Consider the following 288,358-nt stretch of genomic DNA (forward strand, 5'->3'; position numbering starts at 1 on the left):
TCGGGATCGAACCCGGGTCTCCGGCGCTGCATTCGCAGTAAGGCAGCAACTCTACCGCTGCGCCACCGCGACCACTCCTGATATGTATGAGATGCATCAACGATGTGGTGACAGAGGGGCAGATGCAACTCATTTCAGAGCACTCCATCTTGTCATCGATAAATCTGCTGAGTTCAGTCCAATGAGAGTAATATTTCAGTTAAAAGGACACCAAAATAAATCAAGGAGATCGAACGTGATATAATGCAGAGACGGATAGGGTGGACAGACACAAAGTGTTGGAGTAACTCAGCGGGTCAGGCAACATCTCTGGAGAACATGGATAGGTGATGTTTCCAGTTGGGACCCTTCTTCAGGCTGATAGGTGGCATTTCGGATCAGGACCCTTCAGTATTTTGTGTCTATCTGTGGTATTAACTGCAGAGGGACAAAACAATAGCAAGAAGGACCATGAGACTGGAGGGAGGAAATGGGACTGGCGGGACAGGGACCTGGAACGCCACCCATTCCTTCTCTCCAGAGATGCTGTCTGTGCCGCTGACTTACTCCAGCATTTTGTGTCTATCTTCAGCCCTATAGCATAGACAGTCAGAATCTTTTCCCTAGCATTTGAATTTTCCATGCTGGGAAAAAGATTCTGACTGTCTACCCTATCTACTACGCCTCTCATAATTTTATATATTTCCACACACAATATCGTGTGATCTGGAATATCAGACAAATTGTTGAAAGCCGGCTCAATAGCATCTTTTAGAATGGAATTATGTAAAGACTGAAAGAAATCTAAAATAAAATGGTTGCTATGTTCTTTAAGGATAAGAGGGGAAATCGTTTAGGACCGAGATGAGAAAAACATTTTTCACACAGAGAGTGGTGAATCTGTGGAATTCTCTGCCACAGAAGGTAGTTGAGGCCACAGTTCATTGGCTATATTTAAGAGGGAGTTAGATGTGGCCCTTGTGGCTAAAGGGATCAGGGGGTATGGAGAGAAGGCAGGGATGGGATACTGAGTTGGATGATCAGCCATGATCATATTGAATGGCGGTGCAGGCTCGAAGGGCCGAATGGCCTCCTCCTGCACCTATTTTCTATGTTTCAAATGATACTGAATCCTTCTCGCCAGATACTAGTCCCGATGCTAGCATATGGGGCCGAATGGCAGGATCTTCTGCCGTTTAATATAACCATTTTTGTGTAGTCAGCGCGAATGGTAATAAACCAGAGATTCAGGGTTTATAGGTAGACAAAAATCCTGGAGAAACTCAGCGGGTGAGGCAGCATCTATGGAGCGAAGGAAATAGGCAACGTTTCGGGCCGAAACCCTTCTTCAGGGTTGATACATTTGTGTGTGTGAGTGGGCGGGTGCAGGTGAAAATGTCCTTTAAAATCAATCCTCCTCGCCAATGCGCTGGGCCAAGTTGAATTAACATGCGGTATCGCTAATGAAAGACTCTTCATTTTTGACAGGCCCGGTGGTAGGGGCGGGACAGGCTGACGCTGTAAACAAAAGCATGTTTCCATATCAGTCGCGTTGGAGAGGCCGGGCGATAAAAACGGACTAAGAATAGAGGGTTGAGAGCATGCAAGGGCTGACGACGTAATCCTGCTGCAGTTGCTTTTATTTTTAAGGTAGAAACCCAAAATTATATTTTAAAAAGCCCTTGTACTTCGCTTCGCTTCGCTTGGAAGCCGAGATGAAAAACAGGGCTTCTGAGGGGATTAGGAAGCAGATCAGAGGTCCCAGCTTCAAGGGAGACAAGAAGACAAAGGTCGCAGCCAAGAATCAGAAGACCTGGGTGAGACTTGCTACGGTCTTCGCTTATCTCATCTGCGTGTCAATGACCGCCGTGATACTGGTGATTTATTATACTCTGATCTGGGAGCCGGTCCAATCGATACCGGGACCCTCCACCATCAATCTGACTGCGGCTCACACAGTTGCAACCGGCAACTTCAGCGCCGGCCTCAGACGGGGAAGCAGTCTGAGGGATTTCAACAACCTCCGACGGCAGAGGAGCCATTTGCGAAGCAGAAGCAGCAGGGCTGACAATCTAATCGACCCGGAGGCTTGGAGGGGTAGCAGCAGGGAGGGTGACAACCGGGGCTTCGTGGCCACGGACAGCAGCAAGCTCAGAGCCAGTGAAGGAGTCAGCGCCCACACTTGGACCGCAAGCAGCGGAGTCCAGGCTAAGGCCACAACGGGGCGGCTATTCGGAGCCACGGACAGCGGTAAACTCAGAGCGGCAGCCGAGGGAAGGGTGAGACCAGGCGGCAAACATTTCAGCACCGTGGGCAGCGACAAGCCCAGGGCAGCCACCGCTCAGAGAGTGAGTCAAGCCAGGGAATATTTCAGCACCTTGGACAGCGGCAGTCGTGGAGCGCTGGAGGGGAGGCGAGAGGACGCTGAGACCAGCACCTTGGACAGCCGCTCACCCCCCAGTCCCACACCCGCGTGGTCCCAGGCGTTGGGCCAGAATCAAGGAACATTAGCCGTGTCTACTGACTCCAATGTTGGGCACACGAACCACCCAGCAAGCATTGAGGTGGTCTCTAAACGGTGGACCATCTCGCCCGTCAGTGGAGGAGAATTGGTTCATGAGGACGGGACACTAGCGTTGAAGGACGCCGGTATTAAAAACGCTCAACCCGGTAAGTTGCAGGCGATGGGAAATGACAAGACACCGACAAGGGAAGCAGGACGCAGCTTTTCTATGAAGTCCCGTAAGAGAGATGCGGAGGTCAGATCAACAGATAATCGTGGCAATTCCCCGCAGCCTGAAGCAAGCGAAATTAAAATGGATGAAAATGATGGTGTGATATCTCTCGGCAGATACAACCGGTCTGGAAACAACCTAACTACTGCCAACCCTACAGAAGACCCAGGGCTGTTTCACCTTCTCTCTGCAAGGGCGAGCAACAGCCAGTTGCAGGCTGAGCTCTCTCACAAGCCCACCGCTAACAATCTGACAGGGATACGAAGTATACTTGGAAGACTGCAAATTTTGGACACGACAACAAGGAAGGGAGAAAGAGATGGTTCCATCGGTTTGGATAGTGACAGAGTGAGTCGAATGGCCATCGGACGTCCAGCAGAAAGCACAATCCAGGCATCATTGCCACCGCCAGCTACCAACTCAGCAGAGATACGGACCAGCGGTAAATCCACTCACACTGAATCATCTAATCTTGGAGTCCACCAAATTCTACAAAGCCACCACAAAGACAAGCAACAGTCCGCATCTACTTGGAAGAAAAGGCAGATGGAGACATATACAAATACTGTAACTAACACTTTACCAACAGTCCCAATTACATAGCTTTACTTAACATATTTTTATATCATAGAAGATACTTTGCAATATATTTTAATGATCTAGAACAATATATATTGCAATATTTTTAGTTTTTGGTATATCTCACTTTAGCGGCAAAATCGAACGTTGTAGAGGATAAAACTGTCAAACACGATAGCATATTTAAGAACGGTATTTTGCGATATGTTGAGTATCATCTATCATTTTACAGGCTTCTTTTATTGTGAGTAGTTTTAGAAGGAATATCATGCATTTGAAGTATTTTGTACTACAAGATTAAAACCATCTCTCAAATCCTGTCATTTTCCATTTTGAATTTCAATATCATATTTATTACGTGAACTACTTATGTACGCTTGTCAAAATCTCTAATTGTACTTGTAATCTGTAGAGGAAGTGCATCGGCATTATTTACAGCGCGATGCAATTTTGTTGCACCAATTTAGGCGCATAATCTTTATCCTAGATATCAAATTAGGTAACATATAGTGAGAGAAAGGACACAATGTATTATTTAAAAATAGGAATTTTTAGTCCTATGTCCTCCAGGCCATTTATGCTCTGACATCACTTCAAGGGCACCTGGTCTCGACTTACTTCTAACAATGAGACTGAGTAGAGTCCTACAGCATGGAAACAAGCCCTTCAGCCTAACTTGCCCACACTAACCAACATGTCCCATCTGCCTGCATTTGCCAATATAGAAACATAGAAACATAGAAAATAGGTGCAGGAGTAGGCCATTCGGCCCTTCGAGCTTGCACCGCCATTCAATATGATCATGGCTGATCATCCAACTCAGTATCCCATCCCTGCCTTCTCTTCATACCCCCTGACCCCTTTAGCCACAAGGGCCACATCTAACTCCCTCTTAAATATAGCCAATGAACTGGCCTCAACTACCTTCTGTGGCAGAGATATCCTCTAAACCTGTCCTCTCCATATACTTGTCTAAATGTTTCTTAAACATTATGATAGTTCCTGCCTCAACTACCTCCTCTGGCAGTTCGTTACATACACCTACCACCCTTTGCATGAAAAAGTTACCCCTCAGATTCCTATCAAGTCTTTCCACCCTCACCTTACACCCATGTCTTCTGGTTCTCGATTCCCCAACTCTGGGTAAGAGACCCTGTGCGCCTACCCGATCCATTCCTCTCATGATATCGTACACCTTTTGTACAGTGAAGTGGGGAGGAATTGGTTCGAAAATCCTATGTGTTACCATATCAGAAATACACTCCCAACTTCCTCTGGCAGTTCTACAGGGAACATATTAGGCTTCACAATGATTGATCACCACATTTACAACATCGCTACATGTACGGACCCAATACACGACAATGCAGAACAATCAAATGTTTTTTTTCTAACTGTGAAATCTGCAATAGGAATTGTGCAAAAATAATTCAGCTGCAATATTTATGGAGCTGTCACTTTGGAAAGATTTTTAAATGGTATTGCATCTTGTCGGCTGTTTTTAAAATATATTAAACATCTAAATTGTAAACTCGTGACTGTAATGAAGATCTGTGCTCCAATGCATCTGGATGTGGTGAAATGTGTGACTTTATTTATATAGCGCCTTTCATGGCCTCTTGGTTTCCTGAAGGGCTTTTCACTTGTCGTAATGGAGGAGGTAGGGCAGCTGATTTATAGCAATCATAGCAAAAGGATTTGAGTATAAGAGCAGGGAGGTTCTACTGCAGTTGTACAGGGTCTTGGTGAGACCACACCTGGAGTATTGCGTACAGTTTTGGTCTCCTAATCTGAGGAAAGACATTCTTGTCATAGAGGGAGTGCAGAGAAGGTTCACCAGACTGATTCCTGGGATGGCAGGACTTTCATATGAAGAAAGACTGGATAGACTCGGCTTGTACATGCTAGAATTTAGAAGATTGAGGAGGGATCTTATAGACACTTACAAAATTCTTAAGGGGTTGGACAGGCTAGATGCAGGAAGATTATTCCCAATGTTGGGGAAGTCCAGAACTAGTGGTCACAGTTTAAGGATAAGAGGGAAGTCTTTTAGGACCGAGATGAGAAAATCATTTTTTACACAGAGAGTGGTGAATCTGTGGAATTCTCTGCCACAGAAGGTAGTTGAGGCCAGTTCATTGGCTATATTTAAGAGGGAGTTAGATGTGGCCCTTGTGGCTAAAGGGATCAGGGGGTATGGAGAGAAGGCAGGGATGGGATACTGAGTAGGATGATCAGCCATGATCATATCGAATGGCGGTGCAGGCTCGAAGGGCCGAATGGCCTACTCCTGCACCTATTTTCTATGTGTCTATGTTTCTATACCTAGCAAGGTTCCACATACAACAATGTGATATTGAGCAAACAGCTTATTTTATAGATATTGTGGTAATATGTGTTCTGATATACATCTTATCTCCCTTTTTGTCTCTTCATCACTGCACTTTGTCCAACCGCCTATCAAAAGCTCACCTCACCTGCATCCATCTATCACTTGCCAGATTAGGTTCTGCTCCCACCTTTCAGCATTCTCCCCCTCCCCCCCCCCTCCTCCCCCCCCCCCCATCCCCTTGTCCAGTCCTTTTATAATTTTATATGTTTCTAACTGTTTAGCAAATGTACAGAAATAGTCTACTGATCCCACGTGCAAGAGGCGTCATGTTTTGGCGCCATTTTCAAAATCCAGTCGGTGCTCCAGTTATTATGAGCAGCCCTCGATCCAGGTGAATCCCCGGCTGCTGCAGGGCCTCCAGCCGTCGCCTACCTTGGACGTTTGACCAGTGAGCTGACAGCGTCACTGGGTTGTTGTCGCAAGGGTTGAGAGATAGTGGGTTAGTGGGAAATCAGTGGGGGAACATGAGTGAGGGATTGCTCTGAAGGCACACAAAATTGCTGGGGAAACTCAGCGGGTGCAGCAGCATCTATGGAGCGAAGGAAATAGGCGACGTTTCGGGCCGAAACCCTTCTTCAGAGGGATTGCTCTGATGGCCAGCATGGACTCAATGGGCTGAAGTGCCTCCATCGATATCATGACAAGTATGCCATATATACTCACTATCCAATTGTACTGGCTACAATTTCCAATCTTATTTGAAACATTGGACACTCATGAATGTTTATGATCTGAGACCCTCGCACTAAAGCCGGCACTATCACAGCATGTGGACAGGTACATAGATAGGACAGGTTTAGAGTGGTATGGGCTAAACACAGGCAGATGGGATGAGTATAGATGGGGCATATCAGTCGGCATGGGCAAGTGGGCTGAAGGGCCTGTTTCCACACTGTCGACTCTACTGGAAACATCCTCCCCACATCCACTCCACCCAAGCCTTTCATTACAGTCAGCAGTTAGCAGCAGCAGGTGACGAATAAAATTGACTTTGACAGTTGAATATCTGAAAATCCGTCTGAAAAGCCTTGAAGGCAAAAAACATTAAGTGATTGGACTTTTGAGTGTTTCTTGAATCCAAGGTTTGCCGAGGGGTACAAACTCATGGGAGGAATAGATCGGGTAGATGCACACAGTCTCTTGCCCAGAGTAGGGCAATCAAGGAGCGGAGGGTTTAAGGTGAAGAGGGAAAGATTCTATAGGTACACAAAATTGCTGGAGAAACTCAGCGGGTGCAGCAGCATCTATGGAGCGAAGGAACCTATAGAACCCTATAGATTCTATAGGGTTCTGAAGGGTAACCTTTTCACATAAAGGGTAGTGGGTGCATGGAACAACATCCCGGAGGAGGTAGTTGAGGCAGGAACTACTGCTACCTTCAAGAATAAATTAGGCAGGTACATGGATAGGACAGGTTTAGAGGGGTATGGGCCAAACGCAGGCAAATGGGACCAGTGTAGATGGGACATGTCGGTTGGCATGGACAAATGGGGCCGAAGGGCCTGTTTCCACACTATACGACTCTATGACTTGTGACAAGTCCTGACATAGCCCCATGTGCCACCTGGTGGCAGCGCTGAGAGTTGCAGGGCCACTGTTCTGTTGTGGGAACAGAGAATGGTGTCTAAGATGAGCACCATTTAAAAGACACTTGGGCTAGTATTTAAGAAGGAACTGGAGATGCTGGAAAATCGAAGGTAGACAAAAGACTCAGCGGGTGCAGCAGCATCTATGGAGCGAAGGAAATAGGCAACGTTTCGGCCCGAAACCCTTCTTCAGACTTGGGCTCGTAAATGGGCCGTAAAGGTTTGGTGGGCTATGGACCAAATGTGTATGCGCCGACCAGCGATCCCCGCACACTAGCACTATCCTACACACACTAGGTGCAATTAAAACATTTACCAAAGCCAATTAACTGGCTACTGACCTGCACGTCCTTGGAGTGTGGGAGGAAACCGGAGTTTCCTGGGAAAACCCACATGGTCACGGGGAGAATGTACAAACTCCGTACGGACAGCGCCCTTAGTCAGGATCGAACCAGGGAAACCAGTAAGGATGAGGGATGTACGGAGAGAGAGGGGATTCAAGGGTTACTTGAAATTGTTCCCGATGTTGGGGGAGTCCAGAACCAGGGGCCACACACAGTTTAAGAATAAGGAGTAAGCCATTTAGAACGGAGATGAGGAAACACTTTTTCTCACAGAGAGTGGTGAGTCTGTGAAATTCTCTGCCTCAGAGGGCAGTGGAGGCAGGTTCTCTGGATGCTTTCAAGGGAGAGCTAGATAGGGCTCTTAAAAATAGCGGGGTCAGGGGATATGGGGAGAAGGCAGGAACGGGGTACTGATTGGGGATGATCAGCCATGTTCACATTGAATGGCGGTGCTGGCTCGAAGGGCCGAATGGGCTACTCTTGCACCTATTGTCTATTGTCTATTGTCTATAGAGAAATCAACATATGATGTGCTCTTCCCAATTTCCAGTAGGCCTTGTAATCCCTCTCTCTCCATCACTCTCTCCATCACTCTCTCTCCATCACTCCCCCACCCTAGTCACCCCACTAGTTTCACAGTCGTCCTGCTTAGTTTCATTTTTTGTATTCCCTCGTTGTTGCCTTTTTCACAGCCAACAATGGACCATTGTGGGCTCCACCTTTCCTTGAAAATCGGTGTCTGCTTTGATTTGTTACCTGTCATTCATTTTGTTCTTTGTACATTTTCATACCTCTAGTCCCCCTTGTCCCCTGACCCTCAGCCTGAAGAAGGCCCTGGACCCGAAACGTCACCTATTCCTTTCCTCCAGAGATAATAATAATAATGGATGGGATTTATATAGCGCCTTTCTAATACTCAAGGCGCTTTACATCGCATTATTCATTCACTCCTCAGTCACACTCGGTGGTGGTAAGCTACTTCTGTAGCCACAGCTGCCCTGGGGCAGACTGACGGAAGCGTGGCTGCCAATCTGCGCCTACGGCCCCTCCGACCACCACCAATCACTCACACACATTCACACACAGGCAAAGGTGGGTGAAGTGTCTTGCCCAAGGACACAACGACAGTATGCACTCCAAGCGGGATTCGAACCGGCTACCTTCCGGTCGCCAGCCGAACACTTAGCCCATTGTGCCATCTGTCGTCCTGGCCTGCTGAGTTACTCCAGAATTTTGCGTCTTGTCTTAACATAGAAACATAGAAACATAGAAACTAGGTGCAGGAGGAGGACATTCGGCCCTTCGAGCCAGCACCGCCATTCATTGTGATCATGGCTGATCGTCCCCAATCAATAACCCGTGCCTGCCTTCTCCCCATATCCCTTGACTCCACTAGCCCCTAGAGCTCTATCTAACTCTCTCTGAAATCCATCCAGTGATTTGGCCTCCACTGCCCTCTGTGGCAGGGAATTCCATAAATTCAAAACTCTCTGGGTTAAAAAGTTTTTTCTCACCTCAGTCTTAAATGACCTCCCCTTTATTCTAAACCTTCGGTGTAACCCAGCATCTGCAGTTCTTTCCTGCTAAGAATTTTCAGTCCTTTGTACTCAAAATGCCCAGAGAACTCAACAGAACAAATTTAACTGTAGGAGCAGAACACTTTATCTAAAAATGGACAGAACACATGACTTGTGAAGCAGGCAGCACACGGCAACAGGGTGAGAAATGTGTTTTGTGGTGTTAAAAATGACAAAAGTCACCAATAAAATCTCTCCGTTATAAAAAGCTCACCTTCAATATATGATTCTCACTAGCTTACAACATGGAGTGTCAGAACTTAATGCACCACTACAAAATATTTACCTATTATATTGCAACAAGGTAAATTGGATGATTGGGGATGATTGGGAAGTCCCGCAACGCGACTTCTCCAGCCCGTGTCGCGGGGTTGGAACGACCCGGAGCGGGGGCGTACATCGCCCGGCGCGGCTTCATGGCCATGGGACATTCCAGCGCCCGCCGGGGGCTCCAACATTGTGACTTTTAGACCGGGAACGGGGCCGTAAATCGCCCGGCACGGCCTAAAAATGGCCGTGGGACTTATCATCGCCCGCCTGGGGCTTGAACATCGGGAGAGAAATGGAGAGCAGGGTAGAGAAAAGACTTTGCCTTCCATCACAGTGGGTCCACTGTGATGGATGTTTGTGTGAATTAAATTGTGTGTATGTCTGTAGGAAATTGTCTTTGTTTGTGTGGCTGTGGAAACGGAATTTCGTTTGGGACTCACTGAGGCTCAAATGACAATAAATATTGTATTGTATTGTATTGATTGATTGAAAAATATAGCATGGAAACAGGCTCTTCGGCCCATCAAGCCCATGCCCATCAATCACCCGTTCACACTAGATCGATGTTACCCCACTATCTCATTGACTCATTGACACACCAGGGGCCAATTAACCTAGAAACTCCCCCTGGATTCTACCACCAACATAAATTAAACTAGACTAAACTAAACTAGAGGCAATTTACAGAGGGATAATTAACCCGCACGTCTTTGGGATGGATGAGGTAAGTGGAGCACCCGGAGGAAACAAATGTGGCCACAGGGAGAACGTGTAAACTCCACATCAACAGTACCCGAGGTCAGGATCGAACCTGGGTCTCTGGCGCTGTGAGGCAGCAACCCCAGCCGCTGCTCCACCCACATGCTATGGATGAATCCACGATCTCACAATCTATCTTGTTCCAACCCTTGCACTGCTTTTATCTGCTCGTTCTCTAAAGCTGTCGCCTTATATTCAGTCTGAAGAAGGGCTTCGGCCCGAAACGTTGCCTATTTCCTTCGCTCCATAGATGCTGCTGCACCCACTGAGTTTCTCCAGCATTTTTGTCTACCTTATATTCTGCATTCAGTAATATTGTTCCCAGCGTGTGTAGGATGGTGCGGAATCGGTGGGCCGAAGGGCCTGTTTCATAGAAACATAGAAACATAGAAAATAGGTGCAGGAGTAGGCCATTCGGCCCTTCGAGCCTGCACCACCATTCAATATGATCATGGCTGATCATCCAACTCAGTATCCTGTACCTGCCTTCCCTCCATACCCCCTGATCCCTTTAGCCACAAGGGCCACATCTAACTCCCTCTTAAATATAGCCAATGAACTGTGGCCTCAACTACCTTCTGTGGCAGAGAATTCCACAGATTCACCACTCTCTGTGTGAAAAATGTTTTCCTCATCTCGGTCCTAAAATATTTCCCCCTTATCCTTAAACTGTGACCCCTTGTTCTGGACTTCCCCAACATCGGGAACAATCTTCCTGCATCTAGCCTGTCCAACCCCTTAAGAATTTTGTAAGTTTCTATAAGATCCCCCCTCAATCTCCTAAATTCCAGCGTTGTGTCATTAAAACTAAACCAGCAGATGCTGCTTTATGCAGATGCAGTATGAATATTGATTTCTCCAAGTTCAAGTAATCCTCGCTTCCCAACTCTCCGTCCCTCCCCCATCCTAGTTCTCCAACTAGATTAATTGCCTTGTTAAATATTACTGAGTGAAAGCCTTGTTGCGAATCATTCTACATTTCCTTGGTAGACAAAAATGCTGGAGGAACTCAGCGGGTGAGGCAGCAACTATGGAGAGAAGGAATAGATGACGTTTCGGGTCGAGACCCTTCTTCAGACTGATGTCGGAGGGGGGGAGAAAGGCAGAGGCGGAGAACGTGGGCTTGTGGGAGAGCTGGGAAGGGGAGGGGAATGAAGGGAGAAAGCAATTTACCTTCATCACCTATTCCTTCGCTCCACAGATGCTGCCTCATTCGCTGAGTTTCTCCAGCATTTTTGTCTACCTTCGATTTTTCCAGCATCTGCAGTTCCTTCTTAAACAGCGGTGGAGGCCGGTTCTCTGGATGCTTTCAAGAGAGAGCTAGATTGGGCTCTTAAAAATAGCGGAGTCAAGGAGAAGGCAGGAACGGGGTACTGATTGGGGATGATCAGCCATGATCACATTGAATGGCGGTGCTGGCTCGAAGGGCCGAATGGCCTACTCCTGCACCTATTGTCCATTGTCTATTGAGAAACTCAGCAAGTCAAGCAGCATCTCTGGAGAACATGGATATGTGAAACATTAATTTCTCTAATTTCAAGAAACCCCTGAATTCTCTCTCACCCCCAGCCCCCTCCCCCACTCTAGTTGTCCTACCAGTTCTTCTATTTAAATACTGCCCTCTACCAAAGGCCTTGGAAGCAACACAGGCAGAGAATAACTTGCCTGTGATGGCTGCCTATTCAGTTGTTATTTTTATCACCGGCATTATGTAAGAGAGTTATGTCCAGACGGCAGCTAGAGGGCTTATTAAAAACCAGACACAACTTCAAACAAATGTGCCTTGCCACATGTTGTAACCTTTACATGGGGCAGTGTAGTCTCTCCTAATAAGTCTTCACTATAGACTGAATATAAATAGCCTGTTAAACCATGCATCAAACGCCCTGCCTTAACACCCAGCGTTGTTTAAGGTGATCCAACCCTCAACACAGTCGACCATTGCCTGCACCTATTAATAGACTGAAATCAAAGTGCTGGAGGAACTCAGCGGGTCAGGCAGCATCTGTGGGGGAAATTGACAGATGATGCTTCTTGGTGAGTTAGATTAGATTATTGTCACGTGTACCGAGGTACAGTGAAAGGTCTTTGTTACGTGCTAACCAGTCAGTGGAAAGACAATACATGATTACAATCGAGCCGTTTACAGTGTACAGATACATGATAAGGGAATAACGTTTAGTGCAAGGTAAAGCCAGCAAAGTCCGATCAAAGATAGTTCGATCAAAGAAAGTAAGCATGCAGGTACAGCAGGCAGTGGCATGTTGGCCTTCATAACAAGAGGAGTTGAGTACAGGGGCGAAGAGGTCCTTCTGCAGTTTACAGGGCCCTAGTGAGACCACACCTGGAGTATTGTGTGCAGTTTTGGTCTCCAAATTTCAGGAAGGACATTCTTGCTATTGAGGGAGTGCAGCGTAGGTTCACGAGGTTAATTCCCGGGATTTCGGAACTGTCATATGCTGAGAGAATGGAGCGGCTGGGCTTGTACACTCTGGAATTTAGAAGGATGAGAGGGTATCTTATTGAAACATATAAGATTATTTAGGGCTTGGACACGCTAGAGGCAGGAAACATGTTCCCGATGTTGGGGGAGTCCAGAACAAGGGGTCAGAGTTTAAGAATAAGGGGTAGGCCATTTAGAACGGAGACGAGGAAACACTTTTTCACACAGAGAGTTATGAGTCTGTGGAATTCTCTGCCTCAGAGGGCGGTGGAGGCAGGTTCTCTGGATGCTATCAAAAGAGAGCTAGATAGGGCTCTTAAAGATAGCGGAGTCAGGGGATATGGGGAGAAGGCAGGAACGGGGCACTGATTGTGGATGAACAGCCATGATCACGTTGAATGGCGGTGCTAGCTCGAGGGGCCGAATGGCCTCTACTCCTGCACCTATGGTCTATTGTCGTTACTCTTTTAATTTTCTAATCTAATGGAAGTTTTTTCAAACCTGGAGAATTTTGTGCGATTTAAACCACCACACCGACCACTTCTTCAATGGCAACAACAACATCACCCCCCCCCCCCCCCCCCCCCCGATTGTGTTTCAATCAGCTGCATGGTGGCGCAGTGGTAGAGTTGCTGCCTCACAGTGCCAGAGACCCGGGTTCGATCCTGTCTACGGGTGCTGTCTGAGTGTGGAGTTTGCACGTGCTCACTGGGACCGCGTGGGTTTTCTCCGGGTGCTCCGGTTTAGCTCCAGCATCCCATAGCCGGGCAGATTTGAAGGTTAATTGGCTCCTGTATAAATTGCCCCAAGTGTGTAGGATGCATGGGTAGTGTGCGGGGATCGCTGGTCGGTGCAGACTCGATGGGCCACATTGCATCTCAAAATTAAATTCAAGATTCCAGCATCTCTGTTCTTTTGTGTTACCGACACACAACCTTTGGTATTTTTAGCTTCCAGGAACAAAAATAAACATATACGTAGGACCATCTTTATTTTTGAAATGCCTACTGGCAACAGTCTTGTTATTGTGAGTCTGAACATTTCTGCTCCCTTTTTCCATTCCCACAGTCATTTTCTAACGTGATGTTCCCTACCGGGGTTTCTTTGGAACGTAGATTATATTAATGGGATCATCGGATATGGGGGCAGTCCAACGTTCCTGTATCCTCATGATGAAGATTCGCCATGGTCTTGACTATGACGATGGGCCAAATGGCCGATTCATAGTCATACATCACAGAAACAGGCCCTTTAGCACAACTGTTCATGCCAACCAAGCTTAGAAACTAGTCCCATTTGCCCACATTTGGCCCATATCCCTCTAAAGTTACCTTTTCTATCCATGTACCTCTCCACATGGCTGTTTATTGTACCTGCCTCAACTACCTCTTCCAAAACCCGCCTGCCTCTGTGGAAAAGGTTGTCCCTACAACTCAAGCTCCTATTAAATCTTTTCTCCCCCTCACCTTAAACCCATGCCCTCGATTCCCCTACTGAGTAAAAGACTGTGCATTTACCTTATCTATTCCCCGGATCATAAGATCATACGTTCATAAATGATAGGAACAGAACTAGGCCACTCGGCCCATCAAGTCTATTCTGCCATTCAATCGTGGCTGATCTATCTCTCCCTCTTAACCCCATTCTCCTGCCTTCTCCCATAACCTCTGACACCCATACACTAATCAAGAATACTCATGATTTTATACACCTCTATAAGATCACCCCTCAGCCTCTTGCGCTCCAAGGAATCTAGTCCTAGGCTGCCCAACATCTCCCTGTAGCTTAGTCCCTTGAGTCCCGGCAAAATAATCGCAAATCTCTTCAGCTTCCCGGCTCACAAGTTCAAATTCATAAGTTCCAGCAGCAGATTTAGGCCATTCGGCCCATCAAGTCGTACAGGTTTGTAGGTTAATTGGCTTGGTAAATGTAAAAATTGTCCCTAGTGGGTGTAGGATAGTGTTAATGTGCGGGGGTCGCTGGCTAGTGCGGACCCGGTGGGCCTTGTTTCTACGCTGTATCTCTAAAACAAAAAAAACAAAAAAAGTCTACGCCATCACAGCAGTAGAGTTGCTGCCTCACAGCGCCAGAGACCCAGGTTCGATTCTGACCACGGGTGCTGTCTGTACGGATTTATACCTTCTCCCCGTGACCTGCAAGGGATTTTCTCCCATATTGTCGGTTTCCTCCCACACTCCAAAGACGTACAGGTTTGTAGGTTAATTGGCTTGGTATGAATGCAAAATATGTCCTTGGTGTAGAATAGTGTTAATGTGCTGGGATCGCTGGTCGGTGTGGAGTCGATGGGCCTGTTTCCGAGCTGTATCTCTAAATTAAAACCACAATTTATCATATTTATTCGTTGTGAAGTTGGTTTATAACACCAAAGACATTGGTATTCAAAAGACACAGAAGACACAGAAAGGAAAGGTTTAAGGGATATGGGCCAAATGCAGGCAGGTGGGATAGGCATAGATGTGGAATCTTGGTTGGCATGGGCAAGTTGGAGCAAAGGACACAAAGTGCTGGAGTAACTCAGCGGGTCAGGCAGCATCTCTGGAGAACATGGAGAGGTGACGTTTCGGGTCGAGACCCTTCCTCAGACCCGCCTTGGGCTCGTTTCCTGGCCCTGTCCCACGGTACGAGTTCATTCCAAGAGCTCTCCCGAGTTTAAAAAAAAATCAAACTCGTGGTAAGCACGGAGAATGAACGTAGCGGGTACGTCGGAGCTCGGGGACGTCTCTTAGCGGCTCATAACGCTAAGGCAGGTACTCGGGAAGACTCGCTAACGGCAGGTAAGCACGGGAAGACTCGTAAAGATTTTTCAACATGCTGGAAAATGTCCACGAGAGCCCCGAGTGGCCATTACCGTAATTCTCCGAGTTCGAATCCGGGTCAAACTCGGGAGAGCTCTTGAATGAACTCGTACCGTGGGACAGGGGTTTTACAGTGTGGTAAGAATCTAATTGTTCCACCCTTATATACATGACAAACACTCGACTTTGAAACACACACACACACACACACACACGTACACAAGGAATATAAAGCCAGTCAACTGCGTATCAAATGGTTTTCAAATCTGTAATTAGAAATTTTAAAAACCTCATTAAATCCACCCTCATGGCACAGTGAAAAACAACTTTTTTTAAAACAGTAAAACAGTAAATCTTCTTGTAAAGTAGCTACTCAAGAAAATAAGTTGCAGCATTCTCAAAAAAAAAAATATTGTGGTGTTACAAAAAAAAGTACAATATAAATATCCTTAAACAAACCCAGGCAAAGGTGTCAGTAGTAAGTTCATCCATCCATTCTGATGAAGCCATTCAGTCGCATGTTGTTACAGGGCTCAAACTTCAAGAACAATTCTGTGCAACCAGCTTGTTGGGATATTGATGTTTACACAACCGTTCCTACTTCCAGAGTGATTTCTACATGGGTCTGCAAAGGCTTCAGAGATGACTTGTTGAACGTGTAGCTTGTTGCACTGCAAACTGACACGCTGAGGAAGTTCAGGACTAGTGCTTGGTGGAACAGAGGAGTCCGGTTTCGAGGTACAGGCCCTTCGGCCCAAGTCCGCACTGACCAGCGATCCCCTGACACTTGCACTACCCTACACATCCTAGGGACAATTTTACATTTACACCAAGCCAATTTACCGATGAACCCGCACGTCTTTGGAGTGTGGGAGGAAACCGAAGATGTCGGAGTAAAACCCACACAGGTCACGGGGAGAACGTGCAAACTCCGTACAGACAGCGCCCTGGTCAGGATTGAACCCGGGTCTCCGGCGCTGTGAGGCAGCAACTCTACCGCTGCGCCACCGTGCTGCCAGATGTTCTCAACCCTAACTGCTGGAGTAGAGGGCAGCCCCAGTGAAGTCTGGTCAGCGGTCAGTGGAGTATTCCCCTGCACTAGCGGCTGATTCAGCCAACATAGGCCACAGAGTCCCTTCAGCCTCATCGAACAGTAGATCATATAGGACATAAACCTGGGTTACGTCAAAACAAATCCTCTCACATTAATCTTCACACCCAAAATCCCAGCCAGTTAGCATCAATAAATCTAAAGTCCAAACTATTTTGTAAGTGATAGAAAGTTACTTCGATATCAAGATATTTGGAACCTCTGGGATTTTGGTGATTTACTTTGTGATAGCTGCTGCCCTCCTTCAATGTAGAAGCCTTTAAGATCGACATCTCACCCGCTGCTCTGGTGCAAATAACGGATCAATCTGCTGGCTAGCGTTACAAGGAAATACATCTCCCTCAGCCAATCCTTCTGACCTGCATACGAAAAGTGCATCAGCAATTCCTAACACTTGAGACAAACTCTTAAGATTACTCTGAGACAGACAGAACTTAGGATGGGGTTTTTACAATATTTTGGTTAAAAAGGATGAAATGGTTTACCTAAAGCACGAACCAGACTGGTTAAAGGGACTGGCACATGCTGGAGATATGGTCTAACTAGGGATAGGACTCTGGCTCATGTTATAGTCGGATCAGACAGCACGAGTCTCACCCTCCTGCCCTTTCTCTTCACAGTCTACCTGCAGGGGTGTGGGTGAACAGATAGCTTCCCTTCCGAAACAAGTGACCACACCACTGCAAGTGATTTTTCACATGCATGTCGCCCTTGCACTCACTGCATTTCACTGGAAAAAGTATCCTGTGTTATCGGTAGAAGTTGCTGCAGTTTGATCATGTTCTGTGCTTTCGGCTCGTTTCCCCGATTAAATTTTCCAAAGCTGTTAAATTCTCTCAGAGACGGAGCCCTCCTGACCGCTGCCTTAAACACATTGATGGGGTGGGAGATTGCAACCTTCGCGTGGTCCGCCCTGTTTCGACGAATGCAATCAACCTGGCGAGCACAATCAAATAGAACAAGTTGCCCAACAACTTTAGACTGTGCACGCCACACGCAAGAAGAAGAAGAAGACATTGATGTCGGGAGGCGGTGAAGAGGGAGTGCCCAGCGCTGGTGACCACCAGCTACCATTGTGTAGACTTCACGTAATGCAGAATTCACAGTCGACTTGACTTCGAGACTTGCGATCCAGTGGCTGATGGACGTCATGCGAGACGAGACCAGACTTTAAACTTAGTCTCCACAGCCGGCTCAAATCCTGCACACTTTAAAAAAATAAAAACACAGATATATTCGAAAACCAAACTTGGGCGACCGTGAGTCCAATGTGATGTGGGAGTGGTTAAACACAGCCCACTTTGTCTACCAATATCCCAACAAACCTCACAAACGGTCAGGATCGCCCCTCTCCCTAGTTGCATGCATCTTCCTGGTGCATCTGTCACATCTTAATAACAGTGTTTAAAAATCAAATCTTGATTTAGTAGTGAAATATACACACTTATTTTTTATATTTATATAAAATTCCAGTGTAGTTCCTCTCAGCTGTTGTATAAGCATTTAAACTACATAACTCATCCGGCAACAGTCTTTTGCTTTTAAGTTACACGGTACCAAAAGTCGGCGTTCAGTAGTATCGATATCTCTCCGTTGTGGTTCTGCCCCTTTTGTGAAACAGTAGTGTCAAGGTCCCGACGGGAGGTGCAGTTGGGAGCAGCGTTCCCCCCACAGACAAGGTGACATCTCGCAGGCCCAGACATCAAACATCCCGCTCTCGTAAATGCCAAATGTTTTATTTATGAGATATAGGCTTCCTAGTTTTTAAAAAAATCACAGATTTTCTTTTCTCCTCTCCCAGTCGTGTTCACTAACTCACAAGCTGCTCGCTCATTTAGTCCGGTTCATTCTCATCAGTAGGACAATGCATGAGGAGTGGCCCGCCTTGCTCAGGAAGGGGTGCTTCAGTAGCTCCGTCGCCATCGCTCGCTGCGACGGGTCCCGAACCAGCAGCCGCTCCAGAAACCCCTTCAGCAGGGGCGAGACCTGGGAGAGAGAGAGAGAGAGAGATCAGGGTTCAGTCGACAATTCAACAACAGGGGCTTCATTTCCAGAGAGACACGCTGCACCCTCTATGGGATTCCTTGCCACAGAAGGCAGTAGAGGCCAAGTCGGTGGATATCTTTTACGGCAGAGATAGATAGATTCTTGATTAGTGCGGGTGTCGGGGGTTATGGGGAGAAGGCAGGAGAATGGAGTTAGGAGGGAGAGATGGATCAGTCATGATATGGGGAGAAGGCAGGCACAGATTATTGATAGGGGACGATCAGCCATGATCACAATGAATGGCGGCGCTGGCTCGAAGGGCCGAATGGCCTCCTCCTGCACCTATTTTCTATGTTTCTATGATTGAATGGCAGAGTAGACTTGATGGGCCGAATAGCCTAATTCTACTCCTATCACTTGTGACCTTAGGTTGTACTTGCAGCTGGTAAATTGGAGAGTGGGATGAAACCGTTTAAGATCTCGGAGAAAACCCACGCGGTCACGGGGAGAAACGTACAGACAGCACCCGTAGTCGGGTCTCCAGCGCTGCTAGTGCTGTAAGGCAGCAACTCTACCGCTGATTGGGGGTCAGGGTAGATCCAAGGGCCAGAAAGAACAACGGGAGTGGACTCGCTGGGCCAAAGGACCAGTTTCCATGCTGTAATATAGGCCCTGAACCACTTCCCCGAGTTACTCACAGACTCTCCCGAGTTTTCCCCTTGATTCCCCTCGGGGAACGTCGGGGAATGTCAGTAGCGACCTCATAGGAGTCCATAGATGTTTCGTAGCGGCTCGTAATGCCAGACGTAGGAACTCGGGGCATCAGGTAAGCCGGGGCGTTTTTTTCCAACATGTTGAAAAATGTCCACGAGTTAAAAAAAGCCTCGAGTACCTACGAACGGCTGTTACCGTAATTCTCCGAGTTGGAATCAAGGGGAAAACTCGGGAGAATCCGTGAGTAACTCGGGAAAGGGGGACATGGGCTTCACTCGAAACTACATGAAGATGCCACTAGTGGGGAAAGAGAAGACGTTATCAATACTTGGATGGGGCCCATTGGCGCGATTACCTTCTGACCATTCTTCAGTTTGGGAGGCAGATTATCCCGTATCATTTTCATGGCCTTCAGAGGAGGTTCATTGAAGTATGGAGGCTCCCCATCGACCATCTCGATCACCATGATGCCCAGAGACCAAATATCAACCTGCAGACAAAGGCAGAAGGAACGGCAGGCGTGTTAGTGGGCAATACGTCACCCCCTTTCACCCAAAACCCCCGCAACTCAAAATAAACTGATGGAAAGGTTCATGGGTTCAGAAAAGTTGTCAGAATGTGAGGCACCGATTAGATAACACCGGTGCTAAATGCAACGGGTGGAAACATAGAAACTAGGTGCAGGAGTCGAGGCCATTCGGCCCTTCGAGCCTGCACCACCATTCAATATGATCATGGCTGATCATCCAACTCAGTATCCCATCCCTGCCTTCTCTCCATACCCCCTGATCCCTTTAGCCACAAGGACCACATCTAACTCCCTCTTAAATATAGCCAATGAACTGGCCTCAACTACCTTCTGTGGCAGAGAATTCCAGATATTCACCGCTCTCTGTGAAAAATGTTTTTCTCATCTCGGTCCTAAAAGACTTCCCTCTTCTCCTTAAACTGTGACCCCTTGTTCTGGACTTCCCCAACATCGGGAATAATCTTCCTACATCTAGCCTGTCCAACCCCTTAAGAATTCTGTAAGTTTTTATAAGATCCCCCCCTCAATCTTCTAAATTCTAGCGAGTACAAGCCGAGTCTATCCAGTCTTTCTTCTTATGAAAGTCCTGACATCCCAGGAATCAGTCTGGTGAACCTTCTCTGTACAAAGTTACCGTCTAAAGATTAAATTCATTTTCTTTCTCCCTAAAGGGCCTGTACGAGGTAATTCAAGATTTCAAAAAGGAACTGCAGATGCTGGAATATCGAAGGTACACAAAATTGCTGGGGAAACTCAGCGGGTGCAGCAGCATCTATGGAGCGAAGGAAATAGGCGACGTTTCGGGCCGAATAGGGAACTGTTTTAGGAAATAGGCAACGTTTCGGGCCGAATAGGGAACTGTTTTAGGAAATAGGCAACGTTTCGGGCCGAATAGGGAACTGTTTTAGGAAATAGGCAACGTTTCGGGCCGAATAGGGAACTGTTTTAGGAAATAGGTAACGTTTCGGGCCGAAACCCTTCCGGGTTTCGGCCCGAAACGTCGCCTATTTCCTTCGCTCCATAGATGCTGCTGCACCAGCTGAGTTTCCCCAGCAATTTTGTGTACCTGAGGTAATTCAAAAGTTCTCCCGAGTTCTCCCAATTCGAGCTCGTGTAATGTACGTACCGCGTACGTAGGAGCTCGTGGATGTCACGTAGGGGCTCGCACGAGTTAAAAGCAACAATTTTTTTCACCGCGAGTATTTTTTTTAACCCGTGGGCATTTTTCAGCGTTGAAAAAAACGTCACCAGTTTACCGGATTTCCCGAGTACCTACCCACCGTTACTCATGCCAGCCGATACGCAGGGCCTAGATACACTTCAATATATTTTTGCAAACTCTAATGTGCATTTTGAAATCCGTTTCTGACAGGGATAACAAGATTAGTGTGAGCGAACATCAAGTCACCTCTGGTCCATACGGCAACCGGGAGATCAGCTCTGGTGCCATCCAGTAAGGGGTGCCCACTAGTGACTTGCGCCTTGGCACATCCTTCGATACCTGGGCACAGAACCCAAAGTCGGAAAGCTTCACCTGCAAGACAAACGGAGAGCACGAGAGTCATTGAAACATATAAGATTGTTAAGGGCTTGGACACACTACAGGCAGGAAACATGTTCCCGATGTTAATAATAATAATAATGGATGGGATTTATATAGCGCCTTTCTAATACTCAAGGCGCTTTACATCGCATTATTCATTCACTCCTCAGTCACAATCGGTGGTGGTAAGCTACTTCTGTAGCCACAGCTGCCCTGGGGCAGACTGACGGAAGCGTGGCTGCCAATCTGCGCCTACGGCCCCTCCGACCACCACCAATCACCCACACACATTCACACACAGGCAAAGGTGGGTGAAGTGTCTTGCCCAAGGACACAACGACAGTATGCACTCCGAGCGGGATTCGAACCGGCTACCTTCCGGTTGCCAGCCGAACACTTAGCCCATTGTGCCATCTGCCGTCCCAAGATGTTGATCCATATCCCTCTAAGTTATGTGCCCATCTGAAAGCCTCTTAAAGGCCACTCTCATACCTGCCTCTCCATCACCCCAGGCAGCGCGTTCCAGGCATTCACTTCTCTGGAGCAAGGTTGGGTTGTAGACTTTTAGATGCGTTTGCTCAGGGGAGGGCTAAAGGCAGGAAACATGTTCCCGATGTTGGGGGAGTCCAGAACCAGGGGCCACACACAGTTTAAGAATAAGGGGCAAGCCATTTAGAACGGAGACGAGGAAACACTTTTTCTCACAGAGAGTGGTGAGTCTGTGGAATTCTCTGCCTCAGAGGGCGGTGGAGGCCGGTTCTCTGGATGCTTTCAAGAGAGATCTAGATAGGGCTCTTATAAATAGCGGAGTCGGGGATATGGGGAGAAGGCAGGAATGGGGTACTGATTGGGGATGATCAGCCATGATCACATTGAATGGTGGTGCTGGCTCGAAGGGCCAAATGGCCTCTACTCCTGCACCTGTTGTCTATTGTCTAAGTCAGTTTGGAGAGATAACAACCTACACAGTATCCATTTACAGACTCAGCAACAGTTTCTTCCCAGCTGGTGTCAGGCAACTGAACCATCCCATCACCAACTAGAGAGCGGTCCTGACCTCCCATCTACCTCATTGGAGACCCTCGGACTATCTTTAACCGGACTCTGCTGGACTTTACCTTGCACTAAACGTTATTCCCTTTATCCTGTATCTGTACACTGTGGACGGCTCGATAGTAATCGTTTCGCTGGATAGCATGCAACATAAAGGCGTTTCACTGTACCTCGGTTCACGTGACAATAAACTAAACTAAACTTCCAAATCCCAGTCAAACTGCACTGATACTACTGATGGGATCCAGTAGAACTTTATTTACCCCTGGAGTGAAATTGGTTGGCCAACAGCCATACAATACAACAAGATACATGATATTAAAGTGGTGAGTGGAAGGTCCAGGATTGGGGATGAGCAAAGATTCAAGAGAGTTTATTGTCATGTGTCCCTGATAGACAATGAAATTCTTGCTTTGCTTCAGCACAACAGAACATAGTAGGCATTGACTACAAAACAGATCAGTGTGTCCATATACCATTATATAAATATATACACACATGAATAAATAAACTGATAATGTGCAAATAACAGATAATGGGCTATTAATGTTCAGAGTTTTGTCCAAGCCAAGTTTAATAGCCTGATGGCTGTGGGGAAGTAGCTATTCCTGAACCTGGTCGTTGCAGTCTTCAGGCTCCTGTACCTTCTACCTGAAGGCAGCGGGGAGATGAGTGTGTGGCCAGGATGGTGTGGGTCCTTGATGATGCTGCCAGCCTTTTTGAGGCAGCGACTGTGATAGATCCCCTCGATGGTAGGGAGGTCGGAGCCGATGATGGACTGGGCAGTGTTTACTACTTTTTGTAGTCTTTTTAAAGATCCCGGATTGGGGAGGGGGAAGGGGAGCCAGTCGATCCCACGACAGAAGGGGGAGGGTACACTGCACGGGCTGGCGAGCGGGCGGATAGAGCGCAGCCTGCGGCAGCTGCATGGTGCAATGGCGGAAGGCGGTGACACCAGCTCACTGGGCCAACCCGACCCAACCTCGACACCATCCATCCAGTACCGCCACGACACCAGGCCTTATAGTGAGAATATTTTTTAAAATCGCTGATCTCCTTGGACCAAGATCAGGGTAATGAGGGTTGAGAGGGAGAGATAGATCAGCCATGATAGAATGGCAGAGTAGACTTGATGGGCCGAATGGCCTAATTCCTCTCCTGGAACTTATGACTTGGAAGTTGAAAGATGGCACCGGAACGAGACGACTCTGTGAGCTTTTCCAGGAGAGGAACTATCGTATGATCCGATCCGATTTGACTGGATATCAAACAGCGCAAGCATTTCACTGTATCTCTGCACATGTGACAACAAAAAGCAAACGGATACATGAGGGTGTAAGTAAGGAAACTGTCATTAGGAAGAGAGATAATGCAGTCATTCAAGGAACTGCAGATGCTGGTTTACACCAAAGGCAGATACAAAGTGCTGGAGTAACTCAGGGGCTCAGGCAATATCTCTGGAGAAAAAGGACGGCTGGCGTTTCGGGTCGGGATGAAGGAAAGATAGAAACATAGAAAATAGGTGCAGGAGTAGGCCATTCGGCCCTTCGAGCCTGCACCGCCATTCAATGTGATCATCCAACTCAGCATCCTGTACCTGCCTTCTCTCCATACCCCCTGATCCCTTTAGCCACAAGGGCCACATCTAACTTCCTCTTAAATATGGCCACTGAACTGGCCTCAACTACCTTCTGTGGCAGAGAATTCCACAGATTCACCACTCTCTGTGTGAAAAATGTTTTTCTCATTTCGGTCCTAAAGGATTTCCCCTTTATCCTTAAACTGTGACCCCTCGTCCTGGACTTCCCCAACATCGGGAACAATCTTCCTGCATCTAGCCTGTCCAACCCCTTAAGAATTTTGTAAGTTTCTATAAGATCCCCCCCTCAATCTTCTAAATTCTAGTGAGTACAAGCCAAGTCTATCCAGTCTTTCTTCATATGAAAGTCCTGAAATCCCAGGAATGTCAGGACTTTGGTTTGAGTTTGAGTTTTTAATGAACTCAAAACAACATGCATGTCCTGAAATCCCAGGAATGTCAGGACTTTGGTCCTGACAAGGAAGTTCGGAAGAAGGAAGGACAAGGAAGGTCGGAAGAAGGGTCCCGACCCGAAATGTCAGCCATTTATTTCTCCAGAGATGCTGCCTGACCTGCTGAGTTACTCCAGCACAGTGTCTATCTTTAATACAATAATTGTCTCTATATGAATTTTTTTCCCCCCCCACAAACAATAAGTTCGCAAAGAAAATATTTCATTCCTTGAAGTATGAACTCTGGTTTTCTTTTATTGCCTCCATTTAGTGTTGTCACAGGAGCCTTTACAGTGCAGGCCCAGAACAGGCTGTCCATTTGCCAAGAGCCATCCCCGTAAACACTGGATCCCAATGCTGGGTGACAGATTGCTGGCTCCTTCCCCATTTTTAATGAACTCAAAACACCATGCATGTCCCAACATGCAGGGAGACAGTGATCACAGAAACCATTAAACCACTGGAAGAATGTGCTTTCAATTTTTGAAAAACAACTCAAATGTCAACACAAATAAAGAAATTCCTCCGCAACTTTGAACTAAAACGTTCCAGCCTTCCACAGTAGGGTGAATCTCCACTTGTCATCAGCTGTGGGAAGGATGCCTTTAACATTGGAAAGGGTGCAGAAGAAATTCACCAGGATGTTATCGAGATAGGCAGCGCAGTGGGAGAGTTGTTGCCTTACAGCGCCAGAGACCCGGGTTCCACCCAGACAGACTACAGGTGCTGTCTCTATGGAGTTTGTACGTGCTCCCAGTGACCTGCGTGGGCTTTCCCTGGGTGCTCCGGTTTCCTCCCACACTCCAAAGACATACAGGAAGAGAGGGGGGGAGGAGGGAGGAGGAGGGAGGAGGGGGGAGAGAGAGGATCGCTCCGGTTTCCTCCCACACTCCAAAGACGTACAGGTTTATAGGTTAATTAGCTTTGGTTAAATTGTAAATTGTCCCTAGAGTGTGTAGGATAGTGCTAATGTGATCACTGGTTAGCGCGGACTTGGTGGGCCGAATGGCCTGTATCCACACTGTATCTCTCAACTAAACTGAACTGGCTGACTTGAGCTGTGGGGAAAGTTTGGATAGATTGCCTTTGGAGTGTAGGAGGATGAGGGGTGAGCTGACTGAGGTGTCCAAGATCACGAGGGCCATGGATCCGGTGAGCGCTCAGTCTTTTTACCCAACGTGGAGGATTTTAGAACTAGTGGGACGAGACTTAAGGTGAGAGGGATATAAGAGGGACCTCAGGAGCAACTGTTTCCACTCAAAGGGTAGTCCATGTCTGAAATATGTTGCGATGTAGGAAGCGATAGGAACAGATGAAATTGTGACATTTAAAAGACATTTTGACAGATATATGGATGGGAAGCGTTTAGAGAGCAAAGGGCTAAATGCAGATAAATTGGACGAGCCCACTATGCCAACTTGTTGACCGTGGACAAGCTGGGCCAAAGGGTCTGTTACAGTGGCGTACAGCTTGATGTTGCCATAACTCTGCCCGTTGTAGTGTTTAAGAAGGAACTGCAGATGCTGGAAAAATCGAAGGTAGACAAAAATGCTGGAGAAACTCAGCGGGTGCAGCAGCATCTATGGAGCGAAGGAAATAGGCAACGTTTCGGGTCGAAACCCTTCCGGGTTTCGACCCGAAACGTTACCTATTTCCTTCCTGAAGGGTTTCGGGCCGAAACGTTGCCTATTTCCTTCGCTCCATAGATGCTGCTGCACCCGCTGAGTTTCGCCAGCATTTTTGTCTACCTTCTGCCCATTGTAGTTCCTCACGTGGCCACGAAGGGGCAACATTCCCAATCCATGCAAACTGCTACCGTTAGAACTGAGACTTTTAAGTTTTGTTTTTTGGATTTGATTGGAGGGCGAGTTGCCTCCCCCTCAAAACAAAATCATTCCCCCCTCTGGTAATGAGATCTCCTGCCCTGCCTGTCCCACACTGCTGTGTGCACAGAGCTGGAAGCTGGCCATTGCCAAAGCACAGCCCAAGACACAAAGAGAGGGAGAGGGGGGAGAGGGGGAGAGAGGGGGAGAGAGGGGCAGAGGGGCAGAGGGGCAGAGGGGCAGAGGGGCAGAGGGGCAGAGGGGCAGAGGGGCAGAGGGGCAGAGGGGCAGAGGGGCAGAGGGGCAGAGGGGCAGAGGGGCAGAGGGGCAGAGGGGGGAGAGGGGGGAGAGGAGAGGAGAGGAGAGGAGGGGGGGAGAGGGGGGAGAGGGGGGAGAGGGGGAGAGGAGAGGAGAGGAGAGGAGGGGGGAGAGAGGGGAGAGGGGGAGAGGGGGAGAGGGGGAGAGGGGGAGAGGGGGGAGGAGAAAGGGGGGGAGGAGAGAGGGGGGGGGGGGAGAGGGGGGAGGAGAGAGGGAGGGAGGAGGAGAGAGGGAGGGAAGAGATAGAGAGGGAGGAGAGAGGGGGCAGGAGAGAGAGGAGGAGAGAGGGAGGGAGGAGAGAGGGGGGAGGAGAGAGGGGGGAGGAGAGAGGGAGGGAGGAGAGGGAGAGAGGGGGGAGGAGAGAGAGGGAGGAGAGAGAGGGAGGAGAGAGAAGGGAGGAGGGAGGAGGGAGGAGGGGAGAGAGAGAGAGAGGTGGAGGAGAGAGGCAAGTTACTCCAGCATTTTGTATCTATCTTCGTTGTCAACCAGCATCTGCAGTTCCTTCCCACACACACAATGGATTATCCAAGCTACGAGGATTATAATTTATATAAGACTGTTAGGAGACGCCAGTTTGCTTCAGACATCCGCTGTGAGTTTGATGCTTATACCTACCCTTCCGTCGTGAGTTAAGAGAATGGAGTCACTCTTGATGTCTCTGTGAATCACCCCTTGTGCGTGGAGGACTGCCAACCCCTTCAGCACAGACAGGCAGACGGTGGCTATCTGTTCTTCATTCATCCTGTGGCACAGAATCCAAGAGTCATGAACAGGCACCAGCAGTCTGTGTAGTCTATTCATAATGTGCAACCGATCCTGTCATCCGAATACCCTCCCTTATTTCAAGAACACTTTAAGGGCTGGCATGTGGCACAGCTGGTAGAGAGGCTGCCCTCACAGTGCCAGAGGCCCAGGTTCGATCCTGACCTCGGGTGCTGTCTGTGTGGAGTTTGCATGTTCTCCCCGTGACCGCGTGCGTTTTCCATCCCACATCCCAAAGGTTAAATGGCCCTCTGTGAATTGCTTCTAGCCAGGGAGGGAGTGGATAATAATAATAATAATAATAATAATGGATGGGATTTATATAGCGCCTTTCTAATACTCAAGGCGCTTTACATCGCATTATTCATTCACTCCTCAGTCACACTCGGTGGTGGTAAGCTACTTCTGTAGCCACAGCTGCCCTGGGCAGACTGACGGAAGCGTGGCTGCCAATCTGCACCTACGGCCCCTCCGACCACCACCAATCACTCACACACATTCACACACAGGCAAAGGTGGGTGAAGTGTCTTGCCCAAGGACACAACGACAGTATGCACTCCAAGCGGGATTCGAACCGGCTACCTTCCGGTTGCCAGCCGAACACTTAGCCCATTGTGCCATCTGTCGTCCCAATTGATGAGGAAGAGGGATAGATAGCATAGAAATAGTGCGAGCGGGTGATCGACGGACAGTATGTATCTTTCAATCAATCAAACTGCAACATCTCTGCCAAATAATATAAGCCAAAGTTATGTAGGACAGAATGCAAAGAAGCAAACCGTTTCACAGTGAGACTCAATTTTAGACTTTCGAGAAACACGGGCCCTTTGACCCACTGAGTCCACGCCGACCAGCACTAGCAGCACCACACACTCACTCTCGGGACAATTTACAATTTTGCTGAAACCAATTAAGCTACAAACCCGCACGTCTTTGGAGTGTGGGGGGGAAACCGGAGCACCCGGAGAAAACCCACGAGGTCAGAGTCCAAACCTTGTACAGACAGCACCCGTAGTCAGGATCGAACCCGGGTTCTGTGTGTAGGATAGTGTTAGCGTGCGGGGATCGCTGGTCGGAGCGGTGCGGACTCGGTGGGCCGAAGGGCCTCTTTCCACCCTGTAAACTAACCTATACTAGCGCAGATGAAAGATCTTGCAAAGAAAATCAGCTTATTTATTCAGAAGTACTGTATCCCTTGGCGAGATGGATTATCACTCACTGACAATTTAGGCTTTGTGCATGAGGTTTTAAATTTGTGAGCGTGGCCACTCGACACTGTTCCTCTTTTTCGGAGAATCACACACACACACACACAGCGTTCAGCCCATCGTGCCTCTTCCGTAGCCGTGGCAACTTTGTTCTTTAAATCTCCTCTCAATTTTCTTTTGAAAGTTAGTGCTGGGCAGCGGCCAGATGAGACCTGACACCTGCCCCGGCTGCTTGGAGCGTGGATCAGAGATGGACAACAAGGTCGACGAGAAGAGAGGATTCTCTCCACAGTTCCCCCACCACAACTTCTGAATGCCCGACCTGAATGTAGCGTCTTATCGAAGTGATGGGGACTCGGTCTGTGTCGTGGATCGCGACCGAGTGTGCTGGGCTGGGCTGTTGGGCCTGGCATCAAACCATCTCCCAGTGTTCAGAGAGGTTTGCGTTTCTATAGCAACTTTCTCGTCCCTTTCAGACCAGTCCAAAGTACTTTACAGTCAATGAATTACTTTTTAAATATAGAACCTGCTGCATTGCAAGGCACACAGTAGCTGGTTTGTGTTTAGCAAGCTCTTACAAATAACAAGAACATTCTGTTCTGTGGACATTTTAACAGAGAGAAAAAGTCTGTCTCTCCGCCCCCGATCTTTTAGCGAGTACCATGTGATCTTTAAGGCCCATGTAAGGGGGCAATAAAAATGCCCTCTTTATTACCTTGCCGATTTCAAATAGTGAAAGGCCTGGATAGAGTGGATGTGGAGAGGATGTTTCCACTAGTGGGAGAGTCTAGGACCAGAGGGCACAGCCTCAGAGTAAAAGGATGTACCTTTCAGGAAAGAGATGAGGAGGAATTTCTTTAGTCAGGGGGTGGTGAATCTGTGGAATTCATTGACACAGAAGGCTGCGGAGGTCAAGTCAATGGATATTTTAAAAGGTGGAGGTTGATAGATTCTTGATTAGTACGGGTGTCAGGGGTTATGGGGAGAAGGCAGGAGAATGGAGTTGAGTGGGAAAGATAGACCAGCCATGATTGAACGGTGGAGTAGACTTGATGGGCCGAATGGTATAATTTTGCTCCCATTACTTATGAATTTTATTGGGGGCTTTATCTCTTGGGGATTAAAAACGATCTTTAAAAAAAATCAGTGTAGCACCCTCTCAGTCCGTCCATCACTGAAACGCAGGCCTGGGGGTTGAGTTGACGAATCTAGAGTTTCTGATACACTGAAGCTGAGTTGATGCAACTCTGATCCATACCTGGTGTGTGTTACGATGTCAGTCAGTGCTCCCCCCTCCAGGAATTCCATCACCACCCACAGCTCATCGTCCACGAGATAGCTATTGTACATCTCCACCACATTTTCATGATGGTAGTCACGCATTATCACAACCTGCAGAGGGGGGGGGGGAGAAAGGAGACAAATGACTGTCATGGCCATCGCCGACACCGTCATGGCAGCCGCCGCAGAGACCGTCATGGCCACCGCCACAGACACCGTCATGGCCACCGCCTACACCGTCATGGCCACCGCCACCGACACCGCCATGGCCACCGCCGACACCGTCATGGCCACCGCCGACACCGTCATGGCCACCGCCACAGAGACCGTCATGGCCACCGCCGACACCGTCATGGTCACCGCCGACACCGTCATGGCCACCACCGCCGACACCGCCATGGCCACCACCGCCGACACCGTCATGGCCACCGCCAGAGACCGTCATGGCCACCGCCGACACCGTCATGGCCACCACCGCCGACACCGTCATGGCCACCGCCAGAGACCGTCATGGCCACCGCCGACACCGTCATGGCCACCGCCGCCAGAGACCGTCATGGCCACCGCTACAGAGACCGTCATGGCCACCGCCGACACCGTCATGGCCACCGCCGACACCGTCATGGCCACCGCCACAGACACCGTCATGGCCACCGCCACAGAGACCGTCATGGCCACCGCCGACACCGTCATGGCCACCACCACAGACACCGTCATGGCCACCACCACAGAGACCGTCATGGCCACCGCCGACACCGTCATGGCCACCGCCACAGAGACCGTCATGGCCACCGCCGACACCGCCATGGCCACCGCCAGAGACCGTCATGGCCACCGCCACAGACACCGTCATGGCCACCGCCACAGACACCGTCATGGCCATCGCCACAGACACCGTCATGGCCACCGCCACAGACACTGTCATGGCCACCGCCGACACCGCCATGGCCACCGCCAGAGACCGTCATGGCCACCGCCACAGACACCGCCATGGCCACCGCCACAGACACCGTCATGGCCATCGCCACAGACACTGTCATGGCCACCGCCGACACCGCCATGGCCACCGCCAGAGACCGTCATGGCCACCGCCAGAGACCGTCATGGCCACCGCCGACACCGTCATGGCCACCACCGACACCGTCATGGCCACCGCCACAGACACCGTCATGGCCACCGCCACAGACACCGTCATGGCCACCGCCACAGAGACCGTCATGGCCACCGCCGACACCGTCATGGCCACCGCCACAGACACCGTCATGGCCACCGCCACAGAGACCGTCATGGCCACCGCCGACACCGTCATGGCCACCGCCACAGAGACCGTCATGGCCACCGCCGACACCGCCATGGCCACCGCCAGAGACCGTCATGGCCACCGCCACAGACACCGTCATGGCCACCGCCACAGACACCGTCATGGCCACCGCCACAGACACCGTCATGGCCACCGCCACAGACACCGTCATGGCCACCGCCACAGACACAGTCATGGCCACCGACACAGACACCGTCATGGCCACCGACACAGACACCGTCATGGCCACCGCCGCTGACACCGTCATGGCCACCGCCGCTGACACCGTCATGGCCACCGCCACAGACACCGTCATGGCCACCGCCGACACCGTCATGGCCACCGCCACAGAGACCGGCATGGCCACCGCCGACACCGTCATGGCCACCGCCACAGAGACCGTCATGGCCACCGCCACAGAGACCGTCATGGCCACCGCCGACACCGTCATGGCCACCGCCAGAGGCAGTCATGGCCACCACCGAGATTACCTCCTCGTGCCTCACGCAGAAAACACAACCGCAAGCGACAAAAGGCCTTTCTCCCATCAGGATTAACGCTCCATAGCTTATTGGTTTCGCCCAACAGCGAGATCTGATGTTACAGAACACAGAGATCAGAGAGACGGGCCGCGCAGCGGTAGAGTTGCTGCCTCACAGTGCCAGAGCCCCGGGTTCGATCCGGACTACAGGTGCTGCCTGTACGGAGTTTGTACGTTCTCCCCGTGACCTGCGTGGGTTTTCTCCGTGTGCTCCGGTTTCCTCCCACACTCCAAAGACTTGCAGGTTTGTAGATTAATTGGCTTGGTATGATTGTAAATTGTTCCTAGAGTGTGTAGGACAGGGTTTAGTGTGTGGGGAACGCTGGTCGGAGATGGATTCGGTGGGGCGAACGGCCTGTTCCACGCGCTGTATCTCTAAACTAAACTTGGGACGACAGATGGCACAATGGGCTAAGTGTTCGGCTGGCAACCGGAAGGTAGCCGGTTCGAATCCCGCTTGGAGTGCATACTGTCGTTGTGTCCTTGGGCAAGACACTTCACCCACCTTTGCCTGTGTGTGTCCTTGGGCAAGACACTTCACCCACCTTTGCCTGTGTGTGAATGTGTGTGTGAATGTGTGTGAGTGATTGGTGGTGGTCGGAGGGGCCGTAGGCGCAGATTGGCAGCCACGCTTCCGTCAGTCTGCCCCAGGGCAGCTGTGGCTACAGAAGTAGCTCACCACCACCGAGTGTGACTGAGGAGTGAATGAATAATGCGATGTAAAGCGCCTTGAGTATTAGAAAGGCGCTATATAAATCCCATCCATTATTATTATTATTAAACCTTTAAGTACACGTCCACAATTCCCTAAAGGTGGCGAGACAGGTGGACAACGTGGTGAAGGAGGCATTTGAAATGTCTGCCTACGTTAAGTGCAAAAGTGGGAGCATGATGCTGTCTGTACGGAGTTTGTACGCTCTCAGTGTGACCTGCGTGGACTTTCTCCCGAGATCTGCGGTTTCCTCCCACACTCCAAAGATGTGCGGGTTTGTAGATTAATTGGCTTTGGTATCATTGTAAATTGTCCCCAGTGAGTGTAGGATAGTGTTAGCTTGTGGGGATCGCTGGGCAGCGCAGACTCGGTGGGCCGAAGGGCCAGTTTCTGCGCCGTATCTCTAAAGTAAACTAAAACAGGAAGAAGCAACAGACCCCGGCCACTGGCAGTCAGTCTCTGATGGTCGCCCAGGAAGACACGCCGGGGGATTGGACGTTTTCGAACCGAGCCATTTAGAACGGAGACGAGGAAACACTTTTTGTCACAGAGAGTTGTGAGTCTGTGGAATTCTCTGCCTCAGAGGGCGGTGGAGGCAGGTTCTCTGGATGCTTTCAAGAGAGAGCTAGATAGGACTCTAAAAGATAGCGGAGTCAGGGGATATGGGGAGAAGGCAGGAACGGGGTACTGATTAGGGATGATCAGCCATGATCACTTTGAATGGCAGTGCTGGCTCGAAGGGCCAAATGGCCCACTCCTGCACCTATTGTCTATTGACGTAATGGGAGAGGGGGGAATGGTTTGGAGATGGGGTGGTAGGATAAGAGGAAGCAGAGAGGAAGGAGGGAGGAGGAGAGATGATGATTAAAGTGAAACCAAACAACTGGTGCTACCTCCAGCGAAATCGGCGGAGGAGTGGAAGGGTGGGAACAGGCAGCTCTGCTGGGAATTCTTTGCTAATTGCAAGTTAGAACGTGTCCAAGGACAGAGCAAGGCGGGGGAATTCCAGCGCTGTCAGGCAGCCAACTTTGATACACAGCTCAGCAGAAGGGATAGCACGCAGGTCGGGGCAAAGGAGGATGCACCTCTGCCCAAACAGAGATGAAATGAGTGGAATGAGGAGGGGGTGAGATGCGGAAACGAGATCGAGAGAGGGCAGAGGTAGTGAGAAGAGAGAGCGAAAAAAAAATGGGGAAAGGCAGGAAGAGAACATGCAAGAAATGTGGGAGGGAGAGAGGCAATTGAGGAAATTCAGAGTGTCTCGGAGGATCCTCCAGTGCTTCCACTCAGCGGCTGTGGAAAGCATCTTGTCCGGAAATATCACAATTTGGTTTGGGAACTGCTCTGCCCAGGACAAGAAGGCTCTGCAGAGAGTAGTGCGTTCGGCCGAATCAGGAGGTGCAACTCCAGAGCCAACAAGATCATGGGAGACCCCTTCCACCCCAGCTGCTACGGTCAGGCAAACGCCTCCGTTGCTATGCTGTGAGAACGGAGAGGATGAGAAGGAGTTTCTTCCGAGAGGCCATTAGGACTGTAAACTCCTATCTCTCCAGCGACTAACTTCACTGGACCAATTTTCTGTTGTGTGGTGTATTTTTTAAATTGCTGATTTTTTCCTTCATCTTCCCTCCCACAAATATGTAATATGTGAATATGTGATTCTGTTTGTTGTTTGTTTGTAGTTTTTTTGCACAAAAGTCCGCGAGCATTGCCACTTTTCATTTCACTGCACATCTCGTATGTGTATGTGATGAACAAACTTGACTTGACAGAGAGAGAGAGAGAGAGAGAGAGAGAGAGAGAGAAAGTGGGGACAGAGAAAGAAGGGAAACAGGGTGGAGAGCAGGGAAAGACCGGAAAAGAGAGAGAGCGGGGGAGTGGGAGCAGGAGAGGGCAGTGTGGTAGAGTGGAGCTTTCTGAGTGAAGGTGTGGAGGCTGGGAGGTTTGAGAGTAAACCGCAGAGAGCCTGTGGCCGAGTTTGGCTGAAGACACGCTGGGTGGTTACGTGTGCCGTTAGACTGCGTGCAGGGGAAGCCTGGGTCCACAGGTGGCCCCCCTCTCCCCCACAAAGGGGGGGCCCTCTCCCCCTCAAGAGGGGGGCCCTCTCCCTACACAAGAGGGGGGGTCCTCTCCCCTACACAAGGGGGGGGCCCTCTCCCCAGAATGGCGCCCCTCTCTCTCCCCCACAAAAAAAGGGGGGCACTCTCTCCCCCACAAGGGCGCCCCTCTCTCTCCCCCACAAAAGGGGGGCACTCTCTCCCACATAAGGGGGGGCACTCTCCCCCACACAAGAACGCCCCCCTCTCTCCCCCACAAAAGGGGGGCACTCTCTCCCACACAAGGGGGGGGCACTCTCCCCTACACAAGGGCGCCCCACTCTCTCCCCCACAAAAGGGGGGCACTCTCTCCCACACAAGGGGGGGGGCACTCTCCCCTACACAAGGGCGCCCCTCTCTCTCCCCCACAAAAGGGGGGCACTCTCTCCCACACAAGGGGGGGCACTCTCCCCTACACAAGGGCGCCCCCCTCTCTCCCCCACAAAAGGGGGGCACTCTCTCCCACACAAGGGGGGGCACTCTCTCCCACACAAGAGCGCCCCTCCCCCTCCCCCACAAGAGCGCCCCTCTCTTGCCCCCACAAGGGGCCCCACGTTACCTCATTGAAGAGCAGCTCCCTCCGCTGCTGCTTGCGCAGGTCCATCTTCTTGACGGCGACCAGCTTGCCGGTGCTCTTCACGGTGGCGATGCAGACGATGCCGGTCGATCCCTCGCCGATCTTGATGAAGTTGTCCAGGTAGGTGCGGGGGTCTCCCGGGTCCACCACCATCTGCAGGGCGGCCCGGAACTGCTCGTGGGACACCCGCTGGGGCTCCCGCTGGGGCGAGCGGAGGTCGGGCCCCGGGGGGGGGGCGGGGTACGAGGCCGGGGGGCCGGGCTGGGGGCTTCGGGCCGGGTGCGTGTCGGAAGCGTTCGGGGCCAGGCCGCTGGGCGCGGGGTCCACCGGGGCCCCTTTGAAGTGGCCCTGTTCCGGTCTAGTCGGGCTGTGTTTGGCCACGTTGGGTCCATTGTGTCTGAGGTCGTGGGGTATTCCAACCCGGAGGTCAACCTGAAGCGAAGGGGAGAAAGACAAGTTAGAGAGAGCCCGATATATCCTTGGTTTCTTGGTCCTCCAAAATATTCCAAATGGAATTTAAACTGGAGGTATCCATCACAGACATACAAAATCTAACCAAGCCAAAAACTGGCCCCATTTGAGGAGTTCCTCCAGCACTTCGTATTGTGTTTAAGAAGGAACTGCAGATGCTGGAAAATCGAAGGTAGACAAAAGTGCCGGAGAAACTCAGCGGGTGCAGCAGCATCTATGGAGCGAAGGAAATAGGCAACGTTTCGGGCCGAAACCCAGAAGGGTTTCGGCCCGAAACGTTACCTATTTCCTAAAACAGTTCCCTATTCGGCCTGAAACGTTGCCTATTTCCTAAAACAGTTCCCTATTCGGCCCGAAACGTTGCCTATTTCCTAAAACAGTTCCCTATTCGGCCCGAAACGTTGCCTATTTCCTAAAACAGTTCCCTATTTGGCCCGAAACGTTGCCTATTTCCTAAAACAGTTCCCTATTCGACCCGAAACGTTGCCTATTTCCTAAAACAGTTCCCTATTCGGCCCGAAACGTTGCCTATTTCCTTCGCTCCATAGATGCTGCTGCACCCGCTGAGTTTCTCCAGCATTTTTGTATTAGCACTGAATTAACATCTTAGAACTTAGCACATTCACACCAATCGACAGAGGGGCAGGGAGTGGGGGGGGGGAGGAGGGAGAGAGAATGAAGGGGGGGCGGGGCAGGGACCAGGAAGGTGGGAGAGGGAAGGTGGAGAGGAGAGTGGGTCAGGGACCAGGGAGGAAGAGAGGAGGGGGCAGGGGGCAGGGATGGAGGAAGGGCGAGGGAGGAGGAAGTGAGGCAGGGTCGGGAGGAGGAGGAAGAGGGGCAGGCATGGTGGGAGCGATGAGGGGGAGGAAGGAAAACGCATGAACTGGGAGATGGGGGGGGGGGGGGGGGAAGCAGGAATCAGGGAGAGGTGTTGGGGAGGAGACAGGGGCGGGGAAGAATTCAGAGAGAATGTCACACGTACAGATGGGTCACAAACTCTCAACTGAGGAATCAACCTAGCTGATAAGACACAAAGTGCTGAAGCAACCCAGCGGGTCAGGCAGCATCTGTGGAGGAAAGGGTCAGAAACTGTCTTCAAAATCCTGAAGGAGATGTTTCCGACCCGAATCACCTGGTCCTTTTCTCCAGAGATGCCGACATGCTGTGCCTCTACCATTGGTATAATCTGAAGTTCCTTCCTACACATTCAACCCAGCAAGTTAGATAAGAAAGTGCCAAAAAATGTCTTCACCGGCTGTGGGGGGGGAAATGGAGAAGCGGGGAGAGGCTTGGAACTGGGTGGTGAGGCATCGGGGGTGGTGACAGAGGGAAGGAGGAGGGGAGAGAGAGGCTTGGAGGAGGGAGAGAGAGAGAGAAGAGAAAAGTCAAACAATGCTAGCTGTTGCTGCAGCTCCCTCAGTTCTTGGATGGCTCCATTAATTGCTTTTCCTCCATGGATGATCAGCCATGATCACATTGAATGTCCGTGCTGGCTCGAAGGGCCGAATGGCCTACTCCTGCACCTATTGTCTATTGGCTTCCAGCAACACAGGGTGCACTGTGCACCATTCCCACTGTGCCCCAGCATACTATAAAGACACAGCACGGAGACCAAAAAAAATCATATATGCACCATGGTCGATAACATTTCCTCATTGAAATGTTACCATCACCTTTGGCAGCTTTAAGCCTAGATTACATTCAATGCTCTGATGTCACAGCTGGCCCTGCATCATAAAGCAGCTTAAAAGCCTCAATATATCTTGTTAAATTAAATCTTCCACCACAAGCTAATACTGGCATTCGAGAGCCTTGGTACACGGCTATGCGTGTCTGCAGAGAACACTAGTTAAGAACTGGGAGCGTCGGCATGCAAGCTACGGAAGGCAGGAGGTGGGAACCGATGACACCAGAGGCCGTCACCCGGAAGGATTCAGCAGGCCGGGCAGCATCTGCGGAGGAAATGGACGGTTGACGTTTCGGGTCAAGGTTCTTCTCAAGACATTATCTTCCCCCTTGCCCGCACCCCACCCCTCAAGTCTGCTGCCCAGAATTGAACACTGTTGCTCTAAATGGAATGCACTTACATCTTCATATAGATCCAAACTTAATGCATCTATCACATTGGAAGTGAATGGGATTACAATAGACAATAGGTGCAGGAGTAGGCCATTCGGCCCCTCAAGCCAGCACCACCATTCAATGTGATCAATAGGTATTACTTTCCTTTCTGACACAATTCTGCTTGTATATTTCATATTTATAACTGTACAAGGGACAGTCTGAAGAAGGGTTTCGGCCCGAAACGTTGCCTATTTCCTTTGCTCCATAGATGCTGCTGCACCCGCTGAGTTTCTCCAGCACTTTTATCTACCGCACAAGGGACACCAGGTGCTGGAGTCACAGTAGGTGAGGCAGCATCTCTGGAGAACATGGATAGTTTTGGGTGCAGGCTGAGAAAGAGGAGAGGCAGGACAAAGCATGGTAGATGGTAGGTTGACATGTATGTGAGGGGGGGGGGGGGGGGGGGGGAGGGGTGTGGACAGGCAGACGGTTGGAACAATCCCCAGAGACAAGGTATTGCGAGCAGTTTTGGGTCCCATATCGGAGGGAGGATGTGCTGGCATTGGAGAGGGCCCAGAGGAGGTTTACGAGAACGATCCCAGGAACGACTGGTTAACACGTGATGAGCTTTAGGCTGGGCCTGTACTCGCTGGAGTTTAGAAGGATGATGGGGGGGACCTCATTGAAACTTACCGAATAGTGAAAGGCCTGGATAGGGTGGATGCGTAGAGAGCGTTTCCACTAGTGGGAGAGTTAAGGACCAGAGGCCACAGCCTCAGACAAAATAGTCGCACCTTTAGAAAGGAGATGAGGAGGAATTTCTATAGTTGGATGGTGGTGACTCTGTGGAATTCATTGCCACAGAAGGCTGTGAAGGCCAAGTCAATGGATATTTTCATGGCGGTGAATAATAGATTCTTGATTAGTACGGGTGTCAGGGGTTGTGGGGAGAAAGGAGTTGAGAGGGAGAGACTGATCAGCCACGATTGAATGGCGGAGTAGACTTAATTGCTGGAGAAACTCAGCGGGTGCAGCAGCATCTATGGAGCGAAGGAAATAGGCAACGTTTCGGGCCGAAACACTTCTTCAGACTTTCGGTTTCGGCACGAAAACGTCGCCTATTTCCTTCGCTCCATAGATGCTGCTGCACCCGATGAATTTCTCCAGCATTTTTGTCTACCTTCAATTCTCCAGCATCTGCAGTTCCTTCTTGGGCAGAGTAGACTTAATGGGCTGAATGGCCCAATTCTGCTCCTATAACTTATGGAGAAGGAGGGTCTGAAGAAGGGATTTGGCCCGAAACGTTGCCTATTTCCTTCGCTCCATAGATGCTGCCTCACCTGCTGAGTTTCTCTACCTACAACTTATGAACTCATGAGATAAGAATGGCAGGTGCGAGAGACAGGGTAGAGAAGTTGTGGGCAGTGGGTGAACTGAACCCCTGCAGCCATTAGATTTTATAATTCGGACCGCTAGGCTGTAGGGGGATGCATTTTTGCATTTTTTGTCTTTTTAATTGTTAATTATTGGTCTTTTTAGGTATTTATTGCTCTTAGGTAGTGTCCACATTGTATTTGATGTATTTTCTGTCTGCGTTCGTTTTGAATGTGTGGGTTTGTTGGTTGGGGGCTTCTGGACTCTCTTTTCACTGGCATCAGCCAATCTTCCCTATCCCGCCTGCAACTGGTCCAAAACGCCGCAGCGAGACTCCTGACGGGGACCACATCACCCCGATCCTGGCCTCTCTCCACTGGCTCCCGGTGCGGTTCCGTATACATTTCAAGACCCTCCTCCATGTCTACAAAGCCCTCAATGGGCTTGCCCCCTCCTACATTAAAAGTCTTCTCACCCACCGCTCCACCTCCAGGTCCCTCAGATCGGCCGACTTGGGGCTGCTGAATATCCCGCGGTCTAGGCATAAGCTTAGGGGCGATCGACCGCGCCTTTGCGGTTGCAGCTCCTAGACTGTGGAACAGCATCGCCCTTCCCATCAGAACTGCCCCCTCCATCGACTCCTTTAAGTCAAGACTAAAATCTTATCTATACTCCCAAGCCTTTCCTGACGTCCACTGAGCGAGGGCTATATGTATATATGTATGTAGTTTGTTTGTTTATACTATTCTTATAACAAATGTAAAGCACTTTGGCCAACGAGAGTTGTTTTTTAAATGTGCTATATAAATAAATGTGACTTGACTTGGGCATCTGAATTTCCCTGAGGGAACAATATTTATAATGACTATTGCAGGAGCGGTACAAAGTGCCATACAGACCTGGCTGCTGGTGCCCCTATTTGCCGATGTATCGGCCATTGGGTAGGTATTGAAGGGTCTTGCCAGGTGGTGCATGCTCTTCAACGCTCCATCGGCATCGGGAACGTTTGGAGAGCGGGCGTTTGCCCCGGAGAGGGGTCGCTTGTCCCGCGGGGACTGCGGGCTGATCTCGCCCGTGTACGTGGACTTTGGCCTCTTGTCGGCGCCGTCGTTCCTCTCCCGCCTCGCCAAGTGTTCCTGCTCGCCCACATGGTTGGCCTCGCGCTCGCCGGGGTGGCCCCTGCGGCCGTCCCCCTTGCCCCTGGCGTCGGAGGCCTTGCGGTGATCGGGGCGCGGCTCCTTGTCGCGGTGGCCGGTCCGGCTCGGCTCCTGCCCCCTGGGCTGCTGCGGGTACGCCCGCCCCTCGTCCCGCTCGCCGTGCTGCCGGCTCCTGTGCCGGTCGTCCCTGCCCTGGTCCCTCTCGTCCCGCGAGCCCGGCCTGGCCACGTCAGTTCTCGCCCGGTGCTCGTGGTACCTCTCCAGCTCTGCTGGGTAGGCGCCCCTGGGGTGGCCGTCGTGCATCCCGTTCCTGTGCATCACATCCTGCGCTTGGTCGCGATGGGGCAGCGACGGCGGGCTCCCTCGCCGCAGCGAATTGGAGCGGGTGACGGAAACATTCTCAAACTCATCCAGAAGCCAGTTTAGCGAGCCATCGATTCCAATCTTGCTGCCTCGAACAATGGCCTGTGGGAGAACAATGAAGAATGAAGAATACAACCATCATTTTAACTCACAGAAAGAATTACCGAGGAACTCATCTTCCACCCCATCAGCCGTCGCATACACCATATAATCCTCCAACATTTTCGCCACCCCTTTCTGCTTTCCGCAGAGACCGCTCCCTCCGAAACTCCCTGGTCAACATAGAAAATAGGTGCAGGAGTACCCGAACATTCTCTGATGCAAGGAAACGCCCCAGTAGAATGCTACACAGAAAGGCAACCAACAGGCCCCTTAGCCACGGTGTGAGGTGCTGCCTCACAGCGCCAGAGACCCGGATTCCATCCTGATCCTGACTACTGGTGCTGTCTGTACGTTCTCACCGTGACCTGTGTGGGTTTTCTCCGGGTGCTCCGGTTTCCTCCCATACTCCAAAGACCTATACCGTTGTAGGCTAATTGGCTTGGTAAAATTGTAAAGTGTGTCGGATAGTATTACTGTGCGGGAATCGCTGGACGGAACGGGCCGAAGGGCCTGTTTCCGCACTGTGTCTCAAAACTAAATTAAAATAGAAACCATTTGCAATATTCACTGGCTCAGCAGACGGTATTAGACCTGATCAAACAGGCTGGAAGTCTTTTCTCAAAATAAATGCTGGGGCAACATGATAGAGTCCTTTAAGGTTATGAAAAGATTTTGGCATGGTAGATGTAGTGAAGGGATAAGTTTCACTTGCGCAAGAGGGAATAAATACCACACAGTGACAACTGGAGAGTTCAGGGAAGCTGCTTTACTGGGAGAGTGGGCAGGGTGTGGACATTGTGCCCATAACGAATGCTTGAAGTGAATAGTGTCGAAACATTTCGAGGGAGGCTGGATAAACGTGACAACGCTTTGTCGGCCCACCGGGTCCGCGCCGACCAGCGATCCCCGCACATCAACACTATCCCACGCATGCTAGGGACAATTTCACCGAAGGCAATTAACCTGCAAACCTGTGCGTCATTGGAGTGTGGGAGGAAACCGGAGATCCCGGGGAAAACCCACGCAGGTCACGGGGAGAACGTACACATTCCTTACAGACAGCACCCATAGTCAGGATCGAATCTAGATCTCTAGCGTTGTAAGGCAGCAGCTCTACCTAGAACCTCTAACGGAGCGGAGAGAATCTATTCCTTTTATTGTATCTCACACAAATTAAATTAACTGTTCATAAGACAAAATGCTGGAGTAACTCAGCGGGTGAGGCAGCATCTCTGGAGAGAAGGAATGGGTGACGTTTCGGGTCGAGACCCTTCTTCAGACTGAGAGTCAGTGGAGAGGGAAACTAGAGGTATCTAGTTAACAAAACAGTCACCTGTGGGCCGAAGGGCCTGTTTCTCCACTGCATCTCGAAACTAAACTAATGAAAGGCAGGGGAGCTCAGGTTTGTTGAATCACATGAAATAAAAATAGGTTATGAAACAATTCAATCGATATCAACCCTGCAGCCTTGATGACAAATGCTGAGTGGTCTCTTTATGTATTACGGGCAAGACAGAAAAAAAAACACAGGGCATTCACAATGCAACCATCAAATTGGAAGTAGTACACCACAAGTCCCATGGGGTTTACTCATTCACTGTGAATCAGGGGCTATGGACAGGAGTACAATATTTCATTCAGTGGCAAGCTGGGCAGTGAGCCAGCTTGTAGCTAGGCTGCAGATAGATTTACACGGGCAGAGAAACAAAGGGTTGGGTAAAGGCGGGTCTGGGCGTGCACAACCCCCACCCCCCCGCACCCCCCAAATATTTATACGTGCTGAATTTAAAATGGAAATTCACGGAGGGGGAAAAAAATGGGAATTGTAAATGACCACAATAGTGAAGAGATCCTGACTCCGCACTAATTATCACAATGACTCTGGAACAAATTTAAAGCCAGACCAGTATATAAAACCGTGGATAGACACAAAATGCTGGAGTAACTGTGAGTCAAAGGAATAGGTGATGTCTGTGTGTCTGTCTGTGTGTCTGTGTGTCTGTCTGTGTGTGTGTCTGTGTGTGTGTCTGTGTGTGTGTCTGTGTGTGTGTCTGTGTGTGTGTCTGTGTGCCTGTCTGTGTGTGTCTGTCTGTGTGTGTGTGTCTGTGTGTGTGTGTCTGTGTGTGTGTGTGTCTGTGTGTGTGTGTGTCTGTGTGTGTGTGTGTCTGTGTGTGTCTGTGTGTGTGTGTCTGTGTGTGTGTGTCTGTGTGTGTGTGTCTGTGTGTGTGTGTGTGTGTGTGTGTGTGTGTGTCTGTGTGTGTGTGTGTCTGTGTGTGTGTGTGTCTGTGTGTGTGTGTCTGTGTGTGTGTGTCTGTGTGTGTGTGTGTCTGTGTGTGTGTGTGTCTGTGTGTGTGTCTGTCTGTGTGTGTGTATGTCTGTCTGTGTGTGTGTGTGTGTGTCTGTGTGTGTGTCTGTGTGTGTGTCTGTGTGTCTGTCTGTGTGTGTGTGTCTGTGTGTGTGTGTGTGTCTGTGTGTGTGTGTGTGTCTGTGTGTGTGTGTGTCTGTGTGTGTGTCTGTGTGTGTGTGTGTCTGTGTATGTGTCTGTCTGTGTGTGTGTCTGTCTGTGTGTGTCTGTCTGTGTGTGTGTCTGTCTGTGTGTGTGTCTGTCTGTGTGTGTGTCTGTCTGTCTGTGTGTGTGTCTGTCTGTGTGTGTGTCTGTCTGTCTGTGTGTGTGTCTGTCTGTGTGTGTGTCTGTCTGTGTGTCTGTCTGTGTGCCTGTCTGTGTGTCTGTCTGTGTGTCTGTGTGTGTGTCTGTGTGTCTGTCTGTGTGTCTGTGTGTCTGTCTGTGTGTCTGTGTGTCTGTCTGTGTGTCTGTGTGTGTCTGTGTGTGTGTCTGTGTGTGTGTCTGTGTGTGTGTGTCTGTGTGCCTGTCTGTGTGTCTGTGTGTGTGTGTGTGTCTGTGTGTGTGTGTGTGTGTGTGTGTGTCTGTGTGTGTGTGTGTCTGTGTGTGTGTGTCTGTGTGTGTGTGTCTGTGTGTGTGTCTGTCTGTGTGTGTGTCTGTCTGTGTGTGTGTCTGTCTGTGTGTGTGTCTGTCTGTGTGTGTGTCTGTCTGTGTGTCTGTCTGTCTGTGTGTCTGTCTGTCTGTGTGTCTGTCTGGCTGTGTGTCTGTCTGGCTGTGTGTCTGTCTGGCTGTGTGTCTGTCTGTCTGTGTGTCTGTCTGTGTGTCTGTCTGTCTGTGTGTCTGTCTGTGTGTGTGTCTGTGTGTCTGTCTGTGTGTCTGTCTGTGTGTGTGTCTGTGTGTGTGTCTGTGTGTGTGTCTGTGTGTGTGTCTGTGTGTGTGTCTGTGTGTGTGTCTGTGTGTGTGTCTGTGTGTGTGTCTGTGTGTGTGTCTGTGTGTGTGTCTGTGTGTGTGTCTGTGTGTCTGTCTGTGTGTCTGTCTGTGTGTCTGTCTGTCTGTGTGTCTGTCTGTCTGTGTGTCTGTCTGTCTGTGTGTCTGTCTGTGTGTGTGTCTGTCTGTGTGTCTGTCTGTCTGTCTGTCTGTCTGTCTGTGTGTCTGTGTGTGTGTCTGTGTGTGTGTCTGTCTGTCTGTATCTGGAGAAAAGGAATAGGTGATGTTTCAGGTCAAGGTGTGTGTCCACTTTGTGTCTACCTTCATTGTAAACCAGAATCTGAAGAAGGGTTTTGACCCAAAACGTCACCTATTCCTTCTCTCCAAAGATGCTGCATGTCCCAGCATTTTGTGTCTATCTACAGTTCCTTCCCACATATGCAATGTGTGGACTACAACACAACACTATAATACCCGCGGACATCAGCTTGCATGTATAGACAGAAAATCAGTGCAAATTAAGGTGTGGAGGTTCCATGTCTGTGCTTACACAAGATAAGAATTTGCCGCTTGATTGTCTTTCCCATTCAGTTTAACGAGCAGAATGTAATGGTCTGAAGTGGCCTTGTCAATAGTTCAGGACAAACTGAAGGATGGGGAAGGGAGGTGAAGTGCCTGGACTGAAGCCAAAATAACAGGCCAGTTATGAGAATAAAAAAGTTTAAACGTGTAAAACGTAATCTAGTCGCACTTCCAGGGTGATACCCAGTTTGAGATTTCCCTCAAAGGAGCACAGCTGGATTTGGAAAATCAACACAGAGATGCTAACAGACGCACAGAGACGCAGAGAGAGACACAGACACAGACACCGAGATGCACAGACACGCAGACAGACACACAGAGAGACAGACACAGGGAGACAGGCAGACACAGGGAGACAGGCAGACACAGGGAGACAGACAGACACAGGGAGACAGACAGACACAGGGAGACAGACAGACGCAGGGAGACAGACAGACGCAGGGAGACAGACAGACGCAGGGAGACAGACAGACGCAGGGAGACAGACAGACACAGGGAGACAGACAGACACAGGGAGACAGACAGACACAGGGAGACAGACAGACACAGGGAGACAGACACAGGGAGACAGACAGACACAGGGAGACAGACACAGGGAGACAGACACAGGGAGACAGACACAGGGAGACAGACACAGGGAGACAGACACAGGGAGACAGACACAGGGAGACAGACAGACACAGGGAGGCAGACAGACACAGGGAGGCAGACAGACACAGGGAGACAGACAGACACAGGGAGACAGACAGACAGACACAGGGAGACAGACACAGGGAGACAGACACAGGGTGACAGACACAGGGAGACAGACAGACACAGGGAGACAGACAGACACAGGGAGACAGACAGACACAGGGAGACAGACACAGAGAGACAGACACAGAGAGACAGACACAGAGAGACAGACACAGAGAGACAGACACAGACAGACAGACACAGAGAGACAGACACAGAGAGACAGACACAGACAGACAGACACAGAGAGACACAGACACAGAGAGACAGACAGACACAGAGAGAGAGACACAGAGGGACAGACGGACACGGAGACACACACGGAGACACACACAGACAGACACACAGACACAGACGCAGACGCAGTGCTACTCAGACACAACATCAATATCACAATACACCTTCCACCCACGTGCTTCTTTTGCATTGCTGGTCCAGATACCTGGCATCTTTAATTATGTGGTACTTTTAACAACAGATTATTGAGCTGCCCAGGTAGGATTCAATCTTGATGGCAAAAATATGGCCAAAGAGTTGGGTTTTGAGGGTGGAATGTGAAGTAGATTGTTGGCCAATTAACCAATTGGATAGGAAGGAACTGCAGATGCTCGTTAAACAAAGGGCCTGTGAGATGTCTTGGACACAGGTAGGGAGGGATTGGACCAGGGGAGATAGGAAGGAGTCCAGGTATGTGGAAATTAATTCAGTGGGACAGGAGCAGGCAGAAACAATGGGTCTGCCGGGGCAGTTGTGTTTATGGATTTTAGGGAGAAGATAAAACTGGGCCGTGCGGGACTGAAACAAAGGGTGTGTGTGAGGTGCCTTGGACACAGGTAGGGAGGGCGTGTAAGAAAGAACTGCAGATGCTGGTTTAAATCGAAGGTAGACACAAAATGCTGGAGTAACTCAGCGGGTGAGGCAGCATCTCTGGAGAGAAGGAATGGGCGACGTTTCGGGTCGAGACCCTTCTTCAGACTCGGGATTGGACCAGGGGGATAGGATGGTGCCGGTCCCTTCTCTCCAGAGAAGCTGCCTGGCCCGCTGAGCTACTCCAGCATTTTGTGTCTATTAACCAATTGCAGGTGAATTGGCTTCTTTCAATCGCCCCTAGTGTATAGGGAGTGGTTGCAAAAGTGGGATAGAAACATAGAAACATAGAAAATAGGTGCAGGAGTGGGCCATTCGGCCCTTCGAGCCTGCACCGCCATTCAATATGATCATGGCTGATCATCCAACTCAGTATCCTGTACCTGCCTTCTCTCCATACCCCCTGATCCCTTTAGCCACAAGGGCCACATCTAACTCCCTCTTAAATATAGCCAATATTTTTGAAGGATATATTTTTAATGTTTTCCAGTCGGGATTTCGGCCACATCACAGCACCGAGACTGCACTCACTAAAGTCCTAAACCACATACATCTAAACAGTGATGCATCAAAAGCTTCAGTTTTGGTACTGCTAGATCTCAGTGCTGCTTTTGATACGGTGGACCACAACATACTGCTTGACAGACTGGAGAAGTGGGTGGGACTCTCTGGTTCTGTGCTGGACTGGTTCAAATCTTACTTGAAAGATCGGGATTATTTTGTTTCCCTTGATAATTTTGAATCAGAACGTACAAAACTCACATGCGGGGTTCCTCAGGGCTCCATTCTTGGACCCATTTTGTTCAACATTTATATGCTCCCCCTAGCTCAGATCATAGAGCATTTTAACATATCCTACCACACTTATGCCGATGACACACAACTATATATCGTAGTGTCACCACATGACCATAGTCCCCTACACTCACTGAGCCAGTGTGTCAAACATATCAATGAGTGGATAGAAACATAGAAACATAGAAATTAGGTGCAGGAGTAGGCCATTCGGCCCTTCGAGCCTGCACCGCCATTCCATATGATCATGGCATTGGGCTTCCTCCAGCTCAATGCAAATAAGACAGAAATTATTGTCTTTGGTCCCAAAAAAACAAGGCTAGAGGTGAGTGCTCAACTCGACTCAATTGCACTGAAAACCACAGACAAAGCCAGAAATCTTGGTGTAGTTATGGACTCGGATTTGAATTTTAACAGCCATATAAAGACCATTACCAGATCTGCCTATTACCATCTAAAAAATATTGCAAGAATCAAGGGATTTCTGTCCAAAGAAGACACTGAAAAACTTGTTCATGCATATATTTTTAGTAGGTTAGATTATTGTAATGGCATCTTTACAGGTCTCAATAAAAAATCAATTCAACAACTGCAGCTTATCCAAAATGCCGCTGCCAGAGTCTTGACCAACACCAAGAAAATGGACCACATTACACCTGTCCTTAAATCTTTGCACTGGCTCCCTGTGTGTAAGAGGATAGTTTTAAAATTCTGTTACTGACCTACAAGGCACTGAATGGTCTAGGTCCAAAATACATCTCTGACCTACTTGTTGTATATGAGGCGCCTAGACTCCTCAGGTCTTCAGGGACAGGTTTACTATGTGTTCCCAGGGTCAGAACTAAAAAGGCTGAAGCAGCATTGGGTTTTTATGCTCCACACCTGTGGAACAAGCTCCCTGAACACCTGAGGTGTGCACAGACTGTAAGCGCATTTAAATCAGGCCTAAAAACACTGTTGTTTACTAGAGCTTGTCCATAGCCCGACATGCAGGTAATCTTAACCGTCTAATTTTAACCCTTTTATGTGCTTTTTAAAATCGTTTTATTGTTTCATTGACGTTGTTTTATTATTCATACATTTGTCGTATTGCTTATTTTGCAATTTTTAATTATTGACTATTTTATTTTTTCTTTCCTGTAAAGCACCTTGAATTGCAGTTTGCACGAATGGTGCTATACAAATAAATTTGCCTTGCCTTGCCTTGCCTTTGCCAATGAACTGGCCTCAACTACCTTCTGTGGCAAAGAATTCCACAGATTTACCACACTCTGTGTAAAATATGATTTTCTCATCTCGGTCCTAAAAGACTTCCCCCTTATCCTTAAACTGTGACCCCTAGTTCTGGACTTCCCCAACATCGGGAATAATCTTCCTGCATCTAGCCTGTCCAACCCCTTAAGAATTTTGTACGTTTCTATAAGATCCCCCCTCAATCTGCTAAATTCTAGCAAGTACAAGCCGAGTCTATCCAGTCTTTCTTCATATGAAAGTCCTGTCATCCCAAAAATCAGTCTGGTGAACCTTCTCTGTACTCCCTCTATGGCAAGAATGTCTTTCCTCAGATTGGGAGACCAAAACTGTACGCAATACTCCAGGTGTGGTCTCACCAAGACCCTGTACAACTGCAGTAGAACCTCCCTGCTCTTATACTCAAATCCTTTTGCTATGAATGCTAACATACCATTTGCTTTCTTCACTGCCTGCTGCACCTGCATGCCTACTTTAAATGTGTTCAAAACTGAAGAAGGGTTTCGGCCCGAAACGTCGCCTATTTCCTTCGCTCCATAGATGCTGCTGCACCCGCTGAGTTTCCCCAGCAATTTTGTGTACCTTGCCTACTTTAAATGACTGGTGTACCATGACACCCAGGTCTCGTTGCATCTCCCCTTTTCCTAATCAGCCACCATTCAGAGTATGTTGGCTCTCGATGACTAATAAATTGTCTCCATTTTACACTTGTTCAATTGAAAGTTCTGAACTATAACGTTGAAGAGCTTTCTAATGACATAAAAATCATCCAATGAACTCATAACTTTTCCTTCTTTATCCGACTGCGCAGATCCAGAATCTAATAAACACTCATAAAAGGAGACATTATCCATCCAGTTTTATTCCGAATCTGTCCCCAAAGAACTTCTGGGAAAGGGAAGAAAAACGTGCCCAATGCATTCCGTGAGCATGTACTATTTCACAGCTCATTGTAAAGCCGTCAGTAATTACTACATTATGACTTTCACCCTCTCAAGCTTGTAGCTCCCGATCAGATTTATAGTCGTGGGCACAATGAACATAATTAACAAAGTTATTTCGAGTTTTGGTGAAAAATTAAACCAACCACAGTTCAACGAGTATGGAGTTAGCAATCCCGAAAGCAGAGGTCATTGAAGCACGGCTTCACGACAGGGGCACAACTGATTATTTTATACAAAGTGCTGGGGCAGCTCAGCGGGTCAGGCAGCGGCTCTGGAGAACGTGGATAGGTGATGCTTTGGGTCGGGACGCTTGCTCAGACGGATGCTGCCTGACCCGCTGAGTTACTCCAGCAATTGTACGTTCTCCCCACGAGTGCTCGCGTCTACTCTCGCTCTCCAAAGACGTACAGGTTTGTAGGTTAGTTGGCTTTGGCAGAATGGATCATAATGTGCAGGGTAGTGATAGCATACGTGGTGATAGAAACATAGACAATAGGTGCAGGAGTAGAGGCCATTCGGCCCTTCGAGCCTGCACCGCCATTCAATATGATCATGGCTGATCATCCAACTCAGTATCCTGTACCTGCCTTCTCTCCATACCCCCTGATCCCTTTAGCCACAAGGGCCACATCTAACTCCCTCTTAAATATAGCCAATGAACTGTGGCCTCAACTACCTTCTGTGGCAGAGAATTCCACAGATTCACCACTCTCTGTGTGAAAAATGTTTTCCTCTGCCGTGATCGCTGGTCGGGGTGGACTGAAGCCTGTTTCCGCCCTGTATCCCCAAACTAAAAACTAAAGTAGAATTGTGTTTTTCCAAGTTTCCAACACCTTCAGTACCTTGCATCTACTGATTATTTTTTGTCGGTTTGAAGGAGGGAATGGGGTGAGCGGGATGGCGATGTTTATGTGAAAATCTGACACTAGCGGGATCCACTAGATCAAATACCTTCACCCCCACCCCACTGAAGAGGGTGAATTAATCATTCCTGACTCTACAGTATTCCAACACATTACCTCTCCAGACAGTGAATGTGGAATAAACTGACATCATTTTAATTAGGCATTGACAATCAAACAAAAACGGTAAAAATTGATTTAAGTCCCAACAAACGCTTTTCAGTTCAGAACAAGATGATGTTATCTTTAATGAGCAAACCAGCAAGTCACATAATCCATTTGGTGGAATGTTTCTACAGCCCCAGTACCAGTCAGATACAGGCACTGTCTGACACTAGATACAGTGGGGCCAATGTGAGAACACATTTTTATACTCAAGTGTCTCATAATTCAGTGGTGTCCTTTCACGACTGCCGTTTCCTCCCCTTCAGGCTACAGAAACCTGCTCTTACTCAACATTAAGACATGGAAACACAGCATCATCTCAGAGCAAAAAAAAAAAAGATGATAAGCAGCAGAACGTCACCTCAGACTCTGAATCACTCACTAATACCCGATAATTATCAGCATCGAGAGAAATAGAACAGATTATTAAAGAACGCAGCTCAAAGTACCAAGAATGATAAAAGAATGCAAGAGAAAACAAGAAAGGATATTGAAATTTGTTTTTACACAAATTACACACATGAGGTGTTACTGTGACAGATGTGGATTAATGACTCAACCAAATTTATTTTTTGATTTTTTTTTAACTTATCCATTTTTTCCGTGTTACAGTCAAGGACAGCATTTATTGTACATCCACAACTGCCCCCAGAGATAAATTAGAGGAGGGAACTGCAGATGCTGGTTTACACCCAAGATAGACGTACAAAATGCTGGAGTAACTCAGCGGGTCAGGCAGGAGAGGAATAGGTGACTTTTCGGGTCGTTGCCGATTACAATCAAGCCGTCCACAGATACAGGGTAGAGGGGTCAAGGGAATGATAAAACTTCCCCGCATTGAAATTCAAAACCACAAGAATGTTCCCCAAAGCCTCTGGAGATTGTGAGTAAAATTTCACGTTTTTGGAGATTTGAAAAGGTGAGGAACATCTTGAAATAGATAAGACACAAAATGCTGGAGTAACTCAGTGGGACAGACAGCATCTCTGGAGAGAAGGAATAGGTGATGTTTTGGGTCGAGATGTTTAAGAGGCCAATCCCTCTTCTCCCATCAGGCAAGAGGTACAGAAGTGTGAAAACGCACACCTCCAGATTCAGAGACAGTTTCTTCCCAGCTGTTATCAGGGAACTAAAACATCCTACCAACAACCAGAGAGCAATGGTGAACTACTATCTACCAAAGATCATATAGCGGAGCAAGATAGACCACGCCTGCTAAATGCAATGGGCTGACGTGTAGTACGCAACGGAGCGGAACGTGGGCCTTTTTTTCATCCATTTCAGTAACCCGACCCGACCCGACTCGCAGTGTAATCAACGTTGCGGGGGAACAGTTTGTGTTAATAAATTAAAATTCTGAAAATGAAGATTTTTACCAAATAACTTTTATTTTCATGAGGATGTTTCCGTAACCGACTTCCGTCTCCGCACTAGTATCCTACGGGATCCTTGGTGCGGAGACGGAAGCCGGTTACGGAAATGGGACCGAAAATTACCCATGAATCTGTCCATGACCGTACTATGTCTTTTTCATCGAGTGGTCTATCTTGGTCCGCTATAGGATCTTTGCCATCTACCTCTTTGGAGACCCTGGACTACTCTTGATCGGACTTTGCTGGCTTTGCCTTGCACTAAACATTAATCCCTCATACATAGATACATAGAAAATAGGTGCAGGAGTAGGCCATTCGGCCCTTCGAGCCTGCACCGCCATTCAATATGATCATGGCTGGTCATCCAACCCAGTATCCCGTACCTGCCTTCTCTCCGTACCCCCTGATCCCTTTAGCCACAAGGGCCACATCTAACTCCCTCTTAAATATAGCCAATGAACTGGCCTCAACTACCCTCTGTGGCAGAGAGTTCCAGAGATTCACCACTCTCTGTGTGAAAAAAGTTCTTCTCATCTCGGTCCTAAAGGATTTCCCCCTTATCCTTAAGCTGTGACCCCTTGTCCTAGACTTCCCCAACATCGGGAACTATCTTCCTGCATCTAGCCTGTCCAACCCCATAAGAATTTTGTACGTTTCTATAAGATCCCCTCTCAATCTCCTAAATTCTAGCAAGTATAAGCCAAGTCTATCCAGTCTTTCTTCATATGAAAGTCCTGACATCCCAGGAATCAGTCTGGTGAACCTTCTCTGCACTCCCTCTATGGCTATAATGTCCTTCCTCAGATTTGGAGACCAAAACTGTACACAATACTCCAGGTGTGGTCTCACCAAGACCCTGTACAACTGCAGTAGAACCTCCCTGCTCCTATACTCAAATCCTTTTGCTATGAAAGCTAACATACCATTCGCTTTCTTCACTGCCTGCTGCACCTGCATGCCCACTTTCAATGACTGGTGTACCATGACACCCAGGTCTCGCTGCATCTCCCCTTTTCCTAATCGGCCACCATTTAGATAATAGTCTGCTTTCCTGTTTTTGCCACCAAAGTGGATAACCTCTCATCATGCATCTGTACACTGCAAGTGGTTTGATTGTCATCATGTATTGTCTTTCTGCTGACTGGATAGCACGCAGCAGAAGCTTTTCACTGTACCTCGATACACGTGACAATAAACTCAGCTGACCTGAACGGTGACCATGGAGTAGACCTACCTTACGGGGGGCGAGCTGGATGGGCGTGATATACGAGGGGTCGACCATCGGCTTGGGCCTCTTGGCCGTGTCCTCGAGGAGACTTTGCCACTGCCGGGGGAGCCCGGTGAATTTCTGCTCCTGCTGGTCAAAGCCGGTGTGAACCCGGTGTTCGAAATTCACCGGCGCTGAGATCTCCACCCGCTTCTTCTTCTTGCTGAACATGTTGGAGATGATTGTCTAGTCCTGGCAAAATGAAGGGAAAAAACATCGTAAGCTATGCTTTGAGATCAATGCATAAAAAGTAAACTTAGAACCATAGAGTGATACAGCGTGGAAACAGGCCCTTCGGCCCAAAATGACCGCACCGGCCAACATGTCCCAGCTACATTAGTCCCACCTGCCTGCGTTTGGCCCTTATCCCTCCAAACCTGTCCTATCCATGTACCCGTCTAACTATTTCAGGGTCTGAAAAGGGTCTCGACCCGAAACGCCACCCATTCCTTCTCTCCAGAGATGCTGCCTGTCCCGCTGAGTTACTCCAGCATTGTGTCCATCTTCGGTTTAAACCAGCAACTGCAGTTCCTTCCTACACTAAATGTTTCGATAGTCCCAGCCTCAACCAGCTCCTCTTGCAGCTTGTTCCATACACCCACCACCCTTTGTGTGAAAAAGTTACCCCTCAGATTCCTATTAAAATAGTGAACAGTGAATGAAATTCGCTGAAATTTTAAGAGCGGGAATACAGTGTAAAATAGAACGCAAGAAAATGCAAGCAATAACAGAAGACCTCCCAGCCCCTCGTCTACCCCATCGTTCAATATGACCATGACAGACTGCCCCAGATCTCATCTCTTCTGCGCTAGATTCCCACAGTCCTCATTTTCTGATCTTTAAAAAAAAGGATCTAGCTTTAAATATGGCCATAGATCTAATCTCCCACACCCTCTGGCGTAGAGAAATCAAAGCCACAACATCTGAGCCAATGTACTGGAGTGCGAAAGGGTTCTTTTAAAAAAAATACGCACATGACCTATATACCAAATAGCCCTAAACAAGACCTTTGAGCCTTAATGATTCTGCCACTGATTTATCAGGAGTTTCTAGAGATGACAAATGCAACAAACATTTATTTCTCCCTCTTGCTCCCAATTCTCAGCGGTTATTTTAACATCTGTAACAGGGAAGCCAGGGAGAGAATCTTATTAATTTAAGCCACTCGAGCAAGCAAAAAAATCCCTTGGCCGTTGGTGCAGCTTGCGTACGGAGAAACATTAACATCCCAGGCAGTTTTCAAGATCAAAAGATAATTAGGAGAAACAGGCAAGAAGGATTAAAAGCATCGTCATTTGCAGAACTGAGATTGAGAGAGATACATATAGCACGGAGACTTGCCCTTTAGTCCACACTATAGTCACGGGGAGAACGCACAAACCCTTCAGTCCACACTATCAACCTCCCATTTATACTAATCCGACATCAACTCTTTTTAATTCTCCCCACACTCTCATCAACTCCCCCAGATTCTATCTCCCACACTAGGGGCAATTTTAGCAGTCAATTCAAGGTATCAACCAGTGTAGGAAGGAACTGCAGATGATTGTTTACAATGCTGGAGTAACTCAGCGGGACGGGCAGCTTCTCTGGAGAGAAGGAATGGGTGACGTTTCAAGTCGGGACCCTTCTTCAGACGGCCTGTACTTCTTTGGGTTGTGGAAGGAAAACAAAGCACCTGGGCCAACCCACACGGTCTCAGGGGCAAGGTGCAAACTCCACATAGACAGCACCCGAGGTCAGGGTCTAATCTGGGTCTCTGTCGCTGAGAGGTAGCAGTTCTACTGGCTGTGCCACAGTGCTGCCCATCATCAAATCAGATTGATATCTTTGTTTAGTTGAGATATACAGTGTGAAAACAGGCCTTTAAGCCTACCGAGTCCGTGCTGGCCAGCGATCCCCACACATTAACACTAACCTACACACACACATTAGGGGCATTTTTTTACATTTATACCAAGCCAATTAATCTACAAACATGTACGTCTTTGGAGCATGTGAGATCTTGGAGAAAATCCACAAAGTCACGGGGAGAACGCACAAACTCCGTACAGGCAGCACCCGTAGTCGGGATCGAACCCGGGTTTCTGGCGCTGTGAGGCAGTAGCTCGACCGTGCCACCGTGCCGCCCAAATCTTAGCCTCAAACAATATAGAAATTAACTCTGAGATTTTCCAGTGCCAAGACCTTCGACATCTCAACCTGCTGTTAAAACCAGACAGCCTTGGACTGGGCAAGGTGGCGGGGTGAAGATAAACGCTGCCCCAGATGGGCTAAACGGGCCGTTTCTCTGGACTAACCCAACAACATCATGTTCAAAGAGGTAAGAAGCATTCATATTTGAAGAGCAGCAACAAGAGGATTAAAAAACAAAACAAAGCAAAGGACAAAAAATATATATTTTTGAGAGTAGGCAAAAATGCTGGAGAAACTCAGCGGGTGAGGCAGCATCTATGGAGCGAAGGAATACCGAAACGAAGACCCATATAACATATAACAATTACAGCACGGAAACATGCCATCTCGGCCCTTCTAGTCCGTGCCGAACACTTACTCTCACCTAGTCCCATCTACCTGCACTCAGACCATAACCCTCCATTCCAACAGTCTGAAGAAGGGTTTCGGCCCTCTTTCCTTCGCTCCACAGATGCTGCTGCACCCGCTGAGTTTCTCCAGCATTTTTGTCTACCCTCCATTCCTTTCCCATCCATATACCTATCCAATTTATTTTTAAATGATAGAATCGAACCTGCCTCCACAACTTCCACTGGAAGCCCATTCCACACAGCTACCACTCTCTGAGTAAAGAAGATCCCCCTCATGTTACCCCTAAACGTTTGTCCCTTAATTCACAAATCATGTCTTCTTGTTTGAATCTTCCCTACTCTCAATGGAAAAAGCTTATCCACGTCAACTCTGTCTATCCCTCTCATAATTTTAAAGACCTCTATTAAGTCCCCCCCTTAACCTTCTGCGCTCCAAAGAATAAAGACCTATCTTGTTCATGCTTTCCCTGTAACCTAGGTGAAACGTCACCTATCCTTCGCTCCATAGATGCTGCCTCACCCGCTGAGTTTCTCCAGCATTTTTGTCGACCTTCGATTTTTCCAGCATCTGCAGTTCCTTCTTAAACACTACAACGGGCAGAGTTATGGCAACATCAAGCTGTACGCCACTGAAACAGACCCTTTGGCCCAGCTTGTCCACGGTCAACAAGTTGGCATAGTGGGCTCGTCCAATTTATCTGCATTTAGCCCTTTGCTCTCTAAACGCTTCCAATCCATATATCTGTCAAAATGTCCTTTAAATGTCACAATTTCATCTGTTCCTATTGCTTCCTATATCGCAACATATTTCAGACATGGACTACCCTTTGAGTGGAAACAGTTGCTCCTGAGGTACCTCTTAAATCCATCTCACCTTAAATCTCGTCCCACTAATTTTTTTTGAGAGAACCTCTCTGGCAGCAATCTGCAGAATTTGTCATCAAAGCTCCATTCAGTAAAATTTATCATTGCAGTTAAAAATGTTTTTAAAGAATTCCAGAAATCTTAAGCCAGTATCTTCATGAATACGTGAACCCTATTTTACATTCTTATTTTGTTGTACACAAGGGGAGAAAATAATACCTCTTCTTGGTCGATCCAGCGACTTGAAAATACTGCAGCGTCTGAAAGGAACAGCGAGGAGGATTCCTTCCCAGGTAGTCAGTGAATCACGGCGATTAACTTGGGCCGCAAGCACGAGCACCTTTGAATCGAGTGCACATTCTGCCCTGGAAGGAGAGGCCAGAGACAACGGGGTTATCAGGGAGATTGTCCTCAGCACAATCAGAAAAGCACCATTTTGACAGACAAGAATCAGGATTAATTCACTGAACAATGGGAACCAGATTAACCAGCTGCACTGCAGAGAGAAAAAAAAGTTAAGCATCATTGTGTAGTCAGCACATAGCAATGCGATCTAGATTTAAATAAAAGCACAGAGCTCTTCTCAAAACATCTGTGAAGGGGGGGAGGGGGGAACACATTCACTCACAATCAAAGGATTAGCTCGTGAACAGATGAGTGGATGGACTATGATTTTACCTTTGACCGATAGACAATAGACAATAGGTGCAGGAGTAGGCCATTTGGCCCTTCGAGCCAGCACCGCCATTTAATGTGATCATGGCTGATCATCCCCAATCAGAACCCCCCCCCCCCCCCCCCCTCCGTTCCTGCCTTCTGCCCAGACTCCACTATCTTTAAGAGCCCTATCTAGCTCTCTCTTGAAAGTATCCAGAGACCCTTCTTCAGATATACTCAATGTCCTGACTGATGAAGACCCAATGTGTTTGACCACAAATTGATTTTTTACGATTATATTTAACTGTATGTTTTGCAATTACGGGCCTGTCGAACTGCTGCAAGAAAGAATTTCCATGTTGGTACGTATCAAAGATCTGTGTGTAAAAGTTACCCCTCAGATTCCTATTAAATCTTTTCCCCTTCACCTTAAAAAGGTGCTGTGACTGCAACTGTGGTTTAGAGCAAAGATCCTATAGCGGAGCAAGATAGACCACTCCTGCTAAATGCAATGGGCTGACGTGTAGTACGCAACGGAGCGGAACGTGGGCCTTTTTTTCATCCATTTCAATAACCGGACCTGACCCGACTCGCAGTGTAATCAACGTTGCGGGGGAACAGATTGTGTTAATAAATTATAATTCTGAAAATTATAAGATTTTTACCAAATAACTTTGATTTTTACGAGGATGTTTCCGTAACCGGCTTCCGTCTCCGCACTAGTATCCTACGGGATCTTTGGTGCAGAGACGGAAGCCGGTTACGGAAATGGGGTCGAAAATTACCCATGAATCTGCCCATGACCGTACTATGTCTTTTTCGTCGAGTGGACGATCTTGCTCGCTGTAGGATCTGTGGTACGTATGACAGTTAAACACCATTAACACAGTCGGACAGTCAAAGGCAGTTTCAAGATCAATTTTTGGGCTTCTAGTCTGCAATCCTTATAGTTTTTATAGTTTTAAATTCACCTTACAGCCACAACAGCAAACACGTCACTCCTGAATTGGCCGAGACTCCAATAGCAGAATTATACAACTTTTCAGCTCATTAAAGTTAATTAAAACCCTCCTTCAATCAACGCATCGGCTTCCATGTCAATTACTGTTTGGTTAAAAATGGGAACTCAGCAGATTTCTCCTCGCTGGTCAATAGGGGCTACAGCAGTAGGTGTTAGAATCAAAGATCGCTATAGGATCTTTGGTTAGAATCCCTGACATAGACACAAAATGCTGGAGTGACTCAGCGGGACAGGCAGCATCTCTGGAGAGAAGGAATGGGTGACGTTTCGGGTCCCGAAACGTCACCCATTCCTTCTCTCCAGAGTTGCTGCCTGTCCCGCTGAGTCACTCCAGCATTTTGTGTCTATCTTCGATTTAAACCAGCATCTGCAGTTCTTTCCTACACAGAATTCCTGACATCCTACAAATGGGGAAATAAATATCTAAAACTACATTTAACATGGCAGGTATTGGGAGTTTTATTTTCCAATAGCCACCAGTATGCTAAGAATGAATGCCCATTTTCTGGATTGCAATATTGCATAATTTCAAACCTAAAATGCAACACTGACTCCATATATATCTCAGGCTGCCTTAGCAGAGCCAGCAGCCCGCCACTCCCCCCTGTCTCATCAGGCAAGAGGTTACAGAAGTGTGAAAACACACACCTCCAGATTCAGGGACAGTTTCTTCCCAGCTGTTATCAGGCAACTGAACCATCCTACCACAACCAGAGAGCAGCGCTGAACTACTATCTACCTCATTGGTAACTCTCGGACTATCTTTGATCGGACTTTACTGGCTTTGCCTTGCACTAAACATTATTCACTCATCTGTACACTGTGGACGGCTCGATTGTAATCATGTATTGTCTTTCTGCTGACTGGATATCGCGCAACAAAAGCTTTTCACTGTACCTCGGTATACGTGACAATAAACTAAATAGGTTTATGGAAATCATATTAATTAAACACATATGTGCATTTGAATTACATACTAACACTTTCAATAAATGCTTTGAAAATACATGGATGGGAAAGGTTTATTTGTTAGCCCGGGGCAGCATAGTGGCGCAGCGGTAGCTGCCTTTCAGCACCAGAGGCACAAGTTTGATTCTGATTACCAGTGCTGTCTGTATGGAGTTTGTACGTTCTCCCCCTGACCTGCGTGGGTTTTCTCCGAGATCTTCAGTTTCCTCCCACACTCCAAAGACATACAGGTTGGTAGGTTAATTGGTTTGGTAAATGTAAAAATTGTCCTGTGTGTGTGTGTGTGTGTGTGTGTGTGTGTGTGTGTGTGTGTGTGTGTGTGTGTGTGTGTGTGTGTGTGTGTGTGTGTGTGTGGGGTGGTGTTAGTGTGCGGGGATGGCTGGTCGGCGCGGACCCGGTGGGCCGAAGGGCCTGTTTCCGCACTGTATCTGTAAACTAAACTAAACTAAAACTAGCTGCCTTACAGCGCCAGAGACGCGTCTGATCCTGACTACGGGTGCTGTCTGTGCGGCGTTTGTACGTTCCCCGTGACTGCCTGGGTTTTCCCCGGGTGCTCCAGTTTCCTCCCACACTCCACACCTGCATGACATGGAGAGTTTCAATTCCTCCGCTCCCTGGCACGAAAAAAAGCCTGCATTCACTTTGCACAGATATCCATTGCCATTCATCATACAAACATCGATTTCCCATAATTTAGCAGAGGCATTAAATATATTACAGTACCTCAGAGTGGAAAGGGAACTAGAAATTCCAAGTGGATATAACAAATTCTAGACCAGGTAATTAACACAAGTATAGTAATCGTCACTGTGCTAAATAAAACAACATGTGGAACCGAAGTGACAGGGTGCTGTAAAACAGAAAATGGGAATGTTGTGATTTCACATACAATGCAGTATAGAGCAGGCTATAGGACAGGATGGAAACAAACACCAAACCCAAACAGCACGGTAGCAAACTTAATACCCAGTCAAAGCAGCTGGAGGGAAAACACAATTAAAATGGCCAAGGTCTAGTGTGGAATAACTAGGGCGCCACGGTGGAATTGCGGTAGAGTTGCTGCCTTACAGCACCAGAGACCCAGGTTCGATCCTGACTACGGGCGCTTGTCTTTGCGGAGTTTGTACGTTCTCCCCGTGACCAGCGAGGGTTTTGTCCGAGATCCTCGGTTTCCTCCCACACTCCAGAACAAAACCCTGAACATTACCAGCCCATTATCTGTTTATTTGCACTTTATCTGTTTATTTATTCGTATGTGTATATATTTATATAATGGTATATGGACACACTGATCTGTTCTGTATTTATTCATGCCTACTATATTCTGTTGTGCTGAAGCAAAGCAAGAATTTCATTGTCCTATCTGGGACACATGACAATAAACTCACTTGACTTGACGTTTCCGGTCAGTATTCTTCATCGGATTGAACATATTAAGAAGCCTTTACTCTATGCAAAAGGTGGTAAAAGTCCTTTCTTTTCAGATGGAAACATAAAAGATAGGTACAGGAGTCAGCCTTTTGGCCCTTCGAGCCAGCACCGCCAACCAATATGATCATGGCTCCGTACCATGATCATATTGGATCATGGATCAGTACCCTGTTCCTGTTTTCTTCCCATATCCCTGGATTCCTTTAGCCCTAAGAGCTATATCCAACTCTCTCTTGAAAACATCCAGTGAATCTGCCTCCACTGCCTTCTGTGGCAGAGAATTCCACAGTTTCACAACTCTCTGGGTGAAATTTTTTCCCCCTCATCTCAGTCCTAAATGGCAGACCCCTTATTCTTATCCCTGGTTCTGGACTCCCCCAACATCGGGAACATTTGTCCTGCATCTAGCCTGTTCAACCCCTTAAGGATTTCATATGTTTCTATAAGCTCCGCATAAGATGCAGACAGATCTGCATTTTGAAGAATATTAAAAGGGGAAGCGTGAATTAAGGTCGGTGAATGGTGGATTCCCCATTGCCTGGTGTGGGGGGCTAAGTGAAGATGCTCGATGTTTGGGGCAGTGCTTTTATTGTGATAGTACATGGAGTTTTCTGCCAGTACGTCTAAAGAGATAAAAAAATGGATTTTCACATTTTCAATTTTTCAAATCGGTTACTAAAGGTTTTTAAACAATAAAATCTATTCATTAGACAGTCAGGCCCCTTACATAGTTCACATAAGTCGGCAATCCACTTCAGATACTAAAAGCAAGGGACAATGTGTGCTCTGGCACCTTTAGTAATAATAATAATGGATGGGATTTATATAGCGCCTTTCTAATACTCAAGGCGCTTTACATCGCATTATTCATTCACTCAGTCACACTCGGTGGTGGTAAGCTACTTCTGTAGCCACAGCTGCCCTGGGGCAGACTGACGGAAGCGTGGCTGCCAATCTGCGCCTACGGCCCCTCCGACCACAACCAATCACTCACACACATTCACACACAGGCAAAGGTGGGTGAAGTGTCTTGCCCAAGGACACAACGACAGTGTGTACTCCAAGCGGGATTCGAACCGGCTACCTTCCGGTTGCCAGCCGAACACTTAGCCCATTGTGCCATCTGTCGTCCCAAATAGTGCACAATAAGCCACCGTATCGGGTGTGGGCAAGGTGCACCGGAGGTCAGACTCCGAGTTAGAATACACGACAAGTTGAAAGCAGTGAGAACGGATCCCTTCCAATTCAGTGATACTTTGTTGTCACATGTACCGAGGTTCTTTGTTCTTGCACACAATCCGGTGAAATCATACCGCAAGACTTCACCCGGGCAGTTGCGCAAAGAGTCGGCACGTTCCTGGCACCGACAAACTTTCAAAAGATCTTGGTACAGTCTTATCTTCTCGCAGGCCACAGGTGGGGCCCCCACGCCAGGTCCACCCTCCCTCCAAACACGGTCCCTAGGATCTCATCAGCCCATCTCCCCCCCCCCCCCCCCCAAATCGGGTCCCTCTTTTTTCTTGGTGGTCTTCCCGCATCATGTCCCTTCCCCCCCCACCCCACAGCGGTTTCCTTTTTCTTCTGGGCAGCCCTCCCTCATCGGGTCCCCCTGTTCTTACCCCCCCCCCCCCACATTGGGACCTTCTGTTCTCAGCGGCCACCCGCCAGGTTGTCCTCGGACCGCCATTCGCTCGGCTCTGCGCTGCATCCCGGGAGCCTTCCCCTTTCTTCATTCTTTGCGACCGATGGAATCAGTGTTTTGTCTCAACGCTGCTCGGCAAAGTGACCAAGTGGACCAGCTTGCTGTCTGCGCATTGTGTTTTCACACCGAACCTTTCTACAGTCAACGTTGAGATTATATTGCCGGAGAGCAGCCCTGCCAATTCAGAGGTACAGAAGTCTGATAACATAGAACTGGTGCAAACGATGGGCCTGGTGAGTTTCATTGTCTGTAACTCATTTTCACCTAGCTCACAGCTAACGATGGCCTTTATTATTGTTACATGTTTTGCACATCTTTAATTCATTTGTTCTATATCTCTCTTTATCACCATCTATATTTCTCATTTCCCTCTCCCCCCCCCCCCCCCCCCCCGACTCTCAGTCGGAAGGGTCTCGACCCAAAACGTCACCTATTCCTTTTCTCCAAAGATGCTGTCTGACCCACCGAGTTAAGGGCCTGTCCCACATTCACAACCTTTTTCACTCGTGGACATTTTTCATCATGTTGAAAAACGCCCCGACCTACTTGATGTACCTACGACTAGCATCACGACCTACCTACGACCTCGTGACGACCATGCTGCGAGTATGAGTCCAGGGCAAACTCGGCAGAGAGGCCCTTTAATCCAGCTTTTTGTGCCTATGAACGATGGTCAGCATTGCCTTGATGGACCGAAGGGCCTGTATCCACGCTGCATCCTTATAAACCCAAAGCAGGTTGCGGATGGGATAAACTAATTTAAAAGATTAAGGAAGTGAATAAATGGCAGATTGCTAATTGCTAAAAGAAGATTACACAGGATAAAACGAGGACTGCAAAAACAAATTAAACGGAGCGCCGCGGAGAAGAACATTCTTTGGGTCCGTCCTGCAAGAAAAAGGCAACAAAATTGCTGTAGGAAAAATGAAATGAGTTTGTCAGCTGTTTCCTCTACTGAAAATATGGCATTGGGGTGAAGCCAGTAATGAGATTGCATAAAGTTCAGTGGAGATTTAGGTCAGTCATGAAATATTCATTAAAATGCAATATTTATGTGACCAGGGTCTGATGGAATGAATCCAATAACGCTTGAAGGAAAGTGGTACGACCGTTGGCAATTACCAGAAATCCTCAGCTCACTGATCTATTCTGCAGTCGCTCAGATTGTTATAATCTGCTCCCCACCTCCACCCAGGTGCAGATATGTAGGAAGCAACTGCAGAAATGCACAAAAAGCTGGAGTAACTCAGCAGGACGGGCAGCATCTCTGGAGGGAAGGAATGGGCGACTCATCCCCTTCAGACTGAAGGTACACACAATTGCTGGGGAAACTCAGCGGGTGCAGCAGCATCTATGGAGCGAAGGAAATAGGCGACGTTTCGGGCCGAAACCCTTGGGTTTCGGCCCGAAACGTCGCCTATTTCCTTCACTCCATAGATGCTGCTGCACCCGCTGAGTTTCCCCAGCAATTGTGTGTACCTTCGATATTCCAGCATCTGCAGTTCCCTTTTGAACCATTCAGACTGACATCAGAGGAGAGGGAGGTACATAGATAAGGAAGTGCATAGATAAGGAAGTGTAAGGTGTGAAAACAGGACAGGGGAAATGGAGATCAAGGAAACAGTAGAATAGATCATTGTTAGTTGGGAGAAGGTAAGAACAAAGCAAACAGAAATAAAATGTTTCCCGATGTTGGGGGAGTCCAGAACCAGGGGCCACAGTTTAAGAATACGGAGTAAGCCGTTTAGAACGGAGACAAGGAAACACTTCCCAAGCCAATTTACCTTCAAACCTGTACGTCTTTGGAGTGTGGGAGGAAACACTTTTTCTCACAGAGAGTGGTGAGTCTGTGGAATTCTCTGCCTCAGAGGGCGGTGGAGGCAGGTTCTCTGGATGCTTTCAAGAGAGGGCTCTTAAAAATAGCGGAGTCAGGGGATATGGGGAGAAGGCAGGAACGGGGTACTGATTGGGGATGATCAGCCATGATCACATTGAATGGCCGGTGCTGGCTCAAAGGGCTGAATGGCCTACTCCTGCACCTATTGTCTATAATGTAGTTGGAGACAGTAAGACAGGTCGGAGAATTAGGAAGGGATGGAGAGAGAGGAAGGGAAAGCAAGGGTTACTTGAAATTAGAGAAGTCTGATACTATGCCTAAATAGCTCATATTCTGATTAAAGTTTGCATTTAACGCTGCATCGACTTAATCATCTATCACATGCATTCCCGATGTCAGCGGGTCTAGGGGCACTGGAGTAACAGCGGCACCCAGGGGGAACACTATCATACACTCAGTCCCTCTTCTGGGACTCCCCTGCATCCTCTATGCCGAGCAACATAGTTACGTTTTCTACTGTACACAGAGAGAAACCATGTCACTCTCAAATAGTAGAGCTAACTGGAACGCGGGGAATCCTCGCATCACAGACTTGTGCCAACACATTCATCATCGCCTGTCCAAGCTTTAAAAGTGCAGCACAATATGATATGAAGTCTTGCAAAAAAACACTTCAGCAAACCTTGGAATCAGATGTAAACTGGAGAGAGTTCACTATTTCCTCAATGTAGCAGAACCAAATTATAGGCACAAAGTGCTGGAGTAACTCAGCGGGTCAGGCAGCCTCTCTGGAGAAAAAGGATGGGTGACCCTGCTTCAGTCTGCAGAAGTGTCCCTACTCAAAACATCATCCATCCTTTTTCTCCAGAGATGTTGCCTGACCTGCTGAGTTGCTCCAGCACTTTGTGTCCATTTTCAGAATACTGCAGGGTAATTTGCAATATATATCCTAATAAAACATTGTTTTCAAAAGAGGAAGAATAAAAATAGAAAAAGTAGTAACACAAATAAGCAGAACGTGAATTTTGAAAATTATCTTTCCAGGTGAGGCAGAGGTTCACTTGCACCTCCTCCAACCTCATCTACTGTAGCCGCTGTTCCAGGTGTGGTCTCCTGTATATCGGCGAGACCAAGCACAGGCTCGGCGATGGTTTCGGTGAAAATCTCCGTTCAGTCCCACCTGATCTCTCCATCCCCTCCAACCAGTCTTACTGTCTCCGACTACATTTTGTCTCTGTTGGTCTGTTGTTACTTTCTCCCATCTAACAATGATCTATTCTACATTCTCCTTGATCTCCATTCCCTTTGCCCTGTTTTCACATCTTACAGTTATCTATACACTTCCTTATCTATGTACCGCCCACTCCCCCGACATCAATCTGAAGAAAGGTCTCGACCCGAAACGTCACCCACTCCTCTCCTGAGAAGCTGCCTGTCCCGCTGAGTTACTCCAGCATTTTGTGAATTTTGAAAAGTTCGGAATTGTGTAGCTATTGAATGGGATATAGGTGGAGGGAAGAAATTTAGTTTTTAAGTTTAGAGAGACAGCACGGCCCACCAAGTACGCACCGGCCAGCGATCCCCGCACACTAATGCCCCTGTCCCACTTAGGAAACCTGAACGGAAACCTCTGGGACTTTGCGCCCCACCCAAGGTTTCCGTGCGGTTCCCGGAGGTTGCAGGTAGTGGAAGCAGGTAGGGAGACTGACAAAAACCTCCGGGAACCACACGGAAACCTTGGGTGGGGCGCAAAGGCTCCAGAGGTTTCTGACAGGGGCTTAACACTATCCTACACATACTAGGGAGAATTTTACATTCATACCAAGCCAATTAACCTACAAACCTGCACATCATTCGGTAACTGAAGATCTCGGAGAAAACCCACACAGATCACCGGGAGAACGCAGAGACAAGCCCCCTTAGCCAGGATTGAACCCGGGTCTCTGCCGCTGTAAGGCAGCAGCTCTACCAATATGCCACCATGCCGCCCGCCTTGAAGGATCAACATTATCCAATACAGGATGCTTATATTTGTAGCTTCCGATTAAATCTAAAGGAAAGAATCAAGTTCTACTTCTTGTTTAAGAAGGAACTGCAGATGCTGGAAAATCGAAGGTAGACAAAAATGCTGGAGAAACTCAGCGGGTGCAGCAGCATCTATGGAGCGAAGGAAATAGGCAATGTTTCGGCACAAAATGTTGCCTATTTCCTTCGCTCCATAGATGCTGCTGCACCCGCTGAGTGTCTCCAGCATTTTTGTCCAATTTCTACTTCTTAACAGGCTTCATCTAGTGGGTGATCTTCATGACAAGACACTTGTGCAACCAAGCAGTTCTTTGCCACAAGCGACTGCTTTGGAATGAATCAGGAAGTCGTAGGAGGAAACCTGAATGGAAACCTCTGGAGACTTTGCACCCCACCCAAGGTTTCCGTGTGGTTCCCGGAGGTTTCAAGAGGTTGCAGGTAGTGGAAGCAGTTAGGGAGACTGACAAAAACCTCTGGGAACCGCACGGAAACCTTGGGTGGGGCGCAAAGTCTCCAGAGGTTTCCGTTCAGGTTTCCTAAGTGGGACAGGGAACAGTACAGATTGTAGGACGATCGGCAGGTTAGAATTCAAACATTTCGAAATGCTGGGAATGAGTCAGAGTCAGCTGAGGCTGTGTGGACAAATCACCCGGCTGAGTCAAGAGGATCTGATTGATGCACAGAGACAAAATACTGGAGTAACCCGAAACATCACCCATTGCTTCTCTCCAGAGATGCTGCCTGTCCCGCTGAGTTGCTCCAGCATTTTGCTTCCATCTCCAATCTGTGACAAACACTTTTTTAAAAAAAGTGAATATATTTGACAATGACGACTAGAAGATGAAAAGAGAGGTATTTAACCGTTCAATCTTTTCACTAAGCCCAGCCAGAAAGACAAGGCAACACACACACACACACACACATGGGCGAGACAACAGCCAGACATTTCTTCAGTGGCAGCAACTTTGTTAGCAAGGTATTGGAAAATTGATTGCTCAATAAACTGACTTCATATTTCCTCTGGCGAAACCAAATGAAGTGCATGTCTGGATCCAGGTTGTAACTGGAATATACTTGGCATTGTTACATAGATACATAGAAAATAGGTGCAGGAGTAGGCCATTCGGCCCTTCGAGCCTGCACTGCCATTCAATATGATCATGGCTGATCATCCAACTCAGTATCCTGTACCTGCCTTCTCTCCATACCCCCTGATCCCTGTAGCCAAATCTAACTCCCTCTTAAATATAGCCAATGAACTGGCCTCAACTACCTTCTGTGGCAGAGAGTTCCAGAGATTCACCACTCTCTGTGTGAAAAATGTTTTTCCCCTCTTATCCTTAAGCTGTGACCCCTTGTCCTGGACTTCCCCAACATCGGGAACAATCTTCCTGCATCAAGCCTGTCCAACCCCTTAAGAATTTTGTAAGTTTCCATAAGATCCCCCCTCAATCTCCTAAATTCTAGCGAGTACAAGCCGAGTACAACCCTTCCCATCCATAAGCCTGGGGCAACATACTATCCACACACACATACATCTACATGATGTTGGGGTAACCAGAGTGGGGAACTGTAAGCCGGCATAAATCACTGCCCCTCAGGAAGAAACTAGCAGTGGGAATTAAAGGAATTATTCCAGTAGAAACCATAAACAGAGAATTTGGGGGGAAAATAGCTCAAAGTGATAGTGATACAGCGTGGAAACAGGCCCTTCAGCTCAACTTGCCCACACCGGCTAACATGTCCTAGCTACACACTAGTCCCACCTGCCTGCGTTTGGTCCATATCCCTCCAAACCTGTCATATCCATGTACCTGTCTAACTGTTTCTTAAATGTTGGGACAGTCCCAGCCTCAACTACCTCCACCGGCAGCTACACCCACTGTGTGGAAAAAGGTGCCCCTCAAATCCCTATTAAATCTTTTCCCCTTTAAACCCATGTCCTCTGGCCATCGACTCCCCTACTCTGGGCAAGAGACTCTGTGCATCGACCCAATCTATTCCTCCCATGATTGATTAGCCCGGGGTGAGGCCATGGGTGCAGGGAGGGGAGTGTGGAGTGTGCATGTGTGAGGAGGGCGAGTGTGTGTCGAGGTGGGGGAGGAGAGGGGGAAAGAGGGAGGGTGGAAAAAGAGAGAGAGAAGCGTTTGCCTGTACGAGAGGATTATATGTGCAAGGGAGCACATCCCTTTGCAAATTCGCTTATAATCCCTCGACTGCTGAGTTTAAAAGGTCTGACCAGCTCGTATTTCACCCACTGACTGTGCACACGTACACACAGCCGGTTGAGGCAAACTCCCTCTGCTACAATTGAATTTTAAAAAGCAGCACAACTGTGTAATGAAGGTGCCGACACACTCTGAACACACACACTAGTCATCACAGGGCCCATGCTATTCTGCTTCCACCAGCACCCTCTCCAATGAGTGACTCACAAACAGATACATTCCCCGACAACATCCAAAACATTCAAACAAAACTCGACTTTCAATTAAAATCTGGACCCTCACCTCTCAAACTCCCGGCTTTAAGAAGCTGGCCAGCTTTTTTTTCTTTTTCAAGCAGGGCAGGACTTTCGGTGCCCACTTTGTCGGGAGACAATCATTTCCTGATACTCTCCTCTCAGCCGCGCAGATAGAGGTCAATGTTTTTTCCCCGCAGTAACAGGGATTATGTTACACCAGTCTCGTTGGTCCGGTCTTCGAACCATTCAAAACAAGTTTCGTGACGCTTCGCCACACCTCCCGGACAAGCACACAAGCCGCAGGAGTGGAGTTTCGTGCAGCTTTGAATCCCTCTTAAAGCTGGAGCCAGATCGGGCTGCCAGAGTACAGCAACTCAAAACTTCAAACTCAACTCAAGGGACGTGGCTGGAGTCCACACCAAGCATCAGATTAGTTAGCTGCAGATTAATTTAGTTTTCCCACCCACCCAGATTTAAAAACTCCCGTTTAATTTCCTACATTAATTGAGATTTCTCGCTCCACCCCCTCCAAACAGTGCAAGGACTGCACAGCTCAGTAGCTGAAAGCTATTTTGCCTCCCCTGCCTGCCTGTAAACCAGCGTGAGTTTGACGAGGCTGTACAAAGGGAAAGTGGGGGTGGAAAGACTCGCTATTTATATAAATAACGCTTCTCCTCGACACTCGAGAGACCTCTGTGCAGAAGGGATGGATTACTTTCAACGCCGTGTCTGGCATCGTGTTGGCAGCACCCACACACCCATTCTGCACACAGCCAGCGAGCCCGGCCACTAATGACACCCAATTTTCCAGCCTTCAGTTATTGGAGACGCCTCCTTACTTTTTTTTTTTAATGTCTGAATATTGCTGGCATTTCCAACGTCGGTTAATATCAAGTAGAATTTATAGTGAAACACAGGCCACGTGGCCCCAAAGGGCTGCTCTAATATTGATGTTGCAACCACCTTCTGTCTTCCAAAATTATTCAGCTGCTGTATAATAGAAACATAGAAAATAGGTGCAGGAATAGGCCATTCGGCCCTTCGAGCCTGCACCGCCATTCAATATGATCATGGCTGATCATCCAAATCAATATCCCATACCTGTCTGAAGAAGGGTTTCGGCCCGAAACGTCGCCTATTTCCTTCGCTCCATAGATGCTGCTGCACCCGCTGAGTTTCCCCAGCAATTTTGTGTACCTTCAATATCCCATACCTGCCTGTTTAAGAAGGAACTGCAGATGCTGGAAAATCGAAGGTACACAAAAAAAGCTGGAGAAACTTAGCGGGTGCAGCAGCATCTATGGAGCGAAGGAAATAGGCAACGTTTCGGGCCGAAACCCTTCTTCAGACCTGCCTTCTGTCCATACCCCCTGATCCCTTTAGCCACAAGGGCCACATCTAACTCCCTCTTAAATATAGCCAATGAACTGTGGCCTCAACTGCTTTCTGTGGCAGAGAATTCCAGAGATTCACCACTCTCTGTGTGAAAAATGTTTTTCTCATCTCGGTCCTAAATGGCATTTTTTTTAATAATGATATTTTAAAGTCTTAAAGACATTAATTTTGCACACAATAATCGGGCCACAGTGCTGTCAGATCTGGGGCGCTGATCCTCAAAGCAATCCTCTCCCCCACTTCTATCTTTGTGACTGATTCTCTCTCACCTCATTAACAATCTCACCCAAACTCCCACCTCGGTCTGACACCAGCCACCTACAATGAGGGCACTTTACAAGGCAAATAACCCAAGGACTTGCACATCTTTGAGATGTGGGAGGAAACCAGTACATCTAGGGGGGAAATCCACAGTTACAAGTTGACACAAGTTCTTAATCTCTCTACATCATTGCCTATATCTCTCATTCCCCTTTCCCCAACTCCAGAGTTGCTGCCTGTCCCACTGAGTTACTCCAGCTTTTTGTGTCTATCTTCGCTCTATTGACTGTCCCTTATCAGCCCGCATCTTTCAAAATGCTGGTTAGACATTGGAGATACGGCGTGGGAAAAGGCCCTTCGGCCCACTGAGTTTGTGCCGACCCCCCACATACTGGGGGCAATTTACAACAGACAATTAAACCTCAACTCCGTAGGTTAACCCTCAATTTGGGAGGAAACCGGAGCACTCGGAGAAAACCCACATGGTCAGAGCCTCCAGGTCTTTCTGCATGGTAAAGAGAGATGAGATATATATTGATTTATCACCTCGCCCGTCCCCTGGAGCTCCACACATCGATTCTTAAAGGGACCTATTCTTTCCCTAGTTACCATCATGCTCTGAATATACTTTTAGATCCCCCTTAGGAATCTCTTTTAGCTTATCTGCCACAGCTATCTCATGTCCTCTGTTTGCCCTCCTGATTGCCCTCTGAAGTGCACTCCCATATCTCTTCTACTCCCCAAAGGATTTATTTGATCCCAGCACGACAAGGGCTGCATATGAGTCAGTTTATTTATCCAAGCCAACTCCCCCTGATCCAGCCTTCGTTTACAACCTCAAGATTCAAGAGAGTTTATTGTCATGTGTCCCTGATAGGACAATGAAATTCTTGCTTTGCTTCAGCACAACAGAAGGCATTGACTACAAAACAGATCAGTGTGTCCATATACCATTATATAAATATAATGAATAAATAAACTGATAAAGTGCAAATAACAGATAATGGGCTATTAATGTTCAGAGTTTTGTTTGAGTTAAGTTTAATAGCCTGATGGCTGTGGGGAGGTAGCTATTCCTGAACCTGGACGTTGCAGTCTACAGGCTCCCGTACCTTCTACCTGAAGGTAGCAGGGAGATGAGTGTGTGGCCAGGATGGTGTGGGTCCTTGATGATGCTGCCAGCCTTTTTGAGGCAGCGACTGCGATAAATCCCCTCGATGGAAGGGAGGTCAGAGCCGATGATGGACTGGGCAGTGTTTACTACTTTTTGTAGTCTTTTCCTCATTGCAAATGGCTGGTGTGACTTGTGTCAGACCAGAGTGGTGGTGGGTTCTTTATTATCACCTCTTCCAGGGTAAAGTGAAATACTTTTTTTTGCCCACAGCTCAGCAGGACTATCACCATACATAAGCACGATCCCCCGGTTAGTACAGAATGTACTGGGTAGCCACTGAGTCCAAATGCAAGAGGTGCCATTTTGGCGCCAATATACAGTCCCAGCCACAAAGTCCAATTTCAGCTGTCGTATCCATTCCGGTCGACCCGTGAAGTATCGTCCCTCTCCTCGCCCGGTCCTCTTCGGCCCTTGTTCCCCGGGGAGGGGGGGCTCCTCCTGCAGATGTCCTTGAGGGCAAGACCCCCCCCCCCCCCCCACCAAGTTCGCTTTGTCCAGTGCCTACCACCGTCACCCTCCATCCACTTCTTTGTGGCTTCCCTCTCCGGGCGAGTTCCCGCTCCGCGGTGGGCGAGCCAGGACTGCCGTTGAGACACGGCCACGGCCCCGGCACATTAACGCTATCCTACATGCACAAGGGACAATTTACATTTATACCAAACCAATTAACCTAAACTTATACGTCTTTGGAGCGTGGGAGGAAACTGAAGATCTCGGAGAAACCCCACGGGGTGAACGTACAAACTCCGTACAGACAGCGCCCGTGGTCAGGATCGAACCCGGGTCTCAGGCGCTGCAAGGCAGCAACTCTACCGCTGCGCCTCCCCTCAATTTTCTGGTGTCAGTCTTCTGCTGGGCACAACCAGGCTTTAAATCACCACTGGGTGACTGGTCATAAAATCTCAAAGCTAAAGAAAAACAAATCTATAGGCCCCATAAATCTGACCTATGCAAGTGGAACACGGAGAGCGTTTAATTAACCTTCAGCCACCACTTGCTACACAATCAGCTTATCATTTGCCTGACAGCAGACTTATGCAGCAGCAGCATAAATATCCCATTGCCTGGCAGCAGGCTGGTATACTGATGGGGAAAAATCACCCAGCAGAGGGCAATGGGTTTAAAGCCCCCTTGCTCACAAGTGCGTCGCTGAAGATGAAAGTTTCATCACTTCCCTGCTAACTGATATAATACAACACGGCAGGGTTAGGGGCCTGTCCCACCTACGCGATTTTAGCGGCGTCTTGCCGGCACCCGTCATAGTCACAAGCAAGTCTCCGAAGATTTTCAACATGTTGAAAATCCAGCGGCGACCAGAAAAAGGTACGACTCTTTGGGCGACTACTCACGACCATACAGGCGTCACCTGAAAAATTTCGGAGGCCTGCTGCGACTATGAGGGGTGGAACGCATGGCCAGAGAGGGCTGTGGAGGCCAAGGCAGTAGATAGTTTTCAGGCCCAGATAGAAAAATTCTTGATGAGGATGGGTGTCAACAGGTGTTCTCTGGATGCTTTCAAGAATGAGCTAGATAGGGCTCTTAAAAATAGCGGAGTCAGGGGATATGGGGAGAAGGCAGGAACGGGGTACTGATTGTGGATGATCAGCCATGATCACATTGAATGGCGGTGCTGGCTCGAAGGGCCAAATGGCCTACTCCTGCACCTATCGTCTATTATCTATTGTTATGGGGAGAAGGCAGGGAAATGGGATTAGGAGGCAGAGATCAGCCATGATTGAATGGCAGAGTCGACCCGATGGGCCAATTGGCCTAATTCTACTCCTATAACTTGTGAGGATGTGAGACGAAAAAAAACCACCCTTTGACTCCTGGTTCACCTTCTCCATCACCATGGGTCCCCTTTCTCATTGGAGATGCCAGGGCCAGGGCCAGTGGCCAGTGGCAGGGCATAGCAGAGATCACGGCCATACTTGGACAAAAGTGCTGGAGAAACTCAGCGGGTGCAGCAGCATCTATGGAGCAAAGGAAATAGGCAACGTTTCGGGCCGAATAGGGAACTGTTTTAGGAAATAGGTAACGTTTCGGGCCGAAACCCTTCCGGGTTTCGGCCCGAAACGTTGCCTATTTCCTTCGCTCCATAGATGCTGCTGCACCCGCTGAGTTTCTCCAGCACTTTTGTCTACCTTCGATTTTCCAGCATCTGCAGTTCCTTCTTAAACACTTTGTCTACTCCACTGCGATATCTCCTCAAGGTATGCCTGCTTTGAAGTTCTCCTCCTCCCTCTGAAGACAGTTTTACAACCTCCTCTCATGGATGCTGCTGCACCCGCTGAGTTTCCCCAGCACTTTTGTCTACCCTCACGGCCAAACTTGATCTTGCACACATCCACGTCCATCCGCTTGGGATTGACAGCAGGCACCATGGGTGACTTTCCCATGCCCCCCCCCCCCAATGGCCAAAGACAGCATCTTTACTGCCACCCAACCCAATATTAACTGGCACCGTGCAGACCAGCAGGGTTTAATGGCTTGGTTTCACAATGGTTATTGCTGGAGACTATTGTCACAGCAACTGAAGCAAGCTTGAAAGCTGTTTATTCAGTGAGTAATAATTTCAACAGGGAATTTTGGTCAAAATTGAACTGCTAAGTTCCCTGCCTAGAACTTACAGGGCAAATAAACACTGCATAGAAAATAGGTGCAGGAGGAGGACCTTCGGCCCTTCCAGCCAGCACCGCCATTCATTGCGATCATGGCTGATCGTCCCCAATCAATAACCCGTGCCTGCCTTCTCCCCATATCCCATGACTCCACTAGCCCCTAGAGCTCTATCTAACTCTCTCTTAAATCCATCCAGTGATTTGGCCTCCACTGCCCTTTGTGGCAGGGAATTCCACAAATTCACAACTCTCTGGGTGAAAAAGTTTTTTCTTACCTCAGTCTTAAATGGCTTCCCCTTTATTCTAAGACTGTGGCCTTTATACAAGTGCAGCAAACCAAATATTTTAAAATATCACGTGTCGGAAAGGACTGCGGATGCTGGTTTAAATCGAAGGTAGACACAAAATGCTGGAGTAGCTCTTGAAGGGCTTCGACCCGAAACCTCACCCATTCCTTCTCTCCAGAGATGCTGCCTGTCCCACCATTTTACAATATGACAGACACAAAAAACTGGAGTAGCTCAGCGGGTCAGGCAGCATCCCTGGTGAGAAGGAATAGGCTGAAGAAGGGTCTCGACCCAAAACGTCATCTATTCCTTTACTCCAGAGTTGCTATCTGACCCGCTGAGTTACTCCACCTTTTTGCATCTGTCTTCAGTTTAAACCAGCATCCGCAGTTCCTCCGTCCATATTTTAAAATACGTGGCTTTTAAGTAGTGTCCATTTTAAAATTGGCCACTAGTTACTGTTCATGCACCAGTTCTGAGTTATATGTCGCATTTGTAATTTGCAGATCTGTAACTATCGTTCTACACCTAGATTAAAGATTGATGAATACAGCACAGTAAACCATAAGGCTGTGGGCGTTGGTTTCTTGGAATTAAAACAGCCAGGACAATTGAAGTAAGCGCCTTCCAAGTGCCTCTGCTGCCTTCAGGCTAAAGGCTATCTATCTATCTATCTATCTATCTTCAGGCAGAAGGTACAGGAGCCTGAAATCGGCAACATCCAGGTTCAGGAATAGCTACTTCCCCACAGCCATCAAACTCAACTCAAACAAAAATCTGAATATTAACAGCCTATTGCACTGTAACTGCTTATTTATGCGTATATATATATATATATTCAATGGTATATGGACACACTGATCTGTTCTGTATTTATTCATGCCTACTGTATTCTGTTGTAAAGCAAGAATTTCATTGTCCTATCTGGGACCCATGACAATAATCTGTCAATCAAAGACTCTATTGTCATTCAAAAATACACCAACAAATGCATGTCTGAAGGAAATTTCGTTGCATCTGGCTCACCGTGCAACATCAACTAACAAAAGGATAAAATAGATAAAAAGATAAAATGGATAAAAAGATAAAATAGATAGTAATGGCGGCATATTATATGAAATTCAAGAGTCTGATGGCTCAGGGGAAGAAGAATAAACTCTCTTGAATCTTGAATCTATAGAAGTGTGTGAACCTTCCACGCAAAGGATGGGCTGTCCTTGCTCACTACAGGGAAGCTGCTAATGTACAAGTGTTTAAACGTTACATTCCCACAGTGGAGGAAATGTTGAAGAAGGAACTGCAGATGCTGGAATGATCGAAGGCAGACAGAAAATGCTGGAGGAACTCAGTGGGTGAGGCAGCATCTATGTAGAGAAGGAATAGGCGATGTTTCGGGTCAAGACCCTTAAAGGGTCCTTAAAACTCTTTAAAGAGACCCTTAAAAGGTGAGGCAGCATCTATGTTTCGGAAACGTCGCCTATTCCTTCTCTACATAGAAGCTGCCTCACCCGCTGAGTTCCTCCAGCATTTTTTGTCTATTTTCCCACAGTGGACATTCAGCAGCTAGCTTGGACATAAGATTAGCCTTCAGCTTACTCGAAAAGACACAAAGTGCTGGAGTAACTCAGCGGGTCAGGCAGCGTCTCTTGGTGACGTTTCGGGTCAGGACCCTTCTTTAGACTGAAATTATGAGGAAGCCTTTACTCTACTAGGAAAGACATTCTTGCCATAGAGGGAGTACAATGAAGGTTCACTAGACTGATTCCTGGGATGTCAGGACTTTCATATGAAGAAAGACTGGATAGACTCGGTTTGTACTCGCTAGAATTTAGAAGATTGAGGGGGGATCTTATAGAAACTTACAAAATTCTTAAGGGGTTGGACATGCTAGATGCAGGAAGATTGTTCCCGATATTGGGGAAGTCCAGAACAAGGGGGTCACAGTTTAAGGATAAGGGGGAAATCTTTTAGGACCGAGATGAGGAAAACTTTGGCAGGCACTTTTTTCACACACAGAGTGGTGAATCTGTGGAATTCTCTGCTGCAGAAAGTAGTTGAGGCCACAGTTCATTGGCTATATTTAAGAGGGAGTTAGATGTGGCCCTTGTGGCTAAAGGGATCAGGGGGTATGGAGAGAAGGCAGGTACAGGATACTGAGTTGGATGATCAGCCATGATCATATTGAATGGCGGTGCAGGCTCGAAGGGCCGAATGGCCTACTCCTGCACCTATTTTCTATGTTTCTATGTTTCTACACAAAGGAGGCTAAAACGTCACAAAGTCCATTCTTCATATCTTTCTCACTGGGGTAAGTACGGCCATGGGTATATATATATTACATCCATTTGCAAAGCATTCATATGTAGGGAGCGCAGTGGCACAGCTAGCGAAACACGAAACGTCACCTGTTCCATTTCTCCAGAGATGCTGCCTGACCAGCTGAGTTACTCCAGCACTTTTTGTCAATCAGCAGTCTGTGGCTTGATTTCTCTAATTTCAAGTAACCCCTGCACTCCCTCTCACCGTCCCTCCCCCACCCTAACCATACAACCATATAACAATTACAGCACGGAAACAGGCCATCTCGGCCCTTCTAGTCCGTGCCGAACACGTATTGTCTTGCCAGTTCCACTGTTTGTATCCATATATCCTTTCATTATCACCTCGTCCACTGCCAACAATGGACCATTGTGGGCTCCATTTTTCCTTGGTCATCGGTGCTAGGCTCTGAGATATTCTGAACCTTTTCATTCCTCTAGTTTCCTTCTCCCCTGACTCTCAGTCTGAAGAATGGTGTCGCCTATTCCTTTTCTCCAGAGGTGCTGCCTGACCCGCTGAGTTACTTCAGCAATTTGTGTCTATTTTATAAGAAATGCTGCCTCTGTTGCTCAGACCTCTTGTGCTGCCTGTATGGAGTTTTCACGTTCTCTCTCTCTCACCCTGCAAAGACAGTACATTGCCCCTGCCGTGGAGGAGAATGGTAGCATCGTGGTGGGGAGCAACTGTGGTGAATGTGGGGAAGAATTAAATTACATTTGTGGAGGATTAATATAAATAGATTCTGATGGTCAGCATTTGTTCAGCAAATCCATACTCTGTGGCTCGCATTTAAACAGCTCACAGATGTGATGGAAGGGAGGATTTAAAGTTGCTTAACACAAGCTGAATACTGGTTCCTTTATGGCTATCTTTAGACTTCTACAGCGCAGAAACAGGCCCTTTGGCCCACTGAATCCGCGCTGACCAGCGATCACCCCATACACTAGCACTATCCTACACACTAGGGAATATTTCACAATTTTACTGAAGCCAATTAACCTACAAAGCCTGGAGAGGAAAAGACTACAAAAAGTAGTAAACACTGCCCAGTCCATCATCGGCTCTGACCTCCCTCCCATCGAGGGGATCTATCGCAGTCGCTGCCTCAAAAAGGCTGGCAGTATCATCAAGGACCCACACCATCCTGGCCACGCACTCATCTCCCCGCTGCCTTCAGGTAGAAGGTACAGGAGCCTGAAGACTGCAACGACCAGGTTCAGGAATAGCTACTTCCCCACAGCCATTAAACTTGGCTCGGACAAAACTCTGAACATTAATAGCCCATTATCTGTTATTTGCAGGTACACAAAAATGCTGGAGAAACTCAGCGGGTGCAGCAGCATCTATGGAGCGAAGGGAATAGGCGACGTTTCGGGCCGAAACCCTTCTTCAGACTGATGGGGGGTGGGGGGGAGAAGGAAGGGAAAAGGGAGGAGGAGGAGCCCGAGGGCGGGGGGATGGGAGGAGACAGCTCGAGGGTTAAGGAAGGGGAGGAGACAGCAAGGGCTAGCAAAACTGGGAGAATTCAACGTTCATGCCATCCGGACGCAAGCAACCCAGGCGGAATATGAGGTGCTGTTCCTCCAATTTCCGGTGTTGCTCACTCTGGCAATGGAGGAGACCCAGGACAGAGAAGTCGGATTGGGAATGGGAGGGGGAGTTGAAGTGCTGAGCCACCGGGAGTTCAGGTAGGTTATTGCGGTCTGTTATTTGCACTTTATCAGTTTATTTACTCATATGTGTGTATATTTATATAATGGTATATGGACACACTGATCTGTTTTGTAGTCAATGCCTACTATGTTCTGTTGTGCTGAAGCAAAGCAAGAATTTCATTGTCCTATCAGGGACACATGACAATAAACTCTCTTGAATCTTGAAAACCCACAATGTCACAGGGAGAATGTGCAAACTCCATACAGACAGCACCCTGTAGTCAGGATCAAACCCGGGACCCTGGTGCTGTAAGGCAGCAATTCTACAGCTTCGCCACTCTGATACTGGAAAACAACTGACCACTGCATGGCACATAAACTTGGTAACCAGAGGAGACAGATTTAATACAACAAACAAAAGAACTAGCGGAGAGGAGAGACGAGGAGGGATAAAGAGGTGTGAATACCTATGGCATGCACTGAAAACAAGTTTTGAGGTAACTCTCAGAAAGAAAGTTAATTACATTTTCAGAGGGGTGTAAGAGTCACAAGGACTTTGGGGAAAGAAAGTGTTAGTGGGAGAGACCAGAGAGCACTGTTATACTCTGAAGTCTGAAGAAGGGTTTCGGCCCGAAACGTCGCCTATTTCCTTCGCTCCATAGATGCTGCTGCACCCGCTGAGTTTCCCCAGCAATTTTGTGTACCTTCGATATTCCAGCATCTGCAGTTCCCTTTTGAACAGCACTGTTATACTGTTCTTTTTACAATCCATGTTCTCGGGGTATCTAAATCCAAATTGTATTAGTTATTTATGTTATGACATCGGATGGAAGCTGCATACCAAATCTCGTTGCACTTATGTGCAATGACAATAAAAGATATTATTATTATTATTATTATTATTATTATTCTTCAAAGAGCTAGTATGTGCAAGATGGATTGAATGGACTCCTCCTTTGCTATTATGAGCACACACGGTGCTTAAATTAAAAGTTCCCTATCGAATGTTGAACCAGTAGAGCTTGTTTGTTAGTACTGGCCTACCTCAACATCCCCGACTGAAAATGCCCTTTGTTCAAAAATCTCATCAAAGGCATTTAACTATGAACTCCTTGCACAGTGTTTACATATTCCTGCTGCATACTATCCAACTGTAGTGGCTTTGTTTATTTTTGAACAAGGGCCATTCTCATCTACCTGCCAATTGCTAATATTAGATTTATGGAGCAGGCTGCATTTCAGTTTGGCTAATGACCTGGGAAACAAAAATGTTGTCGTGCTAGCCATGAATTTCAAAAACCTCGAGTGATTTATTTTCAGACCAGCATAATTGGTTGCAAGGGGATATAAAAAAATCTACAGCCAGTGCCTCTCCCAGTTACTGCAAATCCAATTTATTGACAGAACACCTATAACATTTTACTGACAGCAAATGAAAAGGCAGAGGTTAAATGTTCATTTATCAGTGTTCAGCTTTGCAGTGAAAATAAATTAAGATTGTAGAGCTTTTATGACTTATAAAGTCCCTTTTGTATGGTGTCTGTCAGATTGTGCTTCGAAGGTGGCGAATTCTGACTGATCACTCAAATATAGTAATAAAATGTCCAGTTAATCCAGCGATACAAGGAACTGCAGACGCTGGAACCTTGAGGAAATGACAAAGTGCTGGAGTAACTGGAGTATTTTGTTGGTTCACATGCTTGATCAATGGTGTTTTATCATTAATATTTCATTATTATTAATGTTTAGTGTTTTCTGAGTCATTCGTAACTGTCACTGTATGTCATGTTGTTACTTGTGGGCGGAGCACCAAGGCAAATTCCTTGTATGTGAATACTTGGCCAATAAACTTACTTACTTACTTAACTCAGTGGGTTGAGCAGTATCTTTTAGTTTAGTTTAGAGATACAGTGAGGTAACAGGCCCTTCGGCCCATCCAGTCCACAGCGACCAGCGATCCCCACACTATCCTACACACACACACACACATGAGGGACAATTTACAATTTTACTGAAGCCAAATAACCTACAAACCTGTACGTCTTTGGAGTGCGGTAGTAAACCGGAGAAGCCGGAGAAAATCCAAGCAAGAACATACAAACTCGGTACAGACAAGCATACGTGGTCAGGATCGAACCCGGGTCTCTGACGCTGTAAGGCAGCAGCTCCACTGCTGCTCCACCGTGCCGCACAAATAAGATAAGATTAGTTTGGTTTGGCGTCACGAAATTGTGGGCTGAAAATTCTGGTCCTGTGCTGTACTTTTCTATGTTCTGGATATACAAATGGTTTATTTTTGAAATTGAAAAAAAGGGATGACCAGTCAACAATGAGGATCCAAAATGTAATCTGTCCATTCCCTCCATAGATGCTGCCTGACCCACTGAGTTACTCCAGCACTTGGTGTTTTGACCAGTTAATACATTTTGATGGTCGAGGAATAAATGGCGCAGATGAAGGCTCCTGGTCATCATATAACACCATCTGATCTTTCAATCTATTTTAAACAGTCGTTGGTCTTCACATTTCACTCACAAGATAGCGTGACTGACAATGCAAAACTACCTTGTTATCACGATTAGCTCGGGAGTCAAGCGCTGAAGGGACTTTTGAGTTCAAAGCGTTTTTGGTTCAATAGGCAAAAGACGCCACTAAGCTGAAAATAATGGTTCGAGATGGTTTACGATCACCTTCGGGCAGAACGTGAAGAGAGACGAGGGCTTAGCACAAGCCATTCATTTCCCAACCCACTCATTTTGCAAACAATTTAACTAGTGGCGCAGCAGCAGAGTTGCTGCATTACAGCGCTTGCAGCGCCAGAGACGCGACTCCAATCCCGACTGTCTGTACGGAGTTTAACGTTTTCTCCGTGATCTGCGTGGGTTTTCTCCGAGATCTTCGGTTTCCTCCCACATTCCAAAGACGTACAGGTTTGTAAGTTAATTGGCTTTTTATAAGTGTAAATTGTCCCTAATAATAATAATAATGGATGGGATTTATATAGCGCCTTTCTAATACTCAAGGCGCTTTACATCGCATTATTCATTCACTCCTCAGTCACACTCGGTGGTGGTAAGCTACTTCTGTAGCCACTGCTGCCCTGGGGCAGACTGACGGAAGCGTGGCTGCCAATCTGCGCCTACGGCCCCTCCGACCACCACCAATCACTCACACACATTCACACACAGGCAAAGGTGGGTGAAGTGTCTTGCCCAAGGACACAACGACAGTATGCACTCCAAGCGGGATTCGAACCGGCTACCTTCCGGTTGCCAGCCGAACACGTAGCCCATTGTGCCATCTGTCGTCCCCTAGTGTGTGCGTTAATGATCAGGTATGGCTGGTCGGTGCGGACTCGGTGGGCCGAAGGGCCTGTGTCCATGCTGTATCTCTAAACTAAACTAGTCGTTCATCATCTCGATGTTACCTTGTGGTCCAGTGAATGGCTCGCATTTAGCAATGGAATATTTGCTACACTCAAGTGATTCATTGCAGAAACCCGTGACTATCTTCGGTGAAAGCCAGCATCTGCAGTTCCTTCTGACACATTCGGAGGGTTGTGATTAGATCCAAATGAAGGACACTTCAACCAAGTTTAGGTGAAAAGCAAACAATGTCCTGGCAAATCCTCAGAAGCAATTAAGCTCCAGTTGGATAGTTGTGGGTTCAATCTCCAACAGTGAAGAGACTTCAGATCAGTGTACGTACCACTAATAAGATGTGACATAACACTATTTACGTGTCATAAATGATTCTGGAGTGCTATACAAAGAATTGGCATTTCACTACAGACTCTCAGCCAACATGAAGGATCCAAAACATCACCCATTCCTTCTCTCCAGAGATGCTGACTGTCCTGCTGAGTTACTTCAGCATTTTGTGTCTATCTTGATCGGACTTTGCTGGCGTTACCTTGCACGAAACGTTATTCCCTTATCATGCATCTATACGCTGTAAATGGCTCGATTGTAATCATGTGTTGTCTTTCTGCTGACTGGATAGCACGCAACAAAAGCTTTTCACTGTACCTCGGTATACGTGACAATAAACTAAACTAAGAAAGATATCGAGCGTAGAGTGAAAGATGAGAGACTTGGATACAAAACCAAGAGCAAGAAGTTTGGGTGTTCAAAGCAGGAGAAAATGCTCTTGTACAAATTGAAGGTTGGTTTCAGGGCTGTGGCATGCAACACCAGAGTTAATGATTAAAGCAGAGATTAGGTCAACATTTAAGAACATGTCAGGCTGCTTCGTCTTATCGAATCCACATCACAAGATTAGAATTTGCTCAGGCAGAGCTGAACTCACTTCTCGGCATCTGCATACAATGGCTTCTTGTCGCTTCTTGTGCGTGGTGGTGGAAAGATTGGTGGAAACTGGGCCGCGACGTGAACGCTCTTCCCTCGCCCCATCAGACTACTGATTGATGGAAATGGGGATAGAGAGAATTGGAAAAGGGCAGCCACATGGAATTAGGATTGTTGTACATGCTGAAGATTAACAAGTAGTATATTTTTGTGGATGGTCTGTTTAGACCTCAATTCGACGTACTGTTGCATATTATTTTGGTTGCTTCATTTGATGGTAAAACATATCAGGAACGAATTGAAAGGTTGCAAAGATACCTTAAGGGCACTAGAGTGCTGTTTGTACGTTCCCCTCGTGACCGCGTGGGTGTTCTGGTTTCCTCCCACACTCGCTAGGACGTACAGATTTGTAGGTTATTTGGCTATGGTAAGAATTGTAATGATAGTGCGTGCTAGTGTAACGGGAATCGCTGGTCGGTGCGTGCTCGGGTGGGCTGAAGGACCTGTTTCCGCGCTGTATCTCCAAACTAAGATATCCAAGTCCTCATGTTCCGCTTGGGCAGTCTGCACCCTAGTGGCATGAACAATGAATTCTCCCAGGTACACAAAAATGCTGGAGAAACTCAGCGGGTGCAGCAGCATCTATGGAGCGAAGGAAATAGGCGACGTTTCGGGCCGAAACCCTTCTTCAGACTGAATTCTCCCATTTCCGGTAGCCCTTGCTGTCTCCTCCCCTTTTCAGCTCTCCCTCAGCCCTCGGGCTCCTCCTCTTCCTTTTTCCTTTCTTCTCCCCGCCCCCACCCTCCATCAGTCTGAAGAAGGGTTTCGGCCCGAAACGGTGCCTATTTCCTTCGCTCCACAGATGCTGCTGCACCCGCTGAGTTTCTCCAGCATTTTTGTCTACCTTCGATTTTCCAGCATCTGCAGTTCCTTCTTAAACACTCCACCTTCCTAACAGAGTTTGTTTATTTCAATCCCATTTGTATTAGTGGTTCCAGTAGAAAGCAAGAGTGAATGTCCAAATAACTCAACCTACTCATTGGATCGTGCATGGTCTAAAGTATTCTGGGGACTCGCACAGCAAGCCAGTCAGTCCCAGTTGCCACTAATTGATCAAATATACAGTGACACTCTGCGAGTAATGCTTTTCCCCAGGGTACAAACAGTGGCTACAAACAGCAGCTTGGGTAACCTGAGATGAAGTTTCCCGCTGAGCTGCAGGCTGTATCCATAATCCATACTAGCAGAACAGATTGCAAATGTTTAGTGTCCACAGGAGTAACAAAAAAAAAAAAAAATTATCAGGCCTTTTAGCTGTTACTTAAAATATTTCAGCTACCTCCTTGTTTAAGAAGGAACTGAAGATGCTGGAAAAATTGAAGGTAGATAAAAATGCTGGAGAAACTCAGCGGGTGAGGCAGCATCTATGGAGCGAAGGAATAGGTGACGTTGCTCCATAGATGCTGCCTCACCCGCTGAGTTTCTCCAGCATTTTTATCTACCTTCAGCTACCTCCTTGCACTCTTTGGATTTCCATCCAGTACTGGTGGTGAGCCCAGATAAACGCAGAGTTCAAGTATTCAACTGATGCTGCCAACTAGTTTCAGCTGGATGGAGGATGACGGCTTAAAATAAGTATAGCTGGTGGTGCTTTTTCTACGAATCCCCACGGGAACTGCTCTCTGTGTCACACTTCAAACAGAACGCATCAAGAAAATAGACAGCAGTTACAGTCCCTTACGCTGTCCCTTCGAACACACCGCGTACTTAAACAAGTTAGACAAGACTGGCACAAAACTGGCACAATTGTGCTCCACACGTCACTCGGAACAAATGCAAAGAGAACATTGCAGACTTATTTTCAAATTTCTTATCACAATTGGACCAAAGACGGGTCCCGACTTCCCTATCAACCTGTGTGGGAAGGAACTGCAGATGCTGGTTTAAACCGAAGATAGACACCAAAAGCTGGAGTAACTCTGAGGGTCAGACGGCATCTCTGGAGAAAAGGAATCGATGATGCTTCGGGTCGTCTGACGAAAGGTCTCGACCCAAAATGTCACCTATTCCCTTTCTCCAGAGATGCTGTCTGACCCGCTGAGTTACTCCAGCGTTTTCTGTCTGCCTATGAACCTCACTGGAGACCCTCGGACTATCTTTGATCAGACTTTACCTTGCACTAGATGTTATTCCCCTTGTCACGTATCTGTACACTGGGACGGCTCGATTGTAATCATGTATTGTCATTCTACTGACAGGTTATCATCATCATCAAAGTTGAAAGCATCAACAGGCACGGTGCCTTACAATGCTACGTACGACAGTGATCGCAACTTCTACTGAAGTGTGGATGACCGTTGGATCGCTAGGAGCTCATCCGCCCTTCGACAGGTCTTGTTTTTGGTCCCGCTGGGGGTCCACAGCCCCCTCCTCACCTGGTAAACCAGGTGGGGGAGACAGTTTAGTCGACGACTATCCGACCATGGAGCAGGTAGCACGGGATTACATGGTACCCGTGGCTGGGGGAACTCCCCCCGACCTGACTAGCGCGCAACAAAAGCTTTTCTCTGTACCTCGGTACATATGACAATAAACTAAACTCAACAACCCGAAATATCACCTATCCAGGTTCTCTATAAATGCTGCCTGACCCACTGAATTACTCCAGCACTTTGTGTCTGTTTTTAATAAACCAGCATCTGCAGTTCCTTGTATCTTTGGCGCTCTTTAATTTTCTTTCTTTGTGGTGGGCTGGGAGGGGGAGTTGGGTTGGAACATTTCACCAAAGTACCATTTGAAAGAAACAGGCATGTTTTCCAGAAATATCCCTGTCAATTATAGCAAAGAGCTGGCAGTTCGCTGTGCTTGTCATTTATAGGCATCAGGATCCAACAATTACACAAGATCTCATTGAAACATATAAGATTATTAAGGGTTTGGACACGCTAGAGGCAGGAAACATGTTCCCGATGTTGGGGGAGTCCAGAACCAGGGGTCACAGTTTAAAAATAAGGAGTAAACCGTTTAGAACGGAGACGAGGAAACACTTTTTCTCCCAGAGAGTGGTGAGTGTGTGGAATTCTCTGCCTCAGAGGGCGGTGGAGGCTTGTTATCTGGATGCTTTCAAGAGAGAGCTAGATTGGGCTCTTAAAAATAGCGGAGTCAGAGGGCAGTGGAGGCCAAATCACTGGATGAATTTAAGAGAGAGTTAGAAAGAGCTCTAGGGGCTAGTGGAATCAAGGGATATGGGGAGAAGGCAGGCACGGGTTATTGAATGGGGACGATCAGCCATGAACGCAATGAATGGCAGAGCTGGCTTTAAGGGCCGAATGGCCTCCTCCTGCACCTATTTTCTATGTTTCTATTGCACGGAGGCACAGCAGTTGAGTTGCTGCCTCACAGCGCCAGAGACCCAAGTTCTCTGAAGAAGGGTCTCGACCTGAAACGTCACCCATTCCTTCCATCCAGAGATGCTGCCTGTCCCGCTGAGTTACTCCAGCATCTTGTGTCTATCTTCAAGTTAGATTACGGCAGGCTGATGAGCTAACAGCCTGCCCCAGCTGCCTTCACATCCTCCAGCCTAGGAGGAGTGTGATTTGCGTGGGCATGGTGCTCCGTGGGCAGTTGACAGCCAGTGATTATCCACGCTAAATGTTTGCCGCTTTGTTGAGGAGGAAAATGAGAGGAGCAAAAACACTGTCTCGACCCAAAACATCACCCATTCCTTCTCCCCAGAGATGCTGCCTGTGCCGCTGAGTTACTACAGCATTTGGTGTCGATCTTCAGGCAACTTGAACACTTTGTTGACTCCTAGATGCTTTGCCTGCAGTCTCCACTCTCTGCAGACAGAGACACAGCAGCCAGGATTAAGGGGCTGTACCACTGCGGCAACCTAATCCGCGAGTTCAGACGAGTTTGCCCTCGACTCATACTAGCAGCATAGTCGACACGAGGTCCGAGCAGGTCTTTGTAACTCTCCTTCATGCTCGAGAGTAGTCCCCGCGTACTCGAGGTCGCAGCATATTTTTCAACATGTTTAAAAATGCCCGCGAGTAAAAAAAAGATCGCCATGGAAAAAATCGATACTTTTTTTACTCGTAGGTTTAGTCGAAGTAGGTCGTAGTAGGTCGGCATGTTAGTCGTAGATAATCGAGGGTAGTCGAAGGTAGTCGTAGATAGTCCTCAACATAGTCGAAGGGAGGTCGAAGGAGATCGAAGGAGGTCGTCTTCACTCTCCACTATTCGGTGTCCAATTTTCCCGAAGCTAGTCGTAGCTAGTCGAAGCTCGTCTTCAACAGAGTCGAAGGAGGTCTTCTACATTGTCGAACATGACATTTTTTCCAACTCTCCTAAACTCGCCAATTAGGTCGCCGCAGTGGGACAGCCCCTTTAGTTTAGTTTCGAGATACAGCGTGGAAATGTGCCCTTCGGCCCACCGAGTCTTCACCGACCAACGATCACCCATACACTAGTTCTATGCCTTCCCAGTGTGCGACCAATTTTGTTTAGAGATTAGAGATACAACATGGAAATGGCCCACTGAGTCCACGCTGACCAGTGATCACCCGTACACTAGTTCTATCCTGCACACCAGGGACAATTTACAGAAGCCAATTAGCCTACAAACCTGCACGTCTTTGGGATGAGGGAGGAAACTGGAGCACCCGGAGGACACCCAAGTGGTCACGAGGAGAACGTGCAAACTCTATATAGACCAAAGATCCTACAGCGAGCAAGATAGTCCACTCGACGAAAAAGACGTAGTACGGTCATGGGCAGATTCATGGGTAATTTTCGGCCCCATTTCCGTAACCGGCTTCCGTCTCCGCACCAAAGATCCCGTAGGATAATAGTACGGAGACGGAAGCCGGTTACGGAAACATCCTCGTAAAAATAAAAGTTATTTGGTAAAAATCTTTTCCTCATTTTCTGAATTTTAATTTATTAACACAAACTGTTCCCCCGCAACGTTGATTACACTGCGAGTCGGGTCGGGTCGGGTTACGGAAATGGATGAAAAAAAGGCCCACGTTCCGCTCCGTTGCGTACTACACGTCAGCCCATTGCATTTAGCAGGAGTGGTCTATCTTGCTCCGCTATAGGATCTTTGATATAGACAGCACCCGTAGTGAGGAATTGAACCCGGGCCTCTGGCGCTGTGAGGCAGCAACACTGTTGGAAAACGGTAACAGTTTGAGAACATAGTCCAACTTTCTTAACTAAATTTTCCAAAATCCATCAGCGGCGACACATTTAATTAAATACAGCCCTATAAATGATTGCATAAAACATCTTAATGATGGGTTTAATGTTTAACCACCAGTTGTTCAATTTGCCACGAGGCAACTGAACCATTGGAATGAAAATTATTAAAGGTTCCAGCAGAATAGATGCAGAGTTGTTGTTTCCTCTGAGGCAGTCCAAAACCAGGGACCAAAATAGGAGAGAACATATTTAGCACTGCAGGACACCCTGTGGCTGTTCATAGAAGCATTGGCAAATAAAATCTGACACTGACTCTCTGGTATACAATGATCAAACAAACCATTTAGGAGAAATTTCCTCTCTGCGAGTTGTTACTGCAAACAGCAGAGATAGATTTGAGGAAAAGCAGAATAAACCTGTGCAGTAGAGTTGCTGCCTCACAGTGCCAGGGACCCCAGGTTCAATTCTGATTACGGGTACTATCTGTACGGTGTTTGTACGTTCTCCCCGTGACCTCGTGGGTTTTCCCCAGGTGATCCTGTTTCCTCCCACACTCCAAAGAAGCACAGGATTGTGGATTAATTGGCTTCAGTAAAAATTGTGGGGTGGGAGATTGCAAGGTTCACGTGGTCCACCCTGTTTCGACTAATGCAATCAACCTGACGTGCACAAGCAAATGTCCGGTCACTCACCAACAAGATGGATGAGGTAAGGCTCTGGATCAACACCCAGCGATCCCTGGAAGACTGCTGTCTGCTGATCTTCACAGAGACCTGGCTCAGCGCGCTGGTTCCCGATGGGGCTGTGGACCTGACCAACCGGTCACTGCATGGTGCTGATAGAACAAAGGACTCCGGTAAGAGCAAGGGTGGTGGGCTCTGCATCTACATCAACAATGACTGGTGCACCAACCACACTGCAATAGAGAGCTACTGTTCCCCAGACCTGGAATACCTACTGCTTAAATGTAGACCGTTTTACCTGCCTCGGGAGTTTACTGTGGTTATCATCATGGCCATATACATCCCACCACAGGCTAATGCTAACCTAGCACTAGCACAGCTGCACTCGGCCATCAGTAAGCAGCAGGATGCTCACCCCGACGGTGCCTTCATTGTTGCAGGGGACTTTAACCAGGTCGACCTACGAGCCGCACTCCGCAAATTCCACCAGCATGTGCAGTGCCCTACCAGGGGCTCAAACACGTTGGATAAAGTGTACACCAACATCAAGGACGCATACAGAGCTCTCCCCTGCCCATCCCTGGGACAATCCGATCACCTCTCACTGTTTCTACTGCCTGCATACAGACCCCTCATCCGCAAGACCAAACCTGCAATAAGGACGGTCAAAATATGGCCCGAGGACGCCACCCTACAACTCCAGGACTGCTTTGATCGCACCGACTGGGACCTGTTTGCACAACAGGCTACCAGTGGCACAGAGGTAGACTTGGAGGAGTACACATCCACTGTGCTCTCCTACATCAACTGCTGTGTGGAGACTGTCACAGTGGACAAGCAAATAAAGATGTTCCCAAACCGGAAACCCTGGATGAACAAGGAGGTTCAGGATCTGCTAAGGGCACACAACAACGCCTTTAAATCCAGGGACACTTCTGCTTACAGTGCGGCCAGGGCGAACCTGAACAGAGGCATAAAAAAGGCCAAAGTCATCCACAGGCAAAGGGTAGAAGACCACTTCAATACCGCGGACACCAGAAGCATGTGGCAGGGTGTCAGGAACATCACTGACTACAAGAGCAGCCCCGCCTGCCCCCACGGTAATATCACACTGGTCAACAAACTAAACACCTTCTTTGCCCGGTTCGATACTGGCAACACCACCAGGTGTGGAATAACCCCGGCCATAGCGGAGGGACAGGCCTTAACACTGAGCACTCAGGAGGTACAGTGCGCTCTGCGTAGGATCAATCCACGCAAGGCTGCAGGCCCGGATGGTGTACAGGGAAGAGTATTAAAGGACTGTGCTGGACAGCTGGCGGAGGTATTCACGAGAATCTTCAATCTCTCTCTATCTCTGGCAACGGTCCCCAAGTGCCTGAAAACAGCCACCATAGTGCCGGTGCCGAAAAAGTCCAAAATCACCAACCTCAACGACTACCGGCCGGTTGCCCAAACTCCAATCCCCATGAAGTGCTTCGAAAGGCTGGTCCTCTCCCATATTAAATCCAGCATCCCTGCCTCACTGGACTCCCATCAATTTGCATACAGGGCAAATAGATCGACAGAGGATGCCATCTCTCTGGCCCTTCACACTGTCCTGACTCACCTGGACAGACAGGGCACGTACGTGAGGATGCTCTTCATTGACTATAGCTCTGCATTCAATACGGTCATCCCCACCAAGCTCACCACCAAACTCCACCAGCTAGGCCTCAGCTCACCGATATGCGCTTGGATCCTGAACTTTCTCACGGAGCGACCGCAGGCAGTGAGACTGGGCCCGCACCTGTCCTCCACCATCACCCTGAGCACCGGCACACCACAGGGTTGTGTACTAAGCCCCATGCTCTACTCCCTCTTCACTCACGACTGTGTCCCTGCATTCGACACCAACACCATCGTGAAGTTTGCAGACGACACAACAGTGATTGGGCTGATCACCAACGGTGATGAAACAAAATACAGAGCGGAGGTGCAGAACCTGGCGGACTGGTGCGCCAATAACAACTTGGCACTAAACACCTCCAAGACCAAGGAGCTGATTATTGACTTCAGGAGGTCCCATTCTGGAGAATACGCCCCAATCTCCATTTATGGGGAAAGTGTGGAGAGAGTGTCCAGCTTTAAGTTTCTGGGCACTCACATTTCAGAAGACCTCACATGGTCCACAAACACCGCCGCGCTGGTCAAGAAGGCACAGCAACGACTGTTCTTCCTGAGGACATTAAAAAAGACTGGTCTGCCCCAACAGCTGCTGACAACGTTCTACCGCTGCACCACAGAGAGCATACTAACGTATGGCATCTCTGTGTGGTATTTCAGCTGCACGGAGGCGGAGAGGAGAGCTCTTCAGCGCGTCGTCAACAGAGCGCAGAGGATCATCGGGACAGAGCTACCAGCCTTGGAGGGCATCTACCACACGCGGTGCCTCAGGAAGGCCCTCAGCATCCATAAGGACTCATCACACCCCTGCCACGGTCTGTTTCAACTACTTCCCTCCGGCAGACGTTACAAAGCCTTCTACGCCCGAACCTCCAGACTCAGGAACAGTTTCATCCCAAGAGCTATAGCGGCTCTGAACCGGCCCTAATGAGTGCTCCCCCACCCACCCCCTTTGGACAGTCTCCTTCAGATGGTCACGTCAATCAATTCAGCTTGTTTATTTATGTATTGTATTTATTTACCTTTCTTGTACATCAGTGGAGCTGCACACTAAATCTCGTTGCACTGACGTGCAATGACAATAAAAGATATATTATTATTATTATTATTATTATAAGTAGAACAAGTTGACCTACAACTTTAGGCTGTGCACATAAAGCCACACGCATGAAAAAGAAGTGAAAATTATAACTTGTTCCCAGTGCGTGTAGTATAGTGCTAGTGTATGGGGATCGCTGGTCGGCACGGAACATCACCCATCTCGGAGGGCCGAACGACCCGTTTCCCCACTGTTTGTCTAAACTAAATGAGAAAGAAAGGAATAGATGGGCACGCTTATGGGATTAGACAGGTAGGGTAAGCAAAGGCTCCTGAGAATCATGAATTCCAGGGAAGACCAGCGGGACATGTAGTTTGTGTGCTGTGAAGTTCCATTTAGTTCCAAACCTCCGAAGAAAGTTTGACCTCAAGAAAGTTGCAGGCAATGGCACGCCTGCTCCCTGAAGGCAATTTAACACCGGATGCCGCTGAGCATGACCAATATACAACATAGGCTAACTCTTAAAGTGCTGGAGGAACTCAGCGGGTCAGGCAGTATCTTTGAAGGGGAAAACAATGAAATGCTGGTTTTCAAACAGAAGACACAGAGTGCTGGAGTAACTCAGCGGGTCAGGTAGCATCTCTGGAGAACATGGATGGGTGACACTTCGGGTTAGGTCCTGAGACGTCACCTATCTCTGTTCTCCAGAGATGCTGGCCCACTGAGTTACTCCAGCACTTAGCAACTGTGGAGGCAATGGACATGTGGCATGACGTCTCAGGATTCTTCTTCAGACAGGAGTGTAACATAGGCTTCCTTTTTTATTAACCAATGCAATATTTGAAAACATAAAATACGTGTATTTATCAACCCACAATATTTCTCACGTCAGGAATGTGTGATGCAGAAAATGTATTTAAACTCAGGATATAAAGTTCATAGAGAAAGCTGCTGCTTTCTCTTAGAACTCCACATATATCCTATATAATCATTAATTCACTGATCGCTCTGGTGCCTTTAGATGCTCCAATTCCCAAAACTAATTTAAAGTAGCCTTACTTAATAACTACATCCAGATATCATAGATCCTGGGGAAATAGACAGGTTTGATACCTCAGAGCCCTGTCGTTTAGTTTTAGTTTAGACACACAGCGCGGAAACAGGCCCTTTGGCCCACCGGTTCCAGGCCGACCAGCGATCTCCGCACTATCAACACTATCCTACACCCACAATTTCTACATTTACCAAGCCAATGAACCTACAAACCTGTACGTCTTTGGAGTGTGGGAGGAAACCGAAGGTCTCGGAGAAAACCCACGCAGGTCACGGGGAGAACGTGCAAACGGGATCGAACCCGGGTCTCCGGCGCTGCATTCGCTGTAAGGCAGCAGCTCTTTCAAAAGTAAAGGCAAGACATCCATCTTATTGATGCATACCTCCACAGGTTATAAATGACAATGGGGTTTCAACCCCATTGATGTCTCGTGGTTGTGTTTTGTTCCTTTGGATGGTAGCAGCATGGGAACAGACGTTCTGTCTAGAAAACCCTGTGCAATAACTTCATAAATTTCCAGGCTGCTGTCATGCTGAATAGAAGGAGGGCAGCGTTTCCCATTCACAAGGTCAACGGAGGAGGAACTCTATGCTCAGTTACTACTCCGAGTGCCTCTGGCCAGTTAAAGAGACACCAGACTTTGGGAGTATGGCTCTACCCCCTGGTCTAACATCAGTTCACAACTGAGGGAACATTTGTCATGCAGGATAAAATCACCCAGGTTTACTTCCCAAAAGTATGAGACAAAGATAGATCCAGTTAACACATTAACTTTGCTGCCCCAAGGTTAAAATTAAATGGTCCAAATGTGAATGCATTCCTTCTAGTGCTCCTCTCTTCATTTTTTACTCATCTAAATACAATTGTGACTTGAAAAGACTAACATGGGTGTATAAACCACTGTTCCTAACACGCTAATCTTTGATTCTAGGACAATTGTTGATCTTCTTCCTGGTGTTACAGCGATTCATTCATACTATTTCTAATAGTCATAGAGTCACACAGGCCCTTCGGTCCAACTAATCCATGCAGACCAATTTGCCTGACCCTAAGGGACAATGTCGAGGTAACAGTATCCAAGAACCATAAACTTTAGTTTAGTTTAGATATATAGCGCAGAAACAGGCCCTTCGGTCCACCAAATGTTTAAGAAAGAACTGCAGATGCTGGTAAAATCAAAGGTAGACAAATTGCTGGAGTAACCCAGCGGGTGAGGCAGCATTTATGGAGAGAAGGAATTGGCGACGTTTCGGGTCAAGACCCTTCTTCAGACTGAAGTAATTGGCGAAGTTTCGGGTCGAGACCCTTCTTCAGACTGAAGTAATTGGCGACGTTTCGGGTCAAGACCCTTCTTCAGACTGAAGGAATTGGCGACGTTGCGGGTCGAGACCCATCTTCAGACTGAAACATCGGCAATTCCTTCTCTCCATAGATGCTGCCTCACCCGCTGAGTTGCTTCAGCATTTTGTGTCTACCTTCGGTCCACCAAGTCCGTACCGACCAGCGATCCCCGCACACTAACACTATCCTACACACATTAAGGACAATTTACATTTATACCAAGCCAATTAACCTACAAACCTGTACGTCTTTGGAGTGTGAGAGGAAACCGAAGATCTCGGAGAAAAGCCCACGCGGTCACGGGGAGAACGTGCACACTCCGTACTGACAGCACCCGCAGTCGGGATCTGCAAGTGCTGCAAAGTAATAACCACTGCACCACCCCTAATTATTGATAATTATTGGTAATAGCACATCCACCTAGAAAGTACAAATATTCACCATTGCAGTATTTGATACAAATGTTTCTACAAATAAAATAATTGAACCCAAGTGTCATCTAAAATGCTTCAAGTGATTCACTATCTGCATTTTACTTTGTTTCACTAAATCAGGGACCACCTTTCTCCATTTCTGATAGAGGTCATTAACCTGAGCAGCAGATCCACTTCCTCCCTCACAGATGCTGTTTGACCTGATGATTGTTTACACCGTTTTCTGTTTTTAGTTCTGTGGCTGTTCCCTCCAGACACCATGTTCGATCCAAACCTATGAAACTGCTCATGTTTTGCGCTGTTCAAATACATATTGGCCCTTTTCATTCTGTTGATATCCCGATGAAAGTGTGGCCATCATTTACAATCGAGTTTAGAAAATAATGGAAGTGTGACCTGGTGTGTGTGTTAGATAGCAGTGGAAAGAGAGGCAGAAACTGGTCATAGAGCTGTACAGCATGGATACAGGCCCTTCGGCCCAATATGTCCATGCCGACCAAGTTGCATTCTAAGCTAAAGATAGACACGAAATGCTGGAGTAACTCAGCGGGACAGGCAGCATCTCTGGAGAGAAGGAATGGGTGACGTTTCGGGTCTGAAGGAGGGTCTCGACCAGAAACGTCACCCATTCCTTCTCTCCAGAGATGCTGCCTGTCCCGCTGAGTTACTCCAGCATTTTGTGTCTATCTTCGGTTTAAACCAGCATCTGCAGTTCCTTCCTACACATTGCATTCTAAGCTAATCTGCGCTAAGATGGTCAAGTTCTGTTGATTAATACTCGACAAAATCTCAGAAGCCGTGGCAATTAATTGAACGAATAGGAAAGAAACTGCTGCAACATGGCATGGTTGAGGCAAATAGAATAGTCAAGAATGTTTAATTGCTATGTGTCCCAACAATGGAACAATGGTGGCGCAGCGGTAGAGTTGCTGCCTTACCATATAACCATATAACAATTACAGCACGGAAACAGGCCATCTCGGCCCTACAAGTCCGTGCCGAACAACTTTTTTCCCTTAGTCCCACCTGCCTGCACTCATACCATAACCCTCCATTCCCTTCTCATCCATATGCCTATCCAATTTATTTTTAAATGATACCAACGAACCTGCCGCCACCACTTCCACTGGAAGCTCATTCCACACCGCTACCACTCTCTGAGTAAAGAAGTTCCCCCTCATGTTACCCCTAAACTTCTGTCCCTTAATTCTGAAGTCATGTTTGAATCTTCCCTATTCTCAAAGGGAAAAGCTTGTCCACATCAACTCTGTCTATTCCTCTCATCATTTTAAAGACCTCTATCAAGTCCCCCCTTAACCTTCTGCGCTCCAGAGAATAAAGACCTAACTTATTCAACCTTTCTCTGTAACTTAATTGTTGAAACCCAGGCAACATTCTAGTAAATCTCCTCTGTACTCTCTCTATTTTGTTGACATCCTTCCTATAATTGGGCGACCAAAATTGTACACCGTACTCCAGATTTGGTCTCACTAATGCCTTGTACAATTTTAACATTACATCCCAGCTTCTATACTTCTTACAGTGCTTTCAGTGCCAGAGACCCGGGTTCGATCCCAAATACAGGTGCTGTCTGTACGGAGTTTGTACGTTCTCACCGTGAGCACCTGGGTTTTCTCTGAGATGTTCGGTTTCCTCACACACTCCAAAGACGTACAGGCTTGTAGGTTAATGGGCTTGGTATACGTAAGTGTAAAATCGTCCCTAGTGTGTGTACGATAGTGTTAATGTGCGGGGATCGCTGGTCGGTGCGGACTCAATGGGCCGAAGGGCCTGTTTCCGCGCTGTATCTCTAAACTAAAACTAAACAGGCCTGTAAATGCAAGATTGTAATAAACAAAATACTCAATAAATTAACCACAATCAAGATGAAACGGATGTGAAATTAAGTTAGGAGGAAGTTTGTGTTGAGTATAAACACTGGCATGGACAAATGAATCAGTAGACCCATGTTTGTGTTAAATTTCTATGCAACTGTAGATAGTACTGTACTAACATATAAAGAATTGAGAGGAAAAGAGAACCAAAATAAGTTAAAATGTAAAACACAATAGTGTGGACACAAGAAACCGTAGATGCTGGTAGACAAAAAAAGAGACAAAGTGCTGGAGTAACTCAGCAGGTCAGGCAGCGTCTCTGGAGAAGATGGACATGGGCCGTTTCAGGTCCGTAGGAGGGTTGCGATGCTCTCCGGTGATACTGCCTGCCCCGCTGAGTTACTCCAACACAAGGTGTCTACCTTTGATTTTACCAGCACCTGCAGTTCTTTCTTAAACATTTGGTGGACCGAAGGGCCTGTTTCTGTGCTATATCTCTAAACTAAACTAAAGTTTATGGTTCTTGGTGAACAAATTGGGTGGCACGGTGGCGCAGCGGTAGAGTTGCTGCCTCACAGCGCCAGCGACCCAGGTTGGATCCTGACTACGGGTGCTGTCTGTACGGAGTTTGTACCTTCTCCCCGTGACCGTGTGGGTTTTCTCCGGGTGCTCCGGTTTCCTCCCACATTCCAAAGACGTGCAGGTTTGTGGGCAAATTGACGCTGGTAAAATTGGAAGTGTATCTCTAAACTAAACTAAACTTCGATAAGTTGTAAAACTGTCCCTAGTGTGTAGGATAGTGTGTAGATCTACAGGGTGATCGCTTGTCAGCGCGGACTCGATGGGCTTCCGTGTTGTATCTCTAAAGTCTAAAGTTTATGTGTTGCTAGCTTCCTCGTTACTGATTACGAGACTTGGCTGCCAAACTTCCTATGCAGAAACTGAGATCACACTTAATTGGAGCCGAGTGCCGTGGGATATCCTGAGATCACGGAAAGGAAATGAATGCAAGTTTAGCTTGCCATGGTGGACGAGGAATTGAGCAGCTCGCCACGACTTACAACCCTGCAGATATGTTTGGAGGAAGTGCTTGAGGTTTGCGAGAAGACTACGTCCAGGAGACGAAGTGGAGAGAGTCAACAAGGGATGAATTGTTTTTGCGAAAAATACAATCATTGCTGAAAATAAGCCAAAGTACATTATGATCCGGATTTTTAAACGTAAACGTAAATCTTGTTGCCGATTTTTATTTGTAACGTTGGATGGGATTGCAACTTTTCAGCGATCGGTCTAGCCTTTTCTCCATTATAATCGCTATTATGGAATTTAACGCCACAGTCGGAGGCTGCTTGGACCACAACATCTTAGTCCATTACCTGCTACCCTGCTCTTCACTCAAGTACCCTGTTGTTTTAGATATTTAACATAGAAGATTAGCTAGCCTCTCTCAATTGTGAACAAGAGAGTTAAGTGTTTAGTTTTTGTTAGTTTAGTGTCCTCCCCATAACGATGTGGGTACAAGCTAGTCATTTGGTTGGCACACAAAAAAGCTGGAGAAACTCAGCGGGTGCAGCAGCATCTATACAAAGTGTTTAAGAAGGAACTGCAGATGCTGGAAAATTTGGTTAATTTAGTCATTTGGTTAGAGATAGTTAGAGATAGTTTGGTTAATTTAGTCATTTGGTTAATTTAGTTCTGCTTAGAGATACAGCGCGCAAACAGGCCCTTCGGCCCATAGAGTCCCTGCCGACCAACGATCGCCATACGCTAGCACTACCCAACACACTAGGGGCAGTTTGCAATTTTTACCAAAGCCAATTCACCTATAAACCTGCACGTCTTTGGAGTGTTCAAGAGGGAACTGCAGATGCTGGAGAATTGAAGGTAGACAAAAATGCTGGAGAAACTCAGCGGGTGCGGCAGCATCTATGGAGCGAAGGAAATAGGCAACGTTTCGGGACGAAACGTTGCCTATTTCCTTCGCTCCATAGATGCTGCCGCACCCGCTGAGTTTCTCCAACATTTTTGACCACCGTCTTTGGAGTGTGGGAGGAAACCGGAGCACCCGGGGGAAACTACGCAGTCACAGGGAGAACACACAAACTCCGTACAGACAGCAAGTGGTCAGGATGGAACCCGGGGGGGGGGGGGGATTGTTGGGGCGTTTGGTGTCCACTGTGGATATGATGGGCCGAAGAGTTTGTTTCTGTGGTGTAGTACTATAGAATAAGGAAGATGACCACAATTGCTTTTGTAGTAGATTCTGAAGATTGGTAGAAGGGGAAATGTAATGGCAAGTCTAGCAAAGAATTCCAAGAATGTAACCAAAGACCTGCTGAGTGATCATTCAAAGACAAATTCCAGCAAGACAGCAGGGAATTTAACTTCACTTTGCTAAATAAATCAGGTGTAAAAGACGAGTCTCAGCAGTAGCAATCATGTATCTATTGGATGGTGGTTCAAATCCTTCAGGGTTCACGGACTTGCTTTAGTGAAAGGAATCTTCTACTGCAGTTGTACAGGGTCTTGGTGAGACCACACCTGGAGTAATGCGTACAGTTTTGGTCTCCAAATCTGGGGAAATACATTCTTGCCATAGAGGGAGTACAGAGAAGATTCACCAGACTGATTCCTGGGATGTCAGGACTTTCATATGAAGAAAGACTGGATAGACTTGGCTTGTATTCGCTAGAATTTAGAAGATTGAGGGGGGATCTTATAGAAACGTACAAAATTCTTGGGGGGTTGGACAGGCAAGATGCAGGAAGATTGTTCCCGATGTTGGGGAAGTCCAGGACAAGGGGTCACAGTTTAAGGATAAAGGGGAAATCCTTTAGGACCGAGATGAGAAAAACATTTTTCACACAGAGAGTGGTGAATCTCTGGAACTCTCTGCCACAGAAGGTAGTTGAGGCCAGTTCATTGGCTATATTTAAGAGGGAGTTAAATGTGGCCCTTGTGGCTAAAGGGATCAGGGGGTATGGAGAGAAGGCAGGTACAGGATACTGAGTTGGATGATCAGCCATGATCATATTGAATGGCGGTGCAGGCTCGAAGGGCCGAATGGCCTACTCCTGCACCTATTTTCTATGTTTCTATGTTTCTATCTGCCATCATTACCTTGTCTGACCAGTGGACAACTCCAGACCCAGAGCACTAGGGCTGATTCTTACCTCTTGCAAGGACAATTGATGGTATAGAATATGCACAGCATTTGCCAACAATACCCACATCCACAAACAATTTAAAGGGTGGCACAGTGGCACAGCTGGTAGAGCTGCTGCCTCACAGCGCCAAAGACCCGGGATCGATCCTGGCCTCAGGTGCTGTCTGCGTGGAGTCTGTAGGTAGACAAAAGTGCTGGAGAAACTCAGCGGGTGCAGCAGCATCTATGGAGCGAAGGAAATATGCAACGTTTCGGGCCGAAACCTTTCTTCAGACTCAACGTTTCGGCCCGAAACGTTGCCTATTTCCTTCGCTCCATAGATGCTGCTGCACCCGCTGAGTTTCTCCAGCACTTTTGTCTACCTTCGATTTTACAGCATCTGCAGTTCCTTCTTAAATGCGTGGAGTTTGGACGCACATCCTCCCTCGGACCGAGTGGGTTTATCTTCAGGTGCTCTGGTCTCCTCCCACATCCTAAGGACTTATGGGTTTGTAGGTTAATTGTAGATTACCCCTGGTGTGCACGGAGTGGATGAGAAAGTGGGATAGCATAGAACTAGTGTGAACGGGTGATGAATGGTCGGCGTGGACTCAGTGGGGCTTGGCTCCGTGCTGTAAAGCTAAACTAATCTAAGAGAGGACAGAAATGTACAGATACAAATTGGAATTCCGGGAAGCAGGAGCGTGTTGCGTGCGGAGAGGAGCCATTAAGAGAGAAGGCATGAGGGTGATGAGTAATTATAGGAATTCTGTCGGATCTAAAAATATTCAGCTAATCTTCCGAATAACTAAGTAATTGTACATCTGTTGAAACACAGGAGACTGCAGGTGCTGGAATCTGGAGCAAAGAACAAACTGCTGGAGGAACTCAGGCAGCAATTGTGCGGGGAATTAAAAAAAAAATCAAAATACACTTTAAAAAAGTGTTTTAAAAAATCCACTTAAAATACACTTTCAAAAAGTGTTAAAAAAAAGTGGATCAATAATCTATGTACAAAACAAGAACTGTTCAAAAAAACAGTTTAGAAAGGAGGTGAGGAGGAACTTCTTTAGTTAATCTGTGCAACTCATTGCCACAGAGGGCTGTGGAGGCCAAGTCAGTGGATATTTTTAAGGCAGATTCTTGATTAGAACGGATGTCAAAGGTTATGGGGAGAAGGCAGGGAAATGGGATTAGGAGGCAGGGAGAGATCAGCCATGATTGAATGGTGGAGTAGCCTCGATGGGCCGAATGGCCTAATTCTATTCTAACTTGTGAACTTGTGAAAATTCCTCCGACATTCTCCACGGCTACACATACACTTGTCAGCGTTCTATCTGATAGTGTTCCCAAAAACGTTGCCATGCACCCTTGCCCCTCATGTGGCCCCCTGGGGTGATATCCGTTCCCTTATTTTGAGGGGCGTTTCCACCACACCCTGCCCCCCAATGTCTAGCAGCGGAAGGACCCTAGACTGTGGTCCTCCCCCACAGAGCCTCGCCGTTGGCTGCGCCGAGCTTCAGTGCGCCCCTCAGCACGTACTCCTGCCAGTCAGCAACATTCCCCGACGGACACCTCGCTCCGCTGGAAGGCCAACGAGGTTTGGTAAGACCAAAGAGCGTCTTTCACCGAGTTGGTGACCTCCAGGACAAGGGGTCACAGTTTAAGGATAAAGGGGAAATCCTTTAGGACCGAGATGAGAAAGCAGCTCTTGACGTCCATCTCGGAAAGTGTCCCTGCAAGCAGTCTGTAAATCAGACAGCCTTCTGTTACGGAGCTGTGCGGGATATACCGTGACAAGGACCAGTAAATGTTTCAGCTCGGAGCCTTTCATCTGAACTGAGAAAGGGGAGAAAGCCTCTATAAAGAGGTGAGGGGGAGTGGAGTGCTGAGAGCTGGTGGATCGAGGGGAGGATGAATTAATTGGCAGATGGAGCCAGGCGGGGGAGGGAAGTGTTGTGATCTGATTTGGCATAGAGCAGTTTTTCAGATACACTGAAGTTTGTTGCTTCAGATATTAATTTGACCCCTCGTTGTTCATTCAAGTTCAAACACACCAACGCCAGCCAAAGGCATTGAAAATAAATCAAAACGCGTTCCCGCAGAGGAAAAACAAAACCTAGTGTTACAAACAAGTGGAGTTGCTGCCTCACTGCACCAGAGACCCTGGTTCAATCCTGGCTACGGGGGCTTCCTGTACGGAGTTTGTACGTTCTCCCTGTGACCGCGTGGATTTTCTCCGGCTGCTCCGGTTTCCTCCCACATTACAAAGGCGAGGTTTGTAGGTAAATCGGCTTCGGTAAAGGTTGTAAAATGTGCCCAGCATGTAGGATAGTGCTAGTGTATGGGGTGGTCGCTGGTCAGGGTGGACTCGGTGGGCCGAAGGGCCCGTTTCCATGCTGTATCTACAAAATAAACGGTCTGAGTTGCTGTGTAGGATCACAAGCTTCAGTGACACCAGGACATAGAAAATAGGTGCAGGAGTAGGCCATTCGGCCCTTCGAGCCTGCACCGCCATTCAATATGATCATGGCTGATCATCCAACTCAGTATCCTGTACCTGCCTTCTCTCCATACCCCCTGATCCCTTTAGCCACAAGGGCCACATCTAACTCCCTCTTAAATATAGCCAATGAACTGTGGCCTCAACAACCTTCTGTGGCAGAGAATTCCACAGATTCACCACTCTCTGTGTGAAAAATGTTTTCCTCATCTCGGTCCTAAAAGATTTCCCCATTATCCTTAAACTGTGACCCCTTGTTCTGGATATAGGAGAACAGGCCAAAGCATTGGCCCCTATAGTTTTAATGAACATTTTTTAAAAGAGGAAACAGAGCATGGTGTGAAATGGAGACCAAGGAACTGCAGATGCTGGAATTGCAGGCAAGAGTCAAAGTGCTGGTGGAACTCAGCGGGTCAGGCAGCGTGTGTAAAGGGATGGATAGGCAGTGTTTCGAGTAGGGATGACCAGTGTGAGGGAGGATCCGGAATGGAACCTCTGCCTGCCCATTCCTTCCACACATGCTGCCTGACCCACTGAGTTACTCCAGCACTGTGTGGTTTGCTGGAGGTCGGTGTTTAGTTAGGTCAGTAAGTTCTGGGGGAATGGTGAGTGAGGAGAACTGGGCAATGTGTCGGATAACTGGAAATGCAGGTGTGGTGAGAGGAGCCTCCGGGGAGGTTTAAACCGAAGGTCAAGAAGTTACCGTGTCAGAGAAGAGAATGATTCTCCAACATCACCTCCCCAAACACTTGATCAGTGAAACAAGAGCATGCAGGAGTTACATATAAACTCATGAAACACTTTGTGTGGGAAGGAACTGCAGATGCTGGTTTACACCGAAGATAGACACAAACAGCTGGAGTAACTCAGTGGGCCAGGCAGCATCTCTGGAGAGAAAGAATGGGTGGCGTTTTGAGTCGAGACCCTTCTTCAGACTTCGGTAAAATTTCTAATTCCCCCCTAGTATGTAGGATAGTGCTAGTGTACGCTGGTCGGCACGGACTCGGTGGGCCGAAGGGCCTGTACCTCTGACAGGGGAGAGTGAAACCAGAGATGTGGATGGGTAAGGTGTGAAAACAACACATCAAAGCAGACGATGGCCAAGAAAATGTCGAATAGATCATTGTTGGCTGAGGGGAAGGTGACAACGAGGCATACAAACAGTAAAATTAATCAGCAAGACCATGAAACTAGTCGGAGGACTAGTCGGGTGGGGGAGGGATGGGGAGAGAGAGAGAGAGAGAGGGTAAGCAAGGGCTACTTGAAGTTAGAGAATTCAATATTTATACCGCTGGGTTGTAAGCCGCCCAAGGAACACTTTCCTTTCCAGAAAATCTCTGAATAAAACATTGCACAATGTTCAGAGTACCCAGGGGCTGAAATGTACACAACTTTTTCCCTGTCATATGAAAACCTTCTGGTGAGGGCAGGGTCATCTGATAAGAGAGCCTGCCAAATGCATCATCATTGAATCTAACATTGATGTTCAATCCACAGTCAGTGATATCCAAGCAATGCAATCAAGTCGGAAACATCCAGTGCTTTCTGCAAGTGAGGGGGGGAGGGGGGGGGGGGATAGAACTAAGGACCCGGTGTGGGGGGGGGGGGGGGGGCATGTCCCCAACAGCCCTCAACAACTTCCGCAGATGCTCCGTTTAAATCATCTTACTGGGATGCATCACAACCCGGTTTGGGAACAGCTCCGAAAGAAATCGCAGAGAGTTGTGGACGTAACCCAGATCACCAGGCAAACCAACCTCCCTCCCATCAGCAAGGTCACCAGCACAGTCTAGTACCGGATAACCTAGTCACGCTAACTCTACAGTAGATAAGGCAAGAGGTACAGAATGTTTGAAAACGCACACCTCCAGATTCAGGGACAGTTTCTTCACAGCTGTTATCAGGCAACTGAACCATCCTCTCATCAGCTAGAGTGTGGTCCTGACCTCCCATCTACCTCATTTTTTAAATCTATTTATTTATTTATTTATTTTTAAAAATAAATTTATTCAATTATTTAAAAATAATATTACACTACAATAAAACAAGCCAGAACCCACCACCATAATACAATACAAACATGTAATAAACTACTATACAACTATGATACAATCCTTATTGAGGATACATTCAACACCCTGCGGAGCCCAGCGGTCCCGGAACTCCCTCAGGGTGCCCGTAGACAGGGCGTATTCCCTTTCTAATCCCACCCGGGCACGGACGTAACCCCGGAAAAGGGGCAGGCAGCTGGCTTCCCATCTACCTCATTGGAGGGCAGGCTTTATCTTGCACTAAATGTCATAGCCTTTATCCTTTATCTGCACACTGCACATTGACTATACTCATGTATACTTTGTTTTTTTTGTGCATTGATTAATTTTCATCAACTATAAATATTTTCTTTGACTGGATAGCACGGCAACAAAAACTTTTCACTGTACCTCGGCACTCGTGACAATACCAACCACTAATCCACTTAACAAAAAAAAAGCATTAACTTAGAACTTGGAGCACAGGAAACATTTAGGGATCATGGTTGCTTAACATCGCAAATGGCAAGAAATCTCTTCTTTTAACTGTAAAAGACCAGCCCCTGTTTGTTAGGAACAATACGATTGAAGATAGACAAAAATGCTGGAGAAACTCAGCGGGTGAGGCAGCATCTACGGAGCGAAGGAAATGAATGCTAAAAATGAATGCTAAAAATCCTGATCTTTAGTTATACCAAGACACATTCCTATCAACTTGTGACATGGCAATAAACTTCTTGAATCTTGAATTGAATCATATATGTTTACATGTTGAGAGTTCTCTGCCACAGAAGGTAGTTGAGGCCAGTTCATTGGCTATATTTAAGAGGGAGTTAGATGTGGCCCTTGTGGCTAAAGGGATCAGGGGTTATGGAGAGAAGGCAGGGATGGGATACTGAGTTGGATGATCAGCCATGATCATATCGAATGGTGGTGCAGGCTCGAAGGGCCGAATGGCCTACTCCTGCACCTATTTTCTATGTTTCTATAAGAGAGAGTCTGAAGAAGGGTTTCGGCCCGAAACGTCGCCTATTTCCTTCGCTCCATAGATGCTGCCTCACCCGCTGAGTTTCTCCAGCATTTTTGTCTACCTTCGATTTTCCAGCATCTGCAGTTCCTTCTTAAACATATGATTGAAGAGGTTCCTTTCTCCATGGAAAGCCTAAAATTTAACACATGCTGGCACGACAATCGCCTCCCAAATGTTTAGAGGATTAAATTAAATGAATCAATATAATTTGAAAATCTTGATGAAAAAAAAACTACCTATATTCAGAAGAGTACAAGATGGCAATTAATATATTTAAAACTGACATGAATAGAATTGGGAGACCAAGCAAATAGATTGAATAGATTAGATGTGATCTAACTGAATAGTAAAACAAGTTTAGACACAAAATGCTGGAATAACTCAGACTCTGAAGAAGGGTTCCAACCTGAATCATCACCCATCCTTTTTTTCCAGAGATGCTACCTGACCCGCTGATGTACTCCAGCTGTTCGTATGTATCTTCAGTATAAACCAGTTCTTTCCTACACACGGTAAAACAAGCTCGATGGCCTGCTACACCATTGTTCCCAAACAAAAACCATCACTTAACCTTCCGCAGATGCTGCCTGACCCCCTGAGTTCCTCCAGCACTTTGCATTTTGCTCAAGGTTTCAGCATCTGCGGTGTCTTGTGTCTCTATTGAGTTGTATCCTGATCGTGATGCTGTTTCAGGAGGCAGCTTAAAATTAATCAATGCACAAAAAGTAAAACATGCATATGGCTACAGGGAAGAAAAAACAAGTTGGATTGCTCTTTCCAATAGCCAGTTAGACACATACACCTAAAGGCTTCCCTTTCCTGCAGCATCACTCCACAACTTAGCATTCAATGTTCCTCATCAACCTGAACACAATGTTTTCAATGGAACAACATCAAGGCAGCTCTTTAAGCCACATTACAGAGAAGGATGTGGTAGACCTCTGGTTGGTTACAATAATGTTTTGTGAGCACTGCAATGACATACTCTGGGTGGCACCTCCACCCTCTGGGGGAAAAAAAATAACTCGTTCAGTCCACACCCTTAAATCTCATTTTAATAACAAAAACAAACATGTCCATTTTAAAATGGACTTCCAAATGTTCTTCAAACAGAAGTGCTCAATCTGTCTGAACTTCTGTCAGAACCTGCAGTCTGAAGAAGGGTCTCAACCCATTCCATCTCTCCAGAGATGCTGCCTGTCCCGCTGAGTTAGTCCAGCATTTTGTGTTTATCTTCCGTGTTCAACATGGAGTTTTTTCCCCTGGCTGAATGTAACTATGTCAATAGACAGTAGACAATAGGTGCAGGAGTCATCCACAATCAGTACCCCGTTTCAGCCTTCACCCCATATCCCCTGGCTCCGCTATCTTTAAGAGCCCTATCAAGCTCTCTCTTGCAAGTATCCAGAGGACTGGCCTCCACCGCCCTCTGAGGCAGAGAATTCCACAGACTCACAACTCTCTGTGTGAAAATGAGTCCACAGACTCACAACTCTCTGTGTGAAAAAGAGTCCACAGGCTCACAACTCTCTGAGTGAAAAAGTCCTCAGACTCACAACTCTCTGTGTGAAAAAGAGTCCTCAGACTCACAACTCTCTTTGTGAAAAAGAGTCCACAGACTCACAACTCTCTGTATGAAAATGAGTCCTCAGACTCACAACTCTCTGAGTGAAAAAGAGTCCTCAGACTCACAACTCTCTTTGTGAAAAAGAGTCCACACTCACAACTCTTTGTTTGAAAGAGTCCAGACTCACAACTCTCAGTGTGAAAAAGAGTCCACAGACTCACAACTCTGTGTGAAAATGAATCCACAGACTTACAACTCTCTGTGTGAAAATGAGTCCACAGACTCACAACTCTCTGAGTGAAAAAGAGTCCTCAGACTCACAACTCTCTGTGTGAAAAAGAGTCCACAGACTCACAACTCTCAATGTGAAAATTAGTCTACAGACTCACAACTCTGTGTGAAAATGAGTCCACAGAATTACAACTCTCTGAGTGAAAAAGAGTCCTCAGACTCACAACTCTCTGTGTGAAAAAGAGTCCACAGACGCACAACTCTCAATGTGAAAATTAGTCTACAGACTCACAACTCTCTGAGTGAAAAAGAGTCCACAGACTCACAACTCTCTGTGTGAACTAGTCTGCCTATAAGGAGTTATTGGACGCCGAGAAAAAAATCAGGGTATTGGAAAAGTAGCTAAAAACAAAAAGAACGGGGAAATCAACGTCTCGCGCCGGACATTGGTCACATGGGAGTGCAGTTTTTAGGGAAAGTTGTTGATATGCAGGTCGGCAATGTTCATGTAGAAGTGTTTAAGAAGGAACTGCAGATGCTGGAAAATCGAAGGTAGACAAAAATGCTGGAGAAACTCAGCCGGTGAGGCAGCATCTATGGAGCGAAGGAAATAGGCAACGTTTCGGCCCGAAACCCTTCTTCAGACTGATGAAGAAGTGCCGGGTTCTTGGAACACGGCCAACTAGAGCGCAAGAGAAAAATAAAATAAAAACACATCAACTTTCATCATGTACTGAACCTGAACTCAAATGAACTCAGGGCATGTACACTGCTTGTCAGTGCTTGTGCAAGTTGGACAAAAATGAAGAGTTCACTTTTCAAAGTAGGCTTCAGAGTTTAATGAGCGCGGGATCCATTGTGAGATTTATGTTCCCTACAACACCCTGGTTCAGATTTCATGCTAGTTTCCAAGATTGGGCTGTGAGTGCCATCTCCCATGGACGTGAGATCGATGAGATAGTCCTATCATCTTACTAGTGTGCTCACCACTCCAGTTAGAGTGGTTTGGTCCCAGATTTGGTTTCCATTGATTCAGGCTAGTGTTACGGAAAGGAACATTTTCCCACCCTGCGGTCACTCAGTCAGGAAACACTCCCAGGCCGAGCTGAAGTTTCTGGTGCTACCCCGGTCTATTCTCACCTCCGCACTCTTCACACACAAATAATTTAGACTTTAGAGATGCAGCTCAGAAACAGGCCCTTCGGCCCACTGAATCCGTGCAGACCAGCGATCACTGTCCTCCACACCAGGGACAATTTGCAAGTGTGGGTGGAAACCGGAGCACCCGGAGAAAGCCCACATGGTCACGGGGAGAACGTACAAACTCTGAACAGACAGCACCCGTTGTCAGGATCGAACCTGGGTCTCCGGCGCTGTAAGGTGGCAACTCTACCGCTGCCCCAACAGTTCTACGGCCTACATCAACAATGCCTCTGGATACATCCCCAATATCCCCAAAATAATCCGCTTGGGCAGTCTGCACCCTAGCGGCATAAACATTGAATTCTCCAGTTTCTGGTAGCCCTTGCTGTCTCCTCCTCTTGTCTCCTCCCCTTCCCAGCTCTCCCTCAGCCCTCTGGCTCCTCCTCTTCCTTTTTCCTTTCTTCTTCCCCCCGCCCTACATCAGTCTAAAGAAGGGTTTCGGCCCGAAATGTTGCCTATTTCCTTCGCTCCACAGATGCTGCTGCACCTGCTGAGTTTCTCCAGCACTTTTGTCTATCCCCAAAATAATACCTCCACGTTTACCAATCAAGAGCATTAATGGACCAAATGTTTTAGAACATTATTCATCTCAATTGTCACACCAAATCTAATCAGTAAACTCACTTCAAGACTAATGCCCGACCAAAGTTACTCATCACAATCAGTAATAGTTGGAATAGTTATCTGTACAGCTCACCAGTCACTAATATGTGAAGCAGTGGTTCTAATTTATTCATACATTCTTCTAATGACAAGATAATTTGCAATTATATCCACGATCCTTCACCTTCTCTTTTACCCAACATATTTTAAAAGGCAGGCACAAAATGCTGGAGTAACTCAGCGAGACAGGCAGTATCTCGGGATAGAAGGTATGGGTGACGTTTCGGATCGAGGACCTTCTTCAGACGCTTCTCCTTCTATCCAGAGATGCTCCCTGCCCCGCTGAGATACTCCCGCATTTTGAGTCTATCATCGGTGTCTCTCAGCATCTGCAGTTCCTTCGTACATATTTTAAAAGGCAGATTCCTCACGAGGATGGAGGTGAATGAAGCATATTTCAAGGTGCCCTTAACTAAGGTTTCAAGATGCTTCCCCCAAAACTCACTCATATAGTCAGGTCTATTGATTTATATTGTTTCATATACTCCAACTAGTGGGATACCATTTCATTCCTTGATTTATGCAAATCCCATGGGCTTCCATATTGAATTCAATGAGAATGGATGATAAGGGCGGTACAATGCGCAGTGGTAGAGTTGCTGCCTTACAGCACTTGCAGCGCCAGAGACCCGGGTTCCATCCTGACTACGGGTGCTGTCTGTACGGAGTTTGTACCTTCTCCCCGTGACCTGCGTGGGTTTTCTCAAAGGTCTTCGGTTGTCCCTCGTGAATGTGTAGGATGGTGTTAACGTGCGGGGTGGAATCGGTGGGCCTGTTCCCGCACTGTATCTCAAAGCTAAACTAAAACTAAACTAAGCAGGTTTGTAAATGCAATGCACACAGATATTATATAATGAACAACCTGTGTGAGGGTAGTCCTGTATTTAAATGCTTTCTGCACCCTGTAGTTTTCCCGTTGCATTGCTGGATGGCGTGGACACAGAGCCACAGTGTACCATGGAAAATTGGCAGTGTAACTTCAGAGCCAATGTATTAACCACGGTCCCATCCAAGTCCAGAAGGGTGTATAACATTTCACATTGAGTCACCGGGTCTCAAGCCAAAATGTCTGGAGGTAAGATGTGATTACAATTGTTATTGTGCAGAATCTATTCTACTCATTTCCTCCTCCTTTGAAATGAGCTCAGTTTCCAAGTTATGCCCAAAAATTGGCTTGTCTTTCACCCGTTCCATATTGCTTGTACTCTTCACTGTTTTACACTTGCCTCCATTTGATGCATTATACTTTGGGATCATTGGCTCAAACACAGTTCCAGGCCTCACAACGCCACCCCACAACATCCTACTTAAATCGCTAAAACAAAGGGGGAGTCTTTGTTGGGGGAGTCCAGAACCAGGGGCCACAGTTTAAGAATAAGGAATAAGCCATTTAGAACGGAGACGAGGAAACACTTTTTCTCACAGAGAGTGGTGAGTCTGTGGAATTCTCTGCCTCAGAGGGCGGTGGAGGCCGGTTCTCTGGATGCTTTCAAGAGAGAGCTAGATAGGGCTCTTAGAGATAGCGGAGTCAGGGGATATGGGGAGAAGGCATGAACGGGGTACTGATTGGGGATGATCAGCCATGATTGCATTGAATGGCGGTGCTGGCTCGAAGGGCCAAATGGCCTACTCCTGCACCTATTGTCTGTTGTCTATAAAGGGGAAATGGAACAGATCCTCATTTGTGGTGGATAGTATATGAATGATAACCAACATGGCTCTGTAGGAATGAAGAAATCTATAATGGCTCATTTTATATCTTCTCCTTCCAAGGTCAGTAATGTGCTCACTATTCCAAAGATGCCCCTCCATAGCCAGTCTGCAGATGTGAATCTCAACAAACATTGACAGCGGTAGTGCTGCCGAGACATAGTGACGGAGACCCGATTCGATTCATGGGATAAATAATGTTCTGTCGTATCGTATCAGTGAAACTCGTTTAAGACCCTCAGCATCTTTTTATCTGCATGTGCTACATTTCAGTGAGAATGTGTCTCCATTCATCTATGTTACATCAGCCAACTCAGCAGAGAGATGAAAGGAGAGATTCTGTAGGTCTGGCGGACTGCTCGAAGGCAAGAGTGTGGTTATACGCATCCGCATATAGAACCCAAACTGCTAGTCTCCAAACTGAGTCTTCAATCAGAGTAATGACAACGTACCAATCACTACCTCAAGCAGACTTCATCGTGCCAAATCTATAGTCTCTCACTGAGCGGAAATTTTAGTGAGAGGAAACAGGGTTGGAATTTGGCATGAGATTGCTACACTTATGCAAGTTCAGTCATTTTTCTATATTTTGTGATGAAAATAGCGATAGAGCAGCAGGGTGGCGCAGCGGTAGAGTTGCTGCCTCACAGCGCCAGAGACCCGGGTTCGATCCCGACTACGGGTGCTGTCCGTACGGAGATTGCATGTTCACCTCGTGACCTGCGTGGGTTTTCTCCGAGATCTCCGGCTTCCTCCCACACTCCAAAAATGTATAGGTTTGTAGGTTAATTGGCTGGGGATACATGTTGAAAACATTTGCCCCTAGTATGTGTAGGATAGTGTCAGTGTGCGGGGATCGCTGGTCGGTGCGGACTCGGTGGGTCGAAGGGCCTATTTCTGCGCTGTATCTCTAGGTGAAATGAAAATACTTAGAATTTGTATTGTGGTTGTATTGGTACAGTATTATTGTATATTCTTCGGTTCAAACACCTCTTCAAATTCACCCCTTAACCAAACATTTATCCCCCGGAATTAAAACTGGAAGCAAAAGATTGTGGTCATTGTCTTTAAACTGGGGACATCCTATTTTTTGGTCTTTTGACCAGCTTAACCAATATCACCATGTCAGATTAACCGATGCTGGTTTGTGCATGTTGTCTGCTTTGCTCATATTAACTATCATGTTTGTTTATCAAATTGTCACCATACTCCAAAATAACATGTCCCTCCCCCCCCCGACATCAGTCTGAAGAACGGTCTCGACCCGAAACGTCGCCTATTCCTTCTCACCATAGATGCTGCCTCACCCGCTGAGTTTCTCCAGCATTTTTTGTCTACCTTCGATTTTTCCAGCATCTGCAGTTCTTTCTTAAACAAATGTTTGGTGGGAAAGGTCTGTTGGACAAAATGAGGGTTATGGAAAATGCTATAGATCTTTGGTTCCCCCTCTACGAAGTCTGATCAGCAATCACGCACTCCTTGTTCTCAAAATGCACGCAGCAGCTTGGTTCCATTGGTAGAAGAAACAAGGAACGAGAGGACATAAAATAAATGTGGTTGTCAAAAGTATCGAAAAACTGTCCCAGGAGATATTTATGTTTAAGAAGGAACTGCAGATGCTGAGAAAGCGAAGGTATCCACAAAAATGCTGGAGAAACTCAGCGGGTGCAGCAGCATCTATGGAGCGAAGGAAATAGGCAACGTTTCGGGTCGAAATCCTTCTTCAGACTGATGGAAGGGTTTCGACCCGAAACGTTGCCTATTTCCTTCGCTCCATAGATGCTGCCTCACCCGCTGAGTTTCTCCAGCATTTTTGTGTACCCAGGAGATATTTATGTTGAAGCTGAAAGAACGCTCTGCTGGGCTGCTAGTGGACGCAGGTTCCCTGTAGCCCTCAAGACAAAGATGGGCATCATTTATTGCTTTTTAAATACTATAATACATGCCAAGCTGATGGCACTTCACCATGAACAGAATATTTCAACTGAAAAGACACAGCTTGTTTTAAACGAAACAAACTACATTGACCCAAAATGTAACTCTCCAAACTGTGCACTTTTGATTCTACACTTTTCCCCAAAGACTCACAAATGTCAAACTGGAACTGCCCAGAATGTTTTCTTTGGCCTTTCCAGCCACAAAACACCCAAGATGGAGAGTAAATAAATATACAGACAATAAAGCAGCTATCCCCTCCCTCTCCTCCCCAGCACCAAAGGGTTATTTATTTTGTGTTCTGAACAAGGGACAGAGAGAAGTTTATTGCTGGCCTTACAACATTGTCAGAACTCACACTGCACTGACCTCAAGATGACGGGACACAGACTCTGGAATTGTCACGTGTACCGAGGTACAGAGGTGGTGGAGGAGGCCGGTTCTCTGGATGCTGTCAAGAGAGAGCTAGATAGGGCTTAAAAATAGCCGAGTCAGGGCATATGGGGAGAAGGCAGGAACGGGGTACTGATTGGGGATGATCACATTGAATGGCGGTGCTGGCTCGAAGGGCCAAATGGCCTACTCCTGCATCTATTGTCTATTGTCTAAAAGTTTTTGTTGCGTGCTAACCAGTCAGCGGAAAGACAATACATGATTACAATCAAGCCATCCATATTGTACAGATATATGATGAAGGGAATAACATAAATAACATTCAGTGCAAGATAAAGTCCAGTAAAGTCTGATTAAAGATCGTCTGAAGGGCTCCAAGGAGCTAGTCACTCAGGACTGCTCTCAAGTTGTTGATAGGGTGGCTCGGTTGTCTGATAAAAACTGGGAAGAAACTGGCCCTGCATCACACATCTATACCTCTTGCCTGATACCAGAAAGGAGAAGAGGGAGAGGCTGGTGTGCGACTGGTCCTTGATGATGCTGCTGGCCTTGCCGAGGCAGCGTGAGGTGTAGATGGAGTCAGCTTTCCCTGTGCTAGCGGAGCCAGTGAAGAATGAGCAGCACCATATCTGGGAGGTCTCTTGCACATTAAATCTGCTTGTTCAGCACAGACTGTAGGTGAACTCATACGCTCTGGTTCCACTTTTGAAAGGAGACATGATCTCAAAGGCTTTGTGTTATTGGTATTCCCCACACAGACTTCACTGACCTCTGTGCTCTTTGCAGTTTGGTTTAGATATACCGCGTGGAAACAAGCCCTTCGGCCCACCGAGTCCGCGCGGAGCAGCGATCCCCGCACACTATTCTACACACACGAGGGTCGATTTACACTTTTACCAAGCCAATTAACCTACGTCTTTGCAGTGTGGGAGGCACCCGGAGTAAACCCACGCAGGTCACGGGGAAAACATCCAAACTCTGTACAGACAGCGCCCGTGGTCAGGATCGAACCCGGGTGTCTGGCGCTGTGAGGCAGCAACTCTACCGCTGCGCCACTGTGCTGCCGATAAGGTAGAGAATGCAAGTTTAGAAAGCAGCCTTGGCAAATAATTGCAGTCTAACTTCTAAATGGTGCAGACTGTAGGCCCCTTTCAGTTCAGTTTAGTTTATTGTCACGTGTACCGAGGTACAGTGGAAAGCTTTTGTTGTCTGCCATCCAGTCAGCGGAAAGTCAATACATGATTACAATCGAGCCATTACAGTGCATAGATAGGAATGTTTCTGTGGGAGTAGAGATTTAGGAGTGTGGCAATACGTGATTGCAGATTTGCCTCTGTGGTTAGCATGCAAATAGTCGCCTGGGTTGGGAGCCATCTTGCAAACATCTACCCGCAAGATGAACAATGTGAGTCTACAACGCAGGTTGCAACCAGCACTAGGAGATTCAGTGCCCTCAACAGAGGAAGTGAAATCAGAAGAAGGGTCTTGTCACGAAACGGCAACTATTCCTTTTCACCAGAGTTGCTGACTGACCCGCTGAGTTACCCCAGCTTTTTGCGTCTACCCACAGTGAGATTCAGGTCAGGGTAATGGAGGCAAAGACCAGAGGGATGAGTGAACAAGCGAACGCTTGAAGGAGCTGCACACTTTTCGCAGAGAAGAGAAACTTAAAATAGCTCCCGTCTCACATTCAACTCCTGATCTTGTAAGACAGATGCAGGATGCATTTACCCACAGGGCAATTAGGAGAATCTATCAAATTAAACCATTAAAATTAATTTGGACTACATGCTTTGAGATGTCAAGTTTTTCATTATTAAAATGAATAATGTAATCCAAGGAAGAAGATGCTCGTTGTTGTAGAACAGGCACGTGCTCTTATTAAAACCCAGAGAATACATTAAATGCCTGCTCTAATTAGGATCATAGCTCTTCCTGTAGGCATTAGCTTGTGTACATTTGTAAGGCAATCCTCCAAGAAGCCTGTTCTATAATAATAATAATAATAATGGATGGGATTTATATAGCGCCTTTCTAATACTCAAGACGCTTTACATCGCATTATTCATTCACTCCTCAGTCACTCGGTGGTGGTAAGCTACTACTATAGCCACAGCTGCCCTGGGGCAGACTGACGGAAGCGTGGCTGCCATTCTGCGCCTACGGCCCCTCCGACCACCACCAATCACTCACACACATTCACACACAGGCAAAGGTGGGTGAAGTGTCTTGCCCAAGGACACGACGACAGTATGCACTCCAAGCGGGATTCGAACCGGCTACCTTCCGGTCGCCAGCCGAACACTTAGCCCATTGTCGCCATCTGTTCTACATACACTCTAGATGGCAATTGCTAGAGCAGTTAGACTTAAGGCTTAAGTCGCCCCCAATGCAGGAGCTTGATCACCCCAAACAACGCCAGCTCCGGGTGGCAAGATCGTCCCATCAACCGAAGGCTCGAGAGGCCCCCGACCGCGGGAGAACAAAGAAGGGAAGAGATTTGTTTAGAAGGATGAGGGGGTTCTTATAGAAACATATAAAATTATAAAAGGACTGTGCAAGCTAGATGCAGGAAAAATGTTCCCAATGTTGGGCGAGTCCAGAACCAGGGATCACAGTCTTAGAATAAAGGGGAGGCCATTTAAGACCGAGGTGGGAAAAAGGTTTTTCACCCAGAGAGTTGTGAATTTGTGGAATTCCCTGCCACAGAGGGCAGTGGAGGCCAAGTCACTGGATGGATTTAAGAGAAAGTTAGATAGAGCTCTAGGGGCTAGTGGAGTCAAGGGATATGGGGAGAAGGCAGGCAGGCACGGGTTAATGATTGGGGACGATCAGCCATGATCACAATGAATGGCGGTGCTGGCTCGAATGGCCTCCTCCTGCACCTATTTTCTATGTTTCTATGTTTATTTTATTCAACTTTTTGAATATCCTAAAAATATCCTAAAAATACACAAAGAAAACAAGGCGTGAAAAAAAAAGTTTAATTACCACTGGAGTTGGATAATCATTCAATTAGAATGATTCAAAAACCATTCCTTCGAGCCAAATGGAGGCCATATTTTCTATGTTTCTATGTTAGATTGAACATTTTTTACCGCCTTTCATCACAGTGAGGAATGTGGAGGAGTCACTGTGGTGGATGTTCATGTGTTTTGTGTGTCTTGTTGCTTTTTATTGCTATGACCGTCGGGCAAATCAAATTCCTCGTATGTTGCAAAACATATTTGGCTAATAAGGTATGATTATGATTATGATTAAACTCACCTCAGGAGAGGGACTGGGAGTGTTCAAGAAGGAACTGCAGATGCTGGAAAATCGAAGGTAGACAAAAGTGCCGGAGAAACTCAACGGGTGAGGCAGCATCTATGGAGCGAAGGAAATAGGCAACGTTTCGGGCTGAAACCCTTCTTCAGACTGGGAGTATTGCCTCCACCATCGGCTGCAGGAGGCGTTCCCCCGGGACACAGAGGCAGGCGGGCGGGTGGGCGAGGGGAGGGACATTGATGCAGGAAGATTGTTCCCGATGTTGGGGAAGTCCAGGAAAAGGGGTCACAGCTTAAGGATAGAGGGGAAATCCTTTAAGACCGAGATGAGAAAAACATTTTTCACACAGAGAGTGGTGAATCTCTGGAATTCTCTGCCACAGTGGGTAGTTGAGGCCAGTTCATTGGCTATATTTAAAAGGGAGTTAGATGTGGCCCTTGTGGCTAAATGGATCAGGGGGTATGGGAAGTTGGATGATCAGCCATGATCATATTGAATGGCGGTGTAGACTCGAAGGGCCGAATGGCCTGCACCTATTTTCTATGTATCTATGATTCATGGGCTTGGGACTCACCTGGGCTTATCTGGATGGGCAGCGCCCCAGTACTTCCAATAAGTGGCTTTACATTTGGACATTTTCATTGTAAATGGTGGCAAAATATGTCGACTGTGCATTTATGGGTTGTGCAAAAGAATTTCCCTCTACGGCTTTGGAGTGTTGGAGGAAACTGGAGCACCCGGAGAAAATCCACGTGGTCACAGGGAGAAGTACATACTCCAAACAGGCAGCACAGCTGGTCAGGGTGGAACCCGGGTCTCCGGCGCTGTGAGGCAGCAACTCTACCACTCAGACACCGAGAGCCGCCCTGAATTCTCAATGTTTCCCATGAATATTTGTAAGGGAAATGAAGTAGAAACAGTTGAGTTGAGAGGGGGGGGGGAGGGAAGGATAGCAGAGAATTAACTTTAGTTGTCAAAAAAGCCGATGGAACAAGTGCTTTTAGCTCCCATTAAACCTTCTCAAGCTAAACCAGCTGTTGAAAATATCTAATGTTTCCAATGAACAGATGTGGTAGATTATATTTCAGTGTTCAACTGGCCATTTTGCTTGGCAGTTTCAATATTGTATGCTGTAAAAGTCACAAAACTCCAGTGTCTAACACATTTCACCACCTGAATTCTCTCAAAGGGAGACATAAGCAAGCTGGTAAAACCTCGCCAAGTGTATTAGAGTTCCAGTTTTGGGGGCGTCACAGTAGCGCAGCGGGTAGAGCTGCTGCCTCACAGCACCAGAGACCCAGGTTCGATCTCGACCTTGGGTGCTGTCTGTGTAGAGTTTGCACTTTCCCCCGGGGACTGCGTGGGTTTCGTCTGGGCGCTCTGGATTCGTCCCACGTCCCAAAGTTAATTGCAGGTTAATTGGCCCTCTGTAGATTTCCCCATGTGTAGGGAGTGGCTGGGAAAGAAATGGTGTGAATGGGTGATCGATGGGCCGGTATGGACTCAGGGGCCGAAGGGCCTGTTTCCACGCTGTATCTTTGAAATAAAACTAAGCTCAAAACAGCTTCCATGTTTCCACAGAGACAAACACGGCAACTTGCATTAAAGAAGCTTCTTCAACCAAATAAGCATTGATGGAACCAACCAAAGAAAAAACTATTTAAGAAGTTTAACTGCAGATGCCGGAAAATCTGAAGAAAGGTTTCGGTCCGAAACGTTGCCTATTTCCTTCGATTCATAGATGCTGCTGCACCCGCTGAGTTTCTCCAGCACTTTTGTCGACCATTGAAAAACTACTTTGCTTGTTTATCTTTTCAAATATTGTAGCGCACGTCTGCAGTGTACAGCAAGTTACCAAACTATCCTGTTGCATAAGGTACACAAAATTGCTGGGGAAACTCAGCGGGTGCAGCAGCATCTATGGAGCGAAGGAAATAGGCGACGTTTCGGGCCGAAACCCTTCTTCAGACTGATGGGGGGTGGGAGAAAGAAGGAAAAGGGGAGGAGGAGGAGGAGCCCGAGGGCGGGCGGATGGGAGGGTGGGAGGAGACAGCTAGAGGGTTAAGGAAGGGGAGGAAAGTTATCCTGTTGCATAACTTGCCCAGCGCACTCAGTTCCACAGGTCTACAACACCTTGCATCCTCGTGAACCTTCTCTCCAGTGATGATGCCTGTCCCGTTGAGTTGCTCCAGCTTTTTGTGTCTATCTTCAGTTTAAACCAGCATCTGCAGTTCCTTCTTACACAAAGATTGGTTGTTACAATGGTTTTGTTTTCTGTGCTGCATCGCAGGCAAAGAGGGAAGCGCTAATGTGATTTCCGCAAACATGTTTCCATTCAAGTCTAATTAGCAATTCTATCAACGTAAACTTCCCGCAGGGTTCTTTGGACAGAGGCAGTGAGCGAGAGTTGTGGACAATTCTGCCCAACGTAACTTGGGAACAGAAACCAACTACTCTTCTGGTGGAATTCTCTGCCTCAGAGGGCGGTGGAGGCAGGTTCTCTGGATGCTTTCAAGAGAGAGCTAGATAGGGCTCTTAAAAATAGCGGAGTCAGGGGATACGGGGAGAAGGCAGGAACGAGGTACTGATTGGGGATGATCAACCATGATCACATTGAATGGCGGTGCTGGCTCGAAGGGTCGAATGGCCTACTCCTGCACCTATTGTCTATTTTTCACTCCACTCATCAAGGGCCACAGATTTAGGCGATAACAACTTTTATTTATGAAACCCAACATCTTTTGGCACTTCACGTAACCCTTGAAAAAATGGCAAGTAGCCACATGAGGAAACAGGGCAGATGGCCAAGGGTCGATCAAAAGAGACAAGCTTTGAGCATCTTAAAGGAACAAAGTGAGAGATGGTGATATTTAGCGAGGGAATTCCAGAGCTCACTGCCCAGACAACCTAAAGCACAGCCGACAATCCGCGATGATAGAAGTCAGGCTGCAAATGGATATTAGAGACTGTGGTGAGAGGGTGGGGCAAGACTATGGAGGAGTGATGTGAAGTATTCCTGTTCTGAATGGCTCAGAATCTCACCGTTATCATACCTCTGGGCTTATCATCATGGAGGTTCGCAGCTGAGGATGGGTGGTGGTGTTGGGCATTACTTGCAACATATCAACGTCTTGTAGCCTGAGTCTGAGTGTGAATAGATGAGCCTGAATATTGAATTATCTAACTTTCAAGTAACCCCCTCTCTCCGTCACTGTCCCACCCTAGTCAGAGTAATGCCCCTGTCCCACTTAGGAAACCTGAACGGAAACCTCTGGAGACTTTGCGCCCCACCCAGGGTTTCCGTGAGGTTCCCGGAGGTTGCAGGAGGTTGCAGGTAGTGGAAGCAGGTAGGGAGACTGACAAAAACATCCGGGTTGCTTGTTGCTTGTTTCAACCTTCAGTGTGTAACTACAGTAGTCTGCACCCTCTGATCGGAAATGATGTGATCCCACCAAGCTATATAATTGTCTTGGACAGTGCTTCTTAAACTGGTGAATGGCTCACCCAAGGGCGAATGAAATTATTTTGGGGTGAATGAAACTAGAGGGGTGAATGAAGGGAGAATGACTTCATTTATTCAGATATTTATATATTTTTTTAAATCTATACTTAAAAAAACATTGCCATTAAAGTGGTTAGTAAGCTCTTGTTGGCTTTAATGGCAGTGAGGCTGGAAATTTGATTTTTTTTCTCTCTTCCAATGGTTTTCTAATTTCAAAATGTCCCAAATTTACCGTAATATAACCTTTTAGGGAAGTCCAGACAAGCTAGTGGGATCATAAATGTATAAATGGCAACACTGGAGGATGGCCGTAGGCGACTGTTGAATTGTATCGTTACTTTGTGTAGCAATTTAGCTGCCAAAGTTGATATTTGATGGTATTGTGGGCTTGTGTTTGTGGAGAGTTATAGAAAGTTATATTATTTGGATACTAATATATTAAGTATTTTCCAAGACAAAAACTGCAGTAATCAAAGCACGAAAGGGTAGGATGGGGCTGAAGCCCAGCTTTTAGACATTGGAATGGTTTGATATCATTCTAATTGAATGATTATCCAACTCCAGTGGTAATTAAACTTTTTTTTTTCACCCCTTGTTTTCTTTACATATTTTTAGGTTGTTCAAAAAGTTGAATAAAATAAAAATAGAAACATAGAAAATAGGTGCAGGAGGAGGCCATTCGGCCCTTCGAGCCAGCACCGCCATTCATTGTGATCATGGCTGCTCGTCCCCAATCAATAACCCGTGCCTGCCTTCTCCCCATATCCCTTGATTCCACTGGCCCCGAGAGCTCTATCTAACTCTCTCTTACATCCATCCAGTGACTTGGCCTCCAATTTAAGAAATCAGTTAATTTTTGTTTTTTGCTCATGTGACAAAAAAAGTAATGTATAAAATTATACATAAGGGGAGAATAAGGAAAATTACCAAAAAACATAAGAACATTTAGTTGAGGGTGAATTAAATTTTGTGATGAAGACTCACAGGTGAAGGACATTGAAATAGTTTAAGAAGCACTAATCTGTGTGATCCACTATAGTTCTGGTGTTGCCAAGATTGTTAACTGCTGATGAGAAAAGTTAACACCTAATGGAGATGTAACAACTTGCTGTGCAATTATCTATCTTTAATGGAATGTGTGAAGAAAATAGTCTTGTGTCTTGTGAATTTTCGCACCTTCCAGCAGTACTAACTCCCTGCAGCAGTGCACGGTCCCAGTTAAACGGATAAAAAAGCTGTTCAGGAGACAAGAAAGGAGCCAAAGGAAAGAAGGGCAGTTGGAGGAACTCAGCGGGTCAGGCAGCATCTGTGGAGGGAATGGACAGACCATGTTTCGGGTCGGAGGTAGACAAAAATGCTGGAGGAACTCAGCGGGTGAGGCAGCACCTATGGAGAGAAGGAATAGGTGACGCTTCGGGTCGAGACCCTTCGCCAGACTGATGTCGGGGGCCCTTGGAATACAGCGTGGGAACAGGCCCTTCGGCCCAACTTGCCCACACCGACCAACATCTGCACTAGTCCCACCTGCCTGCGTTTAGCTCGAAACCCGTCCTATCCATGTACTTGTCCAAATGTTTCTTAAATGTTGCGATAGTCCCTGCCTCAACTACCTCCTCCGGCAGCTCGCTCCGTGCACGGGTATGGACAAATGTCTTGTTTAACAAAGGAATATCCAGCTGCTATTAAATAAACTAACACAAGCTTAAAGTATTCCAAATGGAGGAAGGAACTGCAGGTGCTGGTTTACACCAAAGATAGACACTAAAATGCTGGAGTAACTCAGCGGGATTGGCAGCATCTCTGGAGAGAAGGAATGGGTGACGTTTCGGGTAGAGACTCATTCAGGGGAGAGGGAAACTGGAGATATGGAAGGGTAAGAAGAAGGGTCTCGACCCAAAACGTAAGGGTCTTGACCCGAAACGTCACCCATTCCTTCTATCGACGTTTGCCTGTCCCGCTGAGTTACTCCAGCATTTTGTGTCTATCTTAAAGTACTCCAGCTTTACTGAAAAACTGGGTTCATTTACACCCAGCTTCACAGCAAATGGATTCCAAGGAGAGATGTCTCTGAAGTTTGATCCCCCCTGATCTTTGCCATTCCTGCTTGATGTCACGTCACGCGAGCTAGACAGATTATCAGAGGCATTTTGTGAACGTAAACAATACAGACATTAAGTGCAGGCCTTACACAGGCTCCTGATCCAAACCACCAACCTCGATGTAATTAAAATGCCATTTACCTTCACTCCCAAACCTGGCTTTCCTCACAGTGCATTCGACACCATTCCCAAAGGAAAATCAACGTTTAGTCTCCATCAATTCAGGTGAGCACACTTGGGGAGGGGGATTAGAACAAAGGCCAGCGTCAGATGTCAAGATGATCTCGCGTTACAGACCTCAGCAGCTTGGCAGTGCTGCCAGACAGCAAGGGCTTTCATTTCAGAATCGACGAGTGCTGTCTGTGATTGCTTATCCAAGTTAGAAAGTTGTGCTTTCAACTCTGGTGAGTTAAGTAACATGGTGCCCTAAAGAGGCACTTATTATGCCCCTGTCCCACTTAGGAAACCTGAACGGAAACCTCTGGAGGCTTTGCGCCCCACCCAAGGTTTCCGTGCGGTTACCGGAGGTTGCAGGTGGTTGCCGGAGGTTGCAGGTAGTGGAAGCAGGTTGGGAGACTGACAAAAACCTCCGGGAACCTCACGGAAACCTTAGGTGGGGCGCAAAGTCTCCAAAGGTTTCCGTTCAGGTTTCCTAAGTGGGACAGGTGCAGTACTGACAAAAAATTAAGGGGTCGCACGGTGGCGCAGCGCCAGTTCGATCCTGTCGCTGTCTGTATGGAGTTTGCACGTTCTCCCTGTGACCACGTGGGTTTTCTCCGGGTGCTCCGGTTTCCCCCCACACTCCAAAGACGTACAGGTTTGCAGGTTAATTGGCTTTAGTGCAATACTGTTATTTATCTCTCCACATCATCGTCTATATCTCTCCTTTCCCTTATCCCTAACCAGTCTGAAGAAGGGTCTCGACCCGAAACGTCACCCATTCCTTCCCTCTAGAGATGCCGACTGTCCCGCTGAGTTACTCCAGCATTTTGTGCCTATCTTTAGTAAAATTGTCCCTGGTGTGTAGGATAGTGTTAGCTTATGGGGATAGTTGGTCGGCGTGGACTCGGATGCCTAGAGGGGCTGCTTCCACGCTGTATATCTAAAGCTAGTCTAAATTAAGAGCATGGATTTGGAGGTACAATAATATCTTCCATGAGGTTGGAATGCAGATTAACGAGGCCCATCTTTGCATGGCTTTGGAAATCCCCATGTCTCCATTACTGGCCTCTTGTTTATCCGCAAATTTAATCTATTCCTGACAGTAAAGACCACGCAATGTGGACACGTTATGTGATTCGGTGTCAGGGGTTATGGGGAGAAGGCAGGAGAATGGGGTTCGGAGGGAGAGATAGATCAGCCATGATTGAATGGCGGAGTAGACGTGATGGGCCGAATGACCAGAGGGGATAACCTACTCATCACTTGCTCCAATCTACTCAGACACTCCGCCATGTCCCATTCCAGCTGCAGCTCCACAAACTGCAATCCTTTCATGTTTCCGAGTTAAACCTTGACCTTCTCTCTCAGCCCGAGTTACTAAACTCACATTCCAGATGTCTCTAAATCACCGCTCTGTTGCAACGAGACTTGTCCACGCGCTGCCCAAGTTCCCCAAACTCACCAACCATTTTAAACCACTTTAAACCATTTTAAAGATTGTTAAGGGCTTGGACACACTAGAGGCAGGAAACATGTTCCCAATGTTGGGGGAGTCCAGAAACAGGGGCCACAGTTTAAGAATAAGGAATAAGCCATTTAGAACAGAGACGAGGAAACACTTTTTCTCACAGAGAGTGGTGAGTCTGTGGAATTCTCTGCCTCAGAGGGCGGTGGAGGCAGGTTCTCTGGATGCTTTCAAGAGAGAGCTAGATAGGGCTCTTAAAGATAGCGGAGTCAGGGGATATGGGGAGAAGGCAGGAATGGGGTACTGATTGGGAATGATCAGCCATGATCACATTGAAATGTGATCAGCCATGATCACATTTGGCCCTTCGCTGGCTCGAAGGGCCAAATGGCCTACTCCTGCACCTATTGTCTATTGTCTAAACCTGCGATGTACACTTTCCCCTTTCCCTCGACGTCCCTGCCTGCTGTACCTTGCATTATTGGCCATGCCAGGGAATGCACGAACTGAGATTGCTGGCTTACGACGGCGCTGGGGAACAATCCCAGGAACGCAGTCTGTTTGTACACACTCACCGGCCAGCTTAAAGTTGTGGTCTGGCGGGCTGGGGAATGTGCCTCTTAGACAGGGCAGCAACCACAGACAACAGTGCAGGCTGGCGTGTGAGACCTGAAACTAGAGCAAGCCGTCAGTATTCCATGGTAGACAATATTGCTGGTGAAACTCAGCGGGTGCGGCAGCATCTATGAAGCAAAGGAAATAGGCAATGTTTCGGGCCAAAACCCTTGGAACTGCAGATGCTGGCTCGACCCGGAACGTCACCCACTCCTTCTCACCTGTCCCGCTGAGTTACTCCAGTATTCTGTGCCTATCTTCGGTACCTATATAGAATCTCTTCTGTCAAACTCACCTGTTCAGCCAAAGAAGACACAGACTGCTGGAGTAATTCAGAAAGTTAGGCAGCATCTCAGCAGGACATGGACAGGTGACATTTCAGGTCGGGACCCTTGTTTAAACTGCAAGAAGGGTCCTGACCCGAAACGTCACCTATCCATGTTCTCCTGAGATGCTGCCTGACCCGCTGAGTTACTCCAGCACTCTGTCTTCTTTTGTAAGACAGCATCTGCAGTTCCTTGTTTCAACATCTCCGTTAACAGGTTATACACTTTGATTTTGTCAAAATTATGTTGCAAAATATAAAGCATTTGTCGAATCACACAGAACCCATGGAGATTATTCATCTCATCACACTCACCCCTAAACACCCTCAGCCAACCTTCCCCTTCACCCCTCTCACCCCAGCTCTATCCCCTCACCTACACCCACTCTTCCCACCCCAGCCCTTCCTCCCCTGCACCCTCCCGTCCCCTTCACCACCCTCCCTACCCCACATACACCCTCCCTATATCACCCCCTCCCTTCTCCCCCCTCTACACCTCCCCTACGCTCCCTGCCCTCACCCTCCGACCTACATCCTCCCCCTCCCTCCTTTACCCCCTGCAGCCACCCCCCCTCCCCTCCATCATCCTCTCCTCAGCACCACATCTCCTACCTCCTCCTCCTCCTCCTCCTCCTCTCCCCTTCCCACCTCAGCATCCCATCCTCCTCCTCCCCTCTCCTCCTCCTCCTCCATCCCATCCTCCTCCTCCCCTCTCCTCCTCCTCCTCCATCACATCCTCCTCCTCCCCTCTCCTCCTCCTCCCCTCTCCTCCTCCTCCCCTCTCCTCCTCCTCCCCTCTCCTCCTCCTCCTCCATCCCATCCTCCTCCTCCCCTCTCCTCCTCCTCCTCCATCCCATCCTCCTCCTCCCCTCTCCTCCTCCTCCTCCATCCCATCCTCCTCCTCCCCTCTCCTCCTCCTCCTCCATCCCATCCTCCTCCTCCCCTCTCCTCCTCCTCATCCTCCTCCTCCATCCCATCCTCCTCTCCTCCACCATCCCACCCCCTCCCCTACAACCTTCATCTCTCTCCTCTCTGCCTTCTCCTCTCTCAGCCCCACAACCTCTCTCCTCTTCACTCTCCTCCCCTCCTCGCCCTTCACAACCTCCCCTTCCAGCCCTAAACCTTCCTCTCTCCCCTCCTATCCCTCTCCCTCCCCACCTTGCCATCCCCTCTCCCCTTCCCTTCTGTCCACTCGGCCCCTCATCCTCTCCTCTCCCTTGCACCATCCTCTCCTCCCCTTCACCCTCTCCATCCCTCCTCTCCCTCTCCACCATCTCCTTAGCCCTTCACCCTCCTCCTCCTCCTCCTCCTCCTCTCCCCTCTGTCCACTCGGCCCCTCTCCCTCTACTTTCCCCTCTCACCTCCTCCTGTCGCCGCCACATCCGGGAAGCTCCCGCAGACCGCATCCGGGTCCCGGTTCCCCGGGCGACGGGCGATTCCACTCCGACCGCGGGGGGTTTGTGTGTGTGTGGAGGGAGGGAGGGAGAGACCAAGTCTACCCGGTGGTGGGGGGGGATTGTGGAGCCGCTGGCCCCGCCCCCTCTAGGCCCGCCCCTCTCCCTCTAGGCCCCGCCCCATCCGGCCAGCCCCCTCTTGGCCCCGCCCCTCTCCTTCTGGGCCCCGCCCCCACCCTGGCACGCCCCTCCCCCTCTGGGCCCCGCCCCATCCGGCCCCGGCCCCGCCCCTCCCCCTCTGGGCCCCGCCCCCTCCCCACAGTCCCCTATGGTCAACAGCCGCTACTACAGCCACTGCCCTCTGGCGGCGGTGACCGGAGCTACAGACACAAAACTCTGGAGTAACTCAGCGGGACGGGCAGCATCTCTGGGGAGAAGGAACAGGTGACATTTCGGGTCGAGACCCTTCTTCAGACTGGACAGAAAACGTCTGAAGAGGGGTCTCGACCCGAAACGTCACCCATTCCTTCTCCCCAGAGATGCTGCCTGTCCCGCTGAGTTACTCCAGCACTTTGTGTCTTTCTTCGGTCTAAACCAGCACCTGCAGCTCCTTCCTACACCAAAGAGCTGTGACTACACTGCAAACTCATTTTGCCCTATATTGTTCTTTTTTGTAAATTTATTCTGGATGCTTTCAAGAGAGCTCTTAAAGATAGCAGAGTCAGGGGATATGGGGAGACAGTGCTGGCTCGAAGGGCCAAATGGCCTACTCCTGCACCTATTGTCTATTGAACCGTTTTTCCCCCGTTTCTATCATGTTATCGATTGTTTGCAGTGTTTCCAAACCTGTTGTGTTGCTGCAAGTAAGAATTCCAATCTTGTTTTTGTACATATCTCAATTAAACACTCTTGACTTGCTCGAATGAAAGCTGGAAGACGTTTGCTTGTTCTCCTAGACGTGGAAGTGTGTAAACGTAAAGCAACCTGGTCTCCAGGCAACGAGATTTTTAGATTAAAGCGTCTTGTTCTTGTGTCAACTCTTACATGCACCTCGGCCATTTCAGAAACCTCGCCCTTGGCTTTAAGGAAGAAAGAGAGAGAGAGAGAGAGAGAGTTCCACGGTACTCTGACTCTTGGCACAAGTTCCCCAGTTGTATTTATAGCTCCAAATGACAATAAATTGAATTGTATAGTATTGTATTGTATTGTATTGTATTGATCCACACACAGAAGTGCTGGAGGAACTCAGCAGGTCAGATAACATCTGTGGACAGAATAGACATGGCAACGTTTTGGATCAGGATCCTTCTTCAGTCTAAATTTCTGTCATTGTCTTACATGGGGGCCCCTAGTTGCGCTTTTGATCCATTTATGCTCTACTCAATAACTAAAAGTCTGTAGCCTCCTTGTGCTCTGGTATTTTATTTCATTCACGTTTAAACTATAATGTTTTATTATCAATTGTTTACTGTATGTCGTGTTGTTGCTTGCGAGCGGAGCACCAAGGCAAATTCCTTGTATGTGAACATACTTGGCCATTAAAATTATTCATTAATTTGGCCCATCGAGTCCACTCCACCATTCAATCATGGCTGATCTACAGTATTTTTCTCTCTCAACCCCATCCTCCTGCTTTCTCCCCCTAACCTTTGAAGCCCTTACTCCACTTTAAAAAATACCCAATGACTTGCCGCTCACCACAAGAGGGGACATGTGTGCAGCAGAAAGATCGGATCCACTGGGATTTCCATCATTAACAGATACAAACTTTCCAGACGTAAACATCATTTTGCTCTTTGAATGGAGGGAAGGAGAGAACATTAACATTCAGTTGATTATTTCCACCAGGTGGCACTTCGATGGCAGCCTCGCCTACAGTCTGTCTGTCCTTTTTTTTGTTTTGTTATTTTAATGTATTTAAAAAATGTGTTAATGCTCTCTAGTTTGTTTTATATGGGAACGGGGGAAACATTTTTTCAATGTCCTACCTTGCCGGAGACGCGATTATTTTCTGGGATCGTATCTCCGGTCGCTCTGCGGCCTAACATTGTGGAGTTGCTCAAGACTGACTTTGAGCCCCACTGTGGGGATGTGAACTTACCATCAGAGCAGATTCCTTGCCTGGGATCGACGCTCCAACCGCGCGGCCTGTGGACTTTAACATCAAGGAGCTCGCAGTCTCTGGTTGAGGCGGACGTTGGGAAGCTCCAAATGCCACACGACGTTCGACCAGCCCCGACCCGGGGTAGATCGCCCAGCACGGGGAAGCTGAGATTCCACCCGATGCAGGAGCTTGATCGCCCCGATGAGGAGGCCCACCGCCTGCTACGGGAGTAAGATCGTCCCGTCAACAGGTTAGAGGCCCCCCCACCGCTGGAGAACAAAGAAGGGAGAGATTGGACTTTTTTCACCTTCCATCACAGTGAGGAATGTGGAGGAGTCACTGTGGTGGATGTTCATGTTAAAATGTATTTTGTGTGTTTTGTTGCTTTTTATTGGTATGACTGTATGGCAAATACAAATCCTCATATGTTGCAAAACCTACTTGGCTAGTAAATTACAATTATGATATTTGCAATTGATAAACAGTTTAAAGGAAATTAATATTGATTGGCGCAGTGGTAGAGTTGCTGCCTCACAGCGCCAGTGACCCAGGTTCGATCCCGACTAGGGGAGCTGTCTGTACGGAATTTGTATGTTCTCCCTGTGAGTTTCCTCCTACAGTCCAAAGATGAAAATATTACTAACTCTGCTCCTATTACTCATGACCTTATGTTCAGAGGGGCAGTTTAAATGAGAAGTTCCACTTTTTAAAAATTTATAACAGGGTATGATGGGTGCCTGGATTTGCTGCCACATGTGGTGATAGAGGCAGATACAAGGGGCATTCAGATAGACACATGACCATGTAGGGAATCGAGGGATATGGTTCGTATACAGAGATTAATTTATCTGGTGTTGATGTTCGGCATGGATATTGTGGGGAAAAAGGCCTGTTCCTGAGCTGTCTGTTCTATGTTTTAAATTCAGATCAACCAGACACTAAGTTAAATGGCTTCATGCAGGAGCTCAATGGGGAAAATAAAAATGCCCTGTATATTTAATATAACTAATAACAAGACTCCTGAACAGATCAGACTCTCCACCATACACTCCTTTTACACTTCACGTCACTTCGGGACCACAGCCAACATTATAGGACCATTTTCACCCCTCTCCCATCAGGATGAAGTTAAAAGCTTGAAAGCACATACCAGATTCAGGAACAGCATATTCTCCGCTGTTATCAACTACCAGTCAGTCTTAAGACGGGTCTCGAAGCGAAACATCAGCCATTCCTTCTTTCCAGAGATGCTGCCTGATCCTCCAGCATTTTGTGTCCATCTTCGATCCAACATAAACCTGGTTGCAGTCCTGATCTTCCAACCTACCTTATAGCGGATCTTGCACTTTTTACTCTGCACTCTGAAGTTTCTCTCTTTACGGTGCTTGCTGTGCTTTGCTTGATTGTACTCGTGTAGAGAATGACTGGATATCAGTGTTTCCACTGCATCTCAGTACACACCAATTATAAATGATGGCATTGGCATATAATTTATCCGTAGTAATAAAGTATCGGCCCGGCTTAAGCAGGGACGGTCCCAGATGACAACAAAGACCCTGTGGGCCACCAGTGGCTACATGCAGCGGCAGGCCTGGTTCACCACTGTGAACAAGGGCTCAGTGGGCCGCTGCCTGCAGGAGGAAGCCCAGAAGGCCAGAGGAGGGATCCACTGGTGAATTCAGAGGCGAGGAGTGGCTCGGTAGGAGATGGACCTGGATATTGTCTCCAGCGTCTTCACAGTAGGCGAAGGAAGCGCCCCCGGGCCACAGACCTCGGATGAGAAGGGCATCGGATCGCAGGCCTGCAGCAGCCTGGGGCTTACCTCAGTCTGGGGGGTTGGGGTTGCTCTTTACTCCCAGCATGTGGAGCGGACTCGACTTTCTCTTCGCAAATGGTGCCAAAATATGGCGACTGTGCATTTGTGGGTTGTGCAAAAGAATGTTACTGTGCTGAGCATTCATGACAATGAAGACCCATTGAACCATTATACCAGTGCAACCGTCCCTGTAGCAAACCCTTACAGGGTGATTCATTCATTTTTATGTCAAAATCGTTATTCCCGATCTTCCAGCTTCCTTATTGTAGACGTTAGACTTTGTCTGAAGCACTATTCTGCACTCTGGTATTTGTCCTTTCCACTACATGTTGTGCTTGTCTGGTTTGATTATATATATATTCTGATTGCATTGGATAGCATGCAAATAAAAACATACGTCATACATGGATAGGACAGGTTTGGAGGGATATGGACCCAGCGCAGGCAGGTGGGACCAGTGTAGATGGGACATGTTGGCCGGTGTGGGCACGTTGGGCCGAAGGGCCTGTTTCCACACTGCAACACTGTGACTCTATATGTCGATAAAATATATACCAATGGATCCCAATGTTTGGAGCCAGTCAGGGAGGTTGGTCTGGGCAGAGATGGTTTGTTCAGTTTTGGAAATCGGTGTCGTGGGGTCTAGAGCAGTGGTTCTAAATCTGGGTGAGTTTCTTAACCTGGGGGTCATGACATTCAGGGCTTTATCGGGGGACATAAAGGGGACACAAACAACATATCAATTTGTTGAGCCCATGTTTAGGACTTAGTTCTGGACCCTTTTCAGACTGACATGTGACAATAAAATTAAGTATTCATTCATTTATAATAAACTAATACCAATTTAGGAGGCAGAGAGAAACGGTGAATGCCAGGCTGTCGAACAATACACAATATAACATGTAATTGAATGTATTTTCTTCCAAACTGCTCACTGCCGTTCCAGAGCTCAACCACGCACACCTTCAGAGTCCAGGAGTAGCCTTGTATCGCAAGAAATAAACACACCTTCAAAGTCAGACTTTAAAATAAAGAGTCTGGGAGTTTTTATTTCTCAAAAATAGTGATGATTTATTTCATCTAATAGGGCTAAGGTAGCAGAGACCCTCTGAAAACACCCTTAAATCAAATGTAGAAAGGCAGCCCTCACTTATACTTCACAATTATGGCAAGGAGGCTACAAAGGGGAAGAAAATGTTCACAATATTTCTAATATTCCAGAAAATCTCATTTGTCCATTGGAATGTTTTTTTTTTAAATCCAGAGAATGTTCAATTTATTTCCTCTTTTAAAAACCAAGCAGTAATTACAGTCCATGAGAATTTCAGATGAGATATATATATATATATGTCGTATAGCAAGTCCCATATTAAGGTAAATAGCAAAAAGCCCTTCCACACCACCAAGAACTGCAGTTATACTCTCTCAAGGCCAGCCTATTTCTCACAGCAACAACAATTCAACGTCTAAGTCCGAGGAGCAAGGAGAATCAAAAATTAAAACAAAAGCCCCCATTTCCACCTCCCAACCCCCCCCCCCCCCACCCCTAAAGACTTCTTTCTGCAAAAAAACTCAGTACCCTCACAGAAAAAGCCCAGCTTTGTTTTTTTTTTATTTAAAAAGGCAGTCATTCAAATTATAGACCACTGCAGTATGTACATGAACAGATTAAATATGGAGAGATAAATACTTTTCCTACCTCAAAAATAACCTATTTTACCCCTGGCATAACTATTTAAATGGGGGAAACCATCCTCTCCGTTTGAGGTGAAGTCACTCAGTCACCATAGCCAGTTACAGTTGTACCAATGCTTCGAGCACTGGGCTCACTATCCAACTGCATAGCTGGAAGTGTCAAGACACATAGCTGACAGTCCCAGTTCATCACCGTGTTAGTTACAGCACTTAATCCTAGCTGCCGACTTCAAGCAGACTCGTGATGCGTTTCTGGGTAGGCATATCTCAAGTTTCCATCCAATTTCATTCTTGGGCATACAGTGAGCATCCCCATTTGCGTTCACCAAAGATTATACTTTCATGATTTAGGATTATAGACTGTGCATTTCAGTAATTTTACACCCATCTACTTTGCTGTTCTGTTCCATGATCAGTTTACATGAATGATTCAAACTTCCCGGTGGGAATCTGCAATAACATGATGCCACTGGACAAAGGAGAGCATTGCAGTACCTGCCATGATTTCTTGTCTTACTCCTTCAGTCCCGACAAGTAAATGTGGTAGCAAAACACTCCAGATTCAAGCCCAGTCCCCTTTAGAATTCAACACTGCCTCAACTGCACAACAGTAGCTAAAGCCAACGCTATTTTAACAAGCTATTCATAATAAATAACTGCAACAGCGAACAGCAAATCACCCTTGGGGCGCTGTTAAACCCAAGACACCACTAAGGTCGCATGGTTTATTTGAGAAGCCATCAGAAAGTCAAACGTGTTACTGTCTTAATACCCACTGCCAGCAATTTATTTATTCCTCCTGCATTTCAGTAAAGGGCTGCCTATTCAGCATGTCGCCTGACCTGTCCAAACACTCCCAAAGTCTAGACACAGATTCTGTTCAGCAAGGGCAGTAGGGACTACTCTGGAACACTGAATTAAAGAGAGAGAAAAAAACTCGCAAAAAAAATCTAAATCAGCCACGATTTTCGGTTAAAAACAATTGCCAGGTAACCGCATCCTCCTTCAAAGCATATACTGCACTGTAGAACTAAATACCTTATCCATATAAACAAAAACATTTGTGGCCCACCTGGTGAAAATTATTCTACAAATTGGCTGCAGAAAGAAAATTAATTGAAGCAGCACATCTTTATACCTTGGTTCAGAGTTTGTGTGGGGTGGGGTGGGGGAAGACGTGAAAATAGGATATTTATAATACAAAAATATTTAGTTTTACAGTATCGAGTACATTTGGAAAAATACAAAGGTGCCAGTTTCCTATGGAATTTCTAGAATTTAACATCAAAACCTCCAAATTCCTGTGAGACTGATTCATACAGGTCCGTTGGCACTTATGAATTAACAGTTGGTGCTCCAAGTAGTGTGTCTGTGCAGAATGTACAGAAAAAAGTTTTGCACCCCAATATAGAAACGCAAAATGGAAATTTGCATAGATTTAAGACTAATGAAGTCATAATATAAGACACATAATGGAATGTACAGCAAAAGGTTCCTTGGTAAATTGTGTATGCCAACTGCAAAACGCTGCGGATAGCACTGGCATGTTCAGGTGGTGGTGGAGAGAATGCGCGTGCATGCTCCAGGGGGGAGTAAGGAAAGAGTGGGCTGGCTATGGAAAAGAAAATTTGCTGGTGGGGATTACAGATCACTTTCGCCGTACAGAGCTGTGGAGAAAGACATGTAATCCAGGGCGCCAGGCACTGTGTCGGGTCCTCTGTACGGAGCCATCCGGGCAATGCAGTAGTCAGCTTGATCTGGAGGGAGCTCCCGCCGCAGCTCGTCTGCCGTGATGAAGTTCTGAAAAGAGAATTCACACACCAGCTCGTCAGACATTTTTTTTTTAAGCGGATAATGTGGTGAGATCAACCATCAGGCTCTTGAACACTTCACACTAATACACGAACCACAACTCTATCTCTATATCTAACTCTATCTCTGCAACTTCACGCTTCTGTGGACTGTACTACTGTGGACTATGGTTTAGTTACTTGGTACTACGATTAATAATTGATTCCATTGTCGATCATTGTAGATTTGCATTATCGTGTTGACTGGGCTGTAAAAACGCACCAAATAAAAATAGCACTGTTGCATTTCCGGTAGAACATTCTTGACTTTTTCTTGATTCTCAACAGTGTACGACCCAACCCCAGGGTGAAGTATCCTGACCAGAAAATGACTTCATCCCATCCATAGATGATGCCTGACTCACTGAGTTCCTCCAGCACTGTTTTGCTCAAGATTCCAGCATCTGCATTCCTTGTGACTGCACGAGCCAACCCTAATATCTACAACCTGCCCTGTGTCCAAGGTGAATGTAACCTGGTCTCCCAACATTCCCACATACCCTGCGGTGACAGCGGAACTGCAGCAGAAACTATGCATTCATTTTTTCTGCCAAGGTAATATGACTGAAGTGCTCATCTCGTAAATGCTCGTGTTACTGCCTCAGCCACTCCAACTGTACCCTCCCCAACACACAACCTCCACCAATGCAAATGGCAACAGATGCTTGGGAACAACAGCACCTCATTTCACTTGGGCAGCGGTATGAATATTGACTTCTCCAACTTCAAGTGACCCTAACATTCCCTCTCTTCGTCCCACCCCGTCCCAGTTCTCCGACGTCCGACTGTCATTTTATCTGTTTGCTTTGTTATTACCTTCTCCTAACAATTCTACATGTTCCTTGATCTCCACCCCTTTTGCTGTCTTGTTCTCACTTCCTTATCTCTGTATCTCCCCCTCCACCTCCCCTGACTCTCAATCTGAAGAAGGGTCTCAACCCGAAACGTCACCCATTCCTTCTCTCCAGAGATAGGAACATAGAAAATAGGTGCAGGAGTCGGCCATTCGAGCCAGCACCGCCATTCAATATGATCATGGCTGATCATCCACAATCAGTATCCCATTCTGGCTTTTTCTCCCATATCCCTTCATTCCCTTAGCCCCAAGAGCTAAATCTAACTCTCTCATGAAAGATGCTGCCTGTCTCGCCGAGTTACTCCAGCATTTTGTCCATCATCACTGTGCAGGTGACACCATCCTGACTTGGAAATCTTTCTCATTGGACCCAACTCGACAGCAGAGCAGGAAATATTCCTCACCTGTATCCACCCATCATATAACCATATATCATATAACCATATAACAATTACAGCACGGAAACAGGCCATCTCGGCCCTACAAGTCCGTGCCGAACACTTATTTCCTCCTAGTCCCATCTATCTGCACTCAGACCATAACCCTCCATTCCTTTCCCATCCATATACCTATCCAATTTATTTTTAAATGATAAAATCGAACCTGCCTCCACCACTTCCACTGGAAGCTCATTTCACACAGCTACCACTCTGTCAGGACCTGGAGACTTATCCACTTTTATATTTTTCAAAAGTGTCAGTACTTTATGTAATTCACTTGTCAGGCTTTATCCCACCCCCCACCTCTCTTTTCCAGCTTACTCCCTCCATACTCTATCAGTCTGAAGGATCCCAACCCAAAATGCCATCTATCCACTTTCCTCCACAGAAGCTGCCGGACCCACTGAGTTCCTCCAGCACACGTTTTGCTCAAAACACCAGTATCTACAGTTACTTGTTCCTCTAAAAAAGTCTTCAGTAGGTGTGCTACGATTCAAACTGGGGTCAAGTGAAAAGGGGCAAGTATTGCAAACGATTTTCACATCAGAGAACTGCGGGGTTTATTTTTACAACCACTAATATGATAGGGACGGAGCAAAAAACTTGTCTAAGGTAGACACAAAATGTTGGAATAACTCAGCGGGACAGGCAGCATTTCTGGAAAGAAGGAATGGGTGACGTTTCGGGTCGAGACCCTTCTTCAGACCCGAAACGTCACCCATTCTTTCTCTCCAGAGATGCTGCATGCCCCGCTGAGTTACTTCAGTTTTTGATGTCTACCTTCAATTTAAACCAGCATCTGCAGTTCTTTCTTAAACAAAAACTTGTCTATTTGGCTCAGCTACACATTTGATCAAACCACAGCAAAACCTGTTGCAACAAATGATGCCATCCACTGACAACACACAGGCTGGGACTTGCCCTGTGAATGCCTTTAATGGAAAACGAGGGCTTTCGCTTCACTTGAAGATTGTATCGTGTCTCCACGGCAACAACTAATAAATCAGAGCCGTATTAATTCACTGACACAAGACTAACTAACAGTGCGACAGACACAGAACCCCACCTTAACAAAAGATTAGCGTTCCATTTTGTTTGGTTGGCACTTTCAGCTTGTCAGTAAAGGTTAATGGACAATTTAATAACTTTCTGCAGAGTAGTAACTGTGGCAAATTTCAAATAGTCATTTAACAGAAGAGAAGTTGTCTTTACAAATAATTTAAAAGTAAACATTTTATGTTCAACCCCACAGTAAATTTTCTTGTGACTTAAGTAGAATTGTTTACCTTGTCCCCAGCCAAAATCTTGAAAGAGGCCATGACTTGTTCAGCTGTATCAGTGTCTGTTGTCTCCTGTGACATGAAGTCGATGAAAGCCTGGAATGATATTTCCTCCGTGTTGTTGGGGGCAACAACACCCATTATACGCGTAAACTCGGCTTCACCCTGGGAAAAACAGCAAGAAAGTCAATACACACCAGCACTGAAAATAGGAGTGGGCCACTCGGCCCCTCTAGCCTGCCCTGCCATTCAATTTGATGGCGACTGATGCTAGCCTCAATTCCTCTGTCCCATTTCTCCATATCTATTCCCGAATCAAATATTTATCCAGCTACACTTTAAATAGTTCTAATGATCCAGCTTCTACCACCTGCCAAAGAAGGGAATTGGGGAATTCACCACAGTCTGCATGAAGCCATTTCTATGTAACTCAACTGGTCCCTTGCTTGAGTTTGTCCCACTGAGAAAACATTCCAACATTTGCCCTGTCGAGATTCAGATCAGAGGTTTGAATGAGATTAAACTTAATTCTTGGAAATCCCAAGAGATACAAGCCCAAATTGTTTTGTCTCTCTTGGTAGCACAACCCCTTCATCCCAGGATGTAGCCTGGGAATCTCCTTTGTACGGCTATAGGTCTGTGGCACGTGCAGCAAGGAGGTAGACTATTGAAGAATGTCCTTGCCAGTTTATTTTCACGTTACTCAACCTGCCCAGTTGTTAGCCATGTGTTAGAACAAGGCTTGTGTAAAAATGCGCACACCACAGCTGGCTAACAAGGCACACAATTGTATCAAGGGAACTTGCAGAGATCCTCCAACTGAGAGTTTCCATTGCAGTTGACTATGACCAGAAGTCGTACCTAGACCACATAGACCTGGATCTGTCACTGCCAGATTGAAAAGAAAATAATGTTCTATTTCCCCTCCCCCCATTTTCTTCAACATTCTCATTATAATTTTGTTGAGAAAGCATAATCCCAGGGAATGTTGATGCCATGTTATGAGCAACTTTTACTGAGAGATTAGGGCAAGTGAGGGGAAGTTAGACCAAGATTAGTCCTCTCAAACTGTCCTTGCTTGCATGTATAAAACCTACAGCATGGAACTTGCATATTATCCTTCCTGACTAATGAGAGTGCCCCATGGATAAGATCAGGTAACTTGGCAAAAACAAATCAAAGCTGAAGCCTCCCCATTCCTCAATTCTCAGTATCAGAAGTATTCTTTGCCTTCTTATTCTTAAGAGATAATCCATATTGTTGAGCGGAGATTATTTCCGCCTCACATTTAAAATACAAATTTTTTAAGTTATTCTATTTTGGAATTGCACAAGATTCCAGTTTATTACTTTAGAAAAAAGATTGATTATCAGAAAGTAATCAGGGAGCAGATTCTTCGATGTAACAGCCAGTGCCTAAACAATGACTAGAACAGAAGCTACCACATTCCCACAAAATATTAACTGGTGGAATTGAGCTTATTTGAAGGCAAAGACAACCAAGATATTGGGCAAAAATGTGTAACGTCAAAATCATTCAGCAATTGAAAAGTCTGACAACTTGACTTTGATTGTTTTTTTGTAGAATATCCTACTTGCTTACGTTGACTTTGAATCTCCCCTTACATCAATTTAAAGAGGAGAAACTGCAAATTGTTTAAGAGCAAAAAGTGCAGAAACAGCCTGCGCGCTTAGCCAGATAGACACAAAATGCTAGAGTAACTCAGCGGGACAGGCAACATCTCTGGATAGAAGGAATGGGTGACATTTCGGGTTGAGGTCTTTCTTCAGACTGAAGAAGGGTCTCGACCCGAAACATCACCCATTCCTTCTATCCAGAGATACTGCCTGACCAACTGAGTTACTCCAGCATTTTCTGTCTATCTTCGGTGTAAACCAGCATCGGCAGTTCCTTGTGAAACATCACACTTAACAGATCAAATGCATAAAACTAGAGAATGCTTTGAAATATTATCCAATTACCTCTAGCGTCCTGGAGTACTCTACAAATTGTTGTCTGATTTGTTGAAGTTACAAATTAATGCCCAATACACAGCAGTGCTTAAAATCTACTTGTGTAATTCAAATATGGATGCTTCATACTGTGACTTTTGAGAGCAAAACTACTTCTACAAAAGATTGACTAAAATACAAGAGAGCTTACAGGTGAGACCCCTGGTATTTCTGGCTGAAGATGTGAAGGAGGAAGAGGAACCGTACCAGACTGTAGCCCGTAGAGATAAGTAGAGCTCGAAAATCATCCACGTCCATCAGCCCGGTTCGCTTCTACTCCGACAGAGGAGTAAGCACGAGGAAAATACACGCACACAGAGGGCATGGTACCATGAACAAGGGTTGACATGTCAGACAAGACGGGTACAGAACCAACCCAAAAGGAGGAGGAAAAATATTAAACAAAAAAAACAAAACAGAACAGAACAGGACAGGGTAATTTAGAAAGGAATTTGGAAAAAGGCCAGAACATAGAATCCAGGAGAGAAGTGGAGAGAAAAAATACATAGTTAGCAATTTATTGACTTTTAATTCATTCAAATCATCAATACCTGTTGGTCATTTCCAACATCGTAGCCCAAGCTGATAAGGCAGGCTTTAAACTCTTCAGGTCCCAGTTTCCCGCTATGGTCCTATACGAGGTCATGGTGCAGACCAGGGCATGCAGGTAACATGATGTGCGCACACACACAGCGAGGATGATGGGGGGGGGGGGGGGGAGAGGGAAGGAGGGTGGGAGGGAGACAAGGGGAAAGAGGGTGGAGTTTTGGTGGAGTTTTGGTGATTCAGCACAACATGCACCATGCACGTCACATGCAGATGGAGATAAGGAAAATAAAAATTAGACAAGACAATGAAAAACATTTGAACAAAAAATAAAAATGCAAATGAAATCATGAATTTTACACAAACCTTTCAGGTGTAAAACAGTACTAAAGAATTACACGTACAAATCAGTATCAGACATTTTCCCCCCACAAATTAACAGAATTTCAATATAAACTTTAAATCAACCTTATTGAACAAGACACTAATATATCTTCAATTTTGCAACTTAACTCATTTTGCCACATTGCTGTACAAATTATTAACAATCGATGTTGATAAAATGCAAACTTTCAGAAATAGAGTTGAATGCATGTTGCTATGTCACCCACCTTGCATATTAATGTGTTTGTTGAACTTTTTTTTTTTTTTTTAAATTAAATTTTAGACTTCTTAGAATGTTTCCATCATTTACTTTATGCATTAAAATCGCATTATAAATGCCTGAATTTTAATTGGCGGAAAAAATATCTGATCTCACATGAATAGTAAATTGAAACAAAACAGTATTTTAAACATCTTTGAAGAAGGGTTTCGACCCGAAACTTTGCCTATTTCCTTCGCTCCCTAGATGCTGCTGCACCCGCTGAGTTTCTCCAGCATTTTTGTGTACTTAGTATTTTAAACAAAGCTGCTACAAGTTTAAGGCACTGATCACAAACAGCTTCTGTTGGACTTCTGTTGGTAGAACTGGTCACTATCCTTAGCTGAGCAGCAGTTTCAACAGCAATGCAATACTAAATATACAACCCAAAAGCAATATTTTCTGCATTCCATTGTGTTTTGTCATAATACATAAATTCCTCATTTTACATATTTAAAAAAAAAACGAGTTTGGAAAAACTATGAGGTGGGCAGTAACTTGATAATAACTGAACTTCCTGGTGAGATTTTTGAAACAATAATTATTGGGCACAATAACAAGTCTTACTTAGAAATTGCACTTAATGATTCATACAATTCGAGTCACACAGACATTTAAAAGAACTTGGTTGGTGACCTTCCTTTATTTATTCTGTTGTTAAGTATGATGGTAATAGAACAACTCATACCCCCGTTAGTCACTGTTAAGCCATTGCTAAACCTACCAATTAATTTTAAATCTAATTTCACTAAGACAGCCTCCTTTTGCTCTGGTATTTTAATTATTTAACAAGTTTAATTGTTAATGTTTTATTATTAATGTTTTATGTGTCATTCCTAACTGTCACTGTATGTCATGATGTCACTTGCGGGTGGAGCACCAAGTCAAATTCCTTGTATGTGAATACTTGGCCAACAAACTTATTCATTCATAATTTTGTTTTCTACCTACAATGATTTTGATAAAAATCAAACAAATTAATGGTGACTAAACACGTCCAACCCTGACAATTCTGTCACAACTGATTAAGCTGTGTTGGAAGCAACGACCAAGAACGCACACCAACGCTTCTACTTCCTTAGGAGGCTTAGGAAGTTTGGTATGTCCCCTACAAGTCTCGCCAACTTCTACAGATGCACCATAGAAAGCATTTTATCAGGATGCATCGCAGCTTGGTTTGGGAACAGCTCTTTCCAAGACCGCAAGAAATTGCAGCGAATTGTGGACGCAGCCCAGATCATCACACAAACTAACCACCCATCTATAGACTCCATTTATACCTCATGCTGCCTCGGCAAGGCCAGCAGCATAATCAAGGGTGTGTCACACCATGGCCACTCCCTCTTCTCCCCTCTCCCATCAAGCCAAAGGTGAAAACACACACCTCCAGATTCAGGGACAGTTTCTTTGCCAGCTGTTTTCAGGCAACCGAATCATCCTACCACAACCAGGGAGCAAGCAGTGCTGAACTACTACCTACCACTGATGACCCTCAATACTATTCTTGATCAGACTTTGCTGGCTTTACCTTGCACTAAACTTGTATTTCCTTATCATGTATGTATACACTGCAAATGACACATTTGCAATTTATTATCTTCCCGCTGACTGGTTAGCACGCAACAAAAGCTTTTCACTGTATCTCAGTACATGTGACAAACTAAATAAACTAAGCTAAATAAACTAAAGACGTTTTGGCCAACTTTATTTCCACCGCAAGACAAACTGAATTTCTGCAAATGTGTTAGTACTTTCTGTATAAACGATCCTTTCTTTGGCTTTTTAAACTAATTGAAATGGCCTATCTACTGAAAAGCACAATGGAGGAATTCAAACTTATTGCCGCCCTTTTGCCAAACAGCCATGGAGTTCAAAAGGAAGAGCATTCATAAAGATACAACCAATTTAACAGCATCTTTTAAAACCTCAAGCACTAGGTTATTTTTGGGGTCTTCATTTAAAATATAATATCTAGCTTTGAGTGTGTCAACCAATTTCTTCTCAGGCAATTAAACATTCAAGTATGTGCTCACCAAGGAAAGATTCTTATATTAAAGTGCAACAAATGATCAAGGAGAGTTTTATTACTAAGTAACTGCACCTAACTGGGAAGTATGCAATGACATCCTAATATATTGGGCAACACAGTAAACCCGATTAAATCTAAACTAACATGTTAGGCAACTTTTATACCAACCCATTTCCCACAGAGCTTGTTTCTTTGTTAAGATGACACAAGATACTTTTGAACAAGACTAAAAAGAAATTGCAATATTAAACTGTTCCCCCCTAAGTTGCACTCAATGTAAAAAAACAAGTCATGACAACACCATTTGTCATGTATCAGTATGCTTATATTTTCCACAGAGTTAGATTGCTCTTTGCAGCTTTCAACATTTGCTCAGTGGTCAAGTGGACATCTGGAATTTACTGCGCATTTTTAAAAGCTAATTAGAGTACTGTTCTGGAACAAAGGCTGCATTCTCCAGTGGGCAAATTAAATGAATCGTAGCCTTGTGGCAGGGTGGTAAAAAATATCAGCAGCAGGGATTGTAATTACCTACTAGGTCTCAATTCCCCCATAACCCTCTGCCACCACCCTCCTCCAATCCTTAAGGCTACTCAACTCCCCACCCACATCTCAACTGCATGAGCACCTCTTCCACCATCACCGCTCGAGATCACCATTTTTAAAAGTTTAGTTTAGAGATACAGCGCAGAATCAGGCCCTTCGGCCTACACCGACCAGCGATCCCTGCACACCAACGCCATCCTACACACACTAGCGACAATTTACATTTATACTAAGCTAATTAACCTACAAACCTGCACGTCTTTGGGGAGTGGGAGGAAACCGAAGATCTCGGAGAAAACCCACTCGGTCTCGGAGAGAATGTAGTCGGGATTGAACCCGGGTCTCACAACGACTCGCCCCTTTCTCCAACATTTCTCACTACTCATGTGGTTCAGGTCCTGTCCTAACTAGATCAAGTTTTCCACTTCCAAATACTGATCGTTTCATTTCCTCAATTGTCAACGGTTCATTGCCCTTCACAGATGTTGCCCAAGTGCTGACTTCCTGCAGCAGTTTGCATTTTTCTGTTCAAAGTCATTATTTAGTTCAATCAAAAATATCTTTCTCCACTGGCAATTCTAGTTACGTTGCAACCACAATGTCGAACGCGAGATCAGTAAAGATTAAGGAACACCATTTTTAAACGAGTTAAGGGCATGCAAATACATCCACATTTGTCAGTGGTTACCAAACCACAACTGCTCTGCTGTGACTGTACTGCAAAATATGCACTGTCTATCTGAAACTGTAGTCAAGTGTGATCCACTTGAAAAGATGCAGCATGATCATGATTATTTTATATCAAAAATTTCATGTGTTTTGATTCAAGAATTTGGATTAGAAACATAGAAAATAGGTGCAGGAGTAGGCCATTCGACCCTTCGAGCCAAAGGTGACAAACAATTATGCCAATGTACCATAAAGACTTGTCAAGAGATGTCAATGCTGTCATTCTGTAGAAAGATGAAGCACACCCTCATCTTTGCACAAATTATGTAACTCGTATAACTCGTGGGATGGAGATTTAATTTATACTCAAGCTATATCTAGAGGTGTCAAAGTACTTGTCTTGACTATTTAGAGGTGTCAAAGTAATTTCCTGCTCAGCAACATAACTTTAGACAACAAAATTGAAAGACAAATGAAAATTAAAAAATCAATTGCTATACTTTCCCATGAAGAAATCATACAGATCTTTTGCAAGTGGCCATTTTTTTTTAGGAGTGAAGGGAAACAGGGAGAATAATGCAATTCCTGAAATTAGCCACCATTTGCCAGATTATGAAAATTTGATGTTTCACAGGTAATTTTGTAATTTTATCTGTAATTTTAGAAACTTGTTTCACAGTAACTTTTAGCAATCAGTGCGAGATACGTTCATTCAGATGGATTGTTTGTACTTTTTGAAGTGTGACCATGCAAGAGCTTTCCCTTAGAGGTAAATATCTAAACAAGTCACCTGGATGCCAGTAATGCTCATGTAACTATTTGGTAGAACTGTGCTTTGTTGTTTTGTTTATCGGCCTTGAACTAAGCCAGCAGATACAAAATGCTCAGTTTGCTGGATTCTAAATTGTTTCCACATTGACAACGTGGCTGCACCTCAAGTACAGCAAAACTGGCAATGGGGCACCCTTTGGACTCTGGTGACATTGCAGTGGCCCATTTTACAGACTATTGGATGCTATTATATAATGCTGACACTTACTTCATGTAAGACAGTATAATACATTTGTCAGTGAACCCAGCCAGTTGGAAGGTAGCAAGATACTGTGCCATGTTAAGTTTAAAGGGAGCACAGCCTGGCGAGTTTCTGCTTGTAGATTTCAACCAGCTCATCTCCTGACTAGTTCCAGCTGCAATCCATATTCCCAACTCCAACTGCACAACCAGCTCACACTCCACACCCTAGCTCTGGCCACAAACCTACGCAGACTCCTTGTAATGCACGACTGACTTAGTTGCTTTGTGAACAGCGAGGACTTAAAGTGTATTAATGACCTTGCTAGATGTTGAACCATCTGGATTTCTGAACAACTGAATAATGGGCAACGGTTTACTGTAAAGCAGGAGGGGTGCCTTGCTTCAAGTCAGTACATATAAATTGAACTCCTGTCAAATAATATTTCTCGGTTCATAAACCACAAGATGACGAAATCCTGCAAATGTTTTGTTTTTGAAGTGCTCAGCAGGCCACATATTCCAAATTCATTCAGAGTGACTACATTGGATATATAAAGAACACTCTCCCCACACACACCAAAAACATTAAACACCCATGCTTTGGAATTCAGTTTTCTCTGCTCAAAATTAAATATCAACTAGGTCTCCCACCCATTTCAGCAATAAAGCACCATTGTACTCTAATGAGATTTCAGTACAAGTACCGTGGAGAACATCAAGGCTTAGGGTGCCTGGCAAAGCTAATCAGTTATAGCATTACCTGCCTGAATGAGAAAAGGCAGATTCAGCACAATAAAATCCTACTCTTGTAAACCGCTGCTGGACAGCCACACCCTTTACCTAAACCAATGTAACAATATTATAAACACCACATTCATCAATGCAAATTCTCCCACTGTGTGATTCAGTTATATATGGCCAATCATTACAGGAAAGGTAGGCACAAAATGCTGGAGTAACTCAGCAGAATGTCTGGATAGAAGGCATGGGTGACGTTTCGGGTCGAGACTCTTCTTCAGACTGAGAGTCAGGGGAGAGGGAGACAGATATCGAAGGGAAAGGTGTGAAAACGAGATATCAAAGGGGATGAAAGTCAAGGAAACTGTAGTATAGATCATTGTTAGCTTGGGGAAGGCGACAATGAAGCATACAAAGATAAACATTTAATCACCGGACAGTCAGACTGGTCAGAGAACTAGGATGGGGGAGGGGTGGAGAGAGGAGGAAAGCAAAGTTTACTTGAAGTTAGAGAAGTCAATATTCAATCGGCTGAGTTATAAGCTGCCAAGGCAAAATAGGAGGTGCTGTTCCTCCAATTTGTGTTGGGCCTCACTCGGACAGTGGAGGAGGCCCAGGACGGGAAGGTCAGCGCGTGAATGGGAGGGAGTGTTACAAGAGTAGATTGGAAAAACCTATTAAGACCAGGCATTGAATAATCCAGATTTAAAATCTTTAATCCTTTCATCTTCATAACACATTAATTGGCAACTATTCTTCCTGTGCATTTACATAATACAATCAGCCTCCCCTCCCCCCGCCCCAAAAAAACCTAATCTGTACTCAGTAAGATCACAATGTCTTGGATTCAGATTCACTTTCCTAATTATTTCCCCGAAATACCTATTCCTTTAGTCCAAAATATGTCTAGGTCTTAAATGCATTCAACAGGTGTTGGGAGTACAGAATTCTGAAGTTTCAAAATCCCCCAAACTTTCATCTCCATATTAAGTGGGTAACTCTTTATTCTAAAACTATACCCACATAGTTCCAAATTACTCCTTAAAAGACAATTTTGAGAAGGCATGTGGCAATCTCATACAAAAGCATGGAGTTGCGGCAATTGTGGATCTACATGTAGCCTTTATGCCCGAAACCCAATGTCAAAATCTGGGTTTAGTATGTGGAGATGCTCAAATCCAATTAGTAAATATACACGTCATGTTGTGCATATTCAGCAAATCATTAAGCCTCACGTATACCTTGCTCTCTACAGCTCCAGCCCGCTGCTACTAAAGTGCTGCTCCATCTGCAGGTTATTATATTAAGTAGGGCTAATAGGATGCTTATTATTAAAATCAAACTTTGCAATTCCATTAGGTAAATACCCCAATGCCATAAAAAGCAAATAACTTTATTTATTGGGGGAAGCACAGAAGGAGTTACAAAACGTACCTTGTCGAAGTGATTGAACGATGACCGAAATTCGTTGAGCTGCTCTTGGCTGATGCCTTTTGCATCACGGGTGAGGATTTGGTTTTCTACTTCATTAATAGTTCTGGCAATCGTTGTCAGCAGCTGTTCCCAGCCAACTCGGATGTGCTTTTTACATTAAAACAAAAAGCCAAGGTGTTAATTAACTTCCTGCCCAAATTGAATGTATTAATCCAGCCTACTCGTATCATAGACTGACCTGCACTTCCTTTGTGAAAAATATGTTCCGTTTTGAAAGTGTATGTGGAAATTATGCATATTTTATGCTCCATATTCTACCCCACATGTGGTGGCATGACTTGCGGCCTTCCAGATCTCTATTTAATCAATCGACCTGGTGGTACAGTGGTGCAGCAGAAAAATTGCTGCCTTTAATGTCCCAGAAACTTGGGTTTGATCCGAATACAGGTGCTGTCTGTACGGAGTTTGTACGTTCTTCCCGTGACCTGTGTGGGTTTTGAAATTATTTGAATATTTCTCCGGGTGCTCTGGTTTCCTCCCACACTCCAAAGACATACGGGTTTCGTGTGTCTGTGTCTGTGTGTGTGTCTGTGTGTCTGTGTGTGTGTGTGTGTGTGTGTGTGTGTCTGTGTCTGTGTGTGTGTGTGCAGGATTGTGTTAATGTGCGGGGATCCGCTGGTCAGTGTGGACTCGGTGAGCAGAAGGGCCTGTTCCCATGCTGTATTTCTAAACTAAACTGGAAAATAATCTTATTGGCAAAAGGGAAACTCCAGTTAAGAAAGGACAGGTCGACAAAGATTTATTTTCCTTTTAAGAGATGCTACTTTTGGTTCAGGATAAATCAATAAAACGTTTTCACAAGGCGGAATGAGAAGTAAAGCTATCATCCTCTAAAGAGTCAGCGTCCCACACTGTAAGTACTTTGCCACTGATTTTAAATACAACGCGAGTTCATTTACTAGTAGACGGTAGGTATTACCTCCATGGTGTAGTTGGTGTGCTTGTTGTCAAAGATGAGGGCCTCCTGAATGAGTTGATGGTCCTGTTCCAGTTTGTCAATATTGGGTTTATAATTGATGATACTGTTCTCATACTGCTTCAGTTGATTTAGCTGGTCTTCCAGTGTACCGTGCATTTCAATAGAAATCCGTCCAATCTCCTAATATAGAAACACAACAGTCAATTCAACCACCCATTTGCTACACCAAGGTGTTGCCCTGTATTCAGATTGAGAGAACAGCATGTCTAGAATTGCAATATTTATTTTCACCCAATGTGCAATCTCAGTTTGACAGACACCCATCATAATTTGAAGATACATTAAATCCCCATCAATTTTGGTGCATGCAACAATTGATTGATCCTCATTATAATGAAAAGTCTTAGGTTAGTAAAAATATTGCAATAATAACTCCCCAAGTCTACAGAAATAAAATGAAAGATCAGGGAACATGGAGCAATATCCAAGATGAGATTGTGAGTCTGTGGAATTCTCTGCCTCAGAGGGCAGTGGAGGCCGGTTCTCTGGATACTTTTAAGGGAGAGCTGGATAGGGCTCTTAAAGATAGCGGAGTTGGGGGATATGGGGAGAAGGCAGGAATGGGGTACTGATTGGGGATTGATCAGCCATGATCACATTGAATGGCGGTGCTGGCTCGAAGGGCTGAATGGTCTACTCCTGTTGTCTATTGAGACAATCAGGCTATTAGAGATTTCAAATACCCTTCAAGACTCATCTCCTACCGAGTGGTGAAACTGCACTAAAGATCAAGCCAGCCAATCATTTCATAACATCTTCTCCCCCCCCCCCACCGTAATAATTGATAATCTCAATCAGCCGAGCACAGGATGGAGAGCAAAATTAGTAAATTCCTAATGGAAAAGATAAAATGTTTTTGTTAATATCTCAATTCTCTCTTCATTTACTATTGTAGAATTCAAGGTTAATTCTAGGGATTGTTAGCAAGGAAAAATATTTAATTTATCATGTATGAATGGTGTTTCTCTGCACAATAGGGCGACTTGTTAGGCTGTTTTCAAGGCCAAAATAAGAGTGACGAAGTATGGCCAAGTACAGGTGACCACTTCCTTTCCTTATAGTGTCAACATTTCCTGTAAAACTATCTTGGGTGCAGTTAATAAAATTACAAGGCCTGTCAAATTGAAGCTCAACACACCATAGCTCCACTCCCCAGAACACTAATTCAATCCCATAACCACGAGACTACATATTTCACCAGCCACCGTCTAAAACTAAAATTGGATACAATAGGTTAAAATAGAAAGGATGACAAGAACTATTTAGTTGATTAAAGCTTTCAAATAACAAGTAAACTGCATTAACTTTGTAGCTAATTACAGTGGAATTTAATAACTGGAGTGTGGAGGTAGAACATTTTTTTTGAACTTGGAGAAACTATCCTCAAAACCAGTTCTACATGTCAAAGTTTGCCAACCTTCATCTTGGTCTGAATCCAGGGACCAACAACGTTGGCTGCATTTGCAAACTGCTCGCGCAAGTTTTCATTGGACTGCTGTTTGTTAAATTCTGCTTGCAAGGCTTGGTCTCTTGCTGGCACCAACTCCTGGACCTAGAAGCACAGACACAAACATTCAGGTCATCAAAGTTTATGCTCAATGGCTTATAGACATTTTTCCAGGTCTTTCAAGGCCCCACCACCACCCACTTGCAGCTTCTTTTGATCACCTCAATGAGTGTTCATAGTGACATATCTTCTGGTGTTAATAGTATGTTGACTTAAGACAATTAATCTTAAGTACATTCATTTCCCAAGTTTAGAATTATTTGAAACAGCACAGTGGCATTTTAGGTAGAACTACTGCCTCACAGTCCCTGACCCATATGGAAGGAAGGAAGGAAGAAATAGGAATACTTCATTGTCACATGTGACTAGGCACATTGAAATTCTTTGCTTGCATACACAATGTATACAAATAGCAGCCACCTACAGTGCTGACAAAGTCACAAAGCACGCCGGCTCCCCCTTTTGTCCCCCCCCCTCCCCCCAGTGGTACCCCCATGCATGGTCCCCATTATCCTTTGTCCGTCCCCCCCCCCATTATCCATTGTTCTTCCCCTCCCCTCATGGAGGTCCCCCCCACATAAGTTCTATTATGCAAGTTCCACGACCACATTGCTTTTCTTCCATGTCCCAAAGATGTGCTGATTTCTTGGTAAAATGGCTTCTGTAACCATAATGTGGGTTGGTGGAAGAAATAAAAATCAGGGAGTGTTGGTGATCAGATTAAAAATAGGTTACGAGGAAATAAGTGGGAGAATGATATTGCTCCGAGAGGCAGCCGCGACTCGATGAGCCAAATTGTCTTCTCCTCAGCATCCCGTACCACAGAAACAGATCCCCAACACCACCCCCTCCCTTCCCTCGAGGTGGCTGTGGCACCTGCCCGCAGCACTAGCCACCAGTTCAATCCCAACCTATGTGGAATTTGTATATTCTTGCTGTGACAGCATGGGTTTCCTCTGGATGCTCCAATTTCCCCCTGCATCCCAAAAGTTATGTGAAACACTAGGTTAATTGGTCACTATAAATTACCATTGATGTATAGTTATGTGGCAGAAGCTGGGGGAGTTTACTCCAGTGTTCAAGAGTTATTAGGAAAATTAGTGGGGATTGGAATTGCTTTGTGAGCCCACAGATTCAACAGCTGAATGGCCTCCTCCCATGTCATAAGGAATATTTTGAGTAACGTTTATGACATTCGTTTGCTAGGTTTGAAAGTCGCACAGCTCAAATCAGACATTAGCTGCATGAAAGAGGAAAACTATAGCAAGTTTTCAATTTCAGCACAGTATTTGAACCCAATATTTTAATCAACTAATTTTCAATTGGACCCACATGTTCTTGTGAACTTGGCATGCCACATCGAGTTCCCTATATATTAAATTACATTTACTATATAAAGCCATCAGATATGGAGTAATACTTTCCCACATCTTAATATGAATAGTACTGTGTACAAAAATCATCTGTAAATGCATTTTAGATTCTGATACTCTTCAGCAGTCTCTTACATTATTCCATTTATCATTAATACTCTGCGAGGTAATGGATGTGTATGGATTTACACCAGAGAGCTTAATGTCATAAGACTGGGCAATTTTCATCATTTCATTGTGGATGCCCAGAATTGCTTCCCGCTCCTTATCAGCGTCTGGTAACGTTGCTTTGAATTGTTCATGAGCTGCAATGAGACCCTGCAGAAAGCAGAGGGAAGAAACCAATGAGAACAGGGAAAGTAGCTTTAATTCACTGTTAGAACTTTATTCCATGTATTGTTCTCAAATTGTACCTGAATCTCCTCAGTAGTATGGACAATAAACATATCCTGCAGGTCTTCCATCGCGCCCTCCATCCAATTGTTGAAAGGTGCAGCTCTTTTAGCATATTCCAGATACAGCTGGTCAATTGTTTCCTGCAGTTTTTCAGTCCTCTGTTAAATCAATTTTTAAAAAAAGGCTCATTTAGGAAGCAGCAGTCAAATAGAGAACAAATTTAGCCTTTAGCCACCTCTGCTCTCATGAGCACCAAATGCATGGTATCAAATAAGACAGGCTTAGCAAAGAAATTCTGCTGGAATTTAAAGATTGGTGTTTTGCAATAACATCACTAAATCAGTTAGAACTCAACCATAAGAACCAGACAATTATGTAGCCAAGTGAAACAAGCTTTGTTCCTAATTTTGCAATGTAATGGATTTTCTACACTTTCCTTGTAGTGTACAAAACAGCAGCTACTATTTAATTCCTTCAAAGCATGCATCTTAGAATAGTCTCAAACTCTAACACATTGCATTTGTTCAATCTGATTTCTTGACGTAAAAATCTGCATGCTCAAAAATTTCTGGAAGATTGTTCATAGTTTCAAATCCATGACGTGCTGATTAGGCCAACGCACTGATGGAAAGCTAGTTGACAAGTCTAGTTCTAGTCTGGTTCTACTCGAGTGCACCCATGAATTGAAATAACTTTTCATAAGACAATTACAGTAACTATAATCATAAGGGAGTAAGGGTACAGAAACCAGAAAATGAAACTTGAAGCGGGGCTGATACGAGTCTTAGCTGGACTGAGTCAAAATTACCACAATACCCATCAGGAAGGGAGGAAAGGGAATCACTCGGGCATTCTATTTCTAAATGTATCAAAAACTTTTTCAAAATCAAGAATGTATCAAAAATCGAAACCAAAATACAAATTAAATCAAAATGAATATAGAATCTGAAACACTGCCAACAAATTAAAGAATCAACTCAGACACATGATCACTAAACACTGCACCTCATCTCACATACAACATTGAATTAAGCAAAGCATTTTCCCATTAATATCCCAAGGTCACCTGGGTTTAAAATTCTGACTACAGTTAGAGATATGGATAAATTAAACACACAAATTTCACCACAAAATAAAACAGCAGTTTTGGTCTCACCTCCAGGGCATCCCTCCTACTCTGTGTTAAAGAGCCCAGAGTGTCCCAATGGTCACAAATCGTCTGGCATCGAGCGTTTACATTGGGAGAGTCATAATAATCCAAATCACTGCAGAAAACAAATTACAAATTAAAAAAATTGAGCTAGGCCACCACAGGATTCAGAATATTTCACTTCAAATATTTGATTAGATGTTTCAACTTGCATTAGAGGAAATATTCTTATTTGTTCTTATTCATTAGAGTATAATAATGGTTTGTAAATTTCTGACTGCAGAAACATTCAAACAGTGGGATCAGTTATAAAACCTGGCCTTTAATGTTGAATGGCAGTCTGGTTGGTGCAAACAATCATATTATTGTACATACTTGAGCTCTTGTGCGATGGCAGCGATCTGCTCCACTCTGTCTTGGTGTGCTGCCAGATCACTCTCAAACGCTTCGTGTTTCTTGAGAAAGGCCTTGATGTCAGCCAGTGCTGCCGTTTCATAGTCTTTTTGTGTCAACATTACTTCTTTATCTGTAGAAACAGGCAGCAAGGATAAAATTTGCATTACCATCCAAGAGCCAAGCGACCCGAAACGTCGCCAATTCCTTCTCTCCTTAGATGCTGCCTCACCCGCTGAGTTACTCCAGCATTTTGTGTCTACCAGCCAAGCGATGATGCTGGTCAGGTTTGAGCTTTGGCTCAGTTGGATACTTTGCTTAAATCTGAGGTTCTGGGTTCAAATCCTATTAGAGATGCCATAAAATGTAATGCTGGTAGTACAGTTGCAGCAGTGAAGGAGTGCTGGTGTCATAGGTGGCATCTTTTGTAGCAATGTGTACCTCAAGGTCCAGCTCACTCAAAAGGCAGAAGGAAACAAACACACACTATCACTAAAAAGAGCATGGTGTTTGTCCTTAGCAATATTCTACTAAAAAAAGACCTGGCCATTATCACATTGCTGGTGGATATTCAATCCATCTCAAATAGTCTGCTATTCACATTTCCACCCACTTGTGCGTGGAAAATAACTAAGGAATTGTTTTGATGACAATCTTTTATTAATTAGAGCAAAACATCATGGGTACAATCACCTCAGACATGGAAATTAATGAGAAGGTCCATTTCAGAGGTTGCTTGAATTATTAAATGGTGTAACAGCTCAACCATACATTCACTTGTAAAGTTATACACATGGTCCTTAATCATGTCCCTGGGGAGAGCACTGAACTGTTGTAAATTATTAGTGATTGTGGATGCATCTCCCTGGCCCTTTACTCATCCCTGAAATATCTGGATATTGGACACCAGACTCCTGTTTATTGTCCATAGCTCTGACTTGCACACCTTAATTCCAACCAAAAGTTTCAACTCCAGGGCCACGGACTCAGCACACATCCCTGCAAGCAGATCAATCATTTATCCTGACCCATAGACTGCAATCAGCAGATGACACCTCTAGCAAATCCCCATTTGCCCTCTCAGCCTCTTGGTATATTCCCCCCACGCTCCTACTACTTTGTTGACAAATTTAACTCCAACGTCATCTACAAGTTTGCAGATAACACCATTGCTGTGGGCTGGATCTCACCAAACTACAAGATGGAGTTCAGGAAGGAGCGGAGAGTTTAATGGCATGGTGTCAATTCAACAACCCCGCAATGTCGCAAAACCAAGGAGCAGGTCAACAACTTCAGCAAGCAGGGTAGAGTACACACCCCAGTCTGCATGGTGCGGGGCTGGAAACTATCTGGTGCTTCAATTCCTGGGTATAAATATCAACAATTTGTCCTGGTTCAACCACATAACACTACGGTCAAGCACACCAATGTCTCTTTCTCAAAAGGCTGAGAAAATTCAGCATGTATCCAACGAGTCTTACTAAATTTTACTGATACACCATAACAAATATCCTATGCAAATGCTACATAGCTTGATATAGCAAATGCTCTGCCCTAGACTACATGAAATTGCAGTGTTGCAAATGCTGCCTGGTCCATCATACAGATCAGCCTACCCTTCACTGACTCCTCCCTTCATTCTCATTGCCTCCTGAGAGCAACCAACGTAATCAAGGACAGTTCCCATCACAGTGATACTCTTCTCCCCCTCGGACAAGTATTCAGACAAGCTATATTCATCAGATGAATTATTGATCTCCAAAACTACTTTATTGCAGCCCTTGCACTTTCTTCATCTGCACTTTTTCTGTAGCTGGAACACTATACATCACATAAATTCCTCGTTTGCATTACCTTGATGTATGTACTTATGGTACGATCTTCTTGGATGGAATTCTTGGTACACAATAAGAAACCAAACTAATCCCTCTTCCAAGAGATGGTTTCTCCTACAACACAGCACCCCTTCGGTGTTTTGGCTGGAGTGTGCTTGAGCCTCGAACGAGATTTGAACCCAAAACTTCAGATTTGAGCAAGGTTTATAGGGCTTCTGGCTGGGCACAACTCCTTAAACAGAACAGCTGATGGAGCTATTTGGGATAGGGAAAAGCATATTTTTATCGTTAATTTCTCATTTAAAATGGAAGTCACTGGACTAAAGCACAGAAAACAATTAAGCAGCGTGGCTGCAGGCCACTTTATCTTTACCTTCCCCCACTCACTGATTTGCAAGTAAATGGATTTTTGTTAGACTAGCCATTGAAAAATTAATGTTGACTTTTTCCTGGAACTTCTGGATAACTGCAGTCGCTCATGGTACCCATTCTTTTTGTTCCAGCATCAAAATATCTACCCGTACAAGTCTTATGTTGAATCCACAAGCCAATTCAAACATCAAACTTAATATTTTTGCCTAGATAATTGAATGTACAGTGAGAGCACTGTGTGTTTGCTTCATCATGCTGAGAGAGTCAAGGTACATAAAAATACTGTGGTTAACTCAGAATTTCCACTCTTGTTCAAACATCTAATCCAAATACACATTGACTCACCCAAGTGTTGCCTGACTGGATACTGCAAGGTGGAGACAAATAATTTCTCCTTTCCTCCCTCAAGTTGATCAAAATGAAGAGGTTCATTTTGTTTTAATATTTTAATTAAAATAATGAGAAAGACACAAGTTTCAAGCCTTTTCCTTTTGAAGTTTCGTGCATGAGGTAGGTGTGATTGAGAGAGAAGAAAGAGCTGTGCTGGTATTCAAGCCAAACCTCGTCAGAAACAAAAATACACACAAGAACTGAAGCACCTCAAGGTTAATAAGCATCTGCTAATTCAATCTCACAACATCTGGCAACAAGCTTGGAGGAATCCTTCAGCCAGCCTCAATATGCTGCACCATATTTTAAAAAAAACATTTCTTAAGGAGACAACTTAGCAGGGTATTCAGTGGACTTAGAAAATCCCCATGCCTAAAATTTACCGTCAATAAAAAACAATAGTACTTGTCGACCTCAATGGTAGCAGCCCAAATAAAGTTTCAATCTTTTAGGGATCTCCCTTTGTCCAACAATAGTTGCTTTCAAATCACTAGTTCTTTTGTGGGACTGGTGGAAGGGGGGAGGGTGTCTCTGATATCCAGCGAGACATCTCATTAAGCAAGCTAAGCAGCAAATCCGACAGCAAGCCAGAAAAGAACATGTTTTACCAGTTTTCTTTAAACATTTTATAGAGCACAAAAGACTGAATAGAGAAGCAATCTTAAACATTAAGCCACCAAATAAAACTTTGAACATCTAAACTATAGAAATTTCGAAGTTGAGTTTGAGGATATATAGAACAACAAGTTTCGGAGTCAGATGTCATTAGATATTAACAGCAGCAGTACACTCAGACTCTACCCAGGATTGATCCTGACTATGGGTGCTGCCTGCATGGAGTTTATACGTTCTCCCGTGACCAAACTTGTTTTCTATGGGTGCTCCAGCATCCTCCAACATTTCAAAGACGTGCAGGTTTGTCGGTTAATTGGCTTCTGTAAATCATTCCTGGTGCATAGGATGAATCGTTGGTCGGTGCAGACTCAGTGGGCTAGAGGGCACGTGATTTTTTTTCTATTACAAATTTCCAATTGTGGAATACAGAGGTAATTAAATAAATGATGGGTCTTTCTGGTCAACTTCCCTCAAATTTTATTCACTTGTTCCCATGGAAATCTCGAGTTACATTAATCTGAGACCAGTTGTGCAGATTTCACGTATACAGCACTCGTCAGGTGGTTTGGATGCAACATCAGGAATTGGTACATTGATAATCGCAGTATTTATTATTCAGCAGCTGGGAGCATTGAACAAAACAAAACAGCTTCTGGATAACTTGATTATGGGTCCTTGCTGAGAGGAAAGAAGATTTGAACTCCAAATGTCAGATATGTTATTACTAAGGGTTGACAAAAAAGGTTGGCTTGCAGCAACAAAATTCATAGTTTAATCTATTTTTTGTTTATCAATTGGTAGCCAAGTAGCTTTTGATTAATGCCATAATTTTAAACTTTGCACTAGATGATCATCCTAAATTTAGAATGCTATATATACACAATTATAAAATTGGAACATTACCTGTGGTCCAATCTTCGTGGATGGAAGCTTTCTGCCTGAATTTTTCTGCCAGATGATCAAGTCTTTCCAGCCTCCTGATCTCGTTCAGCAGCCATTCCTCGTACCCTTTCTCTGCCTGCTCCAGACCTTGCCATGCATTATTAATATCCTACACACAACCAAAAGATATTATTCCATAGAAACCTAATGGGAATGAAGCATTGTCATAAAAATTTGCACAGTATTATCTTATTAAAAAGAATGTGTAATGCACATACAAGCAAGCAATTTAAAATATAAATGAGAGAGTTCCTTCAGGAAAAGTTTGACATGAACTGCTTATTCTACCAACTAGCAGACTCCGGAAGAACCTGGGCCTACAGACTAGCGTTCCTAAAGCAGTCCACCGATACAGGTTGCCACCATTTGTTTGGATTTGTTATGGATGAACTGATGGCCATAATTAGTGAACAATTGCCTTTTGCAACTTCAAGTATTAATGCATCAAGCAACACTTGATGCATTAATACCGAGGTACAGTGAAAAGCTTCTTAGTTTAGTTTAGAGATACAATACGGAAACAGGCCTTTCGGAGCACTGAGTTCGCACCAACCACCACACATTAACACTATCCTACACACTAGGGGCAATTTACATTTGTACCAAGCCAATTTATCTACAAACCTGAACGTCTTGGGATGTGGGAGGAAACCGAAGATCTCAGTAGAAAACACACGTGGTCACAGGGAGAACGTACAAACTCCCTACAGACAGCACCAATAGTCGGGATCAAACCTGGGTCTACCGTTGCATCCTATCCGAACGAGATGATCCTTTATTGCTTCTCCAACAATTTCCACTGAACACCCATGGTATTCATTCATGGAATTAAAATTAAAGTACTTGAAGCTTGTGAATAGAGTGGCTATTTCATGCACATCAAGATCCAATAAACCAAAGAGGCAACTTGTTCAGTTTGTAAATATTTGTTTTGATGCCAACAGTGGCCTGCATTCCCCCACACCACACTCCACCACATTATGAATATTGAAGGATATTTTTCTACAAAACTATTCCCATAATCAAGCACCTCTACTTCCTCCAATTCCTTCCCCAAACAGAAACGCACCAATCCTAACTTTAACACAGGTATTAGGGCAGCCATTTCTTAATGCTGAAACAAAAGACTGCAGATGCTACAATCTTGAACAATGAACAGTGCTGAAGGAACTCAGCAGGTCAGGCTGCATCTGTGGAGGGAATGGCCAGGTGGCCATTTCAGGTTGGGATCCTTCTTTAGACTGCATTTCAGGTCAGGAGCGGAGTCTGAAGAAGGGACCCGACCCAATACTGGAGCTGTTTGTCCATTCCCTCCACGGATGCTGCATGTCAAGCAAACAACTTTAGATTGTGCAACAAAAAAGGAAAACAAAACATTGTTGGTTGGTTCAAGACCAAAGAATATAAACTATCCACTTTTGGCAACTTTACTTCTTGTGCAGAAAAAGTCCAAAAATACTTTGGCATTGAGTTTGTTGTTGCATATCTTGCTACACCAGTGCAAAGTACTGACCATCTCCAACTGGAGTATTTAATCCTCTACACTGGACATTAATTCCATCATCAAATTCCCACCCTTAGTTGCCTGGGAGTTGCCATGACCAGAAACCTAACACTAGTCACATTGGTACAATGGGAATAAGATCAGATGGTACACTGGGTAACCTACTGCAAGTGACGCAGTGTTCCCACTATCTACAAAATGGACAAATTACACTGGACGAGTACAGATGCAGCCACACAAGCGATATTTCACATCCACTATGCACTTCCCTCACCAACAGTCACAGTGAACTCGCCATTCCACACCACCTTCCTATCAATCTCCATTGAACAGGTCCCATTAAAACAAAACAACCAAATTTATATCCCATGGATTTCAATTGTAATGTCAATGGATTCTACTGCTACGAGAAAATCGTTCTTTCAATTTAAAATGTACAGCATCTCGCCGACACCCTCTCTACCAAGAGCAGAAAAGCATGGAAACACCATCTTCTACAGGACACTCGCAGTATTATATTACCTTGGGGATTGGAATCTTGCTCACCATTTAGTCACCATCAGGCCTAAATCATGGAATTCAAACACTGTGGGAATGCCAGTCACACTTCAAGGCCCATTAGAGGAAGGCAGGAAACCCACGTCTCAAAGTGAATGGAACATTACTGACGTAAAGTATGAAAACCACTGGTGTTAATTAATTCTCACGGGGAAAACATAGTATTGCTCCACATACAAAATGTGTTCCCCGTTTGATTTTCAACCAATTTTAGGTTAACAGATTTCAACCAGGAAGCTACTAATAGTCCTCTAATAGGAAAAACAACTTCAATAGTGTATCCAAATATAAGCAGGACGTGCGGGATTGCAGTTCAGTGTGCAACTGTGAGAAAATTAAATCTTTGCAGTTAGCCTGGGGAAGTGAAGGGAAGCAGAAGGTAAAGAAGCTAAAGTGTATAGAGTTTATGCGATAAACGTCAGATACAATTTTCCAATTCCAACTCAACTGTGGCAATGGATTAAAAGTTAAATGTTTCTTACCGAGATCATTTTCCCTTCAGAAGGCATAAATGCTGGACGGTTGCTGAGGCGGAGTTTGGTCTGAAGGGTGTTGAAGTTGATCTCAAGCTGACACTTCTCTTGTACCTTTGGTGGCTTGTGGACACGCCGATAATCACGGAAGTCTTCCAGTTTTTGCTGCATAGCTTGCATGGTTTTCTCAGGTTCCCTGTTCTCAAGCCAAGGTTTGGTTTGGCGAATCCATTCCAACAACTGGAAACAAAACACCACAAAATACAAAATGTGATCACAATTTTTTTAAAGCTTAGAAATGCTTTTGAAAGCAAGAAATCTATTGAAAAGGCACGTACTTCATTGTTTACTAAAATTCCCTACAATATTTAGCCACGGTACCAAAATTGCACCAAAATTAACACCGATTTTAAACAGCAAACACTGTGATGACTGCTATTCACTTCCCCCAGTACATGTCACATGTTAGTCAGCATTTCACCACACCTCCTTGACCTATTTAGCCTCATTTAAAGAAACATCTAAAATATATATTTTAAGTTTTTTTTAAATTGCAACACCAATGAGAGATTTGAGCTAAATATTTGGTTTGTAGTCTTGTAGCAACTGGTTCTTAAGGTAGCACTTTAAAAAGGGCCCGACTGTTATAATTCCAAAACAGTGGCCATTTTTATTAGGATAAGAACCAGTTGTTACAGGACAACAAATTAAATGTTGATCTCAAATCTCACAGTAGCTCGGGAATTTAAATACACTCAAACAGAATTGAAAAAGAAATTAGCATCAGTAATGGCAATTATGAAACTACCAATAAATGACAACACTTTCTTTAAATAAAATTCCTTCAAGGGAAGAAAATCTATTATCCTGAGCTGGATTGGCACATGTGCCTCACTTGGATTAACTTTTAAAAACCCTCTGAAATGGACACCTAGTCACTCAGTTCAAGGACTATTAGACTAATAAATGTTGGCTTTGCCAGCAAGTGCAGCCCATGAAGGATAAATGGACCAACAGAAATTTGTCAAAATACAAAACCTCAGGATTGCGGTTTTAACACTGTTCAATTTCCAGAATTTAAATACATTCGTTATTTAAGGGTCACAGCTTAAGGATAAGGGGGAAATCCTTTAAAACCGAGATGAGAAGAACTTTTTTCACACAGAGAGTGGTGAATCTCTGGAACTCCCTGCCACAGAGGGTAGTCGAGGCCAGTTCATTGGCTATATTTAAGAGGGAGTTAGATGTGGCCCTTGTGGCTAAGGGGATCAGAGGGTATGGAGAGAAGGCAGGTACGGGATACTGAGTTGGATGATCAGCCATGATCATATTGAATGGCGGTGCAGGCTCGAAGGGCCGAACGGCCTACTCCTGCACCTAATTTCTATGTTTCTATGTTTCTATTCCCTAAATTATTGGAACCCCCAATTCTAGGAAACGTTAAATACAATTTTACAAGCATTTCTCATGAATATACAGGTTGTAAAGGTTATTAACATTTGCAAATCAGAAATTGTTAGGGGGCATGACATTGTCCTCTATAATCCTAATGGAACTTAGAGCTCCAGGATGTCCTCACCATTGAATTATATCTTCCTAGAATTTGCAAGAGAGTTTATTATATTTATACATTTTTTAAATCCATTGATTCAAGATGCGTCACTGCCAAGGCCAGCATTTACAACTCATCCCCAATTTCCTCTGAACATAGTGGCATAGGTAATTTAAGGAGCATTTAAAAGTCAACCACATTAGTCGCATGTAGAACAAAATCATGAACAAACTTCCATCTCCTTCCCTGCACATTTAATTAAAAATCTCTACAAATATATCTGTAAAATTGTACATTCATCGGTCATTTTTCCCTGAATAAGCACCTTCTAATGGTAATGAGATAAACTGGGAACTAAACATTAACAAAGTCATAGAATCCAAAATGGGCATCATCCCTTGCAGAATGTGGAGCTCAGTAATTCTGAACAGGCACGAATGATGATCAGCCAAAATGACAGTTCAGCTGTCTTATTGTTCCACAAATCCATCGCACAAATGAGCTATCTGGCCAAACAGTTTGATGATCATGCCAAAGTATAATAATCGGCTGATTTGCAAAATGCCTTTTGATGGAACAAACCCCAAAACTAATCCACAGATGTGTTCAGTTATTGTTAAGAAATTTAAGACTACTGGCTACTCACATTTGTTTTCGGTTTGATGACCATCCACAAATTGTAATAGTTTTTAAACAAATGCATTCTTCTAGACGGAAGGGTATCAACCCGAAGCATCACCCATTCCTTCTCCCCAGAGATGCTGCCTGTCCCGCTGAGTTGCTCCTGCATTTTGTATCTACCCATTCTTCTAGACTATACTCACTGCAAGTCATTCAGCAATTTAAAAAATTTACTGCACTCATGCAAAATACATACATCACTCGCCAACTTTTCATAATCTTCCATAAGGTGTTCATTCTCTTGATTAACTGCCAGAACTTTGCAGATCCTATTGGCCGCAGTCTCCGCCTATTGGGAACAAATACATGGTTAGAAATTGCAGCACTTAAAATGTTATGGAAAAAGTTATGCAAAGTTCAGGCAGATTTATGGGATTGTTAGGGCACAATATTAAAATGTCATTAAAGTTTTTTAAATTACCTTTCAATTCCAAGAGCAAACATCTCAAATAAAATTGCCACTCTGCAGGTCATGATGTTCACAATATATCCAGCTTAGATTAAGCTTCACAAATGAGTGTCATTTAAGCAAAGATTGGTTCAAGAGACAAAATGGGTGATTTGAAATGCAAGTAAGTAAACAAAGTTTAGATTTATCTAAAGATCTGAGTCTCCCCAAAAGGCTTTATCCTCCCCCCCCCTTAAGGACAAAGACTGGCAATTGTGGGTTTTGGTCAGAAATATAAGCATGCATCACTACAACCAGGATTAGTGCAGAAATGCCACTCACCTGACCCACCTCAAACTAACATGAGCAACATGGCAGCATGCTGATGCAGCACTCAACTTTAAAAAATGCCTATTAGTATTCGATTTCAAGCAATTTTGTAATCCATCTGTACTGTATGGGATTTGCAAAGAAAGTGAAAGCAAGCTAGTGTGCCACACCGAAGCATGTACCCTTGCCCCAAGGATTCGGCTTCCAACAGTGCCGGTGCCTTCATCTACATTTAACGGATTGACTACTTTAACTGTCAACTCACTTTTGCAGAATGAATTAGTAAAGAATCACTAAAGGAAGAAAAAGTCTTACATTGTACACCTGTTCACATCGATACATGCAGCAAACTATATCACAACCTTTAAATTACCAAGTTAAGAGAGTGACGATGAAGTGATGTGTGAGAGAAAGCATATTGCTCCAAAAAGCACAAACAGTGTCAGTGGCAAACCATTCATTGCCAAGAGACAACAGGAAAGGGAGGCTTTTATACCTGTTACACAGCAAAAAATATACATTGGCAGAACAAATGCAGATGAGAGCTGGTCACCATTGATGGAAACAAATGGTCTACATAAGAGGGGAAAAAAAGAGACAGCAATGGTTGACAGGTGAGAACAAGTTCATGAGGTTATTTTATAATAAAGGAATATTAAATGTATGCAAATTGCATTGTACATATAGTGTAATTTTTCAGGGGTTGTTTTATGTAGTAGATCAAAATAGATTAGGTTTAAAATTTTGACTGCATCATTTTCTCTTCAAATTGTCGCTAATCATCCTGACAATGTCAGTTAGCAGAATTACATTGAAGGCCAGCAAATAAATAAGACCACTTTTATACATATTTATATTTACTATGGACCTAACCACCCTTGTCATTACTGAGATAAGACCCAAACTACAAATGGTGTGAAGACAGGACTAGACTCTATGCATAGCACAATGCTAGAATTCTTCTCCCCCTAACATTCCACCTTTCTAACAAAGGAGACATTTAGCATTTTGGTGTTTTATGTCATAAAATGTGCTCTTCACAACTTTAGTTTTCTGGCATTATTGGGAATTTGAATCCTGAACATGCGAAAAGAATACATTTCCAGACATCCAAATATATGATGAAAATTCTAATACTGGGACTTTAACGAAGTTTTGAAATTAGTAGCAAAAGTAGATTTCAACAGAACAGTATAGTTGCTCGGAAGGATATGCAGACAATATCATTAAATTCAGATATATTGCTGCACAGAGGGAAGGGGTATAGTAAGTGGGAACAGAGAACAAGGATTGACCAGAGGTAGTCCAAGGGCCTTGTTCAAAATATTATGGATTCAGGGTAGTTCATTTGCATATGACAAGAGCATGCTTATTTTGAATATATAATATATATGCACACACTATGTACCTTTTAAAAATGACACTCATTATCCTACAGAAAGTGCCTGTGCACATTATACAAATGGATATAGAACGTTCACCACCCTACAAGAGGTAAGCACCCCACAGAAGACCAAAAGCACACAGGAGGATAGAATGTTTGCATGAGTCAAGAGCTCACCTTTTGAGCACCTGAGAAGGCATGGTAGTAGCATGAAACGTAAGTCATTATAGCCTTTTCATCTGGCCTGAGAGTGCCTACAATATCTGTGCAGAGAGAAGAGTAAGCAGAGTAAGGTCGCATCATGCCATAAGCAGAAAAACAAGTACTCTTATCGTACGGTATGCAAGAGCAGAGGTGCAGCATCATGCCTAGAACCAAGAAATTAAAAATCTGAAGGACAGCTGAAAGAGAAGCATAAGATCAGTGCTGCAGCAAGAAGTGGATCCTTGATGACATGGTACCTTCTGTGCTCCTGAAAAGGCATGGTAGAAGCAGGAGACATAGGTCATTATAGCCTTCTCATCAGGACGGGCAGTATTCACAACGTCTGCGGGTAAACAAAAATATTAGAAGCTTCTAGTCAACATCCCAATCTTTATCATTAAATACTTGTGCTTATATCCATGGACCAATCAAACCCAAATGTACAATCTTGTCATTAAGACAGTTAACTTAAGTTCAAAAAGCAAAGTGATGCAGCACACTTACAACTTTCTACCGCAAATCCATTGGAGCTGCACCCGAGTTATAATAGCTGTTTCTCACCATCAGAAAAAGTAATCACCATGACGACAGATGGCACAATGGGCTAAGTGTTCGGCTGGCAACCGGAAGGTAGCCGGTTCGAATCCCGCTTGGAGTGCATACTGTCGTTGTGTCCTTGGGCAAGACACTTCACCCACCTTTGCCTGTGTGTGAATGTGTGTGAGTGATTGGTGGTGGTCGGAGGGGCCGTAGGTGCAGAATGGCAGCCACGCTTCCGTCAGTCTGCCCCAGGGCAGCTATGGCTACAGAAGTAGCTTACCACCACCGAGTGTGACTGAGGAGTGAATGAATAATGCGATGTAAAGCGCCTTGAGTATTAGAAAGGCGCTATATAAATCCCATCCATTATCATTATTATTATCATGAGTCAGATACTCAAACATAACCATCCATGGGAAAAATTAGATCCCTAACCAGAAATTGATTGACATTAATATTTCAGAACACACACTAAAGGTTGATAGTAATAATAATAACTTTATTTATAGAGCACTTTAAAAACAACCACTGTTGCAACAAAGTACTGTACATGACTAATCATGGACAAAAAATTATTACACGACAATAAAAACATTAAAAGTGAGTAAAAACAATAAAAAAAACATTAAAAACACTAAAACAGGAGCAAAGTCTCATGCAGGGTCAAAAGCCAAGGAATAGAAATGGGTTTTAAGATTGGTTTTGAAGATGGACAGTGAGGGGGCCTGTCTGATGTGCAACGGCAGAGTGTTCCATAACGCCGGAGCAGCAACAGAGAAGGCTCTATACCCTCTGAGCTTCCGCTTAGACCTCGGTACCTTGATGATTAATATTATGGTCATCAGTAAATACTGTGCAAAAGACTGGACTAAAGTGTGCCAATTTGCCTTCTTCAGCCATTTCTACAGAAATTTAAATGGAAATCTTCATTAAACAAGGTTTGTTTATTCTATCCTGTAAAGCCTCCAGCAGTATAGATCCTGGCTACAAAATCAGTCCAAATAAAATACGTGAATAGCGCTGGTGCACAGTATTTAGTACAATCACGTAAATCTGCTGATGCATATCAATAGTAAACTATTAAATGTATCCAATTTAAAATCAGTTGGAGGTTAAAAAAAAATAATGTAAGTACTAAACACACATTTGCTCCTGAAAATTCAACAACAGGCCATGATTCTATAATAGCCCCCCAACCTCCAAAATGTTGAAAACTCAGGTCAGGTTGCAACCATGGAAAATGTTTCAGGTCACAGACCTTTGCCAGAACCAAAGATCTTATAGCAGAGCAAGATGGGTTACTCTCACGCAAACGTGTAGTACGCTCATGGGCGGATTCATGGGTGATTATACGACTCATTTTAGCAACCAGCCCCTGCCATCTTGTTCCGCCATCTTGCTTCCGGCCAAAGATCGGATCTTTGTTTCCGCAGCGGGGAGAAGGAGTGGAAGTGTGGGGCCCGGGGCAGCGAGGAGAGGGAGTGTGCGGCCCGGGGCAGCGAGGAGAGGGAGTGTGCGGCCCGGGGAGAGGGAGTGTGCGGCCCGGGGCAGCGGGAGAGGGAGTGTGGGGCCAGGGGAGAGGGAATGTGGGGCCAGGGGAGAGGGAGTGTGGGGCCAGGGGAGAGGGAGTGTGGGGCCAGGGGAGAGGGAGTGTGGGGCCAGGGGAGAGGGAATGTGGGGCCAGGGGAGAGGGAGTGTGGGGCCAGGGGAGAGGGAATGTGCGGCCCGGGGCAGCGGGAGAGGGAGTGTGGGGCCAGGGGAGAGGGAGTGTGGGGCCAGGGGAGAGGGGAATAGGAGGGGGGGAGACATTGTAGTGAGGGGGCAGGCGAGGGAGTGCCGGGGGGATAAGGCCTAGTGTGTGTGAAGTTGGAGGTTTACAATGTTTCTTATTTACAATGTTTCTTATTTAATGTCCCTTGTCTAGTCTGAAATAAAGTTCATTATTGGATCAGAATAAATATAATTGTGTGTGTTATATGATTATATACATTTATATCATTTTCATGTATGTGTGTTTATAAACATTTTATTCTTTAACAAGAATTAACAGAATTATGAACGAACAGAATTATGAATCTAACCCTATATCACACACAAAAAGTTCCCCCGCAATGTCAATTACCCTGCGAGTCGGGTAGGTTCCGGTTACTACAAAATCAACTCAAACACTGCTTGTGAGCCATTTAAAAAGAAATGATTTAAAATACATAAAAAAAGACAATTACTAGAGTCAAATTTTATTCTTGACAAGAAGTATGAACTGACAGATTTATGAATCTAACCCTATATCACACACACAAACTGTTGCCCCGCAACATTGATTACATTGCGAGTCGGGTCGGGTCAGGTAGGCTCAGGTTACTAAAATGGGCAGGGAAAAATGCCCATGATCCCCTCCATAGCGTACTACACGTCAGCCCATTGCATTTCGCAGGAGTAGCCTATCTTGCTCCGCTACAAGATCTTTGGCCAGAACTATGTAAGCGGAAAATGCTGTTTATTGTTAAGTTGAAGACAAGTGGGGAAGGGACGGAAATGATAAATGGAGAACCTCTAAAAGGTCGAGGCTAAGTTTCCACCTTCTCCGCTACTTCTCTTGCTTGCTCTGTCCCAATTCTAACAAAGAATGCAGCCTGAAGTGTTGACTGCCTTTCCACAGATGTGGCCACACCTGCAGCTTCAATCATTGCTTTAACATCAGATTACCAGGTTTCTGTTGGATTTTCAGGTCTACATAAAACCAGCACTCCCAAGTTTTGAACGGAATCATCTAGAAACACATTTCAGCAGTCTTGCAAAATATACAAACTGAAAAAAGTGTGGAAATTAACATGCATTATTTGCTAATCTGGTGATCGGATATTACAGGGGTGAAACAAATGAATTGCATCACAAAATCAAATGAGAATAATCAAACACATTAGAACATCAATTCCACTGAACGACGGAAAACAGCCCCAAGAACACTACCCTTCAGGCCTTTCCACCCAAATTTAATTTGTATTTGTATTCATCTGTCTCAATGTCTTGAGTCTCAAGACATTTGTTTGCCTCAGACAGATGGCTACTAATGCCCTAATGCGATTGCATTCGCAAATGTTGTCATGTTATGGAAACATTCAAATTATGTACTTGGCTCATTCATGCCCCAGTGAACACTCGTTGCAATTTCACTGACAAAAGATTGGGCTCCTTTGCTGCAAGTGAAATATTCGTTACTTTGGCAATATAGATGAAAGATTTTAAAAACCAAAACAGGAAATGTGGTTTGAAATTGCAAGATGTTGGGATAACAGAGCATTATGAAGGAAGTCTAAAATAACACTACGCTCAACACCCTTGTATTCAATACAATAACTACCTAATTATGTATGTAAAATTATGAAAGGCATAGATAGGGTAGACAGTCAGAGCCTTTATCCTAGAGTGGAAATGTCACAGACTAGAGGGCATAATTTTAAAGTGAAAGGGACAAGGTTTAAAGGAGATGTGGGGGGCAAGTTTTTTTTTTACATAAACAGAGTGGCGGATGCCTGGAATGCACTGCCAGGGTGTTACTGGAGGCAGATGCAATAGGTACATTTAAGAAATTTTTGGATAGTACATAGATGTGACCAAATGGAGGGATAGGGATCATGTGCAGGCAAATGAGATTAGTTTATCTTAACATCAAGTTGGGCATGGGCATTGTGGGTAGATGGGGCCTGTTTCTGTGCTGTGCTTTTCCGTGCTTTATTCTTCCACTAAAAATGGCAATTAACACAAAACCCTCAGGAGTACTGTCACCCCATGAGGTAGCTTTATTCTTCCACTAAAAATGGCAATTAACACAAAACCCTCAGGAGTACTGTCACCCCATGAGGTAGCAATGTCAAGTGTAAATTACTGCTTCAAGCCTGTATAACAGTTAGATAGTTGCCCCTTAAAAATCAGATATCCCAGCCTATCGAATAGCCACATCCAGAAAAGGGGTACCTCAAAATGTCAATTTACATGAGAGCAAATGCAACTTCAACTTCCTTCAATGGAAGGTAGACAAAAGTGCTGGAGAAACTCAGCGGGTGCAGCAGCATCTATGGAGCAAAGGAAATGGGCAACGTTTCAGGCTGAAACGTTGCCCATTTCCTTCGCTCCATAGATGCTGCTGCACCCGCTGAGTTTCTCCTGCACTTTTGTCTACCTTCGATTTTCCAGCATCTGCAGTTCCTTCTTAAATTCCTTCAATACAATGTGCAAGCCAATTCTCATCCTTATCTGTCATGCGTACACACATGGAAATTTCATCCTTGCCCATCATCTGTGTCCTCATGGAAACCATCGGCTATTAATGGAGCAATTGAATCCATTTTCTTTTCCAAACTAGGTTGAACCCTTTCTACCAAGTTAGCATAAAAACAAAATTGATTTCAACTACTACTGGATTTACTTGGCTGTAGGAACAGATATATACCACAAACAAACTGGAAAACAACCACTCACCAGCCAAATAAGGTTTTGTTGCTGCAACATTACTGTTACATCCACTAAGAACAAAGTATAACCTTCTCGCATGATGATTGCATCAGCACATGCTTAGCTTTGCACTTGGCAAGGAAGCATCTGCATCATCATTCCCTAATGGCATTCATTTCCTACACTAATGTTCATAGTTTACTGAAGTTGGATTTAAGCACTTCCTGCAAAGCCGAGCAACAATAGCTTAATCTCATTAAAGGTTCGTTATACGTTGGGAGTTGACCTGTTCTACAGATAGCGTTGGAATTAAAGGACACCCAAACCATATATTTCTGGATGTGCATTCTTTGAGACAAATAGAAAAAAAAAGCCCCACATCATTAACAGATCTTAGTTGTAAAATACTCTTCACTCAATTGTGCAACTCAAAACAATCAGGTTTTCACTCCTTAAGTAACTGTATTGCATTTAAAATCCATATAGTATTTTGTAAAGTAAATACAAAATACCCCCCCACCACCACCACCACAAAGGCAGCACAAGGCAGATAGGCAGCAAAGGAAATAGGTAACATTTCGGGCCTAAACCCTTCTTCAGTCTGATGGCAACATTTCGGGCCAAAACCCTTCTTCAGACTGATCGCAAGGAGGGTTTTGGCCCGAAAGTCTGAAGAAGGGTTTTGGCTCAAAACGTTGCCCATTTCCTTCGCTCCATAGATGCTGCTGCACCAACTGAGTTTCTCCAGCAATTTTGTCTACCTTCAATGCTGAATTAACATTATCAATTTCTACTGTAAAAACTTCAGTCTTCTTCTGAACAAGGGATTCTATGCAATCAGAATTGAGAAGTTTGCTAGAACTTTTACAAAAAGATGCAAAGCGTGCTAGAGAATTAATCCATATTAGAATGAAATGAAATGTTCATAACTGAACACCAAGTATATTTCTTTCAGTTACCGTTAACAGAATAAAATAACTCACCTTCTGCATCCAACATCTTGGGTATATCTAAGTATTTTTCTGCCACTTCAAAGGCATTGTTCAGGTTTGTGAGAGGATCATCCTGTCAGGAAAAGAGGAACCAAAAGGTCAAACACATACCTTGTAAGTATTAAAATTCAAGTTGCCATCTCCAAAAATGTTTTTCTCCATCAAACACAAGCATAAACATACAAACTATTGGTAAAAATATCCCTAATATAAAAGGATGGCAGATTTCCTCCTCTGAAAGGGATTAGTGAACCAACAAGTCTTTATGACAATCCGGTAGTTTTGTGATCATGTGTCAGAAAGAACTGCAGATTCTGGTTTACATCGAAGGTAGACACAAAATGCTGGATTAACTCAGGACAGGCAGCATCTCTGGAGAGAAGGAATGGGTGACATTTCAAGTCGAGACCCTTCTTCACAAGAAGGTTCAGAACCTATTCAGAAGAAGGGGCTCGACCCGAAACTTCACCCATTCCTTCGCTCCAGAGATGCTGCCTGCCCCGCTGAGTTACTCCAGCATGTTGAGTCTAGTTTTGTGACCATGACTTTTCTATAAATTCAAGAATTGTAATTGAAACTTCAGAGTCGAGTCCAGGCTCGCTAGATTAATAGTCAGTAAATTACACATCCATCAGCATGAGCACACCCACAGGTTAAGATCCAAAGAAATATGCAAAGAGTAACAAAATGTAAAATCTGTTACATACCTTCCTCAACTTATCGTAATCAATAAGTTCTGGTCTGTGTCTGTGAATGAGAGCATTGAACGCCAGGCCATCTTTCCAACTGGACATCAGAAATGGAATCCAATGGAAGGGGGAAGAGAGACAAGGGGAGAGATGCATTATTTATTTCAATCGAACAGCTACAAAGGTTCCGCATTAGCAATTACAAAAAGTACTTTGGGATATGTTAAAGCTATTACAGTTACAGAAGTAGTTTGAGGTGCAAGGGAAGGAAAAATAAATTCAATTAATACATTCACTGCAGAAACCTATTTATAATTTAAGTGCAATTCCATTAAGTTCACATTTTCTGGAAATACTTGTCCCATGAAATTAACTCCTGGGTCAATGCACTGCACTAACCCATCTAAAGAGCCCATTGAAAGTTAACAGAAACGTACACAGAAATGTTAGCCTTTTATCGTAGAGCTGCCTCCCACGGGAAGATCCTTTCCAAAACAGCTCTGATGTAAATGGCCCTATTCCCTCAGTATGCTTGCAGAAAGGCTGCATTAACTTTGTATACTTCATAAAACTTTACAATAAGTTCATATCTTGACAGGCCATGTCAAAAGTCCAAATTTGTATTAGAATAGTATTTTATACCTGGAGAAGCAAGATTGCACGCACTTTTGTTTAACAGAATTATGGCACCATTAAAATTGAAAAAAAACCTGCATGAATGGTAACTAATACAAAAAGGCTCTATTATACAATGCTAATGATATCTTCACTTCAGAAATTAAGGCCCAGGGAGCAACAATATTGTAAATGAGAAATGATCTTAAAGTAATAAATCTACTGTTATGTGAAATGGTATTAGAATAAAACTACAAAGTATTAAAATTTGAAGCACTGGGACACTTTCCAGTGGAGTTGAGAAACCAAATAGGTTTTATATTAAACGTTTTAAAAACAGTGAAAGGTGAGAACAGTAATATGGAAAGACCATTTCCTTTGGATGGGAAGTCAAAAAAGAGGGACCCATAAATCTAAAATAAGTTTGACAATGGAATTTGCCCTCGCAAGGAAGTATGGCACCTTAAAAGGAAAATACAAATGACAATGGGAGGCTAAACCAGCTCATAAAGAGATGTAAAGGATGATGCCGAGATATTGTAAGAATAAGGCCAGTGCCAAATTGCAAACTTTCACAAACCTATCTGGTACAGCATTGGAGTTTTATAGAATTAAATTCTTGCTCCACTTGGTACTATTGAAAATAGGTACAATTATCTGTCTCCGTGTTACTTATTTGCAGTGGCCACAATAAAATGAAAATATTCAACCACAAGTTATGCAAAATTTTAACCAAACAATTAAGAGGACAAAATGTTCACACGCTAAGTGACAATGTCATTATTGATATATCTGCTGTAAAAAGTGAACAAGGTGCAAAGTGTGAATGTATATGTGGTTGCATACCAACTGAACCTAACAGTAACAAAGGTGTATTCAATCATAGCATATATTTTAAACAAATCTTTTACAATCAAAATTTACACCTCCCATCTCGGAGGCAAAGTTTAGAGAAATGCTGGTTTGCTGCCATTGTGAAAATTAAGGGCACTCAAGCGTTCAAATGAACAGCAGCTGTATAAAATATCCAGAGCTTACATGAACATTAATAACAGGATTCACGTAACAGATATGATGACTACAAAGGCTAGCTACAAGTCTGCTTTTATCTATCACTCCAGTTTAAGAGATCACTTTCCTTCCCCCTCCCCTCCACCCACACCAAGCGAATAAGTGATTCATTATGCTGCACACATTACCTGATGTGGAAGTTCTGCACATTCACATTCTTGTATGGCGCAGTCTTCCTCTGGCACCAGAGCAGCAATCCCTCCTTGGCAGATGTTTCTGAAGCATTTCAGGAGCAAAAACAACCATTAGAACTGCTGAACTACCATAAAAAGTGCACAACAACAAAGCAGAGTGCTTAAAATTAAGTAAAATGTAGTATCTAGGTTTGCAACTATCAGCAAAAACAAAACTGGTGGTTGGAAACACCCAAATACCTACAAGTTTGAATGTGGCACATAACATTTTAAATTACATGCTGCCAAACCAATAATAGCTTTGTCAGCATCATGTTTCAAAAGAGTTTCAAGGTGTCACTTAACATGAAACACATCCGCCTTGTAGTGACACAAAACCTCATCCTAAGATAAAGGCTGCCAGCTCTCTCAACCCAGAGAAGAATTAAAAGTTGTTTAATATTTAACGACGGATTGTTGTAATCCTTCAGAATTAGAGTGTTACTCAAAATTTGGGAAAAATTGATATCCACAAATTACAATCGACCAAAAACTATCCAGCTTCCTGCTGCTTTTTAAAACATCTATGAAAATGCTATTTACACCTAACAGAACCCAAATTGGCAACAGTTCAAAAATCACTCACTAGGTTTAAAAACTTTAATTAGGACTGAGTACACACAAAATGTTATGTCCATTTTGTATCCAACGGCATGTTTTATCTGACTAGTGAAATTAATTAACATGGCTGCCAGCATTGTTTCAATAATTTAAAACTTGCAATTATTAAATCTGCAACAAACATTACTAAATGAGCAAGTTATACAGTTACACAGGCTAGGATCACAATTGAAGCTTTCCACTCCCCTGCACAACACATCCTTAAGAATGACCAATTATTCTAATATTTTGCCAAGCCTTTCAAAATTGGTAATTTACCAATGGGAACACGGAAATATTTATTCCATTCCTAAGTTGTTGCTCTGACATTCACAACTCCCGAAGATTTTTGAAATATTTAAGGGTGGCACAGTGGCTCAGCAGTAGAGTTGCTGCCTTTCAGCGCCAGAGACCCGGGTTCGATCCCGACTACGGGTGCTGTCTGTACAGAGTTTGTACCTTCTCCCTGTGACCGTGTGGGTTTCTCCGAGATCCTCGGTTTCCTCCCACACTCCAAAGACGTATAGCTTAATTGGCTTGGTATAAGTGTAAAATATCCCTATTGTGTGTATGATAAGTGTCAATGTGCGGGGATCGCTGGTTGGTGCAGACTCGGTGGGCTGAAGGGCCTGTTTCCGCACTATCTATAAACTAAACTCTGTCCAGTTGAATGAGACAATACCTAGCAGGTATGGTGTACCGAAACCTACTAGGTGGCAGACCTCAATGAGAATTGTGAGTCAAGATGATAAAGTTTATGAATATGACATGGTTAAATTTCACATCAAAAACCAAGCATAGTACTGACAGCATAAAAGGATTTTTGCTCATTATGCACACAAGAATTCAGACTAATCTGCTTGTCACCAGCATTTATGGTCCCGAGCCGAAATATTTTTACCTTCAACGGATATGTCTTGAATAGCAAAACGAAGGATGATTGTCCAGATCATACCGAGGGTCATCTTAACATTACCATCCACAATTTCTGCAAAGAAACATTCATATTTTTGAAAAAACTGCACAGCTAATCTTGAACAAAAAGAAACCAAAATAATAAAGATGTCTTCTTTGTAGGTTGAGCTAAAATGAATACATTACATTGCAATAGATCTCAGCAAATTCAACCTAATAAATAATTAGTCCAAGTCTCAATTTGTTCTTTCATGGCTTTAACCACAAGGAGGAGTTATAAAAGTTACTACTGAATTCCTATATTTTATCTTTACTGAACAGAGCTCCCTCCATACAGTAGACTAGTGTTCAGAAACTTTGCACTGTTGGTTTTGTTTTTCTTAAAGAACCAGGCCATGTGAAAGCATAACATAGACGTGGTGAATGAGATGCCTCTTGCAATCAGTCTGAAGAAGGGTCCCGGCCTGAAATGTTACCTATCCATGCTCTCCATACCAGCTGCCTGACCTACTCAGTTATTCCAGCATTGTGTGCCTCTTGCAAAATTCCTTCACCAGGGCAAAACTTGCACGGTAAATGGTAGGGCGCTGGGGAGTATTGTAGAACCAAGACACCCAAGGGTGCGGCAACATAGTTGCATGAAAATGACTCGCATGTGGACATGGTGGCAAGGGCATTTGGCACTCTTACCTTTAGTCAGCATCTTGAGTACAGAAGTTGGAATGACATGTTGATGTGGTCACACTTGGAGTACTATATAGAGTTCTGGTTGCCCTGCTATAGGAAGGATCAAAAGGTGCATACACTGGAGGTCGGTACCAGGAGTTACAAGGAGAGGCTGGTGGCCTGGGGTTTTTTTTCCCCTAGGGGGTACCTTAAGAGATTTATTAAAAAACATGACAGGTAGTGATTGGTCGATTGCCAATCTTTTCCCCAGCTTAGGGGAATAAAACTGATGGGCAAAGGTTTAAGGCGAGAGGAGAAGGATTTAGAAAGAACCAGATGAGGCAATTTCTTCCTCACTGAGGGTGACAGAGAGAGTGGTGAAGACTGGTACAATGATGACAATTAAAAGACACTTGGGCAGGTACATGGAGGGATACAGGCCAGATGCAGGCAAGAGGGACAAGCTCAGCTCAGTAACTTGGACTTATTTTCGTGCTGTATAAACACGTACTCAAAAACTCTTCAGTACTGCAGTGGCAATGTCAGCTGTGATTTTGTGCCACGACCATCGACTTGATACATAGAAACATCAAAAGAATAAACATCATTCGCATCAGATCATTAGTGCAATGCTGGAACAACCCAAAATAAACCAATATTTACACAATTATGAATCCCAAATAGTAAATCAATTTTGGCCAAAAACTGGAAAAGAGAAGAATCTTAATGACACCAAAATATTAATGGATATGAAACAAATTGGGGTATCTAATTCCATTCCAATATAACTATATTCTAATGTGGTACCCTTCTGCATTGTTGGAGATATTGTGGCCTTTTGATATTAGGACCACATCCTACCGTTGTCTGTGTGTAATTCTGGAACAGGTGTCACGTTACAATAACCTGTAACGATTCAGTGCATTTACCCTGGTTAAATCCCGTAATTATAGGCCTCATTCCAGGATGAACACACAATCTAGCCAACACAGATACAACAAAACTGCATTGTTGGAGATTTCACCTTTAGGGCAAGATCTTCACTGCTTTTGAGTGACACTATCAAAAGCCATTTCTCCGAGCAGAATGGCCAATATACCTCTTACCAATATAACTCAACTATCTTCATTCCAAATGATTGCAATCATTTAGCCATCATTACATCTTTTGCTGTTATGGGCAAATTAGCAACTGTGTTCCCGTTCACTTAAATAGCAGCATTTCATTGACTGCAAGCAACAATTGTTATACCATTGAGGCCAAGAAACAGTCTTTCAAAACCTATCTACCACCCAGAAATGCAAATTCAATAATGCTTTAGCCAAAAATCAACATTTCAAAATAAGATTCGGACTTTTAATCCAACTATTACCACATTATTTGCAACAAGCAACTTTATTTACTTGTGTCTACCTACAATAACTTTAAATCACTTATTATGCAATTTTTGTAGGAGTCATCTGGGACGTACATAAATGAACTTGGGCAAAATGCTTAATGACAAACTAGCATTGGTTTGATGTTCAGCTTTCCTCTAAATCTTTCAACATACATTCTAACGTTCTATCGTACCATTTGACAATAATTAATGTTTTCCTTATGGTAATACAGATATATTATGCACCAAACCAATGTCAAAAGAATATTCTTGAACTATATAAAAGCTATGTAAAACTTCTATTCATCCTCCCTCAAATAATTTATATAGAATTTACAGACATTGGAAAATTCAAACCATGTGCTACATCTGAGTTTTTGTAATGGATTCTTGCAATACAAGCAATGAGGGATAAATATTGTCTGCTATACATTTATCATCAGCACCTGGGAGTTGTCGTATATCTGTTACTATATTTATCAACTTTCTTTCAACAGTTAAATTCACCAACTTTTCAGGCTCAATCAAGATTAGCCATTTGGAATATTTAAAAGTGTGGAACCAAGTGCCAAAACACAACAACCATAAGCAACTAGGCAGAGAAAAAAGCTTCACAAACAATTATTCGGACTGTTTCGCATGTTTTATTGGTTCACGACAAACCAAATTTCATCAACATGATTTTAAAGACCCTGTGATAAGCTGTCAAGTCCAGTTCTCAAAAAACAAATTTTTAATCGAAGGGAATGCATATCTCCGTGAAAGTTCGAAAATCCCAAATCCCGCACCACTTGGTTTCAGAAGCTTTATACAATATTATGTAGACGGAAAACAATTCTCTTACCTTCTGCTCCAATGGAAACTAGCTTCACCCCTTTGGACGCAATAAAGTCCAAAGCCTTGTTGACATTATTTATTTTATGCACCCTCATTTTTCCACGTTCTGGTTTTGGTAATCGCTCTCCTGGGGAAAGATTGAATATTGTTCTTACAAAAGTTCTGCAAGATTCTGCAAACTTGCATTAAAATAGAACATCCAGCAATCAGATCATTTAGTTGAACAAAACTACTAAGGACAATTTACAGGTGCAGATAGATCAAATGGTAAATAATATTTGGGAAACCCGAACACAAAAGCATTATATGTTAATACCATTGATTTTTGGAAACTTTATTTATCCCAGAAGTAGAAGTTCCACAGATATAGCAGCTACTGCAGTGGTCAGTGAAAACAAGGACTAGGAAATAAACCACAAGATTACAGAGCTTCTTGTGCCTTCCTTCAAACCTAGGTTATCCTACAATATTTCATTGGCACAGTAATTTAAGTATAATTGTATCATAGGAAATAAGACAACCAATTTATACACAGCAAGCTCCCAAAGTTAGACTTTTTTTCTATAAAAGGCAGAGTTGAAAGTATTGGCTCCAGTACTGAAAGTCACGCCGTGGGACTTTTTACAACCAACTGAAGGAAAGATAGAGCCTCTACTTAATAATTGACTCCATTTAATAATTCATGCTCACTCAGCCTACAAAGAAATGTCAGCTTAGATTTTTATGCTCATCTTCGGAGCAGGACATGAACCGATAATCAAAACTGAAATATTTACTACTATGGCTTAATCAAATGTTCCAAATATCCTCAGCTGTCCCAGCTTTCAAAACTTCTGCAGTGTTTGGTCAATTGCATTCCTTAGTTTTTTCAAGCATTTTTTTTTGCATCAAATCAGCTAAACAGGGCCAAGAATCAAAAACATTTTCAAAACAATGGGTGACATTTTGGGTCGAAACCCTTCTTCAGACTGAATAAAGTTAACGAGCTGAATTAGATTTCTAATAAATATGACAAGATTTCAGTTTCAAGACCCAATTCCAATGGTAAGAATTTATGAAAGGAATAAACTTAACAGATGCAAAATTTAAATAGTTCTTGTTGCTCAGGCACAGATCAACAAAATGCTTAATAAATTATAGAAAATTTGATTTTCCCTATCCCAGCCATTTAATCCTACAATTTCACTGTGCTCACATTAGGTTTGCACCCAAAGGTTGAGATCTGCAAATTCAAATCCCAAAGCAAATGGGCAATTTAATTAAATAACAACTTAATTAAAAAGACAGTATAATGGGCTCATAAAGATAATGAAATCCTATAATGTCATTGTTTCACTCATGTCCTCCAGGAAGGGAATTTGTTTGCCCTCACTTTGTCATGTTAACCCTTCCAGCACAAGATCATGGTCAACACTAATTGCATCCTAGAAAATGGTCTAATGGGCCATTTAATTGCAGCAGGCCACAAACTATAGGACGAGAATACAGACCCCTTTACATAGACACTGGCATAAAAATATATTGGAAATTCAGTAAAGCACATTCCATCCCACATCCCCAACATTACATTATGTGGGTGCGTGCCTGTATTGAGCAAGCTGTACCACAGACGAGACAAGAAATAGCCCCACACTGTAATATTCAGAACATTGCATTTGTGCCAAAATTCCAGATTCCAATGCGCCCCATGTAATATCCTGTCTCGTCCCAGCGGTAAAACACACTAGTCAGAGGTAGAGAATAATATACAAAGAACAGGGAACGATTCTGGCAGGCTCAAAGATGCTCATTACCAGGAATAGCATGATGGCACCAAATCGAATCAAGCCCTGAAGCATACATAGTAGACACAGCCTGCAACAAGCAGTGACAGAAGACAAAAAGCCTCAGTCTATCCAAAACAGATACATACAGCCATGACTGTATGTCTCTCCATTACGTAGTTTTACTACAGCAGTCAATGGGACATTCAAAACAAATCCAGGTAATAAATGTACACGTGGTGTTGCAGGCTACCAGCAGAACCATCATACTCTAAACTTCACAGTCCAGAATATCTCTTGCTCTGCTATTGTCATTAAGCCAAGGGATCAAGAGCATAAAACAAACTACTAGAGGAACTCAAGTGGGACATGTAGCATAGATAGTCCATATTTCAAGTTGTGACCCTGCTACAGATTCCTGTTTTTGCTGTCTCTTGAAGCATAGAAAAAAAATCGACCTTGTTTCTAGAAAAAAGTCCCAAACCACGAGATAAATACACACTTGCGCAAAAGCAAAATTTGTCTTTTATGGAGATCAGCTTAAAGCTTGTCGTTCCTGTCTGTTACATAACTAGAGAATAGGCCCCCTCAGAAACCAAAGAGGTCATTTGTGTATGACGAGAGAGGTGAAGGTTGGGCAGGCTAGGGCTTTTTGTTGAAGCACACAGGTGATCTTATAAAATATATAAAATCACAAGGGGGATAGGGTGAATGCACAGTCTTTTACCAGGGAAAGGGGAAATCAAAAAAAGGACATATGTTTAAGGGTTTAATACAAAGATTTAATACAAACCCAAGGGGAATTTCACTCGGAGGGTGGTGGGTATAGGGGACAATCTGCCAGAGGTAGTTGAGACATGTATAACAGCATTTAAAACACAAATGCACAGCTACATGGATAGGAAAGGTTTGGAGGATATGGGTCAAATGCAGGCAAATGGGACTAGCTTAGATGGGGCATCTTGGTCAACATAGACGAGTTGGGCCAAAGGGCTTGACTCCGTGTTATATGACTGAGTACAAGCGCAAAGAAAAGGCTACAATTGTTGGAAATAATCCATTGAGGAATATTAAAATGGGCAATCGATCTCCTTGATATTGCCATGATCATAAAAGCTAACTGATTCACTTTATATCAAAAACAGTTGCATACACCGTACACAGTAAAAACTATTGTTGCAAACACCCCAGCTGTAATTAAATTAGCAGTGCCTCCATCCAACTTGCATCAGTACAGCACCGCTCTCATTTATCCAAACAACGTGGAAAACTGCCCCGTCATTAAAAAAAAAGCATGAGACGAAAACCAGACCAAACAATTGCTGCCTTAAAACTTTATCAAATGTCATGACTTTAAAATGGTTATTTTGCTATCGTACACTTATCAATAACTTAAACAATGATACTCAATTAAGAATTAGCTAGAATCACTGTAATCCAGAACTCATTACAACCTTGTCCCAAAGGTCCAGAGGGAAGGAACCAACTCCTGACTGAGAAGGCAGTATTTATCAAATGTCATATTCAGGGCCAACTGATGAATGGAAGAAAAAAAATTATAGCAGTGGTGGAAGAAATTTTTTTGGGACGAGGAAAGAAATTACATTCAAAGAATTCTCAAATTATCGCTTTTGCAAGTTTAAGAAACAGTAAGCGAACTCCAGTGCAATTTCTTTTGCTTCTGCTTCGTTTTAAAAAGTTGCCAAGTTTTTGAATATCTACAAAATAGTTTGCCATAAAGTAGTAATAGTTTAGCAAGTTTGGGCTTTACATCATTTAGACAAAAACAAATAATCATTCCACAAACCTAAGCTGTATGCACTCAGCTATATTCAAAAACAAGTCTTACTTGCTTTATTGTGGTTACATTTTATTAAAACAAAATATTCGCATCCTTCAAACTAAAATTATTTTGTACTTAGTTTAGTATTGATATTTGTCAATATTTGCCAATTTCCCCAAGTAGTTTAGGTCGTTGTCACAAGGGTGCTAAAAAACATTTGTCTTTCTGTTGAAAACATTATACGTATACAGGAAAATCCAAAACTATCTCAAGAATAAAAACAGATTCATTATTAATTAACCTTGATCAAATCATTTTCAGTTGAATGTATTCTCATATATTCAAATGTTTTAAGAGCTCGCATCCCCTCACCTGATATCACCTCCAAAAGCAACATAAGTTTTAGACCATCTCTAAAATCTTCTTCAATTACTTCAATCTGTGTTCCTGCCTTTCGCAAATGCGAGTTGCACCACGCTGTAAAAGTCTGGAAGAAAAATAAATGCATATTCAGACCATATAATATAGAATTATCATCCAATTGCTGAATATGAAAGTGGATTATTTCGTGGAAACATTCACTTTCAGGGCTTGCTTTAAGCTCTTAGATCCACAATAATTTCATATTATTAATTACTTCAATGTGAGCAAAGCTTGTATCTTGTCTTTATGATCCACTTGTGGGAACTCCGTTCACGCCATTCAATACAATTACAGTTGATGCGATTCAAACTAATAGTTGTCTTAATGCCCATTTCATAATAACAGGTTGCTTCCCTGCAGGACATTTACAAACATGCTCCTTGCAACAATTCATTGGTGTTCATTCTGATTTTTCCAGATGAATTTAAATTTTACAACTGGATACTAGGAAGTGCAGTATTCCATATCAACCACCTCCAGATGGAAAGAGTTATAGTTTGCATGTGCTGCTATACAAGCATTTCCATAACAAATTGGACACAACGAGTGATGAATTAGGGAACAGCGAGCACAACGCAGGCCCAAATTGGTTAGAACAACAATTTTGATTGGGTACTAGAGAACCACTTGGACATTATGCACAATACAAACTGCTGGAGCAACTCAGCAGGTTGGGCAGCGTTGCTAGAGGACATGGATAAGCTATGTTTTGGTTTAGGACCAGTCTAAAGAAAGGTCCCAACTCAAAATGTCACTTACCCATGTCGTTCAGAGAAGCTGCCTGGCCCACTGAGTTATTCCAGCACTATTTGTTGTGAACCAACATCTGCAGTTCCTTGAATCAGAAAAAACCCGTTTCCATGTAACCTCTCTCTGCAGTAATCATATAACCCCTGTCCCTTAAGAATACAGCTGCAACTTTAACTGCGTGTGGCCATTGAAATTGACAATCACTTCTATTGACACTTGTGCAACTGTATATATACTCTATTATATGTAACTGAGTTTTGCTCCTGTTTGCTCAAGATTGCAATGCCCACAGTTACAAGTCTCCTGCATACAGCCTTTAGTATTTGTAGATGACAGTAAATAAAATAAACGTATTGTTATCGAACAGGCTTATTTTTGACAATCCTGCGTGAAATATAATTGCAAATCTGAAACTAACCTCTAGCCACCTCTAGCCACCTCTTTCCCCCCCCCCCCCCCCCCTCCCATTGACAATTGTCTTTGTAACTTGATTTTCTATAACATGGTTTCAGGAACATAATTAACATTATGGCAGTACTGTCTTTATTTTACAACTGTTGCACTAGAATATTGTGTACAGTTTGTCTCCTTACTCATAAAAGATATACACGCCAAAGGAAAAGGTCGAGCAAATACTCAGATTGATTTCAATAATGTTACGTTTAATGCAAGAGGAAAGATCACGGAGATTACACTTGCATTCTCTAAAGCCAAGACCACAAGAAGCTTTCATTGAAGTTTACAAAGCTCTTAAAGCACTTGACAAGCAGAGAGGGAGTTTACCCCGGTCAAGATGTCTGAGGATAAAAGGGATGTCAGTTTCGTATAGAGAAGGTTTTATATGCAGAGGGTGGAAGATCTTTGCCCATTCATCTTCCCTGAGAGGTGTGGCTGGACCAATACATGCAGAGACTTAAAGAATGTAATTTCACAGCAACACTCCAAACCACTCAACTTCAATTGCAAATTCAATCTGGAAGTCTGCATTCCCTTCAATAAGAATCAAAGTAAAATCTCACTATGTCACACCATTCCCTTTTAAATCTTATTTTCTTTTGACATCCTTAATTTCAAGATGTGCTCTCTGTCCTCAAAACCCACACACTACTTCCTGGATTCAAATTCTCTAGACCATAGAAACATTTATAGCCAATTTGCATTCCACAAATTCAATCACACAAAGCTGGAACTGGCTTTATATAATGTGTAAAAAAATTGAGATCGCAATCCAATTCTGAAGCAAAACATGAGAAAACTTTGAGAATAATGGTCCACTCAGTTCAATTCAACCCCGCCACTACTTTATTGATGTGAAGTTGCACATAAACATTGCAGACAATGCAAATATATTCTCAAATGCACTTTTAAAATGTTTCACAAATATTTAAAAGGACAGGGAAATCAAACAAGCCAATGAAGGAAGATACAAGAAGTTGACCAGATGGATTAAGGATTTAAAATTTGGTAAAGGATTTGAAGGAAGCAAATGAGGATTTCCATAACTAATACAATCAATGGCTGCATTAAATTGTGGTGCACTAGAAAGCGTTCATTGAAAACCAGAGTTGGAGAATCAAAGTTAAAAAATGGGTGCAGAAAATTGCATGTGGGGCAAGACCAAAGGAGAATCGAAAGAAATGGACTGAGTAGGCCTGTTCTTTTCGGGAATGGCTAGACTGTGGAGTTAGAACTGCAACTGTACTTGAACTTAATGTTTAGGGGGCTTGGAATGAATTAGTAATTAAGGAAAAAGGATTGACACCACAATACTAGGGAGGCAGCACCTCTAGAGGACATGGATAGGTGACGTTTCAGATCAAACCCCTCCTTCAGACCGATTGTAGGGAGAGGAAAATGCTGGAAGAGAGGTGGGTACAGGTCAAAGCCCAATCAGTGATAGGTGGATACAGACAAGGGTTGTTTTTTGGTAGGCAGGTGTGTGGACAAAGGTTAGGGATAAAAGGAGACAAACAAATGTAAGATAAGGCAAGAAGAGATGCGAAATGTAAAGCCACAGTAAGGGATATCGTGGAATGACATGGAATGAAACAGTTGCCTAACCTGCGCCTGGTCTTGTTGATGGACAGAATGTCACATCAAGAGCTGCAAAAGCAGTGGACAGTCCATCACGGACATTGACCTCCCCACCATCGAAGGGATCTACAGGAGTCACTGCCTCAAAAAGGCAACTAGCAGCAGAGAGCTACACCATCTCTCATTTCATTCCTACCATTGGAAGGGTGGTATGGGAGCCCGAAAGCTAATGTACAGATTCAAGAGCAGCTTCTTCCCAACAACCATCAGGGTCTTAAACACTACAACCTTCAAATAAGCTCTGAACTACATGGAACTGTCAGATTCACCTTTATCTATTGAGGATATAGAACTTTATCTATGGCAGTGATGTGCTACAATGCTGAGAACTACATTTTGCACCCTGTGTCTTTCCCTTTGCTCTATCTATTGTACTGGAGTTGACTTGATTCTATTTATCTATTTGGATAGCATGTAAAATAAAGCTCTTCACTAGATCTCTGTACACATGACAATAATAAACTTAAACCTAAACATATGTGGTTACAGCGGAATGAACCTGCGGAAGGGATGGTGGTTTGGTAGGAAGGAATGAGTGAAACAAGGAGTTGAGGGAGAGCGCTTCACATTTCACTCCCAACTCCTCCAGAACATTTTCCACATCCCAGATTTTTCATAATACAAGAATCTTTCAGAAAATTGCCCAAGACGTGAAATAACAAAGCAGATTTTCCGCTGATTTTTTTAGAGGTAGGACGGTGGCACAGTGTTAGAGTTGCTGCCTTACAGAGACCTGGGTTCAACCCCAACTACGGGTGCTGTCTCTACGGAGTTTGTACATTCTCCCCATGGGTTTTCTCCGAGATCAGTTTCCTCCCACAGTCCAAAGACGCACAGGTTTGTAGGTCAATTGGCTTGGTTTTTATACTTGGTATAAGTGTAAATTGTCCCTAAAGTGTGCAGGTATGTGTTAATGTGTGGGGATCGCTAATCGGTGCAGACCCGGTGGGCTGAAGGGCCTGTTTCCGAGCTCTATCTCTAAACTAAACAAGCAGACATCAGAAACCAATACTGGAAATGGCAATTTGGTTCTACACATGAAGATCAGTATATGGGATTCGCCTGCAATAATGGAACAGGTCCATTCTGCTTGAACTTTGAGGTTGCTGAAAAATTTGCATTCTCCACACCAGGTCTGCTATAGGTTCTATTGACACCATCTTTTTAATACCAGACAAAATAATAATTGTGATTACGATTACTTTTAATCAGTCGCAAGTATTCAGAAAGCACAATGCTAGAAATCACACAGCATAAATATTTTCACTTTGATGGCCATTTTACCCAAGTTACCACTTAATAGTTATTATACTTATAGCAGTCAAAGGCACAGAAACTCCATTCAAATACATAAAATAAATCCATTTAACTAGGGAGTCTGCAGATTTCACAATTTTTCATTTGGGTCAATAACTTTCGCAAACAATTTTAATCCAACACAGTCTCAGTGCCACAGAGGTCGACTTAACTGGCTGGAATTACAAATTAAAATCAGAGATAATCACTTTCAGGTCAGTACTAATCACACAAAACACATAGCATTTAGCTGATAAAAAGATGATAGCAAATGCATACAATACAATCACCAGGTCAGGACTATACACAATAACTTCTGCCAGTTTCCTACACAAATCAAGAAAATTAAAGAGGCGACATTGGTTATAACTAGAACCATGCCTTTAAACAGATTTTCATTAAGACCAGCTTTCATCTGAAACAGCAAGAAATGCTTAGCAATACACATGAAAATCATAAACTAGCCATCCTCTCTCCCTGCTGTGACCTACCCATTTCTCGGTTACAAGAATCAAAATTGCAAACCACTGTACAATTGAGGTAATGTTTTTATCAGCATGTCCATAATTTTCCTACTTATGTGCCCTGAGCCAGTGTATTTCAGTTTTACCGGGCTGCCATTTTAAAACTGAACCAACTGGGTAAGCCATCCGGAACAATGCCAATTAAATTAAGTCTGAAGAAGGGTCTCAACCTGTAAACGTCACCCATTCCTTCTCTCCAGAGATGCTGCCCTTACCGCTGAGTTACTCCAGCTTTTTGTGTCTAGTTCCAATTAAATGAATATGGCCTAACCCAAAAGTTGTCATAAGTTGGTAAGATAAAGATTTTAATCTACTTACTAATTACTGCATTTTATAACTGCAGTAACTTAATATAATGCAAACAAAGGAGAACATGTTAAAAAATAGCTTTAAATATTAGAAAGGTCCAATTTGCTTTTTAAAGTTCACCAAGTTTGGTAAAGGACAAAGAGGTTGCAAGTTCAGAGATCAGTGTGAAAATTGGGGGAATTGTGTTGAAGATTAGGGACTGGGAAGGGGTTGGAAAGAACCAATCAGCAATATTAAGGAAATTGTATGCCTCACACTCTGGAACGCAACTGGTGAAAGTGTGCGACAATACCCAATTAGACTTCAATCCTTTATTCAGTGCTCATAAAGAACTCAAAGATATGGTGGAAAATTTAAGTAACATTAAGCCACTGGTTTATGTCACTGCATCAGTAGCATTTTGCTTCAACCTGAAAAATGGCTCTCTAAACAGAAAAGTCTGGATTTGATCCAGAAACATTGCAGAATAGACAGCAGAAAACAATCTGCTGACAGAGCCCAGCAGGTCAGCAGCACCTGGAGAGGGAATTAGACAAACAACATTTCTGGTTTTGACCCTTCAAGAGTACAAATTTCCCTCCACAGATGCTGCACGACACACTGAGTTCCTGGACTAGTTTGTTTTATGCTCAAGGCTCCAGCATCTGCATTCTAGTCCCCAGACAGACATGTGGTCAGAAAACAGTGCCAGAAACCTAAAATTAAATCATGAATTTAAAGAGCTACACTAGTGAAAAACAGACAGACTGCAGTTTTATTTTGATCTTGATTGATAGATAGAACAGTACAGCACAAGGTCTTCAATCCAACGTCTGTGTCAAACATGATGTCCAACTCCTATCTGCTGGCACATAATCCATATCCCTCCATTCCTTACATATCCAAAGGCCTATCCAAAAGACCCTCAAATGCCACTATCGTATTTGCCTCAACCACCACCAGCAGCACATTCCAAGCACACACTACCTCACATCAAATGGCCAACATACCAAAGATGAAGGTCTGTTCATGGAAACAAATCCCAATGAACAATTTCAAGTGTGAAAGGCTGAGCAGAAAACAAAAGTTGGAAAGGGGAAGGCATGAAGTCTGAAAACTAGAAATGTTGAAGTTGGAAGTTTAAGCATCTCCCTTTTGCAATCGTGTGAAGATCCAGAATGTTAAGATATTTTACTGAAAACATCAAGCATGTTAAATAATAGACAGAGCACGAGTAATGTAAACAAAGACAATTTGTGTAGTTCAGATTAATGGACAGAAATCAGTTCTAACACAAAAGGCAAAAATGTTTCACACTTAGAGTTGTTACTCAGTAGAGAAAAAAAATAGGCAAATGATCAATTGGAGATAAAAATACATAAATTTAAACAGGCATCAAAAAGGCAAGCACCAATTGGAGAGAGAAAAGAGATATTTGAACAAATGTTTGCCTTCCAGAATGATATGGAAAGGGAAAGAAATAATATTTATGGATATGGATTGTGCATGACAGATAATATTTAAAGATAGTCATGGATTGTGCATGTCAAATCAAGAATTATGAGTACCCAAGCTTGCAGCCTTTAATTTTAGAGAACAATGGAAACGGTTATTCTATATAGTGGAGGAGGGAAGAGACAAGAGATCTGATGGACACAAAAGGCATTGAATTCAAGATAATCAATGATAAACAGATCAAGGCTGGCAACATGCTGGCTCAAAGTTCATAAAAAAGTTGATAACTACTCCAGAAAAGCTTCAAAGTTTTTTGCATAGCTAAAATGTTATTTGTGCTGCCAAGCATGGCAAGTAGACAAAATAAACATGGGATTAGTTAGAAGTGACCTATTCATCACGCAGATTCCAGTTGCAGAGGTTTCATAATGAGGAGTAATGTGCATTTACACCCAGAAACTCTTTTACTGATCTTCAAAAGCTTCTTTCTCTGTAGTTACTCCAAGGAACCTTTATGGCAACAAGTGATTAGAGAGACAATAAGAGAATCAGTAGTAACTATGAGCCAATGCAACAATTCAACATAAATTATGAAATGTTTACAATGAATTGTTCTGAAGCTAACTCAATTGCAAAGAACACATTAAGTGCCTTTAAACAATTGATGGTATTTGTTAAATCAAGTAATTTTCACATTCCTAATCAACAGGAGATATTCATCTTGAACATGTGCACCGAGGTGCCTTTATATTCACTTTAAATGCAAGATCAACCTAGAATTAATGAAAGACTATCACTTTTAAATTAGTGGTGATTTCTCAACAAGCTTTCCATCAATGCAGCAGTCAGCTAACTACATGGCAAATTTGTTCATCTTATGACTTCCAATCATAACAATCAGTGACAGCATTCTTGGCTGATGAGATCATTCACTGAATTTGAGCATCGAGTGCAGCACTCGGTTTTAAACAAACCAACCACCCATGCCATAATCAGTTTTCAAGAGCCACAATATTTAGCAATGGCATTCCATATATTTTAATGACTTTAGTGAATGATTTATAGTGTAGTGGCTAGCAGTCCAACAAGGGAAATAATTCTCCCCTAACAAGGGAAAGAATTCTTCACTAATGCCCCCCTTAACACAAAAGTAAATTGTGATGCCCTGGAAAAAGTCCGGAAACAGTATTTTATTAAGGTCATAGAGTTCGGGTGACCTGCAAAAGATTTCTGCTGCAAAGGCATTATCAATAGCCAGGCCATTCCTACTGGGAGGTTACAGCAAGCAGGAATTAGATGAGAACTCTGCACTGATGGATCTAGATAAAAGTATGAGATCCCGAGGAGCAAGGCTGGAGTTGGCAAACGTCTACTCATTCAGATGCCATTTGGAATCTCTGCAGTCACCCAGTACGTGGTCTCTGCAGCACAGCATAGCTCAGTCATGGAGTAAATGCAGACTGCATACAATGCCCTCCATTATGTTTGGGACAAAGTCCAATCATTTACTTATTTGCCCCTGTACTCCACAATTTGAGATTTGTAATAGAAAAAAAGCACATGCAGTTAAATTGCACATTACCAGATTTTAATAAAGGCCATTTTTATACATTTTGGTTTCGCTATGTAGAAATTACCACAATGCTTATACAGGGCACCATAATGTTTGGGACACAGCAATGTCATGTAAATGAAAGTAGTCATGTTTAGTATTTTGTTGCATATCCTTTGCGTGCAATGACTGCTTGAAGTCTGCGATTCATGGACATCACTAGTTGCTGGGTGTCTTCTCTGGTGATGCTCTGCCAGGCCTATATTGCAGCCATCTTTAGCTTATGCTTGTTTTGGGGACTAGTCCCCTTCAGTTTTTTCTTCAGCATATAAAAGACATGCCCAATGGGTTCAGATCGGGTGATTGACTTGGCCACTCAAGAATTGACCATTTTTTAGCTTTGAAAAACTTATTTGTTCCTTTAGCAGTATATTTGGGATCATTGATGTAGAATGAACTGCCAGCCAATGCATTTGTTCGATCTTGAGCAGATAGGATGTGTCTATACACTTCAGAATTCATTATGCTACTATCATCAGCAGTTGTATCAGTTGGTAAGCCTAAGGTTTGGTTGATGTTTCTAACAGTTTTATTCTTGTTTCTCAGCCTCATAATGGCTTCTTTGACTTTCATTAGCACAACTTTGGTCCTCATGTTGATAAACAGCAATAAAAGTTTCCAACGGTGATGGAAAGACTGGAGGAAAGACTAGGTGCTGAGAGCTCTTTTATACCTGCATTAAGGAGGCATTTAAACACACCTGAGCAATTACAAACACCTGTGAAACCATGTGTCCCAAACATATGGTGCCTTGAAATGGGAGGGGGGGGGGGGACACTATGTATAAACACAGCTGTAATTTCTACGTGGTGAAACCAAAATGTATGAAAATGGCCTTTAATGATATCTGACAATGTGCACTTTAACCATGTGAATTTTTCTATTACAAATCCCAAATTGTGGAGTACAGAGGCAAATAAATAAATGATGGGACTGTCCCAAACATTACGGAGGGCACTGTAGTTGCAATCATTTTGTTCCCAAGGCAGGGAGAAGATAAAACAGGCAAGGCAACCTTCCATCATTCATTTCCCAACCTACAAACTATTCATTCGACCCAAGTACTAGGATCAAAACAATTTACGAATAACACATATCCTTTCAGTTTAAGACAACAAAGGCAAATAATGTTCAAGATGGCAAGCAGAAACTATTTATACAGTTTATAACAAATGTATAAATTCAGCTAACATCAAATCAAATACCACATTTGAAGTTCAGGCTTAAACTTGAAAATTATTAGAATTGCCTGTATGTAGTTACTACCATTCTCGCACTAATACAAAGCGAACCTCTCATTGGACTTGCCTTTAAGCAGTAGTCATTAGGCGATTAGCAACTCTGCTTTTAAGAAGCCACAGGTTTCACAGAGCAGTCCACTTGTGCATGGAAAATTAGTTGTGAAATTTTATTGGCAATAAGCCAGTTTCCATTCACGGTTAAAGTGAAGCCCTGTCATGATTTGACTACAATGGCCAGCCAAGAAAATGGCAGGGTATCCTTGAAGGGGAAAACCCATTTACAAATGGCAAGTGTGCCTGGAACCATTAATGCTTTTGACCCAATGAAAATGACCCCTCTCCCTCTCCCCACAATCACAGCCAAAGGCAAATAGTTACTCAATTTACACTTTACATTTACGACTTATAGGGTACTGGATTGAATTGGGAAGAAAAATATCCAGAGAATTCAATCATTAAACTTACTGTGCAATTCTGAAGCACAAAACAAACTAGACTCTTAAAGATTCCAAAGAGACATTTAGTCACAAAATTAACATTGCCAGTAATGATAGAGGGATGAAGAAATCGCTATGTGGACACGTATTAGAGTAGTTTGCTACAAGGAGAGAAAAGCAGTCAAAAATGTTAGCAAAGTTAAATGGAGGAAAATGCAAAGCTGTAGGGGCACAACAGATGAGCTTTGGATCGTTCTAACAAAGGGAGCAGTCATAATGGTCCAATTGACCATAACTTAACTTCAAATAACTTTAGATTACAAACATACATTTTAAAAATCAGCTTTATACAGATCACTTTTGCACTAATTAATGTCAGATTTAAAAACTGCTTTTGAAATCGTTGTGGCAAATCAAGAGATAGAACTGAAATGCATGTATTTAGTAGTGCTTTGGATAATATCAAGATGAAAAAAAATCAAGAATTTTGTGCAAGGAAGGACATGCAAAAATTGGAATAATAAAATACAAGTTCCATGCTATTTGAACGTATTGGCCCATCATCTTTGCATTAAAAAGTTTGATCATCAGTAAGTCAGTGGGACAGGCAGCATCTCTGGAGAGAAGGAATGGGGTCTTCAGTCTGAAGAAGGGTCTCGACCTGAAACTTCACCCATTCCTTCTCTCCAGAGATGCTGCCTGTCCTGCTAAGTTACTCAAGCATTGTCTACCTTTGATTTAAAACAGCATCTGCAGTTCTTTCCTACACAATGAGTGTGGGATAATTGGTTCTGTGCGGTCTTAAGGTCGTGATCTTCAAATCCCTTTTTGTCAGTTGAGTAAAGTCTAATTATCATGGTGGTGGATTTCCATCCTTAATGTCTGCTTTTTGAGAGCCTGAATTATGGAAGTGGTCCATGTTTTCAATGATTTACTCTACAGTGCAGGCTACTGAATGGTCAATTCCCCCCCTGCAACCCAGACAGACTAGTCATATAAAAAGATAGAGAAAGATTAGAAGGGACGGCAGATATTGATTTACACAAATTAAATATGTATATGGCATGTAGATGATTTTTGCATTTGCACATGTTGAGAGGCTAAACTTCCAGTAATTGGCAGTACAACCATTGACGAGGGGGGTGGGCCTTGCACATATCTGCAAGACCAATACACTGCTGCCACACCTCTTTGCCAACAGACATGCAAGCTCAGAGTAAATCATTGAAAACATGGACCACTTACATAACTCAGGTTCTCAAAAGTTTCTCAAAAAATTCCTGTCCCGCTGAGTTACTCCAGCATTGTGTCTACCCCTCACTCATTCTTGTATTGAAAATAGTTTACTTTGAATGTCACTTCAACCAACTGCAAAGTTCTTTCCATCCTCATCTCTCCCCAATTTAAACTTTGAAACAGGTTACCAATCCCAAAGAAAACACTTCCAGTATTCAAAGGTTTAATTAAGGGGCTTTGTGCAAGTCCTGTAAAACACACTTCAAGATAATTCCTAGGTAGACAAAAATGCTGGATAAACTCAGCGGGTGAGGCAGCATCTATGGAGCGAAGGAATGGGCGACGTTTTGGGTCGAGACTTTCTTCAGACTAATTTCTCAAGATAATTCTTAGAACTATCCACTTATCTACCCCACTTCTTTGATAGATTGTGTCTGCGACCATAATCCTATTCCTCTCACACCTAGTCTCTCACCCTCAATCCATTTCAAGAATGCTCAGACCATATTTTTAAACTCAAAACATCTAGTAACCTCAGGTTAAAATTCAAATAGAAGTTAGCTCCCAAATTCATTGTTTCTACTGTGCTAGCCTAGAAGAAATCACATGCTTGACTTCCAGTTAAACCAAGCAAGGTCAAATGGGGAGGGTCAAAAATCTTCAATTAAATGATTACCCATTGCTCAATGGTTTTTCACTGCCTCAAAAAAATATTCACTTTCTTACCTAGTTTTTTCCTTAATTATACAAACTGACTACATGCACAAAGTATGTACATTTACTGACAAGTATTTGTAAAAACTAGATTTTGTTGATGGTAGATCATTAATTCCATCGCAATGTGTACTTGTAAACTGTCCAGTATCAATCAATGTCTTGTCCAACCATCCATTTTCAATGTCTCCTTTGTAGAACCTCTGAACAGTTTGAATGGAATAAAATGTAGTCGCATTTTAGTAGTATGATTTCACAGCTGACTCAGATTCAGCAATGCAGATAACGCTGTCCCAACAAAAGCCACTCCCCCAGGTAATGCTTCAACAAGATTACCTTATAAGGTTAAGCTGCTCAGTTTCTGAACGGAGTATTACATAAGCTAGGTGTGTCATACCAGAAGTAGCTGCTGTGCAGCCATTTTATGAGGCTAGTGGGGTTGAACAGGATTACTAGGAGGCTGCTCACACATTTCAGACCACTAACTTCAATACAGTGTACTGCAATGGTACACAAAAAAGCTGGAGAAACTCAGCGGGTGCAGCAGCATCTATGGAGCGATGGAAATAGGCAACGTTTCAGGCCGAAACCCTTCTTCAGTCTGAAGAAGGGTTTCGGCCCGAAACGTTGCCTATTTCCTTCGCTCCATAGATGCTGCTGCACCCGCTGAGTTTCTCCAGCTTTGTGTACCTTCGATTTTCCAGCATCTGCAGTTCCTTCTTAAACAGTGTACTGCAATGCCTCTATAGCTTACTGTACCATGACAAGGAAACCTTTTAACCACTGAATTACAAGTTAAATCCAAAACGGAAAGAAAATGCTTTATCGTGCACGTGGTCAGAGTTAGACTTAAATCTTTGCCTCAAGTGCTGCAAATCAATTAACAGGCATCAGACATTGAGCAAAGCAAATGAAAAAGTTCCTCAGCAGCATTTATTAAACTAAGGTTGACCCAACTTTACAAGAATCATTTTACAGAAGCACTGCCATAAGGACATTAGGTTTGAAATATGGTAGGTTGCTACTAATAATAAGTTAAAATAGTGATTATATACAATAATGTAAACAAATCTTTCTGGGGAAGGTCACTGTTGCCTTTGTTTAGAAATGACAAATTCTTCACATAACCCATGACAATCCTAGCATTTCTGCATTTGAATTGAACTAGAGTAAAATTCAATTCCAGTTTAAATTGTTTAAATAATTTTAATGTATTCTTAGACAAGCATCACTGCTTAAATAAATACAAATCTAATGTGGTTAACCTACATAGCAAATAACTACAGCTACCTCAAAAGTCAGAGCATATGGTTTAGTGAGAGCTCTCAAACAAGTACAGCATATGATAATTATGATCTTGGGTGAAGAATAATCCACTCCTAAATTATGACTCAAGCAGGAAACATTAGGGAATACAAACTAGTGGAGTTATTTCAATAATAAAAATTCCTCATTCGCTAAAGGTTTATCAGTACTGGTTCCTTTAAATAACCACTATCTCCAAGTGATCTTGCTCCCATAATAAACACTGAGTAAAGTAAAGATCAGATAGAATTATTATATGTACAAACAATATTACTCATCTGTACATTCCTTCCTCTAACAACGAAAAAATCCCAAGGTAGGAAAATATGAACAGCTGAATAGTTTTGTGGAAAATATGGATTTTTAATGCCATTTTTAAATCCCTGGTTATAAAATAAAATGTCATCTTTGAAAAAGGAACAATTTTTATGAGTACGATAGGGTGGAGAAGTAAGACTTCTTCAGTCTGAAGGATCTCGACCCGAAACGTTGCCTATTTCCTTGGCTCCATAGATGCTGCCTCACCCGCTGAGTTTCTCCAGTATTTTAGTCTACCTTTGATTTTCCAGCATCTGCAGTTCCTTCTTAAACCTAGTGGGAATCATTACTCAGGCACCCGATTGCAATGATACGATAAGAAATGTGCTCACCAAATATGCTGGTTTAGTGGAATTATAACCAGGCGTGAAAAATTTAGAAGGACCGGCAAGTTGTCCAGTCCAGTGTTTATATTTTACCCGACATGATATGAAATGGATTATCTGTTCATCGCATTGTTTATTAAACGTCAATGCTTCCAAATTATCCATTTCCTATAATACAAGCCCACAGTTGAAATGATACTTAATTGATAGCAAAATATGCTAACATAATCTGAGGTTACGAACACATTTGATGCAAGAAATGCACGAACGATACAATCGAGTTTTGTTGTTTGCAGCCTACACAAAATGGAAAATAAGCACCCCCCACCCCCATTACATCCAGCCTATTATTACATTCGAAACATCGCACTAAAATACCCAAGAACTACTGCTTGGCATACTGTTGGATTTAGAAAAAAATTGTTTTCAGAAACAAATCCCTACTGTACATTTATATCATTACTTGTATTGCATGGCAGGCAATGTATAATGCCAGAGGGAAGGGATACATTGCCAATTCTTCTTTGCCGTAAATTGACAGTATCCTGTTGCATACTGGCAAACGATGGAAGCAAGCAATTTGAGCTCAGAAGCACAATAGAAATCCAAGCAGGATAAAGTAGGATAACCCAGCTAAGATCAAAACCTTAAACCATTAAAAGGGTCAGGGGGGAAGATAGAAGGCGGAACGGTGAAGGGAAGGGTTGGGGCAAGAGATCCACATAAGGAGCAGTTAATTAGCAGATCAGTCATGTGGTGAGAAAGGTGTAGAGGATAACCAAGGATGCAGGTAATAAATGCAGAAGACAAAAGGTGGAAGATGTGGAGCAAAATGTAGAACTAGAGGGAATGATAGCTGGTAGACAGGAACAGGGGAGCAGGGGGAATTTAGAGGACCTTCCCCTCACCTTTCTACTAACAATCTACTCTTTATTCCAAATTGGAAGAGTTCAAACCCAAAATGACATGCTGCCTGTTCCTCAGAGTTTCTCTATTATATTTTGAGGATTTCAGCATTTACATCTCTTATGTCTCCAAGAAACCTATTAGCTACTGTTTTATTGGAGGACAACACCATATCGGTGCATGACTGCACCTAGAGTGTGCATTAAGGGGGGTGCGTAGGATTATTAAGTAGTCTTAATTGGGGCTAGTGCATAACATCAACGCTATGATACCCAGCCGTACGAGGGAATGGAAGCCAAATTTTAAATAGATCACATTTTGTGGGATTACCTCCTTGGTCCCAAAAGTTCTCCAAATGCTTAAATTAACATCTTAATGCAGCTTTTAGTCTCCCTTGAAATACTAAAAATCATACCAAGTACCAAAATACCATGTTTTATTTAAGTACAAAAAAATAAAGTTCTATTGGTTTGCAAAATTTACACCAATGGCCTTTTTTCCTTTCTATAAAGCTAACTCTGAACAGTTCCTTTACCCTAAATTATAATCTATTCTAATACAGAATTTAGTCTTTAACAGAACAAAACTGTCAATTAGCTGCAGAAATGTTCAAATTTGATTATCCAATGCATTTATTTAATTGACTGGCATTTAGAAGTCATGCACACGTAGGCGACGCAGACAGGCACACTAAAACCATTTCTTGGTAACCACACAGATCCAAGGCTCAAGAATATCATATTTCAAAACATTCAATAATGACATGCTCTTAAAATACTTCCTTTGGTCTTCTTACAAAGTACAGTCAATGCAAAGTCAACAAAACATGTTTCACACAGAACTGGGCAAGAACAAATCTCTTGTACCACTGTAAAGGCTTTCATTAACAATAGGCATATTCTTCCATATTTGCTGTTGACTATTTTTTCTAGTCTAGACATGATGCCCCATTCATAGCAATCTGTTTCAAACCTGTGATGGTAGACAACAGCAATCATGGTAGATTATAGTCCCACCTTTGAACACAAAGCTCAGGCAGGAATCTGAACTATGGTTTATAATTAGCATTTTTATAATTCTGAACATGGCATAAGCATAACTTGCTGCACTTCTAGATCAACTTAGTCATGGAACAGGAGTTCAAAGGTAAGCGCATCTTAACCACAAAATAAAAATCAACTGCAATAAATGTTTTCATGACATGCCACAGGCTGCCTCTGAAGACATTCACATGCAGATGGGGAAGGAACATGCAACTATAACACTCTAGTTTTTTTTTTTTTAAATACCACTCTACATGAAAAATATGTTAAACCAATTAGGTATTCAACAAGACAGATTGTCCTAAATAAATATTGCTGCACACCACTATAGCGTTAAGGTAGGGGGTGAATATTTTAAGGAGATACGTAGGGCAATTTTTTTTCTATGCACAGTGGTAGGTGCATGGAACATGCTGCTGATACAATTGCGGCATTGAGGCTGCTTTTAGATAAGCATGTGAAAATGCTGGGAATGGAGGAATTTGGATCACATGCAGACAGAAGTGATTAGTTTAATTATGCACCTTGTTTGGCACAAACTTAGTGGGCTGGGGGCCTGTTATTCTGTAAACATATAGATCAAGAATTTACAGGTGCAATTTGTAGTACTCATGAACATTCCACCATCCCCATCCTACAGATCACAAGAAAGATGTTCTTGACGAGTAACCTGACCAGGAACATCATCAAAAACTACAAATGTTTATGGAACTGTTGTTGAGGTCTAGTTTGAACAACATTAATATACAATAGCAATTTTGAAAGTAACCAGTTGAACTTCAGAAACAAACCATAAAGGAACAATAGCAAAAAGAAAGCACATCAGCGCCTCTACTGCCTGAGAAGATTATGGAGAGTCGGTATGTCAAGGAGGACTCTCTCAAACTTCTTCAGGTGCACAGTAGAGAGCATGCTGACCGGTTGCATCGTGGCTTGGTACGGCAACCTGAGCGTCCAGGAGCGGAAAAGGCTGCAAAAAGCTGTAAACACTGCCCAGTCCATCATCGGCTCTGACCTTCCTACCATCGAGGGGATCTATCGCAGTCGCTGCCTCAAAAAGGCTGTCAGTATCATCAAGGAACCACAGCATCCTGGCCACACACTCATCTCTCCATTGCCATCAGGTAGAAGGTACAGGAGCCTGAAATCTGCAACATCCAGGTTCAGGAACAGCTCTTTCCCCACAGCCATCAGACTATTAAACACAACTTCTAACAAACTCTGAACTATAACAGCCTATTGCACTTTATCTGTTTATTTATTTATGTGTGCGTGTGCGTGAGAATTTCATTGTCCTATCTGGGACACATGACAATAAACTCTTGACTCTTGACAACCAGGTTAATTTAGGTTATTGTGAATGGGTTACCAAATTCTAAATATAGCGCAGATTCTTGTCCATACTGTCTGGAAGCTACAGATTAGAAGCATACTTTCCAATCAGTTATCAGCACAAGTTTCAAATCAAATGTGTACCGCTGTTCATGCTTCCAGACAGAAAAGAAAAATCCATTCAGCATATGCCCTAAAAGCTGTTGGTGAGCTACTCAGTCTGGCAACAAGCCAGAGATGAAAAGGTCAACTTCTTTACTTTTTAAAAATTCAATCTGCCAACACCACCCTAGGAAAACAGACATCCAAGTTTGATATCAACTGGTTATCCACTACTTCCAGTGCACACCGAGATTGATTGCAGAATTTAGCTATTCGCTGAGCCTTGGAGAAAGCCAATATCCAGGTTTCTATGCCTAACTTACACCATTATCAGTTTAAAAAGGTGCATTGGAAACAGGAATTAAGAATACAGCTCTATTACAAATACAAAGGAGATGGGAGGGGAGAAAGAAAAAAAATTAGAACAATCATCTTTGTTTATACCTTGTCCTTTTTCTTAAAGGATCCAACAACAATGAAATTCTACTCAGCTGTCTGTAACAAGCAGCTTTCTGAAGTGGGGAAAAACATTCACATTTTTAATGTGTAGATTTATTCTTGGTCCATTTTCTAGACGCATTGTGAAGTTGTGTAGTTTTTAATGCAGTCTTGGGATACACAATTTGGAATTTGTAACGGTATCATTTTATATTTACTATTCACAATGATCGTTGTACACCCTTCTGTTGAAACTGCTCAAGATTTACTACTATGTTCTATTCTTACAAAATCTTGGCAGAGGTCACTAGTTATTTTTAATGGTCATAAAGGTATACCAGTTTAATTCACATGTTCACATTTACCACATGCGCAATTCAGATTGGTTAACATGCAAGCAGTATTCTCCCAATTAAAATGTTGGAAAATTTTATGCTGTAGAATTACTTCCATTTAGAGAACAGATATCATACAAGATCATGCCAAACTTCAGACATTACTGGAAATACATATTTTGCATTGGAATTCACCTGCCAGAATCTCTGTACCTGTTACCACCACTGCCAGTTCCTCAGTGTTATCACTGGAGAATGTGTCTGTTGGACTTGAAGAATTTGGAGCAAGGCTCACGTTTCAAATGGAGAACAGGGGCTGCTGTGTACTTTATTTCGCTGAAAGATGGCTCACCCCTGACCTTGCTACATATGTCCTAAGTTTTCTCCAGTCATCATAGATTATACGGATACAAGCAGGGTGAATGATGATGCCATCTGCTTTTTGGTAATGCCTTGTAGTACGCTGTTGAGAAACTCCAAACTCTGCTCCCTTGACTTTGAATACTTGTTCATAAAATGCCATCCCTTTTGCCTATTGAGGAAATTCATCACTACCATCTTGACAGCAGCCCACATTCCAACCAATCCCCTGCCAAGGTGGCACTCAAAGAATTATATTTGGTCGTCAAATAGCTTGAGACAGCACAAACCGATGCCCAGTCATCATCGATGATGACTTCCACTGAGCCAACTCCGGGACTGCAAGTCCTGCAAATTCAGGATGCTATTGATTGGTAAAAGCTCAGCCTTCAACACAATACTAAATAAGTTCATCCCTAAACTTTAGTTTAGGCCTTGGGACTTCTATCTGCAATTGGCCTCTGGACTTTCTGACTGACAAACTTCAATCAGTTGGAATCAGATAATAAAATTTCCTCCATTCTGACCCTCAAATCTAATGCCTCTCAGCGTTGTGCTCAGCTCCATCTTCAACTCCCAGTACAACTTTAACTGTGGCCAAGTACAAAAACAGCTCAATCTTAAGAGAAGGTAAACAAAAATGCTGGAGAAACGCAGCGGGTGAGGCAGCATCTATGGAGCAAAGGTATAGGTGACGATACGGGTCGAGACCCTTCTTCAATCTTAAGAGATATATGGAACTGCAGATGTTGGAATCCTGCGCAAAATAAAATGTTGGAGTAACTCAGGTCAGGTAGCATTGTGAAAGGAATGGATAGCCAATATTACAGGTCAACATCCTTCACTAGGGAGTCCAAAGAGTCTGAAACAGCTCCAATCCATTTTCTCCACAGAGGTTGCCCAACCCTCCGAATTAATCCAATTTTCTGTGTTAAAATTATCTTTGTGTCTGCCAATGATAATGCTGCCATCAGATGGATCAACAATGAGTCAAAGTACAGGAAAGAGATTTTGAATCTTGTACATGTGTCAGAACAACCTAACCCTGCAATGCCAGCAAGACAAAATAATTGGTTGTTGACCCAAGGAAGCGAGAGGGTGAACACAATCACATCCTCTTCAACCAAGTTGCTGCGGAGATGGTCAACTGCTTCAAATACCCAACTATCCATATCACCAATAATCTAACCTGGCCCCTTCACACTGATGCAGTGATCAAGAAAGTACATCATCATACTTACTTTCCTAGGCATCCGAGAAGATTTGGCATGCCCATGAGGAATGTCTGAAAAACACTTACAGATGCGCTATACTAAGAATTTTGACGGGATACAGCCTCGTATGACATCTGCTCTTGATCGACTGAACCTGCAGAGAATGATGAACACAGCCAAGTCCACCACAAGCATATCATTTCCTTCCATCCAATCATTCTTCACAGTGTGTTGCATCAAAGTGACTGGGTGACTGCATTTTGGCCATTCCCTTTTCTTCGTTAAAACTATTAAGGTTGGAGGCTGTCGAGGGCAGACAGCCGGAAGTGATAACATCAGAAATGGTCTGAGATTATGGCCTGCTGCTCATCTGTGGGGTCATGGTCCAAGGGTAAGTAGGTGTCAGAGAGGTGGCGTTTGGTCTCAGCGCGGACGAGGTTAACTCACCAGACTACCACGGCACCTTCCTTGTTGACAGCTTTGATAATAATGTTTACGAAGGAACTGCAGGTGCTGGAAAATCGAAGGTAGACAAAAGTACGGGAGAAACTCAGCGGGTGAGGCAGCATCTATGGAGCGAAGGAAATAGGCAACGTTTCGGTCCGAAATCCTTGTCTTTATCTTGATAATAATGTTGGGGTTGCTGCAGAGTGAGCAGAGGGCTGTACATTCAGCAGGGGGGGGGGGGGGTTAGAGTAGGTAAAGGGAGTGGAAAAGTTGAGACTGTTGATGTCATGCCAGTTAATAGTTTTAACCCATTCCTTTTTCTTTCTGCCTTTGGGAGATGATTGAGGAGCTTGAAAGCTCAGGTGTCTAGACTTGAAAACAGTTTCTTCCCCACCGCTGTCAGATATTTGAATCAAGCATCTTTTTTTCACGGCCTCTTCCTGGAAGTGTTGCTAAAGTAAACTCTGCTTTGTTCATTTAAACCATTATTGTACTTTAATTGTTTTCACTACTTTACATTGCATTGCACCACATCTCCCAATGGATTAATTATTATTCTGTTTACCAATTGAGCTTCAGGTGAACAAGGAATTTCATTGCACCCTATGTGACGCAAACTAGTCACATAGGGTGCAACAATTATGGCTTGGGCATCAGCTACAAAGCTACATATTGCAGTTTCATGATACAAAAGTCAATGCATGCCATAATTCCGTCCGGACCTGCTCTAGTCAGTAATTTTAAAAATAGTATATTTTAGTCATTTTATGGGAACTGTCCAATGCTTGATTAAAATTAAACAGGCATGTCAACTCAGCGTGGAACAAATAAATAATGGACTGCATACCATTTAGCTCTGCATAACCTTTGAACAAGCCAGAGCAAGATTCTTCAAAGAATGTAACTGATTTCCAATGATACCCAAGACTATAAACCCAAACTATGTTTTATAAATTAGTCAATCAAATAATGGGAAAAAAATATCCCCTCCCCTATCCTGAAAGAAAAATCTTTATACCCTGTGGTAAAGATTGCAGAAAGTCTGTATGCTAACAGAGTAACTACTGCTAAGCAGCAAACATGGCCTATTAAGGGAGAAAAATTTGAGGCATTTAGTGGGAAATTCTGTTAATAGCTCCTCTGTGCCTCTGGCTGTAATTCAGAAGATGTTGTACATACAAAAGGTGACAGGCCGCACTGGAGTAGCAGGGAACATTTCAATGTCTTGGCAGAGATATCTTGTATATATTTTAGCTTTCAACTATATGATGCATTTCATTTGTCTCAGAAATAAAGATGTATTCCCTCAGCTTGCATTATTTTCTGCTTGGCACACAGTATAATAACTAGTGTCTTGGCATCAATCTGGCACAGTGCCAGGAAAAGTGTAAGGGAGAATATACAACAACTTAATTCTGGCTTTCCAATTGAAAAACCAAATATTACGAACCAACAGCCTTAAATTGAATAAAGATCAATTTAATCTTGATAAACCCTGTAGTTTAACAATGCCATGATAATTATCTCAAAAGCAAACAAACAGTGCATTCAAGTCCTAAGGCAGGATATTTTGGCAGGAAAGAGAAAATGGAGACAGGAGTAAAGATTATCCGTTACAATTAAGACTATTAATGGATGCAGTTTTCTGCTTTGACCTTTATGGCAAAATGCAAATGCCATTTTAAGTTAAAAGGAACAGAGCTGAACCAAAAAAAAAGAGTTGATTGTAAAACATCTAAGTTTTGTCAAAGCTACTAGTGTAACAATGAAAACAAGACAGACACTCAATCACCAGTCCCTCCCCCCCCCCCATGCCGGGACCCCGTTGTCTTCCCCGACCCCTCCCCCCTCACATTCCAACACCACTGGAGGCTCCTGCTGCCGCCGAGGCTCCTGCCACCGCCTGAGGCACCCGTTGCCATTGAGGACCAAGCTGCCGCTGCTGAGGCTCCCGTTGCCACCAAGTCTCCCATCACCACCACCGCTGAGGCTCCTCCGACCCAGGGACGTCTCGCCGCCTGGCTTCTCCACAGTCCCCTGGAAGGCCTACCGGGGCGCGTTCCGGTGGTTGGCGTCGCGGTTGTTCAGTGGGTGGATCGGGCCCCGTGCTGCTCCCCGGGATACTCCCGCCGCATCAGATAATCATAAATGTGGAAGAACCTATTCCTGCTTCCTCATGTTTCATTCATAAGTCTTGGTTAAGTATCATCTGGCCGACAAACTGCTAGGCCTGATTGTGCAAAAAAAAACACACCTGTGCAATCCTTGCCCAAAATCCATGACCAGAACAGGTTAAATAATTCAGAAAATACAAATTCCATCATGTCATAGAATACAGAACAGATACAGGCCCTTCAGCCCATGTCCAAATTAAACCAATAATTTCTGCCTGCACATGATCCATCTCTCTCCATATTCATATACCCATCTAAAAACCTCTTCAATCCCACTAACATAACCACTTCCACTGTGACCATTCCAGATTGAGATTGAGTTTCACGCTAACATCTCAGTTGTTAATCACCAGGACAAATACTTTGGCCAACATGCAAGTGTTGGGAAACAATAATTTAAACAATTTTGATAATCCTGCATTTATATCAGATCTGCAAATGTATTGGTTTTAATCTATGCTAGAAATGCAGGCACAAAAAAATTTAAGCATTTATTCTAAATTTCCTGAAGGCATATTTGAAAGTTTCTTTTAAAATCACACGCAGTTTTAGCACTAGTTTGTGAAGCCAAATTCTACATTGAGGAATTCAAAATGTTTCTTTACTGCATTGTCTTGTCACACAGAAAAGTTAAAGTACTGTAGACTAATTTAAGATGCAATATGGTCAAATAACTGCACCTCTCACAATCAAACAACATTGTTTTTCCTCACATCCTCTTGTGAGCATCCTCACAGTAATGAAATATCTAGTTAAGCTCAAATCACCAATGCATGCTATGGGTCAGGTGCTTGTTAACAGTTAATAGGATTAGCATAGATAGATACTTGTTGAACATCCTAGGCCACAACGTCACCACCTGTCTTCCCCTCCCCACCTTAGCACAGAGTGGACAGAACATATAGCCATGGAATTACCTACAAGCAAACATCACAGCAACCCCATATACAGGTGGACCAATTTCACAAGTTTCAAACTTGCTCTTAACCAGTCCCTCTGGATCAAGAGTAAACTCTGACCATAACAAAAGAACAGGAGCAGGACTATGCCATCAGGCCCTTCATTCCCGATCTCATTTATCAGATTAAAACTTATCTTCCACTTAATGTAGCTATATTCCAGAATGCCCATTGAAGCAATTTAATGACCAATCATTCATAGCCCCAGAGTCAAAGGAATCACAATCCAAGTAAAAATGTGCTCATCTCTACCCTAAATGTTTACCTCTTATTGCAAGACTGACTCGATTCAAGGCAATTCACCCACACAAAATATCTTTGCCAAGCCCTGTGGGAATTTTGCATGTTCCAATGAGATCACCTCATTCTAAACTTTACTTAATGCAGGCCTAGTTTATTCAAATCTTTTCCTGGCCCTTAACCAGTTCTCAATCCGCATCTGTATAAAATCCACAATTCCATGCATCTCAACATATTGGGCAACTTTCAGTTTTGGACCTTAATGTCATTAAAGACAAATCAATACTGTACAGCACAATGTCATTTCCGACTAAGTTGCCAGACTGGTCTAGTACTATTTGCCTGCTTTTAGCCCATAACCCTTTAAACCCTTCCTTTTAATATATTTGTCCCAATGTCCTTTAGAAGTCATAATTGCATCTATTTCTACAGTGACTTCAGCTCATCCTAGATACGGACTACCTGTATTGTAATTGTATCGCTCATTACTGCAGCTTTCATTCTCCCCTAATTCTGAAGTATCTTTATTCAATGATTAAAAGATACAGCATGGAAACAGGTCCACCAAGTCCATGCCAACTACCAATCACCTGTTTACACTAGTTCTACACTTTCCCACTTTCTAACCCACATTAGGGGCAATTTTCAGAGGCCAGTTAACCAACATATGCAGTGTTACCAACTCAACCGTCCCATGTCTGCAATGTTCTTTCTAAAAGAGGTACTTAAGTGAGGCAAGGGTTGGGCAATAGGAATCTGGCTACAAAGATTACAATGGTACAAAGACAGCAGGCTGGTTAGACATTGCTGTAATCAGTTCCATGGAATTAAGCAATCTAACAAGATTGCAACCTAAATGATGCAACATTCTTCAGTTTGTGCCCCACCAAGTGCCTTTAAAAAAAAAGTATAATATTATACCGTACTGGAAAACATTTTATTATTTTGTTCCAGAATAAGTATTAAATAGGCAGCCAAGCATTCTCATCCTTTCAGAAAAGGATCAAGAAAAGACCTTTGAACCAAAGCTCAAGGTGTACTGCCAAATCATTCTTTATACCTGACTAACTCAAGCCAAATGAGGCTAGAGTACTCAAACTCTAAAGTAAACAGGATTCCGAAAAGTTCACACAACTCAAATTATAAAAGTTAAAGTAACCAATTTTCTTTACTCAAATGCAATTTACTGAATTGCAAGAATCAAAGTACAACAGCTAAGACTGGGTCAACAATTCAATCAAACTCAAGAATCTGGAGCTTTAGAAGATCTATCATTAGCATCTGATCGGCTTTCTACCAGAAAACAAGAGGACTAATTTAATAAGAATGGCCAAGGAATTCAGAAGTTAATTAACCAAACTGCAAAGCATTCTTGATTTGGAAACTACATGGCCCAAGGAAAAAAGATGCAAGGCATCCAAGACCAAAGTCCATCAAAATACCCGTGACTTAAAGAAACAAGTGGTAGAAGGAAAAGCTCAGTGGTTCCAGTAACTAGCTGATAACTGCATTGCCTGGACTTTTCAATGCTGAATCCCAAAATAAAGGGTTTCATTCTGAATCAAGATCAGATTTCATTAGACATCCAGCATATATTGGACAAATAATTCAAACTTTTCAATCAAAACCCTGCCCTCGAGGCAAGTGTCCTCGCCTGATTCTCAGTTTAAAAAGATACATGTCATCTGAAAAATCAGCAAGATCTTCAGAGATCACAGCATCACAACAGAAATACCCAAAAGACAAGACAAAAGAAAACAAATTTATCACCACTTCCAAGGATCAATTATCATTTATGTTAAAGTTAAAGTAATGAAGATCTAGATCTGAATTCCAGCACTATGCCAATTGCCTACCAATCTGCAGTAATCCCCACCCTAATATCTGCTGCAAAAACATGGATTATCTACACGAACACAGAAATGGAAATCTCCTGCACAATTCAAACCAAGATTCCCAGTTTTAGAGATTCCAACTTAATTCAGCATGCTCCGGTCACATGCCCCGTCAAGCCCCTCCTCCAACCTAACCTCAAAATGAACTGACTCTTCAACTTTCAAGTTCTGTGCTCTGCTGACCATCATAGAATAAAATTTAAAAAAGACAATTACCATTTTCATATCAGCTAACATTTCCACAAATCTGATGACCAAGAGGAAAATATGATTAGAATGTTGCAAATCATGCAATTTCTACGTGGACTTGCAAAATGATTGTAAATCGGCAATTTTGGTTGCATATAGACATCAGTTGCTGGTCACCAGACTTACAAGGGTGTTAGCTGATAAGAAATAACGGACCCATCCTACTTTGCACCTTATCAGTGTGGTGGACTGCACAAGCAAATGATAAGAAACCACAAAACATGGAAAGAATAGTTTTATATTTTACACTTCAGCCTCAAAACCTTCCCTAATGCAAGAGTAGATATGCACTGGTTAGTTGCATATAGACATTTTAAATTACTATGGAAAAACATTCACTATCACTGCTAATTTGAGTCCAAATACAAATCACCCACAATATGCAAGGCTGCAGGATGTAAAGTTATGACTAAAATGTTGCTTCAATTGCATTTGAAACAGGAACCAAATGACACAATTAATGAAGCCAGTTACATGGAAAGTTTGAAAGAGTTATGCTTTGCTTGGTGTTTTAGCTAACTCCAAATATATATGATTAGAAAGAACTGCAGATGCTGGAAAAATCGAAGGTAGACAAAAATGCTGGAGAAACTCAGCGGGCGAGGCAGCACCTATGGAGTGATGGAATAGGAGACGTTTCGGGTCGTGACCCTTCAGAGTGAGGTGGGGATGGAGGGGGCTTGGCGATCGCTCGCCCAACACCTCAGCACAGTTCGCATTAACGAACCCGATCTCCCGGTGGCTCAGCACTTCAACTCCCCCTCCTATTTCTAATCCGACCTTTCTGTCCTGGGCCTCCTCCATGGCCAGAGTGAGCCCCATCGTAAATTGGAGGAGCAGCACCTCATATTTCTCTTAGGTAGTTTACACCCCAGCGGTATGAACTTTGACATCTCAGGTGGTTCTTGCTTTCTCCATCCTTCCCATCCCCAGCTCTCCCACAGCCCACTGTCTCAGTCTCTTCCTTTCTTCTTCCTGCCCCTCCACCCCCACGTCAGTCTGAAGAAGGGTCTCGACCCGAAACGTCACCTATTCCTTCGTTCCATAGATGCTGCCTCACCCGCTGAGTTTCTCCAGCACTTTTGTCTACCTACAAATACATGTTTGAGCTCAAGTTGTTTTTAAAAAGTATTCTATTGAGTTACAAGGTGGAAAAAAACGGCACTTGTCCAACTTCCAAATTAGATCTTCACTAACCTAAAACAGATGAAGTAACCGATTTTCACCACAAGACCTCAGCCTCAAATCTAGGTAAATTCTCAGTTACCAATGTAGAAATCTATTTTTAGTAGCATAAGTAGCAGTAGTGTCCAAATGCAAACAAAGACTTCTAGTACTTCCAAGATTGCATATAGACTCAATATATTATGTAGCTCTAGAAAGCTTGATCATACCAAGTCTCAGTAACTAACACAAGGTTGCATACAGCCTCCTGAAAAAAATATGCAAAATTAGAAAACTGCCATTTTTGCTGTGGGCATTAAATTTGCAATAGCAGTTCATTTAAAATTTAAAGCCGACCATTACCTGGATGACTTCTCAAATTACTCGGGTGGCATAGAGCAGAGGCTTAGTTTACCATGCACTAGTTATTCATCTAAGCTTTTACAGGATGTCAAACAAATTAATGGTAATATTTTAAACCCTATAAAAAAAATAAAACTCCCCAGATTGGCTAAGTAAAGTTTGGGAAATAAACTGCAGGAAACGATTATATCATTTAAAAGACAGGATATATATTTTTCAGAACTGGTTTAATTTCTCACACCACCAAATGTCTATTTCCATACTTTGACACTGCAGAAATATCTTGTCTCCCACAGGTTAATGCATAATTCTTGTTGCAACCAGAGTAGACCTTGCAGGCCACCATTTACAAAGATTGAAAAAAAAATTACAGGCAGATTGAGTTTATAATTTCAATTGCAAACTAGAGGGCCATATCAGAAAACTCTAGATTAAAGATATGCATTAAACCTTGGAATGTAGCTCTACTGGTTAAAAAGAGTGCACTTTGGATTTACAAAAGATTATAATTACTAAACCTCAAACTAGTTTTTTTTTAAATGAATACAAGCAGTCATTCCAAACTTTGCTAGCCCTGCATTTTAATGAACTTGTGCAGACTTCCTTTTCACATCAAATTAGACTTTGAGCAGATCAATTAAAGCTCTGAATTCCAAATAGAGAATGTTAAAAATGTCATCATGCTTTAAAGAAGATTCTAAGTTTGTACACTTTTTTTTTTTTTAAATCAGGCAAATCTTGGAATAAGTGGAACAGATAATTCACCAACCCAACATTCCATTCATGCTGGTAAATATCAATCAGTACAGGACAAAGTCAATCCACGCTCAGGTTCAGTAGGTACTTTAAATGTAAAATACGGACAGGCCACCCATTTTACAGCAACTATTGCTCCAAAAGACCCCCTCCCCCCCCCCCCCCCCCACCACATTAAAAACAAAACCAGGACCAGACAGTACAGGAAAAGGCACTTTGTCTCAATGTGTGCTGAACATGTCAAGTTAAACTAATGTCCTTTGCCTGCATATGATCCACATCCCTCACTATCCATGTGCTGATTTTCTTAAATACCAGTATTGTATTTGCCTCCATCACTGCTCCTGGCAGCCACTCCCTGTAAAGACTTGCCCGCACACCTCCTTTAAACTTTGCCCTGTCAACTTAATGCTATGATCTATATTCTATGATATTTTCAACCATGCTTCTTAATTTTATATACTTATATAGGTCTTCCCTCAAACTCTAAACTTCCAGAGTAAACAATCCAAGTTCACCTAATCTCCCTTTATAGCTAATACTTCCTAACCCCAGCAACATTCTGGTACCTCCGCATCCTCTCCAAAGACTCCACATTCTTCCTATAATGCAGCTTAACCAAAGTTAACCAAAGCTGCAACTATACTTCCTGACTCTTACACTAAATGGCCTGACTTATGAAACCAAGCATACCAGTCATCTTTATCTTACGCTGCCACTTTCAGGGAGCTATGCACTTGGACCCCAAGATCCTCTGCACTCTAATGCTGTCATGGGTCTTTCCTCTTGCATTCAACTAAAAAAGTGCAACATCTCACATTTGCTGATTAAACTCCATCTGTCATAATAATAATAATAATACATTTATTTGTATAGCACATTTAAAAACAACTCACGTTGACCAAAGTGCTTCACATCAGTGCAGGTACTAATTTGATACATACAAGGGTAGACAGACCCAACAATACATACATAAACTGTTTTCAGAAGGGCTCAAAACGTTAGGGTGTAGAAATAGGTTTTGAGTCGTGACTTAAAGGAGTCGATGGTGGGGGCAGTTCTGATGAGGAGTGGTATGCAATTCCACAGTCTAGGTTTGATACATGTAACATTTTCGATACATGTAACTGATCTATATCCTGCCATATCTTTCGACAGCCTTCCCTCACTGCCTGCATCTCCATCAATTTTGTTGTCATCTGTAAACCTACTAACCAGCCCATCTACATTCATGATAAAAGCATAGATATTACAAACAGAGGTCCAAGTGCAGATCCCTGCAGAACACCACTGATCACAGACATTCAGCCAGAATAACACCCTTTCACCACACCCCTGTCTTCACTGGGCAAAGCAGATATGAATCCAAACATCTAGGTCACAGCGAATCTCACGTATCTCAATTTACTGGATCAGCCTACCATGAGGGACATTAGCAAGTATCTTACTAAAATCCATGCAGCCAATATTCACTGCCCTATCCTCACCAAACACAGTCATGATTTCAAAGAAGAAAAAAAAACCGACTCTCCAGTCCACCAGGACCTCATCTGAGACTAGAGAATACAAAGATCTTCAAGGGCACTGCAATTTCCTCTCTTACTCCCCTCAATCGCAGGGATAGATCCCAAAAGACCCTGGGGATTTGTCCACCTTTACTTTTAAAGAAGGTCGAAATACTACCTTCTTGATTTCAAACTGTCCTAACATAAGAAGCTCTAACAGTGGATTGATAAAACAATGTTACAATAGCTTTTGCTTTATTAATTCAGTTCATACACTGGCAATTATTGCCCATCTTTTTTGTCTCTCGGAAGTACGACCTGAACCAGATTATTATAATTACCGCTGCTGAAATTAACTTCTTAAACAAAATTTTAAATTTAAATTATTTCTGAAATGAATAGGACTTTGTCATATTGGGATTCCTACTCATGTGCCTGGAATCAATGATCCTGAACTCTTGACAGCTAGTACGAAAATGCATTTCCCACCAATGAAAATGGCTCCATTATGGAAGTGTCAGATTTTAATCCAAACAGTTATAGATTGGTCAATTTACAGAATCCAAATTTAAATATGCATTAAAAATTCATTACCATGGAATGCTTTCCAGTGACAGAATTAAGTGTGCGCTACATTAATAACTTAAATGATAATTTGAAAACACCCAAAGTTCCAATGGCACTCTCCCCACCATGCTAAATTAGCATTGCCACTGGCGTATATGTTCTAGGGCTGAGGAAGGCTACAAACCAACCAAGAATCTCAGATGGGTATTGCATATGTCCCAGAGTAAGGTAGTGTGCTCACAAAAAAAACTGAAGGTCGATTGGAGTTCTGCTGTAGACAATGTATACAAAATTACAACAGTCTGAAGGGTCTCGACCCCAAACGTCACCTATTCCTTTTCTCCGGAGATGCTGTCTGACCCGCTGAGTTAGTTACTCCAGTTTTTTTGTGTCTAAATACATTATAGGTTTTTCACAATAATATCTACCCCTTCCAGTTTGTCTTGTGTTAATTCTGGACCATTTCTCATGGCTGAATCACTAAAACAGCAATACATTAAAATGCATAAGTAGTGCAGAAGTTTCAAATATATTTGAAATTAATAACATCCTGTGTATTGCCGACAGCGTATTGTTTTGAAATGAGATCAGTTGGTACTCGAACTCAAACCTCACAATTCTCCAGTTACCCACAGTAAACTAAACCACAATCAAAAATTCAAAAAGATAGACACAGAATGTTGGAGTAACTCAGCGGGGCAGGCAGCACCGCTGGAGAAAAGAAATAGGTGACGTTTCGGGTCGAGACCCTTCTTCAGACAATTCTTCAAAAATTCAAGACGAGTTTGTAAAATCCAAGTCGTCATTTCCACGAGCGGTGTATAACGCAAGTTACTGCACGAATATCTTGAACTTCGGGTTAAAAGGCGTGTCACGCAGCTACAGTAGTTGCGTGTATGGCTTTATGTTCTGTACACACCTAGAATTTATGGAGCTGCAGGAATTTAATGCACTCTCCGGCAAAGAAAAAAGCTGATGACGTTTACAAAAGGATACCGACTGGACAACTCGGGAGCTTTCCCCATTAGGAGGAGAAAGAAAATAATTTCCAACAGCGTGTGTAGAGTTGGTGCCATTACTTCGGCCCACCTTTGTACACGGGGAGAACCTTGCCCCGTCCGTGGGGCCCCACGATCCAACCAACCACCCACCCCGTCCTGGGCCCGGCCTTGCCTTACCTTCCGCTGTTGCCGCTCCCAGGCCGGGTCGAGCAGCAGATCGCGGTCCCAGTCGTCCTCGGGCTGCATGTAGATGCCATGGTTGCCCTGCTGCATCTGCGAGTTGGTTTCGTGATAGTCCACCATGTCCGAGCCGAGAGCAGCAGCTGCTCCAGGTGTCTGACGACTGACTGGCCGTCAAACAAAAAAAAAACTAAACTAAACAACAGCAGCAGCGGACGCGGGTTCACAAAAAAAAATTCTTAGTTTTGATCTCCCTCTTTTTTGTTTCTTCCACCCTTTAGTTATTATTATATTATATTATATTATATATATATATATCGGCGGAATCCACTCCCCGGCCACGGCCGCCAAAGCCACTGAATTCTCCGCCACTGACTGACTGTCCGCTCGCGCTCTGCTTCTTGTGTGCCTCTTCACTTCCGCCCGGCTCGTGCCCGCGCCGTCACGTCACGTCACGTCACGTGCGCGCGCAAAGATCCAACCCACGCGCGCACGGGTGGAATCCGTTTTATTTTGAAAACGCTCCCGCGCGCGAGCTCAGAGCGCGCTGCGGAGCTCCGGCCCACGTGACCGCCTCCCCCGCCCCCCCGCCGAACCTTTGCGCTTGCGCCGTGCCTTCCGCTTCGCCGGGAGGATGTCGGGAGTTGTAGTTCCAAAGCGGTTCTGCTCAGGTTAGTGGTAGGTCCCCCCCCTCCCCTCTTTCTAGCAGTTCGGAGAATAAAAATCGTTTCTTTTTGTGCGAATGTGACTTGTTTCGTTGTAATGGATTATTTCACGTCATTGAATGTTAAACTGAAACAACACACAGCCTTGAATGTGGCGACTTCAGGTTCAAAGAACATAGCCCTGATTTCACAAATGAAGACATAGAAACATAGAAACATAGACAATAGGTGCAGGAGTAGGCCATTCGGCCCTTCGAGCCTGCACCGCCATTCAATATGATCATGTCTGATCATCCAACTCAGTATCCCATCCCTGCCTTCTCTCCATACCCCCTGATCCCTTTAGCCACAAGGGCCACATCTAACTCCCTCTTAAATATAGCCAATGAACTGTGGCCTCAACTACCTTCTGTGGCAGAGAATTCCACAGATTCACCACTCTCTGTGTGAATTTTTTTTTTCTCATCTCGGTCTTAAAGGATTTCCCCCTTATCCTTAAACTGTGACCCCTTGTTCTGGACTTCCCCAACATCGGGAACAATCTTCCTGCATCTAGCCTGTCCAACCCCTTAAGAATTTTGTAAGTTTCTATAAGATCCCCCCTCAATCTTCTAAATTCTAGCGAGTACAAGCCGAGTCTATCCAGTCTTTCTTCATATGAAAGTCCTGACATCCCAGGAATCAGTCTGGTGAACCTTCTCTGCACTCCCTCTATGGCAATAATGTCCTTCCTCAGATTTGGAGACCAAAACTGTTCCAAAGCAGTTCTCCTCAGGTTAGTAGTTTTTTTTTTCCCCTTTCTAGCAGTTTGGAGAATAGAAATCGTTTCTTTTTGTGCGAATGTGACTTGGTTCGTTGTAATGGATTCTTTCACGTCATTGAATGTGAAACTTAAACAACACACAGCCTTGAATGTGGCAACTTCAGGTTCAAAGAACATAGCCCTGATTTCACAAATGAAGACACAGGATTTTCTAAGAATAAATAGGAATTTGGGGTACCACATTTTAATAACAAGGTGTCAAAACCTTGGTTTAATAGATGTGTTCCATAATAGATGATTTAATGGATGTGTGCCATGAGTAGGATTTGAACCCATACCTTGCTCTCTCAAGCAAAAGTGCTCATGACTTCATTATTTAAAATTTAAGGATGTCTTTGGAGTTTTGTATCCCAGAAGGTTGTGGAGTCTCAATCATTTTGAATATTTACATAGATTTTGAAAGATCAGGGAATGGAGTGCTATGAGGAACTGGTACTCAAGATAAATTAGGCCTGGTGTGTGTCAGCCTTGAGGGACCAAAGTCCCGCTCCTATTTCCCGATGTTCTTATTGCCAAGAGGTCAAAGCAGATGAATGGATTTGTGGGAAATAGTGCAGAACATAGTAATACAGGTACAAAGAAGGTGCATATAAAATAGTGCAAGGACCTCATTGAGGTAGCTTGGGATATCGGGAATACATCCTCAGATTATGAAATATCCATTCAAGTGTCTAATAACTGCAGCGAACAAGCTGTTCTTGAATCTGGTAGCACATGCTTTCAAATTTTTATATCTTCTGCCTGATGGAAGGGTAGAAGAAGGAGCAATGGAGCTGTGAATGGTCCTTGATTTGGTCGACTGTTTTTCCAAGGCAGCATGAAGTGTCAATGGAGGGGAGGAGGGGGGGATGGCAGGTTTTAGTGATGGACTGGGCTGTGATCACATCTCCATGCAATATATTGCACTCTTTGCAGACCAATTGCATTCCCAAGCTGTGATCCATCTGGATAGGGTACTCTCTGGTGCATTTGTAGAAATTGGTAAGAGTAATTGGAGATATGCTTAATTTACTTAGCCTTCCAAGGAGGTAGTGACGTTGTTGTGCTTGCTTTGCTATAAGCAAAGATTAAGGTTTTTGAACATTAAGTGAATCATGGGAAATCAGACTGAGGTAAAATGTTAGAACAGGTGTGAGAAGCCAAATGGCCTACTCCAACTCTTTCTTATGTTCTTAGTTGTGTTGGCTGTGTCTCAAATGAGCAAAACATCCTGGGCTATCATATGTGTGTGGCACTGGATTCTTCTTTTCATGTCCATCTTGTTACAATGTTGACCTGGCTGTCATTGTCCTTTCTGAAAAGGACGCAAGCTTCTGACGACAATCAGTGAAAGCTATCACTTGTCGTAATAGATGTTGGTGGTAGCAGAATTAGCTCAGGATACTTCCAGTTTCCAGCCCCGCGACGTGGACGCTTCTGCTATGGGGCCGATTGAGAGGGTGCTGTGTTATCAGAGTTGCTATCCATGGGAGATGCTGCCCGTCCCACTGAGTTACTCCAGCATTTTGTGTCTATCTTCTGGACTTGGCTTTAAACTGAACAATTCCTGCTCTCCCATGTTGCCAAATATCCCAAGTCACATTGTCAAAGAATAGCAGCTATGTTCCCTTTGGTGTACTTATTATTGATTACTCCTCATTTAACATTTAGTTGACAATTTATTTGGTCGTTATTGCATCACTGATTATGGGGGCTTGCAGTGCTTAAATTACACATTTCATTTTTAACATTGCATCAACGAATGCACTTCCAAGTATTTCGACGATAGACACAAAAACTGGAGTAACTCAGAGGGACAGGCAGCATTTCTGGATAGAAGGAATGGGTGGTGCACAAAAATGCTGGAGAAACTCAGCGGGTGCAGCAGCATCTATGGAGCGAAGGAAATAGGCAACGTTTCGGGCCGAAACCCTTCTTCAGACTGAAAGTCACGGGAATGAGAAATGAGAGATAGAGACGATGATGTAGAGAGATATGGAATAATGAATGAAAGATATGCAAAATAGTAATGATGATAAAGGAAAAAGCCCATTGTTAGCTGTTTGTTGGGTGAAAACAAGAAGCTGGTGCGACTTAGGTGGGGGATAGAGAGAGCTGAAATCTCTTCCAAGTATTTCACTGGCTTTGGCATTTTCACCAAGCAATGTGAAAACTCTAATGTAATGCAAGTCATTTTTAGATTTGATTGCATGTCAAAAGGACAGACTTAAGCAGCTGACTGATATACTCATGCTTGGAAAGGAGGAAATGTTACTTAATAGTGGTTTATTGGTCATCAGGTGAACAGCCATGATTCACCACTCAAGAGGTTGTTTTAAAAGTTACATTGAACAATAGACAATAGACAATAGGTGCAGGAGTAGGCCATTCGGCCCTTTGAGCCAGCACCGCCATTCAATGTGATCATGGCTGATCATCCCCAATCAGTACCCCGTTCCTGCCATCTCCCCATAATGTAAAGCTCCATCTTTAAAACCCTTTAAATTTGATTTTATTATTCTGGATCGTAATTTTGTGGATGGCTGTTTCCTAAAGACGTTTACTGAAAGTACATGAGATGGGGGAGTGAAGTGGAATGATCTTTCATTTTCAAGTGGAGGGGAGGACTATGCAGGATCTCGTGAGCTATTGAAAGAACCAGCAAAAAAAAAAGGATTCAATTCCCAATAATGTGTTTGCTGCAAAACAAGGGCTTGATTGAGTCAACGTGACAGGTCCGAATCATGACTTGTGAAGTCAATGAAAACTTTAAAAGGTCAGAATTATGATATAATGAGGGAATGAGGGGATAAATCAATTTATATTTCCAGAATTTTGCTCTGTCTTTCTTCTTAGCTGCTTTACAATTTCTCGATGACTCTTTATAAATGGAGTTGCTTGGATCTAAACCAAATGCATGGACATCTTAATCTATTGTATATATCAAAGAGACAGAAACACACTTTTATAGTACTAACTCTAGTAATGGTCTACTTATAAAACCTGGTTTATATATTCATCTCACTACTGTGACTGCTTGATATAATATCCATTATAAAAATACTTGGCAGGATCATTGCGCTGCCACCATGTTTATTATAACTAAAGATTCCGATCAATCAGTAGCCAGGTTCCACAGCATAGGATTGGACAATACCTCAATTAATCCTTAATGATTTTCTGTACAAGATTTTATTAGAACAGCCTAACATACTGTCAGCAGGACTATTACTTGGGACAGTTGTACATTGCATGTGTATAGGATTGCAATTACTGGTTGATGGTATTGCAGGGATCACATGATGTTTGATGGCTAGGAAACGTGCATGGATAGGAAAGATTTAGAGGGATATGGGCCAAGTGCAGGCAAATGGGACTAGCTTAGATGGGGCATCTGGTCAGCATGAATGGGCCAAAGGGCCTGTTTCTGTGCTGTATGACTATGATCTATGACCTATAAACCTTACTACATTCACTTGGGAAAAGAAGATGCAAAAGTGCTGGAATAATTCTGCGGGTCAGGCAGCAGTTCTGGAGAACTTGGATAGATGACATTTTGGGTCGGGGCCCTTTTTCAGACTGATTGTAGGGGGAAAGAATGCTGGAAGAGAGGAGGGGCAGGATAATAGGTGATCACAAGCATTTATTATTTACTTGAAGATAGACACAAAATGCTGGAGTAACTCAGCGGGACAAGCAGCATCTCTAGCGAGAAGGAATGGGTGACGTTTCGGGTCGGGATCCTTCTTCAAACTCATTTACTTGATATGGGTTGGGTGTTCTGTAGCTTGTTTTGGGAGGCACCAATTAGTGAGTAAGTGGGTTGAAGAACCAGGAGGCCCTTACACGCGATCTCCCAAAGTGCATTGTATATGACCCACCCTACTCACTTTACTTATGCCTTTATGTTCTTGCACATCACCCAATCAGATTAACATATGTCCATTGGATAATGATTAGAAATTTGAATTAAATCAAAACTGGACCTTAACAACTCTTGTATTTGTCAGTGAATGTCACCAAATCAGGTCTGGCATCAGCCACTGCCCACCACATTAAATGGTCCTAACTCCAAAATAAGCATCAACAGTTATTTGGTGTCTCATTCCATCTACTCCAGCAGTTGTGTGATATTCACAGTGGAACTGTGACCTTCAGCTACCAAAATAGTGCTAACTCCAATCTTTTTTCTTTAAAACAATTGCTCAGAGATGCTTCCTGTAGAGAAGCATTTCAAATAAGCACAACCCGAGACCCATTAAAGGTTAATTATTGAGAGCAGTTCTAAGGTCAAAAAGGAGCAAACAGGAAATTATTCGTTTTCTTTCTCTGAACACTTTTCACACTTTGGGCTAGCTTGCTTGAAGTGCAACAAGCTGCAAAAGAAACATGATCCTCTAGCTTCTAAGTTGCAGTTATGTGAAGAATCTGATCTTGCAACATGTATTGTTATTTATATAACACGGCGAAAAATGCATTATATGTCTATTTGCTTCAGAATTACTCCTCCACCATTGTCGACCTACTATGTAAAATGTTCATCTATTGCCCCTTCCCCCAAAATATTATTACATTGATGAGTGTAGGCAGTGAATCACTAGCAGTGACTTCTATCTTGTCCCTGCACCTAAGAGCATAAAAACAGACAACTGGTGCCTGTTGTACTGTTCAGTGTGTCATGACCGATTATTCACCTCAGTATCACTGTCCTGTACTATACATGATTCCCATTATATGTAAACATCTATTGATTTCTCTCTAGCATATACTCAGCAATTGAGCCCCTAATGCCAGACATCCTGTTCAACGTAAATATTGGGAAAATAAATCCTTTGTCTTTAATAAAACACAGAGTGCTGATGGATGTCAGCAGTTCAAGTAGCATCTGTAGAGGAATTGGACAGGTGATGTTTCGTGCCGGGTCCTTTCCTGAGTTTGAAGAAGGATCCTGACGTGAAATATCGCCTGTTCAATCCCTCCACAGACCCTGCGCGACCCACTGAGTTCTACCAGCACTTTGTGTTTTGCTCAAGATTCCAGCATCTGCAGTTTTGATGTATCTCCTTTGTCTTTAATCATCAGCTTTAAGTCTGTTCCTGACCAATCCATCCCTATCCGTCTGAACCAGCTGTTCATGACATGACCTTGATGTTTTGTGAGACTGAGATAAGGCTCAGATAATATTTTCACAAAGAGTACATATTTCCACTTTTACAACATTGCCACGCTCATCATCTGATAAAACCCACATCAATTTTTCCATCAGACGTGGCTCGTATCATTTGTTCCATGTCCATAAATCTTAGGCTATCCAAACCTCTACTGCCTATCTTCCAATTCAAGCAGTTCTGCTCAGTCATCACCTCTGTGCTTGCTGATGTATAGTACATTGATTCGCACTTAAGCAATATCTCCCTGTTAAAATTCTTACCCTTATAATTAATTTTCTGTTTATTTTCAGAATTCTTTTCAGCCTTGTAACTCGAGATCATTCTAACTTTGACCTTTTTATATACCTGAATTTAATTACGCCATCATTGACACTGTGCCTTCTGTTGTTTGAACGTTAAACTCTTTAGTTCCCTCCCTGACGTTCTCTGCCTCTCTCTTCCCCTTTAAGCTGCTTTATAAGAATCACCTTTTTGGGTAATGTTTGAACAACTTATTTGGTCATCCGCCCTATCATGTCAAGTGACCTAGAAAAGGATATCGCATTTCACTTTGGGTTAAGTTAATTCTCACTCTCACAGTGTTGAAAGAAAACATTTTGCAATCACATTACTAAGTCAAAAACTTTGGTTTAAGCAGCATCTTTAATGTGGCGGAACATCTTGTGGCATCTTCCTAGGAATACGTGAACAAAAATGTTAACCCTGAGCAACTTCACAATACTCTGTAAATTTGACTGAGCACTTCCCATGGCATGATTTCTGTGAGCTGAAACTACAACATTCAGTTTGGAATATGACAGAGAACTGTTCTAGGAGTGACCATTGTCTCAATTCTTCCATCTCCGCCGCTTCTGCTCCCAAGATGAGACTTTCCATTCATGGTGTTTCCCTTTCTGTCATAGATGGATCCCTCACCCTCATCTCCTTGTGTCCCGAAGTTCTGTTCTCGCTCCCCCTCCCCCTGACGGAACATGGGTAGAGTTGCCCTGATCCTCGCCTTTCACCCTACCGGCCTCTGCATCCAAGACATCTTACTCTGACATTTCCATCATCTCCAATGTGTTCCCTCCACTCATCACATCTTCCCATCTCCACCCCTTTCCGCCTCTGCAGAGACCGCTCCCTCTGCAGCTCCTTAGTTAATTCATCCCTTCCCACCCAAAGCACCCCCTCCATGTGTCTGTGGAATTCTCTGCCTCAGAGGGCGGTAGAGGCAGGTTCTCTGGATGCTTTCAAGAGAGAGCTAGATAGGACTCTTAAAAATAGCGGAGTCAGGGGATATGGGGAGAAGGCAGGAACGGGGTACTGATTGGGGATGATCGGCCATGATCACATTGAATGGCGGTGCTGGCTCGAAGGGCCGAATGGCCTACTCCTGCACCTATTGTCTATTGTCCCCAGGTACCTTCCTCTATAACCATAGTAAAGAAACACCTGTCCCTATACCTCCTCACTCGCCTCCATCCAGGGATCCCAGCAGTCCTCGGTGAGACAGAGGCGCTCATACACCATCTCTAACCACATCAACTATCCAGTATTCTCGATGTAGCCTCTAGTACTTAGAGACCAAGCGTAGACTCTGCAACCGTTTTGCTGAATACTTGCTCTCGGTCTGCCAAGGCCTTCTGGATCTCCCCATTGCTAAACAATTTAACTCCCGTTCTCATTCCCACACTGACCATTCTATCCTAGGCCTCCTCCATTGCCAGAGTGAGGCCAGATGCAAACTGGAGGAACAGCACCTCACATTCCGTTGGGTAGCTTACAGCCCAGCGACCTAGCTTACAACCCTTGTCGTTGGTGGTGGATTGATGGACAGAGCTGATGGCCGGGGGTCGGGTAGCTCATGGGGAGGAGCATGTGGTACAGACCAGTGGCATCGCACCTAGTATTAAGTGCTGGAGTAACTCAGCACACTGAATCAATCTGAAGAAGCGTCCCAACATCACCTATCCATGTTCCCCAGTGATGCTACCTGACCTGCTGAGTTACCACAACAGTGTCCACGGGTACAGGCGCACCCGAGGCTATCAGATCCGATAATGACCTTCCACAAACCTCCAGTTCAAAGCAAGCATGGAATGCATTGAACTTAGGCCAAAAAACATCACATTGTCAAGGACAGTCACACTGACATCATCTCTGGAATTCCATCTGTGGTCTCTACTCCTCTTTTATGTTGATGGAACTTGCATCAAGTAAACTCTTATCTCCTAAATATGTAATACTTTCTTCACTGCAAGACGCAAAGCACTGTTTAGCAGCAAAAATAGGATGGCTAGGTTACAGTTTGCCAAGAAGTACTTAAAAGAGCAACCACAGCTCTGGAAAAAGGTCTTGTGAACAGATGAGACAAAGATTAACTTATGTCAGAGTGATGGCAAGAGCAAAGTATGGAGGAGAGAAGGAACTGCCCAAGATCCAAAGCATACCACCTCATCTGTGAAACACGATGGTGGGGGTGTTATGGCCTGGGCATGTATGGCTGCTGGAGGTGCTGGTTCACTTATCTTCATTGATGATACAACTTCTGATGGTAGTAGCATAATGAATTCTGAAGTGTATAGACACATCCTATCTGCACAAGATCAAACAAATGCCTCAAAACTCATTGGCCGGTGGTTCATTCTACAACAAGACAGTGATCCCAAACATACTGCTAAAGCAAGAAGGGAGCTTTTCAAAGCTAAAAAATAGTCCATTCTTGTGTGGCCAAGTCAATCACCCGATCTGAACCCAATTGAGCATGCTTTTTATATGCTGAAGAGAAAACTGAAGGGCCCCCAAAACAAGCATAAGCTAAAGATGGCTGCAATACAGGCCTGGCAGAGCATCACCAGAGAAGACACCCAGCAACTGGCGATGTCCATGAATCGCAGACTTCAAGCAGTCATTGCATGCAAAGGATATGCAACAAAATACTAAACATGACTGCTTTCATTTACATGACATTGATGTGTCCCAAACATTAAGGTGTCCTGAAATGGGGGGACTATGTATAAACACTGCTGTAATTTATACATGGTGAAACCAAAATGTACAAAAATGGCCTTTAATAAAATCTGACAATGTGCACTTTAACCACATGTGATTTTTTTCTATTACAAATCTCAAATTGTGGAGTACAGAGGCAAATAAATAAATGATGGGTCTTTGTCCCAAACATTATGGAAGGTACTGTACCTATTGTGAATTGCCCACCTTGTAAAATGCTCTAGGTCCACAGAATTCTGAGATCCTTTCCTCTTCCCAGAAATGTTATATGAAATGGAGCTACTGTATTGATCCATGACTGTTCTGAGTGGACTATCGCCTATTGTTACTTTTTAAGTCACTAGTCATTTGAACCTGACTTACTGTTTGAGTTTCCTTCCTGTTTCTGAAACTTAAGTCCTTAACATTATACCCTGTTGCAGTTTGACATAATTCCTCTTAGATTTATCTCTTGTTCACCAAGCCCTTTTGCATTTGGCATAGATGATCATGTGTATTTATTTCTTCATGTGCCACTGGACAAACAGCCCAAGGCTAAAGAGGCCTTGTGAGTCTGTGTGCGCTTGAACTTGCTCTCTATCTGCTATCTATTGACACTGTGTATTGACAATGCACTTGCATCCCAGTGCATGGGTTTGTCACAACCAAACAAAATACAAAATAAGTTACAGGATACATAATAAGTTTCCAGAGTCACTAAAGCTGGTTGTCAGCAAAAAGAATGTGTGTTTTTCCAGTCTCTGACCAAAGTGATTTCGCCACATTTATTTTGGTGTAGCTGTGGCATGCATGACATATTTGCACTGAAACATAACAGCAACAAAGTGCCTCTAAACAAAAGAAAAGCAACTCAAATCTATCCTCCTCTGTATCTTGTGTTTATTTTTTGCCTCACTTGTTCCACAGCTAGAAATAATTTGAATCAATGCATTCAAACCACCATTTGTTCTAGATATATAGATATTTTTTCTCTGCTTTTCCTTTGCTGGGAGGAAATGGAATTTAGGTCATTCTTCCCACTCCCTCTGACAATCCCTCCTCATGTTACAAGATTGTGCTATATTAATGGTGGTTCAGCGGTAGAGTTGCTGCCTTACAGCGAATGCAACGCCAGAGACCAGGGTTCGATCCCGACTACGGGTGCTATCTGTACGGAGTTTGTACGTTCTCCCCGTGACCTGCGTGGGTTTTCTCCGAGATCTTTGGTTTCCTCCCACACTCCAAAGACGTACAGGTTTGTAGGTTAATTGGCTTGGTAAATGTAAAAAATTTCCCTAGTGTGTGTAGGATGGTGTTAATGTGCGGGGATCGCTTGTCGGCGCGGACCTGGTGGGCCGAAAGGCCTGTTTCCGCGCTGTATCTCTAAGCTATACTAAAAAACTAAACACCAAGGTTCTGAATCCATTTGCACAGATCCCAACAGATTATTCAAAAAGTGGTCAATAAGGCTGTACGGGGGCCAGGCCTGGTTCGCCGCTGTGAGAAGAGATTAAAAATTGTAAGTTTGTCGGCACCAGAAACGTGGCGACTCTTTGTATACTGCCTAGGTGAGGTCTGCTGGATGATTTTACCGGATGGCATGCAGAAACAAGAATTTCACTGTACCTAGCTGGGTACATGTGACAATAAAATATCGTTGAATTGATTGAAATGTTCTTCTTCTTATCGAGTCCACACACAAGATTAGAAGTTGTTCAGCCCGAGCATCTGCGTACAATGTCTTGCGCTTCTTGTGCGTCTTGTGCGTGGCGGTGGAAAGATTGGTGGAAACAGGGCCGCGACGTCAATGCTCTTTCCTTGACCCCAGTGAAATGTTAAGATGTGCAGGGCAAGCCTTTTAAGTAGTGGATGGTGGGCGCCTGGAATGCGTAGTCGGAGCTGGTGATGGAGGCAGATACATTCGTGGATTTTAGATTGGCATATGAAGAGGATTTTAGATAGGCATGTGAATATAAAGGGTATGGAGGGATATGGATCGTGTGCAGGCAAATAAGATTAGTTTATCTTAGCATCATGTTTGACATGGACATTGTGGGCCGAAGGGTCTGTTCCTGTGCTGTACTTTTTTGTGTTCTATATTCTGTAGAAAGCTGATAGAAACTTAGCCTTTCTTTCAAGGAGGTTAGAGTTCAAAAACGTGGAAGTGCTTTACAGAGCCTGAGCAGACATGGGTGGAGTACGGTATTCAGACCGAGACAAGAAGTCTAAGTAAAGAACTGTGGCATGTTCAGTACAGATCCACAAGAATGATATCAATCCTCTCAGTGTTAAATTATGCAGACTATTTAATAAACAGGCTTATGTCACTTTATTTCGTAGGTTTGATTAAAATGATAAGCCCATTGTGTAGATTACATACTATTTACTCGGGGGAATAAAATTAGCGTTACCTTATTCAGGAGTGAAATCATCCATCTTATTTCCAAAGAAGGACATCTTTCTCATCAAGTGGCCATACATTTTAATTTTCTAGTCTGGGACTGATTGTGTTACTTATCTGTTAGATGAGTATATCCAGGGACATCAGGCAAAGAAGGAGTGAATGCAGTTCAGTTGTGTAATCTTATTGAATAGAGCAAGGGACTCAAGTGCTTGAAGGTCCTCCTATTTCTACCCTGAGATCCTTGGGTGATTATAGTCTTCCTTCCAATTGTTTTTCATGCAAAATTGCCATTTAGATGAAATATGAAAGAGTTGCTGGTAACAATATAAAAATACCTTAGACTTAGAGGGAGTGTGTCGGAAGGAACTGCCTGCCGATGCTGGTTTAAACTGAAGATAGACACCAAAAGCTGGAGTACATCAGCGGGTCAGACAGCATCTCTGGAGAAAAGGAATAGGTGACGTTTCGGGGCGAGACCCCTTTTCACATGAAACATCACCTATTCCTTGTCTCCAGAGATGCTGTTTGACCCGCTAAGTTACTCCAGCCTTTTGTGTCTATCCTTAAAGTGAGTTCTTCCCTTCAGAAGTGGCAATGATCTTGGGTGTGGGGAGATTATTACAGAACATGAAAAAGTATCACGATGGATAACAAATTCCTGCCCATCCTTGAATTGCACCACCATACTTACACTCAGCCGCAACAACCTCTAACGCTGAAAAAAACAATACTTTTTTAAAAATAGTTTCACAAAAAACAGTTTTAACTTACTACAGTACTTGAATATTTCGAGTTTAGACATGACTGTTTTACCGTCACACCCTGAGGGAAGATAATGACGTAATAACAACCTGCGTTGCTTGGATACCTGTGTCCTGACAGGCCAACACCTAAGCAATAATTGTCTCATGTTCAGAGTTGTTTTCACTGTAACCGCTGCAATACCAATACTCTGAAGGAGAAACAAGTTTTCATTGGAAGGATAGTCAGTGCACAGATTTAAAATGTTTGGTAACATGAGATTGAGAATTATGCTTTCAAGTAGCGATTTGCTATAATCTTTTATGCACTGGATAAATATATGAAAAGATCAGTAACAATGGGCCAAATGGCCTCTTTCTGTGCTACAAGGTTCTAAAGGTAGGGAGAAAGAATAATGGAAAAGAAAATTGCAATAACTTTAAGGCCGTGGTGTTTAGTATTACATGTCAACTTGCTTCTTCCTAGGAGGAAGGTCAATTGAATGAGTGTGAATGGGTTTGACGTTAGGTATGCAGGGAATGCAGGCAGAGGAGATTAATTTAACCTAGTATCATGTTTGTCATGATTGGCATTGACATCATGGGCTGAAGGGCCTGTTCTGTGCTGTACTGTTCTCTGTGAATGCATATCTTAACGATACTGTAATTTTTGAACTCCTTGGGTGGGTATTTTAACCAGTCCTCTTAATCCTGGCCGTTTCACCGCTTCAATCATCTAACCTTTTGAGTAATCCAAAGAGACCAAGCCATATATCATTAAAGCTTACACGGCAAATCCAGAGACTGTATAAACAGGAGACAGCCACTGTGTTACCAAAGCTACAGTCCTGGCTCACATAACGCATTACAGTGGGTAAAAGGAACTTGACCTTCGCAAACAAATTTTAAAAGGCATTTCCTGTTTTTGCTATTCCTCATTTTGTTTTCGACTTCTGTAATTTCACAAAAAACTGCCACTTACACATGGCTTCTGGGACCCAAATGTTTGCACATTCTGCATGCAATTCCCCTTTAGTTTTGCAGACACTTACGAAAACGAATTTGCTCTGAGGATGCAAAATCTTTTGCTGATTTATTGGTTGTTGGTTTATTTTTTTTCTCCGTCGCCTGACATGAAGCTTATTTAGTGTTTACTCAGTCCCTGTGGTCTGTGGCACGATGTTAAGGCAATATACTCTGGGAGAACAGGGTGTGGCCTTCCGCTTGTATGCTGCAGAAAACAGTGGGCAGATTCCTGCCCTGCTGCAGCAAGTTCCAACAGCAGCTGAGGATCCTCCATTCAATTGGGACCTTTTAATTGAATTGCATCCGGCTGTTGTAACATTGTCTGCACAGCATGGGGTGTGGAAGGAGGGGGAAGGGAAAGGTGGTGCACAGTGCAGGATCAGCCGGCGAAAAAACTTCTGAAATGCTTGCGGTTGTTAAATGTTTACCTGTCACTCTGCACCAGTTTCGGAATGTAAAGATGAAGTAAATCTTAAATTTATACTTGTGTAGGAAGGAACTGCAGATGCTGGTTTCAACCGAAGATGCTGGAGTCACTCAGCGGGACAGGCAGCATCTCTGGAGAGAAGGAATGGTTGACGTTTTGGGTCTTCATGTCTGAAGAAGGGTCTCGACCCGAAACGTCACCCATTCCTTCTCTCTTTAAGTTTTTATATCATATTTTTTGGAAATACATACCCCGGATACTTTGACAGTGAAATATTTGCTAAAATACTCTGCCTGTATGCTGCCCTCTGTAATTTTGGATCTAGGTTTGGCATATAAGTAGGCCATTTTGTTTGGCGACTGTCACAGTCATAGCAGGTCGCTGTAAAAGTGGCGACTGGACCCCCCCCACGACAATGTCTACGACAAGCTACGACAACCTACCACCTAGTGGACGGCAAGCTACCGACAACCGGCGATCGATTAGGACGCCCAACTACGACCACACCTTCGACCACGTTGGTGACAGCCTACGACAACCAAAGTCAACCTGCGTCCACCTGCGACAAGCTACGACTAGCAACGTCCCTGTCGGCGATAACCGAAGACCATTCAGTTACCGGTACCTGAAGCCGTTAGTTGACGTAGGTAGTCGCCAATTGAATTCACCGAAGTCAGCACCCGGCGACAACCAACGTCACCTGCCGACAACCTACGTCATCCTGACGACAACCTCTGACAGCACCTACGACAGAAGACAAGCTACGTCAAGCCCACAGTCGACAATCCAAAATCCAGCAGCGACCAGAAAAACGTTACGACTCTTTAGCCTACTTGAGGAGACCACTCATGACCATACAGGCGTCACCCCGTGACCATGTGGCGACAGCCTAATCGTCTGTAGTCACCGAAAAAATCGACTAAGTGGGACAGGGGCTTTAATCTCGAATGGCTATATTCTGTATGTTCTGATGAAAGGTTATTGACCTAAAACGTTACTTCTGTTTCTCCCTTCACAGATGCTATCTGAGCTGCTGATTATTTTTTTGCAATTTTCTGTTAATATTTCTGATTTTCAGCAACCGTGGTTTTTCTTCCTTTTCAGTGGCTATATTCTAAATGACTTGAATAATTTCACTGCCTTCCTCTCTCCATGTAGTTCTATATTTTCCATTCACTGTTTCACATATTTATAATAAGAGAATAGTGAATTCATTATCACAGGTTGTGGAAAAATATAGGGTCGTTTTACTTCCGTCCCTGGAGTTGGTGAGTCACGGTGTCTGTAGTTAGTGGTGCAATTGAATGTAAAGTTGGCAGGATATAGCATTAAATTCCAACTTTGCATGAGAGAGACTAAACACATGGCAGCATTGTATTTTGAGAGATGGTGGTGAGGGCAATTCAATGTTTGCGTAAATTGAATTGTTTGTATGTCTTGTAGGAATTGTCTTTGTTTGTATGGCTGTGGAAACGGAGTTTCGTTTGAGCCTCACTGAGGTGCAAATGATATGGAATAAAATACTGTATTGTATTGTATTATTGTAAAGTGAGTCTTGCTCCTGTTCGTCTTGATAATACTGCAAAATGCTTCATTCAGTAGCGACTGTGAACTGAGTGTAATGAATCGATATAGTTTCAAGATGGTACACAAAAATGCTGGAGAAACTCAGCGGGTGCAGCAGCATCTATGGAGCGAAGGAAATAGGCAACGTTTTGGGCCGAAACCCTTCTTCAGACTTCTTCAAGATGGCTGAGTACTGCAACATTAAGAAGACACAGAGTGCTGGAGTAGCTCAGTGGGTCAGGCAGCATCTCAGGAGAACATGGATAGGTGATGTTTCAGGTCGGGACCCTGATCAGAAAGGTCTCGTATCGTTGTTCTCCTGAGATGCTGCCTGACGCGCTGAGTTACTCCAGTACTCTGTGTCTTCTTTTGTAAACCAGTTTTGAAAACCTACGACCTTTGTAAACCATTTAAGAAGGAACTGCAGATGCTGGAAAATCGAAGGTAGACAAAAGTGCTGGAGAAACTCAGCGGATGCAGCAGCATCTATGGAGCGAAGGAAATAGGCAACGTTTCGGGCCGAAACCCTTCTTCAAGATTCAAGATTCAAGAGAGTTTATTGTCATTTGTCCATGATAGGACAATGAAATTCTTGCTTTGCTTCAGCACAACAGGCATTGACTACAAAACAGATCAGTGTGTCCATATACAATTATATAAATATATACACACATGAATAAATAAACTGATAAAGTGCAAATAACAGATAATGGTCTATTAATGTTCAGAGTTTTGTCCGAGCCACGTTTAATAGCCAGATGGCTGTGGGGAAGTAGCTATTCCTGAACCTGGTCGTTGCAGTCTTCAGACTCCCTCTATCAACATGTAAACATATAACTAAAGATTAGGATTTTTAGCATTCATTTTTATACTTTAGCCAGTGCTCTTGGAGTTCCAAACTGATGACTGCGCTGCACACAATAAATGTCAACCATTTCATACTGGGGGCTACACTGGTGAGTGTGTTGGATTAACCCTGTGGCTGTCCAGGAGGAAGTGTGCATACAATGATGTTAATCAACACGCATTGTTAATTTGACACCAGTGCGACTATTTTGGAGCTCTCCTCTGCTCTTAACCTCGCATAGCTGAGTATGTATTCAGCAGCAGGAAACCACCCCCTCACCCCACACCTCTGCCTTCGCAACAATTGACTGAAATGTTTAAAGAACAACTCACCAAGCGTCTCATCCCTGCGTGAACTCTGCAGATCCCACCATGCAAGACGTCATTAGCTACCTCAGAACCAAAGAGATCACAAGAAAGAAACAAGAGAATATATATATATGTGTGTTATATATTTATGTACGTATATGTCACACATATATATATATGCATCATATATATATAATGAATATATATGTGTTTATATATATATATATATATATATATATATAAGAAACTAGAAAAATATATACAAGCAGTTGTGAACAATGGGATTAGATGAATTACAGAGTGCAAGTTTAATACAAAAATCAACTCAAACACAGGACATGAGCCATTTAAAAATAAAATGTAAAAAACATTTCAAACATTTAAAGACACGCAATCTGTTCCCCCGCAACGCTGATTACAGCATGTTTAATTTTTAAAAATCTATTCAAACACAGGACATGAGCCATTTAAAAATAATTTTTTAAAAAACATTTAAAAACACACAAACTGTTTCCCCGCAACGCTGATTACACTGCGAGAGGCATATCTGATGTTGGGTCGGGATTACTGAAATGGCGGACGTTCCGCTCCGTTGCGTACTACACGTCAGTCCATTGGATTTTGCAGGAGTAGACCATCTTGCTCTGCTCTAAGATCTTTGCTCAGAACCAACAAAGACACAAGAAACTGCAGGTGCTGGAATCTTGAGGGGGGGGGGGGGAGGGGGGGGAAACAAACTGCTGGAAGAATTCTGAAGATGTCTGAATCTGAAGAAGGGTCCTGACGCAAAACATCTGTCCATTCCCTCCTGATCTGCTGACTTCCTCCGACAGTTTGTTATTCTGATTAGAATCTACAGAGCTTGGCTAGAATCAGGGATTCCTGGCCCCAGAGACCTCTAAAGAATATGTAAAGCTGACAGTGGAAACAAGGATCTGCAGATGCTGGCTTACAAAAAATGTCACAAATTGCTGGAGCAACTCAGTGGGTCAGGCAGCATCCCTGGAGAACATGGACAGGTGGCGTTTCGGGTCGGGACCATTCTTCGGATTATAAAGCTTACAAGTTAGTTGGAGTTTATCACTTGTGGTTCCAATTTTAAATGTTTGTGGGTCAAAGAGCCTGTTTCTATGCTGTATCTCTAAATTAAACTTAAATTAATACAAAAGGTGTCAAATTAAGAGCCACCTTCATTAAAGAAAGTTTGCACTGAATAACAAAAAGATACATTTGAAATTTGGGAAGTATTACATTTATTAACTTTTTGTTTATCAATGAAATGCAAAAAAGACACATCACACAGGAAAACAGGGTAGCTATCTTACACAAACTGGTGCAAGACAAATAACACATTATGTTTTCTTAAAGGGATTGTTAGATAAGGAGTTGCTGCCTCACAGCACCAAAGACCTGGGTTCAATCCTGATTACGGGTGCTGTCTGTACGGAGTTTGTACATTTTCCCCACGATCTGCGTGGGTTTTCTCCGGGTGCTCCAGTTTCCTTCCACACTCCAAAGATGTACAGGTTTGTAGGTTAATTGGTTTGGGTAATATTGTAAATTGTCCCCAGTGTGTGTAGGATAGTGTTAGTGTGTGGGGATCGCTGGTAGATGCAGTCTCAGTGGGCTTTTGGGCCTGTTTCTGCACGGCATCTCTAAACTAACCTTAACTGAAGTTTGTGAGACCCGACTTACCGATCGAGGTGAGATTGAGGCAGTGCAGCGTAGGTTCACGAGATTGGTCCCTGGGATGGCGGGACAGTCATATGAGGAAAGATTGAAACGACTAGGCTTGTATTCACTGGATTTTAGAAGGATGAGGGGGATCTTATAGAAACATATAAAATTATAAAAGGACTGGACAAGCTAGATGCAGGAAAAATGTTCCCAATGTTGGGCGAGTCCAGAACCAGTGGCCACGGTCTTAGGATAAATGGGGAGGTCATTTAAGACTGAGGTGAGAAAAAACTTTTTCACCCAGAGAGTTGTGAATTTGTGGAATTCCCTGCCACAGAGGGCAGTGGAGGCCAAATCACTGGATGGATTTAAGAGAGAGTTAGATAGAGCTCTAGGGGCTAGTGGAATCGAGGGATATGGGGAGAAGGCAAGCATGGGTTATTGATTGGGGACGATCAGCCATGATCACAATGAATGGTGGAGCTGGCTGGAAGGGCCGAATGGCCTCCTCCTCCTGCACCTATTTTCTATGTTTCTATGAGATGAGAAACCGTTCTGCTCTCCCAGTGAATGTTTGTTTCCCCCTCCCCCATCACCCGTAACTCAGTGTCTGAAATCTGGCTGCTGCACTGTAAACCTGCCAAAAAAAAGATCGGATTCCGGATGCTTTCTGAGATATTTATAGTATAAATAAAGCTTCCTACAGATCTGAAACATTCAGACACATTCCATGTTATTTTGGACCATTTAACCTTTGTTAGCTCATAGATCTCAAGAGAATGTGAAGGCCATAAAGTTCATTCCTTCTAGAGGCCACTGTGAGTGTTCATTCCTTCAAAGGCCTACTGCTCCTTACCCACCCCTCAGAAACTGATCCCCAAATATAGGTCCCTTAACGTGCAAAAATGTCCCTAAAATATAAGATTATTTCAAATAAAACCACAGCTAACTTAGTTGCCCATTTTCGTAATAATTAATAAGTTTATTGACCAAGTATATTCACATACAAGGAATTTGCTTTGGTGCTCCGCCCGCAAGTGACAACATGACATACAGTGACAGTTAGGAATGACCTATAAAACATTAAACATTAATAATAAAACATTATCGATTCACATGTGAATTAAATAAAATACCAGAGCAAACGGTATTTTTGGTTATTGAGTAGAGCTACTACTCGTGGGAAAAAGCTGTTTTCATGTCTGTGGCTGTGGCAGCTTTGACAGTCCGGAGTCGCCTTCCAGAGGGAAGTGATTCAAAGAGTTTTTGGCCAGGGTGAGAGGGGTCAGAGATGATCTTGCCTGCTCGCTTCCCGGCCCTTGCAGTGTACTGTTCGTCAATGGAGGGAAGGTTGCAACCAATAACCTTCTCATCTGATCGGACGACTGTTCCAGGTGTGGACTTCTATATATCGGCAAGACCAAGCGCAGGCTCGGCGATCGTTTCGCTGAACACCTGCGCTCAGTCTGCCTAAACCTACCTGATCTCCCGGTTGTAAAACACTTTAACTCCCATTCCCATACTGACCTTTCTGTCCTGGGCTGTATTTCGGGTCAAACGTCACCCATACATGGATAGGAAAGGTTTAGACAAATATGGGCCAAATATGGGCAGCGGGACTAGTGTTGATCAGACTGAAGATGGGTCTCGACCTGAAACGGCACCTATTCCTTCTCTCCAGAGATGTTGCCTGTCCTGCTGAGATACTCCAGCAATTTGTGTCTAACTTTTTAAACCTTTGTCCCTTTTATCTTTTTCCTTTTAAGATACCCTTCAAAATTAACCTGTTTGACCTATCTGGCCTCCATCGAATACTCCAGTGGCTTTGGAGATGCTGTGACTGAGACCACCTTCAAGCAAGGAGACATCCAACAGTGGGGTCTCCCTGCTTCCTGCCACAGAGCAAGTCATGGGTCAGGGTCCTCCTCAGTGACTGAAGAGCTACTCCCCGCTCCGCAGAATGGATTCCGTTCAACAAAATGGAGGCATGAGCAAGGTTGAGTAAGCAAGGGCATAGCGTTAACTCCAGTCATCAACCATGAGAATATGTATAACGTAAGAGCTTGGATACACATACACACACCCTCTGCATAATATTAACCATAAATGCATGACGCTCCAAAAGCAGACAAACTTGAATTCCTGTACACGCCCCTGAATGAAACATTCACATTTGGCTGGTTGTCTGATGATGTTCCTCATGGTTTGGAAGATGTCATTTCAATTGTTCCCGATGTTGGGGAAGTCCAGAACAAGGGGTCACAGTTTAAGGATAAGGGGGAAACCTTTTAGGACAGAGATGAGGAAAACATTTTTCACACAGAGAGTGGTGAATCTCTGGAATTCTCTGCCACAGAAGGTAGTTGAGGCCAGTTCATTGGCTATATTTAAGAGGGAGTTAGATATGGCCCTTGTGGCTAAAGGGATCAGGGGGCATGGAGAGAAGGCAGGTACAGGATACTGAGTTGGATGATCAGCCATGATCATATTGAATGGCGGTGCAGGCTCGAAGGGCCGAATGTCCTACTCCTGCACCTATTTTCTATGTTTCTATTCCCAGCCTCAGTCAGTACAGGAATTGTTCCTCAAACCACCTCAATCTCCCCTGCTGTAGTGAAGGCCTGAGGTTGAAACCAGGTAAGGGTTTACCTTTGCAAATATGTTGAGCCCAAATTTAGTTGGTCTGAAATAACACTGGCTTGAGTCTGGAGACTGGTCTGTGGGACATTCAGAACAGGAGAAGATTAGGAGCCATTTCTAAAGGGAGGAAATAAAGTGACTCGCTCAGTAGCAATTCTTATTTTGTGGACACACTGATCTGTTTTGTAGTCAATGCCTATTATGTTCTTAAGAAGGAACTGCAGATGCTGGAAAATCGAAGGTACACAAAAATGCTGGAGGAGCTCAGTGGGTGCAGCAGCATCTATGGAGCGACGGAAATAGGAATTATGTTCTGTTGTGCTGAAGCAAAGCAAGAATGTCATTGTCCTATCAGGGACACATGACAATAAACTCACTTGAACTTGAACTTGATATAAGGCACTCTGGCGCACTGACCTTGAAAAAAGTTGCACGTCATCATTTTGTCTTCCTGTAACAAGCTTTTTGAATCGTCATACAGCATGGACTCAGGCCCTTTGGTCTAACTTGCTCATGCCGATCAAGATGCCCCATCTACGCTAGTCCCACCTGCCCGTGTTTGGCCTACGCCCCTCTAAAATGTTCCTATCCATGTACCTATCCCAATATCTTTTAAATGCTGTTTAGTTTAGTTTAGAGATACAGCGTGGAAACAGGCCCTTCGGCCCACCAAGACCACGCCATCCAGTGATCCCCGCGCACTAGCACTATCCTACACACACTAGGGACAATTTAAAATTAAACCAGGCCAATTAACCTACAGACCTGTGCGTCTTTGGAGTGTAGGAGGTAACCGGAGATCCCGGAGAAAACCCACGCGGAGAACGTACGAACTCCGTACAGACAGCACCCATGGTCAGGATTGAACTGGGGTTCTCTGGTGCCGTAAGGCAGCAACTCTACTGCTGCACTACCCTGCTGCTCCTTTTAATCGTGCTTGGAGTCATAGAGCATGGAAACAGGCCTGTCGGCCTAACTTGCCCACGCCGACCAAGATGCCCCATCTACGCAGGTCCCGCCTGCCCGTGTTTGGCCCATATCCCTCTAAACTTTGCTTATCCATGTGACTACCTGTTCAAATGTTGTTTACAAGCTGTTATAGTCCCTGCCACAACTATCTCCGCTGGCAGCTTGTTCCATACACTCACCACCCTCTGTGTGAAAAAGTTGCCCCTCAGGTTCCTATTAAATCTTTCACCTTTCACCTTAAACCTATTGTTCTCGATTCGTCTGCCCTGAGTAAAAGACTCCGTACATTCACGCTATTTGTTCCCCTCATTAGCTAAGTGAGTAAGTGAGTGAATGAGAGCATTTATTTGTTTAGATTTAGACTTTAATTTTATATTGTGTTAAAGTGTCCCCATGGTTGGGTATGTTGATGGGAAAAATTGTTGCTGAATGTAACTTATTTTTTAATTGATAGAGTCAAGAGTCAAAAGTGTTTTATTATCATATGCCCCAAAATGAAACAATGACATTCTTATTTGCAGCAGCACAATGGATATGTAAACATAGTACTCTGCACACACCATAATAAACACAAAAGTTCAGCACATTTAAAAAAACAAATAATCAGTAATAATGTAAAGATAAAAGCAGTGCCCCCATGTAATTCAGAGGTTTTCTCCATTTTATATCCATACCTGCACCTTTTTGTCTACAACATACTGCCCAGCTGTGTCAGTATGGCCTCTCCGACAGCATCTCCTAAACCGACAGCCTCCACCACTACGATGGAGAATAGGCACAGAGCCTTCTGCAGGTTCCCCTCAACATGCACTCCATCTTAAAGGACACAAAGTGCTGGAGTAACGCAGCAGGTCAGGCAGCATCTCTGGAGAACATGGATAGGTGTCATTTTGGGTCAGGACTCTTCTCAGACCGAAGAAGGGTCTCGTCTCAAAACATCACCTATGCATCACCTATCCATGTTCTCCAGGGATGCTGCCTGACCTGCTGAGTCTTTGTGTCCTTTTGTGTATTAACCACCCTGGGAAAAAAGTTCTGCCTGTCGATCCTGTCAATGCTGCTCATAATTTTATATACTTCTATCAAGTCTCCCCTGAACCTCCAAGTCATTTGTATATTAACCAGCATCTGTAGTTGTTTGTGTCCTTCAAGATGGAGTGCAGGAATAAAGTGCTGTAGTAACTCAGCAGGTCAGGCAGTATAGAAACATAGAAAATAGGTGCAGGAGTAGGCCATTCGGCCCTTCGAGCCTGCACCGCCATTCAATATGATCATGGCTGATCATCCAACTCAGTATCCTGTACCTGCCTTCTCTCCATACCCCCTGATCCCTTTAGCCACAAGGGCCACATCTAACTCCCTCTTAAATATAGCCAATGAACTGGCCTCAACTACCTTCTGTGGCAGAGAATTCCACAGATTCACCACTCTCTGTGTGAAAAATGTTTTCCTCATCTCGGTCCTAAAAGATTTCCCCCTTATCCTTAAACTGTGACCCCTTGTTCTGGACTTCCCCAACATCGGGAACAATCTTCCTGCATCTAGCCTGTCCAACCCCTTAAGAATTTTGTAAGTTTCTATAAGTATCTCTGAAGAACATGGATAGGTGATGTTTTGGGTCAAGACCCTTCTAAAGGTGACTTGAAACGTCACCTATCCATGTTCTCCAGAGATGCTGCCTGAGTTAGTCCAGCATTTTGTGTCCTTTTGTGTATTAACCAGCATCTGCAGCTCCTTATTCTTGTACTATATTTTGACTGGGACTGCAGCTGTGCAGGAAAGAAGCTCACCATCACCCTTTCAAGAGCAATGAAGGATGAGCAAAACATGCTGTATCTTGCCCGCAACGAACCTCGTAAATAAATGTTAAAGAAAACCCTTTATTGGTGTGCCTTTATGTTTTATTAAATCTTTCTTGAGATTATATGCTTAGGTATGGAGCAGTGAGGAAGGAGTGTTCAGCCACGTTGCTTAGGTCACCCGACCGGGTGCGGCAAGCTGGATGTACCAGCTGGTTCTTTTTTTGAACTGCCCTTCAATTGTGTATGGTCATATATCAAAGGACCCCATAAATCAAGGTGAACAAAGTTTTCCACAAATAATAAGCTTTGCGTGAACAAAGTGAAACCAGATATTCCAGGCAGTTTGAAACAAAAGCACATTATTACTTTACTGTTACGAAAAGTAGAGTGTTGGAACTTCTCAGTGGGGTTAACAGTATGTTGTGTAGGTTTGGCAGGGACTAGCTCTTGTCACCGCCTTTGTACCGTAATCAAGAAGGCAGGTATGACTGCTGAAACAGGCGGAAGTATTTCAATTACTCTTTAAGAAAAAATAAAGGCTCCAGTTATTATGATTACAGGGGGACCTGATGCTAGCGACCCTTGATTTAAGGATTGTGGAAACGTCTTGAAGAGGAAACTACACTTCTACAGCACAGTTTACCACTTGATAGCATTGCAAAGGCTCAAACTGTGCAATTGTATAGAACAGTACAGCACTGGAACAGGCCCTTTGGCCCACACCGTCTGTGCCAGACATGATGCCAAGTTCAAATAATTGACAGCACGTGATCCATATTTACCTCCCAAATGATGCCAGGAGTATTTAACGTCTCAACCAAGAGGTAACACCTCCATCGGTGAACTCAGGGCTTGGGTAATCTCCAACTCTCTCCTTAATGAACAATGGGATACGGCAGGTTCCAACATTGCAGCACTCTTCTCCACTGAACTTTGGGGTGTGGAAAATTCCAACAGAGCAGAAACGAGGTGGGGTAGATTTATGTGTGCTCACATGATGGAATGTGACCTGAACCTTTCACCTTCTGACTCATGCACAAGTACATTCGACTGAGCTACATGTAACGCTTTCAAGTGGCTTGATTTTTATACATTGGCGCAGCTGGTAGAGCCGGAGAGCTGGGTTCCATCCCGACCTCGGCTGCTGTCTGGGTGGAGTTTGCACATTCACCTTGTGACCGTGTGGGTTTTCTCTGGATCCTCTGGTTTCCTCCCACATCCCAAATGCATGAGTGTTTTTGTAGCTTAATTGGCCTCTGTAAATTGCCTTGAGCGTGGAGGGAGTAGGATAATATGGAGCCAGTGTGAATGGGCGATTCATGTTCGGCATGGACTCGATGGGCTGAAGGGCCTGTTCCCACGCTGTATCTCTGAACTAAACTAAATTGGGCACAGAAATATTTGTCAAACAGCAATAAAGCAACGTCCAACATTCAGGGAAAAATGTTGGCAAGGATGCATGAGGAACTTTCTTAAACACAATGCCATAAACTTAGTTCAATATCTCAAATGAAAGACTGCTCGCTCACCACTGCGCTGAACTGCCAACTAGTAGCATGTCAGCTCCAATCATGCATTAGAAATTGAATGCATGACCTAGAGACCTTAATGGCCTGTCCCACTTATGCAATTTTTTCGGCGACTTGCCGGCACCCGTCACAGTTGCAGCAGGTGGGCGAAAATATTCAACATGTTGAAAATCCAGCGGCGACCAGAAAAAGGTACGAGGCTTTGGGGCGATTACTCATGACCGTACAGGTTTCACCCCACCGTTTGTACAATGCAAAGTAGTAAAGGGAGGGATGCTAACAGAGACGGAACATGTTTGGTCTACGACGGGAGGGGGAGGATATGCAATAAAGCAAAATAGGACACAAAATACTGGAGTAACGAACCAAAGATAGACAGCACTACTCCAGCATTTTGTGTCTGTCTTCCGTGTAAACCAGCATCTGCAGTTCTTTCCTACACAAACCATAACGGGAGATTGGAATTAGGAATGTGTTGCAGCGGGATATGAATGTGGGATGAAAAGTTGAAAAGAATTTGTAAACAAGAATGAAACCAATTGAAGGCATGCATTTCTGTAGTGCTTTTCACGTCCCTTTCAGTCACAGTCGGAATTAGAAGAATGTAGCAGCCAAGCTCTTGCACAACAGGAACGTGATAATGACCAGATATCCTGTGTTGTTTTAGAACTGTGGATTGAGGGATACATTTTGGCCAAGTCAGCGAGGAGATCTGCCCTGCTTTTTATCCCGAAATAATGGCGTCCAGCTGAGAGGGGAGCAGCTGAAGTCTTGGTGTAACATCTCATCGAACGATGACAGTTCAAAGCTCGCACCATTCCCCGGTACTACCTTGATGTGTCATTCTGGGCTTCAGGAACAAAACTTCAACCCACAGTTTTCTGACTCAGAGGCAAGCATGCAGCTGACTTAATCACTGATGGACACAAAGAGTTTCACATAAGCATAGAACAAAAAAAAAACTATCGGTGGCAGTAAATTAGTGCCAGTAGTGAGTGAGTGAGTGAGATAGGGAGAGAGAAAGACAACGAGAGAGAGAGAGCGAGAGAGACAGTGAGGGAGAGTGGGAGAGAGAGAGAGAGAGAGAGAGAGACTGAGAGAGAGACAGCGAGGGGGAGAGAGAGAGAGACAGGCAGTGAGAGAGAGACAGCATTGTGGGAACATAATGGCCACCATTTTGTGAATGACTAAGGTGATGACTGACAGGGATTCAGGGAGCCTACCAGACATCAGTAGCCGGGGAACTTATGCACACAGGCACAGGGCGAAAATAAAAAGATGAAAGGTTAAAATCCTTAATACAGGGATGATGGATTCCCAGGAATGATTACAGGGCATGTCATTGAAAGGTGCAGGTGATTTACTGTACATGGTGAATGATAGAACAACCTCCCTCACACCCACCCCCACCCCCACCATTCACATCTGGTGTTCCAGATGTGGCTTCATGTACATCGGCAAGACCAAGTTTGACCTGTTTTTACAAAATGTTAAATGGTCAGCTCGACATAGATTACAAAACCTGCACCAAACCCAAACCAATTAGGAGCAGACGAGGGCATTCGATCCAATTTGAGATTCCAGCTACCAAGACAGATGTGTACAGCAATTTGTTCTTCCCCCGCACAATTAAAGCATGGAATAATCTTCACCCTACTATAGTTACCCAACCAGATGCAACTAAATTTAAGGTAGCTCTTTCTTCCCAAAAAAAATTTCTGGCTCAAGTCCTCCCTTCACCACCTTCAGTTTAATTTGCATTTGGAATATTTTGGAGGACCAAGAAACCAAGAACCAAGTGTGGGCTCGTCAACTGTTTTGCTGAACTCTTGCGCTTGGTCCACCAACGCCTACTGGATCTCTCGGTTGCGAACTATTTTAACTCCCCTTCCTATTCCCATACTGACCTTTCGATCAGGTACATCCTCCATTGCCAGAGTAGGAGCACATGCAAACTGGAGAAACAGCACCTCAACAACACAAAGCTTGGGTAGCTTACAACCTAATGGTATGAACATTGATTTCTCTAATCTTAGGTCACCGCTAACAGCGTCACCTCTGAAGAAGGGTTTCGGCCCGAAACGTTGCCTATTTCCTTCACTCCATAGATGCTGCTGCACCCACTGAGTTTCTCCAGCACTTTTGTGTACCACCTCTAACAACACCTCCTCCCCTCCCCTTTCTCCCCCTTGCCAACCTCTCTTTCCCCTCCTTCACCTGTGCCCCACCTGGACTCATACCTATTTTCCTCCTCCCGCTACCTCACCCTCAACCATTCATTCCTCTGGCTTCACAAATCACAACTCTTCAATTTATTTTGTCCCATACCTTTAAAAAAAATCTATGGCCTTTGTCCAACCAGCTGCCTCTCAAAGACCTCACCTCATCTGTTTCACCTATTACCTGCCAAGCTTTGTCTTGGCCCTCCCACTGCCAAAATCAGTCTGAAGAAGGGTCCCGACCTGAAACATCACTTATCTCTGTTCTCCAGGCATGGTGCCTAACCTGCTGAGTTACTCCAGGACTCTGTGTTTTTCATTCATCTATCACCAGCCATGCTTTGACCTCCTCCTCTCTTCCAGCTTTCTTCCCTCACCCACCCCAACCACGACAATCAGTCTGAAGAAGATTCCCGACCCGAAACATCATCCATCCGCGTCCTCCAGAAATGCTGTCTGACCTGCTGAATTACTCCAGCGCTTTTGTCTTCTCTTGACCATTTGCTCTCCCTGATCTTGGATTAAGTGATTCTGACAAAGGGAGCAGTCCTTGGTACAGGACTAATCCTAATTTGTGTTCCTTGGTGAAAGATGTGTTTAAAAATAAAGTACTACTGGTTTGAGCCTTGCTCAGAAGGAGAACAGGTTTCGAGACCCGGAAACGTCACCCATTCCTTCTCTCCAGAGATGCTGCCTGTCCCGCTGAGTGACTCCAGCACTCTGTGTCAATCTTCCATGTAAATCGGCATCTACAGGGCCTTCCTACACATGTTGCCTGACCTGTTGAGTAACTCCAGCACTTTTGTGTTCTACCTTCTGGCAGGGAGAAGACAATGCTACCAAGTGAGGCACAGGCAAATGTCCTTCAGGCAGAAACCTTTGCAAATGACCCGAGAACGAAGGGTGCTCCAACAGTCCTTAAAACCCCTGGGCCTGAGATGTTCAGACATTATGGTAAACACAAAATGCTGGAGTAACTCAGCAGGACCACCGGATAGGAATGAGCGACGTTTGGTCTCGACCCGAAACGTCACCCATTCCTTTTCTCCAGAGATGTTGTCTGTCCCGCTGAGCTACTCCAGCACTTTGAATTGAATTGAATTGAATACATTTTATTAGCCAAATATGTACACATACAAGGTATTTGCCTTGGAGCTTTGCTCGCAACGTTACAACACAATATACAGTAGACAATTAAAAATAAGACATTTTCATTTAAACATGTGAAGATTGAAATAAAATACCAGAGCAAAAGGAGGCTACAGACATTGGCTGTTGAGTTTACATCTATTTTCGGTGTAAACCAACATCTGCAGTTCCTTCCCATCCAATCAACCTCCCTTGTTATTTCACGATAGCCGTACATATAATGGGATCGATGAGTGGTTGAGCTAGTGTGAGATACACTGGGAGTGAGGTGAGCCCCAGGGGGTAATAGCTTTGTGGGGTTCCAAACCAGCACGTATGGAGACTAGAAGCCCTCGAGCTGGGAAGTGCCCGGCAAGTTTCCAAAGCTACTCGAAACAACTTGGAAGTGGTCATTATCACATTTAATTTCCTGGTAAATGCACTGATAATTACCTGGTGCTAAAGTCCACAGTGCCACACAGTCACATTTATAGACCACAATATTTCTTTGTCCGTGGACGTATAATGCACATTACAATTTAATGAAGTCTGAAGAGGGGGGTGGAAGATTGCAACCTTCACGTGGTCCGCCCTGTTTCGACTAATGCAATCAACTCGACGTGCACAAACAGAAGATCAAATAGAACAAGTTGTCCTACAACTTTAGGCTGTGCATGCCACACGAAAGAAGAAGTAGAAGTCTGAAAAAAGTCTGAAGAAGGGTCTCGACCCGAAACGTCACCTATTCCTTTGCTCCATAGATGCTGCCTCACCCCCTGAGTTTCTCCAGCATTTTTAGTCTCCCTTCTTAAACATTTACAATTTATCAAGATAAGGCAGGAAAAGGGGAGAAGGCAGGAAAATGAGATTAGTTGGCAGAGATCAGCCATGAATGAATGGTGGAGTAGACTCGATGGGCAGAATGGCCTAATTCTGCTCCTATAACTTGTGAAGATGGAGCGCCAGCGATGAGGAACTTTGTGATGAGGAGAGCGGTCACAGCATCAGGTGTAATAAACAGTGCGTTGGGAGCTCATTTGGTGTTACTCTCAACAGCAGAAATGTTACACTACATGTTAAGTCAAATATTTAGCATAACAAATCCTGGTCTGTGCTACTTTAAGCCTGCATTAAGACAGATTAATATGTACAAGCTGGAACTAATTGCAAATTACACACCAGTAACACTTCAACATTGGTAGTAGTTTCCAGATATCTTTGTCCAAATGTCTTCTTAAACAAGGAAAATGTTGGGAAGGATTTATCTTGGAATTCTTTTATGGTGTCAGGGTGGCTTAATCCAGAATTTATTTGGAATTTGATCTTGAATGCAGCAATTATGGTACTATACGATATGATAGGACTTTATTTATCCCAGGAGAGAAATTGATCTGCCAACAGTCATAAAAAAAAACTAAATACATGAAACATGAAATTAAAGTGACGTGGAAAGGCTTGGTAGATGTGCCAAGATTGGGGATAGGATATCTCAAGCTATAAGATATATTTCGAAGAAACAGACAGACAGTGATGAAGTAACTCAGCAGGTCAGGCAGCATCCCTGTAGAACGGATAGATTTTGATTTGGGACCCGAAATGTCACCTATCCATGTTTTCCGGGGATACTGTCTGACCTGCTGAGTTACTCTAGCACTTTTGTGCCTTTTTGTTGTAAACCAGCATCTGCAGTTCCTCGTTTCTAAGGTAGAATTATTCCTCATGCTGTTCGAAAGTAGGAGCTTAGTCCCTGAATCAGTCCGCGGCAGTTCAGCATCCAGAAATCAGGGCAGGACATACTTCAGTTCCTCATGGTATTTGGCTTGTTGCAATGAAGAATGGGCATCTTGAAGGATAATTATCAGGTAGAGGGAGGAGAAGGTTGTCTGAAGGTGATCTGGGTAACAGGAACATAGAAACATAGAAAATAGGTGCAGGAGTAGGCCATTCGGCCCTTCGAGCCTGCACCGCCATTCAAAATGACCATGGCTGATCATCCAACTCAGTATCCTGTACCTGCCTTCTCTCCATACCCCCTGATCCCCTTAGCCACAAGGGCCACATCTAACTCCCTCTTAAATATAGCCAATGAACTGGCCTCAACTACTTTCTGTGGCAGAGAATTCCACAGATTCACCACTCTCTGTGTGAAATAAAATTTTCTCATCTCAGTCCTAAAAGACTTCCCCCTTACCCTTAAACTGTGACCCCTAGTTCTGGACTTCCCCAACATCGGGAACAGTCTTCCTGCATCTAGCCTGTCCAACCCCTTAAGAATTTTGTAAGTTTCTATAAGATCCCCCCTCAATCTTCTAAATTCTAGCGAGTACAAGCCGAGTCTATCCAGTCTTTCTTCATATGAAAGTCCTGCCATCCCAGGAATCAGTCTGGTGAACCTTCTCTGTACTCCCTCTATGGCAAGAACGTCTTTCCTCAGATTTGGAGACCAAAACTGTACACAATACTCCAGGTGTGGTCTCACCAAGACCCTGTACAACTGCAGTAGAACCTCTCTGCTCCTATACTCAAATCCTTTGGCTATGAAGGTGCTTTAAAATTATCCCTTACCAACACTCAGAGGAGTGGTTGTACTGAACGTTGCAGTACATTTCTGTGTCATTCACAGGTCAGCAGGCATTCAACTAATTGTTCAGGTTTCAATGCACTCATTCTGCTGCGTTGGTGCGGAGCGATGTCAGCCCTTGTGAGAGGAAGGCACATTTCAGCCAGATTCCTCCATGAAGTCCCCGACCCCCCCAACTGAAGTAAGCCACGTGAAAATAATTAGTAGGTCGTTTAAAAAAAATTTTTGTCCTTGGGGTGCACCCGAAGCTGGCAGTCCTACTCTGAGTGCAGGACGTTCGATCCCCCAGGGGAACAGAGGCACTTCTTGCTTCGTGCCAATATTGTTTTTATTCTTTTACAACTGAGTAGCTTAGTAGGCCAAATCAGCGGGCATTAAACTCAAACAGTGGAGCAGGATTAGAGTCACGTGGAGCATCAGGCTGGGTAGAAGTGCCAGGTTCATTTTCTTGAAGGATTTCACTGAATCAGTTGTGATTTCAAAAATTCCCCAGCAGCTTTCTCATAGATTCATAGAGTCATACAGCATAGAAACAGGCCCTTTGACCCAACCTGTCCACGCCGACCGAGATGCCCCATCCAAACTAGTCTCATTTGCTAGCTTTGGCCCATATCCCTCTCAACCTTTCCTGTCCATGTACCAGTCCAAGTGTGGGAGATTGCAACCTTCACGTGGTCCGCCCTGTTTCGACGAATGCAATCAACCTGGCGTGCACAAACAGAAGATCAAACAGAACAAGTTGTCTTAAGGGCCTATCCCACTTGGGCAACCTAATTGGCGAGTTTAGAAGAGTTTTAAAAAATGTCATGTTGAAGACCTCCTTCGACTATATTGAAGACCAGCTTTGATTATCTACGACTAACTTCGGGAGAATTGGACACCAAATAGTAGAGAGTGAAGATGACCTCCTTCGATCTCCTTCAACTATGATGAAGACTATCTACGACTACCCTCGACCACCCTCGATTACCTACGACTAACATGCCGACCTACTACGACTAAAGAAAGGTATCGATTTTTTCCATGGCGACCTTTTTTTACTCGCTGGCCTTTTTTAACCTATTGAAAGAAACGCCGCGACCTAGCTGAGGCCTCGAGTACGCGGAGACCACTCTCGAGCATGAAGGAGAGTTACGCAGACCTCCTATGACCTCGTGTCGACCATGCTGCGAATATGAGTCGAGGGCAAACTCGCCAGAACCCGCGGATTAGGTCGCCCAAGTGGGACAGGCCCTTTACAACTTCAGGCTGGGCACGCCATACGCAAGAAGAAGAAGACGACCAGTCCAAGTGTTTTTCAAATGCTGTTATAGTCCCTGCCTCAACTATGCCTTTCATATTATTAGATACTTCATCATGTCTCCCCTCAGCCTCCGATGTTCTGGATTTTCTCCACCTAACAGCTAGTACGCTCTAATCCAGAGAGCACACTGGTCAATCTCCCCTGCACTTCTCTCCAAGGTCTCCACAACCTTCACATTATTATTATTTTTTAGTTTAGTTTAGAGATAGAGCGGAAACAGGCCCTTCGGCTCATCCAGTCCGCACTGGCCAGCGATCCCTTCACATTAACATAACAACCCCCGAACATAATGGGGCAACCAGAATTGAACGCAATACATGAAATGCGGCCTAACCAAAGTCTTACAGAGTTGCAACATGACTTCCTGACTCTGATTGCTTCTAGATTGATTCAAGGCCCCCGTCTGCAGTCAACGGTGGACCCATTTCAAACTATCTACAATTTCTCCCTCTGCATCCTGGCCAATATTGAAGTCTCAACCAATATAAAGACAAATGAGTGTATTATAGTGCTGCTGCTGTTTGTGGGTGCTTGCTGTATATTCCTATCTTGCAACATACCAAAAGTACTTCTCTTGTTGTGAAATGTTTTTCTTGGCACACTATAGAAATGTGTTTTAGTTACCCAACTATTAAGAAGTTTACTAAATGTTGCTGTTTCTCTTCCTCTCCCATACTTCAATGTTCCCATTTTCTGTTCTGCTCCATGCTACAGTTCTCAGGCACTCTATATGTTGTCTCCGTGTGAGTGGAGTTGCATGTATTAGTCAGCTACTCTGCTGTGAAGGGTTTCAGCATCAGCTCTCAACTTGGCATGCAACCTGAGAATCATACAACACAGAAACAGGCCCTTTGGAGACATAGGAACAGAACTGGGCCATTTGGCCCATCAATCCTCCTCCATTCGATCCTGCTCCTCCATGCGATCTTGGCAGATCTACCTTTCCCTCGTAACCCCATTCTCCTGTGTTCTCTCCATAAACGTTGATGGGCTTACTGATCAGAAACCCATCAATCTCTGCTTTAAAAATTCCCAATGACCTGGGCTCCACAGCTGTCTGTGGGAATGAATTCCACCGATTCACCACCCTCTGGCTAACAAAATTACTTTTCATCTCCATTTTAAAGGTACATTCTATTCTGAGGCTCTGATTTCTGGTCCTAGATGCTCCCACTACATCCTCTCAACATTCACATCCACTCTATCTAGGCCTCTCCTTATTTGGTAGGCCCATCTCATCCATGCCTAACTAAACTAATCCCAATTGCCCATGTCAGGCCTGCTTCCCTCCATGTCTTTCCTATCCAAGAACGTCCAAATGTCTCTTATTGCAACTTGCTCCTCCACCTCCTTTGTCAGCTCGTTCCAGAAATTCACCATCCTCTGGTTGAAAAATTTACCCCAGAGAGCTCCGTTACATTTTAAATTTATCCCCCCCCCACCTTGTTTAGCGCAACTGCAAGATGATGTCGCAACTCTTACACTCAGAGACAAAGCACAAAATACACCTAATTTATTTCATGAGTATTATGAGTTTTTAATTTAATTCTTTGGTGCAATTACAGAATAACAGCAAAGACATTAACAATAATGCAAATAATTACTAATATAGCTCAGTATTTATCTTAATATACAGCTACATCTGTAGACATCTTAATATACAGTTACATCTGTAAACCTTTACCGTACCACTCTACTGCTTGTTTTTTTAATTGCTGTTTTTTTTCCCTTTTTCCTTCCGCCCACAATATTTATGTAGCGCTACATTTAATATGTAAAAGAATGTGGTTCTGTTCCATTCTGTTTGTAGTTTGCTTGGTTGTTTGTTTGGTTTGTCTTTTTGCACAAAGTCCGCGAGCATTGCCACTTTTCATTTCACTGCACATCTCGTATGTGTATGTGACGAATAAACTTGACTTGACTTAGGTTTGAAAAAGAAATGCAACAATTCTATTGTTCTGTTGTGTCCCAAAACACTTTCCTCAAGTCAAGAGTCAAGAGGAGTTGATTGTCATGTGTCCCAGATAGGACAATGAAATTCTCACTTGCTGCATGCAGCACAACAGAATATGTAAACATGGTACATAATGGGGAACAAAAAGTTCAGTGTGTGTGTATATATATACACATGCACACATACTCAATAAATAACAAATATAGTGCAATAATAATAATAAGTCTGTTGTAGTTCAGAGCTTATTTGTTGTTGTATTTAATAGCCTGATGGTTGTCGGGAAGACGCTGCTCCTGAACCTGGACGTTACACTTTTCAGGCTCCTGTCCCTTCTTCCCAATGAACTCCAGGTTCAGGAACAGCTTCTTCTCAACAAACATCAGGCTATTGAACACCACAAACAGCAACTAAATTGCGTGTAGAAAGGCATCGCAGATGCTAGCTCACAGCATATCTGGTTTACAACAGACTGGCACAAAATGCTGGCGAAATTGAGAGGGTCAGGCTGCATCGCTGACGAATGGAATGGAATACTTAATTTTCACATGTGACAAGTCACAGGGCAATTCTTTGCTTGCATAGCCAAGGTATGCAAATAGTCGACATGTAAAAGGCACTGACACAGCTACAAACTCCCCACCCCGGCCATCCCCCCACGCCGGGTCCTCCATTGTTGGTCTGAAGAAGGGGTCTCGACCTGAAACTTCACCTATCATCAGCCATGATCACAGTGAATGGCGGTGCTGGCTCGAAGGACCAAATGGCCTACTCCTGCATCTATTGCCTATTCCTTCTCTCCAGAGATGCTGCCTGACCCGCTAAGTTATTCCAGCATTTTGTGTCTAGCAACTAAACTTCGAACTATGAACTGTCTTGGTTGCACTCGGGACATCAGGCGTTTGTTTTGTTTTACCCTATATTGTTTTTTTTTTAACGTATTGAACTTTTAAAAATTTGCCTATTATGCTATTTATTGAGTGCTGTGCTTACAAACTTGTGCTGCCACGTAATATTTACAATGTTCCGTTTCTGCACATATGGCAATTCAACATTCTTCTCGAAACAAGGAATGCAGATGCTGGTTTACACAAAAGGACACAAAGTGCTGGAGTGACTTAACAGGTCAGGCAGCACCTCTGTCGAACATGGATAGGCAAAGACGTGTCCTGACCCGAAATGCCGCCTGTGCAAGTTCTCCCGAGATACTGCCTGACCCATTGAGTTACTCCAGCAGTTTGTGTCCACTCTTGACTCTTGCTGGAAAGACAGGGAATGAAAGCAGATGGGAGGTCTGGCTTGGGATGGTTGAAATATACATGAGTGAGTGACATGTGGCTATGTTAACACTGCAGGCAACTGCCTGATCCCACAGCCAAGGTGTATGGAGGCCTCTGGAGTGTGTCGCATGCTCTATCTGGATCTGGGTTGTGGGCAGCTGTGGCGGAAGCTCTTCGGGTAGAGGGAGTCAACAGTCCAATGGATCAACTAGCTGTACATAGTCATCTGCAGCCACTGCATGGGAGTTAAGAAAGAGCGAGGTTACATTCAATGAAAAAAATCCCATCACCCTCCTACTTTTAAGAGGAAAAAAAATCAAATTTTCTCCATGTTATAGGCATGTTATCACATGCTTGATCAATGGTGTTTTATCATTAATGTTTTATTATTATTAATGTTTAGTGTTTTCTGAGTCATTCGTAATTGTCATGTTGTTACTTGTGGGCAGAGCACAAAGGCAAATTCCTTGTATGTGACAACTTGGCCAATAAATTTACTTACTTACTTAAACTTACTTGCTTTAGATGTCAAGCTGGAAAAGGTACAGAGAAGATTTACGACAATGTTGCCAAGTCTACAGGGTCTGAGCCACATGGAGAGGTTGAGTAGGCTGGGACTCTATTCCCTGGAGCACCGGAGGATGAGGGGTGATCTTATAGAGGTGTACAAAATCATGAGAGAAATAGATCGGGTAGATGCACAGAGTTTCTTGCCCAGAGTAGGTGAATCGAGGACCAGAGGACATAGGTTTAAGGTGAAGGGGAAAAGATTTAATAGGAATCTGATGGGTAGCTTTTACACACAAAGGGTGGTGGGTGTATGGAACAAGCTGCCGGAGGAGGTAGTTGAGGCTGGGACTATCCCATCGTTTAAGAAACAGACAAGTACATGGATAGGACGAGTCTTGAGGGATATGGACCAAACGCAGGTAGGTGGGACTAGTGTAACTGGGACATGTTGGCTGGTATGGGCAAGTTGGGCCGAATGGCCTGTTTCCACACTGTATCACTCTAAGACTCTGTCACCTCTCCTTATAGCTAACACCCTCTAATCCAGGCAGTATTCTGGCAAACCTCTACTGAACATTCTCCAAAGCCTCCACATCCTCCATATAATGGGGCAAGCAGAGGTGCACACAGTACTCCAAATGCAGCCTAACCAAAGTCTTATCAAACTGTGTCGTGTTATCCTAACTTTAATTGCTTCCTAGATTGAATCACAGCCCCTGTCTGCTCCTAATAGTGAAATTATTTCAATCTATAGGCAATATCTCATGTTTGTAAGTTCATAAGGGATAGGAACAGAATTAGGCCATTCGGCCCATCAAGTCTACACCACCATTCAATCATGGCTGATCTATCTCTCCCTTCTAACTCCATTCTCCTGCCTTCTCCCCGTGACCCCTGACACCCGTACTAACCAAGAATCTATCTATCTCTGCCTTAAAAATATCCATTGGTGTCCTCCACAGCCTTCTGTGGCAAAGAAAAACTTTTTCACCCAGAGAGTTGTGAATTTATGGAATTCCCTGCCACAGAGGGCAGTGGAGGCCAAATCACTGGATGGATTTAAGAGAGAGTTAGATAGAGCTCTAGGGGCTAGTGGAGTCAAGGGATATGGGGAGAAGGCAGGCACGGGTTATTGATAGGGGGCGATCAGCCATGATCACAATGAATGGTGGTGCTGGCTCGAAGGACCGAATAGCCTCCTCCTGCGCCTATTTTCTATGTTTCTATGTGTCTGCCTTAAAAATATCCATTGGTGCCCTCCACAGCCTCATGTGGCAACGAATTCCACAGATTCACCACCCTCTGACTAGATAAATTCCTCCTCATCTCCTTCCACATTCTAGTCCACAGGACCCTAGCTGGACATAGTCATCTGCAACCACTGTGGGGGTGGGGGGGGGGGGGGGGGGGGGTGTTAAGAAAGAGAGAGTTTGCTGGGAATGAAAGCCACTTCGCAACACACCACAATGTTTTTAGTACAGATTAAAACATGGTCATTCTTCATGGTAATTCACGGCAAATGCCCACACAGAGATTGCATTTGGCAGACGTTTATCACATTTACATATTTACCTCATCAAAGATGCAAATAAAAGGCAAAGATATCCAAAGCACCATTCACGTCCCCCTCATTGAACATAAAACTTAGTACAGCACACGAACAGGCCTTTCGGGCCCACTATGTCTGTGCCAAACATGATGCCAAGACTGACTCTTATCTGCCCGCACATAATACATATTCCTTCATTCCCTGCATATCCATGTGCCTATCCATAAGTTTCTGAAATGCCACTATCATATCTGCCTCCATCACCACCCCCAGCAGCACATACATGGTACATGGATAGGCAAAGGTTTAGAGGGATATGGGCCAAATGCAGGCAGGAGGGACTATTGTAGATGGGGCATCTTGGTCGGCATGGATGAGTCAGGCTGAGAAGGGATCTTATTGAAACATAACATTACTAAGGTTTTGGACACGCTAGAGGCTGGAAACATGTTCCCCATGTTGGGGGAGTCCAGAACCAGGGGCCACAGTTTAGGAATAAGGGGCAAGCCATTTAGAACGGAGACGAGGAAATACTTTTTCAAACAGAGAGTTGTGATTCTGTTGAATTCTCTGCCTCAGAGGGTGGTGGAGGCCGGTACTCTGGATACTTTCAAGAGAGAGTTAGATAGAGCTCTTAAAGATAGTGGAATCAAGGTATATGGAGAGAAGGTAGACAAAAGTGCTGGAGAAACTCAGCGGGTGCGGCAGCATCTATGGAGCGAAGGAAATAGGCCGAAACGTTGCCTATTTCCTTCGCTCCATAGATGCTGCCGCACCCGCTGAGTTCCTCCAGCACTTTTGTCTACCTTCGATTTTCCAGCATCTGCAGTTCCTTCTTAAACGATATGGGGAGAAGGCAGGAACGGGGTACTGATTGTGGATGATCAGCCATGATCACATTGATTGGCGGTGCTAGCTCGAAGGGCCGAATGGCCTACTCCTGCACCTATTGTCTATTGACTGTTTCCTTGCTCGACAGCTAACTTTGAGGCACAGTAGAGTGACTGTCGATCTGCTGCCTCACAGCATTGGAGCCGCTATAACTCTAACCTGAAAGAGTAGCTTGGTTTCTCTCTCCACAGATGCTGCCCGGGTTGCTGACAACCCCCAGCATTTTCTATTTGTATTTGCGTGTCAACACTTACCTCTTTATAGCCAACATTGACCACTCCAGTTCCAAACTTGTCCATGATTTTGAAAGCTCCTGGAACAGAAACAAATTCCATTACCATGAATGAATATTTACAGATTGTCAGAAATGTAAAGAATGCACTTGGTGAGAAACAACACAGCAGACTATCTGTTGCTGAATCTTCCACCTGCGATATGAAACATAGAGTAGGTATGCACAGGGACAGGCCCTTCGGCCCACAATGTTTGTGCTGAACATGATGCCAAGTTAAACTAATCTGCATGTGATCCATATCACTGCATTCCTTGCATACCCAGGAGCCTATCTGAAAGGAATGGTAAAGGGCCTGTCCCACATGGCAATTTTTAACGGCGACTGTCGGCATCATTGACTGACGTATCAGGTCACCGAAAAAGTCGCGGCGTGATGACGATATTGACGCGCGGTGTCTCAAGTGCCGCAACATTTATTTTGTCGCCGCTGGATTTTGAAACGTTCAAACTCTTTCGCTGACCCTGATACGTCAGTCAATGACGCCGACAGTCGCCGAAAGAAAATCACCAAGTGGGACAGCCCCTGTCCCACTTAGGAAACCTGAACGGAAACCTCTGGAGACTTTGCGCCCCACCCAAGGTTTCCGTGCGGTTCCCGGAGGTTTTTGTCAGTCTCCCTACCTGCTTCCACTACCTGCAACCTCCGGCAACCACCTGCAACCTACGGGAACCGCACGGAACACTTGGGTGGGGCGCAAAGTCTCCAGAGGTTTCCGTTCAGGTTTCCTAAGTGGGACAGGGGCAATAACTGTGACCGAGTTTTACAGCAGAAATAAAGGAGAACTGGGAGCAGTTTGATTGAACTGTAAGATGCAGCTTGGAAACAGGCCCTTCTCCTCACCGTACCGACCAGCGATCATCTCACACTAAGTCTAAGCTGTTCCACTTTCTCAACCACTCCCTGCACACTAGGAGACAATTGACAGAGGGCCGATTTAACCAACAAACCTGCACGTCTTTGGGATGTGGGAGGACACCGGAGCAGCCATCACAGTGAGGGCGTACAATCTCCGCCACAGACGGCATCCGGAGCAAGGATGGAACTCAGGCCTCTGGCTCTGTGAGGCAGCGGCTCTCCCAGCAGCGCCACTCTGCTGAGAAGTTAGCCGTCAAGTTCGTAAAACCTTCTTCCCAAAACGTGAAGTGGACGCGATTAGTGCGGGTGTCAGAGGTTATGGGGAGAAAGCAAGAGAATGGGGGTGGGATGGAGAGATAGATCAGCCACGATCGAATGGTGGAGTTGACGATGGGCCGAATGGCCTAATTCTGCTCCTATCACTTATGGCTTTCTGACATCACTGCACTGTAACCTGCTACCTGACTTATTTATCTCCCCTACCCACCAACCCCCAACTCACCCCCTTCCCTCAAGGCTGTAGATACTTAGACTGGCAGCGACAAAACTGATATCTCCTCCTTTATCTCATCTTAATTTCCTAACTCAGCATCTCGCACTTTGGTCCTTGATCCTTCATTCCAGCCTGAGATAAACATTCCTTCTTTACGCAACAATGAGAATGAACAGGGCGTAACATCGAGCTATGTCTGGCATCCCATCTGACCAGTCCTAGCAGCCAGCAGGGTGTGCGTGTGTGTGTGTGTGTGTGTGATTGTGTGTGTGTGATTGTGTGTGTGTGGCTGTGTGTGTGTGGCTGTGTGTGTGTGTGTGTGTGTGTGTGTGTGTGTGTGTGCGTGTGTGGCTGTGTGCGCGCGTGTGTGGCTGTGTGTGTGCGTGTGTGCGCGTGTGTGTGTGTCTGTGTGTGTGTGTGAGATTGTGTGTGGCTGTGCGCGCGTGTGTGCACATGTGTGTCTGTGTGCGTGTGTGTGTGTGTCTGTGTGTGTGTGAGATTGTGTGTGTCTGTGTGCGTGTGTGTGTGTGTCTGTGTCTGTGTGTGTGTGTGTGTGTGACAATGATTCCTGTGACATTGACACTTGCTCAAGATGACGGGGACCTAATTATGACAGCAAGCCAGACTTACGGAGCGTAGCTGATATTTCAACTGAAAAGGGGACGAGTCGCCCCAGTTCCTCACTGATTTTCCAACATTCCAGCTTGTGGGAACGTTGCAAAAAAGTAAACAGGAATGTTAACTCCCGTGAACCTTCCCACATGCAGGAATTCAGCTTTTTCCTTTGTGAAACTTGTAAAGGTTGTTTAAATAGTTTGAAAACATGCAGAGGGCGAGTCACCGGGATCTGCCGATGGCAACAACACGGTGTCGCATAACTGTCTCACAGCGGTAGAGACCCGGGTTCAATCCCGACTACGGGTGCTGCCTGTACAGAGTTTGTACCTTCTCCCCGTGACCTGCGTGGGTTTTCTCCGGTTTCTTCCCACACTCCAAAGCCAAACAGATTTGTAGGTTAATTGGCTAGGTATAATTGTAATTTGTTTCTAGTGTGTGTGGGATAGTGTTAGTGTGCGGGGATAGCAGATCGGCACAGACTCAGCGGGCCGAAGGGCCTGTTTCTGACTGTGTCTCTAAACTAAACTCTAGAGGACATGCACAGCGTTTGGGAGTGGGCAGACTAGTGGCAAATCCAGTTCTGTGTCAATTGGTGCCTTGCTTAGGACAGGGAATCGAGGCAGAACTACTCTGGAGAGACAAGGAAGTCCGTTCCCCAGACAGTGCCTACCAACAAAATGACACCTAAACTCATGGTCCTAATCAGAATGGATTCAAGGTATCCCACAGTAATCTTCTGAAGGAGAGTATAGTTTGTGCTGATGTCATGGAGTAATTGAGTCATACAGCATGGAAAAGGCCCTTCAGCCCATCTTGCCCATCCCAACCAACATGCCCCATCTACATAGTTAGCCACAAAATGCTGGAGTAACTCAGCGGGACAGGCAGCATCTCTGGAGAGAAGGAATGGGTGATGGTTTGAGTCGAGACCCTTCTTCAGACTGATCATATTTCATATGGAGCCTGCCCATATTTCTCGAAACCTTTCCTATCCACGTACCGGTCTTTTAAAATGCTGGTACTGTCAGTAGCAGGCTCAAATACCTCCTACGGCAACTTGTTCCACATACCCGTCACCATCTGAGTGAAAAGGTTGGCCCTAAGGTACATATTAAATCTTTCCCCTCTCACCTTAATAGTGCCCGAGCCAACATTGGTGCCCTAGCCAACTACCATACTGCAACTGACCACAGTCATCTGTGCCCAACTGCTTCCTACATTACAGGAGTGACTACACTTCATTTGTTCTATAAAACACGGAACAGCACAGGAACTGACCCTTCGGCCCACAATATCCGTGCTGAACATGATGCCAAGTTATACTTGGCATCATGTATAACTTGATCATCATCCAGCGGGCGATGCCTTGCCTGGGTCGCCGCGCTGGAGCTCTGGCGAGCTGGACTGGGCTGCGGGTCTGCGGAGCGTAGAGGCGGCGAGGCGGCAGTGCGGAGAGCGGGCGCCGATTTTATCATCGGGAGCCTGGGAGCGCCAAACCGGCGCGGCCTTGTCGGCTTCGGCAGCCGCGGGCTCCAACCAAGAAGCGGCCGTTCCAAGTGGCCCAGCCGCCGAAAGGACTCTCCCGACACCGGGGCAAGACCACCCGGTGAGAACGGCCAGGGACATCGGGCCTCCGTAGAGGCAACTGCGGTGGCCCCAATAGGCCTGACTTTGGGGTGATCATGGGGTGGGGACTGGACATTGTGCCTTCCTGCTATCCACTGTGGGGGGATGATTTTTTTTTGTCTAACTGTAGTCTTGTAGGTCTGTGTCCAAGATGGCTGCCGTGAAGAGAGAGTGGACGCTGGCACGATTTGGTTGCCGCTGCTCTCTCTTCACACTGTGTTTTTGATTTTCTGTTTTTGGATTGAATTCTGTTTTTAATTTGTGTCATTGTGATGTCTTTAATTACTTGTTTTACTCCGATTATATGTTTTTATTCCGATTACTATGTAAGGTGTCCTTGAGATTTTGTATGAAAGGCGCCCATTAAATATAAAATTTATTATTATTATACTGATCTCCTCTGCCTACACGCGATCTATATCCCTCCATCCCCTGCATCTCCATGTGTCTACCTAAAAGCTGCTTAAATGCCACTATCTTATCTGCCTCCACCACCACCTCCGACAGCACATTTCAAGCACCCCCCACCCTCTGTGTAAAAAATCTTGCACCACGCATTTCCTTTAAGCTTTGTTTAAGAAAGAACTGCAGATGCTGGTCAAATCGAAGGTAGACACAAAATGCTGGAGAAACTCTGTGGGTGAGGCAGCATCTCGGGAGAGAAGGAAAAGGCGACGTTTTGGGTCGAGACCCTTCTTCAGACTGATGTCAGCGGAAGGGGTCGGGCAAAGAACTAATGTCGGCGGAGAGAGTGGGACTAGTGGGAGAACTGGGAAGGGGGGGGGGGGGGGGGATGAAGAGAGAGAGAGCAAGGGCTACCTGAAGTTAGAGAAGTCAATGTTCATACCACTGGGGTGTAAACTACTCAAGCGAAATATGAGGTGCTGTTCCTCAAGCTATACCCTCTCATCCTTGACTTTCCCAGGGTGTCTGGTTGTTTACCCAATCTATGCCTCTCACATATAAACCTAATATCACGAGTCCCCTCACCCTCCAGAGAAAACAGTCCAAGTTTGTCCAGCCTCTCCTTATAGCTAATAGACTCTATTCCAGGCAGCATTTCAGTAATGGGGTAGCAATGAAGATAATTAAGAGAGACACAAAAAGCTGGAGAAACTGACAACATCTCTGTAGAAGGTACACAAAATGCTGGGGAAACTCAGCGGGTGCAGCAGCATCTATGGAGCGAAGGAAATAGGCGACGTTTCGGGCCGAAACCCTTCTTCAGACTGATGGGGGGTGGGGAAAGAAGGAAAGAAAAAAGGGAGGAGGAGGAGGAGCCCGAGGGCGGGCGGATGGGAGGGTGGGAGGAGACAGGTTTGAACACAACATCTCTGTAGAAATGGAATAGGTGACGTTTCGGGGTCGAGACCCTTTTTCAGACAGTCTAGGCACATGTACTTTACGTATAATAAAATTCTCAAGGGAATAGTTAATGGTGAACAAGTTAGATGGATTAAAAGCAACTTCTGAACGACTCAGATTTCAGTTGGCGATTTAGCTGCTTAACTCTTCCATCGACAGTGAACACGCCTTGTGGGAACCAAAGATCTTATAGCGCTATAGGATCTTTGGTGGGGACTGCCTGTCAGGAACAAGTTCCAACACCACCACTGGAGATTTCATTGCCAGGATAAGATTACATACCTATGTGAAAAATGCAGGGGAGGAGACGAACACCTTCACCGGGCGTGGATGAACAATTGTCATCCTCTGGATTTCATTCATTCTGAGTTTGTTCTGACTTTATTACTGTCATGTGTACGCTGTTCACTACATGATGGGCCGAAGAGCCTGTTCCTGTGCTGGCGTGTTCTATGTTCTAAATCTTGTGATATATGGCAGAAATGAGTGCTGAAGAAATGTCAGACTATTGTACCAAAATTCCTGGCACTTAATTGAATCCTGTCCTACAGTGTGTGGCTGGCTTTTGGATCAGTATAACTCCCAATGCACAATACATAGCATTGCCACTCAAATCTCGAGCAAACTTTATATTTTCAAAGATAGACACAAAAAGCTGAAGTATCTCAGCAGGTCAGACATAACCTCTGGAGAAAAGGAATAGGTGATTGACGAAGGGTCTCAACCCGAAAAACGTCACCCATTCTTTTTCTCCAGAGATGCTGCCCGACTCTCTGAGTTATTCCAGCTCTTTGTGTCTATCTTCGGTTTAAACCAATATCTGCAGTTCCTTCCTACACATTATATTTTCAAATCTATCACAGGTCCCGAGTCGCAGTAGTTCACGTCAAGAGAGAAGCCAGGCCGACTATGATGCCGACCACTGTCAAATATTTTCATATGATCATATGCAGGTAGTTTAGAAGGGTTCTGACCCGCAATGTCACCTATTCATGTTTTCTAGAGATGCTGCCTGATCCGATGTGTTATTCCAGCACTTTTTTGAAAACCAGCTTCTGCAGTTCTTTTCGTTCTACATTTTGATTGCTATATTGTAAAATCTCCTCAAGGTATGCCTGCGTTGAAGAATATCTGTTTTGCATATCTTTTATTAATTGTTCTTTATCTCTCCACATCATCGTCTATATATCTCTCATTTCTCTTATCCCTAACTAGTCTGAAGGGTCTTGACCTGAAGGGGTCACAGTTTAAGGATAAGGGGGAAATCTTTTAGGACTGAGATGAGAAAAACATTTTTCACACAGAGAGTGGTGAATCTCTGGAATTCTCTGCCACAGAAGGTAGTTGAGGCCAGTTCATTGGCTATATTTAAGAGGGAGTTAGATGTGGCCCTTGCGGCTAAAGGGATCAGGGGGTATGGAGAGAAGGCAGGTACAGGATACCGAGTTGGATGATCAGCCATGATCATATTGAATGGCGGTGCAGGCTCGAAGGGCCGAATGGCCTACTCCTGCACCTATTTTCTATGTTTCCATGTTTCTATGAAACGTCACCCAATCCTTCTCTCCAGAGATGCTGCCTGTCCCGCTGAGTTACTCCGGCTTTTTGTGTCTCTCCTACTTTGAAGAAGTTCCCCTCCTCTCTCCGTCAGTCTGAAGAAGGGTCTCGACCCGAAACTTCACCTATCCGTGTTCTCCAGAGATGCTGCTTGCTTGACCCACTGGGTTACCCCGGCACTGCGTCCTTTTTTGAGATTAGATTAGTTTGGCATCATTATGGCCTGGAGGGCCTGTTCATGTGCTGTATTTTTCTATATTGTGTGGTTAGCGCTTTAAGAAAAAACAACCAACATGTAGGCCTTTAGTACGCCATAAATATGTTGCAAATTATTTTTAGCAAAGAAAATTGAGTTGAAAAACAAACTGGGATCACCCTAAACAATCTGTTCCTAATAAAGCTGCAGTAATGCTGGTGCCCATCCCATACATATTGAGCTTTCAGAACTGGAGGGTTTAGACAAGGTAGACTGAAGCCACTGTTACTGTAATCTCCCACCATGTACACAAGGCATGTTTGAAAACTGACCCACTGCTGACCCCTGCAGGGCACAGAGTATACTACAACACAACCACATTTCTCCTTCTTGAACACATTTCTCCTTTTGCTGCTTCTTAAATTCCGTTCCACATGACATTTATAATTGTAAACAGCGATTAGGCCAGACATTTGCCTTCCGCTGGTTGCTGTTAGCCACGTCACTGTTAATGCTTTGATCCAGGACCAGAGTTGGGCACAGGCTGAATACTGGAGCCAGTTTCATTCAGTGAACCCCCCTGAGGCACACAGAGGCCTCTGCCTGTCCAGGAAGCACACGTTTACCACTTAAATAATCGTAAGCTTGCATCTCAGTAAAATTGATTTCCAAACGCATTGATAGTTTACGATTATTTAAGTGGTAAATGGAGCTTCAGAAGCGTTTTCATTTTGCATGTTAAAACCCACCCGAGATCCATGGGCGATTTTGCAATTTTACTGACGGATTTCTAACTTTTAATACTTTTCATCTAACAAATGAATAAAGATAAAAAGTCAATAATGCCACTTTTGATGAAATGCAGCGAGCAAACGCGATAATTCCCGATATTTTGGATCTTTAAATCTCCACGAAAAATGTCGGCAATCAAGCCGTTTTTACACCTTCAGCTCCCTCTTGAATTTACCTTAGTTTCTATCTTTTTTTTGGACTGTAAATTTAGGTAGCTGTTCCTCACGGTCACCCCGACTGGCACAGTTAATTGCAGCTCAAAAACGGACCGTTTTCGATGTTTTTAACGGGTGTGAAAGTGCGTGTTTCCCCATCCACTAACATGTACCGGAAGTGACGCTTGTCCCCCAGTTTAAATTTTCGGTCACGTGAGTGGGGATTTACGCTCCAGTGACCTTTCGTGAAATCACCCTATTGGTGAAGGGAAGTTGCAACGGTACAGGAAAACAAGGAATGGGATTTAGACAGACAGGATTGGTCCTTTTGGGGCCAGTGTGAACATGATGGGCTGAATGGCCTCCTGCATCATACGATGTCAGTAAGTAGATGAAAGGATCTCTCTCAGGATGGTGGATTTGATCATTCTATTCAGCATTGCCTGCTTTGATTTTGATATTTGCGTGCAGATTCAGTGGGCTGAAGAGTCTGCTCCCTCTTGAACACCTCTAAAAGTCAGCACCTTTTACAATACTGCAGTCCCACAGCCCTGCATAGGAGCCGAGATGATTGGTTGATCATTGGTTGGTTGGTTGGGGGGGGAGTGCAGGGGAGAGATAAGTTTTTTTGGCCTTCCATCACAGCAATGTGATGGATGTTTATGTAAATTATGTTGTGTCTTGGGTCTATTTGTTTGTAATGTATGGCTGCAGAAACGGCATTTCGTTTGGACCTCAAGGGGTCCAAATGACAATAAAAGGAATTGTATTGTATTGTATTGTATAAACAATGTCTGCATAACAATAGTAGGCATTATACAAAGCAAAGATCTTTTAGCGGAGCAAGATAGACCACTCCTGCTAAATGCAATGGGCTGACGTGTAGTACGCAACGGGCCTTTTTTTCATCCATTTCAGTGACCCGACCCGACTCGCAGTGTAATCAACGTTGCGGGGGAACAGTTTGTGTTAATAAATTAAAATTCTGAAAATGAGGAGAAGATTTTTACCAAATAACTTTGATTTTTACGAGGATGTTTCCGTAACCGGCTTCCGTCTCCGCACTAGTATCTTTGCTCCGGGATCTACGGGATCTTTGGTGCGGAGACGGAAGCCGGTTACGGAAATGGGGCCGAAAATGACCCACGAATCTGCCCATGACCGTACTACGTCTTTTTCGTCGAGTGGACTATCTTGCTCGCTGTAGGATCTTTGATACAAAGTGTCTAACCCAGGTATTATTGGTATTTTTAAGAAGTAATTCACCATTCTTCTTTAAACTGATACACAAGACAATATAACAGCGGCTCAGGTGACTTTGGGTTATTGCCACCAGTCCATGTTATGGTCGTGGAGGCTCCCAGTCTATGTTGGATGAGAAGGGAAAGTACAAATTACTCACGGATCATGGTGTCGAGCTTGGTCAGGCAGCAAATAAAGTTCACGTAACTGAGGGTGAGATCGGGGTCCGCGTACCTCAAGCCAACAAGCTGCATCAAGAACTCATCCACCTGGAATCCTAGGGAACGTAGTCAAACATGAAGACAAAGCGTGGCTAGAATATTGGCAGTGTGTATGCTCGTTAGTGTGACATGCCCCACACTCTCTGGATTAGCCCCACCCCCTCGTCCAACCGACAAAGACTGCCGGGGTTCGGTTAATTTAGGCATAAGCTCCTGGTGGTGCAGAAGGGGAAGCTGCCTGCAGCACGGCAACAATGTGACGAGATCATCCTATCGACACAGTGGTGCAGCAGGTGGAGCTGCTGCCTCAAAGTGCCAGAGATCTATGTGTTTAAGAAGGAACTGCAGATGCTGGAAAATCGAAGGTAGACAAAAGTGCTGGAGAAACTCAGCGGGTGCAGCAGCATCTATGGAGCGAAGGAAATAGGCAACGTTTCGTCCCGAAACGTTGCCTATTTCCTTCGCTCCATAGATGCTGCTGCACCCGCTGAGTTTCTCCAGCACCTTTGTCTGCCAGAGATCTATGCTCGACCTTGACATCAGGTGCTGTTAGGGTCGGCAACTTTCTCACTCCCACTCACTCACTAAGGTCAAAATAAGGGACAAATTCCCGACGGCAGTTCGTTGACAGACTCGGCCGTGGCTGGGTGAATGATGAGTTGGCCCGGGTGCTGGACTGCACACAAAGCCCAGCCGGACGGGCCAGCTGAGGAGTTTTGGCCCGGGCGTCGCGCGTAAAGTCCGGCACCCCGTCCAACTCATGAACCGATGATCGGCCATGAGAAGGAGGTGGTGGTGGTGGTGTCGGCGGTAATTGAAGGGCCGAAGGTCGGACAGGTGGCCGGGCCGCCGACCGACGGGGCCACGGGCGAGGTGCTGCTGCTGCACTCCATGGGCTGCACTACGTCGGGACGGGTGAGGTGACACCAGACGCGGCGCTCCGACCCGACAGTCCCCTCGACCCAAGTAGTAGCGGTCAAATACGGGACAAGGGCGGTTCCGTACGGGACAAACCAATTTAGCCCAAGATACGGGATGTCCCGGCTAATACGGGACAGTTGGCAACCCTAGGTGCTGTATGTGTGGAATTTGCACGTTCTCCCTGTGACCATGTGAGTTTCTTCCCGGTGCTCCGGATTCCTCCCACATCCCAAAGACATGCAGGTTTGTAAGTTAATTGGCTTCTGTAAATTGTGTAGGGAGTGGAATTGAAAGTGGAACTGGCCTAAAAGGGTGATTGTGGTCAGAGTGGACTGGGTGGGCCGAAGGGCCTATTTCCCTGCTGTATCTTGCAACCAAACTAAACATGGGGTGTCTGATTGCAGGGACGAAGCAGGACCACAGATGTCTCTCCCACCTCACCTGCTGCCTGGATGGCTGTGAACATCTCTTGACTGTCCATGGTCCCCGATCCATTCTTATCGAACCGACTGAAGACTTGCTGGAGAAAACAGCAAAAACACAAATAGGCTTTGAGTGCTAAGTCTGTGACATGTCGCAATATCTTGAGGATTGCAAATAAATAAACCCGTGCAGAATTTGCAGAGGTAAGTACTCAGTTTACATCATCCGTCAGCATTTCCCAAATTAAGGGATGAGCTGCAGATCATAGGTTTGTATTCCATATCATTCTAAATCAATCGAAGGGCGGTCACGGTGGTGCAGCGATAGAGTTGCTGCCTTACAGCGAATGCAGCGCCGGAGACCCGGGTTCGATCCTGACTACGGGTGCTGTCTGTACGGAGTTTGTACGTTCTCCCCGTGACCTGCGTGCGTTTTCTCCGAGATCTTTGGTTTCCTCCCACACTCCAAAGACGTACAGGTTTGTAGGTTAACTGACTTGGTAAATGTAAAAATTGTGTTGTAGGATAGTGTTAATGTGCGGGGATCGCTGGTCGGCACAGACCCGGTGGGCAAAAGGGCCTGTTTCCGCGCTGTATCTCTAAACTAAACTAAACTAAAGTAAACCCTCTTGTATGCCCATCATCAGAAAAAATAATTCAATATCAGACGAAATACAACTTCTTAAAACAGAACCTTCTGACTGATATTAAAAAACATTAGAAAATGCTGCAAATACACAGAACATTCAGCGCCTGTTCGCAGGGAAAGACAGTTAACATTAAACATTTGATGACCTGTGATAAGAACCTCGGAAAAAATCAAACAGGGTAACGATCATTCATCAATACTCACTGTCCAATGGCAGATTTTGCTCCAGAGGTTACTGAATCCCTCAAATCTCATTTTTCCAAACCCATTGATCTGTTTATACTGGTTAAGGAATTGTTTGATTAACAGCTAAATACAATGGGATTCTGTGGTGAACAGTTAGTGTATCTTGTCGGCCATTTTTGTTGTGGGCAAGGCAACCGTGTTTGATGTAGTCGCATATATTTGCATTAATTAATGCAGGTGACCTTGCATTAAGGGGGGAGGGAGAGAGCGTTTCATTCCTAGACTGGAGAGCAAGCAAAAGTTCATCAGTTAAAAGGACAGTGTCAGTGGAGAAGTCTTCCTGTCCAACTAACCTCCAGCATTTCAAGAAGGTAGAAACCTGCAAATGAACAAAGACACAGAGTGCTGGAGTAACTCAGCGGGTCAGGCAGCATCTGTGGAGAACATGGATAGGTGACGTTTCACAGAGTGCTGGAGTAACTCAGCGGGTCAGGCAGCATCTTAGGAGAACATGGATAGGTGACGTTTCACAGAGTGCTGGAGTAACTCAGCGGGCCAGGCAGCATCTTAGGACAACATGGATAGGTGACGTTTCACAGAGTGCTGGAGTAACTCAGCGGGTCAGGCAGCAACTTAGGAGAACATGGATAAGTGACGTTTTGGGTTGGGACCCTTCTTCAGACCTGACGCGAAACGTCATCTATCCATGTTCTCCTGAGATGCTGCCTGACCCGTTGAGTTACTCCAGCACTCGGTGTCTTTTTTTGTAAACCAGCGCCTGCGGTTCCTTGTTTCTAACTGAGAATAAATGATCGGCCGGTTGTAAAATCCAGGCTCACACGCAACAGGCAATCTTTGAGGAAGCTTGGTCCAGTCTAAGATGGGGTGAAAGGGGGAAGGACAGGACACTACCACCAGCAGTGTCTCCGCAGCACGGTGGCGCAGCGGTAGAGTTGCTGCTTCACAGCGCCGGAGACCCGGGTTCCATCCTGACTCCGGGTGCTGTCTGTATGGAGTTTCTACGTTCTCCCCGTGACCTGCGTGGGTTTTCTCTGAGATCTTCGGTTTCCTCCCACACTCCAAAGACGTACAGGTTTGTAGGTTAATTGATTTGGTAAATGTAAAACTTGTCCCTAGTGGGTATAGGATAGTGTTAATGTGCGGGGATCGCTGGTCGGCACGGACCCGGTGGGCCGAAAGGGCCTGTTTCCGCGCTGTATCTCTAAACAAAATCTTTCTAAACTAAACCAAACATCCCACCCCGCCCTGACCACACAGGGGCTTCCAACTCCGCAGAAGGATACATCTGTCAGGGAAATGAGGCTCTTGCAGGCATCCAGGCCAAAGTGATCCCACTTCTCACTGAGAGCTGGAGAGAAAAGGAGACAAGAGTTGACTGCAACACTTCACTGAAATTAAAGACTTGTGTTCTTGTAAGCTTGGTTTCCCCTGGCATGCTTACCGGTTTTCTGCAATATCTCCCGCAGGAGTTTCTGCAGCTCCAACGCTGATATGGCCTCGTCCTGCAAGAACAGCAAGGGAACTTCAGGAAATGATCAAATGCAGCTCTGACATGCATGAGCTCTCCCCTCCCCCCCTCCATCCAATTGATACACAGGTAGACACAAAATGCTGGAGTAACTCAGCGGGTGAGGCAGCATCTCTGGAGAGAAGGAATGGGCGACTCCATTCCATACCTCCGATTTAAACCAGCATCTGCAGTTCTTTCTTACACATTTTGTCCACTCCACTACAAAACGGCGCCCATTCGTTCTCTCCGGAGATGCTGCCTGATCCGCTGAGTTACTCCAGCATTTTGTGTCTACCTTCGATTTACACCAGCATCTGCAGTTCTTTCTTACAGAATTAATCCACATATCTCAACCCACTGAAACTAATTATCAGGCATGCAAATGTCCCAACAGAGGACACAAAATGCTGCAGTAACTCAGCAGGTCAGGCAGCATCTCTGGAGAAAAATAGGTGACATTTCCGAAATCTCTCCCCCCCTCACACTAAGCCTATGCACTCTTGATTTTAGAATAGTCTACCTTGGGCAAAAAACAGTGAGTGTTCACTTCACTTATACCCTTCATGATCTTGTACAAACTTTCTACTATGTAACACTATGTAATGTTGAAGATCGGCCAGTCCAGCAGCAATAAATTTCAGAAAGGTTGGATCGTTTGATTTTTTCCTCCATTCCAAAGGTTGCCAGCCCTGGATGAACAGACTACCAGAGGCCTTGATACATGATATCTACCACCCCACCCGGCCGGGCAGCCACCTTGGTTGTTACCTTGCATTAGGAGCAAGGCTTCATCGACAAGTCCGCAGGAGTAGAGGGCAGCAAGTCCCCAAGAGAGCAAGAGGGAATGACAGGATCAAATGAACGCAAACTCACCGGCCCACAATACTTGTCAAACAGGTCCCTGGAATCTTCAGCAGAGGGGAGTGGACAGTAGGCGAGGTCAGGCACAACCTGGAGATAGAGAATTAAAGATGATCAATGTTTTCACATCGATCATTCCCCCTTTTCCCCCCACTCCCATCGGACAGAAGATACACAAACCTGAAAGCACACGCCACCAGATTCATGAACAGCTTCTGCCCCGACTACTGAACTATCAGACTACTGAACAGTCCTTCCATAAGCTAGGGTGTCGTCCCGATCTTCCAACCTACCTCATTATCAGACCTTGCGCTTTTCCTCTGTAACTGTTAATGCCATAAAACTACACTTTGCACACTGGCATTCTGCAGGTAAGTATTTCATTGTTCAATCTGGGACATGAGACAATAAAACACTCTTGACTCTTGGTATAATCTCTCTACGCTCCCGGTTGTACGTGTGTGCGACTTGATTGTACTTGTGTATTATGTGATTTGACTGGAGAGAAGCAAACAAATGTTTTTCACTGTATCTCGGTACACATTCACACACACACACACACACAAATAAACAAACATCCATCTCCCCACTTGCCTGTGGGCTGTTGGTTGCCAGCATATTCCTCTCCACCGGTCTAGAAGACAGAAGGATCAAGTTAATACCTCCATACTGATTTGTGAAACGCCAGTGCATGTTTTGTTGACTGATGGGTCAGAGTTGAAGTCACTGCTGCGTGTGCTTGTGCTGAGTTTCTCCAGCATACCTACCAAGCTGGCTTAGTAGACTCTCCCCATTTGCCTGAACTTGGTCCTTGAAATCATTGTCCCACAGCTCCCCAAACCTTTCTTATCCATATATCTGTCCAAATGTCTTTTAAATCTGCTTCTACAGCTTGCTCTGGCAGCTCAATCCAAATACGGCCTGCCCTCCTGAGGTCTCTCTTAAATCTCTCCTCACCATGAGTCTACACCCTCTAGTTTTAGAATGCTCTACCTTGGGGAAAAGATGTGAGCGTTCACTTTATCTATGCCCCTCACGACCTTGTACACCTCGAAAGAGGCATGTGTTTGGAAACAGGCCCTTCGGCCCAACTAGCCCATACCGACCAACATGTCCCATCTACACTAGTCCCACTTGCCTGCACTTGGCCCATATCTCTCTAAACCTGTCCTATCCGTGTACCTGTCCAAGTGAAGTTCACCCCTCAGCTTCGTCTCCAAAGAGGAGGGCCCAAGATTGTGCAACCTCTCCTCAAGCCCAGGCGAGAGCCTTTTCCTCTCCCCCCCCCCACCCCACCCCACCCCTCCACCGATTCTCGGCATCCCAGTTCTGGGGCGAGGAGGCCCTTGCTTACGCAGCCCGGTTCCCCTTCTCGGTGAAGACTCGCAGGAGGAACTCGCCCTCCTCGTTGGGGTTGGCGGTGGACGGGACGATGAAGTAGTGGCCCGGTGGGAGGCAGGCGCGCAGGGACACTTCACTGCTGTCCTTGTGCTCCTTGGTGGACAGCACCGGCACTGCTGCCCGCAGATCCTCCTGCGTCAAGTAGGCTCTGGCTGGGTCTCCCTGCAGTGAGGACAGAGGCAGAGAGGTGGGTAGGAGGGAGGTGGCAGGGGGAGATAGCGGAGGTGGCGTGTGGGGGGAGGGGGAGGGGGAGGCGAGGGTAGGGGGGTAGGTGTCGTGTGGTGGGAGGGGTTAGGTCGCGTGTGGGGAGAGGGGGGAGGTGGCATGTGGGTGGAGGCGGGAGGTGGCGTGGGGAGGGGGAGTGGGGAGGGGGAGGGGGGTAGGTGGCGTTTGGGGGGAGGGGGGAGGGGGCGTTTGGGGGAGGGGGGAGGTGGAGGCGTTGGTAGGGGGTAGGTGGCATTTGAGGAGAGGGGGAGGTGGTAGGGGAGGGGGGAATGGGGAGGGGGAGGGGTGTAGGTGGCGTTTGGGGAGAGGGGGTAGGTGGTGGGGGAGGGGGGGAGGTGGAGGCGTGGAGGCATGGGTAGGGGGGGTAGGTGGCATTTGAGGAGAGGGGAGGTGGTAGGGGAGGGGTGTAGGTGGCATTTGGGGAGAGGGGGGAGGTGGTGGGGGAGGTGGAGGCGTAGGTAGGGGTGTAGGTGGCATTTGGGGAGAGGGGGAGGTGGAGGCGTAGGTAGGGGGGTAGGTGGCGTTTGAGGAGAGGGGGGAGGGGGTGGGGGAGCTGGTAGGGGAGGGGGGAGGTGGAGTGGGGAGGGGGGTAGTTGGCGTGTGGTGGGAGGGGGAGGTGGCGTTTGAGGAGAGGGGGAGGTGGCATGGAAGAGCTCACCTGGAAGACGTCAAAGCCGATGAACAGGAAGCCGGCTCCCGCCAGCTGCATCCTCCGCCTGTGCTTCTGCGCCAGGGCCACCAGGAAGGTGCAGCTCACCGCGGAGTCATCGGGGTCATCGTCCTCCTCGAACAGGGTGAGTTTGAACTGCGGGTTCATCCAGTAGTACTTGTCTGCAAGCAACAGGCCGCTGGGTTCAGTGTAGTTTATCGTCACCTGTACCGAGCTTTGTCGCGCCCTGCAGCAGCCGGGGGCTTAAGCTGATGGGGAGCCGCGCGGAGAGGCTAGGAGCATGGATCGGATGCAGCCTGCAGCGGCACAGAACTAGAAGAGATACATAGGTACACAGACGCCCTACCTTTGTGCCGTAGGTTGCCTCCAGCCGAGAAGCCCCGAACCCAGCGACCCTCATAAACCATCTGTACCCAGGGCTTCAGCTTGCCCTCGGCATTGGAGAGCTGCTCCAGGCTCACGTGGCAGATCTCCACAGAGCCAAAGTTACTCTTGAAGTCCTCAACGGACATCCTTGTGAAAGCAGACACAGAGAGCAAGGTCAGGGAGGGGAAAAACACACACACACACACACACACACTCATGTGAAGATGTGTCCCGGCCTGAAACGCTGCAGTTAGGATATCATGAGCTCGCCAAACCTTTCATAGAATCTACAACAGTAGGAGTACGGAACAGCACATGCACACATTGAAGATAGACACAACATGCTGGAGTAACTCAATGGGACAGGCAGCATCTCTGGAGTCTGAAGAAGTCTGGTCCAAAACATCACCCATTCGTTCCCTCCAGAGATGCTGCCGGTTCCACAGAGTTACTCCAGCATTTTGTGTCTATCTAGAACAATAGAGCACAGGAACAGGCCCTTCGGCCCACAATGTCTATGCCGACCATTATACCAAGACCAAGTCTTAACTGCCTTTCACATGATCCACATCCCTCCATATCCAAGTGTCTATTGAAAAGTCTCTGGAATGCCACTATCATATCTGGTTTACACAAAAGTGCAGGTCAGGCAGCACTTCTGGAGAACATGGATAGGTGACGTTTTGGGTCGGGATCCTTCTTTAGACTCAAGGGAAGACAACTTCTTCAGTGTGAAGAAGGGTCCCAACCCAAAACATCGCCTACCCATGTACTTCAGAGATGTTGCCTGACCCGCTGAGTTCCTCCAGCACTTTGTGTCCATCAGTGAGTTTAACCTTTGTGCCCCCAACCATCAGATCAGATCTGGCAAAGCTGCCTCCACATCCCCAAGTGAATGAGCTCGGAGCTCAGTGGTGTTTGCGACGAGTTAGTAAGGAGTGGGGCTGGAGAAGGGAGGATGGTTGGATCGTTAGTGGGAGGCGAGCGGAGGTTCTTACCAAAACTCTCCATCCTCCAGGTGTACGGTCTGTGGACGGTGTTTGTCTGAGACCGTGCTCCACTCTGTGGACCTGCAGAAGGGACAAAGAACATCTTTCCATTCAGAATACAAAGGGTTTTCACTCAAAGGGCCGTGGGTGCATGGAACAAACTGCCAGAGGAGGTCGTTGAGGCAGGGACTATTGCAACGTTTAAGAAACATTTGGACAGGTGCATGGCTGGGACAGGTTTGGAGGGATATGGGCCAAATGTGGGCTGGTGGGACTAGTGTAGATGGGATAGACAATAATAGACAATAGGTGCAGGAGGGGGCCATTTGGCCCTTCGAGCCAGCACCGCCATTCAATGTGATCATGGCTGATCATCACCAATCAGTACCCCGTTCCTGCCTTCTCCCCATATCCCCTGACTCTGCTATTTTTAAGAGCCCTATCTAGCTCTCTCTTGAAAGTATCCAGAGAACCTGCCTCTGAGACAGAGAATTCCACAGACTCACAACTCTCTGAGAAAAGGTGTTTATGTTGGTTGGAGTGGGTATGTTGGGCCGAAGGACATGTTTCCACATTGTATGACTATAACTTTAATACAATGCCTAAATCCTCACTGTTGGAACAACTGAAGATTCAGCAAGGAACTCGATCCGTCAACAGCAAGCCACTGGTATTGCTAAGATCTGTCATTGTCACATTCACCAAGATACAGTGAAAACCATGCTTTGCGTGCTATCCTGTCAAACTATACTATACATGTTTACCTTCAAGCCACGCTCAAGAAAAATACCAGAGTGTGTAATATAGTGTTACAGCATTTGTAGCGTTATGGGCCTGTCCCACTCAGGCTATTTTTTGGGCCACTACAGGCGACTGCCGTCAAATTTTCAACATGTTGAATAATTTCCTGCGACAGTGGCGACAATTTTTGCTGTCGTAGGTTGCATTGATGCTATCGTAGGTTGTCGCCAGGTGTCGTAGGTGAATTCCATTAAAACTAGTCCCTGGCAGTCGCCTAAGTGGGACAGGCCCTTAACTGTTACACAGTAAAAGTCCAGTGTCCACAAGAGGTAGGTCGGAAGATCAGTACTGCACCCTAGGTCGTGGAAGGATTGTTCAGGTTGTCTGATAACAGTGGGGAAGAAGCTGACCCTGAATCTGGTGGTACATGCTTTAGAGTGTTTGTTTCTTCTTCCCGATGGGAGAGGGGAGACGATGGAATGACCAGGGTGAGAAAAGTGCAAGATGATTTACTCAAAGCTCAATCTGACTTGAAACATATAAGATTGTTAAGGGTTTGGACACGCTAGAGGCAGGAAACATGTTCCCGATATTAGGGGAGTCCAGAACCAGGGGCCACAGTTTAAGAATAAAGGGTAAGCCATTTAGAACAGAGACGATGAAACACTTTTTCTCACAGAGAGTGGTGAGTCTGTGGAATTCTCTGCCTCAGATGGTGGTGGAGGCCGGTTCTCTGGATGCTTTCAAGAGAGAGCTAGATAGGGCTCTTAAAAATAGCGAAGTCAGGGGATATGGGGAGAAGGCAGGAACGGGGCGCTGATTGTGGATGATCAGCCATGATCACATTGAATGGCGGTGCTGGCTCGAAGGGCCGAATGGCCTACTCCTGCACCTATTGTCTATTGTGTCAGGAGAACGAACAGAATGTTTATGTCCCAATCGGCATGATTTACTGATTTACAGCATCATTGTGATACAATCTCTGATGTATTCAAGAGAGAGTTAGATTTAGCTCTTAGGGCACTCTCCTTTGCACTCTGATACTCTTCCTTTCTCCCTCCTTACCCGTCACTCCAGGCTCCATTCCACTCCACTCTACCCCAGGGGTTTCGGACCCGCACCAGCTCCACACGGTCTGCCCGCTGTTGAACCTGGGAAGCCGCAAAATAAAAGCAATCACCAGTCCGCAAACTCCTCACAAACGTCAGCACGTTGCACGCAAGGAGTGCAGGATCAGAGTACAATGTTGGCCGGTCCGGAGAGAGTGTGATATAAGGAGCAGCTGGACACTCTGGGACCCATTTCCCTGAAGTGTAGGGAACTGAGGAGCGACCTCCCGTCTTTTCCCCAGGATAGGGAAGTTGGCATTGGTTTAACGTTTAGTTTAGTTTAGAGATATAGGATGAAAGCAGGCCCTTCGGTCCACCGAGTCCATGCCAACCATCAATCACCCATTCACACTAGTTCTATGCTATCCCACTTTCTCACCCACTTCCTGCACATTAGGGGCTATTTACAGAGAGCCAATTCATCTAACAGCCCGCACGTCTTTGGGATGTGGGTGGAAAATGGAGCACCCGGAGGAAACACACGTGGTCATAGAGAGAACGTGCAAACTCCAGAAAGACAGCACCCGAGGTCAGGACCGAACAGGCGTCTCTGGCACGGTAATGCAGCATCAATGTACTGCTCCAGTGAGAGGAGAAATATTTAACAGAGACTACATGGGTAACATTTGCACACAGACATGGTGCGTATATTCAGGGATACGAGATTGATGCAGGAAAGTGCCGTTGAGCTGAAAATTATCCCGGACCTTGTTGAATGGTGGACAGGGTTTGAGGGGCAGAATGGCCACCTCCTGTTTCTACTTGTATAGGAAGGAACTGCAGATGCTGGTTTACACCGAAGATAGACACAAAATGCTGGAGTAACTCAGCGGGATAAGTAGCATCTCTGGAGAGAAGGAATGGGTGATGCTTCAGACTCGACCTGAAACGTCACCCATTCCTTCTCTCCAGAGATGCTGCCTGACCCGCTGAGTTACTCCAGCCTTTTGTGTCTATCTTCGGTCTAAACCCACATCCGCAGTTCCTTCCTACACGTGAGAGGGTCTCTCCTCGATCGTTCAATCACAGGTGCAAGATGCAGGGAGCTCCCATGCAGTCATTCTGCAACAAACACAAATGCAGTCCATGCAACAGGAGTGCCTCACCTGGTCAACACCTGTCACCGAGTACGCATGCCCAGAGATGATGCCTCGTTCACTCAATACTCCCACGGGACCCTGCACAGGGAACAAAGAGTTCAAACGTCAGCCGTCTGATAGAGTCATTGGTAGAACCGCCACCCCGTCTGATAGAACCCCGCTCTCCTGCCTTCCCCCCCATAACACCCGCACTAATCAAGAATCTATCTGTCTCTGCCTGTTGTTAAGGGCTTGGACACACTAGAGGCAGGAAACATGTTCCCGATGTTGGACGAGTCCAGAACCAGGGGCCACAGTTTAAGAAGGAGTAGGCCATTTAGAAGGGAGACGAGGAAACACTTTTTCTCACAGAGAGTGGTGAGTCTGTGGAATTCTCTGCCTCAGAGGACGGTGGAGGCAGCTTCTCTGGATGCTTTCAAGAGAGAGCTAGATAGGGCTCTTAAAAATAGCGCAGGGGATATGGGGAGAAGGCAGGAACGGGATACTGATTGATGATCAGCCATGATCACATTAAATGGCGGTGCTGGCTCGAAGGGCCAAATGGCCTACTCCTGCACCTATTGTCTATTGTCTATTAACTAGATCCCCCAATAGAAAAACACTCTTACTCCATGTTCACACACTGGTCAACCTGAGGAGCACCTTCAGCAACAGACTGGTTCCACCAAGATGCAGCACAGAACGCCACAGTTGATCCTTCTTCCCCGTGGCCATCAAACTGTACAACTCCTCCCCCTTCTGTCGTGGGGTAGACTGAGATGGACTCCCCGCTCCCTCCCCCCTCCCCCAAACTGCACATCCTCAATCCTTTCCACTTGTCACTTTAATTTCATGTATTTTGAGTTTTATGACTGTTGGCAGATTAATTTCGCTCCTGGGATAAATCGCATTGTATCTATCGTGTCGTATTATTTATTAAATGTTGTTTGCAGTCACCGGCTTAGCACAGCAGATGATGGAGCCTTTGTCCAGGAGTTTCTTCAGGAACTTCCAAAGGTTCTTGGGCATCTCGTCGATCTGAAACAACTCCGGCACTCCCCCCGTGAGATCAACCATGGCCTCCAGAGGGAAACCGATGTACAGGGACTCGTAGCAGCCCTTCAGCCTGTGGGGCAGTGGGGAGAGAGGAAGGAGAGGCTCAGTTAACTGGGGCACGTTGTAATGCAATAAGCACTGACAGACACAAAATGCTGGAATAACTCAGCGCGACAGGCAGCATCTCCGGAGAGAAGGAATGGGTGACGTTTTGGGTCGAGACCCCTCTTCAGAGTCTTTAGAATTGTCCCTTGCGTGTGGGATAGTGTTAGAGTGTGGGGATCGCTGGTCAGCGCGGACTCGGTGGACCGAAGGGTCTGTTTCCGTGCTGTGACTCTAAACTAAACTGGGACTATTATCCTCCCTTTGTGTCCAGTACTTCTTCAATCACCCTCAGTAAACACCTCCCTCCTGTCTCTGACCACTTCTCTTAGTTGAGTTATTATCACATGTATTGAGGTACAGTGAAAAGCTTTTGTTGCGTGCTAACCAGTCAGTGGATAGACTACACATGATTACAATTGAGCCGTCCACAGTGTACAGATACATGATAAAAGGGAATGACTGTCTAGTGCTGTTTGAGCAGTGGTTTCATAGAGTGGAGCGAATGTGATGCGTGATTGCAGATCCACTTAGCTCAGGGGTTCCCAACCTTGTTCGTCCCGTTTACCCCTGGCAACTTTAATAGCAGATAACAATGTTATTTCACTTATTTATGAACAACTAATGATGAACAGATACCGGTATGCCAGAACCAAACACAGTCAGTCAATGAGAAAAAAACATGTACAAATCCAGAATCAACAAATTTACCCCCTGGGGTTAAATTTACAACAGGTTGGGAACCCTTGACTTAGGTCATAAGATCATAAGTGATGGGAGTAGAATTAGGCCATTCGGCCCATCAAGTCTACTGCACCATTCAATCATGGCTGATCTATCTGTTGTCTGCTGGGGCAACAGCATTAGTGCAAAAAACAACAAGAAGCTAGTCAAACTGGTTAAACGAGCTAGCTCAGTGCTGGAGGGGAGAGTAGACTCTGGGATGGGTGTGCTTGAGAGGCGTATGAGGCACAAGGTACAGGTCATCCTGAAAAACTTGTAAAATACCAGCCCTGGGTTGGTATTGGCCACATTAAAGGTATTTTATGACCAGGCTGATGTTGTGGGCATGTTGATGTCAGCAGCACCGTGGCCATCGGGTCCACTTACTTGGCATAAGCTTTCTCCAGGAGCGGGCTCCAGAACTCATTGTTGTCCTTGCTGTAGAGAAAGGCCAACTTGGTGTCAACGGTGGGCAGCCGATCGTCGACTATCACCTCCACCCACTGCCCGTACTGCCAGAACTTGGGCAAGCGATAAGACAAAGCAAAGTGTTAGAACATCAGTCGCAACCCAGGACAATTCCTACTGCAAGCAACACAGCAGCATCAACCTACATGTTGTATCTGGGATGGAATTCTAACCTACGTCTCCTGCCCTAGGAAGCAATTTAATAATGCAAACATGTTAACTTCTCCTGCAGACAACATCAACTGCAGTCTGAAGAAGGGTTTCGGCCCGAAACGTTGCCTATTTCCTTCGCTCCATAGATGCTGCTGCACCCACTGACTTTCTCCAGCACTTTTGTCTACCTTCGATTTTCCAGCATCTGCAGTTCCTTCTTAAACACTTGGTAAACACTTTAACTCTCCCTCCTAACCCCACACTGCCCTTCCCGTCCTGGGCCTCCTCCATTGTCAGTGAGGTCCAGCGCAAATTGGAGGAACAGGACCTCATAATCGATTGGGCAGCTTACACCCCAGCGGTATGAACATTGACTTCTCTAACTTCAACCTTTGCTTTCCCTCTCTCTCCATCCCCTCCCCCTTCCCAGTTCTCCTACGAGTCTGTCTGTCCCCAATTTCATTTTATCTCTGTTTTCTTTGTTTATTACTTTCTCCTAGCTAACAAGGATGTGTTCTACATTTTCATTGAACTCCACCCCTTTGTCTCGTTTTCACGTTACACTTCCTCTCCCCCTGACTCTCAGTCTGAAGGAGGGTCTCGACCCGAAACGTCACCCATTCCTTCTATCCAGAGATACTGCCTGTCCCGCTGAGTTACTCCAGCATTTTGTGTCTAAAGTTTAGTGTTGACACCGGTACATTGATGACAATTAAGATGTGGAGAGGACATTTTTACTAGTGGGAGAGTCTAGGACTGAGGGCACAACTTCAGAATAAAAGGATATACCCTTTACAATGGAGCTGAGGGGGAAATTGTTTAGAGGGTGGTGAATCTGTGGAATCCATTGCCCCAGACAGCGGTGGAGGCGAAGTCATTGGGTATTTTTAAAGCGGAGAATGATAGGTTCTTGATTAGAAAGTGCTTCAAAGCTTATGAAGAGACGGCAGGAGAATATGCTGAGAGAATGGAGTGGCTGGGCTTGTACACTCTGGAATTTAGAAGGATGAGAGGGAATCTTATTGAAACGTATAAGATTATTAAGGGTTTGGACACGCTAGAGGCAGGAAACATGTTCCCGATGTTGGGGGAGTCCAGACCAAGGGGCCACAGTTTAAGAATAAGGGTTAGTCCATTTAGAACGGAGATGAGGAAACACTTTTTCACACAGAGAGTTGTGAGTCTGTGGAATTCTCTGCCTCAGAGGGCAGTGGAGGCCGGTTCTCTGGATGCTTTCACGAGAGAGCTAGATAGGGCTCAGGGGATATGGGGAGAAGCGGAGTCAGGGGATATGGGGAGAAGGCAGGAACGGGGTACTGATTGTGGATGATCAGCCATGAATGGTGGTGCTGGCTCGAAGGCCTACTCCTGCACCTATTGTCTATTGTGGTGTTGAGAGGGAGAAATAGATCACCCATGATTGAATGGCGGAGCAGATTCAATGGGCTGAATTCTTCTCTGTCTTATGGGCTTTGGTCTTAGAATGACAAGAACGTACCTTGAAGCGGAAATATCCCGAGTAGCCTGTCCCGAATCCCTGGTTTGGGGGGATCACCTGCTTCATCACATCCTTGTTGAGGCTGAGGCAAGCAATGACGGACAAGAACCAGCAGTCACCTGGGAACAAGATGGCTGTGCCTTAATGACCAGAGACCATGTTATCAAGACAAAAGCAAAGGCAGGAGCCAGAAACAACATCCTGAGTAAGGTGGCCAACTCTAAATGGGGATCAGCTCCAGGAAAGTTGTACTGTGCTATTCAGCAGCCGAATATGCCTGCCCAGCCTGGGGACGTTCTTCACATGGCAAGAAGTTGGATCCGGTGCTAAACGCAGCATGCAGAACCATCTCTGGCTGTCTCGAACCTTCACGAGTTGATGACCTGTACCTGCTGCGTGGTATTGCACCCCCTCCAATCAGAAGAGCAGTCTCCTCAAGAGTGGAACTCCAGAACCAGGGGCCACAGTTCAAGAATAAGGAGTAAGCCATTTAGAGCGGAGACGAGGAAACACTTTTTCTCACAGAGAGTGGTGAGTCTGTGGAATTCTCTGCCCCAGAGGGCGGTGGAGGCAGGTTCTCTGGATGCTTTCAAGAGCGAGCTAGATAGGGCTCTTAAAAATAGCGGAGTCAGGGGATATGGGGAGAAGGCAGGAACGGGGTACTGATTGTGGATGATCAGCCATGATCACATTGAATGGCAGTGCTGGCTCGAAGGGCCGAATGGCCTACTCCTGCACCAATTGTCTATTGTCTATTGCAGCAAGCAGGAGGATGACTCTCGTCTCTTCCAACACATCCAGGCACCAAAGAGGTTAAAATCCAGAAATAGCTTCCTACATGCAGTCCAACCCCTGAACGATAACCCCCGCACCTGTAGGACCCGAAACATCGCCTATTCCTTCTCTCCATAGATGCTGCCTCACCCGCTGAGTTCCTCCACCATTTTTGTCTACCTTCGATTTTTCCAGCATCTGCAGTTCTTTCTTAAACATGATATCCTCACAAGGTAAATGCTGTAACTTGGCTCAGTTCAATGCTCTCACCCAATGCTCCCTGGCAGATGTCCGTCCTGGTGGTCCCATCAACAACAAACTGAGGACTGCCGCAAATTTCCTGTTGATAAGAAGATAGGTACAGCTTAAAAATGTTACAGCCCGAGACTCTTGGCAATTGCATCAGGGACAATGCAAGTTATGAAAAGCCTGAAGTAGGGACCCGACCCAAAACCTCAACTATCCTTATTCTCCAGGGTGCTGCCTGACCATTGAGTTACTCCAACACTTTGTGTCTTACCTTGTCCAGTCCCCTTCTTCGTACCTCATATTTCCCTTTTACTCCCCCCACCCCCTCTTTTTCCCCTCCGTCCCTTCCTCCCCTCCGTCCCTTCCTCCCCCCCCCCCTCCCCCCCCCCGGGTCCCATCGCACCCATATCCCTCCCTCTGGCTTTACATTTCTCTTCTCTCCTTATTTGGCACCCTTTCATCTCCTGCCTTTGTCAGTTTAGTTTATTGTCACGTGTACCGAGGTCTGCCCCCGCCTCACCTGTATCCACCTATCACTTACCGGACTTTGCCCCACCCCAGTTCTCCCCCCACTACTCCATCAGAAGGAAGGGTCCCAACCCAAAATGTTACCTGTCCATTCCCTCCACAGGTGCTGCCTGACCCGCTGAGTGTTTTGCTATATATCGGTAGTCATACCCTTGCTCTCACCCCCCCTCACCAAATTGCTATAAATTAGTAGCCAGTTCATCCCCCCTCCTCTTCCTAAATTGTTATAACTTGTTGTTACATCTTCCAACCTCCGGTCCCAAGTTGTTATTATTTGATAGTCCTACCATGCTCTCCCCACCCCAATTCCCAAAATGATATAAATTGATGGTCAAATCTTTTCCCCCTCCTGTTTTCGAGTTATTGTCAACTTTCCAACTTCTTGTCATTCCTTACCACTTCCTGTTCCCAAAATATTATAAAGTTAGGCACACTTCGCTTTCTCCGATAATGCATTTTATTTAAGTAATTTACTGTGCTTTAGAATGCAATTTATTCCATGTAATGTCTTGTCTTTGATCTGAAACATAGAAAATAGGTGCAGAAGGAGGCCATTCGACCCTTCGAGCCAGCACCGCCTTTCAATGTGATCATGACTGATCGTCCCCAATCAATAACCCGTGCCTGCCTTCTCCCCATATTCCACCAGCCCCTAGAGCTCTATCTAACTCTCTCTTAAATCCATCTGGACCTCGAGTCTGTAATAATAAGCAAGTTTAGTATTTGCTTTAAGCAATTAACGATTATATTTTAAAAGATCGACACAAAATGCTGGAGTAGCGTCTGAAGAGGTATCGTCTGACGACCCGTAATGTCACATATTCCTCCTCTCTAGAGATGCTGCCTGTCCCGCTGAGTTACTCCAGCGTTTTGTGTCTATCTTTGCTGGAGTAACTCAGAGGGCCAGGCAGTACCTCTGGAGAACATGGATAGGTGATGTTTCGGGGGTCGGGGGGAGCTTTCTTCAAGGGTCATGGGCAAGTCCCCACCGTCTCTGACTTACCTGTGGCCTCTTCCAGCCTGAGATGAGAGTGTTGAAGCGAGCAGTACGCCCGGGGCCATGCAGAGAGGAGTTGTCAGCAGGGAAGTGCAGATCCTCAAAGAGTCCTTGTCCGGGCCCGGGACTCGGAGCTCCAGCTGGAATGGGCGCAACGTTGGCGTTTCTCAGCAGCACCGAGCTGCTGCCGTAGAATCCCGGCCTCTGGTCGCCACCGCTCCAGGGCACTGGGTACATGTTGGTGCAAAAGGCAGCGCCCTCCCAACTTACCTTCCTATGCAGGGAGAGAGACCAGGAAGTGCGGCAACGCGTCAGGGAGAGGGTGGGGCAACCTTTCCCCAGTGTGCCAAGGCCTGCCCTGCCCTGCAAATAGACACAAAATGCTGAAATAACTCAGCGGGACAGGCAGCATCTCTGGAGAGAAGGAATGGGTGACGTTTCGGATCGACACCCTGAAAGCCTCACCACTATTTGTAGCCCCAAGTTTGGCTCGGAGAATGCAGACTCAGATGGTCGCACCCATTTGGATGTCATTAAGTTGGAAAGGGTGCTAGAGAGATTCTCTGTCAGAGAAACCAGAGCACCCGGAGGAAACCCGCGTGGTCATCGGGAGAACGTGCAAACCCTACCATGCTGAAGGTGTAGGCAGCTGGGGTGGAGTGAGTGTGCCATCAACCAGGGGCTTTGTCCTGGAGGTCGTTGCAGCTGCACGTCTGTTCAGCTGGAGACTCTTCCATCTCATCCCCTGTAGATGTGCAGAGGCTTTGAGGAAATCAATTTAGTTTCAGCACAGACAACGTAACTTCCAATCTACTCTTGTCCCTGGGCGACTAATGCTGTCAGTCCAGTTGAGCCTCTGGTTCACGGTGACCATCATTCCCCACTCCACAGACAAGCTGGTGGTGGTGGCCGACCACCATGACATTTCACCTTCGGCACAGAAGGGCCAGTTCCTGTGTTCTGTTCTTGTATTCACTGGAGTTTTGAAGGATGAGGAGGCTCTTATAGAAACATATAAAATTATAAAAGGACTGGTCAAGCTAGATGCAGGAAAAATGGTCCCAATGTTGGGCGAGTCCAGAACCAGGGGCCAGTCTTAGAATAAAGGGGAGGTCATTTAAGACTGAGGTGAGAAAAAATGTTTTCACCCAGAGTTGTGAATTTATGGAATTCCCTGCCACAGAGGCCAAGTCACTGGATGGATTTAAGAGAGAGTTAGATAGAGGTCTAGGGGCTAGTGGAGTCAAGGGATATGAAGAGAAGGCAGGCACGGGTTATTGATAGGGGACGATCAGCCATGATCACAATGAATGGCGGTGCTGGCTCGAAGGGCCGAATGGCCTCCTCCTGCACCAATTTTCTATGTTTCTAGGACCTGCATGATAATGTGCTTTAAGGCCACGAGATGGTTGGAATGCCTTGTGTGAAGGTGTGTGCATATGTGTGTGAGAGAGAAAGAGAGTGAGAAGGGAAAGACGGAAATGTAAAATCTCAGCACTGACCCATCCCATGCCTTAACACAGTCCTGGGGTTTTGCTTCATGCAGACTGGCACAGTTTTATTCCCTGAGCAGCACTACCACACAGCCGTCCGCAGTAGAGAATTGCAAAGGTTCATACTCCAAGCAAAAAAAATCTTTATCTTATAGTCCTAAATAACAGTTTTTTTCAGAAGCTACAATCCCAGTTCCAGCTGGTAGATTCTTGATTAGTTCGGGTGTCTGGGGTTACGGGGAGAAGGCAGGAGAATGTGGATTGAGAGGGAAAGATAGACCAGCCATGATTGAATGGCGGAGTAGACTTGATGGGCTGAATGGCCTAATTCTGTTCCTATAACTTATTAACATACGAGCTCCAGACTCTACCAGTCAATGAAGATAGTGGTCAAAGACAAACACACGGTGCTGGAGTAACTCAGCGGGTCTGGCAGCATCCCTGGACAACAGGAATACAAGACATTTTGGGTCGGAACCCTTCTTCAGACTGCGGCATGGGTTCCAACTCAAAACGTTGCGCATTCCTTTTCTCCACAGATGCTGCCTGACCTGCAGAGTCACTCCAGCATTTTGTGCCTGTCTTCGGTATAAACCAGCATCTGCAGTTCCTTCCTACACACTGGTGGTCAAAGACATGTGCTTAAAGGAATATCTGAAAAAGGAGACACCAAAGAGGGCAGAGATAGGAGATAAGCGTTTGAAAGCACAACAAATAACAATCAAGCAAGCAATGAGCAAGAGGATTGTTTAAAGAATAAACCAAGTTACAAAGAACAAGTCGTTCAAGAGAAGAAGGAATTTTTCCACACTATTTGACGCCAACAGTTTCCTCATTTGTGAATTTTGTTATATCAGACGATGCATGCATTTGCAAGTTTTTATTTATTAGCAATAATGAGTATTTTCTTCCAAACACAAAACTGAGAAGCCTTGGTGTCTCCATCAATGCGCTGTTGCCATGATGCTGGCCACACCTGAAACCAGAAAACAGCACCAGTCAGCAAACGTTCTCAGCCTGAATCCAAAAGACATGCGTATTCAAGGATATCATCGGCTCCACCCAGGACACCATTTACTCACTGTCAAAATCTATCTTCTCCACAATATTTTTGGGCTTGATACTTTCTTCTTGGTTGCAGATAAAGATTTTTTCAGGTTCAGACTCTGTCCAGCCGTACTTGCTCATCCAAACTTGCAACTGGGAATCTGAAGATATTATGGTGGATGGAAAGAGACGGTGGATTATTCAGGAAGACCGCCAATCCGTCTTTCCAATGCATTGTTAAATGTGCTACAATGCAGTACCAATGAGATTAGGAACTGCAGATGCTGGAAAATCGAAGGTAGATAAAAGTGCTGGAGAAACTCAGCGGGTGCAGCAGCATCTATGGAGCGAAGGAAATAGGCAACGTTTCGGGCCAAAACCCTTCTTCAGACTGCAGTTGATGTTGTCTGCAGGAGAAGTTAACATGTTTTCATTATTAAATTGCTTCCCAGGGCAGGAGACGTAGGTTATAATTCCATCCCAGGACGAAACGTTGCCCATTTCCTTCGCTCCATAGATGCTGCTGCACCCGCTGAGTTTCTCCAGCACTTTTGTCTACCAATGAGATTAGTATTGTGTTCGGCACAGATATTGTGTGTCGAAGGGCCTGACCCCTGTGCTGCACTGTTCTATGTTGTAATAAGGTGTGGAATTAGATTTTACTTTAGTAAGACTATACACATTAGACTTTAGATACCGTGCGAAAACAGGCCCTTCGGCCCACGCCAAACAGCGATCATCCCTTTCACTAACATCATGCTACACACTAGGGACATTTTACTATTTTTTTCACCGAGTCTAATTAACCCACAAACTTTCTATTTATTTATTTTATTTTATTAGAAGCGATTGTACAGGGATAAGGCAATCGACATAACAGTTATACAATTATTGTACAGCTTCATTTTTAGCATTAGAATTAACCTACAAACTTGTACGTCTTTGGACAGTGGGAGGAAACCGGAGCACCCGGAGAAAATTAATGTGTCACACAAAGACATACAGGTTTGTAGGTTTGTTCAAAAGGGAACTGCAGATGCTGGAATATCGAAGGTACACAAAATTGCTGGGGAAACTCAGCGGGTGCAGCAGCATCTATGGAGCGAAGGAAATAGGCGACGTTTCGGGCCGAAAGATGTTTCGGGCCGAAGGGTTAGAAGGGTTTCGGCCCGAAACGTCGCCTATTTCCTTCGCTCCATAGATGCTGCTGCACCCGCTGAGTTTCCCCAGCAATTTTGTGTACCTTCAGGTTTGTAGGTTTATTGCCTTTGGCAAAATTGTAATTTTTCGCTATTGTTTAGGATAGCGTTAGTGTACGGAGTGATTGCTAGTTGGCACAGACTCGGTGGGCTGAAGTGCCAGTTTCCATTCTGTATCTCTAAAGTCTTTAAAGTCCTTAGAAAGAAGGAACAAATCAAGGATATCATGTGGAACTTGAAGGGAGGGGTTTAAACGAGACATATTTTGTGGCATTTACAATATATTGATATTTTTGACATTTGTAAGTTTTTTTTTCTCTCTTTCTCTTATTTACTATCTATATTTTAAAAAAAACTAGAAGCAGAATCAATCCAAGTTCAAGTGAGTTTATTGTCATGTGTCCCTGTATAGGACAATGAAATTCTTGCTTTGCTTAAGCACACAGAAAATGTCCACAATTGAACATTTTAATAATGTATGATTGATATACATGAAAAGTTTTTACTGTTTTTATGTAATTATCCTTTACCATAATATGTTTGCTTCTAATAAAAATATTTACAAAAAAAAAAAAAATTGATTTAAAGTTAGTCTCCAAGCACTTCTCTGCTGAGATTATCACCATAGTCCAGGGCATTTTCCCCAAAGCCCCACATTAACCTTACCTGTTAGTTCTCCTAACATTTCAGCCAGCAGCCATTTCTCTATTGTTTGGTACGTGATTCCAACGACATGACAGATAACTGTGGGAAGAGTTCCAATAGGTTACGGCATGTCCTAGACAGAATAACTCTGGCAAGCAGTTGGTTTCTTCCCAGAGAGATTACTTGTATCTACTGGAAGTGCAGTAACACCAACTCCACCGACTCTGCAGCCAAAATGCTTCCTTTGCACATCGATTTGACACAATACCATTCATCACAACCAATGTTTGCTTCTTCTACCCAAAATTACGACTTTATTGTTAAAAAGGTCGCACAATTACCAGTCTGCAACCCAGATTATTGACACTGATCACTGGTTGCTCTCTCACGGAAAAGATCATTATTTTACTTACTCCTGAGCAGATACACAGGATTGATGAACATTTGTGGCTCCTCTATAATGGCCAAGGAATTGTAGCAAAAAGTGACTACAGTTACTTCTAGAGCCAGGGCTTCAGAGGGTTTGAGTCAACCACATAGAGATGTGATTCAAACTAGACAAGGTGAGGGCTCCCTTTTCACAAAGCAGATGTGAGTGGGTTGAGGGGGGGGTGAAGTGAGAAGGGGAAGGTTTTGTAGTTACCTAGAATTGGAGAATTCAATGTTCACACTGTAAGCTGCCCAAGCAGAATCTGAGGAGCTGTTCCTATAGTTTTCATGTGTCTTCACACTGGCAATGTAGGAGGCCCAGGACAAGAAAGATCAGCATGGGAATGGAAAGAAGGGCTAAAATAGTTAGCAACTGAGAGGTTCATCTCTCCGGTAAATAGTTAAGCTGTGAAAGGCATTGGCCTCTTAAAGGTGCTATGCAAATGTCTGCTGCTGTTGCTGCTCCTTCTGCTTGGTGACGTTGCCATCTAAGAACAACACCAAAGGCAGGGTCTGGGATATGCATGATCTCTTCCATGATCTACCCCCCCCCCCTTCCCTCTTCTCCATTTCCCATAAAAACCTAGAGTTTGTGATCATGACGTACTCACATTTACGCACTGAATCTTCAAAGCTCGTTATTCCATCAATCAGCTCTGCATTTTCTTCGAGATTACGCTGGATGGTGAAGGGAAGAGAAGTTAATCATGGAGCAAATAGTATCAATGATTCGGCCCAATGAGTCTCTGCTGACCATAAAGCACCCACGCAAATCCCATGCTATTCTCCCCCTTATCTTCTCCCGAAGGGAGAGGGGAGAACAGGGAATGACCAGGACGAAAGAGGTCCTTGATTTTATTGGCTACTTTGTTGGCAATGGCTTCCATCTATGTTGTCACAACCGATTTTCTTGCCAATTTCCACCCTGGTATCAGGGCCATCCCTGGGTAACGAACAGGTTCCATTTTTACAGACCTCATCCACAAGTCGGAAAGAAACCACAAAATCACTCTAGACGATAACCACATGCCCACAGTTTTGTAGCGAATGACAGCAAAAGCACAGAGAACTGATAAAGAAAAAACAATGACTAAAAGCAGAGAGAGAGGGGAAACTAGTTCTGCCGGTCATAGAAACAAACGTATGTATGTACGTCAGACTTTTGAATTTGTGAATACCACGAGGGTTCATATGTAGGGGTGGCCGTAACTCGGACATTAATAACCAGTGGTCTGCCTGTAATCCATATATGACTCTTCCTTTCCATTACTTCTCCATCTTCATTTTGGGCGGCACGGTGGCACAGCGGTAGAGTTGCTGACTTACACTACCAGAAATCCGTGTTCGATCTTGACTGTGGGTGCTGCCTGTATGGAGTTTGTTCGTTCTCTGTGACCCGCGTGCGATTTCTCCGGTTTCCTCCCACACTCCAAAGATGTATAAGTTTGTAGGTTAATTGGCTTCGGTAAAAATTATATAATGTCCCTAGTGTGTAGGATAGTGTTAGTGTACACTGGTCAGCACGGACTCAGTGGGCTGAAGGGCCTGTTTCTGCGCTGTATCTTTAAAGACTGATATCCATGGCAAGCCCACAGACTCTCACTGCTATTTCAACTACACCTGACGTTCATCTGTAGCATTAAAAGCACGGTGTCATCTGGACAACTGTGCTCTTCACCCTGGCTCAGGCTGTGTTGGCAGGGCGAGTTGTGAAGAGCATATTGTGACTCAGCAACAGGATATAGATAGAGTGAGTGGGCGAAATCTTGGCGAGTGGAGTTTAATCTGGGAAAGTGTGATGACATGGATTTCGGTAAGAGAATCAAAAGCGAATTATCAAAGTGGATATAGACTGGAAATCAGTGAAATGCAGGTGGATCTGGGCGTTCTTGTGCACCAATCCGGCAAAGTAAGCAGGCAAGTGTGGGAAATAGTTAAGAGACCAAATGGGCAGGTGGCATATTGGCCTTTATTGCAAGGGGATTGGAGTTTGAAACAGGGAAGGTTTAGTTTAGTTTAGAGATCCAGCGCGGAAACAGGCCCTTTGGCCCATCGAGTCATCGCCGACTAGCCATCCACAACCACTGCTACACACACTAGGGATAATTTACAATTACCAAATCCAATTAACCAACAAACCTGTACTTCATTGGAGTGTGGGAGGAAACTGGAGAACGTGGAGAATACTAATAAGGTCACGGGGAGAACGTACAAACTCCGTACAGACAGCACCCATGGTAGGGATCAAACCCGGGTCTCTGGTGCTGTAAGGCAGCAACTCTACCGCTGCGCCACCGTGCCATCCCATGGTTACAGTTGTACAGGGTTTCGGTCAGGCTACACCTGGACATCTACAGTACATGCAGTTTTTGGTCCCCTTCCCAAGAAAGGATATAGTGCCTTTGGAGGCAATCAAAAGGAGATTCATCAGGTTAATTCCTAGGGCGAGAGGGTTGTCGTATCAAGAGGATCTAAACTGTCTGGGTGTGTATTGTTTGGAGGGGGAGCTTATTGAAAAGTACAAAATAAAATGGGACTCAAGAGTAGATGTTAAGATATTTATCGACCATGGGACACACAGTTTAAAGTTAAGGGAATGATCATTTAAACCTGAGAGGTGTAGGAATTTCTTCAGAAGGTGGTGAATCTCTGGAATTCTCTGTTCCAGTGAGGGTGGGCATCTGAACTTTAGATGCAGCATGGACACAGGCCCTTCGATCTACCCGAGTCCACACCGACCATCAATCACGACGACACTCGTTCCTTGTTATTCCACTTTCTCGTTCACTTCCTACACACCAGGGGCAATTTTACAGAAGCCAATTAACCTACAAATCCTCACATCTTCGGGATGTGGGAGGAAACTGTAGCACCCGGAGGAAACCCACATGGTTAGAGGGAGAACATGCAAACTCCACACAGACAGCAACCAAGATCAGGATCGAAGTAAACCTTCATCTGCAGTTCCTTCTTACACATTTAGACATGCATGCTTAGCCAGCAAGTGCAGGAAATAGATTAGAGGGCAAATGGATAATATGACAATATTTGATAATATTATTGCAGAGATTTGGGTTTGAAATAAGGAAATGTTGTTACAGTCGTCCAGTTCTGATGAAGAAATATTAACGTTGAACATTAACTCAGTTCCTCTCTCCACAGATGCTGCCTGTCAGGCAACAATGATTCTGCAAGGATGTAATTGCTGGAGACCTACAGCACAAAGCCCTGTGCTTGTCCATCGAATTGAATTCCACAAAGTCATCGAAGGCAATGCCACTCCAGGTAAGGGCTTCCCAGGTTTCACACAACTACTATCAAGCATGCCTAAAGGAGACTCTCAAAGGTGAATAAACCCAGACATCTTACTCACCCAGAAGTCTTGGAAGTGGCAGGTCTCCAAGAGGTCACCTAGATTCAGGATTTGTTGGATTGGCCGCTCCTCTTGCTGTGTTTGCTTGGTTAAGGAAGCCTATGTCTCCATACTTTCAGCAGGGCTCTAGGTTTAGTTTTGTTTAGTTTAGAGATACACCGCGGAAACAGGCCCTTCGGCCCACTGCCGACCAGCGATCCCTGCACATTAACACTATCCTACACCCATTGGGGACAATTTTTACATTTACCAAGCCAATTAACCTACAAACCTGTACGTCTTTGGAGTGTGGGAGGAAACTGAAGTTTGTTAACTCCACACAGTGGTGAATATGATTTATCAGGATCCTGAAAATAGATACATCTAGGTTCAAGAACAGTTTCCTCCCATCGACTGTCAGGTTCATGAATCACCCCACCTCAGCACACAGCCACTACAGCCTACTGCAGTTATTTTACATACTTTAGTTTTTGCACTATCTTGGTGTTGTTTACTTAGAATAAGCGATAATTGCTGCCTCTTGGGTAAGGATACATGGGTCTGGTCGATCATACACTTGCAGAGGGTGAAGTCTGTGTGTGGAAGGTTCGTCAGGGCTTTCAGCAAGATTTGTGCAGTTACGGTTGACTGGAAGAAAGCGGGATTGAACTGATACCTACATGGAAAAGACAGCAAATGGATTAATGCAACAAGAATGATATTGTAGACACCTGAAATTAGTGCTAAAACACAAAGATTGAAAAATATTCAACAGGTGGCTTCTTGGGGAGGATGCTTCAAATCATTGACCATTGATAACAAGAGATATACTTACAGTTTAAGAACCGCCAGATTGGCTTCCAGATCATAAGCATTCTCCCTGGCTTGAGTCTCCACGTATCGTTCTAAAGTCGACAGATTCTCAGGATTATACCTGTGGAGGGAAGCAAGAATTGGAATTGTTAGCTTTTCAAAGTTATAGGACCGCCACCAATTTTCCAGCACTCTTGGTTCCAGAGCCTTGCCGTTTTGTCGTGGCCTCCGAGAGGAATCGAACAGTAACAAAACGGTCTGCCTAGGCCGAAGATGAGACACAAAAAGCTGGAGTAACTCAGCGGGACAGGCAGCATCTGCGGAGAAGGAATGGGTGACGTTTCAGGTTGAGACCCTTCTTCATGTGTGTCTATGAATATGTATATATACTTATATATATTAAGATGTTGTTTGCATTTTGTTAACTCCACGCAGTGGTGAATATGATTGATCAGGAGCCTGAGAAAAGATACCTCCAGGTTCAAGAACAGTTTCCTCCCATCGACTATCAGGTTCATGAACTACCCTGCACAATCCCACCTCAGCACACATACTTATGTATATATATGTCTGAAGAAGGGTTTCGGCCCGAAACGTTGCCTATTTCCTTTGCCCCATAGATGCTGCTGCACCCGCTGAGTTTCTCCAGCTTTTTTGTGTACCTTATGTATATATACTTGCATATATGCATACACTGAACGTTTTACCTCTTCTTCTCGTTTATTATATTGTTTACAGTGTACTGTTCTGTTGTGCTGCTGCAAGGACGAATATCATTGTTCTATCTGGGACATTTAACATTAAACCGACCGCGCCTTTGCGGTTGCAGCCCCTAGACTGTGGAACAGCATCCCCTTTCCCATCAGGACTGCCCCCTCCATCGACTCTTTTAAGGCAAGGCAAGGCAAATTTATTTGTATAGCACCATTCGTGCAAACTGCAATTCAAGGTGCTTTACAGGAAAGAAAAAATAAAATAGTCACTAATTAAAAATTGCAAAATAAGCAATACGACAAATGTATGAATAATAAAACAACATCAATGAAACAATAAAACGATTTTAAAAAGCACATAAAAGGGTTAAAATTAGACGGTTAAGATTACCTGCATGTCGGGTTATGGAAAAGCTATACTAAACAACAGTGTTTTTAGTCAAGACTAAAGACTTATCTATACTCCCAAGCCTTTCCTGACGTCCTCTGAGTGAGGGCCACATGTATATATGTATGTAGTTTGTTTTGTTGTGCTATTCTTATAACAAATGTAAAGCACTTTGGCCAACGAGAGTTGTTTTTTAAATGTGCTATAGAAATAAATGTGACTTGGCTTGAATGTGACTAAAACACTCTTGACCGCCCTGACCGGTCCCTATCCCAGGCACAAAATGCCGGAGTAACTCCAGCATCTCTGGAGAGAAGGAATGGGTGATTTAACACTCACCGGTCGATGCCCTTCAGCAGCTTCCCCACATTGGCTCGCATCTGCTCGATGGCGCTCATGGCCGCGATCTCCGGGCGGGGACAGCGAGTCTACTCCAAGCCCAGGCTCCACACCGAGCGACCAGGCCTCCACACGCGGCGCCGGCCGGGAGATCAGAGGGCAGGCCGTGCAGTGGGCATGCGCGGTGCCGGCGCCGCCCGTGGTAAATGGTGGTCATACGCGTGCGTGGTGCCGGCACCCCGGGGAATGGTCATCATACGCATGCGTTGTGCCGGCACCCCGGGGAATGATCATTATACGCATGCGTAATGCCGGCACCGCCCATGGTAAATGATGGTCATGCGTGATGCCGGCACCCCGGGACTGATCATCATACGCATGCGTTGTGCCGGCACCGCCCATGGTAAATGATGGTCATACGCATGCGTGGTGCCGGCACCCAGGGAATGATCATCAAACGCATGCGTGCCGCCGGCACCTCCTCTTGGTGCTGACGGAACGGGCATACGCATGCACAGTGCCGGCACTGATTTCAATGAATGGACTGGAGGAGTAACTCCAATGTCAGTGTTCTATCCCTGTTCCAGCCTCTGCTGAACACTTGAAATAAATATTCGTATGGAATTTTATTTTTACATTTTCCCTTGCTCTCAAGCTTATTTAATGGGTTTCAGGTTCTCTCACTGTTGTGGTACTTGAACAAGAGGAAGAAGTTTGAACTGTATTGCCTTCCCTGTATAACGTTAGTACCTCCACCAATGTAAAGCACTTTGGTCAACGAGAGTTGTTTTTTAAATGTGTTATAGAAATAAAAGTGACTTGACTAGACTTGACTTGACTTCCATCACAGTGAGGAATGTGGAATCCACTGTGATGGATGTTTATGTTCACTTTTATGTGGTTGTGTCACTTGTTGTTTTTCACTTAGTGTGGCTGCATGGTAACTCAAATTTCCTTAACTGCTTAAATGTGACAATAAACTGACCTTGAAACCTTGAATACTGCATCACAGCTTAGTTTGGGAACAGGATGACACAAAATGCTGGAGTAACTCAGCGGGACAGACAGCATCTCTGGAGAGAAGGAATGGGTGACATTTCTGGTTGAGACCCTTCTTCAGTCTGAAACGTCACCCATTCCTTCTCTCCAGAGATGCTCCTGTCCCGCTGAGTTTCTCCAGCATTTTTGTGTACCTTTCTACACATTGTTGGGTGGGGGAGGGATGGAGAGAGAGGGAATGCCGGAGTTATTTGAAGTTAGAGAAATCAATATTCTATTTTGCTGCAAGTAAGAATTTCATTGTTCTCTCTGGGAAATATAACAATAAAACACTCTTGACTCTAATATGCATAATGGAAATAGCAGCTGAAGCAATGCATTGGGATAAAGTCAGTTAATTGTTTCGCTGTGTGACCCCACACACGCTTTCCATTGCTGCTTGCAGCAAGGAGGGCTGGCTGTTGTTGTGTAAGAAGGAACTGCAGATGCTGGTTTAAACCAAATATACTAGAGGAGCTAGAAACCTCTAGTATATTTGGTTTAAACCGAAGATAGACACAAAAAACTGGAGTAACTTCTTCTGAAAAAGGGTCTCGACCCGAAACGTCACCGATTCCTTCTCTCCAGAGATGCTGCCTGTCCCGTTGAGTTACTCCAGCATGTTGTGTCTATTTTGTGGCTATTGTTGTTGACTTGTTACACTCAGCGCTGAGCATGCGCAAACGGCGCTGTCGGTCGAAGTCACATGACAAGGCGAGGTTCTGCTGTTAAACTTCATTTAATTCAACTCATGGTCGAGTCAGATCATTTAATGCTACGCTGTATAAACCCCAGGCTTTGTACATTTGGATTTGAGCAGTCTTTGAGGTTTGCATTGCAACAAAAACACACACTGAATAACAACTGGCTGAAACGCTGTCAGATTAGCATAATTAAACCTTAGCTGTTGAAATGCATTGAAAAATGGAATTTATGCTCAATATAAAATATTGTCATGTTTTACTAAGTTATATCTGTTAAATAGGTGAGATTGAAAACGTAATGTTAGACCAATCTTACACCATACCTGTACCTAAATATGTGTCTGGCTTGCGAACTATAAATATGGTTCGTGCCATCACAGATGGTGTGTTGTATGAAAGGAGAGAAGGTTAGCACTCCCCTTGATAAGGATGGAAGGGGCCCTAGTGGCCTTACAACACACAAATGGTTAAGGCATTGCCATCTACTTAGTGGCATCTAACCATGTTTTTTCCTCCTATTTAGGTCAAAACTCCCCTCGCCTTTACTCCTGCAATTTGGGACTGAGTGCACTGATTCTCAGGAAGCAAAAAGCCAATTAATATTTAAGATATTTAGATACATATGTAGATTGACACAAAATGCAGGAGAATTCAGCAGGACAGGTACAATCTCAGACAATGGACAATAGGTTCAGGAGTAGGCCATTCGGCCCTTTGAGCCAACATCACCATTCACTGTGATCATGGCTGATCATCCACAATCAGTACCCTGTTCCTGCCTTCTCCCCATATCCCTGGACTCATATCCATGGACTCATAACGTTCATATCTTTAAGAGCTCTATCTAACTCTCTCTTGAATTGAGGCAGA

The 288,358-nt window shown here is 44.9% G+C and overlaps 4 protein-coding genes, 1 long non-coding RNA gene and 1 other non-coding gene across 11 annotated transcripts; 1 reads left to right on the forward strand and 5 right to left on the reverse strand.

The window, feature by feature from the left end:
* Positions 1-18,025: 18,025 nt before the first annotated feature.
* Positions 18,026-124,817, reverse strand: LOC116967902 (serine/threonine-protein kinase PAK 4-like). Of its 2 annotated transcripts, none has more exons than XM_033014556.1 (10): positions 124,744-124,817; positions 56,376-56,521; positions 52,714-52,938; positions 39,875-40,597; positions 35,049-35,498; positions 29,818-29,951; positions 27,204-27,330; positions 21,229-21,354; positions 19,647-19,781; positions 18,026-18,577 (listed from the first exon to the last, which is right to left on the reverse strand). In XM_033014556.1, exons 3-10 carry the CDS (start codon positions 52,915-52,917, stop codon positions 18,422-18,424), a joined length of 2,055 nt encoding a protein of 684 aa, XP_032870447.1. In that variant the 5' UTR covers positions 52,918-52,938; positions 56,376-56,521; positions 124,744-124,817; the 3' UTR covers positions 18,026-18,421. The 2 variants fall into 2 exon arrangements, with proteins under 2 accessions (XP_032870447.1, XP_032870446.1); XM_033014555.1 differs by lacking the exon at positions 124,744-124,817 and adding an exon at positions 68,309-68,785.
* A 4,901-nt stretch (positions 124,818-129,718) lies between these two features.
* On the reverse strand, positions 129,719-209,693 carry actn4 (actinin alpha 4). 5 transcript variants are annotated; one of them, XM_033014250.1, is made up of 22 exons: positions 209,255-209,687; positions 178,381-178,495; positions 174,470-174,589; positions 171,568-171,654; positions 170,022-170,109; positions 168,226-168,304; positions 167,510-167,591; positions 161,792-161,877; positions 159,425-159,517; positions 157,005-157,235; positions 154,422-154,569; positions 150,289-150,439; positions 149,920-150,028; positions 148,781-148,921; positions 148,503-148,685; positions 146,905-147,039; positions 145,428-145,607; positions 144,449-144,595; positions 137,381-137,461; positions 137,037-137,102; positions 134,824-134,982; positions 129,719-132,191 (listed from the first exon to the last, which is right to left on the reverse strand). In XM_033014250.1, the coding sequence occupies exons 1-22, from the start codon at positions 209,378-209,380 to the stop codon at positions 132,033-132,035; spliced, it is 2,766 nt and encodes a 921-aa protein (XP_032870141.1). In that variant the 5' UTR covers positions 209,381-209,687; the 3' UTR covers positions 129,719-132,032. The 5 variants fall into 5 exon arrangements, with proteins under 5 accessions (XP_032870141.1, XP_032870140.1, XP_032870139.1 ...); XM_033014249.1 differs by lacking the exons at positions 137,381-137,461; positions 161,792-161,877 and adding an exon at positions 161,508-161,593 and having other exon boundaries at positions 209,255-209,688; XM_033014248.1 differs by lacking the exon at positions 137,381-137,461.
* Positions 209,694-243,550: 33,857 nt separating this feature from the next.
* On the reverse strand, positions 243,551-244,127 carry LOC116967796. Its single transcript, XR_004410324.1, has 2 exons — positions 243,957-244,127; positions 243,551-243,712 (listed from the first exon to the last, which is right to left on the reverse strand). It is a non-coding gene; the product is annotated as an uncharacterized LOC116967796 (long non-coding RNA).
* An 813-nt stretch (positions 244,128-244,940) lies between these two features.
* Positions 244,941-275,645, reverse strand: LOC116967713 (calpain-9-like). Its single transcript, XM_033014317.1, has 20 exons — positions 275,335-275,645; positions 273,825-273,894; positions 272,781-272,899; positions 271,049-271,182; positions 269,738-269,906; positions 268,808-268,879; positions 267,658-267,743; positions 265,861-265,932; positions 264,843-265,009; positions 264,485-264,657; positions 263,555-263,763; positions 262,795-262,834; positions 262,213-262,290; positions 261,271-261,331; positions 261,113-261,177; positions 259,827-259,895; positions 258,993-259,071; positions 257,570-257,686; positions 248,470-248,528; positions 244,941-245,500 (listed from the first exon to the last, which is right to left on the reverse strand). Exons 1-20 carry the CDS (start codon positions 275,563-275,565, stop codon positions 245,474-245,476), a joined length of 2,097 nt encoding a protein of 698 aa, XP_032870208.1. The 5' UTR covers positions 275,566-275,645; the 3' UTR covers positions 244,941-245,473.
* Positions 275,646-277,551: 1,906 nt separating this feature from the next.
* Positions 277,552-285,916, reverse strand: eif3k (eukaryotic translation initiation factor 3 subunit K). The gene is made up of 8 exons (XM_033014276.1): positions 285,747-285,916; positions 284,329-284,427; positions 284,049-284,169; positions 283,515-283,589; positions 280,753-280,819; positions 279,734-279,811; positions 277,904-278,029; positions 277,552-277,797 (listed from the first exon to the last, which is right to left on the reverse strand). Exons 1-8 carry the CDS (start codon positions 285,803-285,805, stop codon positions 277,766-277,768), a joined length of 657 nt encoding a protein of 218 aa, XP_032870167.1. The 5' UTR covers positions 285,806-285,916; the 3' UTR covers positions 277,552-277,765.
* A 1,957-nt stretch (positions 285,917-287,873) lies between these two features.
* LOC116967924 lies at positions 287,874-288,000 on the forward strand. The gene has a single exon (XR_004410359.1). It is a non-coding gene; the product is annotated as a U6atac minor spliceosomal RNA (small nuclear RNA).
* Positions 288,001-288,358: the final 358 nt, after the last annotated feature.

The sequence above is a fragment of the Amblyraja radiata genome, chromosome 41 (genome assembly GCF_010909765.2).
Source record: "Amblyraja radiata isolate CabotCenter1 chromosome 41, sAmbRad1.1.pri, whole genome shotgun sequence".
In the NCBI taxonomy this organism is placed as follows: domain Eukaryota; kingdom Metazoa; phylum Chordata; class Chondrichthyes; order Rajiformes; family Rajidae; genus Amblyraja; species Amblyraja radiata.

Bases quoted from the DNA above. Each gene is read 5' to 3' on its own strand.
- LOC116967713 (XM_033014317.1), bottom strand. From the start codon at position 275,565: ATGTACCCAGTGCCCTGGAGCGGTGGCGACCAGAGGCCGGGATTCTAC. The intron at 272,900-273,824 runs GTGAGAGCATTG...TCTTGTTCCCAG, and splicing joins CATCTGCCAGGGAGCATTGG to GTGACTGCTGGTTCTTGTCC. The intron at 245,501-248,469 runs GTAAGTGTTGAC...ACTCCCATGCAG, and splicing joins TCAATGTTGGCTATAAAGAG to TGGCTGCAGATGACTATGTA.
- eif3k (XM_033014276.1), bottom strand. From the start codon at position 285,805: ATGAGCGCCATCGAGCAGATGCGAGCCAATGTGGGGAAGCTGCTGAAG. The intron at 283,590-284,048 runs GTATCCTTACCC...AAGCAAACACAG, and splicing joins GTATGATCGACCAGACCCAT to CAAGAGGAGCGGCCAATCCA. The intron at 278,030-279,733 runs GTAAGGTTAATG...TAATATCTTCAG, and splicing joins AATGTTAGGAGAACTAACAG to ATTCCCAGTTGCAAGTTTGG.
- LOC116967902 (XM_033014556.1), bottom strand. From the start codon at position 52,917: ATGTTCAGCAAGAAGAAGAAGCGGGTGGAGATCTCAGCGCCGGTGAAT. The intron at 40,598-52,713 runs GTAGGTCTACTC...GTTCTCCCACAG, and splicing joins TCCAGCTCGCCCCCCGTAAG to GCCATTGTTCGAGGCAGCAA. The intron at 19,782-21,228 runs GTGACTTGATGT...CTTTGTCTGCAG, and splicing joins GGTTGCCGTATGGACCAGAG to GTTGATATTTGGTCTCTGGG.
- actn4 (XM_033014250.1), bottom strand. From the start codon at position 209,380: ATGGTGGACTATCACGAAACCAACTCGCAGATGCAGCAGGGCAACCAT. The intron at 148,922-149,919 runs GTGAGACCAAAA...TTGATTTAACAG, and splicing joins GTAGGAGGGATGCCCTGGAG to AGGACTGAAAAACTGCAGGA. The intron at 148,686-148,780 runs GTACAATTTGAG...TGCTTTCTGCAG, and splicing joins ATACTACTGAGGAGATTCAG to GGTCTCATTGCAGCTCATGA.